Genomic DNA, 243,793 nt, shown 5'->3' on the forward strand with positions numbered 1-243,793 from the left:
TAAATATTATGCAGGGGATTGCAGGCTTATGTGGCTTCTAGGTTTAAATGTAGGAGCCATTTGGAGTTCATTTCAAGTTCGTTGTTGTGCGATTCTGTTGCCGCTGCATTGACCCTTTTTTACCGACCAGCTGTTAAAATTTTCATCTCATCTTTCATTGATTAATTAGGTCCCCTTGGATGTGAAGGCTTTACACACTGTAGTCATTAGCTCATCGTACAATGTGTTTGCAATGGTGTTTATGTGTGTCATCGTGTGTGTATGTGACGGTAAACAGGATATATGGCAGTGAAATAATTCTGTTGCTTTGCAAAATTCTACTTTGTGTGTTTCATACCCTCCTTAGAAATATCTATCTATTATTTTCCTTCTAATATTCCTTAGAGTGTGTTATATTTTCTGCGGTTCGTCCCGAGGTGGCATCTGCTCTGTTTCTGGAGGTGACAGCGAGGTAGCAGCAACCATGTGGGCCGTCCCAGTGCCCACATGCCTTCTCCGAGGACACACACACACATTCCTGGCAAGACATCCTCCCACACACTGAATGCCTCGTTACCTCACACGCATACGCATGCATGTACACACACACACACATTGCAATTGTACACTCATAAACAAACACTACACCTTGTGCGGTGCCTCATCATCGACGCCGGAGCGTGAAGGGAACGAAAGGGTAGCAGGGGTAACGGCGTGTGCGCTGCCAAATCACCACATAATGCACTGTTCCTGGACCGTCCACCCTGCCGACCATATGGGCTCCACACATCAGTGGAGCAATGGACCCGACACACAGATACAAGCACATATACGGCTTCAAACACGTGTAAAGATAGGAGCCCATTGTACTATGTCAGCATATCGAACTCGCACACTTTCTCAAGTGTTGCATTTCTCTGGGACGGCTGAAAAATGTCTTTCTGAGCGTTGCGCGTTGCGATGGAAACAGGTGTTCGTACTATTGTCCCTTTCATCGCTGACAGCCTTTGTTCTGTGGGAGCTATCATCTGTTCGGGGGGGGGGGAGTTGCATCTCCCAGTAATGTATTTCATCAGCTACAGCTGTATCGGACGCTCTCCATTGGTGTGGAAATGAGGGTTGTCAAGTTGCCAAGTAGCTCCTTCATCCATATTACAGAGACAGGGGAGAGGGGGGCTGCTCATTTATTCCAGCTCAGGTGTGATTGTGTTTGTGTGTCTGTGTCTGTGTGTGTTGGTGTTTGTGTGTGTGCGTATTGGTGTTTGTGTGTGTATCACAGAACGCAGAATATTAGGTTTTTGCCTTCCAAGTCTCACCATGAGGATGGATGGTCCCATTACCAAGGGATTAACCCCCGACTGAGAGACTCAACCATCCCGCTGCACAATCAGCATAGAGATATAAGAAGATGTGTCACTGGTGCAGATGTTGCCCGGTGGTGGAATGAGATTAGATTTCCATTACGCTGGTGAAAGAGACAAGAACAAAAATGTGGTGAATATTTGAGCTAAACTAGCTTTGGTCGAGACTTCAGTGTAAAAACAATCAAGGAGGCAGCCCAGCCAATGTGATCGAACCCGATCTGAACCCGAATATACTTTCAATGTTTAGTCTGTCTGTGTCCACACTCTGTTGTCCTTCTGCATCCAAGCGCCGACCTGCAGAGACCACCAACTGTTGTTGGAAAAAATTATTTCATGAGTTATATTTGTTTTTTAAACCCTTTTTAAAACTAAAACATATGCGGCAAAAATATGTCGTCCTCAATTCCCTAAATCCTTATCTAAGGTTCTGCTCATTTATAATTGTATGGACACACTTGTTTTATCTTTACTTATAGTTTTACACTGCAGGTAAAAATTCACAGAAACAATATATATGTATATTGTTTTTTAGGCTATTTATTAGTTTTTGAGGTATTTCACTTCTATGTACGATAAATGTGTCACATGTAAGTGACGATAAACTTGATACTGATTTATTGTGTATTCCCGCAAAACTATCAGTCATACATAGTAAAAATGTCCTTGGCAGCCATTTTCTACTTTTGAATTAAATCAGTTCGCCGTAGCACAGCTTTTCCATCTGAGCTTGTTCAGCCGTCTTCATAAAATCTGTAAGCTTTTAATACAGAATACAAGATTAAATATCAGAGATTTATTTGTTGTGTTTTGCCTTTTTGGTGGAGGATCTTCTAATCCTCAAACCTGATTGGTTTCATATAAGAGGTATTGGAATGGATGATGTTGTGAGCAGCTGGTTCCTTGTTTGTCTTCAAATCCTTCATCCTGTAGACAAACTGGCCCGAAACAGCCCAACAGTGTTTTTGTTTGAAGAACAAAACAACTCAACTTGTCTCTTTCAGCAAAAACACAATCCTGCAGGACTCAAGGCCGATGGCAGCCCGTTGTTTAACATCTATGTTCGCACACGCCTAACACATTATACTGCTTGTGCAGAATTTTATGCTGATGTCTCTGACATTCAACACATTTTTCATCCCGTTCTCATAATGCTTGGATTTCTCTGACTGCTTGGTAGTGCTGAAGTTCACAGGAGAGGGAATTTCAATACCCTCTATACATAATCATAAAGCAGATCCAACTGTGAACGCCCCTTACCGGTTTGTTCTTCTCACACTCTGACAATCCACCGGCAAGTAAGCAAAACACAAATCCCTCTAGCTTAGCGAAAATTTAATTCAGTGGGAGGAAGTAGAAAAGGCAGATAATGGAATATCATAAATACAGAGTGATTCTATATTTCCCTCTCAATAATGGATGCTGCTGAGGGTGGCAACTTTTGTTTTGGGTTGTCCTGTTGATTCTGGTTGTGGGGGTGAGGATGGGCCTGTCTATCTGCTGGCATGTCTGTGTCTGCACCATACATCCTTCACCGCCTATAGAAATAAATAAATCTTTCACAAGCATGTCGCCTTTGTTCAGTGCACATCCCACCACAAGCCGCACACATGAACCATAACATATTCAATTAATGCCATTTAGGATTAATGATGAGTGCATCCTTTAATTATTCTGTCCTCCTATAATTACTCTGTCTCAGTGGTTACAGTTATCAATCTCATATATCGCTAAGCATGTTTCCCCTAATGCAAGGCGGCAGTGGAACACAGGGAATACTCTCCAATTGGCACGTGTGATTCGAAAAAAGGGAGAAGAAGAAGCGCTTTGGCATCGTTCACTATTTTACTGGAACTGCAGTCAAACATGTCCTGTGGGGTTAAACTGTAAATCAGAACAGAAAGTGCAAAAAAAAGACATCAAATTTAAAAATGCATTCTTGCCTCAACTTTTACATCAGGATGAAACAGAATCCACACATGTGTAAGTTTGAACATTTACACTTCCACAACATAGACTATATATATATAGATGTGTCTCCACTTTCTCCAATTGAACTGAATTGAAGTCAAATTTGTGAAATTACACGTTTAATGACTGAGTTTTAATCAGACAAAACACTTGACCAAACATCTATGTAATAAAAACTACCTTAAATGACAGAAACCACCTTTACGCTACAACCAGCCCTGCAGGTCATTTTTACAAGACACGTGGACTAGTTTCACCATTTTTCTTTCTTGCCTGCAATCAAAGTGGGTGTTTAATCCAAGCATGATATGACCTGATCACGTCTGTCTAATGTTATCTTCACGAAACATGTATTATCATGCCTCTGACAGGAGGAGTCTCACTTCTTCTCTGGTGAATGTATCAAATAATCAGCTTCCCTGTGCTGTGAGAGAAGAAAAGCTTTTTTTTTTCCGGTGCATTCAACCAGCTGCTGCCCAGCGGGAGGAAGCACGCTGTTAGAAACAATGCAATCCCCAATGGGTGTCACATGCTTCTCTGCCATGCATGCATCCGATACCTGAATCGCCTCTGGAGTCTTGGTTCCTGCGGAGTTAGCACATGAAGAACCCCACCCGAGAGGGTGTGTCACCCCCTTTTTTTCCCATTACTATACCTTGAAAAGCGGCCTTTAGCCTAGGGCACAAGTGAACCATCGGCCCTCCAGCCACCATACAACTCTTTCTTTATAGTCGCATCTCCTTATACATGAGAACATGGTCACCTAAGCGTGAGGATAGTTACATATTAACAAGCGGAGTGACAAAGACGAAGAGACAGAGCAGGGCGGGGACAAAGGAGTGAAGGACGCAGAGAGAATACACAGAAACATGTTCTTTTTAAAAGTGTTTGTCCTGTGTTGTGGGAGGATGAGCAACACTCGATACACTGAAAAACCAATTACCTGTTATGTCGGAAGACGGGGGACCTTGTGTCCGCATGTGCTTGTGTGTGTGTTTCTTGTGTAACGGTCACATCAGTGCAGTGATTGCAAGTTTGTGCGATTGCCATCTGAGGTCGTTTGCTGCATTCATGACATAAGAACACACAGCCACCCACAAAGCACAGGTTTTTGAGCAGGAGTGAGTCAGTGGAAGAACAGCATGAGAGCTGTTTACATAAGTCTGTCCAATGGTGGCCTCCTTCAGAGTCTGACGTTACATAACACTGAACACGAGAGCGCCCGCCTCAAACTGTAAATAACAGCGAAGCATCAAGCAGAGAAAGACAATAGGAAGGAAACACACTTTAATCAACTGAACAGATTTACAGCAGCAATGTTTTCCTCCTCCGGTCTATAATAACACATACGTCAATAAAACGTGTTTTATTCAGCAGTACTTTGTATTAACAATGAATGAAAAGACTGTAACGTGAAGAGAGGTTTCTATTCAACAATTTTTATTTTGTTTGATTCCAATAGACACAGCTGTCATTTGGTTTAAAATAAAAATTTTAAAATCTCACAGCATCCATCTTTTTGACCCGCTTCAGCGGCCATTTTGTAGATGATGCTTCTGTTTGTCACTGTTGTGCCATTGTGGTAATTGCTTTAATTACTGCCTACCACACACACACACACACACACACACACACACACACACACACACACACACACACACACACACACACACACACACACACACACACACACACACACACACACTCACACACACACATACCCTCCTATACTGTAAACCCACTGCCTCTGATTAGTTCTGGTTCCTCCATCTTACTGAGCCCCACTGGATTTTTCCTGCCTTCACAATCTCCCTGCTTCTGCATGAACACACACACACACACACACACACACACACTCACACCTAGAGTGTGTACCTGACAGCGCTGTGATTGCAGCACATTGCATCACACTGCTGTTTATGTCCCACTCTACATTCATAGACATCCCATCTCTCTCTCTCTCTCTCTCTCTCTCTCTCTCTCTCTCTCTCTCTCTCTCTCTCTCTCTCTCTCTCTCTCTCTCTCTCTCTCTCTCTCTCTCTCTCTCTCTCTCTCTCTCTCTCTCTCTCTCTCTCTCTCTCTCTCTCTCTCTCTCTCTCTCTCTCTCTCTCTCTCTCTCTCTCCACCACCCTGTGACTGAATCGCTTTCGCATCTTCCCTGACGCTCTCAGCCTGTCAGATGATATCCACTGTTCAGAGGCCACTTCAGAATAATCAGAGAATAATGTACTGTATCGTGGAAAAGCACCCTAGGGAATTCGAAAGGATTCAAACGTATATACATATATTCATCTTAAGGAGACGGCGAGTTTAAGTGATGCAAAAATAAAACTGAGACATCCATCATTTGCATAGAAAATAGCGACAGAAGCAGACGTCTGATCAATATTCAGAAACATTCTATCTCCCCTTTATTTAATGTTGGGGAAAGAATAGTGACACACAACACATTGTATATTTCATTTCAAGCCTTTATTATACATTGATGTACTATTCTATTTATAAATTCCATTATTTTTTATAAATGTAACACTGTGAAAATGGTATAATATTCTAGCAAAGCTGCTTTCAGACATGAACTGAATTCCAAACATTGTCCTGCAATTTTCCAAAGGGGCTGTATGTCTGAACACAAATGTCTGAGTCAGCTGCTTTAGGGACATTTTCCAATTATGTTCCTGATGGCCTCCTGGGGTTAATGTCCGTTAAATGTCCGTTTGAGCCCATGAGACAATACGGCAGGAAGATTCATTGTGAGGGGCTGTGCTGGTTGATGACGTTTTCTAACTTGCTTCAAATGCAAATATGAGATGCTGATGAGCTTCAACATGAAAAGACGAGATTCAAGAGCTTTTGGCGATAAAGGCCGACACCGGTCAATGTGCTGTACACAAAAATAACTGAGTTTCACAGTGGAATGTATACGTCACGTCATGAAGTTCCCCATTGACTGAATGTTGCATGCATTTGTCGTGTTGTTGTTTATGCGTCTGACCCACACAATCTCAAATGTGATTGAAACATTTCCGGACCCAATTTTCTCAACACTTTCCACAGTTCTTGTGTGAAAACAGCAAAAAGAAATTAGCCATCAGCAAGAAAACGAAAAACTCTGAGCTGATGATGATTAGCCTAACCAAACAGCGCGTTATGTTCTGAATTAATGAGTTTAGCTGCGAGCCACCACAGTCAGAGGCTGAAACAGCTCTAATGGATAATATAATTGCGAGGCTTAATAGTTCATGAAAGTACCTTTAAAAAACAGAATCTCCCTTTAAGCGTGGGCGAGCTTTGTTTTGTCTGCGCCTTCATTTTGTCCCGTACCCTGAAGTGGTGAGCGGACAGACGGAGAAAACTGAGTGAGAGTGATCATTGCATTATTCATGCTGAATGCGATGGCCTCAAGCTCGGTGCGTATGGCGAGCTGGGGCCAGCGCTGGGGCCAGCGCTGGGGCCAGCGCTGTGATAGCTTAAGGTGGCCATCTTCAGGAGGCACACAACGGGCATTCATCTGAAACGGTAGTCTGAGAAAAGCCTCTTTTACCCGTCTGCTCCGCTCGCTCTGTTGTACGTGGCACATGTGGCCGAATAACACCTTCCCCTGCACAAACAAACAGACACAGGAAAGGATACGCACACTCCACGTTCACTGCCAGCCACGATTCAGCTGCGTGCTTACATCACCGCATCCCACTCATGTCCTTGTCCTCCCTCCCTCCCAGTGTTTTTCCCTCCTTCACTTCACTGGGCATTTGAAGCACTTTCCCTTTTCATCCCTCCCTTTCTCCTCCTCCTCCTCCTTCTCCTCCTCCAGCCCTGAAAGGTTGATCTGTGACTGAGCTTGTTGCGTCTTTTATCGGCGTCTCGCAGCGGCCCGTGGACAAAGGGCAGCCGAAATGCCACGATGTCTCTATATTCTGCGCAGATGCAGAGCCGGGAAAATAGAGTGGCGCTCAATCATCTGCACTCGGAAGGCTGAAATACAGTAGGGGATTGATGGAGGCAGACAAAGAGGAGGAGCAGGGAAGGATCGGAGGGCTGGGGGCTCATTTTGTAATTGATTATGCTAAATCCCAACCCAGGAACTAAATGAGAGGCTAGACAGCGGATAACCAGGGAAAGAGTCTTTACTTGTCGTCCATTGGTCCTTTTCCTCATCGCCTCTCTCTGTCCACATGCAGAAAAAAAAGCCTCATTAGAAATGTTAAGCTTCTCCCAGTAGGTAACTTTATTCGTACCTTTGAGAGCTTCCCGTCTCAGCTTAAAGAGCAAAGGTCAGATGGCCGCCACCTCTTAAATCCACTGTATGTGTGTGCTTGAGTAGGTGTGTGTGACATCGAGTGTTAATCCTGTATCAGTATCTATTTAATCTGTCTTTGACTGTCAGTCTGATCCCTGACTCCCCGCACATCTAATCTCTCCTTCTGCCCTCCCCACTCTCTGTATGTCTGCTGTTGTGTGTTTATGGATTTAAATCTCTAAATATTGTTCTGAGCAATCTGTGCTGCACTTCAGTCTGTGCGTGTCGGCCAGTCGCCGTCAAAAGGAGCTTCTGTTATTGCCTCTCCGAGCACCACTGTCCCCTTCACAGGGTTAAACTGGGATCATTTCAAAGCACAAATCAATGCACCAATGAGGACATGTCTCCTTACTGTACCTCGCCATAAACGCCAAGTCCTATCTCTTTGGGAAATGATTTACTCCACAATGTTTTATGCCAAGATGAAGGACACTGAAAATCGATAAACTAGTGCTGTCTCGACTCAATAAAATCCTGACTTTGCAAGTAATTTCTTTAAACCTCACAAAGGGAGAGATTCTTGCTGCACGAGTTAACAGCCTGATGCTAACGTGGTCATAATGGAGACGTGTAATGTGCTGCGATGGTGTAATGTTTACGTTCCCCATCTTGAGATGGTTCCTGTTATTTTAGCTACTTCTTCTCACACTGATGGGTCGTTGGGTGTGTTAGCATCCTAACTTAGCACAAATAGACACAAAACACTAAGTACAGAGGAGGCTGATCGGATTGTAGGTATTTCAAATGTAAATCAAAATTAAAAATGTTTACCTGGAGATGTCCTAAAGGAAAAGACAAATGACAGTGGAGTCATATGTTGCATCATCCATAAAATGTAAAAAATTATGATACTAGAAATATTTAACAGAGCCTTTGTTCCTTTTGGCTTCATTCTGAGAATTATTATTTCACAACAAATCACTGTACACCTGTGAATGTTTTACCTCCTCTTGCTCTTATTTTTCTCAACATTTCATCTCAATTAATTTTCAAGGCATATATTAGTTATAATGAAAGCCATCGCCATGCTCGCTGCTATGGAAACTGAAGGGCATCTGAAGGTTGCCTCACTCCAAGAAAGCACTAATAACATGCATGCAGTGGGCTGCAGTCGGCCCACCTGGAAATGAAAGGATATAGATGGGGGGGGGGATAGGAATGATGGGGCAGATGGATACAGTATTCACACTCGCACAATGTCCCAAGAGGCTCACAGCTTTCCAGACAGTGTTGTTATGGATTCAGTGAGTGTGTCCTGAAAGACAATCCCATCTTTAGCCTGACTGCGCCCACACCTCTGCTCATCCTCCGTCTGGAGGAAAAGAAGATTTAAATATTCTCAACTCGGCATGCTGGGATTTTGTTTCTTAATCCCGCTCCCCTTGAGAAGCCAAGGACTCTTGGTGAGCCTGTGGAGCAAAATGAAATGCAAGTCTGCGTCCAGAACAGGATCGTACGTGCAATCCCAGAAAACTATTAAAATAATATTGGAGAATAATGAAATAGCGATATCACCTGCTCTGAGAGGAAGAGGATGACCCTGATAAAGAATACAAGCCCAAATACATTTTTGTTTGGGGAGTGCATAGCCCCATCAAGGCTAACATCCCTATTCTTGCCTTGATAAAGAAAGGGGTGGCATCATAACCTCCCTGGTGGAGGTAAATAAAATCATTATAAATGACATGCAGGTAATCAGGTGGAAATCAGGTCCACAAATGAAATGTTTTGCCTCTAAAACACTTAATATTGTGTGTGTGTGTGTGTGTGTGTGTGTGTGTGTGTGTGTGTGTGTGTGTGTGTGTGTGTGTGTGTGTGTGTGTGTGTGTGTGTGTGTGTGTGTGTGTGTGTGTGTGTGTGTGTGTGTGTGTGTGTGTGTGTGTGTTGTTTAACCCTTTTACCCCTTTCTACCTCCATCACCATGAATATTGAATAGGGAGAGAGGCACTTTGCCCATTCAATTCACTACATGAATTTACAGTGGCATGTTCACTTTATGAAGATGTATTGGTCGCCCTCAGTGCTCGTGTGTGTGTCTGTGTGTGTGCATGTGTGTGTGTGTGTGTACGTTGTTATGAGGCTCACAGGTGCCGTACCTTTGCTGTTGTTTATGCATGTATCGGAGCCCTGAATCAATCCATCTGCTTTGTGTTGTGTGTAAATGGGATGTAAAATGAAAATGGATCTGACCCTGAGGTCTATTGTCCCAGTTCTGCCCTTACACGCTCTTGACTGAAACGGCTCAGTAAATCAGAGCACAGACACGATAATGCACTCAGACAGAGAACGAGGTAAACTTTAACTGTGTCTCCATACAACTGTCAAGCAGGTGTGAGGGTGAACTAGACCAAAAAATTTGTTTTTGAAATATTTCCATAACATGAGCAGGCTTCCTGAATGCATTTTTAAAAATGCAGTATTTTCAAATTTGATGTTATTGTTGGTTGATTGATATTATAAATGTATATATATTACTCTATAGTAAGATGAAAATAAGAATTATTGAAGCCCTTCACTTCAACTGTTAAATAATTTATCAAATTCAAGCAAAGCAGTTGTCAGAGTTTCAGAGTAAATGCTCTTGGTGCTATGCTAATGATAGTCACATTTGTTTTAACAAGTTTTCCCAACAAACATGTAATATATTGTTTTTAACTCGACTTAATACAAGTAGCCTGACCCTAAACTGTCTTGACCTGATGCATTATTGTGTTGAAATAATCAGTGAATTGTTGGTATTTAGATTTTCAGTTGTGTTTGGACTTTGTTTTTTCTATGTTTGGATTTTATGTCTCTGTTGTTTGCACTTCCTGTTTTACATTGAAGCTTCTTTCCTTGTGTCTGCTTCTTTACTTCCTGTCTTTGTCTGTTTACTTCCTTGTCTGCGCCTGCTCTAACGTGTCGCACCAGAGTTGTATTATCTCTGTCTCATTTTCTGTATTTAGTCTCTGTGCTCCTCACTCTCCTCTGTCCTTTGTTAACATCCCTGGATTTTCCATTGTGTTTCAGTTTTTCTGGTTTGTCCCCTCTGCTTCCTTTAGTTTCTTGAGTTTGGACTTTAACGTTGCTTGTTGACAGACTAATGTTACTCTGGATGTAATGGCATTTAGAAAATCATCAATCACATAACAAACTCAAGTAGAAACATTACAACAAGGAGACAGAACTGTTTGACGAGTCCTCCTGCATGTTCTCTCCCAACACCCACAAGACCAATACATGTCTGTCGTTGTCTTTAATTACTAATTAGTTTGTCTTTCCGTCCGTCTGTCCCGTGACACTTCTCCCGTCTCTTCTCAAACAGACAAGGACGGGCGAGGGCGATGCGATCCTGTGGTCCACACAGGGATTTCATTATGGCTTCCATCCAGGGGAACAAAACAGCGGTAAACAAGGTCTCGCACAAGGACAAACATCCCAAACTGGCCACGCTGGAGTTTTTCACGCTGCATTTTCTCCAGGTGAGTGTATCACACGCGCTGCCGGTCCTGGGTGGAGGGGCATGCTGTGCGCTGCCAAATAGCTTTTCTGGAGTACAGTGTTTGTGCCATTATGTTGTTCATGTGGAACTCCACGCAGACCCAGCTCCATCACTAATGTATGTGTGTCTGCAGCCTCCCCCCACCTCAGACACACACTTTCACACACTGGCACTGAAATGAGGTCAGATCCTGTCATGGATGTCTCGGCTGTGTGTCCTCCAGCTGTTCTTTCGGTACTGTGCGTGTGTGTGTGTGTGTGTGAATCCATGGACATTCATGTGATTAAATAATTGCATCCCATGGAAATAGTATTTTAGTTTGTTGTTGTTTTTCAGGTCAGTGTGCCACCAAAACACCAATTTCTTTCCCCCTAAAATTTGATTTAGACGTACATAACATCCAAAGGAAATGCCTCCACCAGAGGCCCAACAGCCACCTTCAATTCTGCATCAAATTCGTCATTTTCGTTTTGACATAGTTGTAAAACTGTAGAAGATGCGTAGAAGCTTTTCATTCCCGTCTGAGTCCACATTATCTCAACTAGATGTTGGTGGTTGTTTCAGCAGGGTTTCCCCCAGAAAACTTGCTAAGCCTGGTGGTAGGGCCGCTAGAGAAGCCGACCGACAGACGGCCGACCGTGTTTTTGTAAAAAAAAAAAGTTAAAAGTTGAAAGGAATTTTGAAATTATGACAATTATGTGTTATTGTAAGACATTTATTAACAATACTTATTAACATTACATAATACAGTTTACAAACACAAAAAAATAACAAATAAAATAAAAATAAATATTGCCAATTCGTTTTCAAGTAAAATCTAAGTGAATCTATAAAAACAAGCCATTTCTGGTCACATTTAAAAGTAAAATAAATTGTCAGATGATTTTATTTTGAAATGGTTCCGGTAGAGTCGCCCGGTGATGACGACAGCGGTGCGACGGAAGAAGCTATGTTATTCAGCGACCCTCCGAAGAGGCACAATTTCTTACAGTGTTTCTAAGTTGTTTAAAGTTTTATTAAGGTGTACGGTGACAAGGACGGTTCAATAAACGACCTGAACATCAGTTAAGTCTCATCAATCTTTCGGTGGATCTGCTACACCGTCTTTGGTATCATGTTTCTGGTGCATAACATTTTTTTTTTTAAATAAATAAATAAACAAGCGACGCTTAGCCTGGCGGGGGGGGGGAGAAAAGCCTGACGGCCCGGCAGGTCTATAAAGCACTGGTTGAAACCCTGTTCAGGTTTGTTTTTGTTAGCATATAGCAGCTGAATAAATATTATTATTAGTAGGCCTGTGCCCAATCCGTTCTAAATGTGTTCTGTGATTTCTGCTTGATCCTGATGACAAACACACCGACCAACCCACAGATGAAACAGAATGGCACTAAGAAAAGCGCCGAACACTGCCAAGCCCCAGCAGTCCCCTTAAATTCATCCAAGCCGCACCGCACTGCACACCCTCATGAATATCTGTCTCCTAAAGTGTACATCACATCAAGACCCACAAATTATTCTGTGGAAACGTTAGTAACACCCTCTGCCTCAGTTTTGAATAATCGTCCAGTCCTTGACATCTTCATGCTGAAACCACTCGTCTATGCAGAAATTCCTCCCTTTGCAAGACATTTGAGGTTTTCATTTGTACAGTTGGTATCATTGACAATACTTTCTCTTGACAGGTTGTCTTTGGTGTGTGCCAATAACATATCTGCTGTTCCTGTGGGCAAACTCTGTTTTGGATTTGTCTGCACATAATTCCAAAAGATCTGCTCTTTCCCCTATATATGTATATATTCATTGGCAAACTAAAGTCTCACTCTGACATTCCCTTTTAAACAGTGGAGGCTTTGTCCTGGCACACTCCCATACAGAAACCCTGCCTTCAGATAAAAGTGATAATCTTGAACAAATAAGACATAAAATCAACCTCCACCATATGAACTGCGGATGTCAGAGTCTGGCAAGGAATGAAAAAAAATATCTCAGTTTTATTTGAAATGAATCCTTTCTGTGTTCATGTGCCTGGGACAGAACTGCAATCCAACATTTCATCACAGGATCAGCAGGTAACTCTTGCAACTGTTTGGTGTCAAAGTGCGTGCGTCTGCAATCTTCTTCGAGATTGCACAAATTTGACCTGCATGGGAGCGTGCCAGGGAAAAAGCCCTCTCCTTCCAAAAGGAACATCCGAGCAAGAGTACAGTTTGCCAATGAATATGTAGGCAGACACCAGGCCTGTTGGAATAAAGTGCAGACAGAGCAAAAGTGGCAAAAACCCTCAAATATCTTGCGACTGGAGGAATTTTGCATGGGGCAAAATTTGCAGATGGTATGGTGTGTTTAATGAGTGTGTGTTTGTGTGTGTGTGTGTAGGCGTTGGTGAGGTTACTGTCGGGGAATGGGCGGTCACCGTAGCGTGTTGTCTGACACGGGGGGGGGGGGGCTGTTTACATTGTATCTCTGTGCCCAGCGAAGAGGAACAGACCCCCTGCAGACTGTAGCCAGTGCACCAGACAGTCATCTCACGCACACGCACACGCACACGCACACGCACACACACACACGCACAGCATTATTCCCCATGGTTTGGCAGGTCTTGTTACTATGCAGACACACTCCTACTATCCTACTTTGGCAGCCTCACATCCTGGAGAGAAGTGTGGTGTTTTTAACAGGTTGACAGATGTAGGGCATAAGTCTGGCGACTGGCTGAACAGGCTGGAATTTCATTTTAATACTTTAACTTAGGTTTGAGGTCACTCTGATAAATTTAATGGACGTCGGTGACCTGTATTTTTCCAGCGATAAGCTCTTGTTCAAGCTTCTCCACGCTACTTTTACTTTCTGTTGTCATTCATATCCACGAATAATAATAATAATTTAATTATGTGATTATTCACATGTGCATGTCATATTTAAACCCTTTATGTGCAAAGTGTCATCTAGGACAACTTTGAGAAAATCTAAATGTGGTAGCAGGCAAGTGAGAGCACAAGGGGCCATCTGACAACCACTCTTCAGCCTTTTGGGGAAACAAAAGGAAGACAGCGAACGATAGATGCATGAAAAAGAAGGATGCGTGAATAATCTTGTTTGGGGACGAAAGAAGCATCATCGTAATTATACAGTTCCTGGGCAGAAAAGTGCATGTGTGTGTGTGGTTGTGTGAACAATGGAGCATAGTGTGTATGTACCCATGTAAATAAGAGTGAGAGTGCCCTTGTGCATACAAGAGGAGGCTGCTGCGTGTGCACAAGTGTCACACTATGATGCTGATTGTATAATCATGCATGCATAACGTATATCTCTTGTTATGCATCACAGGATGTGCTGTTGGTGGAGCTTGAGAACAGCCTCGTGTTCTCAGTATGTGGTAATGAAGTGTGTGTCTGCATGTGTCATGTCTGAGGGGGAGTGTTGCCTCCCTCTGCGGCCAGGCTGATTACTGCTTTGTCTATATGATTTGTATCGGCGTGCAACATTTAAATTGCTTCTAATGTGTTTAAAAGAACACAAGTGAATAAATTACCAGGTGTGTTTCCAGGCAACGGTGCAAATTCCTAGTTCATCTCTTTTATGGGCCTGCACACGAAGAAAGTAACGGCCTCTTAGCGTCGCTTTGCGCAAAGTTTTAGATCCAGATCTCCAGTTAGTTGCGTTTAAAACTGGAGCAGTGACGCCCCCCCCATTGGTTTGTAATCTGCCGTTATGAAGCCTCGAGTTTGGCATTTTGTCCAGCGCCATCTTGGGTTTTTGAAACCAGGAGGAACCATATTTGGACGAGGGACGCGCCTGAGTAGATCCTGAGGACACTAACTACCTACACCTGTGACCTACACCCATTGGACGGTCCTAGCTGTCAATTAGACGGTATCTACGCCCTGATGCATACCATGCTTTTTATTAAATTCTGCTCTAAATGGGACCATAATTTACAAAATAAACATCTTGCTGCACGTCACCCTCCACCTCCACACGTCCTTCCCTGTCTCTCTCTTCTTCATCTATCCAAGAAAGAAGAAATGCAAAAGTACTATTTAAAAGCTCATTTCTTTACTCAAGCGTCATGAACGCTGCTCCGAGCCATACATGGAAAAACCATTCTCTGCCCACACATGCATGGAAACCTCTTGTTCCAACTTCATCCAGCTGGAGAGACAGAGGCAATAAAAAACTCACAAGGAGAAACTGTTAAAACAGACACAGACAGTCGGAAAGAAAGTTGAGGTGGAAGATAGATTCATAACATTGAAGACGTTCCAGAAACGTTGGCCAGGTCAGCTCGTCGGGCTTCCTGTTTCCTTTCACCTCCACATCCACTTTGCAGCCTGACAGCGGCACTGACAGCGTAAGCGCACGGAATCTTCCATTTCTATCTCCAAGTCCCGGAGAGCGGTCGCCGTGGTAACACCACCCAACGTCTGCTGTTGCTACCTAGACTCAGCCCAGTGTGACGCAGATGTCACAGTTTTCAACCCTGTAACATGACAGAAGAAAACTCACTGAAGCGACTGAGGGGCGGTTACAGGGATGAGAGGGAGCGGGACAACAGATTTAGGAAGTTTGGTTTTATGGAAGACTAATCTGTTACAAGTTTAAAGACACTTGAATTTGCCAAATGACATGTAAAGCACGGATTTTCAACTATTTTGGTGATGGTATTAATTATATGGGGAAAAGCTTTTTTTGTACCTGAATTGAATCAGTTTTTGAAAGCAAAACAAGATATATTAACAAGTTGGGAGAGCAGAAGTAAAATGATAGGTCATACAAGTTAAAATGTCTTTTAAAACAGGAAATAACATGAAACAGAAGCACTCAGTGACCCGTCTTACCATTTACTTACTGGTACTGGTTTCTCTCTCTTTCTGCAAGCCACCCACTTGCTTAGACTCACAGGCAGAGAAGCATAAACATACACACACTGAACACTCAAACAATTACGCTTTAAAGGCCTTCAGAGAAACAGATTGTTTTCCAGTTCAAACAGGATATCCTTATTTGATCTCGTTGAGTCAGGCATTGACGCAAGAGCCATTCCAGCCCAAACAATTTAATGTTTCTCTATTGACCCTCACCTTGGGCCAATGTTCCCCCCGATTTCAAATGTGACGCAACAGCCTCAATTGTCCAATTGCTTCACCTTGTTGATACGGCTTGCCATTTGGCAATTGGTCACTTGAACGTTATTTAAGCTTCTTTCCTGGAGCTGTGGGCAAAGGGCCATGAGATTTACTGAACACAGGTTTTTAGTTTTCTCAGTCGTTTACAGCGGCTCTGCAGACTAATATGGAACATGAACAAGTTATTAGTCGAGAGCTACAGAGAAGTCCATGAACCTTTTTTCCTACTTTATATGATAATGTGCAGTCAGTGGTGATAACATAATGTCCTTTGGAAGGTAAACAGGCACATTTTCACGTCATTCATTATTAAACGAGGCAGCCATGGCTTCTGTAGCAGGCTAACTAGCTTGTTTTAAAAGTTATCTTGTCTGGACTAACTGTGTAGCAGACTCAGTTTTTGTCAACTGTTGCTTATTGATTTTGTTACTAGTTTTAAATCTTTTCTAATTAGTTTAATTCTCACCAAGACTAACAGTCTACAGCTATCGCTGCAAGGTTGTCCTCAGGAACAGCAAAAATATTAAACATGAAACATTATAAAACCGAAAAAACTATTAATTTAATCTCAAGGATTAAATGTTCATCCTTTTGTTAAAAAATCTGTTCATATTTTTCTGGACAGGTTGACATTGCCATCCACCGAGCTGTTGCTAAAATATTAATATGGAAAATGTAATGTTGACTGATGTATGGGGGGAGGGGGAGTAGAGAATAACATAAATTGAGCCGATGAGGGCTTGGGTGGTCCTGAAGAAGAATGTTTTAAACCTATAAATACCTAAACCCTACACCACCACCACTACATTCCCAGCACTGCTAAAAATGATTTCATTCTCTGGCCGGGTTGACGGAGCCATAGCTGTTTCGATTCACTTCTGTTCATGGTGATGTACAAGCATTGGTGCCTACACAGTAACCACAAAATGTATTAAATGGTTTCCTGCCGGTGGACTAAGGTGGAGGTGGTAACTCGACATGGCTCCAACACCGTTACCATAGTAGCACTGTTCTCCCAAGGTCAACGCTCTGACCCACGACATGGTTCAGTGAAGCCTGCCACAAAGGTGCAAATGAACTTTAGGACCCCGCCAGGGTGAGTTTGTTCGTGGTACCACAGGAGAGAAGATGAGGTGGAGAAAAAGAGGAGGGTGAGAGGGAGAACACGAAAGGGGAAGTGGAGCAGGGGATTGAAGGCACCACAGGGAGAGAGGGAAGAAGAAAATGAGCGAGGAGGCAGAGGAGAAAGGAGAAGGCAGTGAGCGACAAGCAAAATGAGGATAAAAGGGGGCAAGCAATCTAACTGTTGGAAATTTAAGTGGACGGCAAATTGGTAGAAGTGAGCAGGAGCCAGTGAACAGATTAATGGAAGGAAGATCATGGGTGACCACTGTGTAAGAACATAAATATCAAATGTGATGAAAAGAAATCAGGATAGAGGAAAAGTTGGTGCAGCATGATGGACAAGAGAGATGGGGAAATGAGTTTAGAGCAGTGGGAAGGTTAGGGAGGAACGCATACCAAAGCCTAAGGATTAGTTCCACACATTCCCGGCTTCCATAGTCCCTGCAGCACCTGAGGCTGGTTCCTGGATGACATTTGCATTCACTGATTAGGTCTGACTCCTCCTGTCATGTTTCAGAACTTGCTATGTTTTTCTTCTCGCATGGCGTCCTTTCGTCTTGATTCCTAAAGTAAAAGGGGATTACCCAGCTATGGCCTGCAAGGAAGTACTTTTCGTGACAGGATGAGTTTCTCAAATGAAACGTCTGATGAAAATAAATGACTTGAGAATAGCTACAAGCTTTCTACAGTTCTCCTTGCTGCACTGAGAGTGAGGACAGCTGAACAGAGGCATATATTTGTCCAACAAGGCTGGAAGTAACCTCATTGTATAGGTAGGACTTTGCAAAGTTTTTGAGTAATGGGTAATGAGTAGTAAATCATTTTGGGGGGTAAATGGCTCAGCAGAAAAAATGGTGTTTGACACATTTTGTGAAATAATTACAGTGTATCTACATTGAAAAGAGAGAATGATTGACCAGAAACCACCTGAATCTCCAGAGTTACCATCACCTCGTTGCTGCATCTTTAAAAAATCTAGTCCAAGGTTCACATGCATGACATAACAAGTTTGGGGACTTGAGCCCTACCTGGCTTAGTTTGTTGTTCAGATTTTGCTGATAATACCCCGAGCTAAATCCTCCTGGTGCCACCAGCTCAATGGATAAGCGCTGTGCCAGGTTTGAGGGCCAATTGAGCAGGACAGCAGCTGATTACAGCAGCAGATTGTGTTTGGGTTGTGGAACAATCGACCAGTAGCACATGACAAAAAACCTTTTATTTCTCATCAGACCTTCAGGACACAATGTTTGCTTTGTGGGGAGTCCAAATATGATTGACACTTCTTCTTTAGAACCAAATAAACATTTATTGTTACCCGAAAAACGCCTCAATGAAATCAAAGTAAATATGGCACTGTTTTCTTTGAGAGGGCAGAGCAAAATACAAGAGAAATCACGTCAGAGGGGGAAAACCGAGGTAGAGCAGAGAGGTCAGCTAGGCTACGTCTACACTAATCCTCCGTTCAAACAATACAATACAAACTCAGAATAAGATATGATCTCCCTCCGTGTTAACACACCTGGAAACAAGGAGCTGATTGTCTACCCTGCAGGTGGTTGCTTGGTTTTAGAAAGTACTAGGAACAAGGGACAGTAATGGTGAAAAAGACGAGGGTTTATTTTTGTCTTGGTGATTAGCAAGGCTTGCAATTCATTATCAAATTGCATTCACTGCTGGTAGTTTAGTCATGATTGTAAAGACCCAATCAGGATGTAAATGTGGGTTCTATTTTTGCACATCCAAACCAAAGGGCTATTCTGGAGTTTCTAAGAAGGGGTTTCTGAAAAGTTTTTACATTTAAGCAGCTTCATTGCTTGAAAACTGCAGTAGAATGGACAATAATAATAATAATAATAACAAAAGTGCAGTATTCTAAAAATAAACATTGATGTTGATGTGGCCCCAGTTTAAGGGGCTTGCTAAAGGCTCTTATATACTACTACGAGTCCGTTTCTCGGAGAGGTCTCAGCGGGAGACAAAGAGTCTTTTTGATTTTTACTTCTCCGTCAGTCTACGTCCGGAAAAAATTCACCGCCAAACCCATAGGTGGCGCAACGGAAGACGAGCTCAGAGAAGCCTACCCCATTTGGGAAGAAGAAGTCCACGTGTCTCTGTTGACATGTTAGCTTGCGTCCCACACACTGAACCATGGCAACTAACAGAACTAAATAAGGTGACACCCAGCGGGTCAAAATGCTGATGTAATCGTTTCTTAGCGCAGCGGTTCCCCGGTCTTGTTTCCGAACTGTGTTGCTGATTCCACAGCTTGAATCTGCTTGAGGCTACATGTAGCTAGAAGCTACCCGGAGCTAGCTCCCCCCCAGCTTCCACACACAGTCAGCAGGGACTCCCGACACTAACTACTACTATCCAGTGTTTGCTTCTAACCTGACGGTATTATAGAAACAGTGTCATGATAGAAGTGGAATTAAAGTCGTGACGGCGGGTTCTTGCACTGTTACCATCGCAGTTAGCATGGTGGCTAGCCTAGCCCGCTAGCCTAGCCTGCTAGCGCCGTTTTGAAAGCTCGTTCTAACCGTATGTGACCGTGCACACATGTCGTCAGTGCTCGAACGAGCCACCGTCAGCCGGACAACTCCGCTGGCTTAACACACACGTCACATTAATCGTAGAATCATAGTTGTGTTTGGGTTTGATGCTACATGAAAGTAAACAGGAAGTAAACAGGAAGTTTGAGGTCCGGAAATATGGAAATGACGTCATACGGAAACGATGTCGTTCGCGGACCAATCACAGCCAAGAGCGGTCCGTCGGGTCTCCAACATGAAGACTGATAGTTAGAAAAATCAGACGTGTACGAAAAGCTGTCCGACGCCCTCGGAGAGGACGTTTCACGACGGATAGGGCGGTCTTATCTGTCCGTAATAGAAAAAACGGAGAGGCATAAATTGGCCTTAACTCCAGACGGGTGTGGATACCAAATGCAAAATTAAACAATGTGGACCTATAGCCAGTGTATTCTTGTTCAGAGCTTTCTTATATGTCGTTTGGATGGGGGTGGAATACTTTAATGCATTTTTTGATGATCCACCAATGCACATTGATATTAGACCCAGTTAGTAGGGTCAGGAACCTCAATTCCGTGACCATTCTCTGGCTAATATGTTTTGACGACTGATTTGACTTCTTTACACCTTTTATAAAAAATGTAGCCCCCATGTCCCTCGCAAAAATGTCGGCATTTTTCGCTAGAGGGCCGAATCAAAAATGGCTTGTAAAAGTAACTTTTTTACCAGAGCACCTAGAATAATGTATGAATACACTTTTTGGGGTAAATTGACCATAAGGATTGTGATTCTGACAAATTTTGCCATTTAGACATTATCTTGACCCCGAAATCCAAGATGGCCACCATCTGGTAGAGCGAAAACGTAATTTGATACACAAATTAACTTTTTAACCAGAGCACCTAGAAAAATGTATGAGGACACTTTTTGTGGTAAATTGACCATAAAGATTGTGATTCTGACATCATTTTGACATTAAGACATCCTGTTGACCCCAAAATCCAAGCTGGCCACCATCCGGGAGAGCAAAAATGTAAAGTTTTATACACAAATCAGCCCCCAGTTCTCCAGGAGATGGGTGATGTATGGCCTTTATACATTACTTGTTATGGAAGGATAAAACAAAGAATATCAGAAATAAGTTTTATTTAATAACTGTAACTTAAGAAAGGAACGAAAAACATTTGAAACATGGCAATAAGAAATCATTGTACCCCAATAATTTTACCTTTTGGTCATAAAATAGGTAATTACACGATGCTTTCATGTTGTTAAATGCTACACATTATTCTAACAATGTAACTGGTGAATAATAAGGACATTGATATATAAGATTAGTCCAAATCAGAGCATTCTGCCTCACTAGAATCTAAATCACCACTATCTGATGAATCCTATCCCTTCTCTGCACATCATCATTTTTCTTCTCATCACAATCATACTCGCTCTCATCTTCCTCGCTGTCTTCAACTGGCCTTGATTCAGGTAGATGAGTTGGAAGAGCAGGTCGTGTGTAGCGGACAGGGCGACAATGACCATCCAGCAACTCCCATCCATGTCCGATTGGCAAGGGGTGGTGCTTCAGGGAGGGATGGCGTACTAGATATGCCAAGTAGTTGGCACGGAGGCAAGTTTTGACTGCAGGGGCCTCAGCCCTGGTGCTACTCTTGTGGTCACCATAGATGACATGTCTTGTGAACTTGAATAGCTCCTGTAACACCTCCTCAGCAGAATCAATGACATCAGGTCCACTATAGCCTGACTCTCGCAGCTAGTGTCTGCCTCAGACTGGTCAAAGCAGTAGTTCTGCATCAGTTGCTGGGTTGACAAGTTAGTACAGTGGGAGCCAACAGAGTAAACAATCAACATCAACAGTTTGTGCAATGTTGGTCAGGTAGCTGCATATCAATTTTTGTAGACGGCCCTTGTTACTAACACTACAAAGCAGCGTGTTAAATGCTCTGGCAGAGGGAAATAGATCATCCAATTTCATGTAGGTATTGGGGATATGTGCCTTACCCTGTGCTCGCATTTCTCTGTAACTTTCGAAAAATCTAAGCGAGAAAACACAGAAAAATGTACATTTACATAAGAGCAGTGCTGTCGGGCTATAGTGGACCTGTTGTCATTACGCCAACACTTGCCTCCGTGCCAACTACTTGGCATATCTAGTACACCATCCCTCCCTGAAGCACCACCCCTTGCCAATCGGACATGGATGGGAGTTGCTGGATGGTCATTGTCGCCCTGTCCGCTACACACGACCTGCTCTTCCAACTCATCTACCTGCATCAAGGCCAGTTGAAGACAGCGAGGAAGATGAGAGCGAGTATGGTTGTGATGAAAAGAAAATTATGATGTTCAGAGTAGGCGATGGGATTCATCGGATAGTGGTGATTTAGATTCTAGTGAGGCAGAATGCTCTGATTTGGACTAATCTTATATATCTATGTCCTTATTATGTTAGAACAATGTGTAGCATCTAACAACATGAAAGCATCCTGTATATTAACAATTGGATGTCTTTTTTAATGACCAAAAGATACATTTATTGGGGTACAATGATTTCTTATTGCCATGTTTCAAGTGTTTTTCGTTCCTTTTTGTTAAGTGACAGTTATTAAATTAAACTTATTTCTGATATTCTTTGTTTTTGTCCTTCCATAATAAGTAATGTATAAAGGCCATATATCACCCATCTCCTGGAGACCTGGGGGCTGATTTGTGTATAAAACTTTACATTTTTGCTATTCGGATGGTTGCCATCTTGGATTTTGGGGTCAACAGGATGTCTTAATGTCAAAATGATGTCAGAATCAAAATCTTTATGGTCAATTTACCACAAAAAGTGTCCTCATACATTATTCTAGGTCCTCTGGTTAAAAAGTTAATTTGTGTGTCAAAAATTACGTTTTCGCTCTACCAGATGGTGGCCATCTTGGATTTCGGGGTCAAGATGATGTCTAAATGGCAAAATTATGTCAGAATCACAATCCTTATGGTCAATTTACCCCAAAAAGTGTATTCATACATTATTCTAGGTGCTCTGGTAAAAAAGTTACTTTTACAAGATGGTGCCGGCAGCCATTTTTGATTCGTCCCTCTAGCCAAAAATGCCGACATTTTTGCGAGGGACATGCGGGCTAAATTTTTTATAAAAGGTGTAAAGAAGTCAAATCAGTCGTCAAAACATATTAGCCAGAGAATGGTCACGGAATTGAGGTTCCTGACCCTTCTTAGTATTCCCCACAGTAAACTGACCAGCCTGCAGAGCAGAGTCTTGTGGCTGGAGACTGTGGCAGGTCAGTGCCTTCTAAAGGTGATGGCTCTCCACAGATTGCCATGGCGACCACCTGACAGGGGTTGCATAACAGCTGATTGGACTCATAACATCCCACTGAGCTTTACACAATGTTGTCAGTAACGGGTGTCGCACTGTTGTTTTTTCTTCTTCTGTGAAATTGCTCACAGGAAGTGGGCTGCATTAACTCAGCTTTCCTGCTTTTTCCTCTTTTGCCAAAGTTTTTTTAACCAAAATGCAGTTTTTCTCTTTGTTCCCAGCTCTGTGAAAAACAAATGCATTTAATATAGGTCCTGCTCTCAGTATGGACTTTATGGGGCTCCAGTGGGACAGTGTGTGTGTTTAAAAATCCATGAAGTGGTGTCTCCACTCATTATACACACTTCACCATGAGACATCTGCGTGCCTGGCTGCAAGAGATTAATAAAATATACTGTAGAACACTCATACACAGATTTCATTAAAACCTGCTCAAATGCTTGGGATGTTGTGTGTCGTATTTGAACCGACTGAAATGAGTTGGTACATGGAAGCACCTGAAGTCTGCACTTTTGCTTTTTTCCCCCTTCACATTTAAATTAATTTCTAACTCTTACATGTAGAGTTACATCAGCTCAGCCTCATTCCTTTCTTATTTTGTATTCTTACTTGAAGCTATAGCTCAGTTCCGTCAGTTTTATATTCTGTTTCAGGGCACAGAAATATGTTTATGCAACTCTTTCCTCATCACAACATTTCCATACCCCCACACATGAAATATTTACTGACAGAATCCCAGAGATTTGTCAGGAGACTTCTGAAAACTCCTTCAGCGACAGACCGGGAATGTGTTTTGACTCAAACTTGCACTGAAGGTTCTACTCGGTCTGTCAGCGGCTGCAGTGTGGATGTAATCAGATTGGCTACCTGAGAGCACGCTGTGCTGTAATGACGTCTAATCACTCAGTGTGTTTCATGAAGCCGCCACCGCGATTGTTATCCCCCCCCCCTTTTATCTAAGTAGATAAAATGTGTGCTCTGGCGTCTGCGTCTTTATAGTGTGGGTTTGTGTGTGTTTGTTTCTGTCAACAGCCACCCCCACCACCACCACCACCATTTTGCACCAAGCACACCATCATTTCTTTTTGTGGATTCCAGATGTCATGGCAACAGCATGACAGTAGCCTTGAGCCGCGGCAGCAGTCGTCACCGATGAGGTAAACAAGCTCTCCTGCACTGAGAGGTGACAACACACGCCGTGCTCTTTTAACATCACAGAAATATGTAATTCTCCAGGTGATAATGAATTGTTGACATGCAGAAGGGGGATTCGGTGACAGGAAACGGTGCGAAAGCTGCACTCTGTTCGTATGCTGTGGCACAAAGCTGTGCAGAGGCAGGTGAAACCAGTTGTCTTGACAGAAATGGAGAGAAAGCAGGCGACATAAACACATATTCACCCATGCATTATTTAAAGTGCTAAAACCTTCCACTTGTGAAACAACAGGAATCGGCGTACAGAGCTGCTCAGTTCATCACCTGAAGTGCGACGGGCTCATAATGACGTGAGCACCAGAACACAATATGCAAGCGCTCCTTCTATAATAATGTTAAGCAATCGGTAACAGAAGACGTTCACAGGCTCAGACAGGCAGATAAGAGACAGCTGGTGAGATTTGCGAGGCGTCCTGAAGCGTAGCTCTCTGCCTGGGAGGCCGCGTCTCCGGTTTAATTCACAGCCGACCGCCGGGTCCCTGGAGACACTCGCATCCACAGTCACATATTGATGAACCGGCGGTGGCAAAAGGTCATAAATTTGAAAATCAAATGTCACTTGTCAGCATGCATGAAAAAACTTTGCCTGGATGCATTCCAGTTTGAGCTGTTTGGATTGGCACACACACACAGAGACACACACGTTGACACATGCACACTGAGGCACAGGCAGCTGGTGCTAAGCTGTGCCTGTGGAACATGGTAACCTACTGCAGCGCTGGTTGTATAATCTGTGAATCTGGCAAAGGCCCAGGAGGGCAGATCGCTTGTTTGTGCCCGTGGGTGAATGCATATGTATGTCGGATAACTTCAACAGGTCGATGGTTAAGTTTGGTCTATTATAAATACTTAGAAAGAATAAGACTTTAGGCTATCATCAATTTTATATAAAAAAAATTGCATTGTTTTTAAGAGCACTGCAGATCTGGTTAAACTAATTTTATTCCTGCAAACATGTAAAACCTGTCATTTGCTGCATGAAGACACTAGTCACAGGGATTCAAGCACGAAGATAAATCAGAAAAGATATTTCAATCCAGCCATGAAAAGTGATTGGAATAGAAATACTGCGGTTTGCAATTTCACTTAATTATCTGCGTGTTTGTGCACGTAAAAATATTTCTAGCATTTCAAATACATTTCACAATCATTCACTTTCCGTATTTTAAAATAAACAAACAAGACAATACTAAAATAACGATCAGATTCCTAATTTTTCTGCAAAGTTTTATCTCGAGGTCAGTTCTGCTTGTGTCCAACCACTCACATTGCATCTGGGAATATATTGAATGCCTTGTAGGGAGCATCAGACCCGTAGCTCCATCAGTATTCAGCTGTGTGGGAAGTAGGCAGCTAGGTCCAAGATGAACGTGGTTACGAAAACACGACTGAGTGGGTTATGCAAACACATATGTGGACTTGCACACCCATGGGACAGTGTGAAGTGAGGAAAGCTGACGTAGCTCTGTCCCCAAAGTGATCGCACTGTCGGGCTCAGTGAGTCTGAACCGAACTGGAACACAAGATAAGCTTTCCATTACTGTCAGAGTTTTTCTCTCTCTCTCTCTTTCTTATTACTGGTGTTTCTCACAGTCACCTGAGTGCAGCACAGTTCATTCAGGTCAGTCCAATCAGTCACTGCCAACACAGATTATTAATGACCGTGAAGTATGAGGGATAAAGATGGATGCATGGGTTGTGGTTAATGTGTGACAAACACACACACACACACACACACACACACACACACACACACACACACACACACACACACACACACACACACACACACACACACACACACACACACACACACACACACACACACACATTCTTGAACGTTTCTCTTTATGATGACATTTACGTGGCATAATGCATTCCCTAGCCCCTGACCTTAACCATCACAACTAAATGGCTAACCCTAGTGTGTGTGTGTTTGTTTACATAAGTATTAGTACACACACACACACACGCAGTCTGTCAGTCAGTCAGTCCGATAATCAAGAACATATAAACAACTGATCCCTGCCTCCATTTGCGCTGACTAAGACACACATTAACAACAAACACATATGATAAATATAGATTCCACACACACACACAAACACACACTCTACACAGGGCTGTACAGTGCCACATATACGTCACACTTGCTCCCAAACCGTTCTAGCAATGATATTATTTATGATTAATTGATCGCTGTCGCACATGTGTCATACAGCGTTGTGTGTCTGCTTGTGTTTGAAATAAGCCGCTTGTGCGTGTGTGGACTGTAATATGGGGGTTTGTGTACTTGGTTGTTTGAGACGGGAATTGATGACGCATTGCTATTACTATTTAACTCGGTGCAACTTGGTGAATGAACTTCAATAAAGGAAAGTTAAGTAGGATTTTCACTAAACACCCGACAAAGAGCAAAGAGAGTTGAACGCCACTAAAGAGAATGTGTATCTGAAAACATGACTTGTTAAATAGTTTATTTTTGCCTTTGCCTTTAATGCATCATTTACTTGTTAAGTATCTGACTATATTCAACTACGCCTGTGACTGTAGTCAGAGATCCTAACTGATGTTTACTGATAAGCCTGTGTAGCACCAGTACTATGTGATAAAACGTACAGCCCAGCTTACAGCATTTACACACACACCTATAACACAGGCCTGTCTTTTTGTATCAGTGTAGCTGGACTCACTGTAAGCACGAGTTTTCACATGATCCTGGAAAATTCTTAGGATGGTCAATCACTCCCACTCCCGCTGTATTAACTTGCTGAAGAACAGGCCACCTCCGTGTAACGTGTTACGTTCACGCCACTTTTCATCTTCACATGCAAGGTCAGCTCCTCCTGTTGAGCACACGGACGTTACATGTGATATGAGACTTTAATAATAAAAGCCACAGCTCCGTATTATATGATCTATTATCCAGAGTGCAGTTCTGTTTGCTGTTTATGCAGCAGCCGACGCTAATGTTCCAGCGTTTAGTCAGTGAAGCCTGCAGTGTTCATTTATCACTTCACTCTTTGTTTTCCATTCATTGCAAGTTATGTGATTGCACTGATGCGAGCGCACACACACGCACGTGAACCGCTTGTCCTCCTCTCTGTCGATCAGGCTCAGTGTTGTTGTTGCACTTTATTTGTCTCTTTAGTTGTTGCTCTTACACAGACACACACACACACATGGCTATGAGGACAGGGTGTCCTGGCTCTCTCTGTATTTAATTCATGTTTTAATGAAGTGCTTCTGAGGCTGTGCATACTGTGAAAGCCACAATCAGAGTAAACTTTATTATTTATTCCCCGTTTTTTTTTTGTTGATTCAACCGCATACGAGTCTGTGAATTGGGGTCAGACTCACCTACTGCAGCCAGACGTAGTAAATTAATCATAAGAACAACAACAAACCCGAAGGTTTAACAACAGTGTCCAAAGTTTACAAAAGGTAGACAGAGAATCGATGGATAATAAAGATCAGATGATAAAGGAACCTCTAAATTGTGAGTTTTGTCTACTTGTTAATCAGGACTTTGCAATAGATTTGACAAAGGCGACCAAAAGGTGGAAGTAAAGTAGAAAGTAGTTCAGTGTCGTATCTTTTTACATCTCTCTGTTTTGCTTTGCTGCATGAAACCCTTACATAATACTAATGAGGCTGACTTACTGTAAGTAGCTTCTGTTGCTTGTGTTCAAATTGAAGCTGCCATGACAAACACGATGGATTCACGGAAATGCTGCGAGCATGAAATCCTGCATCACTATTTGCAATTTAAACTTGTTTATGTCAGACTCTGTTCTTGCATTATAGCAGTAACTGGACACACCTTTTGATCCAGCTGCGAGAGAAAACATCACTGCAAACACATTTCCCTCCTATATCACTGAGTGACGTCTTTTGTAAGAGAGCATGTATATGATATATATTTATAGTTATTCATATTAAGGTTTATGATTAAAATGTTGGGTCATTGCAGTTTTTTTTAGATATGAATTGGCCCATATGTTATCTAAAAACTTTCATAATAGTATCGCCAGTTTCGGTATCGGCCCCTAAAATCCATATCGTTCAAGCTTTTAAATGAAATCAGTATAACGTAACTTTTACAACCAGTCACAAGTTCCTCAGCCATGATTGAAATCTCAAGGAATCTAAGTCATTATTTCTTGTTTTAATAACAATCCTCTTTTGTTATTTTTCCGTTACAGTTGATTCCCCTCTTCTCGTTTCTCTCATTTATTCTTCAAATAGGACAAATTTTAATTAAAAAGACAAATTTTTAATTTGAGTTCCTCCTCATTCTCTGTGTATTCTACAAAACAAACACCAACTCACACCCGAGCGATTCACTGAGAAACTTCATGCTTTGGAAGTTGTGGCGAACACACCCTGTTAACTCCACACACACACACAGTTAGCTGAGTGTGGCAGGAGGCGCTGCTGATGCACTCAGCTCCTCGGTATTCTGTGATCCATGTCAGTCCTGTTCACAACCCCCCCCCCCCCACACACACACACACACACACACACACACACACACACACACACACACACACACACACACAATACCCAGAGATTGTTTATTCCTCTATCTCTGTACTTTGCATATGCAAATTGTCCCTAAAGGAAGTAGTCACCAATTTGCACAAATTACAAATCTCTCCCTCCATATGTTCGGATAACTCCACTTTAAGAGGATTTACACAGTTTGTCAACATATTTCTTCTTTTTAAATATTTGCCTCACATTTCCACATGGCGTGTTTCTGCATCAAATAATCCTTTGTTGAAAATTAATCCTCACTAAAGATTATTTTATTGTATTTATAAATAATTCACAGGCTGTACTAAGTTATAAATAATACATCAAAACAAACTCTGTAATAATAACTGATACCTTAAAGACATGGTATCGAAACGTATATAGATTTGCATACTTGCCGAGGCCCAATTAGCAGTATCCAAGGCATTTTCGATGTTGGTACCTATATCGGAACGGGTCTATTACAATTATAGAATGAGAATGAAGTCAGAATACTCGAAAGGACGTTATGGAAAATAATATAGAACATATTCAAATTAATCTTTACACAAATATTGGGTCAAATATGAAGTAAACATTGGACATTGTGCAACGTGATTCTCTTAGTTAACCTGTTTTGATGTTTTCTGTTGACTATCCTGAGCTGGGTCGGACTGCACACAGACACATCGAGGTAAAGGGAAAACACTCACAGGTTATTGCCTTATAATTCCAGGATTCCAAGTGGGAGTGAGTTTGCTGCTCTCTGGACGCACCTGTGTGGCGTATGTATACATCAATAACATACAGTGCACTGCTTTGTTTGCCAGTGTTGCAGGGATCACACCAGCATACCTTAATACCTTCTGTCAATATGTTGTCAGGATTATAATGGGCTCAACGGAAATACCACTGTCCCGCTGGATTGCTCAGGATTTGATGAGTCAAAACAAAGCATGTTTTCCCCGCATGATGGAGGATTATGTTCCAAAAAAATATCATTAATACTAAACTAGACCGAAAGCTGCCGAATCTTCTGTCTGGAGCATATTTTATATTTTATAGGACACAGCTGAATATCTTTTTGAGAAATCTGCCAGACGGTCATGTGATATGCGTTCCCCGGTGTGTTAGTGTGGACGGTATTAAAACTGATATGGAGCCAAAATGCTCCAAGATTGTTTTAGTTTATTAAAAACACTGTTTCCAGCGAAAATGTAGTCGCAAGGATGTAGCCTTCAAAGCAAAGTGGAGATGGATCCTCCACAGTCTTATTCAAGGAATGACTTTGAGAGTAAAGATGAATTAGTGCGAATGGCTCTGAGGGCAAATACATGATCCTGACTGCTTCAAAGATCCAATACAACACTTTAATCTCTTCGAAGAAACATCCATGTATGAACCTTGATCACAGCCAATTTCACAAATCACACAAGACCTTTTTTTTCTGCACCGCAGTCTTACCACCGACAGTAATTGGGTGAGATTTGATCCAAAGCTACTCGGTAAAACAAGACCCCCTTCTCTGAGGAGGAGGAGTCTGGCACTCGCCGCATGATCAGTTCAAACTGAACAAGCACATATGCAACTGCAAAACATTCATTTTGAATTTAGGTTCATTAGGATCAGCATTAGCTCCCATCAAAGTGACCACGCGTCCTGCTGCAGCTCAAATACACAAGAGGTTTGGGGGAATTCAAATTCACACACGTCCACGTTTCCAGACAAACTCCTCATTATTTTCAAAGGGGCCATAGCACAGTCTAATTATAGAAAGACGTTTCCCTTAAATGTGGCCTGCAGACCGAAGGGGAAAATACAGCCTCTGAGCTGGGAATGCATGTGTCTGGACCGCTGAGTCTTTCAGCAGGGATGTAAATCACTGTTTAAGTCTGGATCATTAACTCTAAACCACTCATCATCCACTTCCGCAGAGGGCTGTGCTTAAGATAAAGGCAAGAAAGAAAACAACCAGGAGGAAAAATGCGTGTAGGCGAAACACTAATAGGAAAACTGGGAAAAAATCCCTTTCTACTTATCTCTGAATCTTATGAGGATGAGTTTCAGGCTCACTCTCTCGATTTTGCTTCACTCGGCCGAAACCAGCAGTCAAAACATTTTGTTGGTCAGGTACCTTTCACACCTACTGGCAATCCAATAATGTCTATTTCACCCCCTACTTCTATTTGTCAAGGTTGTTAATGGTCAAAGGTCGTCGAACTCTCGGGCCGGTCGATCGTGTTTTTGTATTTTTTTGGAACAGCGTGGTCTGAAACTGCTTAGAAAGTAAACATTAATGTTCATGTCCAACTTGAATAAGCTGTTTTCTGACATGAAAGCAGCAGGTGAGCATTCATGAGTCTTTTCATGGCTGCAGGTGAATTCTCTCCCCTCAGTGCTGCTGTACTCATCTTTTTGTGTAATGGCGACCACGTGCAGGATCTTTTTTCATGTATGTCAATTAGCAACATTGAATAAGTGGCCTCATGTTCGCTCGCATGCTGCACGTGTCTTGTTAGGAATTTCAAACTTTTAACTATAGGTTGTGTCTGAAAGAACTCTTAATAATAAAGCTAGAGGTAGTTTTAGCTAGATATAATGCACATAGATAGATAGATAGATAGATAGATAGATAGATAGATAGAGTACTTTATTCATCCCCGAAGGGGAAATTAAGTTGTCATAGCAGCCGGTATAATTGAATACAATAAAATACAATACAATACAATACAATACAATAGAATAAAATTAAAAATAAAAGGTAGAAAGAATAAAAAAACAGAAGCACAAGATAAAAATACAATAAAATAGGTAGATAAGGTGCATTGGCAAGATGATGGTAAAAGTACTGATGATATGATGGTAATGGTATTGTTAGACAGTATATAAGAATAGTACAGTATATATAGTATATAATATAACATAATATATATTTATATATGATAGTAATTATACCAATATAAAAGCAGTATATGGTAATAATGGCAGCAACAGTATATATAATAATAATAGTAAGGGTGATATAATAATAGTAATTATAACATGTACACATAAATAAATATGTGTATATAGACTTATGTAAACAAGAATATACAGAGAGTATGATATGATATATAGTAGAAGTATGAATATGAATATAAGTATTTGACTATACAATAGGTAATATAATATACTATGAGTCTAAGAATATGTATACAGAGTGTGCAAAAGACAATATTACTGTATAAAATGATATATAATATCAATATGGTTTATATGCACACATATCACATATGATGTGAAGTAAGTGTATAAGGAGCGGTTGTACAGGTACACAGTGCAAGGAGACAGGTTTAGTGCAGTTCTGTGATGGTGGCTCTGACAGAGGTGGATGAGTTGAACAGTCTTATTGCAGTTGGGAGGAACGATTTCCTGTATCGTTCCTTAGAGCAGCGGGGTTGAATGAGTCTGTGGCTGAAGCTGCTCCTTAGCTTGTCCAGTGTTTTGTGGAGGGGGTGAGAGGGATTTTCCATGATTGCCAGCAGTTTTGCCAGCATCCTGTCCTCCACCACCTCCTCCAGGGTGACCAGCTTAGAGCCAACCACAGACTCTGCTTTCCTGATGAGTTTTTTCAGTCTGTTGGCGTCCTTTGCCTTGATGCCCGCACCCCAGGACACCACAGCAAAGAAGATGGTGCTCGCCACAACAGACTGATAGAACATCTGCAGCATCTTGTTGCAGACGTGGAAGGACCCGAGCCTCCTCAGGAAGTAAAGCCGGCTCAGGCCCTTCTTGTAGACGGCCTGTGTGTTGGTGGACCAGTCCAGTTTATTGTCCAGAGTGACACCCAGGTACTTGTATGCCGACACCACCTCCACATCCGTCCCACCGATGCAGACAGGAGAGGGCAGGGGCTTGTTCCTCCTGAAGTCCACCACCATCTCCCTCGTCTTCGCCACGTTGAGCTGCATGCAGTTCTCCCCACACCACTTCACAAAGCGGTCAACCAGGTCCCTGTACTCAGCCTCCCCCCCGCCCTCAACACACCCCACAATGGCCGTGTCATCAGAGAACTTCTGTAGATGACACGACTCAGTGCAGTGCTGAAAGTCAGCAGTGTATGTGGTGAAGAGGAAGGGGGACAGTACAGTTCCCTGGGGGGCCCCGATGTTACTGATCAGACGACCAGACACACAGTTCTGTAATCTCACAAACTGCGGTCTGCCCGTCAGATAGTCATCGACCCAAGTGATGAGGGGAGCACTCACCTGCGTGCCCTCCAGTTTGGCCTTCAGCAGTCTGGGCTGGATGGTGTTGAAGGCGCTGGAGAAGTCGAAGAACATGATCCGGACTGAGGTGTTGGGTCTGTCCAGGGAGGAATAAGCCTTCTGCAGCAGGTAGATGATTGCATCATCAACCCCAACATGGGGCTGATATGCAAACTGCAGGGGGTCTTGTGATGGGAACACCAGTGGCCTGAGGTGTGCCAGGACCAGTCTCTCCATGACCTTCATGATGTGAGAGGTCAGTGCCACCGGCCTGTAGTCCTCCAGTGCAGCAGGACGTCCTTTTTTGGGCACTGGGACCAGGCAGGATGTTTTCCATAGCACTGGCACTCTCTGAAGTTGTAGGCTCAGGTTGAAGAGGTGCTGGAGAACTCCACAGAGCTGGGTGGAACATCCCTTCAGCACACGAGGGCTGATGCGGTCAGGTCCTGCAGCTTTCCTCTGTTTGAGCCTCTCCAGCTCTCTCCTCACCTGGCTGGCTGTGAAGTGGAGTCCAGACTCAGGGGTGGGGGGCTGTGGGTGATGTGAGGATGTCCTGGGGGTGGGAGGTGTGGGAAGGTCTGTGGTGAAGGCCAGCGGGGGGATGGGGGGAGGTGGTGACGGGGGTGGTGGGGGGTAGGGGGTGATGGGGGGAGGTGGGGGGTTGTTGTTCGGAGAAGCAGAGGAGGCAGTGAAGGGTCCGCTGGGGGTGGGGGGGTTGGAGTTGAACCTGTTGAAGAATGTGTTCAGCTCGTTCGCACGTCCCTCATCCCCCGCTGCTCCCCCACCTCTCCTCTGGAAGCCGGTGATCTCCTTCATCCCACTCCAGACGTCCCTGGTGTTATTGTCTTCCAGTTTGTGCTCCAGTTTTCTCCTGAAGTTGTCCTTGCTCTCCCTGATGCTGCGTTTGAGCTCCCTTTGTACTCGCTTGAGCTCTGCACTGTCCCGTGATCTAAAGGCCCTCTTCTTCTGGTTCAGAAGGGCCTTCAGGTCGCTGGTTACCCACGGCTTGTTATTTGGGTAACAGCGAACCTCTTTAGTGGGAATGGTGTTGTCAATGCAGAACCCAATGTACTCAGAGACACAGTCAGTCATGCCATCAATGTCCTCACCATGTGGCTCATACAGAGCAGCCCAGTCTGTGGCCTCCAGGGCTCCACGCAGTGTTTCCATGGCCTCAGGAGACCATTTCCTCACAGTCCTCACTGTGACTGGGTGCTGCTGAACCACAGGCTTGTATGATGGTGAGAGCAGGACAAGGTTGTGGTCTGACCTGCCCAGTGGTGGCAGGGCAGTGCAGCTGTATGCATCCTTCACATTTGCATACAGCAGGTCCAAAGTCTTATTATCACGTGTGGCACATTTCACAAACTGGAAGAAGGTAGGGAGTGTGGATGAGAGGGAGGCATGATTGAAGTCACCTGTGATGAAGATGAAGGCCCTGGGGTGTTGTGTCTGTAATCCCGCAGTCACAGTGTGGATGACGTCACACGCTGCTTCCGCGTTCCCGGATGGAGGAATGTAAACAGTGATGGCGAAAACACTGGTAAACTCCCTCGGCAGATAATACGGACGAAGTCCGACGGCGACGAGCTCGATGTCCGGGCTGCAGACACGCTGTTTAACCGTGACGTGCCCGGGGTGACACCACCGGTTGTTTACGAGCACGGCGAGGCCCCCTCCTTTCTTCTTGCCGCTCGCGGTGGTGTCTCTGTCAGCTCGGACCGTCTGGAAGCCGGGGATGGTGACGTTGGAGTCCGGTATGTGCTCGTGCAGCCACGTTTCCGTGAGACACACAACACTGGACTCCCTGTACTCCCGCTGCGTCCTGATGAGCGCTTCCAGCTCGTCCACCTTATTCGCCAGGGATCTCACGTTACCAGTGATGACTGCAGGGATGAAGGGCTTAAACTTTCTTTTCTCCATCCTCAGTTTAAGTCCCGCTCTGCAGCCTCGCCATCTCCTCTTTAACTCCTCCGGGATGGTGGGTCTCTCTCCGGCCAAGAGGGCTGTGTGCCTCAGGGCCATCAGCTGGTCGCGGGTGTAAACAAAGCCGGCGTGTGTAGCAGGCATGCTCCCAGTGATCCGAAGAGACCGAATTGCAGTTAAAAGTTGTAAAAAGTGTAAAAATCAGTAGTAAAAGCACCTCGTCCTTGTGCGGTACGACGATGCACAGAGCAGTGCAAAAATAAATATAAAAAACAAACAGCAAACCTAATAAAAACACAATAAACCGACGGTAGAACCAGGAGCTGCTATAACAGGCTGCTGTTAGTACGGCGCCATCTTGTGTGTATCTAATTTAATCAAACTAATTTAATAACCGTTGCTTTTTTAGTGCCAATAATGTATCTTTTAGTTGTCCTCATAATTAACTTCTTGGATATTAAAGCATATTTTCATTAGCTGTATTCAACATCAGACAGAATTCAAGGAGCTGTCCTTTCTGGGGCAAAGTCAGTATGACATTGTTTAGTTTCGAGGATGCGAATGTTTACACATTCAGTCAAGATTGTTTTGATGGAGCAGACACACACAATAATAGGTTCTCAAACCATAATGGCACAGACTCTTTTCATAAAGGCGGAAGGGGAGGTAGGAGCAGTGGGTCAATAACATTACCTTATACAAATCATTATTTTCAACCTTTCGCTTATCATATTTAATATTTGGAATTTGCTAATAATGTTTGTACGTCACAAGGATGGCCAGTCTAACAGCTGTCCTGATAGGAGAGTCGTAGGTTTGTTATGGATAAGTTGGTGCAGCCAAGATGGCTAGAGCAAGACACTTTCTACTCAAGGCTGAATTACGAGACAACATCAGACTGTCAGGGTAGATAGAGTTGCCCTAGCAACCGGTAGAGTAGCGTAGGTGCATGACGGAGAGCTGCTCACTGTCACTTCCTGGATTCGGTAACAAGAGGCGTGGGACTGCGGCTGGACCAATAAGGGAGATCCAAAGTGATTTGCGGTGACTCCCCTCCAAATATTCATAACCAATCACATCAATTCTACTGTTATAACTATACACGGCCCCTGCTGTTCGGGGCCATTTTCATCTTCCTACTGCTAACTTAATTAGCATAGGCTGTGATAATTGTCCATAGCTATGAATAACTTTTCATTGTATCTTTAAATAAAACATTTGATTGAACCAAAATCTTGGATCGGCTTCTCTCATTATATAGGATAAAAAAACACGCCTTAACAGTCTCGACTTTCACGTTTTTAACAGCTACACCTGCATCTTCATTTCTTTTTTCATTTCAAAGTCTGCATGAGTTAATTCACAAGGTTTTCTATCAGCCATGCAAATGGGAAAGGAGTGGGTAGAAAGTGAAAGATGCTCGTGGAGAGACGTCACATCAGTGGTTTAACGTGTTCTTGCAAAGAAGAGGAAGAAAATAAGGTCACTGGAGAGATCACATGGCTAATGAGAGTTCTGCTGCAGAAACAGTCACTGAACCGTCTGCTAATGTGTCTCTCGTCTCCAGAAAATCAGCCCATTCAGAACCATTAACACTCAGCAGCAACTACACACATGTACAGGGTCTTGTTTTGTCTTCAGCTGTGGGTGTATCTCTCTAATAATCTTAGCGTTACATAGTTAATCTGGTATTATCGTGACTTTAATGCATGTTTAGGGTTCACCAATTTATACTGTAATGTACAGACATGCTCTGACATACAAAAAGATTCAGCGTATGATTGCAGCATATTAATGCTACAATTGCAGCATCTACCAGTGTGTTAGCGACGTGCTTGTGGACCTGTCTCCCCTTGAGGACACACTCCAGCAGTTGTCGTCTATCTTGATGATTCATCGTACTGTGGAATGACAGCCACTGAGGCCTGAGGCTGGAACAGGTTCTGTTAAGTCGCCACAGCTGCTGAAGAGCCAGACGAGCGCAGGCAAACTGCCAACAATTTGTGGTAAGACCGGTGTTTAATCGGCTGCACAGTAAGCATTACTGTTTTGGTTCCTTTGTCCAAAAGTTTTGTGACGTTCCTCCACAAGTGGCTCACTTAGATCAACAGTCACATCGACTCTAAACAAATTATAGAAATTGTATTTAGAAGATCTGTTTGTCTGTTTGATTGTATACAAATTCCCTAACCCAAAACTGTGTTTATAATTAATTGAAGTTAAAAAGAACATCAATAAATGGCAAGTGACTATGTCCATGTACTTTTTCAACCATACCCATAATACTTAAAATAAAAATGCTTAAAGAACATTTATTTTGAAAAAACTACAAAACAACCAATGAAAATCAGTTATTATTTTTAAGAACCAATGAATAGTTCTGCTGATATTGCTTGTGTTTCATCCATGTGTGTGGGGGGGGGTTCTCTAAAATTGCAGTGTATTGAGCTCTTAAGGCCATTCTCTTTATCTGGAACCAGTTATTGAGTAGTTGTCATGTTTTAAGAGATATCCCAGTTGCACCTTATGTTCACAAGGCGTAAATATCTCCTCATTAAATGTTTATTCGTTGTTTTCATCTGTTTTCTATCATCCACAGGGAATCAACCCCAAATCACCCCCATTGTGTAATGTTGCACAAACCTCAAGGGGGCGTTCACCCAAACTGACCAATTGCTGTTCCAATCAATACTGAGTCTTTCCTAAGTCTTCATGTGTGTGAGAACAGCTTCAATCTGCTCCCACCATGCTTCCCAGACAATCCCAGCCTAATCCATAGGGTCCAGTTCTGGATTACCACGTCTGCTCCACCCACCATCTCCGCATTATGGACAGGATTATATGAACGCTAACCAAAAAAAATACCACACACACATACAAGGACACACACTCCCAACTCAAAGCCTGCACAGAACTCGCCAGACATCTTTCTGTTTTTCGGAAAATAGTGATTACACCTGTCATTTCCTCAGATTAGTTGGAGTAGATTTGAGAAGATCAGCTCCTCTCGACACAAACAAAGCATTTAGGCCGATTTCCTCTCTTCTGGTTGGAGCGGGGGGGGGATACTTGAAGTAGATTTGTTTTGTTTGCTGTGCTTGCGAACATGTTGCCATAGTGACCGTGATGCCTTTTTCTTGTCGGTTTTAGTTCTGCTCAGGCAGATAGTTTCGATTCAGTTTCCTGGGAAGTGTGTATGAGGGAACCTGCCTGTTTGTTTGGCTGGTTGCAGCTGGTCACATGTCCAAAATACACACAAATATACACAAATTTGACACTGCACTAGGATAGTTTAGCCACATACAGATTTCTGAAAGTATTACAGAATACTCAGACATGATAAATTACCCAAACACTACCTCTGTTGTATAATTAAGCTGACATATCAAATGTTCTGAGCTTAATTTTGTGTGTGTGTTTGTGTTTGTGTGTGTAATGTAAAATCACACCATTAAAATCTAGGTCGCTTGCAAAATACTTGACAGAGCGTTATGAGCTCTGTGTACACACGAGCCGTGAGAATCATGTCAGCTATATCATCAGGCTGCGGCGCTGCTGGCGGTTCATCACTGACTCGGTCGCCCACCATTAGGCCATGTCAGCATATCACATTGTTTTTTCCTATGGGTGTGTGTTTAAGATTGTGACTTTTGCTGCACGCCAACCTTGTCAATACTTAAGTGCAATGTGTGCCTGCACGGTTCTGCTCAGTGGATGTGTTGCTACACGTGTGTGTCTTTAATCACGCAAGCTTACAGCCTTCGTCTTTACCACATCACACATGACACCTCGCTCCTTCCTCGTGTCTGAGCCTATTCACTTTGTCTCGTCGTTTGCAGGTGTGACCTCCGGGGGAGAAAAGGACCATGTGCCGCGTTCTTGTGTTCTCAGAAAGACCTGCTCGCTGCTTTGGTTTGTGATTACAGGATGTATCTAAGCCCGGCGCCCACCCAATTGTCCCCACACACACACACGCACACTTGTTTATCACTCGCAACAGTCCTAACCACTTTTCTCGTCTGCCGACCTCACATCTAGCAACCGCATGCGTCACAGCTACTGTAAAACAAACACCTATTATCCTCAAGAGATGTGACTCAAATCCCCCCAGTAAGCCCACTCGAAACCCTGGAAACGCAGGTTCTGCAGTGGCATGTCTCAGCCTGCCAAACACAAACACTTTTCTTGTCGTGGCGCAAAAAAGGGTCCAAGTCGACTTGAAGAATCCAGAGAAATCTGCACGTTTGGGTCTGATGCAGATCACATCCAGGGGTTAGGGCTGTTTTTGTCAAAACTTGTCATGTCCTGCCCTGCATTTCGTTTGTCCTATCTGCTTATTCTCAAGTGTGATTTTAGTCAATTTCCTTAAATAACACTGTGTTTCCGGAAATATTTTTGGTTGTAATACAAAGGGAAAGACAGGAAAAGTTCAGAAAGTTGCAGCACAGAGGTGTCCCATCTTTGTATTTATATAAAAAGTGAAGTGAAGATATAATGCTGGAATAAACAGGAGGCAGGATTTATGAACTTCTTCTAGTTTCCTGTGTATCTGTTTGAAAAGAGATTGAAACTTTAAACTTCATCCCTTCTAATTACGCTCAGCTCCTACGCTCACATGCTGCTCTCTCAATCTTTTCTTCTTTTTTTTTTTCTGGCCAACTTTCTCACAGTCAGTTTGTGTTCTCTCGCTCTCTGTTGTGTTTTTCTCCCCCATTCACTTCCTCATTGCCTGGCCCGCTCGATTGGTCGGAGAGAGGTGGATAGTGGGCCAATGGGAGGGCAGTTGCCAGGCAGCCCGTGCCGTCTTCGGAGCCGGCTGGAGACTCACACAGCTGTTCTATTGAAAAGCAGCAGGACATAATAACAGGGGCCCCTCGCAGTGCACACACACACACACACACACACACACACACAGACACACACAGACACAAAGAGACAGAGTGTAGGCAGATTTGGAATCATGGTTATAATGAAGTTATCTGAACTAGTTTGGTTTGATTAATGTCAGGAAACAGAATTACATGAGAAGACTTTGAGTATTACTTGAAAATTTGTAACGTTTTTTTTCCTGCTTATAAACTTTATTGGTAGAAAAGTCATGAAAAACATGTAGGATGCAAAAATAAATTCTAAACCTTTATTTCAATTCAAGAGAAATATGAAATACTTTTCCTGGGGTAAATTGGATATAAAGTAATACTATATGCAGATACAGGCTTTCAAAACATAGCAATGGTGTTTTCAAAAGAAAAGTGTTTTTTTGTTTTACAGAGTTTTTCATTCAAACTGGTCGATGCCTATTTCTTTATTTTGTGCGTTTAAGGGCTTCATTCCAACTTTAACAGATTGTTGTGGCCCTTTAGGAGCAATGCAACCAAGCTGTAAACACATCAGGGACAACTTTTTTCATTTAAGTTAATGCGGTGAGCTGGTTGGTGAACGGCTCTTTATTACAGATCAACGTAAGCATTAAGTTGCAGTTGTGCTCCTGCACAGCTGGTGAAGATAAAGCCAATATTCACTAGACTTTTATGTCTGTTCTTTGGACTTTACCCCAACTGCTTAGGGAGATGTCGGCTCTTCAGCTGCTAAATGCTTGTAAACTTCATGTGTTTGTCATCAGTTGCTGAACTGGTTGCATGCAGTGTTTTTTTGTGTTGTTTCACAGAAACAGTGGAACAACACTTTGGTTTTGAGCAAGAAAACCAAAACAGTAGATAAAATGACACTTGGACTGTCTGCAATGCTGTGTGATTGTTTGCATTTATCTGTTGCCATCTAGTGGCTGTTTGGAGTATAGGTCACAAACTCGGTCTCCATGTTAGTGGATGGGATATGAGCCAAATTACGAGTAAAATAAATTTTACTACAAGATGGTTTCTGTCATTTTAGTTAGTTCTTAACACGCTGATGTTTGTTGAAGTGTTCGGCGGGACCTGCTACATCAACTCCTTCCCCCGATCGCAACTACACAGACGCCAAATGCCCAAGATGGCTCTGTACCTATCTGGGATTCATTGGCTTCATTTTTTTATAGTTGATTTACAGTCCATGGGGTTGGCTTAGTCAGAATCTGATCTGTTTGTGTGTTTGGTTGTTTAGTGTGTATATGCAGAACATTTGTCTGTGTGGTAGTGTTGTGTATATTTCCACTGTCGTTTGTTTGTTATGCAAGAACTACACAATTTGATGGATAAAATGTGCGAATGCGGATGGGGCTAAGTTTTATGACAAATCATTTGAAGTGTCAGACCATTTCTTTCTGTGATATGTTTGCAATAAGAACTAAACGATCATGTGTATAATTGCTCGGCCTTGGCAGAGGCTCAACTGGGTGCCGTTATACTTCTCTATGGGTTTGATCCAGTGGGTCATCCACATAACCCTTGTGTTTATGGTCTACTGTTGATTAAGATATTGATTAAAGCAAAACGCTGGCTATAATATGTTTACAACATGAGTGCTCAGCGGTCGATTTCACATGCTGCACTGACGAGTGAGAGAAAAATAATATGAATCTGTGACCTTGTCAGTCCGTCCTCAGCCTTGTTTTGCACTGTGACAGATTGCCTAATGGCTATGGAGAATTGTTAACCGGCCCAATGACCCACATCACCCAGCAAAACAATGTTTGTCCATCTGTCCCTGTGTCCTGCTGAGACAATCCAACCCCTATATACATCCTGTGCATTCTTCCACCCTCTTACTTCACACTTGTTGCTTCTGCAGCGATTTCAAATCCTGTTTAAAGTGCATCCACGTCGCCGTGGGTCACAAAACAACAAAACACGCAAATGACAAGTTTAACAGCGTTGATCCCTCGACTGACTGCAATATGTCGTGCGTCATGTAGCATATGGTGGGTTTTTCTTGGCTGATCAATAATTGGTTAAGCATGCACACTGAGCGCTATCATTAATAGGCTCTAAATGGAGATTTCAGCAACATATGAGTCAGTCTAGAGGAACAATGGAGTCACTTACAGGACAATAGGAGCCGCTCTGCTACAGTGCTTCAGTATTGCTGCTTTGACGTAATAGGTGACGGCCAAATGTCAAAGCTGCGTCGCATTGATGCTCCTCCACTTCACATTGAGGGAAAAATAAATAAATGGATTCTGCTGTCTTCTCCACGGGGAAACATTGCTTTCTAGGCACATTTGCAGAGGATTGCACGCTCGAGTCCTAAGGCTCTGTTTTCAATATATAGGTGCATGATCTGATGAGCATTCAGGGTGCGTCAAAATTACATTTAGCTACTTTACAGGTGGAAGAAAAGGTTTGCTGTGCCAGACACATGCTTTGAAATGGGTTGCACTTAATCTATTAATAATGGGTGTTTTTTTAAGCATGCAATAAATCAATAAGATGACGTCTCCCTTTAAAAGTCCGGTGTTTGCATTTTGGCAGATTGATGTCAGAATAGGAAATGTGCCAGAGAGAGTTGTGCAAATGCCTATAGAGACACATTTCTGTAAAATAAATAGTTTTTTTCTTATTTGTTAAAATGTTGAAACGGTTTTTATCAATACAAATAATGTATTCCTCATGTCGTAAGACATATTAATGATATTTCTTTTTTCTTTTTCAGACTATGTGACTATCCAGCCAGTCTTTCCACACCTGACCTTGTTTTGATCAGCCTGTCCTGACCCTGGATGTGATGTTTGAGGAGCTGACTGACGTGCAGGTTAGATAAGCTCCATTAATACCAGAGAAAGGGTTTCTATCCAGTTTGAGTCTTTGATTCAAAGGAACAGTGCCCCGAGTCCCAACAAGAGCCTGAATGCTGTGTTATTTCTGCTTGAATCTCCCATTTCTCTTCCTTTTCCTCCCCCCTGACTCTCCCTTTATCACCCATCTTTTTTCGCCTTTCTTGTCATGTTGTACTTACTGACACAAGAACTCCTCTCTTAAACAAAAACACAGGTTTAATTCGGTGGAGCTATTCTAGGCAGGGTTAAGACAACAGTGTCCAGGCCGGAGCCTCTGCTTATGATGACTCCCTCCCTCTCTGGGGGGGAGGAAGCAAAGGCAGGAAAAATATTTGGACGTTCTCATAATGAAAAGTACGAAAGAAAGAATAACACAGACAACACAGAGTCTTGTCGATGATTTTTAAAAAAAAGAACATTATAGGTTTTTATTTTTCTCGGAAGATGCTATCATCCAATAATATTATCAATCCTTGACTGTGACTGGTCGCTATTCTTCTGCCAACGCACTTTTGAACTGCAATGGTCAATGTTTGTTAATGTTTATTGTTTATTTATCCCCACATGTCTGATACTGGATTTATATTCATTTATATTTTGAAAACCTTTATTTATTTGCAATGTTTCAGAGCTAGCCGTTCATCAGATCTAGCAGGACAGTGTGTTTATTTGAGGGGAGTCCTGGTGGAGAAACCAGCGGTATGACATTCCCAACAACAAAAAACAGACAACACGTAATTAGGCTGATATTATAATGAGGGTAAATTAGACTGAACATTAGAAGACGGTGCATCAAAGCATTTATTCCTGTCTTGACCCAGTTTTTCAGGATATCAGGGCACTGGTTTTGTTCCCGGTTTGAAAACTGTACAGAACCAAAAGTGTGGTAGATGCGTTCAGTTCAGAACACGTGAACATGAGGAATCTGCACTGACAGAAATGCACAAGGATTAAAGTTCATTTCCATTTTGAGCTGCTGGGCCGGTAAGTCACGCACACGGCACAAATGTGTGTCTGACGCTCTTAGCCAACAAATTGATCACAGTCTGTGACCTTTGCCCTTTGCCCTTGTTAACCCGCTCCCTACCACCGCCACTGCTGCCAGCAGACAGGCCCTGAGCAGATGGGATAGTTTGGAGGGGGAGGGTTTATTTTTACACAGCCGTGTTGTCACTCATGCTTTATTTTTTTCTTCCTTCTCCTGCCTGTATTTAGTTTTACTCATTTCTTTCTCTCTTTGTCACACTCCTCCATGGATATATGCCCTGTGGATACACAATATTGATGTTTGGTCTGTTTACTGTAAATTAGATTGTGTGTTCCTCCACAAAACCCCAGGGCAAGCGGCGTAAATGTTGTCATCAGTTATCTGTCCAATTACCATAACCTACATCAAGATACACCAGAAGCTCTGCAGTGCCCCTGCATGCACAAACAACTGCAATTACACACCTTTACTCGCATCACACACCAACAGACACACACGTACCTATTCAGACCCATGCAAATTCCTCACTGAGCTGCGAGGCCTCTTACACACGATGCACGCTTGTTTTTCTATTTCTGCTCCAGTAATGGGGTTGGTATTTTTCCTGTGAGGTCAGGGCACACCTACAAATGGGTTTCTTTCTTCTGACCAAGCCACAAAAACAAGAGAAATATCAGAAATTCCTTTAAAAGCAAAGATAATCTTCAAACTTTATCAGAAATATAACTTTGAGAGACAAATAACGTGGCATCAAAACGGGGTCAGAGAGGATGCAGGATCCTTCTCCAGCTGGGAAAATGTGCGAAATTGAATTGGGTATGGACATTCTGCCTTTGCCTTTCACAAATGAAGACACACAAAATGTCCACTTTAAATCCAAAATGACGACATCCAGCAGCCACTGAAAGACCCAGATTTATTTTTACTCTAGAAACAGGTGCAGGTGTTATAAGAGACCACCCCCACCTCACAGTGTCTTCCATTATTGCTGCCTTTCACACCTCCTCTCCTTCACATGACGTCACCTTCGACAGGAAATGAGATGCCTCAGCTCAAGTTGTTAGAAAACACTCCTCTAGCTCTTCTCACAGGCCTTTGCTTCATCAGCCTCCTTTTCCTGTCGTTCACTATTCATGTGCATTTGCTTTTCTTTGTCGTGGTCCAGAGTAAACGGAGAATCGATTTGGCCACAGACACAAACACAACATGGAAACCTCAGCTGTGTGTTTCCCATGCAATGTTGTGCAAAACAAAGACAATCAGGGCAACTTGTAGGCAATGGTATGTGGGTATATGCTGCCTCTCTGTGGCTTTTTGCAGGTACTACATCGCATGTTTTATCAGTCTCTGCTTCCTAGGTCAAAATCCAATTCTCATAAATGCTTGAGCAAATAACCCTCATTTGACAACACAATGAATGTCAATACCTCAGTGAAAGTTCACAAATTTTGCTAAAAAAAAGTGTGTTCTGTGACCCTTAGGCCTCGTTTTGGGGCTATATCTGCAGTATTTGTTTAATGAATATATATGTAAATACATTTTAAACACAGCAATGATGATTGAATCAGATCTTGTATTTGAGCTGATATAATGCACAATGTGATCTAAACATGTAAGAACTCGCTGGGCTGTAAAAAGAACATCAGATTTTCTGAACCTGACTCGAATAATAAATTGACATAAAGAAGTGACTTTTTTAAATATTTTGAAAGGTCATTAAGACTGGAAAGCACTTAATAGATACTCATATTACTTATATACTTTAGAAAAACAGTCTGTTAGATGTGAGATAAAGCTCATGCTAGAATCCAGCATGAACTGTTAGAAAAAACACATAATAAAACCTTCAGCGGTTGCACATTAGCATCAGGAGCCCCGAGACTTCCTGCAGTACAGCAGGTTATTAGCAAAGGGTCAAAGGCCATGCAGTTTCCAGAAGCTACTTGTCACCCCCATATAACCACTGGGATGCTAATGTCTCCTCTGAGCGGAGCAAATAGTAACCACCTCTGACCCCGCTTTCTAAAGTTGCCCCTCTTTCCCGCTATTGATCCTCCAGAGTCCTCTGACGTCGAGGGTAAGTGTGAGAAGTCTCTTCCAGATAAAGGCATTCGAGGAGTCTTAACTATGTCTCATCCAGAGTGTGTGTGTGAAAATTCACCGATACGGAGAGGAACGCTGAGATGGATCACTAAAGACGCCTGTAGCCGGCGGTGCTCGGTGCCTGCGGTTCAAAGGTTGGCCCGGTTACTTCGGGTCCGCTCAGTCCGCTCAGAGAGGCAGGTGTAGGGTCAAAAGGATAACTGACTGACAAATGCAAGAACTCTGCTCTGACACATAAGGAGGCCAAACTCATGGCAGGTAAGAATCACTCATCGGTCAAACTCAGTGAACGAGGTGTTGGATTATCTTTAGGCTGTGTTTTTTAACCCATACACTTTGTTGATTTCCTTATTTTTACAGTCATACATGTAGAAATGATAACTCTTGCAAAAATATTTCTGTCTAATTCCTATTTATTTTGATTTCTAACCTTATTTGAAGAAACATTTTGGAGCAGTAACCGCTAACTTTGGTGAACAGATATATCTTCCTTTTGTTTACAAGAGAGCACACAATAATCTTACTGTTTATAATTCAAAATCATTCTAAAATAAGTGAAACAACATCAAGGGGATTGTTTATTCAGCAGGACCCAGGATTTCCATTTGTTAAAACCATTAAGAAAGGTCGAGCTTAAAAAACATTTCCATCTAGAAAGTGCTGCTCTTCATGAGTTTATTCTCGAACTCTGTTCTGATGCTTTTCCACGTTTTTTGTCCTCAGATAAAATGGAAGCACTCTTACTCCTGCTCATGCTCTTCACAGTACCTGGATATTCATATGTTCTGCAGCCAAGTAAGTCGCACATCAGACCTTTTTTTCTGGTCATTTTTCAAATTTCATGACTTTAAAATGCCCCAATAATGGCAATTCTACAATTAATAGGCCATAAACGCCTCCATGCTAATTATTTCATGAGCCCATCAAAGAGAATGCTAATCCAGATGCTAAAATTACTCTAGCTGTTTTACTTGTTTTACATGTTTTTGTAATTTTGCTTAAAATGCTGTCTTTTAAGGTATGTTTTTGTTTTATTGGTTTGTAGAATCGACCATGACACAGATCTCTGGGCTGGACAGACACCACCAGTCTGAGTTGAGGGGCATTTTTATATCGCCAGAGGAGAGAGGAAACGGGGGAAAGGGGGAACAGAGGAGTGAAGAAGCGAGTCCAGAGACAAACCCCGTGAGGACGCCTGTCGAGAGGGAAACGCCTGTGGAGGAGAGAGGAGAAGATGGGCTGAAAATGGACAGATACCATGGATATGAGAAAGTAATCCAGGAGAGGCAGAATGCCCCAAAGTCAAACCCCAAAAACTGGTTACAAATGAAAAGTCATAACACAGGGACACAAGAAAAAGATTCATATGATAACACAGATGTGAAATTTAAGCAAATGGAGAAGCTGAGACAAGAAATGGTTGAAGAGGAGAGAAAAAGCAGGCTGGTTGCAGGGATTAGTGATTATTATGACAGAAGAGGAGACGCTCCTGAGGATGAAAAGATAATTACAGCAGAGAAAGGAGGAAACGAGGAAAGAGAAGAACAGGGGGAGGACATTAATAATGCAAAGGATGATGAATGGAAGGAAAGACAAAGGGAAGATCACATACTAGTTCCTCTGTTAAGAACAGCCCCTGCACAAGTGGAATCAGTGTCTGCAGCAATTAACACTCTGACTCAAATTCCTCCTCGTCGTAATCATCATAATCTCTCTCCACTATTTCCGGTTACACCCACACTGGTTCCTCCTCTCTCTTCTCTCCCTTCCACCCCTTGCGCAAAAGCTAGTCCCCAAATCTTTCCTGCTGACGTCTTTATTCACAATCCCTCGGCCTCTGTGGTCCCTGGCGAGGTGAGGTTTGTCTCGCCGGTTGAAGATCTCCTCTTTGAGGAGATAATAACTCCTGGATATCATCTCAAGCAGAATCAGGAAGTGAAGGCTGGTCCAAATGTAGAGGATAAAACGGAAAAACATGTGTGGCCAGAACCTGCACAGAAGGAAGCACAAGAAATACACACTGTCGTTCAACCAGAGAGTGAAATTACTCCCAGTGTGCAAGAAGCAACACCGAAACCCAAGGAAGCAGAGTTTATAACCAGAGATCTAAGCACAAAAGAACCGGATCCTACACCAAAGGCAAATGAAAACATATCCACAGCTGAACTGGTCAACTTTACACATAAACCAAACATGACACAGGCCACAGGCAAACCAGGATCAGATAAACTGACGGAAAATGACACCAAACTCGCAGTGAAGCAAAATAAATCGTCTCTTTCCAGACCACCAGTTGCCGAACCTTCAGCCAGACCACAGCTGGCAAATGCCAGGACACCTTCGACGAGGCCAAAGAAAATCAACAGAAGCAGCAAAAATAAGACGGTTAGAAAGTCCAAGGACAAAAAAAGAAAAAACAATAAGTCCAACAAAAACCCATCTGAGAGGAAGAAGAAGGTCACAGCGCCAACGCCCTTTCCTTACTTTTTAGATAACTACTGTCCACCTGAGTGTGCCTGCTATGGAAGGTAAGACGATAAGGATACTGATATCATTTACACTTAATAAAACTTGATCTATTAATCAAGCTTAGTAACTGACATGTTATGAATGAAGCAAAGGAATACAAGTTTGACATTTTAGGAAATATGATTGTTTACTTTCTTGCAACACTACCACTCATGTATATACAGTAAATATTAAGCCACAGACAATAGCAGGCTATGTTAGCTTAGCACATTGAGTCCATACAGATGTCATATTCCATATATCACATACAGCCTGATGAAATTAATTGTCTGTTTGATGTTAGAACAGTTTGGTAATCAATATGTGTAACCTGTGTCTCATATTGCTGTTGCAGAGTGGTTCAGTGCTCAGATAAAGGTGTGGACAAAGTTCCTTACGGCATTCCCTATAACGCCCGCTACGTCCTCCTCATGAATAACCACATCGACAGCATCCAGTTGGACCTTCTCAAAGAATACGTCTCGATGGAGTTCCTTGTGTTGAGCAACAATCGGCTCACGGACGGCGCCGTAGAAGGCGCGTTCGAGGGAATCCCAGCTCTGAAACGCCTCTATCTGGACAGGAACCTCCTAGAAAGCATTCCAACAGACCTTCCATTTTCTCTTGAGGAGCTCCGTCTGGACAATAACCATGTTGGGGTGATGTCTGAGGACGCCTGGGCCCGCTGCCCCGGCCTCTTGGTTGTGAGCCTCAGCAACAACAGCCTGGGGAACGGATCTGACTCTCTTGCTAAGGCAGTGCTCTCTCCTCTGTCCAACCTGCGCACTCTGAACCTGAATCACAACCAGCTGACATTGGTCCCCATGGGTTTACCGCTGTCCATCAAGGAGCTGTATCTCAAGGGGAATCTCATTGAGCAGTTCCGGGCAGGAGCCTTCAATGGAATATCAGAGCTGGTGGTGTTGGATCTGAGTGCAAACAGATTGACAAACAAAGGTCTTCTCAGGGAGTCCCTCCTAAACACAACTCACCTGGAAAGCCTCAACCTGGAAGGGAACCGACTCAAGCAGGTGCCACGTCACCTTCCCCGCTCACTCAAAACTCTGAATCTGGAGGGAAACCTCATATCTTCCATAAAGAAAGCCGCTTTCAGCACCGTGAGAAACCTGGAACACCTGGGATTGGCTCGGAACAAGATCTTCAAAGTTGCAATAGGTGCTTTCAGGATGTTGGCTGTCCTGCACCAGTTAGACCTGTGCCACAACACCTTGCGCCAAGTGCCCAGACAGCTGCCGCAGGGTTTGCACTCGGTCGCACTGACACACAACAAGATTCAGTCTGTGCCCCGTGACGCTTTCTGCTGGGGCAATAAAAGTCTGAGTCCCAGCAGGCTCGTACAAGTGCAGCTGGAACACAACTTATTTGACATGGGCAAGTTGGATGCACAGGCTTTTAGATGTTTACGTGGATTCCAGGTGGTGCACTTCTACTGAGCCACTGACAGATGCAAGATACACAAGAGGATTATAAAAACACTTCGATTTACACCTGTACTTTTCAAGCTTTATCCCTTTCATGTGCCAGATACCAATGAAACTTACCAGCGGGTTGAAAGAAATAAACATCTATATATTTATTGTGTGTGAAATTCAGTTTGTTGTGTGTATTCTTCACTCTTTGACTGCTTTTATGTCATTAATTCTCCTCCCAGATTATTGTTACCAACACGCCTCAAAGATTAGAGTGGTCCTGTTGATTCATTAAAAAAATATTTTAATTAAATAGTTGATAAACACACTTTTATCTCTTTAATCTACATGCGGTAATCTGTGGGCAAAAGATGCAGGAAGTGAAGATAATTTAACAGAAATATCCACTAGATGGCAGTAATGTATAGGGAAATGGTTGTGAAGCCTCTGTAAAATGAGAACTTGAGTTTGACTCATTTCCAGTCAGCAAATATAAAGTTGTAGCAAATAAAATACATATGCATCAGGAAGTTTATCTTGTGGGTAAAAAGGTATATTTCAGGCTCACACCAGCACCACACACACACACATGCACACACAAACTAACACATTGATGCACACTGGCAGAAGTCATGATAGAGTTTCACAGACATGCAGTGTTTATGGCGTTCTCTTCCATAAAACGTGACCGTATTTGATTTGACCACAAGCCTGGGAACAAATACGTGAGAGACAATTAGTGAAGATTCTTTTTGCACAAGAGTAAAGTTGAGTAAAAAAAGCAAAAGAGGGGAAAAAGCCTTCGCCCACGTGGAGGTGCTCAGCACTTTTCTCTTTTTCCCTTTTTCCTTCAGTCTAATAAGTTCACTCAGCGACGTGGCACTGCAACCATACGGCCTGGGAAGGAAGAGCAGGAGGAGGGGGATGAGAGGGAGTGCCAGGAGGAGGGAAAGAGGGGGGGGGGGGGAGAGAGAGAGGAGGGAGGGGGGTGTGAAAAGAAGAAGGGTGAGTGAATGGAGGGAGGGAGGGCTGGAAGGATGGATCCAGCCTCCACCGGCTCGGTGCGTGTCCAGAAGGGAAGAGCCTTGTCAGGGCCAGCGAGCTCACCAGCACCTCCCTACGGTCCAGCAGGACCCTGACCCCGTATCACAACACCACATGTCTACCTGGATCCCCCGGAATCACTCCTCCCTTCTTTTTTGTCTCCTTTTTTCTTCCTCTCCCTCTTTCTTTCTTGCACTCTTTATCCTTAAAGTTGTACCGTGCATACGTGCATACCTACAATATGCGAGTACCTGTGTGCACACTTGTTTCCACAGTAGTCTGGTGCCTGTGTGCGTGTAACTCACATTTATAATGATCATGTGAACTGCTCCCTTGACAGACCCTGAACTTGTGCGCTCATTTAAGTCGTCTGGCAGATGGTAGAATTAATTTGTACTCCTCTGTATCCTGTGCTGGATACAGTCTGATACTGAGGCTTATCAGGGAAAGATTAGTCGTAAGTTCTTGTTTACTTGTTTATCCTCTCAGGAAAGCTATTCTTTGGTTGTATCTCACTAGGCTGCTGTTTGAATAAGTTGATTTATAACTTTTAGGCCTTAGATTTTCTACCTAAAATAGTAAATATTTGTCTTTTACTACGTATTTTCACTCAGACATAACTTTGAATCCAGTATGAACAGATACTGTCTCGGAAAGAGGTGACACAGCTCTAGCACTTATCTCTCCAGTCATTAATCTTTGTCAGATTTCAATGTCTTCCCAGAAGAGCATTTCCATCTTCTCATACTTTCCAAACTAAGATTTAAAATATATATTTTTTGTGACCTTTAAACACTTCACTCATAAACTCGTAGAGGTGTAGCTGCACATATACAAATCTCAGCTCTTCTTGTGATTCACGTCTCTTACCGGAATCTGACCACACAAAAAGAGCAACTAGGAAGACGAAAAAACTAACAGAGGGAACAGGATATTAAACCACACCCTGCTTGTGAGCCAGCCAGACGAACAGACACACATCTGAGTTGTGGTGCTATTCAGCTGTTGTTCCAATCCTCATATTTATGAATCTTGCAGGCTCCCTTCAAGTGATGCATCTGGAGCTGGAAAAAAAATCTCTATAAAGTTGCTGACCTGTATTGGCAGCTTGTAAACGCAAATGCCGTAATTTTGAGCAAATTTTAAGTTGAATATTAAAAGTTTCATGAGCTGCAGCAAGAATTTTGATAGCATTTAGGCTGTGTTTCAGCGATGGTGGTAAATGACAGCGTGTAATTTGTTGTTGTTATTTTTCACATTAATAACTGAATGCAGCTGCAAGAAACACACACACAGAGTTGTGTAGAGTATTGCTCTCTTTCTCTCTAATACACACACAATCAATCTTTTATTGCATTCATTTCCTAAATCCATCCCAAACCCGCCCATCTCAGCTAACTTAACTTTAAACCTCAAACCAAAGCAAACCTGAATTTTAACTGTAACCTTAGGACCAAACTCATAAGCTAGGATTGACCACAATGACCTCACCCGCCTGTGAAACTCTATCTTAATCTCACAGGGATATAAAGGTACGTGTAAAGGGTTAAACGGCCCTGAGAGAGGAGCAGAGTGCTATTGCTTGAGCGGGAGGGAGGTGGCGCTTGAGTTGAGCCGAGAGACGGGGGTGACACTGCGGAGGGAGGGGAGAATGAGAGGGAGGAGGGGATAGAGAGAGAAACCATGGGAGCCAGAGGGACCTCTAGACACACACACATACACACACTCTCACTCACACACATGCATACAGCCCATCATCTGCTCCTGGTCTGGACACACACATACACAGGAGCATACAAATCAGTCTTTTGCAGCAGGGTCACGCACATGTGCAGAGAAAAAAGCTGTGCATTGTCAAATTGTCATGTTTTTCATATACAGAGCTTCTCACTCACTTTTAAAGACGACTTCTTCTGCAGCCTTTCCCCTGCTCACACACATTTTCATGTGCACACATATGCACTCTGTTATGAGGCTCCACAAGGGGGCCTGTGAGGGATCTTCTTATGCACAGATATGGCAAAACAGAGAGGCAGAGTCTCTTTATTTTTTAGTTACACCCTTGAAAAAACTTTAATCAGTTATATAAAGATAAAAAATCCACCTAACATAACAGTTGGTGCGGTTAAAAGAGATTTGCACACACGCTCATCTGGTGGCTCTTGGAAGAAAGCAAAGACTGAGTAGTTTGGAGCAAAGGAGACTCTACAGACGTCTCATTTTAACTAAAGCTGATTTAAGAGGCTATATGTGAGATCGCAAGTGCAAATCCAGGTTTTTTTTCTGCTAGCCCCCTAGTAAAATGGCCAGCAAATGCAACAAGTGAGCCCATGTGAGAAAACAGCAGGAAAATGTCCAAAGAATTCTCAGCGAGCGAGTGGGCTTGTTCATCACTTTTCTAACACACGACAGATGCAAAACTAAATAAAAAAGAAAGAGAATACAAATATCTGAGTTTGAAAAAGAGGTGGATATGTACTAGATGTCAACTTGGAAAGACAATGAGATTCAAGAGCATTTAGCGAGAAGGGGCGACTTCAGTGTTGATGCTGTAAACATGTCCTCCACCCCTCGCCTGAATGTTTTGGACATTTGCCCATTGTTGTTTCTGATCAAAACAACTGCTGCATTCTTCATTTGGCAATTTTCTGGACATTTTTCCAGAGTCCATGTTTGAAAGCGGCTTCAGAGTCCTCTACTACGAGAGAAAGTACCTTTCAGAGTAGATATAATTTCCAACAACAAATAACTTTGTGTATTCAATCAAAAATACCCAACTGTTGGATTAAATGCAAGGTTATTGGGAGTAATTAATAACATAATTGTGATATTTACTTTAAACTTGTTTGCATTGAGGGTCTTAAACACACAACATTTAAATTGGTCAAGTCAGGGATTCTAGTTGGACGTGTCCCAGGTTCCACCTCAGACCAGGCTAAACCCTGCGAGCCAGTTCCATTTACATAAAATCAAGCTGCCAACTCTCAGCTGCCAAGTATTAAATGCGATGGTTGTTTACCATTAAGTCAATATATGTATAGTTTTCAACATATTTTCCTGCCGCTGGCCATTTGTTTCAGACTGTTTGCACAAGGCCTCCTGCAAATAGGAATTACTGAAGGTGCCTGGAGCCGACCTCAGGTCTTTGTTATCCCTCGTCAGGGTGAGGCTCTTACATGAATATTACTCTGTTATAACTCCGCAACGTTACAGATTTACCTGTTTTGATTACCGGTTCAGACAAAGAGAAACACTGCGCCTCTGGGATAATGCTTTGCCTCCTTCAGATGGACTGTTTGTGGAGTTATTTATTAGACAGACGGTGTCCAAAGGTTAAACAAACCCTATCAAAGGGCTGCTGGTCAGGTGGTGTGTGCCACAGGGATGCATTTTAGTCCCTGTGCTGTTTAGCACTAATGGTCTTTCCCATGCAGGATTTATGGTTAATATTTAATTCTAAATTCATCTATCTGAACTTATGGGGACAAAATTCCCCTCTGAAATATTCAGTGGACAGTTTTCACTCAGCTTCCATTTTACCATCAGTTATTTATTCATGCACATAATTTACCCAGATATTTGCAGCTGCTTCATTAAAACCACGCCACAGCTGATTAAGGATGGGACTGTTTCTGATGGTCCATCTCTTTAAAAATGCACCTGAATACACTTCCATTATCTTCTTTTCCGTTTTGATAATTTCATCTCATCTGCGAGTCAAAGGTTAGTCTTTCCTGTTAACGTCCTGAAAATTCCTGTCTTTATACTGGGCAGGCCAGTGAAAGTAAAAAAAACTAAAAACCCTTAGGCCTTCAGGTGTCCTCCTTGAACATGAATGAAAACATACAAGTCAAAACCACAGACGGCATTTAATGCATTCCACTCATCGCTTGTAACACATTTTACAGAGTTCGTTAATGGACCATCTTTTTAGTAACTCCTTTTGAGAAGAGCTTTGTGTTTTTAATGTCAGAATCTCCGGTGGCACGTTTGTTTCTGAAAAGAATCAGGTGGTTTGTCCTCCACCATCTGTCTGCCCCAGGCACAGGACACTCACAGTATAAACCACCATAGGATGCACTTCCCCAGTTTTTTTCTGCTTCCTGTGTTGACTATTAACACAGTACCACACTTAATCAAAGTCTAGACAGGTTAGAATGAGGCAAACTGGGTCACTAATAACAAAACCCTGTTCAAAGGGCCTGAAATAGAGGAGAATAAAGAGACAGACAGTGAAAGTAACACGCTGAGCAATTAAAATAAATAATGAAGGTTTTTGGTTTTGCATTTCCCCGGAGGATGACAACTGGAACACAGGGTTTTCCGTGCTAAGCAGCAGACATTACCTAAGCAATCATTTCCCCCGCTGCCTTTTTTTACTGGTGTCTGTTCTGAATGTCAATGAGCAGACAAAACCAGCTGGGTCATTAAAGAGGATGTAAGAAAAGAGCTGGTGAGAACTAACATTAGCAGCAGCAACACATAACATGACCCAAATACATTAAAATACAGTAGCCAACTAGAATATCACAAAGGCCCAAAAGACCCCTTGAAGTCAATCAAGCTAAACAAAATTTCTGTTGTACAAATATAGACATTTTTCCATTATTATCAATGAATTATTCCCAGGTAAAGTGCTGAATATATGAAAGAAAGTGAAAAAACGAATCCTGGATCTCCATTTTTGTCCGGATCAGTGCATGTCCCATCTTACCACCAAGTTTTATGAACATCCCTTGGGAGATTTCAGCACAATCTTGCTAACAAACCAACTAACTAGCTTGTCAACCAACTAACTAGCTGATCAACCACCATACAAACAGACCAACAAACATACCAACTAAACAACCAGCCTACTAATTAATCAATCAACCCACTAACTAACCACAATGGTATCGATGGTGGTAACACCTCACCTGATTCCACAGATTAATTTCCGTCATCACCCAGCACTCTAACATTTGACACAGAGTTTGGCTCCACTTCCTGCTGCTCCTCTAATTTGACAGCCATAAAACAAATTAGTAGCACCGGCCCTAACATGGCAAAGGCAGGAAGTCGAAAGGGAAAGTTCAGAAGCTGTGGCACAGGTGACTGGGTGCTTTGCTGACAGGGAGGCAAGTCTAAACACAATGAGATACCGAGCTTTGGAAAGTTGCGCACTCTGGGAGTTTCTCCAAAAGATTGTACAGGCTAATTACTTTTCCTTCAACAATAGGAGACACATTTCTCACTTTAAGAAAAACCCAACTGAAGAACTAGATAATCTGGATATTAATATAACTGTAATATTAGTGGATTGGCTGATGATTATAATAGGTTTATCACCCATACAAGATTTTAAAGTCAAAACAGATAGTGGAGGAAAGGATCTTAGCTGTAAGAGAACATCAAGGTACCTTCGTTCATGTTATTAGATTGAGCCTTCAACCATGCTATGAGCTCTGTAATGCTTCACTTTGCCCCATTAGATCTATTTTGTTGTATTTTGGTTATAAAACAGCATATAATTAAAGGTTACTTCCTCCAGTTTAGCCGTGTTTATCTCATATCCCTGTTTTACGACTGACAATTACACTGATTGCTCACACTCACCCGGTGTCATGGGGATTTGAACACGTTTCAAGGATTCACTGGTCTTGCTGCATCAGCAGAGTGTGGAGCAACACTTGGCAACCACATGATACACTTAACTCTTCAACTCTTCAAGGGGAAACGCTTCCAGGAAGGAGGAGCGCGGAGACAGAAAACAGATGTGTCAAAGTTGTGATAGCAATCATAGACGCAAAGCCAGAGCATTGAGTGATCCCACACTGAAGTGGGTGTCCACGCTGAGAAGTCATCTTCATTTTGACTGCAATTTCTTTCATCAAAAAGAAAACATTCAGTTTGGTGTCTTACAAATCAAGGTTTTCCCCTTAATAGTAAATGTTTCAAGCCTTAATATGAGACTCTTCTAATAGTATAGTTACTTGTTGGTCTGCATTGTAAGACCGGCCTGATGTTTTTTCCCAGTATTATAAAACTGTGACCTGGTGCCAAACACAGCAATTGTGCAACAGTCTGTATTATTTAACTCATTTCATCCACTTTTAACTTCTTGTCTCTTGTAAAAGTTTCTAAAAACAAAAGAGGAATGTAGAAGGATGATGGGAAATCACCTCATTGAGCGACCTTTGGAGTTTTCCATCCCACTCAGTGGATCATTGTGTTTTATTGACTGTGACTCAGGCCCAAACACTAACTGGTTACTGAGAATGTTTTTCTCTATTCACATCTGTGTATTTTACATAATTTCTATATTCTAGAGCACAAGTTGAGGGATATAGAATCACACCACTGGGGTGAATGGGTCCTGAACATTTAGCATCTCACCATCGCAGCATCTGAATCTGATTTCGATCAAACCTCTTATCGCATCTTTTCTAATTTCCTTGAATTTTAATCAAAGCCTGTGGATCTCAGCTCCACTGCCATCCATTACCTTATTGATTTTAAAATGGTTGAATGAGAAAAACATCTCATCTGTTAACAAGTACTGGTGCAAAAGCAGATTTGTCTCATTGCAGACAAGTGTTTCACAGCCTCGTGGAGAAAGTCTAAACACCTGCATCTGGCACCTGATGTTCCTCCTCTCCAGGTCACGGATACAGACATCTTTTAAGGTGGAAACATTGTGACCACAGCTCTGTTCTCTTGTGGTCATCTTTCCCATCAGTTGCAAACATTAGACAGGACCGATCGTGCAAAGCCACGTAAACTTGGATGTGAAAATGTGAAGTATGTGGAAAGAATGGGGGCAGACTCAAGAGTAAACGCAGACCGATCCAAGAGCAACGGAATGATCCTCCTGCCTGCTGGTCTTTCAAGAACTAAAATATCATGCAGACGTCTCTGGATGAGAAACGTTGGAACCAATAAGTAAAACCTTAGAGTTAGTCATTGGCTCCTGACCCTCTGATTTCCTGCCATAGATGCTGGCTGCTACGCCACCAGTGAGTTGGACCGAAAAGGCCAGTACAAGAATATTTAATTTCATCTTACACTGGAATACACATGGACTGTTTAAAGCTTTGGAGCGGTCTAGGGCGTTTTGGAGAGCGCCCTGAGAACGCTGGAGAAAAGTCCGACCACATCTCATCCGTTCCATGCAAAGCTGGTCTGCCATTGACCACAGATAAATTAGCGAGAGTCGGGGAGAGAACAGTTGTGGCCAACACCTAATTGGCTCCACCAACAGTGCTGTCTGCTGATCCTTTTCCCCTCTTGTTCTGCCTTGTCCTGCTACTCCCTTCCTCCAAAAGCTGCCTAAATTTCTCCTTTGCAACAGAAAATCGGTGCAGCATCCATCACTGTTTTGAAGCTGGCCTCAACATGTGTCTTGCACATTACAAGCACTCAAAAGCACTTTCCATCGTCTGGTGAGTGCTCCCTAGTGTCGCTGTGCAAACTAGCCCTACCACCTGAAATGCAATTTTGGGAATATCCAGCGTTCCCAGCAATCCCATTTTTACCTCCTGTGAGTTGTGGAATTCATGGATGCATGTGTAGCAGTAAATTAGATATGGCCTCATACTTGCGCTATGATGTCACTGAGGAATTGGGAGTGAAGAGTTAGCGTGGCCTTTAGAATAAAAACAGGAGCATGAAGAAGTCTTGCTGCTCGACCAAAATCCTCACATCAATTCATTCTGTCGTTGACACAATAAACCATAGATATTTATTTTACTACATTCAAGTAGCAAAAACCAAAAGAGAATCCTTCCCAAAAGTCACATAATGTTCTGTAACAAACCTGCAGGTTCCTACCACACACTCTGGAGAAATAAACTTAAAAGCTAAAAAGAGAAGTTGGCCTGCTTCTCCCCTGGCACGCAAAATGATAAATGAGGATGGAACAGGAGAATATGTCCCGGGAAACAAACAGTGCCTCCTGTCTGTCTCCCTGTCAGTCTGGCTGGAAAACAGGCCCTCTACATATACAAAGGAAGTGTTTTGTCTGGTGAGGAGACTTATCTGGCACTCTCCGTTCAATTAGGATCAATGCTGGCTCTTGAGATTCATTTCTTCCAAACTCGGCGGTGAAGAGAGACGGTTGACCTATTAACCAAAAGTCCTGACACATGCAGCCCTGCCAGGACAGGGTGTAGACGTGACACTTTGGTAGCGTAAGGACGATGTAGGCCAGATTCCACATTGAAGTAGCTTTTTTCTTTTTTGGGCATGTCTGAATAAGAGCTGCCTATTGAGACCACCTTTATGAGCACCTATTCGCACAGAACAGTAGTATTCTCTGTATTTTTTATCCCTGTAAAATGTTCGAAAAAAGCAGGAGTCAAATCAAACATTACGCTTGATGAATAGGTTAAGACGTCGCTTCCATGTTGTTGTGTAATGGCTCAAGTTGTTTGGTGAGAATTTTCCAAGAGAACTGCGGAAATTTTTGCCAAAATCCGAGTCAGCAATAAAAATGAATGGGAGTGTAGTGGTCTGCCTGCAATAACCGTGCAGGAACACTCAGAAACCACTGAAAGCGAAAGGTTAAGGCCATATAAACTGAAGACATGCATAAAAGTTAAAACTGCTGATTCTGAATCTACCTGGAGCAAGAACGGGGTGGAAAAAAAACAAGGATCAAAAACCTGATTAAAGAGTAAATGTGAACAAGCTAAAACCAATCGCCGTTGATTTATTTCCACCATGGCTCTCTAGCATTTTCATAAAATCTATTCACTGTGAAGGAGGTTAACAGGAAAAGAACAGTTTGAGCAGAATTATATATAAGAACAGTTTGACATACCTTCTGTAAATCAAACATGAAGCTAGCCTGCAGCTAGTTATTTTAGCTTAGCCAGGTTTGGAAGTGACCTAACATGGAAGTTATGACGAGGGCAAATCAACATTGTTGACTTGAGGGAAACAATGATTTAAATTTTCCATTTATATCATAATCCTATAATGATATTTATATTCCACTTCTCTGTTTACAGGCATTAATTTTTTCCTACAAACAACACTTTTCCCTCCATCAGCCTCCTGCTGCGTTCGTAATGTAAAATGATGGCAGCTGCACATGTTGCTGTCGTTGTGTTGGCAGCTTGTTTAGAATCCGTCGGTTGCTCTCCAGCCGTGTGCCGCTGGGCAGTTAACTGTATTTTTATGCAATTCTGTGTTTGTGCTTTGCTGAAATATGTTTAAATTATTCTTTAAGAACCAACTGACAGGGCCTCTTTATCAGAACATCTGCCCCGACCAGACAGGACATTATCTCCTCTGGAATGATGTGTTAAATGTTCTCTAACACTGTGTGCTAGTGCGATGTCAACATCTGTTTATCCAGTTATTTGGCAGTTGTGCCAAAGTCAAAGAGCGTCCAAATGGACACTAGCTCATGATGTTGCAATTTCCTATTCAGTGTTATTAGCAGAGGGATGTTTAAAAAAAATCCTGAGTGACTTTATTCACTCTCTCTTCCTATTTAACAGTATTTTACATACTCTTATTCCCTCTTTCCTTAATATCAAAACCACATTAGTGTCCATAAACACTCTCTTTGACTCACTGGGACAGACGTGTTAATCAGACACAGTCCAGCCCTTGTTAGGGATGATTGTCTCCGACACGCCGAGCTGACGATGCCACGGCAGCGTTTGGCTCGTGATGTCTTTGGCGAGCCAAATGGCGCCCGAGAGCTTTGGATCACCTGGTGAAGAGATCACCCGTTTTACAGCCTCTCTGATCGCTTCCACTAAAGCGCTGTTAAATTCTCACCATATTCAAGGTTAAAAGCCTGGTGAAGTGAAGTGAATACAGAATACATTCAGAGAGAAAAACATACACAGTTGACCTTGTTTTAATTAGGTTTGAGGGCATACATTTGATTTTTGCTTTACAAAACACTCAATAATATATATAAAATATATATCATATAAAATATATATAATAAACGATAAATAAATCAAATTAATTTCATCTGCAAAGTTGCATGTCAGAGTTTCTTTCTTTTTTTGATAACCCTGACCCGAGCCAAGCTTTGCATAATAAATGCCATTAAAGAATTTACAGCGTCAACAGTCCTTTGACTCACATTATTTCTTTGCACAACTCTCACACGATTGACCTTGCACTGAAAACTGCCGGGTTTATAAAAATATTGTTGGTGGTGCAGAGAGTCTTGATGCTTCATTTCAATTTGATTAATTATTAGATTAAACCAAGACTTTTAGGGAAAGGTTTTATTTGTTGTGTTACAAAGAAAGTTTTCAGAAGTTCAGGGGTTTGACAGAATTCAAATGATTTCATTCTGTTTATTTTACCCTCTACCCACCTTGGGGTTTTTTAACCATAGGGGATTTTTTTACACCCCAATATTTCAGTAAGTCCAAAAGCATTGCCGTCTTTAATTATCAGTCGTGAGTGTTTGTGATTGTCCGTCCTCGCAGAATGCTGACGTGATGCTGTCTTTGTTTACTGGATATGATCCGTCCAGCTGCAATAATCTGACCTGCTGCTGAAATTCAATTGTTTTGTCTGAAACTTTGCTGGCTTGGTGGACAATGATCATTTAACAAGTTGAAAAAAACGACTACACAGAGCGCTTCATTGTCAGCGATAAAGGAATTTGTAATCGTAATATTTTGTGGAGAGAAACAGCCTTGATATTAGACCAGGGGTGGGCAAACTTTTTGACTCGTGGGCCACAATGGGTTCCAAAATTTGACAGAGGGGCCGGGCCAGGAACAGATGGATGGAGTGTTTTTGTGAACTAATATAAATGACATGGAAAAATCATTACATGAAAGGATTTTGCCTTTACCAAGTAGCAAAGCACTTATTTGCAAGGCCATTTAACAAAAACCCACCTTCAGAAAAAGGCTTGCTAGCCTTTCCTATTTCTAATGCCCCCCAAAAAACATGCCTTGGTAGATGACTCTTTAATCGCAGTTTGTCTGTGAAAAAAAATGTTGCTGAGTCTGTAAATAAGTCGCCAACCTCTGAGCTGCAGCAACCCGTTCTTGCGTTGACTGACTTCGTAGCAAAGTGATGGCTGATGTTGTACCCCCTGAAAACTGCGACAGTTTCTCGGCATATCAGGCATACAGCCTTTGATTGAAAAAGTATTTTGTTGTCGACTCCGTGTTAAACACTCGGCACTCATTGTCCACTTTTTATTTCCTTGATCCTCTCATTTTACAGAAGGGCTCACAGGGCAAAGGGAAAAAGTGAAGGGAGATCATGTGCCTTTTTAAGCCCTATACACCACACTCCCGGGCAAATTTAATTTAGCTGACGCTTTTATCCAAAGCAACTTACAATAACTGCGTTCAACCCCGAGGGTTCAAACCCAGAACAACAAGAATCAAGAAAGTACGATTTCTTCAAAAGTAAAGCAAAACTACAAAGTTCTATAAGTACGTGACATTTAAGTGCTACAAAATTGTTAGTTTCCAAAAAAAAAAAAATTTTAAATTTCATTTTTTTTATTTGGACAAGTTCGGCGGGCCGGATTAAAAAGCCCAACGGGCCGTATACGGCCCACGGGCCGTACTTTGCCCATGTCTCTATTAGACACTTTGATGGTTTGATGGACAGCTCAGCCGCCACAGAAAGCACAGCTACAAAACATGCGTGTCATGTTAGGTAATACAAGAGGAACACAAATCAAACTTTATCCCAGCCTGCTTGATATCAAACGAGGCTGTTTACTTTCAGCCTCGTCACAAACCATAGATATTACTTGACCCATGTTTGGAGTCGTGGGAGTTAATTTGGGTCCTTCAAGCCCAAGTCAGTGAGTTTCCACCACAAAGATCTTTATCACCAGAGTTGTTTTCCCTCATGAATATTCAACGTAATACTTTTCCAAGGCTTGGAAGCCTATAGATTTTCCACCCTGGGGTGATGTAAATAATGATGCATCAGTAAAGCTTTCTGTGGAGACAGAGTGTAATATTTGGCCGAGTAAAGAGTTTTGACCTCATCAGCATCTGTAATTACACCAGGGTGTTAACTCGGCATTTTGTTTCCATGACACTCACACTTATAAGATGGAAGGAAAATGTAGATATATAGATCTCAAAGCTCTTTTTATTGAAAGGCTTGGAAGCCAACGTATCGTACTTCTCTGTTTAAACGCAAACAGCTCTGGGAGGGTACGGCCTCGCTTTGTTGGCAGACGAGAGAACTGCTTGGCTGCTCACCTCGGCCCAGTAAAACAGAAACAGACCGGAGTGGAAAAAGGACAGAAGAGTGCCCACTAAAAAACATGTCCAAACCAAGGCAGGAGAATAATTAAGTCAATCAAAAAGGCCCAGTTTGTACGTGCAGCAACTTCTGGCCCCGGACGGTGAACTCTGCACTACGGATATGCGAAGATGGGTAATAAGGAAAAAATTCTGCACCCCTCCAGTGTGAAAGGATTATTCGATTAAAGGATTATTTGACAAAAACAGATTGTTCTCCAAATTTTGTACAGGTTCATCACATGAAAAGAGAATCTGGCAGTTCAGATGATGAGGGAAATAAAACAGCTTTTGGTCACAGGTTGGTTGAGATTACAGTTAGTTAGTTGACCTCATGAGTTTGGCTTCCACACCAGCACTTTCACAATATCTTAAACTGCTCTCAGACATGCTGACATGAGGTCCGGACATTTGCCTAAAATGTTTTCAGTGTGTTTTAAAGTGTCTGAGTAAATTGCTCAGACATCTTCCGGTACTTTTCTTGCCTAGTAATCTCCTGTAGTTTAAACTGTTAATGTGCTTCTTTAGTTTTTTTGTAGATGTTGTTCCTCAGCAAAAACCTCCCAAAGGATTTGTGTCTTTCTACTAATATTCTTATATTCTGTTGAAATTGATGGTGCTTGAGTAAAGCTGCGACCGTGCATTTAAACTGTTGCATTTCTTCACAGTAACTGACAGGACTGCAAAGCTGAGCTCCCTCCTAACTTGACTTTTGACATTTTCCAACATATCTTTCACATGTTAGATGCCATGTGTTCTCATGTTCATCACAGCTACTCGGGCAGAGCTGACTCCAATTTCCAGTAACTGTCAACAGACAAAGGTGCATATTGAAAACAGCTTTCAAAAATATAAAAATAACTGAAATAAACTTTTGCACTTGAAGGGAAAACGAGCCTTCACTACTGTGCACGTACTGAACTGTATAAAGTGCAGACTGGATTATTCCAGGGCCACGTTTTTACAGGAAGGTTGCCTGAAAATAAAAAAAAATCTCCTATTACAAAGGGTCTTTTGTTTCAAATAAAACCAGTGTTTCTGATATAATTACAGTAATTATGATGAAAAGATTTTAATTTCACCGAGAATTATGTTCCAACTACCAACACAAATCATCACATAAAAACTAACATTTCTGAGGTTTTATTCATGAATGGACATCATCCAGCTATTGATTCCCGATATCAAATTAATACGATGTGATTAGGATAATTACTTGATGCGAGAGAAGAATGCATTCCATTCAGGTTGTGAGGAGAAGACTGGGTGTGTGAATCAGTGTTTAAGCCCTGCAGCATATTCACTCAAATTGTAAAGGCAAAGTTTTAAGCTGGTTCAAAAGCAGATCCACCGAGTGCTGAGGAAGCTAAAATACATTTGTTTCTCTTATCAGCGATTCCACTATGTAGACTAAATATTACATTTCACATTGTAAACTGCTCCTCTTCTTCATAAGCCTAATCCTACTTCTGCACTTTAAAACCATGCAATCACATTAAATCAGCCCTCTAATGCCATAATATTCAGGTGCCAGGCAGCTGTGTTTGACTGGGTATTTATAATGAGACTCGGTGAATGATTCCATTATGTGAGGCTCTGCACGGAAGACACTGCCGCCTTAGGACTGGGCATTAACACACATTTTTCATTGTTGTCGGTAACTCGTTACGCCACAGACTGACTTTGTAAATGCTCGATCTGTAATCACGCAGATCCTTCCCTTCTTCTTATAAACCATCCAATCCCAATTAATCAATGTTTTAATGCTACAGCGCTCACCCACCAGGCAGCTGTGTTTGCAAACTCCACCATTTCCCTCTCGCTTATTACAGGGCGCCATGTAAACTTGGCCAGTTGTGAAGTGTTTCCTCTTTTTACTTCGCTTTCCGCCGAGCAGGAGTCTGTCGCCATGGAGACAGAGAGTCCTGCTGGCCTTGAATGGCCACGTTTATAGCAAAACAGCACTTGAGCGTTTCCGTCACCCCCTTTTATTTTTCTCCCGAGAGCCATGTGTGGCCGAGGCGGAATAGCGAATGAGTCGCCTCCCTTAAAAAGGCCTTCGTGACAATTCAGTGTTCTCATCATCCGCTTTCTCTCACATTCACTGGAGCTCATTTGGAGTAAAATTCTAAACGTGGCATCGGTTGGATCAGTGTTAAAGCTTCAGATTCACCAAATAATAATTTTTACTACAGCGTCTATTCTTCCAGTGTGAGTTCAGCCTCCCCAGTGTCGGTTTTACTGCAGAATCTGATCCTTATGGTGAAGTATTGGATGATACATGGTTGTAAATGGGAACAACAGGACCTTCAGTGCTTTGAGTCGCTAGTTAAAGTTTTCACTAGGCCACTAATGGCAGACTTACTGGTTTTTAACTCGCTGTAATGGTCAATCAGAGTGGCAGTACTGTGCTCATCTCACCCCAAACATGAAAAATACCATTAAAGCTGGCCAAGCTTTGTGTGTGTTTGTGTGTGTGTGTGTGTGTGTGTGTGTGTGTGTGTGTGTGTGTGTGTGCGTGTGCGTGTTTGTGTGGCCCCTTGTAACTTAAAGAAAGTGTGTAAACAGTGGACCAAACTGTCAGGATTCCTCCAGAGCAATTATCATATGAATACGTATCAACACACAGTCTCACATTGATTAGTCCAAACAAGGTCATTTCCCACAGTACCACTGGCCCAGAACCTGATTGTCGGCCTGTCACTGCCGTCTCTGGTGCCTTTGCTCTGCGTTTGTGTGCGTGTGTGTGTGTGTGTGTTTGTGTAGAGGGTCTGTTTTGTCCATCACGGCTGAGATACCCCAGTCACAGACGGGAACGACAGAGCTCCTTCGCCTCTCTGCTGCCAAATCGCTTTAGAGTCTGGGATTGAGATTTGTGTGGACGGTCCTGCTTCCGGGCTTTCGTTGGTTTGTCCCTGGGACTGACAAGCAAACGAGAGACAAACAAAAACATCTCTATAGAGGAATGTGGATGTTTACTACAAAAGATTTATATTGTGAAATATTCAAGGATGAGAACAATAAAAAAAAATACATGCTATATGCTTATTTTGTGGCATCTTTGAGAAAAATAGCAAACTCGGTGAGTGGGGTCTCCATCATGCACCATCTGGCTTTACAGTTTAACATCACATCCCCCTCCGCTGGTAACTCAGGCCACAACAAGGCTTCTCTTGCACTGACTGTAAATGAAACATCATTTTAAGCTCGTTATGGCGAAGGAGAGTTAGCTGTCTCGCTGACCACAAACGATTCTCAGCAGATGAGAACATGACAAGGATTTTTTCTCTGCGGCGTTGGTGAATCTGCGGGTTTGCATGTAACAGAGGAGCTAGTGTTTTTGTGTTTTTTGATGTGAACACTGATTCACAAGCAGCTGATATGATCTTAAGAACAACACATGTAAAAGTTACCTTCCTTTCACCCAGCAGCTGGCATCAAAGTGCTCCTGAGCCAGGCATTGAGGTTGCACACAGGCCAGCACTTGGGAAGTATTGCATTCTTTAGATTGAATGTTCAAGAGTAGAATCTGTTCATCTCCTCTCAAAAGCCACTGCGGTCGAATTGGACTCAATAAACTTTAACTAAACTCAAATCGGAACTGCTGTCAGATTTCTGCTATATTGGGAAGATGACTCATGCGTGCATTAATGAAATACTAGAGAAAAAGGGCAAGGTGTTCCATCAAGTTGTACATGTAGTCATCCCCAGAGGGTACGTCTCTTATCCAAGCCACACCTGCCACCTTGCTTCCATCTGTCAAACCTGCCCAGGCTCAAGGATGTTACCTGCAATATCCTTGCTTTGGAAACATTCAAATACATCATATCACTTTATGGCATCATTAACTGATTTAATGAGCTAAAAAATTGGAATTTGCATTACAGAGCAGAGATGGTGCGTGTGTGTGTGAGTGTAGTAGTAGGTGTTGTTTGGAATGGCCTGGAAAATGTCGGTTTAATACAGAGACATTTTCCAGGAAAATCTTCTAAACAGATTTTCCAGGGAAAAACGGTAGGCATGGTGCCAAGTAATAGGAGCGACCAAAGAGTCGAGACAGAATGTACAGAACGTTTAGTCTTCAGCTGTCTTCAGAAAACTGTGTGTGTGAGTTTGCATGGGGAGCGATGGGGCAATGAGGTGCAGGTGAGTCCCACTACTGAACGTGTCCACACAGGCTAACCCACCTACAGAAGTGCCAATATGTAAGAGTAAAGAAGCACTTGTTTTTGGAACTACCTGTAAAACTACATTTCATCTATCACCCTTCTTTATGTGAAATCCACACACAGAGGCATTAGCTTCCTCGAGGCAAGTTTTAGGATTAAGGACCTTTTACACAACCGTCCACAGCTCGATCACGGAATTGCTCTTTTTTCCCGCTTTGGGCAAATCCTTTTGGTGGTTTGGGGCAATAAGAGAAGTTGATGGGGTCACGACTTGATTTAAAACCTTTGACTCCTCTTTGAAACAAGAGTATAGGTAATCATTCCTGCAAACTTCTGCTCATTTTTATTATACTATCTCTCTCCTTGTATTGTCTCTGCAGTGGGACATTACCACCTGAGTTCAAGTATGATTCTAATTGATAAGATTCTAACGTGGCACTTGTTGATCCACCAGAAACATATTCTGCTTTGTTTTGCCTGAGGGGGGTGAGACATCACTTTCAGCTCAGGATTTATGTTTTCTCTTTACACTCTTCTGCTGAGGCCACATAGTAACCAGAGGTTCAGAGGTTAAATCCCCACAATACGTCCACATCTCCACAACAGCCATGTGTCTGCTCCCTCCCTCTTATATCAGGGGCCTACTTTCCATCATCTGTCACAGATTGAAGGACGCACACAGGATTCTCTCCACTCTTGAGCCCTTTATTGACAAATTTTTCCTAGTATGATCTCAGCCTTTACATTGGACACCTGGCTTTATCCAATACTACACGTCATGTCTTAATCCTCCCGGCCTTTGACCTTTTTCCACGCTGGTCTCATCCTCTTTTCCTTCCTTCTGGGGACTCAATTTGAGCTTATTTAGGTCTGCAGAGGATTGTAGCTTGGACCTCAGGCAACAAAATTCATGGCAGCTTAGGTCATTATTTTCTGCGAAATTACTTCTACCAAATAGCCATCTTCTTGAGACTAAGATGGACTATTTCAGTACATCTGGGTTCTGTTCAACTATGGTCTACAATTTGCCTCCTGCAGAGAAACACTGTCAAGCTGAGAGAGACACGGCCAGACAGGATGAGACCTGCTCTTCTGCTATCTGATCCTTTTCAGCCTTGAAGATAAAGAGCAAAAGACGAAGCGAACATAAAGGGAGAGAACACTGGGAGGTAGAAAGTACTTTTTGCTGAGCCAAAAGTAATAGATTTGATTGTAAATGATTTAAGAGGGAACAAGATCTTCAGTTGCTGCAGGTGAGACACGTGTTTTAGTTTAAACTCTCGTCGCCCGTGCACTTAAAAAGAATTCTGAACAACATCAAACCAAAAGTGTCCCACACAATGTTTTTTTAATCAGGTTTTCTGCAAAAAGATATTCCAAAGAGATGTTTCGGAATAGAGATCAACAAGTTAAAGTCTGTATTCATGGATCGTCATTTCCAGTCACGGGTCAATAGCTGGTTTTATGAACCAGGGTAAATTACATCAAGGGGGCAGGTAGAGGCGGAGAGCCTTGGTCGCTGGTGGAGATGTTAGCTAATGCACAAGTTAAACTTGAAACACTTGTGCACCAGCATGACACAGTAGCCCCCCTGACGCCATCCAGACACAATGATTAAATGAGGTCTGGTTCACTTGGGGTAAAAAACCAGTCCGCTGCACCCCCACTCCCCCACTGCTGACCTGATTAGATCCAGCTTTGGCAGGACCAGTTCAACGTGCACAAGGTCCAGATTTAAGTCCAATGGCAATACAGGAAATTGTGCCTTAATCGCTTTGGAGATCCCCTGACTTTCCCTGTAGCACCACCATAAGAACTGTCACAGATAGGGAAGACAAATTTATGGTACAGAGTATGAACTTTTAAACAAGACATGACATCTTATAATGCTTTTGAGATGTTGCAAGGGCCTAGTTCTCTCTTTTTTAGCATAAAAATGCATCTAAGTGTAAATTTGTTAAGTTTGACACAGCATTGACAATGGGGTTTCATGAGGACTAAGAAAGGGACAAAGTGTGTGTGGACCTAAATCTGTTCACCCACTCACATTGTGACATTGTGGGGACTTGTCTTCCTTATCGGGACCTTCCCTAACGATTCTCCCAGATGTAAAGCGTGAGAGCTTAGAGTGAAGACATGTTTCCGGGAAGGGTAGGTGTTGATCAGGATGAGATTACGGGTGTGGGTTCAATTTAGGCATTTACTGATGATGGATAAGTTTTGGATGAGGGGACAGGGATTATTGTCAAAGTGTTCCTGCGGGGATAGTGGAACTTGTGAGTTTGTGTGTGTGTTTGTGTTGTTTTGTGTAGCGTCTGAAAGAGGATGAATGGCACAGCGAGTGTGAAAGAAGGAGAAAGGGTTTTGTGCAGAGTTCTCAGTGAAGCTCCACAGAGGACCTATCATTACCAGATGTCATAGCGAGCATGGCTGCCAGCCGAATCACTGCTTTTTGCTTCAAACTCCAACTCTCTGCCTTTTTCTTCCCTCTCCCTGTTTCTTCTCTCTCGTTCTCTCTCTCTTTGCTCCCTCTTCCTGCACTCTCTCTCTCTCTTTTTTTTCTCCCACCCTTCTCCATTTCCAGCTGTTTTCGGAGCAGGCAGCGAGAACGGGGGAAGTCCTCCACCAATTGTTTCGGTCCTGAGAGGAGCTCGACGGCCGGACCCCTCCCTCCATCTGTCTCTCTCCTCTCTCTCCCCTCTGTCTCCCTTCCTCACTTGCCCTCTCTCTCTCTCCTCCCCTTGTTGTGACAGAGCACACCTGCTTGATCTTGGCTGCACGCGCTCCGAGTCCAATTACCCCATAGGCCCTCGCAGCCACTTCACAGTCTCATCCCCCACTCGACTGGATTTTTGGGAGTCAAGCTCATCTCGCTCTCTTTGCCTCACTTTTACTGAGAACAGGTAGGTGAATCTTTCAGCTCCTCCAGAGGAAAAGTCAGGGTTTTAATGAGCTTAAAAAGCAGGAGTTAGGTTTCACTTTGGACTAATTTTGAAAAGTGGGAGAGAAACATTGAGAATGTGTCAAATTTCTCTTTTCTTAACTGACTTTCTGCATAAATGCAAACATGACAGGATCTGTTATTCATGATTTGAAAGTCACGTTGTTTGCAGATGATGTCATTTCATTTATTTTATATAAGATGCATGTGAGGATGTTTGATTCTCTACTTCATGTTGCTTTTACCCTTCTGCTCAGCTTTTCATGTGTACTTTTGTACGTGTGTGTGTGTCTCTGTGTGTGTTTGTTGTCTTGTGAATATTCCAAATATGTTGCCAGGTCTTGTTCAAACAACGCTCTTGGCTTTGTGATGAGAGACCTTAATCATTTCCAGTCCAATCTGCATGCAGCTGAGTGAAAAGACCAGCAGCTAGTGAAGGGGGTGTGGTGGTGCTGTTGATGCTGGTACCTCAACCCCCCTGCCAAAAAAAACCTTATTCTTCTGGCCTCGAGGCAAAGTATCTCCAAAGTATCCACCGCTGAGGGCCATGTGATATTTTTAGTTACAGTTTCCATTTGCAGCTTTTTTAATGTGTTGCTCTTTGTGGCAATTGACCAAATTAAGTGTTTGGACAATTGTTTGTATATGGAGCTGCCATCCTCAAGTGTGTTAGTTTTGCACATGCACAAGTCAATCCGAATTGTTATGCTTTCATAATGACAAGTGGTTGAAAGACTGCCAGGCTGAAAAGTAAGATTTTCTTTCTGCAAATCTAGCTCACTTCTTCTTTTTCCTTTTCTCTTTTCTTTCTGTCCCTGTTGGGTTTGAACAGTCGACACAGAAATGAGGGGAAAGAAAAGCTGAAACAACAATGAGCATTTCATTGTGTTAATTCAACCCATTACTGCATGACAAGACTTACTGGAATAGCTGTGAGTTCTACTGCTCCTGACACGTTCCATCTCAGTGGTTTAGTTTAGATTGCATCCAGACCACTTCAACCCCAATCTCTTATCTGTCTGCTCTGGAGCTGTGTTCCTCTGGAAATTAACCCTCTCTGTAGCGCTTGCTGCTGTGTTTTCACATGAGCAGAACAGGGCCCAAATTGCTAGGGGCAACTTTAAAGTGTGGGGCTTTGAAGAGGAGATGAAAAAAGCTGTACCTGGCAACACACAGTGCCATTAATCCCATAATGGTACAGCTTCTTCTTTCAAAGAGAGGTCTTAAGGCTTCCCGGCAAAGCCACCACACAACTCTCAGCTAACTCATTACATCCTTTCTGCCAGCAGGGACAAAACCTAATAGGGTTCAGCTGCACTGAATTGAAACTGAACAAGGGAAAAACTGAGACAAACAAAATAGTATCAGAAGTGGAACTTAGAATAGAATATAAGTTAAAAGGAGCACAAACCCTGTACAAGCATATACTCAAAGCAATAAAAGTATCTCACTGGTTCATATTTTGGAGTCAAGCTGAGCAGATGTTTAGCATTTGGTCCAGGAATGAGTGAACCAAAGCTTTGGACGAGACATGGCCCATATTTGCACTCAGGGGCTGCATTCTTTCCATCTGGACTTCAACTCTTCGGGTCAAAAAGAGCAATAGAACAATGGAATGGAATAGACATCAGCCATAAAGGCTTTTTTTGTCGCTCACTGGAATACAGGAAAGTTCCACATGTCAGTCTTTCTAGCCAACGTTTTAAGGGTCAGACAGTGAAAGAGAAATACCATAAGCTATGGGAGGGAAGGAGAGAGCTTTAATTGGGAGGAGGAGATGGAAAGAGAAGAAAGGGAGCGAGGGTTGGGCAGTTTGTCCACGTCTATGCAGCGCAGACTGTTGATAATGGGACTGAGGTTGATGGCATGCCGACAGCTCTCCTCATGGAACGGCTAAACTGTGGCTTAACCACTTGCTTGCTTTCTCATGCTGGGGCTCCAAACAACAGACGTGTTATAATACTATTAACAGGTCTGACTACAGAAATGATATTGATTAAAGGGAGAGTCTTTAGCATTCTTGAACTCAAAAACCTCCCGTGCAGGCATTAACGATGGGCAGCTCCTTTCCAAACACGACTGTTCTGGCCTGACCCCTTATTACAAAGAATGTTATGGCTCCGAAATTGTTTGTTGGCCGCGTCTTTGCATATTTTCAGATGAACAATCTCACTTACAAAATCCCCCGATGTATCAGACGTTTGCTGAGAATAATGACCACTGACTCCTCAGACCACGGCCAAGGCCAAAGATAAAACTCATAAAACCAAGTTTCCCAAGAAAAAACTTCAGCATTGTTATCAATCAGCCGTATGTGTCTGAGCATGTGTTTATGCAACCATGTGGGAGGGGAGCTCACATTCATTTGCGGATGGGTTAAAAGGGCCACACGTGTTTTAAATGTCCTGTGGCCTTGTAAATACCTTCCAGTGATTCATGGCTGACAGACGAGCAGCAGAGGTGGATGGAGGCTTGTGTGTGTGTGTGTGTGTGTGGGGGGGGGGGTGATAGCTGGTGTCTGCTTTATATTGCTTCCTTCATCACAACATGCTGCTAAAAACCAAAACTTGCAAAAATCTTCAAATCTGTTTCTTCTCTGCTGCAGATATTTCACTGAAAGATTTGTGAAGTTCAGCTAATGATTTTGCTTGATTTCCTGAGCTCGGTGGTTTCAGTGAAAGGTCCCGTGACAAAGAGGAGAAAGTGACAAAGCAAAGGAGGGAAAATTACTCTACTCCCTCATGCGAGCTCTGCTTCCTGTCTGGGAATCATTAGTAATGCTGGGGCCAGACTTTGGGGGGAAGGAAAGTGGAGGAAGGGAAGAAGGGGAGAGAGAGGAGACAAAAGAAGGAGACAGGAGAATTGACAAGGATGCCGCCGTCGCCGCAGGAAATGTCAGCCTCCTCCCCTTTTTTTCTCTTGTCACACAGGATGATGAGTTGCAGGTTTCGGAGACTCGAGAGATGAAAAAGAAAACGGTTAGCGTTCCATTTACCACATATCCTTTTCTGGGATATGGTGGACTGAGAATCTTTTGGGAATTCAGACCAAACTTTATCTGAGCTTATTGTTTTTTGATACAATTTCCCATACCTCCCATCGTCCTATGTGCAGAACTTTCTGTACTTTCCCTTCACTTTCTTTGGGATTGCTTTCAAACCAGCATTTCCCTCAGTGCAGTTGAAGATACAAAGTGAATCACCAATGATTGAGGTTTAGAGGAACATGGCTTGCAGACTTACTTTCCAAGGAAATCCTGTTTCACAAAACATACATTTTTCAGAATCAAGTCCAAAATGAAATGGCCAAATTCATTGGATGCATCGTCCTCCAATAGTTACCGCTGCTCAAGCAGATTTTCAAATTATGCATGTTTGAGGGTTTTTTGTTCAGTGACATTTCAAAAGTCCATTACTAGGAAACTTGAATGTGAACCAGTTATGCACTGATTAGTGTCAGTCTACTTCTTGTGAATAAAGCCTGTTCCATTTTCATCTTGTTAACTGGCTCAGAGTTGGGTTACGATGTGATACTGGCCAGCAACAAAGAACTGATGCATAATGAAAAAAAATAAAAGTTTAATTCAAAGTAAAAATGTTAGTGCAATTACTCTTGAGATGCAAATAATACAGCTGTTTGATTTGTGCATATATTCGATAATTGGTTCATGTTGACAGTTGGTTTACCCAATATATAAAACCATCATATTAATTATCAAAATCAGGTGATTCTACAAAATATATACTTACATTTGAGTTGTGCATCAGTTTGAAAAAAAGAGCTGCAGGATTTAAAACCGAAATCTTTTTGTAACTTTGAGGTTTCATTGAAAATGATAAGAAGAATGACACTTATCTGAGAACAGAGAGTTGAATCTTCTTTGAAATGCTGATACTGGCAAGATGTGGAGGTCACATGTTTAAGTCATGTCCCAGCATGATCCTTCAGGTGTGTGTGTGTGTGTGTGTCTGTGTGTCTGCGGCCTTCCTTCAGGGCCTGCAGACACATTAGAGCACCTTGGTAATGAAGAAGTGATGCCTGGGGCGCAGCAGGTCGCCTCATGCATCTTCTTCACAGGTTCATCCCTGCTGGAAATTTAGAAATACAAAACCCCCAGATGCAATCATATATATGCCACTCATAGTTTAAACATAGTTAATTCATGTCCCAATTAATAATCCCTGAAAATCCTCCCATTCCCTTTTCCTGATTTTGTTTAAATTATTGTTTAATTTTATCATCAACAACTCCTGCATCTAATGAGAAAGTAATAACTCTTGTACTTGGATCAATCGTGCAGCCATTAAATGTTCCCAGAGCTCAGTCTGAGACCTCTTCCTCACGCCTGTCTGGCTGACATTAAAAGCTGCTGAAACGTTTACAGACAAAGACTGATGGATTGATGGCAGGACACAAGGACCCTCTGAGACCCTAGATACCGAGGCACATGTGCATGTATATCTGTTTATGTGCTCGTGGTCATGGGTCAGAGCAGGGAGATTCGGTTCAGTAATCAGCAGCGAAACCTCCTATTTTTTTGTTTGCTTCGCTGCTCCATGGAGCAGCGCTGATGCTCCATAGGCTTTGTAGATAATACTGAATGTTTTAGCCTGCAACATGTGCCAGATGTGAGGAGTTCATGACACCGGCACCACAATGAAAGCTTGATAAACTGACTCCCAAATACTTTTATTGGCACTGAACATATCGTACTACAAGACGAGCCCAACCCATCTGGCATCTTTTCAGGATAAAACGAACCATCAAAAGCATCTACAAGCGCTGATGGACCCAGGAGCGCTTCACGTCGCTGAATCCAAAAGAACGGCTGAACATTCCTGCCAAGTCTGCAGACAGGGTTTTGGTTGGATTGAGCTTTCGGCTGAGATATGAGAGTCCAACGCAGCCAAGATTACTCAGTGTGTTGAAGACTAGAACAGCGTGTCCTCTGGAGACCAGGGCTCTTTGTTTCAGCGCCTCCCACTATAGAACGTTCTCCATGTCTCCGAGTGGAAAAACTGCTTCTAGACATTAAACATTGTTGTGACACTTCCAGGCTCAGAGTGCCGACGCATGAAATCAGCCTACTGGGTGTTCTCCAAGTTTTTCCACTTCATAGCAACAGAACAAGAGCAACAAAATAGAAGTATTAAGAGGCAGTAGATATCTCATCCAACACAAGCCTCCTCTGAGTTGAAGGGATTTCAAGTTCGGTCATACTGTATGCGAGCACTGTAACCACTGGCCTGGAGCTGTACAGTGTGTCAGAGCCGTGGCTGTTTTGTGGACGAGGTCTATAATTACAGTTTGTGTTGAGAGAGTTGTTCTCAGCCGTGATCCTTGTGACCTGATGTAACCCGAACCTGTAGAATACTACATCAGCACTTCTCTCTCTCTCTGTCATTCTCAGAGAAACGGACCACGAAAAACTCTCTTTTCACACGTACAGTATGTAAACATATAAAGAACTATGTACAACCTGCTTTAGCCTTAATATATGAGCTTAATTCTTTCTTCGCGGTTCTCAAAAACACAAATAACAGACAGTAAATAGACATAAGCATCATACAGATGCATATAAAATGACACAGAATGGTTTTTGACTACCACGGTTTTGGGTCAGTTTCATCATCCTGGTCATACTGTTCAGGTCAAGGGCTGCTGAAAACCAACTGCTCCCAAATCATTTGTTAGCAGCCGCGTCTAAAATCCGCCCTTCAATTATTGTGGCACAGAGAGGGAAGCAGTGACTCTTGGCTTCACGCTTGACAAGCAGATTGCTAGGTCTTTGAGACGTGAGTGTGTGTTGGTTTGTGTGTGTGTGCATAAAAAAAGGTCAGGGAGTTTGAGTGGATGTACACGCTGGATTTGAATTTGTGATTGGGTCCAAAGGGTTGCGGTTGTGTTTAGAAATAGATGACTACATGAAGAATCAGGATTCTCCTGCTGACTCTGGACACTCGCCTCCTCTTTACTGTATCTCCTGACACACAATGACACCATGAAGTCCCCTTGCAAACACATGAATCACTGTGATTCATTGCTGCAGAGAAGAAGATGTGGTATTCTGCAGTAGATCACAGCGTCTCATGATGTTTCCCCCGTGTGTCGCTGCAAGAAGCTAATGTAGATGTGACTCATTCAGCAGCTGGTGTTGTTTCTACATAGATCAACACTTGGAGAAAAGACAAACAGCAAACATTACTGGTGAATTTTATTGTGGAAAAACGATAGAGTAGCTCACTAGTTGTGTTTCTGTTTGTTTTGTCTTATTGAAAATTCCATAACTTCTCACAAAGTTTGGTTTTGGCTTCGCACCAACCTCTGCTCCGTCACCTTTGACCTTCTGCTGAAAAACTGCACTGTTAAATAGCTTATTAGGCTGACCTTGCTAAGTTCTTACACCCAAGTGTTGAACGCTCCAGCCCCCGACCCTCCACCTTTCACCTTTGACTTTTGACCTTTGCCTCTCTGGACTTCATGTCAGTCTGTCTCTTATTCTGTCTTTCTCACGCGGCGTCCCTACATTCGCCTTTGAGTCGCTGCCACTCGGAAAATATATTTTTCACTCTTTTCTTCTCCTTTCGATTATGACAGTAAATCAGAAACAGATGGTTACTCAAAGCAGTTTACAAACTAATCATAAGCAAACTGTTTTCAAAGTCTCCTCTCAAACCTTTGAACTGTGTCCTCTCGTCCTCAGGCTCCCTGCTAGCAGCGCCATGAGGTCGGCCTGTCTCTCTCTGCTCCTCGTCACCGCCTGCTGGGCTCTGCCCTTCCGCCAATCTGGCTTCCTAGACTTCATGATGGAGGATGAGGCGGGATCAGGTGATATAAGTCCTGTTCTGAATCCTCCTCCCCAGCCCGAGGGACCCAAGTGCCCCTTCAGATGCCAGTGCCACCTTCGTGTGATCCAGTGCTCTGACCTCGGTAAGAAAAGACACCTGTACGACACCATTCATGTTCCCTTCACATTGCCATTCATTTAATGTGCCACGTTTTTGTATAAGTGGTTCATATAATACATTGAATCTGCTTCGAATGTGTACTTAATCATTTTCTATTATTTGTATTGTTTTCTAATGCGATTCACAGTCACCCAGAGCTGTGACGTCTTAATACAAAACGGATAAGACAAAAAACTGTTCATTTCGGCTCCACAAATTCGTCATGTATCTCAATCAGTGCTTTGATGTTAATTAATATAGTTAGGAAACAGTTTCATAATCCTCGTGTTCACATCCATTCTCGTCACCCAAGCCTCCATTCGATGCCGCGGCCTGGATTCCACACAACTGTCAGATGCTGAGTCCATACGAGAGAAAGAGTCTCTGACTTTACAAGCCTGCCTGTCTCCTCCACCCACCCGAACCCACGGGGTCATTCCAGGGGTGTATTATGTTCCGCATTAGACTCTGCGTCCTCCAGAGAACATGACACCGGTGTCGATAAGTTAAACACTCCCAGATGTGAGTCTTATTCAGCTTCCTGTAGCAATTACAGTATTTCCTCACTCTTGGCAGAAATGTTTTCTCAAACAACGATGAAGATTAAAGGTTAGCCCTGAGAGTCCTGAAACAAATCCTTAAATGTTCCAAAACTTGTCTCCGAATGTTACGTTTACTCACACACTTAGTCAGCGTTTTGCTCCAGCAACAGTCACAACAGTTTACTAAATCGTGATTGTCGGAGTTTGGAGTTGATCAGTTCTGTTTGTTTAACCTGATGTATGGCAAATGCAAGAGCTTGAGTCATCCGGTAAACTTCGCCACAGAAATGTCCCTGACCTAATTTATTCTTGTGTATTACGTAAACCAGCTTCTCGACACAGTAGGGGTTTTTTTGCTAAGCCTTTGTTTGCACAGGGAGGGGCACAAGCTGCGTGGAGACAGAGGAAGGAGAGGGGGCTGATACAGATGGACACACCGGGAGGACAAAATGAAAAGAGAAGAAAGACATAACCAGACACATTCACATAAAAGACGTCTCCGACAAAGACGTCAACTTCAAAAAACAATGATATTTGAGAAGTTTTGTCAGAATTGGCTGATGCCAGTGTCGTTAACAAAAACCGGCGATTTATACCTCATGTCCTGCCTCCTTTAATCTCTAATCAGACTCCAGCCCTCGCCGGAATTTTCTGGATATTTTCCTGTTGTTGTGAGAGCGTCTGACACAGACAATCTCCTGCTACTTTCTTCATATACCAAAGGCAAACTCCAGAAAATGTCCGGACACTGTTTTTCTGCACATTTTCATGGCTTTAGTGAGCGTACGAGCGATAAGGTTGCTAGAGTACGATGAACGATGCGACTGATCCAGGACACATATGATGCAGGGAACAAAGAAGTTGTAGACAGACAGGTGGTGGAGGAGTCAGAGCGACAGACAGGCGGAGGAGTCAGAGCGACAGACAGGCGGAGTGAGTGATGTGCAGGAAAAGACTGGTTCCATTACATCAGTGCTGCTGCCGGGGCCCAGCCGCCAGCAGCAGCAGCAGCAGCACTCTCTCCCCGGAGATGCAGCTCATTGGCCGGATTCTCAACTTCTGAATAGGCGAAGTCGGCCCCCACTCTTCCATCTGTTCCCCAGACCCGCTGGCATCCAAGCAAACACACACTCGAGACACACAGGAATAAACACGTGATTTTTTACACACACACACACAGACCAGTGCAAGGCAGCGTCTGCTCACCATCACACATGCATGTATTTTTCCCAGTGCATTTGCTTCTGGCAGGATGATGGAAGAGAAAAACTTAGCCCAAGGTTCAAATGAGTTGTGATTACTTTTCCAGTTGTGTGACTCAAACAACAGCTTTTTTGTTCTTCGTTGTAGAAGTGTAAAGTTTACTCTTTAATGACTAATGGCTAAATTCTCTCAGTGGAAAAACATGTATTTTATGTGCACTGATTGTGTAAGAAGTGCAGACGCATCCACCCACACTTCTGGATGACCCACCAAAAACTCCAAACTCACTCTGACCTATGTGGCAATCGGGCCTTTGATGTGACAACTCAACTCGGACAGAGCAGGAGAGGATGTTACTTAAACACTGACAGAAAGAGCTGAAATGTTCCAAAGCAATCATTCACCTTCTATCCCAATTCTCTGGATTAGAATAGCCCCATTCATCATGACTATAATAGTGAAGGCGAGACGAGTCCCAGTCAAATTTCTCTCTAAAGATTAACAGCTGAAAAGTGAGACGACAATTAATCAGGGGTGGAAAAAGTCCACACATTCTCTATTGATTCTCTCTAGTTGGTTTAAAGCCATTTTTTTGGAAATCTGGATAATATTTTGGGAAAATCCACTCAACAAAGCATTTTTATTACATTTTGAAATCTTTAATTTCTCTAATTCCACATACACACACATTCTAACAGATTAGCTTCACGATGGTGAGAATACATCTGCAGAAAATACGTCCAGCTAATTGGTTAAATTGAGACAAAATGGAGAACAGAGTATAAAAGAGTATTCAAAACTGCAAAGGCTGAGAAAGTCTGACCTCGAGAACAATGAGAAATGTAAGTGATAGTATAGCGGTGCATCGAGTGGTGCTGTAATGATGGTGGTGACCACAAACAGCTGTGATGGTTTGTGGGTCGTCCACTGCCGAGCTGGACGAGCTGACAGAAAAGCAAACCTTGGATGGAGCTTCAACAGAAGTTTGAGCTCTCAGGACGAAACGAGCGCAGACGTACCGAACGTATGTGGATTGGCGATGCTGAGGTTTTAAGCTTCTTTGTTAAACAGTTTATTCTACGCCTCTTCCTCTGATAGGTAAACTGCACATTATGAATCTCAGGGTATTTATTTGCGTTACCACGGGCGCCTAAAAGCAAACACAATAACATCCAGCTGCCTTCACTCCCATCAGCCAAACAGACTTTCACTACAGATGATGTTTCCTGTGTCACATCAGCCATGACGTACCATATTTCAAGTCCAAGCTTAACGAGTGAGTGTTAGCTCAGTGTCCAGGTATGCAGGCGCTTATACTCGATCCCGGAAGAAATTAGTTTTAAGGTCCATTTTCACCATTTTGTGCATCAGAGCACATCAAATAGTTATTAGGCCGCTGAAGGACGTCACCGTAAACCTCGCCATGCACAGGACCCTGGCAGTGAGACTTTATGTAGCGCGCTACACTGACAAAGCAGACCTTGTTATTTCAGAGTGTTTCTCCTGTAAATGCCATTTAACTATGTTTCCTGATTCTGTCCATTTGAATTTGGATCTATAAGAGTTTAAAAGAGCTGAGAGTCGCAGAAAACCTTAAAAATCTAGCGTATTTATTTGTTATGCTTTAATAAGCAACATATTTAGTTTAAAGTCAGAAAAAAAAACATTTTTAGCTACTATTAAAAGAAGCTGATGTACTGAACTATGTGACATTAGCCTTTTTGCAACTAAGGCCAAGCCACTTCAAGAGAGTAGCAGGAAGCTAACGCCGAACAGACAATTCTCAATTACTATTTTAACGTACGGAGAATTTATCTAAATCATTCTGAAATTACAAACAGCGATTGTCCATATCTTTGCCCGAACTTTGATCTCAATCTTTTAACATTAACGATGTGTCTCATCACCAGGTCTGACGTCCGTTCCCGGGGACATTCCTGACGACACCACCCTGCTGGACCTGCAGAACAACAAGATCACCGAGATCAAGGAGAACGACTTCAAGAACCTCAAAGGGCTGCACGTAAGAGACGTTTGACTTCCGTCCGCAGAGCTGCATGTGTGTTCACTGCGTGTTGTTGCCGAGGAGGATGTTTGACCGTTTTTGAGCAAGATTTTACAAAAACAGCTGATCGGATTTCAACGAAACAAAACAAAACGAAATTTGTTTAACTTTCCGTAACATTAATAGATAGGGCGTTTTTCGCTGTTTTCTTTTCTTAGTTAATGGATGAAAGAAAACCCGACACATTCATGCAACTGATATCCATGAGTGTTTGAAATTTGGTGCAGCTTGATTGCATTTAAGGCGACTGTCGGACCTTGGCACTCCGCTGAGGGCCATTCTGGTCCCTCATGTTATGTAATGTGGTCTTATGTAACCATTACACTCTTTGCAGCCCCTCTTCAATATGAAGACATGATGATCATCAGGAGAACAAAACAGATGCAACAAGAGAAACTGAGAAATATACGTGTGTGTGTGGATGGACAGATCATGAGCAGCTGTGATGAGTGTGTTGCCTAAAAACTGTCAAACAATTCGCAGCTCAGAGAGTAAAACCAATCAATAACCATCAGGCCCCATGAATCATCTACCACCTGAGTTCTCCTCCTCCTCCTCCTCCTCCTCCTCCTCCTCCTCCTCCTCCTCCTCCTCCTCCTCCTCCTCCTCCTCCTCCTCCTCCTCCTCCTCCTCCTCCTCCTCCTCCTCCTCCTCCTCCTCCTCCTGCCCGCCCAAAACACTTCTGTCTTCGCAGCTTTTAGCAGAAACAGTGAATCCCCATGTCACCAGGTGCATGGAAACTATTCACCCGTGAGCCGCAGCAGTCTCGCAGCCCCACACCTCCAAACTCCTGCAGCTTTCCTGCTCGCAGTAAATACCTCTGTCGGACAGCTGTGGCTGTTTCCACTGTAATGCAACCGGCCTCTCGAGGGGAAGGGACCACATACCTAACGTTTGGCCTTCTTTCACGAGAGCGTAAAGCAGAAGTGTGATTCCTCTGAAAATGCATTAACTTAAAGTAGCTTCAAACATGGCCGTTCCATTTGAACCAAGCAGAAACCGGTTTTGAGTATCGATGAGCCGCTGAGCTCCAGATGTTTTCTTTTTGTTTAATCTAATTCGGAAAGCACATATTTTCTACGGTCTTGTGGTGCTTTTGGCAGCAGTGGTTGTTCCTGAATTCCATAGTTAAATTATAAACGGTGATGTGGATTTTAACAAAAAACAGACTGGATTTGAGAAAAAAACTGTAAACTAATACCCAGAGTTCTGACTCCACATTAATCCATTAAATGTTTGATGCCGGACCGAATTCCTTGAATTAAGCTTTTGAGCCGAGATGTTCAGATACATTTCACTAACTTGCCCTATTGCTCCATTATAGGCTCTGATTCTGGTGAACAACAAAATCACGGTGATCCATGCCAAGGCCCTGAGTCCTCTGACCAAGCTGCAGCGCCTCTATCTGTCCAAGAACAATCTTAAGGATGTCCCCGCCAACATGCCCAAGAGCCTGCAGGAGCTCCGCATCCACGAGAACGCCATCACCAAGATCAAGAAGTCCTCCTTTCAGGGCATGTCCCACATGATCGTCATGGGTACGAGATTAAAAACACTTTCTGATGTGTTAAGGAATATTTTTTTGGATAGTGGAAAGAGGGTCGACAGAGAGGGGACGGCTCATATTTTCCAGCGGTAGGTCACATCCTCTGAGGTGCTGCATGTCCAGGATCTCTGGATGGCAGCTCAGCAGGAATGATCAAAATATTTACAGAGGGTGAAACCAGTGCTTAAATGTAATATTCCACTATGTTATATTTGGATTGTTCTCTGAGGTTGGTTTGGACAAGGACATCTGAATGAATCATATTACCTGTTTCCAGCACAATAGATTTACTGGGAAAGTTTATATTTTTTACCTCTACCTGCGTTTTGACCAGAGGAACCAGGGTCTAAATTTATTTTTAGGGCCTCAGGACAAACAGGTCTGAGGACTGCTAGATTCAACAAATCATCGTGGAAGTGCAAATGGAACTGGACTAATGGGAATTTAGTTCTTCCTCATATTTCCTGGACTATTCGGTCTAAGGAGTCCTCCGGCGAGTTAACAGATCAGACTACATAAAGAACCTGCTGCTCTCCAATGAGTAGAGCTTTTTTTTATGGATGTAAATGATGGTTTAAAAGGAAATCAACTGCTATTGGATGGTTATTCGTGAGATTTTCCCATAATTGATGTTAAAATACAGCTTTATCAATGAATGGCGATTGTCATTGGTTAATAAGATTAATTTTCCTTTTCAACCTGCCTGCTCCACAGATGTCATAAAACTGTGTGAAGTGGAGAAAGTGTGGATTGAGTCACTTAAAGAACAATAATGTGAGAATTATGTTCCAACCGTGACAACTGTGGGAATCTGCTGCGGAATCTGTGTTTCAAACACAAACTTTTCTCTTGCACAAGACTTTGTTTACTCGTGACTCAGCTTCCCGTAACACACCAGGAAGGGAATTAACTTCATAGATGTGATCCATTACTGCTGTTTTCTTCTTTCTTTCTGTTGTATCAACCTCTCCTTTTCTTTTTTTTCAGAGCTCGGCTCCAACCCTCTGAAGAGCGCTGGAATCGAGGCCAGTGCTTTCTCTGACCTGAAGAGAGTCTCTTACATTCGCATCGCAGACACGGGCATCACAGACATCCCCAAAGGTACGAGGCTGATATCTTCAGCCGGTTAAACTCGGCCAAAAACAACAATGTCCTTTCGAAAAGAATGCCTGCTTGGATTTAAGTGTGCAGGGAAACAAAGGGCTTAAAGTTGAAAGAAACACAAACTGCGCTGTGTAATGATTCCAAACAATCCCCTCTCACTCCAGAGGTATTTAGTACAATCATACATGTCACAAGAAGCTTTTTTTAAGTTGTTTGATTTGATCGACCTTGAAATTAAAACTTAAAAACAAATTGCTGCAGGAATCCTTTTCTATATGAACATGCTTCCATCCCTTTTTGTTCTTGAGTCGTCCCTTAGTTATGGATTGTAATCTCTGTCTCTCTCTCTGCCAGGTCTTCCCAGCTCTCTCTCCGAGCTCCACCTGGATGGAAACAAAATCAGCAAGGTGTCAGCCGACAGCTTCAAGGGCCTGAAGAACCTGGCTAAGTACTGAAAACCATCACCCTCTTCTTAAACCAGTGATCCACGTCAACCTTTACGATTTCCTTTCGACTCTTTGTACATTGACTGAGTGGTTGTAGGAAAGGTGCAACTGTCATTACCACTATGAAGCCCTGAGCTGTATCTCAGTTCAGTGAGTGGCAGTTAAACTCTCAGCTTTGTTTTCTGTCCATTAAAAAACATTTAAACTGCTCAGACTCGGAGCCGAACAGAATTAATTACTTGTGGCTGCAGAGGCTCAGCAAAAACTCGACAGTGTTGCTTTAAGTTGCATTTCATTCCTAATGACTTAAAAAAATTTAACTTTAACTGCATCTTTTGTTAAAATGAGAATATGTATTTCTCGTGCTGTTTATCACAGTTTTCCACGTGTGTGAGATGTTCCGGCTTCACTCCAGCTCTGCCATTAGCTTTCATCTGATTTACTCTACAACAAAACCTAAACAGTAGTTTTTGGATAATCAAATAACTGGTTTAGCTCATTTAACTGGTTTAACTGTGTTTATTTTATCAGGAACATGAAATACCAAGGGAGAACAGAAATGTGTCTTTGTTGCAGCTTGAATACATTGTTGAGTTTTTTCCTTCTTCCTCTTCTTTGCACACGTCTGATCTTCTGACTCTTCCTGCAGACTGGGTCTGAGCTACAACGAGATCAGCTCTGTGGAGAACAGCACCCTGGTTAACGTGCCCCACCTGCGCGAGCTGCACCTCGACAACAACGTCCTGACCAGCGTCCCCCCCGGCCTGCCCGACCACAAGTACATCCAGGTGCGGTGCCCGTCACTCTGAACACACCACATGATCAAATGAACTCATCACAGTCATGCTGCTCGTATCACTTCCTGACGTCGGAGCTCATCCTCTCTCGGCTGCGTGTGCTTTGTTCAGGTTCTCTCTGCCCGACCACAAGTCGACCTCTGTAACAAACTGAGGAGAGTGTTCGTAGCTTCTCAAACATGATGATACACGATGGTAACACAGATTTTGGCAGAAGAGAGAAGTGTAAACAAACCTGATTCGAGATCTTTTAACTTAAGCTTTGCTTGGAGTAAACATTTATTAACTGGTTAACTAGTGTGTACAAGAAAATACCTCCCAACAAACTGTGGGAGTATTTGAACACAACAATGGAAACAGAATAATAAAAATCTAAAGCAGAATTTAAAACAACAGTAGGAGGTTAAATCTCCGAACTAAGCTTCATGTTGTTTTCCCATTGTTCACATTTGTTCTGGTTAGTTTTTATTTAACGTTGTAGTTTTCTATTTTGTCTTCAGTATTGTACCATTGGAGCCAAATGTAATTAATTATGACCTTTCTTTGTGTATAATTTTGGATCTGGTTTGGATTTTGGAACTTTTATTGTCTGAGTCTTTGAGTTTTTGGCACTTTCTGTCTTTTGTCTTATTTCTAGGAGATTTCTCTTCCCCCTCACTTCTTAATATTCTCCCTGCTCAGCTGCGGGATGTTTTTCAGCAATTCTCACGTTCATATATGTTTTTTATACTCTCTTTGGTATCTCAGAGTGTCCTAGTACAGGACGGCCTTTCTTCTTTTCATCATTGTTTTTAGTTAAACCTCCTCAGTGAAGCTGAGCTGTCATTATTTATTTTCTGACATGTTATTATCTTCTCCATCTGCCATCCGAGTCCCCGTCAGTGACTGATGATTGTCATTATTTAAATCCCTTCTCTAGGTGGTCTACCTCCATGCCAACAAGATTGCCGCTGTGGGAACAGAGGACTTCTGCCCCCCCGGCTTCAACACCAAGAAGGCCATGTACTCCGGCATCAGCCTCTTCAGCAACCCCGTTCCTTACTGGGAAGTCCAGCCCATCACCTTCCGCTGTGTCTTCGACCGCTCCGCCATCCAGCTCGGCAACTACAGGAAGAAGTAGAGAGCCCCCCCCCCCCCCCCCCCCTCGCGCCTCCGCAAGGAAGTGTGTGTTTGTAAATGAGCGTGTGAAAGTTTTGTAAGCGTGCGTGTTTGACCGCAGCCCCACAACACTGACCCCTTACCGACACTGCCTCCCCCGCAAAACGATGATGTCAATAACCCACGCACTCGTTTCAAAACCTTTTAGTGGACATGGACCTCAAACACAACATATCATTCTTATTATTTGCAACAGAAGTACATACACGGCTTTCAGCAAACACCAGCATACGACGGTGCCGCTCTCACTCACAGCACGTTCATAGCAGAAACCAGTTTAGCAGACATCGCAAGTAAGCTCCCACATTCACGCCGTGACATATTTATGTGCATAATATGTTGACCATCAGAGATGAAGCCAAACCAAAAAGATTTTCAAATCTCTCTCTCAGTGGAATATAACCTATTCCTGTTGTATGTCCCAGTTTCTGCCTATTCTCCAGTACGACTTATGAGCGCGCTGACCTGTAGAGCAGGCAGCAGGGGGGGTCAACTTGTGTTTTTTACCTTTAACAGCTGGTATGCTAGAATGTACTAGATATGACCTGTGTAGTAGGAACCGCATCCGGAGTGTACCATCAGCACGCTGCACTCCGGGAGAGAAACAACCCAACGTTTCTATTTGTATTGTGCTCAATTCAAGTAGAGATAAAAGCAACCGTGACTTCTATCACATTGTGATTTCTTGTGTTTACTTCAGTGTTGATTTAGTTTCTGGGTGTTTTTTTTACACTTCATCACATTCCAACCCCCCATTCTTCTCCCTGTGTGTGTGTGTGTGTGTGTCTCGTTCCCTTTAAAAAATAAATAAAAAAAGGTGAAAATAGCTTCTAAAAATGTAGAATAAACCATGTATGTTTTAAACAGAAGCCATTCCCAAAGATTTATATGCATGCTCTTATTTTTTTTCCTTTCAACTTGAACCGGGTGCTTTCTGGATTCTCTTGTTATCGCGTGTATGTCAACTCTTAATGTTTATTCCTGCCTTTTATTTCTTTCTTTCTTTTTTTTTAAGAGTACAGTAAAAATCTGAGGGTGTACGTGGACTGCCATGCCCACAGCACTCATACTGGTATGAATGTTGTATGTATAGACGCTGTATATAAATGCTGTATAAAAAAAAAAAAAAAAAAAAAAAAAACTCTCATCACTTAAAGGCACAAGCACTTACCATAGCGCAGACTTAATATATCAGCAAATTAAAAAAAAGGTGTTTCTCTTTTTTTATTTTTATTTCTCCGGAGCAGGGGCTCCAGCTAAGGTGTCCTGAACAAAATAAAAGTACTAATGGAAAAAGTAGCAGTTTTTGATGGATGTAATGAGCAGCAGTTGCATATTGTGGATGATGTGAATGGATTATTTGTGCGGCGCCACGGGAGCTACGGCACAAAGTAGCAAGGGCGGCCTCCTGGGACACAAGGTCAAGAGGAGGCACAGGTAAAACGTCCAGGTGAGAAAGCTTCACACACGAGTACCACAAAGTAAAAGGGCTTCATTCAAACAGGGTGCATATCACTGAGGCTGTGTTGATTGGCCCATTTAAATCGCAATTTGCTGCGTATCCAAATCAAAATGGGGATCTGGTGAATGTGTATGCACCCAAACCACAGATACTTCATTCGAGGTATTTCACAAACACGCCGACCACCTGACAACTGCACTTCAAAATAACACCCGGCGAAAGAAATCTGTTTTTTTTATTCGTATTTCTGCTTCATTCTCCCTTTTCAAAGTCATCCATCATTTCCACTTCTATCAGACACGTTGAACAAAGCGCTGCCTTCTTGTCATCTGGTAACGATAACACAGCAGATGTTACAACGCACCAGCGAGACTGAACTCCTCCGTCCTGTCGGCGATACCGGTCCGATTCTTCTTCTTCAGTGCTCGGGGGATCACAGGTGTTAGTTTGACCTTTTTGAGTTTGATCAAAACAGCATTGTAAATTCCATCGGTGGCAGCGTCCTGTTATAGAATCCCCAGCTAGACCTTCTGGAGGTTGCTGCTATTCCCAGCATGCATCGGCCAAGAGTCGGGTTCCATCACAGGATGTACTGTATATACATTTACAGAGCTTATATGCGTCTGTGTAAACAAATACACAGCCAGTGCATTCAGTTTACAGCCTACAGCCGCTGGTGTCTACGGCTTGTAGGAGGGAACCGGAGGAAACAAAACCGACACACAGAGAAAATGCAAACTCAACACACTCCAGCAGGTTCAACAATACGGCTTGTCGCCGCACGCAACGGATTCGGTCACTGAGTCGTCCCTTCACCGCGTTCAGGCCCCGTGCTGCTCGGTGGAAGGGTTAAAAAAAATACATGAATTCACTTCTAGTTATTTCTGGGCTCCGGGACTGAAGGGAACAAAAATATTTGCACAAGGAGCGTTTCTGGCCCATGAGCCATCAGTGATTTTAATCCCCTTCAGTCATTTACGTTACTGTAATGGGAAACGTTATGGTTAAAGAAAAGAGAGGGACCCCCCCCCCCCTCCAGAGACGTGTGGTGGTTGAGACCTCTGAAATATGTTGTATAGTTTAATGATCAATGATCGTAACAATGTTGATTATCTTACTTTGTCCCTTTTGACATTATTCTCCTACTTAACTGTATTGTATGGAATCTCAAGACGTAAGAAAAATGTTTATATCATTGCTTTATTTTCAACTTCATCAATCCAGCCCATACATATCTTTTTAAACACAAATGTTAGACATGCACCTAGAACAGTCAAAAATATTCTCATGATATATATTTATCATTATAGTTTAATATAATTAAAATTATACTTATGTATTTATTTATTAATATAGTTTGTGTATATAATTACACAAATAAATAAATTGACACAAAAAGGAATAGGCTGAAGGTGAGCGAATAATAATAGTAAAAAATATACAATGAAATAATGTAAAATACTTTATATAGCACTTCTGAAAACAGAGTTACAAAGTGCTTCACAAACTCGGCAATTAAAAATACGTGAAAGAAAGTTATATAGGAATAAATACAAGGATAAAAACAATGTACTTCACGCACTTAATACAGTTATAAAAAACAGAATTAGGTCAAATCAGGGAATGCTGTACAAGCTGTGATTTAAAGGGAGGATACACATGACTGCACATTACTCACTTATGTACATCTCTCAGTGCATAAGAACCAGCATCACAATAACTAATTGATTATTTATCAAATTATCATTCATCAGGTGTCTTAAATGTATCTATACCTATTTTTAAATTGCATTAGATTCTCTAAATTCACACTGGACTTTTCACTTGAATGTAAGGAATTAAGTGACAAACAATAAAAGCATATTAAGGAACAGGAACATTTAAGAGTCTGTCTCTGGCTCCTCGGCCTCTGATATGATTCAGGTCTTGTGTGTGTTGTTTTTCAGACTGAAAAGCTTCAGTGTTTGAGCTCTGGAGCTGATCCCAGCACCTCAGAGCCATGAATGCACTTCAATCTGTTGCCCCCTGGTGGGGTTTATCAGTACTTCTTATTTCCAGCTCTCTCTCTCTCTCAATGCAGCTTGACCCCCTGGTCTGATCTGCTGCACCATGAGCATTTGGAGTTATAGCTTTAGGCTCCGTGCCACTGTCTGTGTGTGTTGTGATTTAACTGTTTAACGTGCACATGCCGGTGCGTCCCTACGTTGAGTTGCTGCCTTGTGGCACTTATGCAACCAAACGTAACCGGAGCTGCTCCACCAAGTCAAACCCTGAGTGCTGAGATCTCTGCGAAAAGCAAAATGTGCAGAGCAGCTTGTTTCAAGCTGCGAATCCTGACATGGACCAAACACACAAGGGATTATACCCACGTTATACACTCTAGCTGGTTCTGTAGACCCATAATTATGAACTATATCAAATCAAACTTTATATATAAAGCACCTTTCATGCAGGTGAGTGCATTCATTTCAAAGTGCTCCACATATGATTGACAGTATGATAAGACAAATGTATGAAACAAAACAAGCAAGAAAAGAAAAGAAACAACTAAAAAACTATTTGAGACTGATACATGCAGTAAAATATAAATAAAATAAATGGCCAATAAAACAGAAGTTGAGATAAAAGAAACACAGTAAAGAATAAGTAAAAGTCGTTATTGAGGATAACAGAGAGTGAACTGTAATTCAAGGATGAATAAATAAAAACAAAAAATATCTAAAAGGTTGTTGTTCGTCAGACTCCAATCCCCTGGAAGAGGGATACATGGGGGGCCTGTGTGACTCAGGCGGCACTGAAGCCTTGAGCGGATCTTCTCGGTGCCGGTTGACTCTCGTGGTACATGGGAGCCGATGCTCTCATCCCCGGCGCTTACCACACGACCGCATGGTGGGAACAGAAGGTGGTGTCTGGGCGACGTCTGAGATTTTATTAGGAGCTTCTGTGTGTCCGTGCCAAGACGTCCAAGAATATCCCTGTTTGCTAATATGCTTGCTTGGATCTCCATCTGTGTACCTATGTCAGAGCATGTGCACGAGTATCTCAGTTGTTAAGTGTTTTCTCTGTGTGGCGTTGACAGGGATGATGGTTTGTGCTGCACTTTCACATGTGCCAGATCGACTCATGCGCCAGTTCTTGCCTTTCGTTTTTTGATCTTTGATTTACGGCGTATATATGCAGTTCTGCTACTTGTGCTGTAAATCAGGCAGGAAGGATGACGTCACTTACTTGAAGGAAAGAAAGAGCCAAAGCTTGAAGTTAAAAAGAAGACAGAAGACTGTTTTTAAATTTTTCATCCTTAAAATCTGCTTGCCAATAAGACACATTGTACATTTTAAAAAGAGTTGATCCAAAAGTAATTTCTACCCAGCAACTGACGACTTTTACTGGAAAATATTACCACTTTTAGATCATTTGTTACTTAGCTAGTTAAGCTAGCATTAGCCCCATTATTTGGCTGAGCTAGTTGATTGTAAATAAAGATGGACGATGCATCTTCACCATCTCCCACTGTACAAAAAAGGAAGCCTAAATTCTCCATATTTGGGAGCAGCCATCTTGTGCTCATGATGTAATTTGTAGCCAGAGTTTACGCATCACAGATTTTCATATATGACATTTCACCTCCTTTTTATAGTGTCAAAAAATAAGTAAAATCATAATTAGTGCAATAACAGACACATGAACATAAATTAGTTTGATAAGAACGATAACAACAAATGACAGACACCATCTTTGGTTTGGCCCATGTCCCATCTGCTAACATGGAGAGAGCAACAATAATGACCTATAACGCAGCCAGCCACCAGGGTGCGATCCAGATGATAGCTTCACTTTGCTGTCATGTTGACCTTCGACTCTCCAAGTGTTGCCAGATGTACGATAATTATCGTATTTGTCCGATTTACAATATTTTGATCATTTTTGGGCACATACTCACATATGGATCACGTCTGTGTTCACGCATCTCGTCTCACCTGATGTCTTTTCAGACATTCATGCTTGTGATGATGAACATGACCCGTCTCATGTTCCAAAATAAGAGCCTTGTGCCTTTAACAAGGATTTTTTCTGGAACTAAATCGCTTCGGAATCTCGACACAACTTGAAAAATATTCAAATGCCATACTACTGGGAAAGAACTACTGATATTGAGGATACAGCATTACTTTACCATCAGAATCCACATTACACCAACAATAAATGCTCTAAGTGTCAAAAAAAATTGTTGATCAATCTCATTAAAAAGTCAAAAGCTATTTAAATACATTCTTCTAATCTAAAAAGTAAGAAAAAGTCACATTACTGTTTTTGTTTTCTTTACCAGATACTGATCAAATGATTTGCGACATTGCGTTATTAAAACCTCTCCGCCTTAGAGGAGAATAACACAACTTGGGTTAAGTGCAACCAAAGTATCTGGAAAAATAATCTGAAAAGAAAGTCGACGTCTGCCATCTGGTCGAATGGAAAGGACACAAGAACAGGGACATCAACACAAAGCACGGTGACTAAGCAAAATGACAGAATGTTTGTTTTCCACAGCCGTCTGGGAACAGCTGGAGTCTGGGTTCACAGGAGAACTTGCTTCTGACGGAGGTGACAACACACCGATCTCAACCAAATAAATGTTTTGGGCTGTTTGCTGACGAAGGGGAATTGTGTCCGGGACAAAGGAGCAGATGCTTCTGAGGGGTTTGTCCAACCTTTGCCTGTATGAAGAGGACAGTGTAAAAAAAATATGCTTTGAATTTACTCCATGAAGCAGTGCAGTCGCGGGTTGAATAGGACGTCTACATGAAGCTCGTGAAAAGAGGGGCATCTATTGGATAACGTGCAGAACAGCACCTATGCACCATGTGTTATGAAGCATCATGCAACGGCTGCATCACAGACGTAGCACATCTGGCTTCTCTTTCCCAACATCACTTGTGAAGATGTCATGACAAAGAACTGCAGTGCATAAAGATTTCGGCCTTTCAGACAAAAGAGAGACCAAATCTAAAGCAAAAGGAAATTTAACAAGCCACCTGTGCTGCACGTCCAGACATGACACCAGAGCTGCGTCCCAATTCAGGGGCCGCGTCCTAATAAGGCTGCGTTGGAAGACTGATGCGTAACAGCAGCGTGACTAGGCTTTATCCAAGGTTTGATTGATACATGCTTCCCTGGGCAATGAAGGTTTCCAATGGGTGGATCCTTCCCAGGCCGACGTATCCCAGGATTCATTAAGAGCAGAATCGTGCTGAAGCTAACGAACTAGCTATGCTGGCGGCCCAGCTGCAGAAAGTTAGTATCAAACCACTCCTCTCTTCGGCTGAAGAATTGTTAGCTTGGGACAAACTTGAAGTCGACCTGAAATCTACAAAGACTTGACTGTTTCCATCAATTGTGGGTGAGAGTTGAGTTCCACGAACTCAGTTAAGATGCAGATGATCCAGGCACAGAAAGGTCAACAGTCGTCCACATTCCTCTTTTATTTTTCTCTCTAGCTTTTCTGGATGTATGACTTGGCTGCAGTTGTTTCTCAGTGAAAGGAGGTGAGACGACCTTTCAGATGCAAGAATTGGACATGAGAAGTTCTGGAAAGGGCGTCGAATGACTCAAATTACTTTGGTGTGGGAGAAGAAGAAAAATGTGCAACAATCAAGACATTTTCCCTCCTACATGTGCTGGGAAATCAGATTTATTTGAGTTACAATGTGAGGAATGAAGGTTTTTCCACAAGATGGTCTCTTAGTGTGGTATGTGAGTAGAGTAACAGACCGCACTGCGACCAATTAAATCCAGCCGTCAATTCCCAGCATGCTCCGACGGCTTGATGGATGTCCACCAGCAAATGGGAGAAACATTTGACCATTTTCTCCCCCTACTCCATTCTTCCTCAACTCCAATTTACAGATAAGTAGAACCCTACCCTGGTCGATTGTACCCATTTGCTTGACTACTTGCTTACTGTAGGACTGGATGATTGCAGGTCTTTTAAGTGCATGGGCAAGACAATGTGAGGGTGCAGGACTGAAAAGAGGAATAATTTATAGCAAAGACATGTCGGGTCAATTGGATCTGCTTCAACCTCCCACCTTGTTGCCGTGCATTCGTCAAAAACAGTAGAAAAGAAGATGTTTGCTTCAAGTGTTATGTAAGACCTCTCTGGCCATCTCAGAACCTTTTTCCGTCAGATTTTCCGAAGCCTTATTCACAGCCCAGGAGGTACGGTTGAATTTAGTCTTCTCCATAACCGGCGTCTGGCTCAAATGGCTGCCAGAGATAATTTTCACAATTTTTTCCACACATTGCTTCTCCTGCTGTTTAGAATTTTCCATGCGCCGTCTACCCAGCGCCAAGGTGAACTTGCAAACACTTTGTTGGGAGGACAATTAAAGGAACAAGCTGATTTGTGAAAGTCAGGAAAGGCAAAGGAAACATCAGCCTCTGTACCTATTTAGAGGTGAAATATCCCCGAGTCCTGTTGCACCTGCTCCAGGTTAGTTAGCACAGTTTTTGGGATGATGCTCCCCAGACATTGATGTCACCTTCGATTCATATGACGACTTGACCAAGTCCAGGAAGCAGAAACCTCCTCTCCTCCCACCTCCTCTGTTTTTCCCTTTTCTGTCTCTCCATCTACCCCTCTCTCTCTCTCTCTCTCTCTCTCTCTCTCTCCTCCCCCTCTCTCCCTCTTTCCCTCTGTGTTTTTCTCCAGAGACCTCCAGTTTTTGAACACCACACTGTTCTTACCTACTGGCCCTCCACCCCACACACACAAACAGAGAGAAGCGCAGGTAAGCTTGCATCTGGTGGCAAGGCTTTGTGATTTCCTGTTGGATTATTCCTCTTTATTTCTGTTTTCCGGATGGGATTATGAGATGGGCATGGGCTAGTGCTACAGCAGAGGAGGCTCGAATACTAATGCATGGAACAAAAAACTAGCTTTATAGTTTGCATATTGAATTAAGAAAATCAACAATGATGTAATTGCCTTAATCTTTGTTTACGTGGATCTAAAGCGGCTTTTAATGACTCTTTCCTAGCTTTTGGTAACTTCAGTCATGGAAAATAATCTGCTGCACTTGGATCCAGTGTCTGCCTGCATTTTTCATGGATCTGGAATTCATTATTCTCGTTATGCATTGTCTGCAGGGTGGATTTGGAACAGCCACGATTCCTAAACTAGGTCTAGATTTATTTCCTTTTGCGTTTCAAATCTTATACACATCCTTAAGATTTCTATTATATTTATTACTATATGTGTTTTGTGCATCATTGCAACATCTGCATTGCTCCCATTAGTGGTTAATGTAGAAATCAATCAAGATGATTCTGGTCCAAGCTACAATGACATAAACAACTGAATCAAGAAATCAGTTTACATGAACTCTTGATTGATTATATACACTAACATTCAGGAGAGTGGGTGTGGCAGGGGTATGATTTGTGTCAGGTAGTGGGGGGCAGGACTGACATCCTTTTTGTCATGTCAGTTTGAAAATGAGTTTATAATTCTTATTTAAATCATGACTGATGTGATGTTAATCAAGTGCATTTGTCCTTTTTTGTTTTAAGATGATTAGGAGTCTAACTAATCTATCTGTTTCCCTGTTTGATGGATCCCCAGGAGCCATGTCTCCTCTTCGTTTACCCGTGTTGGCTGTACTGGTCAGTGTGGCCCTATGCCAGTATGATGACTACAGCGACTACCAGCCTCGTTCCATGCTGGGACCCTCAGGGCCCAACTGTCATCAAGAATGCGAGTGCCCCGTCCTCTTCCCCTCTGCCATGTATTGTGACAGCCGCAAGCTCAAATCTGTTCCCGTAGTCCCAACAGGTATCAAGTACCTGTACCTCCAGAACAACCAGATTGAAGAGATCAAGGCTGGAGTGTTTGATAACGTTACTGCTACTCTTCGCTGGCTCATACTTGACAACAACCAGATCACCAATGCTAAAGTAGAAAAGGGAACAATCGACAAACTCACTGGCCTGGAGAAGCTATATTTCAGCTACAACAACCTCACAGAGCCAATCATCCCTCCCTCAAAGGCCCTCGAAGAGCTGAAGATGACGCATAACAAGTTCTCCAAGTTCCCCTCTGGACTTCTGTCCGACAAAGAGAATTTGACTTCCATCAACGTTCAGTTCAATCAGCTAACCTCTGATGCCATCTCTGGGGCTTTCAAAGGGCTGAAGAATCTGCTGTCCCTGGATGTGAGCCACAACAAGCTGAAGAAGCTGCCAGCCGGTGTCCCCAGTTCACTGGAAATCCTCTACGCTGACTACAACGACATTGACAGTGTTGGAGCCGGATACCTGAACAAGCTGCCGTCGCTGCTGTACCTAAGGATCTCCCACAACAAGCTGGCAGACGCCGGGATCCCTGCTGGAGTTTTCAATGTGTCGTCACTGCGGGAGCTGGACCTGTCGTTCAACAGGCTGCAGTCAGTCCCTGAGATCCACCGTCAGCTGGAGAACTACTACCTGCAGGCCAACGAGATCAGCAGTGAGTGGCAGTAAACAGCATTTTCAGATATTTGCCTCAGAATGTATTTTCCCAGAGGTGCCTTATGGAGTTTTCGTCAAAGTCAGAGTGAAATGGAAGTTAGAGAATCTTTAGCTTCATCAATGACAGATATATGAAATCGGAACAGAATATGTGAGAACACTTTCTCTCAGCAAACAGTGTAAAATGCAGTAGTATAGTGTGGTTTAGTATGATGGTCGGGTTTAGCCTAAATCACATTCGATTGGATAAACTTAGATCTGCCAAGGTAAGTTATCAAAACAAGGACCAGCTTGTAAAAACATTGCTCTTCAGCGGTACTAGTGGTCTGAAACTCACCATGGCACCTTTAACCCTCAGCATTAGGTTCTCAAAAGGTATTTGACAAAGAATTTTGTTTTTCTACCAACGTCCATAACTTTCCCTCTATGTTTCCTTCTCTGCAGAGATCGACATGTCAAGTTTCTGCAAGTTCGTTGATTACCTCACGTTTTCCCATCTGATTCATCTGCGTCTTGACGGCAACAACGTCACACACAGCGACATGCCCTCTGACGCTGTCAACTGCCTGCGTAAAGCTTCAGATATCATGTTTCATTAAGGACCTCCCTCCAACCTATGCCCTCCATGATATGACTCAAATCCAGGGTATTACATGGTATCTTCATCGGTTAGATACACACAAATCTTCAACAAATCTAAAGTGGGGCAAATTGTAACATTTTGAGTCAAAAAACTACAAAAAACAATATATAAAAAGTAAATTTACGAAAAAGTTGTATAAATAGAAATCAATGTATATGCTTTGATTAAAAACACACACTTTAAACATTCCTAACTTGTATTCGAATTGAGATTTAACGGAGTAAGCAGCAGCTAAAGTTCTCCACACTCTCTTTTCAGTTGTTGCGTCATTTTGTTGTCCGTCTTGTGTGTTCCAGTGTTTAGCATGTAGAATATAATATGGGTACAATGATGAATCCATTGCTGTGCAAAGGACCAGCTATAATGAGGATTGCATACTCAGTGTTTAATGCTTTTGGGGAGAAATGATGATCAAATTGTAAAATAGTTGCATTTGAATTTTTTTGGGGGGGATTCCGGAGTTAACTCCTTGTCTGTCAATATTTACCAGCTTAAAACTTGATACCTTGATGCCAATGAATCCCAGTAATTGACTGGATTGATCGTCTTGGTCCAAATAGGTCCTCTTACTGAATGTCTCTTTTATTTTTCAGAAATCACGAGTCAGATTGTTTCTTCGTGTGACTAACTCCTCGCTGTCCCTTGTCCATGTGCATTGCTGCTTTGTATACAACATTTGCATTTCTTGCATGCATCCCATGGTACCATTCTTTGATAATAAACTACAGCTTTTGCAGTTAAGGTGTTTTGCAGTTGATAAATGCTTTTTTTTTTTCAAAGAAGAGGAACAATACAAAGTAAACTTGGCGGCGTGGTCATGCTGATTGAATTCATGTTCTGAGAAAATTACGTTTTGTTCAGGTTTGTCTTGTCATCGTGATTTCTCATGTGACTCGGTTACTGCTCTTGGATTTTTTTTCTGTGAGGAAACCAAACACAGTTGAATAAACTATGTTTCCAAAATAATTGTATGATATCGCTTTTTAAATTTCCTGTAGTTAATGAAGAGCATGTACAGACACATCATGTTAAATAACACATATCCTGAAAGAAAGTTTGTGCTTCTTCATATTATATTATAATATAAATTGAGACAGGTTTGGTAAACAAGTCAGATAGTGCACAATGGCTGGTCTAATAAAACTTTAAGTATACACAGTATTGTTAAAGATATAAATTAAGTGCCCTTATTTGGTTTGTATAAATACATATATATATATATATATATGATCAACATCAGAAACTTTGCTCTGCTAGTTTTAGCAACAAGCAAACAAACATTTCATCTAATACAACAATATTTTCCACAGAGATAATTCAGTATATCAAGCAGTTAGTTGTACTAGCAGATATCAGTATTAAAACCATGCCATGGTTCACAAAAGGCAAAATGAGCTTCTGAGATGGATGGAAAGTTCTTTCAGGTTTTATTCAGAGCCAGTACTTGTCTCTTTTTTCACTGTTTACATTCTTGGCCCAGTTGTTTTTAAAGCTCCCTACATTGTGGTCTGAATTTGCATTTCTCTATCCCCCTGTCTGGACTCCGAGTCTCTCAAGCCGTCCGTTTACATACAATCATCTTTGTTCAGTTTGTAGCTGGAGTCAAACAAAAGCTGCTGGTCCTGGAGGGATGCAGGGTTTGCAGGGTTTCACATGTTCCTGCAGCTTTCAGATATTTCCTGCGTAAATCTCCAGTCAACTGTCTCAAAAAGAAATTATCTACGGCTGTTTGAAAACTATTTTATTTGGTCTGTGAAGCTTTAACACAGGAAGGTTAATATTAGTATCCCTGAGAGAGGACTGTAAATTCCCTGTTTCCAATAAGACACATCATGGTTTGCATATGTGGCTTGTGTGAGGATCTGCCTGCTGTGGTTCGAAGTGATTCTACTAAAACCTTCATCTTCCTTTACAGCCAATCGTGAACCATTCAAGGACAAAGCAAATAGGTTTATCAAGGGTATGTCCTTCAGTGAGAACCATAAGTAATGAATTCTGTTTTCTCTCACAGGTCACTTGAAAACAATACGTTGGAATAAGAATTTATGTTGTTATTCAAATTCTTAGATTCTGTTCAGGTTTATTAAGGTGAAACGCTTTTTGTCTTGTGGTGATTGGAAAAGTGTGAGAAATGTGTGTCGAACGTTGTGCCAGAGGGAACAAAAATCACACAAACCAGCACATTCCTTTCAGTTTCTGCAGCATGTTTCAAAAGCTTCCAAGAATCAATCGTATTTCGTTCTATTATTTTGGCTGAAGTCCTTTTTTATTAAGGGAAGGTATAAGATTTCAAGATTCATAAGATTCACTGCTACCCCACATTTCTTTAAGTGCTCTGAATATTGTATTTGAGGACTTCTCATCATCAGGTTAAACTATAATTCAAAACCAGCATTCGTGCAAGTGTTATTGAATCATTTACTCATAATAATGGCGACTAAACTGGACCAAGAGGATGAGTCTGGATTCAGTCAGAGCCTGAAAAGTCTGTTTTTCATTATCATTCATGGTTTTTTTCAAAGACTCTTTGCTCCTTTTTAAATTATGAGATTTTTAAACAATTTAATTTGTTGTCTTCTTGGTCTCTCGTCCTTTCCACCAATGTAGATGGTAAAATGTGACAAAGACATTTAAGTGCTAGAAATGACAGAAATATAGGTTTACTTGAAACTACTTCAAACCACAGCCCCTTGTTACCTCCTCCGAAATGTCCCCTGTGATATATGAACGCACCGAAAGAGTGCGTAATAAATCAGGAGCAATGTCTAACACACTCTGTCTTTGGGTGTGTGCTTGACATTCACTTGTCACTTTGGTTTTTACAATATCAACGGTGCCTCTGCAGAGCTATGCACTAACAGTAACACTCATCCTACCTGATGTGCACCACATGTGCTGGATGCATTCTGCTTCTTTTTCTTCTCAGTGCATTAGTCAAGAGTTCCTCTTTCGAACAGACGCTATTCAAAGCCAGTAGGTTAGTAGACTAGATTCGTGGCAAATAGTTGTTGTGTAAATAGTTTCCAGATGTCACATTCGATTCCTGCCAGGTGACTGTAATGAATTCCAGCTGCTGTACGTACAATTGGACCCACTTATGTAAATGCAAGTCAGTAGCTGTGTGTGCGTTGGACTGTCATAAAGTGATGGGGGGTGATTTTATAAACCCACAGCTTCCCTATATGCCATCCAACACTGGAATCATTTAAAGGTAAACCTGATACAAGTCTGGGGGTTAAAATATATTAGCAATCTACTCACTGCCACCGCTATTACAACATGATACATGTTTATTCTGATCCCTTTTTCACATTTCACATGTTTTTATATGGTCTCTCGTACCTGTTCCCAATCTGGGACAATTTCCTCCTCTTCCTCTTGAGTGGCCCTTATTTAAATCCCGAGCAAAGCTTCTGCTGCCCCGGTCTAGACAATAAAGTCTTTTATAAGGCCTTAGGCTTCACATCCTTGTGCTGGGGACGTTGAGGGAAAGTATAATCAGCTGTTGCAGCCTCGCAGCTCAACTCCAAAGGTCCATCTTTCAGTCCAGACTGTTTCTAATGATTCTTGGACATTTCCTTTCTTCAGGTCATCGTGCACTGAATAACATAATTCACATCTAGTGTCTGTGGTGGGGTAACAGCATGAAATCATTTTAAACTGAGCTTTGCTGCAAAACAACCACTTTTGATATATTACCCTGCAGAACTTTATAGTTCAGTTGCCGTAATAAATTACTCGTGTTCTCCAATGTTCATAAAGTTCCCCAACAAAAGAAGGAATGTGTCAACCGACACAGCAGTTTTGGTGGACTGGCCTTTTGACAGATGGACCAATATTCTCCGCGTCTATAATGTTCCCCAACAACAGGGACCACCACAGATGTGAGGGATCACATCATTTTCTTTATCTAATTTAATGGGAAACAATCCAGCATTCTACTCAAAACCACATGGTGGCCCTAGAAGAAGAGACTGGGGATCATTAACATGATTGGGATGCGTCATTTGGGAAACCTGAATAAACCTATCGCAAAATGTCACAGCAATCCAATTGCTTTAAGGGTTTTTGATAAACCAACCTACTGCAACACAGATCTTTACAATCCTCAAATTCACATTAATCCTAGTTGAAAAAAATAGTTGCTTACTCTGCCATGTCTTTGGGAATATAGGGTCCATGGCAGCTCATGGGTGAGTCACTACAAAAACAATACAGTTTGACTTTTGCTTCTAAAAAAGTGGTTCACTTTAATTGTGGTCTGAGGCTCCTGTTCCACCCTGTGTTGTATTGTGAAGCCCATTCTGGCAATGACCTCAAGTTTAAATTCTCTTAAGTGATGTCAGCGAGTCATTTATCATCACTCACGGACATTAACTACAAAGAGAAGTCTTGGGTTGTTAAAAATAGGGGAAGGGGTTGGTTCTCCTGTAAATAGTTGGGTGTGAACGTCTGAGCTCAAACTCCTCTACGCTGCTCTCTGGCCTCACCTGACAGCCCAGTTAACCACCACGAGGCCTGTGACCCGAAATGAGCCATAAACGGATGAGTGATGGGTAGAGAGCTCAGTTGGAGACCAAATGGTTAAGTTGGGTGGGGTCACAGCCCTTTAACCCTCAGGAGCACACTGATGACTTCCATTTCTACACTAAAGAGGGGACAGGACCAAAGAGGCAGACGAAAAAAGGCTGCAGGGCTGGCAAGAGGGTAGACAACCCAAACTCTGAAAGGACATCCCAGCTGACACACCATCGCTCTCCCAGCCACAACAACACGCTCCATCCTCTTGGTTCCACCAGTGCATGTCTGACGTGCAGCCTGAGTGGGAATCAGAGCCACTGAAGCTGTGGACGATCACCAGACCTACTCGCTGGAAGAGCAAGAAGAGCAGTCCTCACCTGGCTGCAGGCAGACCACTCAAACCAGGAGAAGCAGGTAAAGATCTTGTCTTTCCTTAGTAATAAATCCATTTGAAAGAGGAGTGAGACATTCAAACAAATAGCTAATGGTTACGATCACTACATTTGTCATTAGCATTGATGTGCACCTTTCCAGCCTTTCAAAGCCTAGAGGTTAATACAAAAAAAATTATGTCAGCGTTGTCTTTTTTTTTGTTTCAGCCACTGTTGTTTTATAGCATCAATATTGGGATTCGTTCAATTCCATCAATTCACAATCTTACACCCAGAATTTTGTAAAAAAACCAACAGCTGTGGTTGCTGGACACACGTCTTGGAAAATCACTGTCACTGCTAGACATGTTTGTTTTTTTTTCCTACACTTACCCTTAAAAAAACAGTTACCTCTCATTACTGGATGCAGTATAATGAATGGTAACTCCTCCAAATGTTTAATGAGGTGGATTTCGGCAAAGCCATGGACTGGAGCCCATCCTGCAAAGCCCATGCAGTCCAAATACAACCCGTGATGAAATTAACATAGCTGGCTCAGACACAAAGCCCCTGGCAGGAAATTAGCATTATCATATTCCTCTGCATGTGTTTCTCCTTTCAGAGTGATTCCTGTTATGAATGTTTCGTTTTTTCAGAGATCTGTAAGGTCTGACTCATCACTTTTAGCAGCCGGAGTATTAAATCGTGAAAGCACATGTCCTCATTGGCTGTTGTTTTGTAATTAGGATGCAAGGGCGTCCCGTCTGTGTGGGCAAATATATAAAAAGTTTATTTCAGTTGAATCACACATCTTTAATTGTACTTTGACACTTTATCACATTTCTGACACCTTGAATAAGTGTTATTCTCACTCTGTAAAAAATGTGCCTGCACTTTGTGTAGTTATAGAGAATTATAAGTGTAATATCTTATCACATGGACATTTCGACTGATTCTTGGTTTAATCCACAAAGCTTTTATGAGGCTACTGGACCTGTAGTGGTCATAGTGGTGTAGTGGAGGTGTATTTTCAGTGCAGAGGTTACAAGCCAGCTGTCCTGTTACTTAACATGTTGCATGCTAAGTACGTGTCGGCAAAAGGCATCATCCTCAGAGAGCGTATCAATCATATACCTGTACTTCAACAACAAGAATTAGCCACCTGTAAACAATTATCATGATACCATAAAGTTTTGGAGGGTGGTACACTCACTTTAGGCCAACCAGCTACAATTGTTTGGACATCACAGGGAAAGATGCAAACATGTGTCTATTCATCTAAATGTCAATTTGTCTTTGACTTACAGTTCCTTCAACTGTTCCATGTCTGTCTGTGTTAGAGGAATGATCACTGTGCACAAACGCCCTTTGGCTAACACAGGAGGAACTCTAATGGGCTTGTATGGCTGATGGCAAGTGCTGCTCCAAGTCAGCGAGGATTATCCTGTTGCAATCAAGCCTTTGCCGTCATTGCTAGAAATTAGCACAATCTCATGCTGGCATGTGGAGAGGTCACCAATCCTGACGCTAGTTATCTTCTGCAAAAACAATTTGCTTGGCCAGCGTGCAGTAAAATCCCCACAGATTAAGTCTGACCTCCCTCTCATAAAACCTTTAACTCTCATGTCTGCTGACAATGATTTGTGTGTAAGAACAGTGCGTCATATTGGTGCTTTATGTTTTACCTGTAGAGACTAAACTAGGTGCCTTCCCGCATGTGAACGTAATCCATCACAATCCTTATAGCTAAGCATTAAACAAAGTGTCTTATATTCAATCACACTATTCATACTCACTTTATGTACAGATTTCCCTCGAGCACTACTTTGAGAACACTTCTCCTCTTTGCATTTCCCTTCATCCTCCGGTTCCGGCAGATCTTTCAGCAAAATATTAATGATGCTCCACCTCACCCCACTGCCCAGTACAATGAAGCCATTGCAGTGTCTTTCAGAGCGGCCTCCCACCTGCTTCAAGGTGACACTGCTGGAAAGGAGGTCAACCGTGGCCATGAAAAGACACACACGCCCGTATATATATAAATATCCAGTGTCAGCCAAAGTATTTTCTCTGTTATTTGGCATTATAATTATACTGAACTGTATTTTTGTTTTTCTTCTTTATCCCAAATCCTCTGTTGCCCACAATCAACCAGAGTCATTAATCCTGATCACACTGTGGACAGCAACAGCACAAAATTAGGGCAAAAGTGCAAAGGTCAGTAAGGACTCAGGGATTTGTGAGTGGAGATCAAGCCTGCACCCAAGGGAGGAAGGGTTGTACATGTGGAAGTCAGCAAACATAGAACACGAAGGCTTGCATCAGCCTGTTTCTAAGTGGGCCAAGTCTCATGCACTGAAAAGGCTTAAGTACGCTATACCATGGGATTATGACCTTTGATCCGTGCAGCATCTGATTGGCCTAAAAAGGAGCTTTAGTGTTATCATGAGTGACAGGCTGGCACACGGTGAATGAAAAAGCTAGTGGTACAAATAGAGGGAGGTCAGAGGGAAAGCCTCATCATTTACGACAACACTTGTTGACTGAAGGAGGACAGGAAAGAAGGAACGTGCTAAATTTAAGGTAAACTGGATATCTGGATGGCACTGATGGGTTGTGTGGGTTGGTTTGATATAAATCTGTCTGGCAGCTTCAATAACTCGGCTTTAGGAAAGAATCGCACTTTTAGCATTTATGAAACACCTCGTCGTCCAAACTTCAGCCATGAAGCTTCGACCCCTGCACGATGAGTAAACAGGGGCACGTCTCTCCGAGCAGATGTGACGGGTTGGTCTTTGAAGTGTGCCCATCCATGGCCGACCCAGAATGAGTTCCAGAGGAACATGGAGTGCACCAAAAATTTAAACAAGCAACAGATGGCAGCTGAGAGGGATCAAGATGGATGGAAGATGGCAGAGCTGGACTTGGATTTTGTTTACTTGCTCCTTTTTTTTTTTTTTTTTTTGTACTTTTTGACATTTTTCAGGCAATAATACATCTATCCTCAGTAGAATATCTGCAATGCTTAGTTGAAATGTGTGTGATTGCTTATCCCTTTGTTTGCTATTAAATCAGCTGTACAAACCACAGTAATACAGCTAAGAGTTGCATGGCATAGTTAGCCAAACACTCTGAAACCAAACCATGAACATGAAGTTCAGTGTCCATCTTATAACTGACATGCAAACTCTTCAAGTCCAGTATTCAAAGGTTTTCCATATGCAATTAAACTTGACCTGGGTCTGCATCCTATCTTCGGAGCTTTACCTGTCACTCGCAGACCAAGCGATGACCCTGAAAGAGCGGACTACCTTGACCTGCTGGCAGCTGCCACTGGAATTTAAAGATAATGACATTACCAGCAGAGTAAGCAACACGCGCTGGTTTGGGACTATTTTAGGCAACTGTTTGCATAAGTGAATACTTAGTCAGCTGTTTCAATTGTGAATGAACCCGGCCACATGATTGATAGATTGGTGGAGATTGATAGGCCTTCTTAACCAAGAATCACAAAATAGACATGTGTTCTCACGTGTAAACAGTTGCATGGGTCATCACAGTATTGTCCTAATTCCTCAAAGACCCCAATCCTTTCTAAACGATATCATCTTATCTGATCCCATTTACCGTCGATATGGAGCATTCACGTGTCTCTTTGCCTTAAGGCCCCTGTAACGCCGCTGAACAGCACCTTACGCAGCTGTTTGTCCGTAACATTACTTTTTCTCTGTTTCTATCATAGATTGGATTTCAAAATGGCACATCTCACGAGCCTTCTCGGCATCTTGTGCCTGGTCGGGTCCGTCATCGGCCAGGACATGCCTTACGAGGAATACATGGCCCAGATCCAAGCCTGCCCTAAAGAGTGTCACTGCCCACGCAACTTTCCGCGTGCTGTCTACTGTGACAACAAAGGCCTGAAGACCATCCCCCAAATCCCTACACACGCATGGTATCTCTACTTGCAGAACAATTTAATAGAAGTGCTGCCAGCTGATGCCCTGCGTAATGCCACACAACTGCGCTGGCTGACCCTAAACCACAACAAAATCACAAGTGAAGGAGTGGAAGACGGTGTCCTGAATGCAATGCCTCACCTGGCGCACCTGTACATGGATGACAACCTCCTGTCTTCAGTGCCATCGCCCCTGCCAGCCAGTCTGGAGCATCTACGTCTTTCTCGCAACCGCATCTCCAAGATCCCCGCCGGTGTCTTCATTGGTCTGGATAAGCTGAGCCTACTGGACCTCCAGGGGAACAAGTTGATGGATGATGCTGTGACGGAGGTGAGCCTGAAGGGTCTAAACAACCTGGTACAGATCAACCTAGCCAAGAACCAGCTGATGAGCATGCCTCTTGGCCTACCACCCACCACCACTCAGCTTTTTCTTGATGGCAACAACATTGAGAAGATCCCAGCTGGCTACTTTAAAGGATTGCCCAAAGTGGCATTCTTGAGGCTCAACCACAACAAACTTGGGAGCAGTGGAGTTCCCAATGATGTGTTTAATATCTCCAGCATTTTGGATTTGCAACTGTCCCACAACCAGCTGACTGAGGTGCCCGTCATTTCCTCAGGCCTTGAACACCTTCTCCTCGACCACAACAAGATCAAAAGTAAGTCTATGATTCATTTCAGTTCTAGATGCATTGAGGAGACTTATTTTTATGCATCCGTTGCAGGTAAAGTAACCTTGATTTCCTTTGTTGTTTTTACAGGTGTAAGCGGCTCCAACATCTGCCCTGTCTCCATTGACACTGTTGACGACTCTATCAATGAAAGTGTTCCTCGGTTGCGCTACCTCCGGCTGGATGGCAACGAGATTAAACCACCAATTTCGAGGGATGTCATCCTCTGCTTCCGTCTGCTGACGTCCATTGTCATCTAAGAAAATGAAACCCATCTACATGTCATTGGCTAATTCTTATTTCCCCCAATCAATGACGGCAATTTGGAAGCTGGTCTAAAGTAATTGGACTTGTGACACAGGTCAAACTTGCATGTTTGTGAAATATTTTTACTCTAGTTGGCATCAACTGACTTTATTGTTGTGTCTTGGGGAAAAGTTCATTTTCAGTTCCAGAAAACATGAAGATTTTAGTTCAGTTCGAATAAAATTCAAAAGTAACAACAAAGTCTTCGAGGAACGTTCGGGTTAGACACTGAACTGAGGCGGCTGTTGCCCAATAGTTGTGCCTTATGTTGTTGTAAACATCTGCATTCAGAATTATGAACCAAAATCTCTTACAACACAGCATGACAGTGATTTAGGGGCGAATTATGTACTTACGTTTGTGTGTTCTTATAACCTTAGAAATGTATTCTGTTTGACAATTATTCATATGTACTGTAGGTAATTTATTTTTATTTAATATTGTTTGAGAAAAATTGTCCAAAATATGCAAACATTTTAGAGTCCTGTCTATATTCATGGCCAATATTCCTTAATGTTTTGTATGCAAAAGAATGCCAACGCTACTTTTTAATTCTGGTCATTGTTGAATAAACAGAATTAGATGAGCAAGAGATTCAATTTTAATTATCTTAATTTGAATAAAATTTCCAAAAATGAAAATGTAATTTTGTTCTTATTTTTTTTTTTACATCTCCAGCACTTTCACCGAAATGTAAATTATTTGGTAGAAATACTGTTGACAACATATTTTTTTTGCCATGAGATTAAAATGTTTTTTTTCCATCCATAAAACATTTTCTATGAATTACCGGACTCCCATTACATGAGTATAGTAGCCTTGACCTAAATGTTGTGTTTGTCTGTCTTGACTCATTCACACCTCTTTGGCCTATAAAACAACATAAATATGAAATAACATGCCCAGACCAACTTCACACCTTCTACTCTCAGTCAAGTCTCAGGTCTTTCGACACAAAATCCATGTTTTCACTGACACAAACATGGTATCCAAGCTCACTGTCAATTATCACATGAATTCCCAGGCTCTGTACAATGCACCCTGTCTCACACTGTGGGCATCAGTGACTGGGATAAGACATTTGAGGCCAAATTTCATTTAATTCTTTGCCTTTTTGAGAAAGTTTGGCAGAAGAAAAGCTCTGAATATAAACCCCAGCTTATGTAGCAGGTGCAGACCCATTTCTGGCAGTCCCACTATGTCCTTTTCCCCTCACTCATCGAAAGGTCTCGAGTTACCATCGGAGTGAGAGGAAGAGGTGGGCAGGTTGAACGTTGTGGCCAAATAAAGCAGGCAGGGCGAAGCTCGCCGGCAGCTTCCTTTGTGTCCATTCTTTCCCTTCCATCAATGGACACTAATGACAGATTGAGTAGGTGCATCTCTTTGAACTCATCTGTACAGAGTTGAAAAATAACCACATGCCTTGCGCTGACCCCAGATCAGCCCATTGTCCGTGAATTCAAACTATGTGATCCCCTCAACTGACTGCAGATCTGCACATTAAGCAAGTGATGGCGCAAAGAGAAACCAGCTTCAACCGAAGAGGGAGGGCAGAGGCCTTTCCTCCAAGCGGGGACTTCCTCTCAGCTCCATGCTAACACGGGCTCCTGACAGAGATCCCATTGTGTACACGGGCCCCCCCCACACACACATGAAAGCAACACATGCCAAAGTTTCACCCCAGGAAAAGTGGCACAAATATTTCAGTCTGATTGAGTCTTATAAAAATAAAGGATACTCTTGTAAAGGACAAACAGGTATTTCGTCTCTGGGGGGGGGGGGGGGGGGGGCATTCGCTCTCTCTTTCTCCGTAGGCCTGGTTTGTGTGTCTGCTTGAGAGGGTCGTGTAGGCTGGTGTGCAGTGTGGGGTGGGTGCTCTCCCAGTGACCAAAAGCAATCTGCTCTGGTCCAATCAGTCTCAGTGCCTACCTTCACACATAAGCGGCAGGGTACTCAGGTCTGCCAGAGCACACAGACCTACACACACCAACACACTCGTCACATTCACACACACACACACACCTTTCACACACTTCACACACACACCCTCCCTCTTCAAGGCACCCTGCGCGACCTCTCACCATTGGCCAAGTCCCGGAGCCCTCAGCATCTCCATCACGGCTGAAGGGACCATTCGGGAAAGCAGGAGACAGAGGTAAGTGTTCTTGGTGCTATCTTCACGCTGGCTCCATGGCTCTGTGGTGCAGGCAGGCTCAACTAGACCCTCCGAAACATGCTGCTAGTCGGGGTTCGCACTGGAGTTTCTGGTCCATTGGTTGGAGATGCAGCTGTTGATTTTCACTCAAGGGTTTGCTGTTGAGGCTTGCAGGTGTCTGCAATGTGGATGTGTTTCTTATCCTAAAGCAATGATGGTGATTGTTAAATGTTGGCGGGTGGTTTTATCAGCTTCAGGAGATTCAGGTGTCCAACAGGTGGTTTTGGATCTGTGACAGCTATTGACTTCTTTTTCGTTTTGCACTTTCTTCTGCCAGCTTTGCTCAAATACCTCCTTCCAATTTATGGAAAAAGTGATTCAAAAGTATTGCTTGTTGTTAAAAAAAGCTTTATAGATCCCGTCTTAAATCAGTTTTTTTCCTCTAACCACGTTTAATTCTTTGTCACCTGCTTTTTGAAAATCCCTGTTAACTTTTCATGTGAGACAAATGTACCAGTTTCCTCTGCAACAGGCAGTAAAGGGACGTCCGTCATGTTTGCTTGTAGCTTTTGAGGGAAAAAGGTAGAATCGGTGGATATCTGGAATGCCCAACGTGGAGCCAAGCATAACACAGAGGTAGTCCGGAGCCTACACTCATACATACACACACAGTTTTCCACACACTGCACACTGTGATGGCCTGTATTAAAGCACACCTCTGTCTCAGCATAGTCCTCCTTTCAGTGTAGACATGCTGCATTTCTCAGGCTTGTGACAGAAAGTCAGTTCAATGACTCGTCCGTTTTTCAGTCTGATGCACAATATTCACATGAAAGTAAAAATAAAGAAACTAATTTGCATCGTTAGACTATCGCTCTTGTATCCACAAAGATTAAATTGACGACTTAAATAACTCAGGGATGGTGTGTGTGCTTTTTTAATTTTTTTAAATCTGTCCTCATCCTAAAATAGCAGCGGAGGTTTCTCAACTTTCTCCCTCTCTGAAAAGATAGGTGTGTTAAGACACAGTGTGTGTCTGTGAGAGGATGTGTCTTTCCAAGTGTGTGTGTGAATGTGTATATGTGTGTGTGTGTGTGTGTGTGTGTGTGTGTGTGTGTGTGTGTGTGTGTGTGTGTGTATTTGCTGAATGAAGCTTTTCCTTGCAGGCGTAACTCACTGCCATCCTGTCCACAAACCTCGGTGGAATTTGGAGTTTGAGTGCTGAGACATGCAGCGACCGGGCCTCATAAAGCCCCTCTGTAAAGGGCGAGGGGTCGAGTTAGCTAAGAAACCTGTCTCTCCCTCTCCCTCTCCTTCTCCCTCTCTCTCTCTCTCTTGCACTCTCTCCCTCAGTCTTTTTCCTCACTCTCTCCATCTAACCCTGAGGGCCAGCGTCTTGTCAACCTCTCTCTCCATCTCGCTCTTTTCTCCTCTTCCGCCCTTCCCTCGCTCTCCATTTCTCTGCCCAGGCCTGGAGGACTTTCTTGAAACTGTTTCAGGGCCTGCAGCGATGTGGCTACACCTGCCGTCTGTGTGCTGTGAAAATTCCCCACTCTCAGATCATTCATTACCCAGTCTAATATCTGGGATGCAGCTAATTAAGTGGTAATTAAATATACTAATCCTATCACCGCCTCACAGTTGTTATTCAAATTTTTGAACTTTATCAACCTAGCCTAACTGCTGGCATGAGCTACTATCCAGGTCATGCCAGCAGTTAGTAGATCTGCACTCATACAAGCCAATTTTAAATTCCTGTAGAAAAGGAACATCTTCTTGTGCCCTCACTTCAGATTTATCGGCCAAGAATCTTGCTGCAGGATCTGCCAAAGCCTTTTTTAATATGATTGGAAGAAACAATCAAGACCTCAGCCAAAGACACAGGAATTCAAACAGAGCTTTGTCAGGGTTTTACTGGAGAAGGAGCAACTAAAAAATCTCTGCTCCTCCGAAAAAAACTAAAAGGCCGACAGTAGATGTCTAATAGAGGTTAAGCTCTGCAGAATCAAGAATTGGTCCCCATGGTTCCTCATCAGATCCGCTGTGACTTCTGACCTTTGACATGCCACAGGAAAGCAGCGATTTAAGCCAAGATGGCTGCTCCCTGGAACAGAGAGCGTCCGGCTCAGTGAGGCGTGAGGCCCTCATACTCTGATCTCTTCAGCTGTCTACACCTCAGTAATGAATTCAGCAACCCTAGTGACCCAAAGTCAAGCCCTGATCTGTAGCACCATAGAGATGCTATACTGTCAATGGAGCCAATACCAGAGAGACCCGTCCTGTTGAAGGGCACTGATGTGGAACTTAAATCCTCAGCAGCAAGTTTAAAGCTGATTATCTGAATTTGTTGGTGAAAGTTTGCAACGTTTGTTCTTACTTTTCAATTTAGTGTTTTGTCAGTAACGTGGGAGAAATTACATAATATAGTGAATTGGAAATAAATGATGTTCCCTCCTCGATCTTGCCTCCCTCTGTCCGTGTCCAGGTGGACAATGAGGATGCTCATGCGGCTCGTGTTGGGACTCTTCGTCCTCAAAGCGGTGGTGGCCAGCCCCAGATTTTCCCGACAAGTGGACTTGGACTCATACGACGGCGCCAACTACGATGTGGATCTAGACAATTTAAATTTGGAGAACCCGGATATCTACGACTACGAAGATGGACTGACAATTGATGATCCTCTGGTAAGAAACTGTACAGGTCCAAGAACATTTCTGTGATTCACTCTGGATTTATTTATGTTTTCCTGGGGTCATTCTATGTTGCCATTTATTCTACTGAGAAGAAAGTCAGAAAATCTTTATGTTTTGCTCACCACCAAAATGCCGACCAGGATATCTAAGATTCAGCTGCTTAGGAGACAGATATAATCTTTGAGAGATGTTGAAGACCAAAAACAAAGCTAAAAAAGAGGACTTACATTCATTGAAACATGACTCCAAATGAATATTAATATGAATGATTTAATAGGCAACTGTTTGCTAACAACTTTGCTTTATCTTACAGGTGATATAATATGTTAGGGTTTATAGATTGTAGCCCAAAAATGTTTGATATGAGGAGCTGACGTGGGATTTATGCAATTTTTACCAGTAATCTATCTATCACTTTAGTTGTTTGACATTACACACAAATATGCTCGATATCTTTAGCTGTTTCTGGAAACCTCGGGGGTGACAGATACACGCTTCTCAAATTCCTTGGAAATACAGATTTTCTTCAGATTTCACAAATCACAGCTGTGTTGGTGTAATAACTGGCTGGTTTTGATCTGAGGTCACCAGGTTCAGGGAGCAGACCGGCACCATGCTGCTTCCAACAGGAGCCATTTGGAAAAGGGACAAACCGCTTTACAGCTTTACCCCAAATACTTCACATTCATACCTTGGACAGGCTCGCCTTTAACTTCCATGCCCTGGAGTCCACCTGGGTATGGAGAAGTTTTATTCCTGGAATCAAACATTATTCAAGGACTAGTTTTTTATCTTGTTTTTTTCTATCTTTTAATCACGGCGCATTCAGAAATATTTGCTATTCGTTCATTTATTTAGACATGGCCAATTCTTAAAATCCCCAAATTGCTGCCAGAGTGTGACAGGAAGGTTTACTAACGTGAAAAATGGATTCGGGAAGTTCACTCTCTTCAGATCTCACTGAGTGTCATGTGGCAAACCTGCAGGGCATGCTGGGACGGCAAGATGTATACAAGCCCATTTACACATTTATGCAACAAGGAAATTAGGTTGAAGTGATGTGAAATTGGCAAGAGGGAAATGGTCCCATCCACAGAGGATTTTCATGCTTCCTTCGAGTTAAACGTGATTTGGATTGCACTCACACAACTGGAGCTATCCCACAATGCATTGCAGATTTGGCAGAGTTTTCGAGATGTGGTGGAACTAAGAACATAAAGCACAAAGTCGTAACCCAGAATCTTTTGTCCCGAGTTTGAAATGTTTGACTTCTGGTCTGCAAATCTTGTGCAGACATGACAGAGCTCACTGTGGAAGAGTTGTCATGTGTCGTGGGGGAATGGTTTTGATAATGTGTCTCTGTTTAACACGCCTGGATGTGACACAGCACGTTGCATAAGAGTCCGTGGGAGTATAAACGTTTTCTTCTGACTGTGCAAACTGAATAAACACACATTTATACAGGCAGATTTGAGATGGAGCATAATGTAAAGATTTGTGTCTTTTTGTTTTGTCGACAACTTAGTTAAAGTTGAGACGACAGACTGTTGTTTGAGATTGAAATGGTTCCATTCACATGTCAGATGTCGGGGTAGAAATGAAGCGATGATAAGCTCCCTGCATCTGGAATGCTGAGTCTTTACTTTCCACATGCAGCTCTTTGTTAGTGTGTCTCCTCTTTCCCCTCGAGGAATGAGAAGTTAAGGCTCATCTACGATGTTATGTAAGCAAGTATCCTCAGATCTGCAGCATTCAAAAGTCCCTGCAATTGCTTTAATTGCAGACTTTAGTTTTATTTATCCATCCTTCGTTTGACACAGACTTTCTGGCTTTCAACATTTTTCCTTGAGTCAGATAACAACTTTAGAACTAGGTGGTTTTGTTCATTGCAGCTGGTACCGTGAATTTTTAACGTTTGTTGAACAAATGCTGGAGAAATTAACATTTACTCCTGTAAAATATAGATTCCTGCAATCGATAACTTCTGTACAGTAGTTATTATGTGAGCCTCCTGTGGTTCTTCATTTAAAAAACATAATAATGACAAAAACGATAGCTTTATTTGTAGAACACATTTACAAAACAGTCTTTACACAGTCCTTCACAAAGAGGACAAAATGAAAATAAGAAAAACAAAACATGACAGGCAGCGAGTATTTAGCAATAGCATTTAAAATCAAAGGCACGAATAAAATAATACAAAATACACTAGAAGCCTAAAGCCATTCGGTAAAAAGTAATTTTCTTAGAAAGGATTTTAAAACACAGTTTTAGCCTTATCTGAAAAGTTTATAATCTTTATCTCATATAATCTTGTCCATTGATTAACTTAAAAACTGTGAATTTTGTCCCTGTAGGCCTACTTGTCTTGTTGAGAGACAGATGAAAAGATTGATACCACTGTCATGACAGTGCACTACACATGAAGCTACAGCCTGCAGCCAGTTAGCTTAGCAAAAAGAATGGAAACAGGGGGAAACAGCTAGCCGTGCCCAGTATTTAAGGAAATCCTCCTGTCGTTCTGTCGCTTGTAAAAGATGCAGCTGGTGAAGCAACTTAATTTCAACTGACTGACATTCTACATGCACCATACAACATACAACATACAACATACAAAATACAACATGCAACACACAACAAACAACATACAACATACAACATACAACATACTACAAACAGCATACAACACACAACATACAACATACAGCATACAGCATTCACAGCAACAACGTATTGATGCTAAGATTCAGCGTCTCTGCCTAGGCTCTGTGTCCCGTGCTGTTTCCAGATTTTTCTGTATTTTTGGTGGCCAGCCTCTCGTCTCTTCTTCTCCCTCAAGTGTAAATATTTGCTTTTGGGAAAGGGGGGGAAATGAAGGGGAGCGCTGCAGTGAGCTAACTCTGTGCAGGACATTTCAAAGGCCCACCTTGTTGTATCTCAAACTGTGCCTCTGCCAAGCTTCAACACTGCTGAATATCTCTTCACCACCTGATTTAATGTGTCTATGTTGCCTTCTTTGAACCTTTACTATTTGTCTGACTTCGCTCATCTGGATGTTTATTTACTTTGACTTCTCTGGGCTTATTGGCATCTGATCACTTCGGTTGAACGTGGCTGAAAAGACTCAAATATGGATTCTTGCAGCTACCATGTGTGTCTTGGTTCCACAAGGACCATTCCCTTTTCTGAGGGTTGAGTCAGACTCATTGGACGTGAGCGAGTGTCAGGTATTACCTGTGCTGGTGTGTGGGGTTTTAGGGCCCTCGTCTGGACAATAGTGGAACTGCAGGTTTCGTCAATAACCCAAATGTTAGAGGAAAGAAATGCAACGACTTTAAATGCATGAATAATAGGAGATGCAAATAACTTTAGCAAAAGCACTGTCATTCACAAACATTGCTTGAGTTGTATTTTAATTGAATCCCTAAAGCATATTGTATAAACAAAAGTGCTATGCCTTTAATTTACAAAGAAATTTGATATTTACATCCAAGTCTTGGGTTTTGCCTTCTGCAGCTTAAAGTTTAGTAAAAGGCACAAAACAAGGTCTGCAAACGCCATCACCAAAATCAAAAAGAATGTAATAATGCTGACAATTTCTTCCCAAATACGAATTTCTTAAAAAAATATATTTCCCTCTGATGTAAGGTTGGTGAGACGTTTGTTCTTGTGTCAAATATTGAATACACAGGAGATATATGTGCAGAAATCATTTGCTGTCTGTACTGTAGGTGCTGCAACCTCAACTCTTTGCTGCCATCTAGTAGTGGAGGAGGAAGTTATACTGTTCACCCTGAGGGGGTGGACCAGGGCTGATCTCCCTTTCACAAATGATTCAGTCAGTGTTTTTTTTCTTCTGTTAAACAAAGTAAAGGAACAGTAGAGAGGGAAAGGCGAACAAAAGCAATATACAGAGATATAATGTAAATTAGTAACTAACTGTGAATGTAATGATGGTCACAGATGCTTAACTTTGAATCTCAGTTTATCTTTTGCTCATGATGGCTCCAAATACATCCTATGATCATGTGACGCTCAAGCCTTAATGACTCTGCTGTAGCTGCTTGGGAATAAATACATGAATACACAAAGTGTTAAATTCTCTGCTGAGTATTGTAACTGTAGATGTTGAAATAAAACACACTGAGAGATTTGGATTCTAAACATAAAATTGTCCTGTTTCCTGTTTACTTACTGACCGTCAACACGTGCACACATAAATGCCCGTGTCTGTCTTGTGAACCGACATCCCACTGGGACCTGAGGCAGAACTCGTGCTACACAACTTTCAACATTAACTGAGTTCTCAAAGATCTGTGGTTGGAAGCATGTGCACGTCTTAATAGTGATATACTGATGTGTTGTGCCTCATACAAATACATGATTCATGACGTTTATTTGTCCAGAGCTGAAATAGATTTTTTTTAGGCTTTGTAGGTTTTATCCATCTGCACAGTGTTAATGTCATTTATTTTAAATTGAGTCACTTTCTCAAAACGGTGTTAAGATGGAAAACTGCAGAGGATGTCTTCATGAATAATAGAAAATCTGTTTTCTGAATATATTATTATTATTATTATTATTATTATAGTAGATTGATAATAAATCAGAAACTTCACCAACCTGCCCACCTTTAAAACATTAGGGTGACCTTTCATTTAATTATATATATTGTGTGTGTGTGTGTGTTTGTGTGGAATTGGAGCTTAGCTGTTGATATGTGTATGTTTACTATTTTATTTTTAAAATGAAGGTAAATATCTTGTTTCACCAGTGAGCACGTTCCCTTACTTTCTTCCGGAGGAATCAATTAGACCACCTCTGTTCATTTCTAAAATCGTACATATTTGACTCTGCCGTCTTTCCCTCAGATAGAGATTGGAACGCTGGCCCCACCTGACTACAACTACCCCGTACCTGAGGCCTCGCTGGAGGAGCAGACAGAGGAGGAGGAGGAGGAGGAGGAAGAGTTGCCCCTAACACCCCAGCTCATCCCTCAGGGTTCAGGGGGGTCCGGGGTCCTCATGGGCCCAGACACACAGAAAGGTCTGAAAAAGCACGAGCGTTTAGATTCTGCACCCCCAAAAAAACATAAAATCACTCGGTTCAAGCGAGTTCAGGAGGTTTGAGAAGACCTGCTCTTCTTCGGGGGTTATATTTGTGACAGGAGCCCATAATTAACAAAAACCACAAAACCCTAATCTGTCCTCACATCTCATTTTTTGCATCTTCATCAATCATTATGTCCATGTGCATGTCTTCCATTTAACTGTCTGTTTAAATGTGTCCAATCATTTTGTCTCCTTCTACTGAACCTGATTCATGATCCATGTCTGTCTCATGTTTCTTAATGTTTATTAATACCTAATCTTGTCTCTAACAAGAGGTGGAGCTGCGTCTGACGCCCATTGACATCCTTCATGTCTCCGGGTCTGGGGCCTCTGGAGCTTCTGGGGCCTCTGGGTCTGGGGGTTCAGGAGATCCACTGGTCTCTGGCTCCTCTGGGGGCTCAGGTGACATTGTTCTGATCTCCGGAGCCTCCGAGGAGCTGCTGGGCTCCGGGGGGTCTGGAGAGTTCTTGTTATCTGGGGACATCTTGATATCTGGGGATTTCTCGGGATCTGGGGATTTCTCGGGATCTGGGGATCTCTCAGGGTCTGGGGTGGGATCCGCAACCTCTGGAGCCTCTGGAGACATTGGCTCTGGAGGTTCTGGGATTTCAATTGAACTCACACTGGGCTCTGGAGGGTCCGGGGACCAGTCCGGTTCTGGGTTCTCTGGTGATCTCTTCATCTCAGGGGCCTCCGGAAGCTCTGGGGTTTCTGGGGACTCTGGTGAGTCTGGGGACCTTGGAATAACTTTATTATCTGGAGGTCAGTACCTTTACAGAGCAGATGTTGATCTCTGTCGAAATGATCTGTCTCACTCTGTGATTTATGTTGATTTATCGTCTTAAATTCCATTTAACTGCTTTTTTTGTAAATGTAGTTAAATGTTGATCTTATTTGTTTATTCGTCTAAATGTCGTATTTGCTCATATCCAGTCTTTCTAACAGTGTGAGTGCGATGGATTGGTTAATTGGTTGATTGAATGTCTATCTCCCTAACTGCGTGTCCCCTAACCCCAACCTTTGGCTCTAACAAGAGGAGGAGCTGCCCCTCATTCCCGACACTATACCCCAAGAGGCATCGGGTGCTTCTGGGGATTTCTCAGGAGCTTCAGGAATCTCAGGGGCCTCAGGGGATACTGGAGTTTCTGGAGACTTAGGCATCTCTGGAGCCTTCGGGTCCTCTGGTGTCTCTGGCTCTGGAGACGTCGAGGTCCCCGAGGTTGTTCTGGTCCCTGACATTGACGAAGGTCAGTATCTACTCTTGCTCTGTGTGAGATACGTTAAAGGAAGCCCCTGAGCAAAGTGCTGAGCCAGCTAGTCTTTATATGACCTGCAGCTTTAAATGTATCTTTGACTAGTACAATAGAGCAAAGGTTGAATGAGTTGATCCTCATTTTCTAACAATTTTAGTTTTATAAGGATAGGAAAGGACTTGATAGACCTTGAGGATAAACCAGTTGACTTTAGTGGCAAACCACTGAATGGAAACAAAACCTTTGTCTGTTTAAAGGAGACGTATTACCCTTTTTCTTCCTCTAGTGTGTTACAATGATTTTTTTGTGTATGCTAAATATCTAGAAAGTTTAAAAATCCTAAAGGGACAGGAGGTTAAAACCAGGCGTTTGAGACAGAGGCTGAAAAGAGGAGCTGCCGCAATGGACAGTCTGAGGAAAGATGTGTTTTCTGAACATTAGAATATAAGTGTTTCCTTTAAATGAAACTCCACAGAGTACCAACATTTAAATCTTTAGAACAGGTCAAGATTTATTGTGAAACCTTTATTTGAGGATTAATCTGTTTTATTCACTTCAAGAACTACTTTCACATTAATGTTTATACCAATTCCACTGTGATTATCTACCCTGTTATCCCCTCCCAGAGCCAAATTATACTACCGACAGATTTGGAATAACTTCCCTTAAAAGTGTTCTGTGTTCTTTTCTAACAATCATGTTTTTTGTACCCACTCAGCCAATCGCATTTCATGTCATTAACACTGAAAGACAATTTCATTTAACCCCCATTCATTCCTCTAAATGCTAAAAACACAATATATTAGCAGTGATGAACTGATAATATACTGGATGTGATTTAACCATAGCGGCAAACAGCTGATTGCCAGACTTCCTGTCCATGCTCATCTAACCTGTTTCTTTAACACCTGATCTTGTCTCTAACAAGAGGAGGGGCTGCTTCTCACTACACCAGAAACCCCTCAGGAGGGTACTGGCGGTGTAGAAGGGTCAGTGAGCTCTGGATTGCCAGAACCCGACGAGCCAGATGAGCCTGTGGTTGACAGACGAGGTCAGTACTGAGCCAGACAGGGACAGAATTCAGGATCAAATGAAATCTCTTCTGCGAGATCCTGATAACTTAACTTTGTTTGACTTCGGGGATTAGAAGCTCCTGGGGCTTTGATGGAGGTTAAGTCCATAAACAATCGTCCACTCTACCTCCTATTTCTTCATAATTGTCTCTCTCCCTTCTTTTCTTCTACTCCTCCTTCTTCTCATCCATGCACTCCAGGTATGCCCACTTGCTTGCTGTGCACGTGCCTCGGCGGTTCGGTCTACTGTGATGACTTGAAGCTGGACAGCGTTCCACCTTTGCCCAAAGACACCACTCACTTCTATGCGCGCTACAACAGAATCACCAAGATCAACAAGTCCGACTTCGCCTCCATGAGTATGCTTCCCTTTCCTTGAATTTAAATAATGTGAATACTAGACCAGGCACCGGCCTTTAGTCAACGCCCAGTTTCCTTTTCTCGCCTCCTTCCAGATAAGCTGAAGAAAATCGACTTAACCGCCAACGAGATAACCAGTATCGACGACAAGGCGTTTATGGGTCTGCCCAACCTGGAGGAGCTGGTGATCCGAGAAAATCACATCTCACAGCTGCCTGCGCTCCCCGAGACCATGACCCTGATCGATGCCAGTCACAACAACATCGGCACCAAGGGTCTGCACAGAGAGGCGTTCAAGGTACGTGCACGTTACTGTCCCACACCAGTGCCTTAAATCGGAGGGTTAATCAATTATCCCATCGATGCATTAATCAGCTGAATATCAGATATAAATAAACACACACTGATTGATTATGGCGGTTATTGAATGTATTAGTGATCAATAATTAGGAGACAGAAGGGACACAAAGGGTACAAACAAAAGCACCTGCTGCCCACACAATGTCGTCGGGAGGAAGATGTTACAGCACATTCCTCTTTGAAATAATACTTTAAAGGGTTCTGTCATAAATGGTGACAAATCTACAGATCAGGGATACTAAAGATATGTGTCTTTGTTTTCTTTGTCTCCAGGATATGACCGGCCTGCTGTACCTGTACATCACAGACAACCACATCGACTACGTGCCTGTGCCCCTGCCAGACAGCCTGCGATCCCTACACCTACAGGTAGGTTGGCTTTGGCCTCACGTGTCATCGCTCTCCGAAAGGTCGACACTGAAGATGAAATGTTAAGAGCACTTAGGGTTAATCCTCTTCCTATTTCCAAATAGATATGAAATAAATAGGATACTCATCTCGAATCGGAGGTGATTATAGGTCTTGTATAAACACACTTATTCTGTCTGGATGTCTGCTCGTGATACAAATCAAACACAACACACATTGTTTCTGAAATCACCTGTGTGTGACAGCGTCCATACACTTTAATTATACTTAATATTTATTATATATATACACTTTGATTTACTTAAATCCTTTCAGGTATATTTGTACAGCCCGTATTTACAAATCACAATTTGCTTGGTAGGGCTTAACAAGCTGCGACATCCTGTGTTCTTAACTTCAATTCAAAACATGATCAGCCGTCGCCCCCTCTGTGCCTCAGTCTCATCTATGAGCATCAAACTATAACAGATTAATCGCAGCAAATCTAAAACACGTGGATATGTCTCATGCTGTCCTCCTCTTATCATGCAGCGCAACAATATTCAAATGATGCACGGGGACACGTTCTGCAACCTGAAAGATTTCAACTACATCAGGAACGCGCTGGAGGACATCCGTCTGGATGGCAACCCCATCAACCTCAGCAGGACCCCGCAGGCCTACGTCTGCCTGCCCCGCATACCCATCGGGGATCTCATTTAAACCACACAGACACATACTCTTGCACGAATGCAACCACATGCACACATCCTTTGTACATATTGACACACAAGACCAAACACAGATACACAAACAGAAAACATTCGTTGACTGTTCAAATATTAACATGTCAGTCAAACATTGTGTTGACATTTCATTTCATTAACGTCCCCAGACACGTAAATTATGAGTCAGACTCTGTTCCTTTTTCTTACTGTTGTTCTGACTGCTATTTTCAATATAACACACACACACACTGTTTCCAATCTTTCCAATTCACTTCCAACCAAAATGCATGTACACACACACACACACACACACACACACACACACACACACACACACACACACACACACACACACACACACACACACACACACACACACACACACACACACACACACACACACACACACACACACACACACACACACACACGAGAACTTTGTCAAAAGCCAAATTGTTCCGCAGCTTGATGAAGTGACAACATTCAGAGAAATCAGTTTATTGGAAAAAAAAAAAACCTTGAACAACATGTATGTTTCTGTTTATTCTCTGTACAAGACTGGCAAAAGAAAAATAACAGTAATATTGTTTAAAGATGGGTTTTTTTGTAAAAATACAAATTATATTAATATTAATAACAAATTTAACACTTTTGGAAATGTATACTAGCATAAACTTATTGAAGCTGGAGCTTAACGAAAGGTGAATTGAATCTAATGCAATAAAAGAAGCATTTAAATAAATAATTTGTTGTAAAGTCTGTACTGTAATATAAAAATATATATTCTGAAAAAGAAACAAGATTTTTTTTTTTACACGAACTGCAATATTTGGTTTATTACATTTCAAAAAATGATGTTTCAACCATGCACAATAGCTTCTATTGATTGACTATAATGTCGAGTCAAACAACTAAAGACTATTGTTTGATTTGGGAGGGGGGGGTGTTGATTTTGACTGTGGATGGGGTTGAGAATAATGCTAATAGCTTGCTATTGTGTGCTCTGTATGGAATAACCACAAGTGAATAAAGTTGTTTTGAAGACCTCTCTGAACCAGGAGTGGCTCAACGTTTTCATTGGAAGTTGCAGGTTTAAGAAAAGTGTGGATTTCAAAGAATTTTCAGACCCTCCTGACGATGTGCAGACAATCGGGTCCAAACTTTCCAGCAGGCAGGATGTAACGTATTGATTCTGCTCTGGAGATCACATGTTGTTTACAGCACATCTGGGTTTTACCATTTTTGCATCTGTGCGGCATTCACCCCCACTCGCTCGCAGGGAATCTATCGGCTCCTCTGAGAGTCCGGAGGCTCTCACTCTGACATTTGCGCTCACACAGAATGTTCAGTGCAAATCTGAGAGCAGCTAAAAGTGAAAACTGATTTCGTGAATTCAAAAACTTTCAATGAGTTTTTCAAACAAAGAAAGGAACCGCTCCTTCCTGTCCATGTCCACAGGATGAGAGTCTGTCACCTCACCGTGGTTTTCCGTAGCCTCCTCTGTTGCTTCTCTTGGGGAAACGAGTCTCCCCAGCCGGGCCCGCTCCAGAGCCCGCCGCTCCATGCACACAGCATCTTTGTCCTTCTCCACCATCGCCTTCTCCCTCTCCAGCACCACCCTCTCTCGCTCCATCATCGCCATCTCTCTGTCCAGCGTGGCCCGTTCTCGCTCCAGAGTGGCGGCCTCCCGATCCAGCACCGCCCTCTCCCTCTCCAGAACCAGCCGCTCCCTTTCCATCAGCCGTATCTCTTTGTCCATCACCTGTCTTTCCGCCTCCATCACGTTCCTCTCGGCATCCACCTCCTGCATGATGAGATTCACATCCAGGCTTTCTTCCTCCTCCTCCTCCTCCTCCTCCTCATCTCCGTTCAGTGAAACCTCGATCTCCGGCCTGTCCGCTACCGAAGATACAGGGGGCGATGTCCCCATGGATACCACCCTCCTCTTCTTGGGCTTGGAGATGGGTAAGAAATCACGATTGCCTTTATCAACAGGGAAAACCTTGAGGACGGGGGCGCTGCCTTCCAGTTGACCCTCTGCAGCTTCGTCCATCAGGTGAAAGTGAGCCCACGTCTCAGGGAACACTTTCATCCCGTCTGGGGGGCTCTTCAGGGCCTGAGGAGAAAGAGATGACAACATCAAGTCAAGTTGAAAACCAGTCTGAATGTTTTATTAATCCAATGGAAAAATAAACTAAGGAATACCTTGTACTTCTTCTTCATGTTCTCCCACATTTCAGATGCTTGCCTAAAGGTCATCTTGTTTTGTAATCCCATATGCTTGACGATGGCCCTGAGAATATCACGAGTAAGGTGTTAGTTACAAAGTGATAATAACTATTCTACAGCTTCAATTCTGCAGATTGAAATTGGAGAAATCTAAAAGCAATGGAAATAGAGAAAAACTATCAAGAAGTTGTTACATTAATATAGACCTTTGCTTTTATATACATTTGACTCAGTGACGTACTTCCATGCCAGCCTGGACGCGTACTTGTTTCCAGAGAAGAGGGAGGTATTACAAACCCTCAGCTTCACAAACTCTTCAACTTCGCTCGGACTCACTGAGAGAGAAAGAAGAAACTCAATTTAAATTTAAAACCAATTGACCGTCCACTCTTTTTCAGTTCAATAACATTTAAAAGATAAGACAGAGAAAAAGCCCCTGTGGGAAATTAAACTGCAATTGGAGCTTGTTATTACATTGTTATTAGATAGATAGATACATTTTATATATGTATATATATAGGTTAGAGTGGTTATTTATATAAAAGGGAGGATACATTAATTTACATGTGCACTCGGGGGAGGCCTCAGGTGCTGAGGTGGATGACTTGGTGGAGAACTCAGGTGCTGAGGTGGATGACTTGGTTGAGAACTCAGGTGCTGAGGTGGATGACGGCTCCGCCTGCTGTTCATAATAATAAAAGAAGAGGCAGTGGCTCTGTTAGCAATATAAAAAATTGCATTTGGCTACTATGATGAAAGTTACATTACTGCATTCAGAACATCAACCATGTAAGCACTTTAAGAACAGGCAGTTGCTCTTTGTTCGGTGCATTTTGGGTTTATGACCAATAACCAATATATTTTCTATTCTAATACCACTGCTAGTGAGCCAACTCGCCCTCAAACCAGTTTGGTCTTTTTAGCAATTGCAAAAACATGTCTATTTGCAGTGTGCCCCCCCACTCTGACTCCACTGCTAGCTCGAGCACACAGGGGGTGTTCAAACAGAAAAACGTACCTTTTTGTCGCGTTTTGACTTGGTCATACGATGCTTTATGTGTGGCATCAACCACGACATAGAGATAAAGAAGTCAGGGACATTCTGCCTCCCTGCGTCGCCACCGCTGCGTGTCGTGGCCTTCTTGACCCGTACAAACTTGTCCCGCATCCTCCTCCATGTCTTGATGCACTCCGAGACATCGAGACCGACCACAGCCGAGATCTCCCTCCATGAGTCCTCGGTGAGCTGCTCGTCTTTGTAGTCGCTCGCAGACGGGTTGTACAGGTGCTCGTACCTGCGGACCTCCTCCACTAGGCGCTCTTCAGTGTTGTTGTCCATAGAAGTTGTGTTCGGGTTTTTAAATGGCGGTGTTGTGATTTGGGGAATGAAACAGGAAGTGTGAGGGCCGGAAGTATGTTATTCCGGAAATGATGTCACCTGGAAATGATGTCGTTTGCGGACCAATCACAGCCTTCGTGGCTCGTTCCAACTTCCGAGGGACCCTACATTCTTCACCGCCACCCAGCGGTGTGGAGGGTTTATCACACTGCGAAATAAATTATGACTTTTTAACTTTTTTAAATTGTGTTACAATCGACAAATACACATTCAAATGAAATACAAAAAAACATTGAATTTGTGTTTATAAAAATGTACAAGCAAGGGTAATAATGAAGTAAATAATATGAGTTAATGATTAATATCAGTAAAGACAAATTGAACATATTTTAAAAGACAGTTAGAAAACAAGACACACACATTCTTTACACACAATTCTTTAAATGTCCACTCTATCAAACACTTTTGATAGGGAAATATTTATATTTATATTTATTCATCACAACATATTTTTTTCTTGGCCTTGGAGGAAAAGTAACATTTGCATTTACTCATGCCCTTATTTCCCATTGAATTTTTTCATAAGGCTGAAAACGATTCAAAGATTATTTATAAATGTATTTTTTCCTTCCTTTGAGTGTATTTTATTTTATATATATATATTTGTCACAGGATGATTTTTCATTTAAAAGACGTATGATAAGTTGATAAGGTCAAACAATATTTTTAGCTTGTCTTGGGACCTTTTGTAAAAAAAACAACTAAGTTTTAAAGAGATAAAAAGTTTGCCATCGATGAGTCACCAGCAACTTGACAAACAGCTGGATGTGTGTGTGATTGTCATTGAAAACTCAGAATGAAAATGAAAGCGTTATTGAACCAACCTAATCCTTTCGTTTTCATGTGGGGTATCATTACAGCGAGCAAACTGCAGGATGGCGACAGCTGGCAGTGAGTAGAGCCTCTCCACTATATTATGTTTGATTCTATCCTGTTTTTCCCTGCAGCCTTGACTGTGGGTCTGCTACTGATCTGATTGATATTTGATGTGCGTGTTTATTGGCTTTTTGCCACTTCTTTCGATCAGTGTAGGTTTTTCTTTGCCTCGTGAGAAGAACAGTGTGTGGAGAACGTTGTGTGTTGACACTGATCAAATGAAAGCAGAAACAACAGGACAACAACAATAATCCTCTTATTTTCCAATTTAATGTATAATATAATAAAGTCCTTAGTCGTTTACATTAAGTTTCACTTTCAGTTATGGTGAAGCTCCATAAATACTCATAAGTACAAGTATAGACCGAACTTATTATAAATAATATTATCATTTTATATTATGGTGGTTTTGTTAACAGCTCCTGAGGACGAACACCCCCATGATTACGGTTATTTGTCGCCCAGAGGCAGCGATTCAGATGAAGACGATGATTCTCAGGTTTGTCTCCTGACACACAGGATGTTGGAATCTGTACCAGTTTCATTATCACTTACTTAAACGTACAGTGATGAAAACCCCCTTATATGTTTAATTTTAGGTGACTGCGAAGGAGCCCTGCAGGTATTACAATAAGGGCCACTGTCGGGACGGTGACACGTGCAGACACCCGCACGTCTGTAAGTTTGCCCTGAGTGGAAACTGTAGATACGGGTCCGGGTGTAAGCTTAAACATCCCAGAGGAGGAGGTAGGTCGAGTGGGGGCGCCAAAGAGCGATTTACATCGAGAGGTGAGGAGCAGGACGAGAGAAAACCTCTCTCTCTCTCTCTCTCTCTCTCTCTCTCTCTCTCTCTCTCTCTCTCTCTCTCTCTCTCTCTCTCTCTCTCTCTCTCTCTCTCTCTCTACCGGTATAATACTACAATATAGATGGTTAAAAAAAAATAGTACAAATGTTACAAGAGTATTTATAAAAGTATAATAGAATATAATTTATTTATAATACATTTATTTAATTCTGTTAACATGTATTATAGCTCCATAAATACTCATAAGTACAAGTATAGACCAAACTTATTATTAATAATTTCATTATTTTATATTATGGTGGTTTTGTTAACAGCTTCTGAGGACGAAGACCCCCCCGAGGCTGGTTATTTGTCGCCCAGAGGCAGAAATTCAGATGGAGATGATGATTCTCAGGTTTGTCTCCTGACACACAGGATGTTGGAATCTTTATCAGTTTCATTATCACTTACTGACACATACAGAGATGAAAACCCCCTTATATATTTAATTTAAGGTGACTGCGAAGGAGCCCTGCAGGTATTACAATAAGGGCCACTGTCGGGACGGTGACACGTGCACGCACCCGCACGTTTGCAAGTTTGCCCTGAGTGGAAACTGTCGATACGGGTCCGGGTGTAAGCTGAAACACCCCAGAGGAGGAAGGAGGTCGAGTCAGGCCGGCGGGGAAGATGGTAATAAAAAAGGACAAATGTTACAAGAGTATTTATAAAAGTACAATAAAATATAATTTATTTTTTATACATTTATTTAATTCTGTTTACATTTATTTGGTTTTCACCAGATCCAAAGATTTCTGGTGGCCGACTCTACAAGTGGCAGTTGAATGATGGAACCGGCTGGATGGATTTTAGTAATGATCATGTGATTGAGGCCCAGTATTGCCTGCCCCACACCAAAAGTATTAAACTCTACAACACAACGCATGGGTAAGACTTAAAAAACACATTGTTAATAATGTTTTTGCTTCAATCAATCAAATCCAACAATGTATTCTACCACGTTATCCTCTGAGTATTTGGGAGCGGTGCCAGTGGAAGATTTATCTCTTTGTCTCTGTGCAGGGTCGTGAACATTAATTTTAATTTGATGACAGTGTCTGGGAAGAGCCTGAGAGTGAGACGTCTGGATGATGGAAACACAGAGTGGGTCTGGTTCTGCACTTTGTATAGTAAGTGGATCAAGTACGGAGACAAGGTAAAGGGCCACTGAGCTTTGTTGACATGTTTTCAGTTTTGAACCCAAATTGTGAACATGTTTAGATCTGTTTGTCTTCTCTTCCAGGATCCAGACGGAAAACCCACTCCCGCGAACAGCTCCGACATAGAACAGAAGTTCCAGAGTAACCCAAAAAGCTCTTTCACTTTCAACATCGGCGCTAAAACCTATGAAATAAAATTCGTAGGTGAGGTTTATTCACATTACCGTCACAGAATGTAGATTTTGATTAAAAAAATACTACAGACAAGTATCTAATTGTTACTTCTTGTCATTTAACAGAAATGCAACAGGTGAGTAAGGACAGAAAGAGGAGAGTCACTCGACGTCCACTTTACCGACAGCGCCGAGCAGGGGCAGGGTGAGTTTTGTGGTTTCTTTATTTGTTGGCCAAACGGATAACATTTCACAACTATCACAAAATCTGCCCACAAGAATATACTAAGGATCACAAGCTTACACATTATACGTTGTATGTATAATTTTTTAATAAAAATTCAAGTGTAAAGACACAATACACAGTTTTTACGGAGGAGTTCTTGCAGTTGTCAAGGCGACCTCCATCGTGTTTGTGCTCCCTGTACCTTAACCGTATTCCCTTATTTTGTGCATTGGCAAATAAGCGAATTTTATGAAATGTTGTTCTAACAGAGTTCCTCGAGGCCACTCAGTTTCCCAGAATACTGCTGTGGGCACCAAACCTCAGTGGCAGTTCGAGGGGGACAATCGAGTCTGGCACAATTTCAAAAACACGGTGGGTTTCCTTCCGAGTGGCATATACAAAATATTATATATATAATAGTTCTAAGCTACTCAGTGCTTAATTTTGCTGGTCTTGTATCTGCAGCGCGGCACGAATGAAACCAGCGATGACATTGAGCGGAAGTTCCAGGACGACCCCAACAAGATCATGGACTTCCAAGCCAACGGAAACACGTACAATCTAGACTTTGGAGGTTCGATTTTATTTCCTAATTATTTATGAACATTTATATAGAAGGCCCATCTAAACTCCCAGCAAGAAATCAAAAAAAATATTATATATAAAGTATTTTTAAAAAACAAATCGATAGTTTGAGGTTTTTGTTCTTATCGTCGCTTTGTTCTTACGAGGAGAATCTCTGCTGGATCGTTCTGTAATTTTCTTGAATGGGAATCCTGAAACACGACATGGAGAATTTAATCTATGTTTATTTTTTTTTACTGTTATTTCCTAAAGCGATGATCCAAACCAACCTCAAGACCATGTTCACACGCAGGATCAGACGTAGGCTGGTGTGAGCGTCGAGGACGAGTTTGACCTCCAGAGGACAGTCCGGAAGAAAGTTTCATTAATGTGGGGAATACTTTTGTCAATTTGTCAATGGCTTTCAATAGAATATGATCTGGAGTATATAGGTCGTATAATGGTTATAATGGTTGACTTAATATTGGGTTTATATCAGAAAGAAATTCAGGATCACATAGAATTTTTCTGAAGAATGTTGAGTATACCAAAAACTTTTCCAAAGAAAATTGTGCCAAATTATTTTTTCCACCTTTAAGGTGCCAAACAAACTTGCACTCCAATGATGTACTGCCAACTTGCCTTAACTTACAAATTAACTAACTTGTCACGATATATTTACTTGATTTCATTCACACTGCTACATTATTACCAGCACACTGCAATAACAAAGGAATGCAAGTATTGTATGTTGATAAAAAAGGACACGATGTTGTCATAACTCCACTGTGTATTGTCCTATCACCACCAAACTTCTGTCTCATGATCAGAGTCCAAGCCTGAACAGCTCTATGTGTCAATATTTTCTCAGTCATTATATATATTTTTCAGGCAAAACGCTTGCAACGCTTCAAAATGCATGTGCTTGGGCCAACCCAGTGCTGCTTTGCAGTCCTAGAAATTTCAGAAATTGTATTCAAGTATAGTAATCTATTATTTGCTTTACCGGTGCAATGGCCGTTGTAGATGGGTTGTTTGCTTGGACTGTGGTAATGCTGGTTATAATCGAAATCCATATGACAGATACGTTTGCTTTGATCTATCATTTATTTAGATTCTCATCATCTTTCAGACATTGAATATTAACTCTTTGTCTTATTTAATATATTTTTGAAAACCCAATAAATACACTGGGGGAAAAGGCTCTGACTTAATATTGCACTGAATTAATAAAATCCTTGGTGCTATTCAGGTGCTGCTTTGTATCTGCAGGTGCTGTGGTGATGATGTGATATTTACTGAATGGATTTGGAGATTTTTCAAAGTAAAGTCCAACATTTTCACTGTAGAATAGATCATTTCAGGATTGTAACTGTAGAAAAGGGATCATTTCAGGATACTTCAATTTGCACTTTGCTCAATAAGTTCAGAGAGAGACTGATATGCCTGTGTTCAGGAGCTATCTGACTACCAACATACTGAATATCAAACATTTTTACTGAAATAGATTTGGAGATTTTTCATTTTCTTATTGATCTTTTATTTCATGTGTTAGATTTTATTGGTTTTATTGTAAAGCACCTTTATTTATTTTTTTTACATAATATTTTTGTGAATATGATCATTCTGACAGTTTTACCTCGGTTTTTTATAGAATTAACGAGATACATTGTTATTTTGAAAGAGAAAAACTTTCTAAATCTGAATCAACGCAATTATTTTCAGAAAAAAAACATAATTCCTTCTCCAGTGTCTCTTAATGATATTAACTGTACTGCGGGTTGCTGCCTGTAGAGGGCAGCAGTGCGCGGAGCCTGTCGGTCGGTTTCACCACAGATATGGGTTTCACGGTCAGAGCAGGAAGCGGAAGAGGCAGCGGGCTGACGTCACACGTAGGGCTCATCATGGCGGTGGATTTGACTCCTCGCTTCAGAAGGTTGAACAGCCAAACAAGAAGCTTGCGTGAGAATATACAGCACGGTGAGTTCTGAACGTTGACGCTAAACACCGTTTGTGTGACGTGGTTTCATTTTACGTTAAAATTCAAAACAATTTGCTGTGTTTGAAATAAGAATTGGCTCCACACGTCAAACACCATGTTCCTGGTGTTGTTTATGGATGTTTTTAAGGGACATTGACATTTGAATGAGCCCAAATGTTGTTTTATATTGTAGTAAAGGGAGATATTGCAATAATCGTACGTATATACAGCGTAGACTGGTTAAGGTTGGAAGGCATAGTTTACAGAATATAAACGCTATCTGCTGCGTATAAATGTGTATGAATTCACTCTAGTAAACTAAATAGTATTTTGAATATGTAATACACAGTAATTAGTGTGTGTGTATATGTACAGGGTGAAGGTTTTAATTTATTGGGACTGTTGCTGTTGATGAAGGTTGTGATAATTATCAATGTTATTTTATTTGGCTGCCCAAAGTAAAATTCCTCCAGTAACGTACAAGTAGCGTTACCTCAAAATTCAGATAAGCATCGTTTGAATCAGTCCCATCATTAAACATTCTATTACTAAATAATTGTCACTAATTCATTAATGCATAAACACACCAGTGGAGCTGGTTGTAACTCATGTAGAATCATTTCCCAATTTCTAAAATAACTATAACTATGTGGGTGTTTTAACAGGTAAACACAAGACCTACATTTATACGTGTGCCTTTAATAAAATTTAATCTATTTATGTCTCTTTTTATCTATTCATATTAAACTGATTTGTTTGTTATATCTGTATCCTTTTAGGACTGACATGTTACAAACTGTGCAATTGCTTTAATGAAATCCACCTGAAAACATTTAAACCTACTAACCTATTGTGACCTGTTTTCCTCTAACCCTGTGTCTCCTAATAGTTTTCTCGGGGCCCTTTGGTGCCACTCAGCTATGGCACAGCATCATCCAGGCCCTGCAAACCCAGGTAGAGGTGCGTCGCTGCAGGAGGCACCTACGCGTCCATGCCGAATGTTTCACAGGCTCAGATGCTGTGGACGCCGTCCTCAGCTATCTGATGCAGAATGTGGTGTTTTGCTCGAGTGAAGTGTCTCGTCTCAAAGCTGCTCGGCTCTGCCAGGCTCTGATGGAGGCAAAGGTGTTTGAGCCAGTGGGCACAAAGCTGTTTCGCAGAGACAAGGAAGTGACGTTTGAGGACAGCAGCTGCAGCCTCTACCGTTTCCTGGAATATAAAGTGGTACCCAGCTCTTCCATGAAGGGATGCAGTAGTGTCACAGAAAACATGTCACCAGAGGAGCCGGAGACTAAGAGAAAGAAGAGCTCCAGGTTTCCTTCACATTTAATTTATTATACCGAAGCTTCACTAATTATACTCAGTTTGAAGGACTTGTTACAAACTATGAATTTGATTTTAGTGAATGTTTAGATAAATATTAAGGTGTATATATATATATATATATATATATATATTGTTATATGAGACTAGATAATGTCTCGCACTTTGCTTTGAAAATCGTCAATGTAGTCATTAAGTCAAGTTAAAGACACAGCTAAATAAACTATGACAATCTGCATGCGTGAATGTTATGGCCATATAGTGTCATAACCCTTCAAAAACTGATTTTAATATATATATAAGCACTAAGTCTTCAAGACTTCAAAAATATTTTTTTTCTCGGCAGAAACGAACTGAGAACAATCGCCAATCCTCTTGCTGTCGGACCATCAGACAAGAGGGTTGAGAGGCTGCTGGGGAACATCAACCTGCGGCCCACCATGTCACCGGGTTTACATACAGCTGCATCATCTTCTGTCTTTCTGTCCAAGGCTGGTAAGACTGCGCTGGTCTGTCAGTATTTGACAGCAAAACAAGTGTTCTGTACAAGATTGATCAGAAAACACATTGGAAAGATATTGTACCAACATTCTATTTCTTTCACAGCGGTAGAGGAGGTTTGGAAGCAGCAGACGCTGCTGCAGCTGCTGCAGATAGTGGAGTTGCCCATGCTGGACTGCATCCTGACCTCTCCTTCCAGTGTTGAGCCTCAGGCCTGCAGAGCTCTTCTGACCACCCAGGACCTGGTTATCTCCAACACGTGTCTGGAGAGAGAGATGCCAGACGCCCTTAACCTGCCAAAGTTAGTGCTCTGATTAATACTTTTTTTCACACTAGACAAAAATTGATCCTGCTTAAATACACTCGCAAAAATTAAATGAGATAATGCTCTGGTTGTCCACATATTTTCGCTCCTGTTCAGGTACAGTAAAATTGTTTCATCACCCTTTCATCTCAGGTTGGATGGGTGGCTGTCGGCAGCAGCAGACTGTTTGGAGCTCTTCCCCGACCAGTTGATTGTGTTTGCAGGGGAGCAGCTCCGCCAAGGCAGCGATGCATCTGCAGAGGATGGAAATGCAGAGCAGAGGTCCACCCAGAAGAGACTGCTCTTTGACACCATTGCCAAGTACTACAGTGGACAGGAAAAAGCTCCACTTCTCTCGGGACGCTACCTGGATATACATGTTGCAATTCTCAATTTCCTCGGTGAGAGTTGAAATGTTTAATGGTGATTTGTATGATTAATGTGTGAGAACCCGTTTCTGACTGTCTTGATTTCAAATGATAAGTGATTGTACATATGAAGCATTTTGTCCCAGTGCCTACATTTCTGTTTTAGACTGAACTTCCTCTCTTTGTGTGAGAATCCTGTCTGTTTGCTCCCTCTCCTGACCATGTCTTCTTTCTTTCTAGATGGAGGGAAGGTGCAGGATTCCATCAAAGCATCTCAGTTGTGTTTGCGACTTCTGGAGAGAAATGTGAGAGATGAACTGCGGAGATTACTGGCCTTCATGGCCACAGCAGCTCACCCAGATGCCTGTCGTCTACAGAAACAAGTAGGTCAATTGTCTCCTCCTAAATCATACCATCAGCTCCCGCTACTTGCACATTGAATTAATGATTAAGCACACCACTTCTTTTTAGATTTGTTTATAGCTCTTTTTATATGTTGTATTCTAACAATCACTGATATTCTGTTATGTTTCCTTTCAGACTGATAATAAAGCCTTGGTCTGCCGCACTTTTCAGAGAGCAATTGTCCAGAATCACAAACTGACTCGAACCCAGAGTGAAACCCTGGTTCTTTTTCTCATGGACAGTCACACTGAGCTCTTCAAGGTGCACTTCTCCTCTCTCTGTGTTGTTTTTAATCACAAACAAACAACATGAAAAGTTTGATATTCTATCAACATCTAACTGCATATGAATGCAAGTAAACAAAACAGATGTAGCAGAAGCATCTTTGTCAATATGTTCCGCCTCTTATGTTATTGTTTATTGTTTCTTGTTCAAACTAGAACCAGAAGGCTTCCATCGCCAAATTCTTGTCCTTTTTTCTCCTGTAATAAATACAGACCCCTACGTCCCTTATTGAAGCTGTGAGAGGAACACTGAGGACTATGCAGCTGGGAAAAGACCCTGATTCAATTGCTAGTAAGTCAAACACAACAGTGACTAAATATGCACAAGTTACACCACCACCCTGACGATCTTTGGAAATTATTTTTAGTAATAGTAAATAAGAAGTTTTAAACTTTAACTGGTGTTGAACTTTGTGAGCTTAATTGTTTTGTCCATATTGTGACACTGTTGCTCCAGATCCACACCAAAAACAAATCACTTCTTCTCTGCCCAATGTTCATCTGCACTCACATCGGTCACTTTCTCCTTTGTGCTTTGCAGCGTTCACCTTCTGCCAGCAGGCGACACCCCAGGAGTACGAGGACCAGCGTGAGGCTACCACCCTGGAGAGCCTCAAACAGCTTCTACGTGATATTTCCTCCAGTGAGAGCATGTCTGCCAAGGACAAGAGGAGGCTGCTCAAAGAGTTCGAAAAGCATCACCCTGTGGTTTTCCTCCAACATTTCTCCGGCATCTTCTGAAACGTACAGCTGGAGGGTATCGGTTTGATTTTCAAGGTGCACTTGACATAGCGAGTGTGTGATGGTACAGCGCTTACACTGAGGAATGATAATATTTTAACTAGATCAGATAAAACATAATGGCCTTATAATTCTGGATGCTTTAAAAACTGCCATACAAATCTAGTGTGTAGAGATGGATTGATGCCTTATATAAATGTTTCCGCAGCATGTTGTGTGGCTGCAGCCTTCCTAATTCCTTAAAAACACAATGGGCTTCAATAGTCAAGGTTTTATTTGTCGCTATGCTTTAAGTATTGGGCGGCTGTGGCTGAGGGGTAGAGTGGTCGTCCTCCAACCTGAAGGTCGGCGGTTCGATCCCCAGTCTGAACCATCTGCATGCCGAAGTGTCCTTGGGCAAGATGCTGAACCCTAAATAGCCCCCCATAGAATAACAAAGTGCTGCAAGTAGATGCACTGTATGAATGTGTGTGTGAATGGGTGAATGTGAAACTGTACTGTAAAGCGCTTTGAGTGGTCTTCATCGGACTAGAAAAGCGCTATATAAATACAAATCCATTTACCATTTACCATTTATTGCAATGGGGGTTTTGTAAACAATTAAGCTCTTTTAGTAATACATGTATTTTTCAAAGAAACGGTAGTGGTGACAAGGTGGTTAGCACTGTTTCCTAACACATCAAGAAGGTTCCCGGTTTGAATCCCAGCTTGGCCAGGCACCTGTGTGTGTGGGGTTTGCGTGTTGTCCCCATAACTATGTGGGTTTTTCTCTAGGTATTCCAGCTACCTGTCTGGGATTGGCTTTAGCTCCCCCTGTGACTGTCAAAGTATATGTGGTGAAGATAATGGATGAATGTGACTGGTTTGGCACTCATCCATGAAGGATAAATGATCAATTCATCTGATATAATCAATGTCTAAATGTGGCAGTCTCTGAGCTGTGAAATCTCCAGCTGTGGGTAGCAAGGAACACTGATTTTAGGATGCAGAAATTCAAGATTTTATGAAATATTATGAAGTTATAAAACAAAAGGAACTGGAAAATGGCAACAGGAAGCCGACTGTATTGAGGCTGGGAAACAGAAAATGTTCCAACTGTTGTTTACTGTATCTTGCAGTTTTGGAAAAGCGATTGTGCACTTTGATAAGGAATTCGTATTCATACATATCTAGTGAAGAAAAGCAATAATAAAGCAACCATTTTCTTTTGGTTTTGAAGTTTTGCTGTAGCTTGCTATGTTGCATTTGGAAAAAAAACACTAATTTAGCTGAAGCTTAACACAAGATGTAAATTGTTTTTGTTAGAGATGAAGCACAATTTTTTCCTCCTGAGAATGAATATGAGATGTGTGAGTGTTAAGCTTACAGGAGCTCAGGTTAATATGCAGTTTATTATTTTAATGGGGATTTTAGTCGCACTAACTTGGTCAAATATGTTGGAGTTTTAACTTTGTAGGGTTTTACCTGAACGATGATTATTAAAAGGCTAATAATCTAATCTTTGGTGAAGCACAGTACCTCAGCATCTTTTGTTCCGTGTGCCAACACTAAAATCATGTTAGAATGCACTTTATAATGCTGAAACATGCTTTGTTTTCTGTCCAAATAAAATGTGTAGTTGATCCACACAAAAAGACGTTTCCATTCAATTATTTAGTGAATGAATATCCTCCTCCTTTAGAATATTTCATCTATATGTCTTCTGGTTATTCCCTGATCTCGGTTGCTTACTAAATGCGACCGTGCCCTTGCTGTTAGAGCCCGATACTGGTCAGCGTCCTAGTCTTTGACCTCTCTTCTTAAAACATTTTCTATCGCAGAGCTTCTTCTAGCTCTATCATCTCCATTTTGTTTTGACAGCTGTCCTTTTAATCTTTACTTTTTTAAAGAAAAGTGCTATCTAATATGAACGTATTATTCTATTGTAATAATGGTGTATAGTCACGAATTTACCGAATGTTGTGCTGACCAATAACAAATATAAATATAATGACGGAACCAGCTATTAAAATATATGATAAACACAGGGTCACTATACAATTGTAGCTAATTTTGAAGTTTTATCCCGACCAGGCAAATTTCCAGGCAAGAAATTAAAGAAATCACAAAACAGTAGAATAATAGTTAAATCGGACAACGATAGTTAATGACTCAGCTATTTGTGATTATATGACATGAGGATATAAATTTATGCTGTATTAAAAAAAATGCACATCCTTATAGTACAAGTGAAAGTGTAACAACCGTGAATAATTGCAGATATTACACGTGAGGAGTTTTTGCACATTTATTTATTTTGATGACGTCGATGCACCTGACGCCATGGAAAGAACCCGGAAGTGGGGTTGTTAGCTCCTCAACGCGCTAACCAAGCTAGCTCCTGTCGTCTGCGGCTGGAAGACATGGGGGCTGTGTGTATCCGCCATCACTGACAAGAAGCCTCACGTTACAAACCACCTGACAGACATTTTCCCACTAAGGCAAGTGGAGAAGGAGGAGGGACGGGGGGGGGGGGTATTGTTGTTGATGACAGTAACGCCACTGTCGTACCTGCGCGTTCCGGGCTAGCTAGCTTGGCTACGTGGTCTAATGTGTGGGTAGAGGCTAACGTCGAGGTGTGTGTGTCTGCCGGACGTGACAGTCACGGACACACAATGCAGGGTTAACACGTTAAGATGTGGTTGAAGCGACCTGTTGAAACACGCTAAAGTTAGCAACCCGGGTTAGATAACCTGCCTCCTGGTGGCTAACGTGCTAGCCACTGTGCTAAGGTAGGCTCTGCGGTGAGATGACCAACTCTGTTAAGTGGTTAGTTAAGGGAATTGACACTAAGCCCTTGTAAGACAACTTGTTTAATGATTTATTGAAAAAGACTGCAGGAAGTCTATGATTTTACTTTGCATGCACTTGTCACTTTGACTTCACACTTGCATCCTCTGCTGTGTATAGTATGCATGTTTTTACATCGAGCTCTCCCACTTTGCTCGAATCTAATCAACTCAATATGTCTTCTCTTCTTTTATTACTTTACATAAATAATAATAATAAAAACTATTTATTTAGCACCTTTCAAAACACAGTTACAAGGTGCTTCATTAGAAATGAACAAAACTGGGGTAAGAAACGCTGACATAAATGCCTGACAGCATCAGATTGAGCCATGCATATTAATAGACTGCATATTTTTTAGATATAAAGCGTATTCAGCCTTGTTTCTATGTAGTTAAATACACATTAAAGCACGAAAAGCCTATTCAAGGCAGTTAAAAATAAGTTGTTGCCATTATTGTTACTGTCGGTCATGTTCTTTTGTCTGACTTCCTGTTCCCTCAAATTCTATCAAGTACTCTGAAATATTGTGAAAGAGATACTTCACTGTGGTGTGCATGAGTTTCCCCTGAAACATTTAATATTTCTGAGGACAGGTCGTCCGATTATGACGCATATTCTCCTTAGCTTAAGCTGGACGCTGACTGGAACTTTAAGGTGCACATTTTTAAGCAGGTTTCCTGGATTGCATGTTGAGTGGATTGTTTGGCTTTTGTTAGGCTGTTAAAAAGGGTTCCGCTGCAGCTGTCTTCATCAGTGACTGCAAAACCTGGTTTATAACTCTTTAGATAAACTGCATTTTTCTCTCCCTCACTCCTCAGCTGCCAGGTAAAGGCCCGAACATGGAATCCATGCTTAACAAGCTTAAAAGCACTGTCACTAAGGTGACAGCAGATGTCACCAGCGCTGTCATGGGCAACCCGGTGACACGAGAGTTTGAGGTTGGACGACATATCGCCAGCGGGGGTCCTGGAATGTGCTGGAGAATCTACAATGGCACCAAGAAGTCCACCAAACAGGTGAGTGTTAATATCCGCCGCTGGAGCAGATCAACTCCAACTTTATTCTGCTATGTGAACGCCTGGCGTCTAGAAATGCTGCTAGAAAAGTCTAGAAATGCTGCTGGCCCTGTTTTAGTTTGAAACCTCAGGGGCTGCATTTTAGTACAAACAGGCAGAAGATGTTTGGAAACAATGATGTAGAAACTCAGCTGCTTGTTGATTGGGTCTATTCGGTCATGACGCAACCTTCCCTGATCCGTCAGGTTCCTATCACGTGACCCCCTTGGGTAAGAACCCACTGGCATTTGCCTCAACTACCAGTGTAGAACGTAACAAGAATGATCAATTACAAGTGTGGCTGAGTCTGTTGTATTTGCTCAAAGTTGTAGTGCAGAGAAATTCTGCATTTTACAATGATACAAGTGCTCACATGTGTAGGAGACAAGCTATTTCTCAAGCAATTTGTGAAATGTCCAGAGGGACCTGTGTGCCTTCCTGTTTACATTAACATGCGCAGTGTACGTTTTTAGGCATGTTGGTATGGAATGCGATTGAAACTGATAAAGTTGCTGGTGCTTGTGCTATAGACTATAGGTTAGAAGACAACTTTCCATACCAGAAATTACTTTGGGACTCGTTTCATACTCCTTATTGTTTGTCTTTGACCATAAAGGAAGTGGCAGTGTTTGTGTTCGAGAAGAAGGTGGTCGACAAGTATCAGAAATTCGAAAAAGACCAAATCGTTGATTCGCTGAAAAGAGGAGTGCAACAGCTGACCAGACTGCGTCATCCCCGTCTCCTGACTGTGCAGCATCCTCTGGAGGAGTCACGGTGAGGAACACACTCACACAAACACATAAATCAAGGATAAACTGAATGAGTCACAAGTCAAAGAGGGCCTTGACATTTAAGATTTAAAAAGAAAATGGGAGCAAACACATTTGTGTGCTTCGGTGTGTGATTTAGTGTGTGAACAGATGCTTGTCATGACAAACGAGGCAAAAAAGTAGTTCCTGCATAATGTATTTGCAAAATAACGTAGAGATATTCTTGTGCTTCCTTTTTTCTTCCACTGTCCTTCTTTAACTTTCGTGCAGGTCAGCTCTTACTTCACAGTTCTTGCCTTTTGGCTGTTTGTTGAATTTCTCTACATGTTCAATACATCAACCTTTAAAGTGATGTTATTCCGTGTGTGTGGCCATCAGGGACTGTCTGGCGTTCTGTACAGAGCCGGTGTTTGCAAGTCTGTCCAATGTGCTGGGCCACTGGGACAACCTGCCGAGCCCTGTGCCCAACGACATCAAGGAGTACAAGCTCTATGACGTGGAGACCAAGTATGGCTTGCTACAGGTGAGAGTGCTCAGACTCAAATAAACAAGTAAAAATAGAATAGAAACATCTCGCGAAGAAAGGCGCCTGAACACTCCTGATTTCTGTGTTGTTGTGAACGCATCTGAGCGGAGAAGCTCCTTCTGCGTTTTTCCATGTGTGAAATGCAAACTCCGGAGAAAGTCTGGACCCAATTCTCTGTACGTCCTATACCGGTTCACATAGCCAAGGGGAGTCCTTCTCTCTAGCAGAAAACACTGCGTCTGAAAAGCCTTTTTTGCACTCCTGGCTTTTCTTTGTCTACATCATCAAATCACATCACCGCCTATCTACAGTTTTTACTGTGACGTAAAGCGATTGTACAATTATAATGTTACACCCTGGCTCCCTACTTTGTTGTGACAGGGGCGAGATTGTGTCTCAAGTGCTGGGCTCTGATCTTTACCCATGTTAGTGTAGAACAATGTGCTTGTACTGTGTCTATCATACCCTGACGTTTTAATATGTCTGTCTCTTCAGATCTCGGAGGGTATGGCCTTCCTCCACAGTGGCGTGAAAATGGTTCATGGCAACCTGTGTCTAGAGAACATAATCCTCAACAAGAGTGGAGCCTGGAAAATCATGGGCTTTGACTTCAGCATCTCCTCTTCAAACCCCTCAGATGCTGAGGTATGCAGAGTTTTGTTCCCTCAGACTGGCCTGTCAGACAGGGCCTACAAGCAACTCCACCAAATGTCTCATAGTGTTGTCACATCTTTACATTCTCATATCCTCCTTTCCTCTTCAGCCCAAGTACACATGTAAAGAGTGGGAGCCCGTCCTCCCTCCACTCTGCCTCCCCAACCCTGAGTACCTGGCCCCTGAGTACATCCTGTCTGTCAGCTGCGACTCTGCCTCCGACATGTACTCACTGGGTGTGGTCATGCATGCCATCTTCAATGAGGGAAAGCCCGTTTTCAAGGTCAACAAACATGACATTTTCAAGAGCTTCAGCCGGCAGCTGGACCAGGTAAAGTAGACGTGTGCGTAATGTGGAGCTGTGACAATGGATGAAGAGTTGTGCTCTGTAAGCACAAAAATGAACATAAAATGTCACAAGACACTGTGCACGTTTGTTTTACTGTTACCAATCAACCTCCCAGTTTATGTGCTGTTCCATCATTTCTTTATTTTCCATTGTAGCTGAGCAGCATGAATCCAGCATTGCTGAACAAGATCCCCGACGAGGTGCGGGAGCACGTCAAAATGCTGCTCAGTGTCGCGCCCAATGTCCGGCCTGATGCTGACCAGATGACCAAGGTTTGCAATAATATGTACAGTCACAAATCACAAAGTATATTGTTTGCACTTGTGTTGGAACACGTTTCTTATCTTCAACATTTTCTTGGTGTCAACTTGTTCAGATCCCATTTTTTGATGATGTGGGTGCTGTCACTCTTCAGTACTTTGACACCCTTTTCCAAAGGGACAACCTACAGAAGTCTCAGTTCTATAAAGGCCTCCCCAAAGTCCTCCCTAAACTGCCCAAGGTACATGCTTGTATATATTTTGCGAAAGGAAATGTAGTGTTTATTGGGTGGAAAGGCTTTCCAATGCCCTCCAATGAAAACGCAGTATTACAGTCTGAAGTCGTTGCTTCTTCAACCTTTTGCAGAGAGTGGTGGTGTATCGAATCCTGCCGTCATTGACCTCTGAGTTTGTCAACCCGGACATGGTTCCCTTCGTGCTGCCCAATGTTCTGCTGATTGCAGAGGAGTGCACAAAGGAGGAGTACATTCGTCTCATCCTGCCTGACCTCACACCTGTTTTCAAACAGCAGGAGCCTATTCAGGTACAAAGGCATAAAACACTCACAGGAGGCTCTAGACACTGAACTGTTAAAATAAAGCATTTTTGGATAATATGTTCTAAGCTAAAACATTGTATACGTTTTGAAAGAATCCCTGCGAACAGTCGTGTTTTCTCTGGCAATCTTGTGTTTAAGGTTTCGAAAGTGAGATTAATCTGAGTGAAGAAAATTCTCTGTTTGGGCTCATTCTGTTACTTCATCAAGGCTTGTCTCTCTGTATTTTTCTTTCCATGCCACCTTAGGCTAGTAACATGGTGAGTGGTCTCTGTTGTGAATATACTTCAGTTACATCAGCTAGTGTATTTGTTGTGTTGTCCATGTTGTAGCACTAAAAAAGGCATACTAAAGCCACTGAAATCACAGACTCCACCTACTTCCACTTAACCACCATACTTTTGAGTAGAAGGGAGGACAGTGTCCTCTTGCTTTTGACTGTTAAGTTTATCTAACTGTCCCTGTGCTGTGTAGATCCTGCTGATCTTCCTGCAGAAGATGGACCTGCTGCTGACCAAAACACCGCCAGAGGAAATCAAGAACAGCGTGTTGCCTATGGTCTACAGAGCTCTTGGAGCCCCTTCTGTACAGATCCAGGTACAGGGCTGAACTTCAGTGATTTTTTTTGTCACCTGCTGCTACCCTTCGTCTCTTTGAGTGTTAATCTTGAGAGAACAGTAAGAATAGATGCTGTCCTAGGCATCATAAAAATATCATATTTCATGTCATATATGCGCCCGAGCAGGAGCTGTGCCTGAACATCATCCCCACATTTGCCAACCTGATTGACTACCCGTCCATGAAGAACTCCCTCATCCCGCGGATCAAATCAGCCTGCCTGCAGACCTCCTCGCTAGCTGTGAGTCTTGATTAGATATTTTTTGCTCCCTGTGTGCGCCTGCCTTCTCAAAAATTAGATTTCCATTGTGTTGTTATCTCTTTTAACTGTCTTTACTCTTTCCTTCTCCTCTCAATATATATTTACTTTGACTTTGTCTTAATTTGTTCTTTCCCTTGTTACTGTACAGGTACGAGTGAACTCTCTGGTGTGTCTAGGGAAGATTTTGGAATATCTAGACAAGTGGTTTGTCATTGATGAGATCCTGCCCTTCTTACAACAGATCCCCTCTAGAGAACCAGCAGTGCTCATGGGCATCCTAGGTAAAGATGACCCCCCCCATTCCACTTCCAACCAATGTGATTCAAAGAATTAGGCAACCTCTTCTTCTTCGTCTTCTTCTTAATTGTTGGTTATTTTTGATACTTTCTCCTGTCTTTAGGAATCTATAAATGCACTTTCAGCCACAAGAAGCTGGGCATTCCCAAAGAGCACCTCGCTACAAAGAGCCTGCCCCACCTGGTCTCTCTTAGTATAGACAACAACCTCAATCTGAATCAGGTACTATACAGCCTACACATTTGAAATTCGAATGTAATTAACAAAGAATCCAGTTCTGTCTTAAGCTGCTTTCACACATGCACTGAGCTCCAGAGAACCTCTGGACCTTCTCTGGAAAGGCTGTATGTGAGAATGCAAACCTCTGTGTTAGATCCTCCACAGACTTTCTGGGGAGTTTCTCCGGCCAGCCAGCAGGGTAAAAATATGCCTAATGAGCCGGTGTGAGGACAAAGCAGGACATCCTCTGCAGGTTTCACTGCGAGCGAGCGCCACGTTGATTCCATTTTTAACATGTAACAGACGCAAAAATGAAAAAACAGCACCACACATAAAGGACACCAACAAAGATGTAAAGAGAGTCTTAGGCCGACGCCCTGCGTCAATGTGCTGTAAACAAAAACAAGTGATCTCTGCAGCAGAATGAATACATTTCATCCAGCCTCTGCCTGCTGCACCACCCCTCACCTGAGCGCTCCGGAGAAATATGTGAACACTTCTGAGCACAAACTCATAACAAAGTTTGTACCCAATCCTGCTGACGCTCTCTGGAGTTCATGTCTGAAAACAGCTCCACTAACCCTAACCCTAACCCAAGCCTATGGGGTCGTGGCATTTATCTGCAAATCTGACAAGAACACATGATGTTATCTCCTATGTTTTTTTTCTATCATCTTTACAATTCAGTTTTATGCAAGTCGCATCTAATTTCATCCTCTCTATGTTTAGTTTAACTCGTTCATGGCGGTTATACGCGAAATGCTGAGTCGCATGGAGAATGAACACAAGACCAAGTTGGAGCAGCTGCACCTCATGCAGGAGCAGCAGAGGTGTGTGTGTGTATTAATTTATATCACTTTACACTGTGATTTAAACTTAAATACTTTTAACTTGGATTACTGATAAAATAGTCATAAATATTCATGGTAAACTTTCAGAAAAATTGACTTAGCCCGAGGTAATTACATCTCCAATTGAAAGCAATGAAGGTTCGATGCTGGTCACATAAATAAGTTAATTGTTTGACTAATGAAGTTTTTATAAATGAGTCTATCTATGTTCCCTTTGTTTTCTGATTTCTGATGTCTTTTTTTAACAGGAGTATAAACATTTCAAACCCAGGGAACCAACCAGAGGAGACAAAGGGCCCACCAAGCTCCGGCAACCAGGTGAGAGGTCGATTCCATGTTCAAAGATCAGAGGACACGATTATAAGATCCTGAAAGGGCTGTAAATGTCATGTTTTTAAATTGCTGTAGTGTAATCAATCAAATTCTTTCTTTCAGATTGACGATATCTTTGGCAGCACAGGGGTTAATGGAAAAGAGAATGGGTCTGCACCAGCTGCAGTAGCCTCACAGCCTAATAGGGTATGGAAATGATTCTGCACCTCATTTACACAAAATGTCCCCTTTGCTTTCCAGTTATTTCATCGTCTCTTCCCCCATGAATCCCCTCTAGATGTCTCTTACTCTTGAGGAGAAACAGCGTTTGGCTAAGGAGCAAGAACAAGCAGTCAAACTGAGGAACCAGCAGCCGTTGGCACCACAGACCATGAAACAGAACGCCACCACCAACTCACAGGTACAAACTGCACACTTCAGTGTACACTAACTCACCATTAAGCTCAAACACTGCTGATTCGTGAAGATCAATCTAACCTTATTTAATGTTGCAGACTAAAGATCTGACCAGCAGCCTTCTCAGCATGACGACCCTAAGCAGCCTGTCTTTGGCCAACACAGCACGACCAGCCCCGGTGCAGGGCAGCACCATGTCTGCCTATCCCTCCTCTAGCCCTGTGGTTGGCTCCATGGGCACCCCAGTCTCTAATGGCTTCAATGCACCTATGGGCTTCCAGACAGGGGGCATGGGGATGGGCATGCGGCCCACCGGCCCTGGCCTCTATGGCGGCATGGCTACCACGACCAGCACCCCAAACTTTGGCGCGCTGACACAGAATCACACATCCATTGGGCAGCCAAACAAAGCTCCCGACTTGTCAGCCCTGGACAGTCTTTTTACACCCAGCAAACCCAAAGTCAGCCTCAACCAAATGGGTCCCATAGCCGCACCTGCAACCAACACACCCTGGCTTAATCAGTACGGTTCTGCCCAGAACGCTCAAACTCAGATGCAGGGTATGCCAGTAGGTTCTGGAGGAGTGCCCGCTGGGTTTGGGATGCAAGCAAACCCTTTTTTCAGCCCACAGAACTTTTCTCAACCTCCTGCTGTCCCAAGTATGAACCAAAGTGGAGTTAAACATAGTGCATCTGTCAACAATGACCTCAAAGACTTATTTGGGTAAATATATGTGAACGGATGGCAGTTGAAGTATCTTATTTTAATACCTTTAGACAGAAGAGCCTCGAATTCTTACAGAAAAAGACTGATTGAATGTGAAGTTTTGGAATCCCTTCAAGGATGTTGCTGTGTGTATTTTTAAATTCAACCTGGTTTCAAATTCTCAATTTTGCTCACAATCTGCTGGCAAATTAACCTGTACCTGAGTTCAATATCTACCTGACCAGAAGGACTAAACGGTTGTGGTGGGAACTTCTTCTATACTGTGTTCTTTAAATGCTGAGGTTTTCTTACTGTTTTGTACTCAAAATTCTTGGGAGTCCAAATGGCAATGGGTTGAGATGAATCCCAACTCAGTTTATTCAGGAAGGTGTTTGTGTGCATATCATGAATGAGTGTTTTTCTCCTCTCGAACAAGCTGCAAAATAGGAATCATCCCAAAGGTGGCGCACATCTGCTCACTTTCAGGCTACTCTACCTTTCTTGTCTCCAGGCTGTTTTAGGATTCGCTGCTTGTCAAAAGGGATCAGACTGTTTTATGGCTTAAAACACAAATATACTGCATACACCAAAATGAGCCCAGTGGGAGGTGGCTTCAAGTGATGCACTGACGAGCTTGCAATGACGGATCTGCGTCCAGGAGGCTCCTCTGTGGAGACAGGGAGGGGGTGTACAAAACAAGCAGCCCAGCATATGCGGGTTAGATGGGGCAAACAAGCAGCCCCCCCATCACTTAATCTGATATTCAAGCATGTTAAAAAGGGAAAGATTGGTTTTGTCAGGTCAATGTTTCAAACCACCACTTCACCTTCTTTTGTTCACCTTCAACATTATGCAACTTTTTAACCTTAAAACAGCAGCTTCAGAAGTCATTAAAAAACCTGCGTTTATCTCCAATATCCAGTGAGGAAACTTTTTAAATATGAAGAATTCTAAACACATTGTGGCGGCTCTTCTGGTTCAGGAAGCTGGGGATCATGGGTATTATCCACCGTTCAACATGGAATAGGAGCCTAGCAGAATGAATAATCACATCTGGCTGCAGGGGGCGCTGCTGGTCACAAAATAACATAGTGTTGCTTGAACAACAAATATTGAATCAGTGTCGGTAAATGCAGTATGAGCGGTGTGTGTCTGATTGTGGGTTATGATGTGTTGACATCTATCATACCAGTGTCTTTTTAGCGAGATGCTAATTTTACAAGCGATTGAATCTTTCTTTTTTCATAGATCACATGCGCTTCTTAGGCTGCTGTGCCTTACATGGGTACGTGTGGAACTAGACAGACGGCACTCATCTGTTATTGGAGTATTAATATTTTCCCTGTTAATCAGCTGTCTGCTTTTCAAACTGCTTACTTTATCGCATGTTACTGATCTCGACCATTAAATCATTCCTGATTATTTTAGCGACAAACAACTTTTTATTTCCGCAGCTGGATTCCTTCAATTGACCATTTCTGTTGATTTTGTACAGGTAAAGATATCATTCTATATTTTGATTCCAGCACTTTTCAGTTGTCAGAGGACATGTGCTGGTGACATATTAGGAAGTGTAAATATATAGTCATTTAAAAAAGCTGTCGCTCTGTGAGGGCCCCGGCTTATTTATGTTCTGTTGATAGTGGTGAAGAGGCCTTAGATGAGTCGTGTGCAATAATCCTTCTCGGTTGTTGAGGTTGGAAATTAATTTGCTTGAGCTGCTTTATCTCCACTGACCTACAGGAACGTCATAATCTTTCTGATTTCCTAAACGTGCGTAGTGTTGATCTGTGCTCATTCTAAATCTTACACTTTTGAAATGGCACCATTTTAAGTCTTTTCGATGCACCTGGGACACAGTTTCTGCCAACAGTTATCATTAATACGCTGAAGTGTAACGTCTTCTACCGGATGAACTTTTGTATTGCCACCTATACAGGGTGAGCCGTCTCTCCAGCTGCATGGCATCTGTGGGCTCATGAATTTGGACTCTTCAGGTTCTGATAATTCCCCCATTTTTGTCATACACTGCAAAAAAACGTGTCTGAGGTTGAAATCTGTTTTATCACTAGAATCAACATGCACTGTGGTAGTTTTGATTTGAACTTTGCAGCGTGTCTCACACCCTTCCTGGCAGAAACCCCCCTGAAAACTAAAATCGTATTCTTCTACGAGATTGTTTGTAAACTACTGCTGTCAAATACGTGTTGTGTGGCCTGTGTTCTTTGTGTTGAGGTGCTGGTCTCTGAGGTGGCACAATGAAAATCTATACATATAAAGGACAAGTACACAATCTATACTCTCAGAGCATGGTCATTATTTGCACAACATTTCAGATACTGGAGCATAAGTCACTTAAACAGTCACTTAGAAACAAGCAACAGTTCATTGTCAATCCACAATTCATTTGAAACAATCTAGAATAACTGCACTGCGTTTTTTCTGCCTCCGTCAATCTACTGTTTCCGTTAACATAATTGTGTTTTTCTTATCACCAGAACACCGTTAAATTATCTTTTAAGGATCTTCTGTAGAAGTGTTACAGAAAAACAGTTCTTTGACTCTAAAAAGCCATCCCATAATTTAGCTCCCTCTATATTTAGTTAACATTTTTAACATATCTTTATTCAATATATTTATCTGTACTCTACTCATTTTCAAAACAGGTAATTTTAAATGGTTGTGGTAAAATGGTTCAACACCCCCCCCAAACGCAGCAATTCCGACTGGTTTAACCGATCTTCACAAATTCGGTAAGCACGTGTGTCATGACCGGACATAATAAAAGTCCCCAAGAAAGGCCTCCTCGTCCTCCTCATCCTGCTCCTCATGCAGCATCTTTAAGACCATGTCAACCGTAAGTCTGAAATGATTGGGACCAGCCATATTGAAACACTGGATGAAGAAAATCAAAAGCATATTTTCAAATGCATATCAATCAGTCTATTAAGTTATGGATAGCCAGCCAGAAAATAAGCTATTCAGCTAACACAAAGTTAATATTGCACATATCTCTCTTTCTCACTAGGAATAGATTGTAAAATAAAAGTGAAATGAATGGTAGGTGATACTGTATGGGTCATTTTTGACCCATGTGTGTAAAAGTGAGGTAGAAATACATACAAATATTTTGCATATTTTGCAAAGGAAGCCTGTCTGCTATGTAAATTACATATTTACATTGGCTCAGGCAGGTGAAAAAGGGGAAGTAGAGGAGATTATTTTGACTGCAGCCTAGATCTGATAAACTGAAATTTGATTCCCACTAGGTGAAGTGCACAGAGCCTCAACATATGCTCTTTTTTCCCCTTAAAATGTAAGTGTTTTTCTAAATCAATTGTTATATATCGTGTCCTTTATTGTCAATCTCATCTAGAGGCCATATCCAGTTAGGGTTAGTGGAGGTGGACGCTCAGCCTGATACTCTTTTCTTGATTTGGACGTGGCCATTTGGCTACAAATTCGATCTCAGCTGCGATATGTTCAAATATAAAGGATGCCGCCTTGACCGATGACAAGTCTCTTTACCACGAAGCCCACGGGGTTTTCATCCACCACAGGGACATTCATGGAAATCTGGGAAACTTGCCGAGTGACCCACGTCCGTGGTTTCAGAAATGGGTTTGGATGAACATGGAGTCACCTTCAAACTGTGGAAAATTATCCGGACTTTATAACTTGTTCAACTTGACATCCTGTTATCGCTCAGATTCACATATCCCAGTGCCTTTTGGGCATTTGGTGCCACAAACATCTAAGGTGGAGAGTTTCCAGCTGCCAACCAAGGACAAGTTGGTCTGTTGGATCGTGAGCAACTGGCATGAGGGGCTCATAAGAATTCAGTACTACAATGAACTAGTCTTCCTTGGTTCTTCCTCGATAGTGCGCAGGCGTAGTCCACCCTTATGGCATTGGAATAACGAAGTGATGAGCAGCTCCGTTTTGCTCCTCTGATGGTTGCTAGGCTAAATGTTCACTTCCTGACCAGCCTTGACAAAGCTGACGCTTTGTGGGTCAGTGGTGTTGTTCATTGGAGTAAAGAATATTGGGTTCCTGCTCTATCGGCTGTATGTTCTGTTTGTGTAAACATTTGAAACTTCTAAACCAAATCAACGTCACTCTGTCTGTCCCTCAGAACCTGGGACAGCTGCTTGAACTCTGTGTGATGTCGAATGAAGCTAAGGTAGTTATGCTTTTATATAAAAAGTTAGAAATAAGAACAAGTAAAAGATTCATGATTAACACCAAGCAGCAACGGTTATCAAGAGTAATTTGTGTGAAGGCCATATATCTTGCCCGAACTGCTCCTGCCCCAACCCTCCTTTAATTTGTTTAGAGTTTCAGTTCTAATGCCATCTTCACAGACATAGACTCACAGACAAGCTAACATTTTAAATCCCAACAGGGGGTCTTTAACACAACAAGACGGGGGTCTTAGGTGCTGGTAAGCATCGACAAACGGATCTCTGAGACAAATGTTTCATGCCAGGAGTCACTCAAGGCGTCTGAGCAGATGGACCCACAGGTTATTGTATTGTAAACGACATAGATGGAGAATGGACGTCTGATCACTGTGATCGGACATCAAGGAAGCTGATTAGATAACCTTATGCTCCACGGGAGGAGGAGCTTGTCGTGTATTAATGTGTTGATTCTCCAGAGCTCTGTGCCCATTGTGTAATATCTTTCTCGAGGATTGCACCTTGGGCCCATCTGCGGATGTGAATTAAACTTACAGAGAGATAATTGTATAACTTTGTCCTTGAAAGTTCCATGACATTAACACATTTTTATTACATTTTCAAATAGTAGATCCTGCAACAAAGCTCCTGCTTCATATCTTTAATACAGTTGATTTTCTATTCTATACTGTTATTTTTACAAATGAATCCAACCAATCATTCCTCTGTTCTAATCCCTTTAGAGTGGGCAACACTTTCAAAAGATGCTGATGCAATTTACATTTAATGCATGGGCAGAACATTTAGGTGAAATAAGGTTTTGTGCACTTTATTGTGAAGTGTGTAAATGGGCTTTCAGTGAATGATTGCAGAAACACAAGGTGCACTTGCAATGAAAACCAAGACAGAACAAGTGCACTTTAAAAGTAGAATATCACAGGATGAGTACTTCTTTTACGGCCCAACAATCTCCCTATCACACCACATTTAAATTCCCTAGATCCTCTGATTTATTTTGAGACACGCAGGAATCTGTCGAGTAGGTTTTCTGTAAATAAACAAACCAACCACCAAAGAAAATGTATTTTATCTTGTTGCTTTGGAAAAACTGAGCAAATCTTATTCTCTTTGCCATTAAAGGTCACACAAACGAAAGATTATTCAGTGTCTTTTTGATTTAAGGTAATGTTTCAGGTATATGCTGCCACACATAAAAATCAAACGATTAAATCAGGTGGTTTCAATTTTGGGGCTCTGTTGGCTCAGGCAGGTGAGGATTATTTTTTGACTTTCTGACTGCAGCCTCAATCTGTTAAACTGAACTTGAATTGTTCTTGTGACACAGTTAACTTTACAGACATCAGAGAGGGTCACGTCATGGAGGTACTGTACAATCCTCAGAACCTGTTTAACCTGTCCACCTTTGACACTAAGGGAAGTGGACAGATCATCAACAAGTTTTTTTTCTTCTGAATAACCTGTTACAGGTCAAGTCCCTTATTGTTAATACATTACCTAGCGGCCACACCCAGCTGGTAAAACATTTACCTTTTGCCGGAGTCCAGTTACAATGTGGGCACTGCCATAAAAACATAAACAGAGTCTTTTGTGCACAATCAGGTGACCGTACTGAAATTACTGTTGTCAGAGTGACGTGCCAGATAGGCAAATAAAACCGAGCGACATTTTCTATCTACCTGTGCTTTTCTACACCAAGGTGAGACTGCTTCTTTGTGCTCTAGCTTTACCTTAATGGAGTAACCGTAAAATCACCGTAAAAACTCCTTCCCAGGAGTTATTTTTAGTTTGTAAATTGTGCCGAACAAAGCTATGATTGAGAACATACAGAGGATAAATTGAGTCTGTTCAGATTATATGTTCATCCGTTTTATGGAACTGAAAGACAGAAAAAAGCATTTTCCCATTTTGCTTTTGATTTAAAATGTAATTTGAGTTCAATGTTAGACTTAAAAAGCACTTGAAATGTTTTAAAACATGTCTGACACCAGTATAAATTGTTAGGTTTAATAATGCATTTTTCTAGTTATTAGTTACTCCTATTATTGTTTGGTCATTTGTGTTTGATGCACTTGAAAGCACACACGATCTTTGTTCTCTGCTAGACATACGTAAGGTGCTTCATCTTACTCATGAAGGGACACACCTTGTCCCTTTCCTCAAAGAAAAGAACAACTCTTTATTAGATTCTGTGCTTTTATTCTTAGTTTGTTGGAAATCTGGCTTTTGTGCAACAAATGTTGAGGCTTAAAGACTTCAGGAGTCAAAATGTGTAAAGAAGTTCGATACAGGCAGGCAGACGAACAGAAAAGTAAAAAAAATAGTTAAAAGAACTGAGCTGAAGCAGGAGGTGAGACTGGGGGAGAGTGACAGACACACAGAGGCTGGAGTGATTTGGACAAACGATAGGTTTAATATTACTAAACTTAAATAAACAGACAACCAGCGCTCTGTAGCAGCGGTGACCAGGACTCATCCCCATCAAGGATGTTGTTGTTTGCACTTTGCACTAGTTTACATCAACAGCAGAAATGATAACATAGAGAAATGTCAATAAAAAAACACGACACATCCAAATTCAAACATTCATGTAACTCAGTAGCTGTTAAAGACAGATTTAGAAATTGAGATAAAAAGTTTGGTAATATATTGACTGATTAATGGGCTCAAAATCAAGCTTTAGTAACAACCTGTGAATGCTGAAAATGTTCAAATTAAAAATAATACACCACCTTTTTTCTCTCCAGAGGTGAGCCATGTCCCTCTCAAGCTGCCAGACGACTCGTCAGCGGCAAATTATCTCCGGCTGCTTCCTGTTGGTGTGTTTCCTGGTCGTTTTTATTACATACTACAAGCCAGAAATTGAGTTCCCGGATTTTCGTGATTATCTGAAGAGAGGCAATCATTCTTGTGAGTGCCCTGTGGAAGCACCTAGCGATGGTCCCCAGCAGATCCAGGACGTGGAGATGGACGCTGAGCCTGATACTCTTCTCTTGATTTGGACGTGGCCATTTGGCTCCAAATTCGATCTCACCTGCGATATCTTCAAATATAAAGGATGCCGCTTGACCGATGACAAGTCTCTTTACCACGAAGCCCACGGGGTTTTCATCCACCACAGGGACATTCATGGAAATCTGGGAAACTTGCCGAGAGAGCCACGTCCCTGGTTTCAGAAATGGGTTTGGATGAACATGGAGTCACCTACACATTGTGCAAAATTACCAGGACTTGATAACTTGTTCAACTTGACATCCTGTTATCGCTCAGATTCACATATCCCAGTGCCTTATGGGCATTTGGTGCCACAAAAATCTGAGGTGGAAAGTTTCCAGCTGCCAACCAAGGACAAGTTGGTCTGTTGGATCGTGAGCAACTGGCATGAAGGGCTCATAAGAATTCAGTACTACAATGAACTGAAAAAACACATCCAGATAGACACTTATGGGAGGGCTTTTGGCAAAAATTTGGATGATAAAAACTATATCAACATATTATCTAGTTGTAAATTCTACCTCTCCTTTGAAAACTCTCAGCACACAGATTATATCTCAGACAAGTTATTCGATCCCATGAGACTGGGAACTGTACCCGTAGTTCTGGGCCCTATAAGAGAAAACTACGAGGACCATGTCCCAGGAGACTCTTTCATTCATGTCGATGACTTTTCCACTCCAAAGGAGCTGGCAGAGAGGCTCCTTCACCTAGGCCAGGATACGATGGAATACATGAGATTCTTTGACTGGAAAAAGAGGTATAGAATTCATCAGTCTAGGTTCGGCAGAGACCATGCCTGCAAAGCTTGTCGTTACTTACAAGAAAACAGAGGATACCAGGCTAGTCATTCTCTTTCCAAGTGGTTTTGGGATAAATAGCACTAAGTATAAGAGCATTGATCAAATTATCTTTTCATTTGGTTCACTGATGAGAATGAGCTTGAGGGAATTTCTTTGGTGAAGGAATCATAATATTAACTGGATTTTACCCAGGACCTAGTATTTCTTATAAAGGTTTTCACCCCTGTCAGTTTGGTTCGTAGAAGGGTGAGGTCTGGGCCACGGAAGAACTCATTCACTTCTGGGGAGATTTTAGGGGGCGGATCACGAAAAAAATATTCACCCTCTTTAACATGCATGACTGGGTGTGTTTACAAATCTTATGTGAATATCTTAAGAAATTGTGGATATTTAAGAAATGTGAACCGGGATGTGAAAGGATCTATATTTTTTAACATGCTTGTCTAAGTGGATGACCCTCTACTGTATTTGGCACAAGTAAAAACGACCTGCTAAGGAAATAAAATATAGGTCAAATTACCTCAAACAGTTTCTGCCAGTTTTTTTCCTTCTGTCCTTTGTGGAGTCTCAGACATATTAAGTTTCATTCAGGTATTAAATGGAGCGATGTCTGCGAGCTACTTCAGGCAGCCAACTCGAGCTGCGCTGCTCCAACCATGTGACACACCTCACTCCCGACAACCATCTAATACACACCCACCTTATCAGGTGGTCATTTTAAGCAGAGAGAAAGGTCCCATCATCCACTTTGCTCCCACTGCCTCTGCAGTATTGCTACCAGTTGTTTCAGCCCCTCTACCACCCAAGCATCCACCTGTAGGCTCTGACGGGGGGGCGGGGGGGGGGGGGGTTACAAGTATTTGCTGATCACTCCCATCATTGTTATCATAAGGGGGAGTGACTAAGTTGGAGCCTAGATGACAAACATTAAACCTGTTCTGATTCTGCAATAAATGTTTGACGGTGACTTGACCTACTGAATTCTTGTTATTTCCTTTCCACCATTCACATGTGATCGTTGTTCTTGGACGCTTCAGGAAAGTACCAGCTTGTCCAGAATCAAAGGACATTTTAGACTCTGCGTTTACAGCATTTCAGACAAACATTGAGCAATATTACATTTTTTAAGAAACTTTTTTTTCTACTTCAAGGTGAGATTGTTGCTCTCTTCCTCTTATTCAATGGATCCTGGTGGTGGTTACAGAAGTGTCTGTAAATTGTGCTGAACAAATGGTTTGTTAGTTAATAAATTTCCTTATAGATTACTAATACATTTTTAGTTTTACAAGAATTTCCCTTTTTACTTAAGAAGCTTGTTTGGAAGACATTTTTATTACGTTTTCAAATGTTAGATCCTGCAACAAAGCTCCTGCTTCATATATTTTATACAGCTGATTTTCTATTCTATACTGTTATTTTTTCAAATGAATCCAACCAATCATTCCTCTGTTCTAATCCCTTTAGATGTATGTATGGTGGGCAACACTTTCAAAAAATGCTGATGCAATTTACATTTAATGCATGCGCAGAACATTTAGGTTAAATTAGGTTTTGTGCACTTTATTGTGAAGTGTGTAAATGGGCTTTCAGTGAATGATTGCAGAAACACAGGGTAGCACTTGCAATGAAAACCAAGCCAGAACAAGTGCACTTTAAAAGTAGAATATCACAGGATGAGTACTTCTCCTACGGCCCAACAATCTCCCTATGAAAACACATTTAAATTCTGTAGATCCTCTTTTTATTTGGCAGCGAATAAGGCTTTCCAGACAATAGAGATGGTGAGTTCATGGAGAAACTGTACAATCCTCAGAACCTGTTCAACCTGTCCACCTTAGGCCAACAAAGGGAAGTGGAGAGATTATTAAAAAGTTTTCTGAATAACCTGTTACAGATCGCGTCCTTTATTGTCAAAACATAACCTAGCATCCACACTTTGCGGAAACATCTACTTTTGGCCTGAGTCCAGTTGCAATTTTTCGCACTGCAGTGAAAGCATAAGAAAGTATTTGTGTACAACCAGGTGGCAGGAGCCAAATGGCTGCGGTGACCAGGACTCATCCCCATCACTGATGTTGTCGTTTGCACTTTGCACTAGTTTACATCAACAGCAGAAATGATAACATAGAGAAATGTCAATTAAAAAACATCACACATCCAAATTCACACATTCCTGTAAATCAGTAGCTGTTAAAGGCAGATTTATAAATTGTATTAAGAAGTTATATAATATATTGTCTGATTAGTGGGCTCAAAATCAAGCTTTAGTATTAACCTGTGAATACAGAAATGTTCAAATTAAAAATAAAACACAACCTTTTTTCTCTCCAGAGGTGAGCCATGTCCCTCTCAAGCTGCCAGACGACTCTTCAGCGGCAAATTATCCCCGGCTGCTTCCTGTTGGTGTGTTTCCTGGTCGTTTTTTTTACATACTACAAGCCAGAAATCGAGTTCCCGGATTTTCGTGATTATCTGAAGAGAGGCAATCATTCTTGTGAGTGCCCTGTGGAGGCACAGACCCAGGGCTCAGACCCAAACCATTCCTCGGAGCAGCACGTGGAAGCAGAGACCCAGGGCTCAAACCCAAACCATTCCTCGGAGCAGCTAATGGAAGCACAGACTCAGGACTCAAACCAGAACCATTCCTCGGAGCAGCATGTGGAAGCACAGACTCAGGACTCAAACCAGAACCATTCCTCGGAGCAGCATGTGGAAGCACCTACCGATGGACCCCAGCAGATCCAGGACGCGGGGGTGGACGCTGAGCCTGATACTCTTCTGTTGATTTGGACGTGGCCATTTGGCTACAAATTCGATCTCAGCTGCGATAAGTTCAAATATAAAGGATGCCGCTTGACCGATGACAAGTCTCTTTACCAGGAAGCCCACGGGGTTTTCATCCACCACAGGGACATTCATGGAAATCTGGGAAACTTGCCGAGAGAGCCACGTCCCTGGTTTCAGAAATGGGTTTGGATGAACATGGAGTCACCTACACATTGTGCAAAATTACCAGGACTTGATAACTTGTTCAACTTGACATCCTGTTATCGCTCAGATTCACATATCCCAGTGCCTTATGGGCATTTGGTGCCACAAACATCTGAGGTTGAGAGTTTCCAGCTGCCCACCAAGGACAAGTTGGTCTGTTGGATCGTGAGCAACTGGCATGAGGGGCACAAAAGAGTTCAGTACTACAACGAGCTGAAAAAACACATCAAGATAGACACTTATGGGAAGGCTTTTGGCAAAAATTTAGATCAACAAAACTATATCAACATATTATCTAGTTGTAAATTCTACCTCTCCTTTGAAAACTCTCAGCACAAAGATTATATCACAGAGAAGTTATTTAATCCCATGGGACTGGGAACTGTACCCGTAGTTCTGGGCCCTATAAGAGAAAACTACGAGGACCATGTCCCAGGAGACTCTTTCATTCATGTCGATGACTTTTCCACTCCAAAGGAGCTGGCAAAGAGGCTCCTTCACCTAGGCCAGGATACGACGGAATACATGAGATTCTTTGACTGGAAAAAGAGGTATAAAGTGGTAGATACACAGTTCGGCAGAGACCATGCCTGCAAAGCTTGTCATTACTTACAAGAAAACAGAGGATACCAGGCTAGTCATTCTCTTACAAAGTGGTTCTGGGATCAATAGCACTAAATATAAGAGCATTGATCAAACTATCTTTTCATTTGGTTCACTGATGAGAATGGGCTTGAGGGAACTTCTTTGGTGAAGGAATCATAATATATAAGATTTTAATTAAGGGGGCCGATCAAGGGGGAAACAAATTCACCTTTGTGTTCACAAATCTTATGTGAATATCTTAAGAAATTGTTTATATTTATGAAAGGTGAACCGGGATCAACTTGATGCAGATATGGATGTATACTCTCTAAATTTGAACAAATGTCAAACAGATCCATGTTGTGGTGGTGGAATCTAAAGTAAGATGCGAAATACAAACTGATAAATATATTTTGTTGAATGTGTCTTTGTGTGCATCTTTCACAACGAGGTAACATCCTCACATCCTTCATGACACTTTTACATTATAATCTTGATTACGGTTGTTCTACATTTCTTTCATTCTGACTGTTTCCCTCATAAGTTTGTCAAGCAGTTTGGAATGCAGTGCAGCAGAATCATCATCAGGTTCTCTACATCATCGACAGTCTCCTTTAAACAGATTCTGATTGTTGTCTGTAAACCTCTTTCCTTCACTCTTGCAAGGCCTAAAAAGAAGAACAATAAGTCAATTGTTTTTTTTATCTAGATTTTTTGGTACTTACTTATTTACTCCTATTTACAAAGGAGAAGAAAATCTGGTAAATTGTACTCTAAACACGACTGTAATTGTCCATTAGAAATACGTGATAAGTGCTCTTTTTTAAAACAGCATTAAACTTCAATTTCCTCAGAAGTGCACTTTCAGAGTTGTGCAGTATGATATTTCAAATACATGTACAACCATTTGAATGAAGATAGATTTTGAGATATTGAGCCGAGTGAGTATTTCCCAGTACATTAGAGAGTAGAGATTTTAATATGCCCCAGTAGGAAAGATCCATCCACATAAAGTATAACAAAAATAATGAGGACTGAATGTCATCGAGCGACCTCATTTGGATGGTCCTGGTGTTGTGGGGGCTTACTGGGACAAAGACAGGGAAATAATAAGTAGTAGTGGTAGTAATATTAGTTTGCTAGTAGTAAAATAGATCCTCCAATTGTTTCATAAAGCACCTTTAGAAGTGCAACATATATTGCTTATATTAGAGACTCTGGTCCCATCTAGTGGCCTTTTTAACACATCACAGTATAGTAAAAGTATTAATATTGTAGACTTAAGTACTATAAATGAAAAATAAATATTATTTAAAAAACATAATGGCTGAATTTCATTTAGCTGCTTCAGTGTCCTGCTGTTCATGCAATGTAACTGGCACACAGTCATGGCTTACTAATAAAGAATTAGTAGTAGAAGTATAGCTAGTATAGCTATATACTAAATGCATTACATTCATACTTTTTTTTTCAATTATAAAAAACAAAGTAGGAATAATGTCTCTCTGCCAATCAGTGCATTCTCTGTCTTACTCTAAATGTAACCAGTTCATCTCTCAGTCCAAGTGACAACAGATCAAAAGTTGACAGAGGATGGATTCAGATGCACGTCTCAGTGTAATCATGTGTTGTGGTGAGGTGTGATTTAATACACGTGCATTGAGTCCTGAGCAACAGCTATACAATAGTCACAAACAAGTCATATCTCCAGCGGTAAATTATCTTTTAGCATCTTTTGTAACAGGATATTATTGAACAACAGTTCTTTGACATCTGTGAAAAGCCATCCCATAATTTAGCTCAACCCTAATCTAGTTGAAATATGACCTCTACTCATGAGAAATCTATAGTAGGATGAAGATGTAACAGATACCTCCCATTGCACTTAACAATCACATGTTTCAATATTAAAATTTATCACAAACTTCATGATCAGACTTATTTATAAACAGAAGGTTTCCAAGCAAACATTTTAGCCTCAGGGTAAAATTCAACCAGAAACTGGCTCAGATTGTATTTATTCCTACGTTTTATTTAATTAAATTTTTTGTGGAAAGGATATTTTTTAACAACATGTTTGTTTAAGTGGCTGACCCTCTACTGTATTTGGCATGAGTAAAAACGACTTGCTAAGGAAATAAAATACAGGTCAAATTACCTCAAACCGTTTCTGCAAGTTTTTTTTCCTTCTATCCTTTGTGGAGTCTCACACATGTTAACTTTCATTCGGGTGTTTAATGGAGCGATGCCTGCGAACTAGTTCAGGCAGCCAACTCGAGGTGCGCTGCTCCAACCATGTGACACACACATGTGTCACACCTCACTCCCGACAACCATCTAATACACACCCACCTTATCAGGTGGTCATTTTAAGCAGAGAGAAAGGTCCCATCATCCCCTTTGCTCCCACTGCCTCTGCAGTATTGCTACCAGTTGTTTCAGCCCCTCTACCACCCAAGCATCCACCCTGTAGGCTCTGGCGGGGGGGCGGGGGGGGGTTACAAGTATTTGCTGATCACTCCCATCATTCCCGTGTTATCATAAGGGGGAGTGACTAAGTTGGAGCCTAGATGACAAACATTAAACCTGTTCTGATTCTGCAATAAATGTTTGACGGTGACTTGACCTACTGAATTCTTGTTATTTCCTTTCCACCATTCACATGTGATCGTTGTTCTTGGACGCTTCAGGAAAGTACCAGCTTGTCCAGAATCAAAGGACATTTTAGACTCTGCATTTACAGCATTTCAGACAAACGTTGAGCAATATTACATTTTTTAAGAAAGTTTTTTTTCTACTTCAAGGTGAGATTGTTGCTCTCTTCCTCTTATTCAATGGATCCTGGTGGTGGTTAAAGAAGAGTCTGTAAATTGTGCTGAACAAATGGTTTGTTAGTTAATACATTTCCTTATAGATTGCTAATCAATTTTGAGTTTTACAATAATTTCCCTTTTTACTTAAGAAGCTTGTTTGGAAGACATTTTTATTACGTTTTCAAATGTTAGATCCTGCAACAAAGCTCCTGCTTCATATATTTTATACAACTGATTTTCTATTCTATACTGTTATTTTTTCAAATGAATCTAACCAATCATTCCTCTGTTCTAATCCCTTTAGATGTATGTATGGTGGGAAACACTTTCAAAAAATGCTGATCCAATTTACATTTAATGCATGTGCAGAACATTTAGGTTAAATTAGGTTTTGTGAACTTTATTGTGAAGTGTGTAAATGGGCTTTCAGTGAATGATTGCAGAAGCACAGGGTAGCATTTGCAATGAAAACCAAGCAAGAACAAATGCACTTAAAAAGTAGAATATCACAGGTTGAGTACTTCTCCTACGGCCCAACAATCTCCCTATGACAAATATTTCCTAGATCCTCTTTTTTATTTGGTAGCGAAAAAGACTTTACAGAATATAGAGAGGGTGAGTTCATTGGAAAACGGTACAATCCTCAGAACCTGTTCAACCTGTCCACCTTAGGCCAACAAAGGGAAGTGGAGAGATTATTAAAAAGTTTTCTTAATAACCTGTTACAGATCGCGTCCTTTATTGTCAAAACATAACCTAGCATCCACACTTTGCCGAAAACATCTACTTTTGGCCTAAGTCCAGTTGCAATTTTTCGCACTGCAGTGAAAGCATAAGAAAGTATTTGTGTACAATCAGGTGGCAATAGCCAAACAACTGTTGGCAGAGTGACGTGCCAGATAGACAAATAAAACCAGCGGCTGTAGCAGCGGTGACCAGGACTCATCCCCATCACTGATGTTGTCGTTTGCACTTTGCACTAGTATACATCAACAGCAGAAATGATAACATAGAGAAATGTTAATTAAGAAACAACACACGTCATAATTCACACATTCATGTAACTCAGTAGCTGTTAAAGGCAGATTTAGAAATTGAGATAAAAAGTTTGGTAATATATTGACTGATTAGTGGGCTCAAAATCAAGCTTTAGTAACAACCTGTGAATCCCAAAAATGTTAAAATTAAAAATAATACACAACCTTTTTTCTCTCCAGAGGTGAGCCATGTCCCTCTCAAGCTGCCAGACGACTCGTCAGCGGCAAATTATCTCCGGCTGCTTCCTGTTGGTGTGTTTCCTGGTCATTTTTTTTACATACTACAAGCCAGAAATCGAGTTCCTGGATTTTCGTGATTATCTGAAGAGAGGCAATCATTCTTGTGAGTGCCCTGTGGAGGCACAGACCCAGGACTCAAACCAGAACCATTCCTTGGAGCAGCACGTGGAAGCATCTACCGATGGACCCCAGCAGATCCAGGACGTGGAGGTGGACGCTCAGCCTGATACTCTTCTCTTGATTTGGACGTGGCCATTTGGCTCCAAATTCGATCTCACCTGCGATATGTTCAAATATAAAGGATGCCGCTTGACCGATGACAAGTCTCTTTACCAGGAAGCCCACGGGGTTTTCATCCACCACAGGGACATTCATGGAAATCTGGGAAACTTGCCGAGAGAGCCACGTCCCTGGTTTCAGAAATGGGTTTGGATGAACATGGAGTCACCTACACATTGTGCAAAATTACCAGGACTTGATAACTTGTTCAACTTGACATCCTGTTATCGCTCAGATTCACATATCCCAGTGCCTTATGGGCATTTGGTGCCACAAACATCTGAGGTTGAGAGTTTCCAGCTGCCAACCAAGGACAAGTTGGTCTGTTGGATCGTGAGGAACTGGCATGAGGGGCACAAAAGAGTTCAGTACTACAACGAGCTGAAAGAACACATCAAGATAGTAACTTATTGGGGGGCTTTTGGCAAAAATTTAGATCAACAAAACTATATCAACATATTATCTAGTTGTAAATTCTACCTCTCCTTTGAAAACTCTCAGCACAAAGATTATATCACAGAGAAGTTATTTAGTCCCATGAGACTGGGAACTGTACCCGTAGTTCTGGGCCCTATAAGAGAAAACTACGAGGACCATGTCCCAGGAGACTCTTTCATTCATGTCGATGATTTTTCCACTCCAAAGGAGCTGGCAGAGAGGCTTCTTCACCTAGGCCAGGATACGACGGAATACATGAGATTCTTTGACTGGAAAAAGAGGTACAAAGTGGTAGATACACAGTTCGGCAGAGACCATGCCTGCAAAGCTTGTCGTTACTTACAAGAAAACAGAGGATACCAGGCTAGTCATTCTCTTACAAAGTGGTTCTGGGATCAATAGCACTAAATATAAGAGCATTGATCAAACTATCTTTTCATTTGGTTCACTGATGAGAATGGGCTCGAGGGAACTTCTTTGGTGAAGGAATCATAATATATAAGATTTTAATTAAGGGGGCCGATCAAGGGGGAAAAAATTCACCTTTGTGTTTACAAATCTTATGTGAATATCTTTAGAAATTGTTTATATTTATGAAAGGTGAACCGGGATCAACTTGATGCAGATATGGATGTATACTCTCTAAATTTGAACAAATGTCAAACAGATCCATGTTGTGGTGGTGGAATCTAAAGTAAGATGTGAAATACAAACTGATAAATATATTTTGTTGAATGTGTCTTTGTGTGCATCTTTCACAACGAGGTAACATCCTCACATCCTTCATGACACTTTTACATTATAATCTTGATTACGGTTGTTCTACATTTCTTTCATTCTGACTGTTTCCCTCATAAGTTTGTCAAGCAGTTTGGAATGCAGTGCAGCAGCATCATCATCAGGTTCTCTACATCATCGACAGTCTCCTTTAAACAGATTCTGATTGTTGTCTGTAAACCTCTTTCCTTCACTCTTGCAAGGCCTAAAAAGAAGAACAATAAGTCAATTGTTTTTTTTATCTAGATTTTTTGGTACTTACTTATTTACTCCTATTTACAAAGGAGAAGAAAATTTGGTAAATTGTACTCTAAACACGACTGTAATTGTCTATTAGAAATACGTGATAAGTGCTCTTTTTTAAAACAGCATTAAACTTCAACTTCCTCAGAAGTGCACTTTCAGAGTTGTGCAGTATGATATTTCAAATACATGTACAACCATTTGAATGAAGATAGATTTTGAGATATTGAGCCGAGTGAGTATTTCCCAGTACATTAGAGAGTAGAGATTTTAATATGCCCCAGTAGGAAAGATCCATCCACATAAAGTATAACAAAAATAATGAGGACTGAATGTCATCGAGCGACCTCATTTGGATCGTCCTGGTGTTGTGGGGGCTTACTGGGACAAAGACAGGGAAATAATAAGTAGTAGTGGTAGTAATATTAGTTTGCTAGTAGTAAAATAGATCCTCCAATTGTTTCATAAAGCACCTTTAGAAGTGCAACATATATTGCTTATATTAGAGACTCTGGTCCCATCTAGTGGCCTTTTTAACACATCACAGTATAGTAAAAGTATTAATATTGTAGACTTAAGTACTATAAATGAAAAATAAATATTATTTAAAAAACATAATGGCTGAATTTCATTTAGCTGCTTCAGTGTCCTGCTGTTCATGCAATGTAACTGGCACACAATCATGGCTTACTAGTAAAGAATTAGTAGTAGAAGTATAGCTAGTATAGCTATATACTAAATGCATTACATTCATAATTTTTTTTTCAATTATAAAAAACAAAGTAGGAATAATGTCTCTCTGCCAATCAGTGCATTCTCTGTCTTACTCTAAATGTAACCAGTTCATCTCTCAGTCCAAGTGACAACAGATCAAAAGTTGACAGAGGATGGATTCAGATGCACGTCTCAGTGTAATCATGTGTTGTGGTGAGGTGTGATTTAATACACGTGCATTGAGTCCTGAGCAACAGCTATACAATAGTCACAAACAAGTCATATCTCCAGCGGTAAATTATCTTTTAGCATCTTTTGTAACAGGATATTATTGAACAACAGTTCTTTGACATCTGTGAAAAGCCATCCCATAATTTAGCTCAACCCTAATCTAGGTGAAATTTGACCTCTACTCATGAGGAATCTATAGTAGGATGAAGATGTAACAGATACCTCCCATTGCACTTAACAATAACATGTTTCAATATTAAAATGTATCACAAACTTCATGATCAGACTCATTTATAAACAGAAGGTTTCCAAGCAAACATTTTAGCCTCAGGGTAAAATTCAACCAGAAACTGGCTCAGATTGTATTTATTCCTACGTTTTATTTAATTATATTTATTGTGAAAAGGATATTTTTTAACAACATGTTTGTTTAAGTGGCTGACCCTCTACTGTATTTGGCACAAGTAAAAACGACTTGCTAAGGAAGTAAAATATAGGTCAAATTACCTCAAACAGTTTCTGCCAGTTTTTTTCCTTCTATCCTTTGTGGAGTCTCAGACATGTTAACTTTCATTCGGGTGTTTAATGGAGCCATGCCTGCAAACTAGTTCAGGCGGCCAACTCGAGGTGCGCTGCTCCAACCATGTGACACACACATGTGTCACACCTCACTCCCGACAACCATCTAATACACACCCACCTTATCAGGTGGTCATTTTAAGCAGAGAGAAAGGTCCCATCATCCCCTTTGCTCCCACTGCCTCTACAGTATTGCTACCAGTTGTTTCAGCCCCTCTACCACCCCAGCATCCACCTGTAGGCTCTGGCGGGGGGGCGGGGGGGGGGGGGGTTACAAGTATTTGCTGATCACTCCCATCATTCCCGTCCTGGATCACTTTCATTCATTCATAAGGTGGAGTGATAAGGTTGGAGCCTATAGATGACAAACATTAAACCTGTTCTGATTCTGCAATAAATGTTTGACAGGGAGTTGACTGACTGAATTCTTGTTATTTCCTTTCCACCATTCACATGTGATCGTTGTTCTTGGACGCTGAAGGAAAGTACCAGCTTGTCGAGAATCAAAGGACATTTTAGACTCTGCGTTTACAGCATTTCAGACAAATGTTGAGCAATATTTAATATTTTAAGAATCTTTTTTTTCTCCTTCAAGGTGAGATTGCTGCTCTCTTCCCCTATTTAATGGATCCTAGTGGTGCTTAGAGAAGAGTCTTTGAATTGTGCTGAACAAATGGTTCGTTAGTTAGTAAATTTCCTTATAGATTTCTAATCAATTTTGAGATGTTTACAAGAATTTCCCTTTTTACTTTAGAAGCTTGTTCGGTAACACATTTTTATTACATTTTCAAATATCAGATCCTGCAACAAAGCTCATGCTTCATATATTTTATACAATTGCTTTTTTATTCTATACTGTTATTTTTTCAAATGAATCGTACCAATCATTCCTCCGTTCTAATCCCTTAGATGTTTTTATTTGGTACAGAAAAAGACTTTACAGACAATAGAGAGGGTGACTTCATGGAGGAACTGTACAATCTTCAGAACCTGTTCAACCTTTCCACGTTCGGCACTAAGGGAAGTGGACAGATCATCAACAAGTATTCGTTTTTTCTGAATAACCTGTAACAGTTTGCGTCCTTTATTGTCAAAACATAACTAGAAGGTTGGTGGTTCAGTCCCTCAGCCTTCCCCTGTGAATGTCGAAGTCTCCTTGGGCAAGATGCTGAAACCCTAAATGGCCCCTCATATATGTTGAATGCACTAATTATAAATACATTTGGATAAAAGCGTCTGCCAAATGACATGTATTGTAATTAGGGCTGGGCAAGTTAACTAGTTAATTACTAGTTAACTCATCACTTATTTAACTCAACTAATTATTTTATCTCGCATTAACTCAGGTTTGATTATTTATTGTTTTATTGTGAAAGCCACTGCCAAGGTGAATTTTCTTATCACCGGAGTACTTCCAGTCTAAAACATCACCTGAATGCAAAACACACAGTTGATATCAGCAAATCACTCAACGAAACAGCGAGCGGAGCGAGGCTTCGGCAGACTACGTTAGACGCAGGGAGGAGTATACATTTTTCATAACGAAGAGGATAACATTAATGCCCTGGCAGTGGCATTGAGCTTTAACTTTGTATTTGCTTTGATAACATTGTTAAGTTGAGATTTACACTGAATATTTTATTTAACTGCTACTGTATTAAATGCTGATGTTAAAAGTGTTTGCACAACAAATGTTATGGCACTTTCGTTCATATGGCAGAACATTGAAAATAAAATTGCGCTATACACTACTTTTTAATTCGTTATTGGATTTTGCGTATACAAATGCGATTAATCGTGATTAATCAGGGAAATCATGCGATTAATCGCGATTAAAACTTTAAATCGTTGCCCAGCCCTAATTGTAATGTAATGTAACAACCTAGCATCCACACTTTTCCAAAAACCTCTAACATTTGGCCTGAGTCTAGTTGCAATTGTTTGCACTGCAGTGAAAGCATAAAAAAGTATTTTGTGTACAATCAGGTGACCGTACTTAAATGGCTGTTGTCAGAGTGACAACAAAAGCAACAAATGTTGAGGCTTAAAGATTTCAGGAGTCAAAATGTGTAATGAAGAGAAGTTCGATACAGGAAGACCAACAGAGAAATAAAAAAATAGTCAAAAGAACTGAGCTGAAGCAGGAGGTGAGACTGGGGGAGAGTGACGGACACAGAGAGGCTGGAGTGATTTGGAAAAGCGATAGGTTTAATATTACTAAACTTAAATAAACAAACAACCAGCGCTCTGAAGCTCTCAAGCTGCCAGATGACTCGTCAGCGGCAAAATACATCCGGCTGCTTCCTGTTGGTGTGTTTCCTGGTCGTTTTTTTTACATTGCCAGATATTGAGTGACCCAGTTTTTCGTGATGATCTGAAGAGAGGCAATCATTCTTGTGAGTGCCCTGTGGAAGCACAGACCCAGAGCTCAAAACCCAAACCATTCCTCGGGGCAGCACATGGAAGCACAGACCCAGGACTCAAACCCTAACCATTCCTCGGAGCAGCACGTGGAAGCACCTACGGATGGACCCCAGCAGATCCAGGACGTGGAGTGGAAGCTGAGCCCGATACTCTTCTCTTGATTTGGACGTGGCCATTTGGCTCCAAATTCGATCTCAGCTGCGATATGTTCAAATATAAAGGATGCCGCTTGACCGATGACAAGTCTCTTTGCCACAAAGCCCACGGGGTTTTCATCCACCACAGGGACATTCATGGAAATCTGGGAAACTTGCCGAGAGAGCCACGTCCCTGGTTTCAGAAATGGGTTTGGATGAACATGGAGTCACCTTCAAACTGTGGAAAATTACCCGGACTTGATAACTTGTTCAACTTGACATCCTGTTATCGCTCAGATTCACATATCCCAGTGCCTTATGGGCATTTGGTGCCACAAACATCTGAGGTGGAGAGTTTCCAGCTGCCAACCAAGGACAAGTTGGTCTGTTGGATCGTGAGCAACTGGCATGAGGGGCTCATAAGAATTCAGTACTACAATGAACTGAAAAAACACATCCAGATAGACACTTATGGGAGGGCTTTTGGCAAAAATTTGGATGATAAAAACTATATCAACATATTATCTAGTTGTAAATTCTACCTCTCCTTTGAAAACTCTCAGCACACAGATTATATCTCAGACAAGGTATTCGATCCCATGAGACTGGGAACTGTGCCCGTAGTTCTGGGCCCTGTAAGAGAAAACTACGAGGATTATGTCCCAGGAGACTCTTTCATTCATGTCGATGACTTTTCCACTCCAAAGGAGCTGGCAGAGAGGCTCCTTCACCTAGGCCAGGATACGACGGAATACATGAGATTCTTTGACTGGAAAAAGAGGTATAGAATTCATCAGTCAAAGTTTGGCTTGGAACAGGCCGGCAAAGCTTGTCGTTACTTACAAGAAAACAGAGGATACCAGGCTAGTCATTCTCTTACCAAGTGGTTCTGGGATCAATAGAACTACATATAAGAGCAATGATCAAATTATCTTTTCATTTGGTTCACTGATGAGAATGAGCTTGAGGGAACTTCTTTGGTGAAGGAATCATAATATTAACTGGATTTTACCCAGGACCTAGTATTTCTTATAAAGGTTTTCACCTGTGTCAGTTTGGTTCGTAGAAGGGTGAGGTCTGGGCCACGGAAGAACTCATTCACTTCTGGGGAGATTTTAAATAAGGGGCGGATCAACGGAAAAAAATATTCACCCTCTTTAACATGCAACACTGGGTGTGTTTATAAATCTTATGTGAATATCTTAAGAAATTGTGGATATTTAAGAAATGTGAACCGGGATGTGAAAGGATCTATATTTTTTAACATGCTTGTCTAAGTGGATGACCCTCTACTGTATTTGGCACAAGTAAAAACGACCTGCTAAGGAAATAAAATATAGGTAAAATTACCTCAAACAGTTTGTGCCAGTTTTTTTCCTTCTGTCCTTTGTGGCGTCTCAGACATGTTAAGTTTCATTCAGGTATTTAATGGAGCGATGCTGCCGAGCTACTTCAGGCAGCCAACTTGAGCTGCGCTGCTCCAACCATGTGACACACACATGTGTCACACCTCACTCCCGACAACCATCTAATACACACCCACCTTATCAGGTGGTCATTTTAAGCAGAGAGAAAGGTCCCATCATCCCCTTTGCTACCACTGCCTCTGTAGTATTGCTACCAGTTGTTTCAGCCCCTCTACCACCCAAGCATCCACCTGTAGGCTCTGGCGGGGGGCGGGGGGGGGGCTACAAGTATTTGCTGATCACTCCCATCATTCCCGTGTTATAATAAGGGGGAGTGACTAAGTTGGAGCCTAGATGACAAACATTAAACCTGTTCTGATTTTGCAATAAATGTTTGACGGTGACTTGACCTACTTAATTCTTGTTATTTCCTTTCCACCATTCACATGTGATCGTTGTTGTTGGACGCTTCAGGAAAGTACCAGCTTGTCCAGAATCAAAGGACATTTTAGACTCTGCGTTTACAGCATTTCAGACAAACGTTGAGCAATATTACATTTTTTAAGAAAGTTTTTTTTCTACTTCAAGGTGAGATTGTTGCTCTCTTCCTCTTATTCAATGGATCCTGGTGGTGGTTACAGAAGAGTCTGTAAATTGTGCTGAACAAATGGTTCGTTAGTTAATACATTTCCTTATAGATTGCTAATCAATTTTGAGTTTTACAATAATTTCCCTTTTTACTTAAGAAGCTTGTTTGGTAACACATTTTTATAACAATTTCAAATATAAGATACTGCAACAAAGCTCCTGCTTCATATATTTTATACAGCTGATTTTCTATTCTATACTGTTATTTTTTCAAATGAATCCAACCAATCATTCCTCTGTTCTAATCCCTTTAGATGTATGTATGGTGGGCAACACTTTAAAAAAATGCTGATGCAATTTACATTTAATGCATGCGCAGAACATTTAGGTTAAATTAGGTTTTGTGCACTTTATTGTGAAGTGTGTAAATGGGCTTTCAGTGAATGATTGCAGAAACACAGGGTAGCACTTGCAATGAAAACCAAGCCAGAACAAATGCACTTAAAAAGTAGAATATCACAGGATGAGTACTTCTCCTACGGCCCAACAATCTCCCTATGAAAACACATTTAAATTCAGTAGATCCTCTTTTTATTTGGTAGCGAAAAAGACTTTACAGAATATAGAGAGGGTGAGTTCATGGGAAAACTGTACAATCATCAGAACCTGTTCAACCTGTCAACCTTCGGCCAACAAAGGGAAGTGGAGAGATTATTAAAAAGTTTTCTTAATAACCTGTTACATATCGCGTCCTTTATTGTCAAAACATAACCTAGCATCCACACTTTGCCGAAAACATCTACTTTTGGCCTGAGTCCAGTTGCAATTTTTCGCACTGCAGTGAAAGCATAAAAAAGTATTTGTGTACAACCAGGTGGCAATAGCCAAATGACTGCGGTGACCAGGACTCATCCCCATCACTGATGTTGTCGTTTGCACTTTGCACTAGTTTACATCAACAGCAGAAATGATAACATAGAGAAATGTCAATTAAAAAACATCACACATCCAAATTCACACATTCATGTAACTCAGTAGCTGTTAAAGGCAGATTTATAAATGTATTAAGAAGTTATATAATATATTGTCTGATTAGTGGGCTCAAAATCAAGCTTTAGTATTAACCTGTGAATACAGAAATGTTCAAATTAAAAATAAAACACAACCTTTTTTCTCTCCAGAGGTGAGCCATGTCCCTCTCAAGCTGCCAGACGACTCGTCAGCGGCAAATTATTTCCGGCTGCTTCCTGTTGGTGTGTTTCCTGGTCGTTTTTTTTACATACTACAAGCCAGAAACTGAGTTCCCGGATTTTCGTGATTATCTGAAGAGAGGCAATCATTCTTGTGAGTGCCCTGTGGAAGCACAGACTCAGGACTCAAACCAGAACCATTCCTTGGAGCAGCACGTGGAAGCACCTACCGATGGACCCCAGCAGATCCAGGACGTGGAGGTGGACGCTGAGCCTGATACTCTTCTCTTGATTTGGACGTGGCCATTTGGCTCCAAATTCGATCTCAGCTGCGATATGTTCAAATATAAAGGATGCCGCTTGACCGATGACAAGTCTCTTTACCAGGAAGCCCACGGGGTTTTCATCCACCACAGGGACATTCATGGAAATCTGGGAAACTTGCCGAGAGAGCCACGTCCCTGGTTTCAGAAATGGGTTTGGATGAACATGGAGTCACCTTCAAACTGTGGAAAATTACCAGGACTTGATAACTTGTTCAACTTGACATCCTGTTATCGCTCAGATTCACATATCCCAGTGCCTTATGGGCATTTGGTGCCACAAACATCAGAGGTGGAGAGTTTCCAGTTGCCCACCAAGGACAAGTTGGTCTGTTGGATCGTGAGCAACTGGCATGAGGGGCACAAAAGAGTTCAGTACTACAACAAGCTGAAAAAACACATCCAGATCGACACTTATGGGGGGGCTTTTGGCAAAAAATTAGATTATAAAAACTATATCAACATATTATCTAGCTGTAAATTCTACCTCTCCTTTGAAAACTCTCAGCACAAAGATTATATCACAGAGAAGTTATTCGATCCCATGAGACTGGGAACTGTACCCGTAGTTCTGGGCCCTATAAGAGAAAACTACGAGGACCATGTCCCAGGAGACTCTTTCATTCATGTCGATGACTTTTCCACTCCAAAGGAGCTGGCAGAGAGGCTCCTTCACCTAGGCCAGGATACGACGGAATACATGAGATTCTTTGACTGGAAAAAGAGGTATAGAATTTATCAGTCTAGGTTCGGCAGAGACCATGCCTGCAAAGCTTGTCGTTACTTACAAAAAAACAGAGGATACCAGGCTAGTCATTCTCTTTCCAAGTGGTTCTGGGATCAATAGAACTACATATAAGAGCATTGATCAAATTATCTTTTCATTTGGTTCACTGATGAGAATGGGCTTGAGGGAATTTCTTTGGTGAAGGAATCATAATATATAAGATTTTAATTAAGGGGGCAGATCAAGGGGGGAAAAAATTCACCTTTGTGTTCACAAATCTTATGTGAATATCTTAAGAAATTGTTTATATTTATGAAAGGTGAACCGGGATCAACTTGATGCAGATATGGATGTATACTCTCTAAATTTGAACAAATGTCAAACAGATCCATGTTGTGGTGGTGGAATCTAAAGTAAGATGTGAAATACAAACTGATAAATATATTTTTTTGAATGTGTCTTTGTGTGCATCTTTCACAACGAGGTAACATCCTCACATCCTTCATGACACTTTGCCATTATAATCTTGATTACGGTGGTTCTACATTTCTTTCATTGTGACTGTTTCCCTCATTAGTTTGTCAAGCAGTTTGGAATGCAGTGCAGCAGCATCATCATCAGGTTCTCTACATCATCGACAGTCTCCATTAAACATATTCTGATTGTTGTCTAAACCTCTTTCCTTAACTATTGCAAGGCCTAAAAAGAAGAACAATAACTCAAATGTTGTTTTTTGTAATCTGGATTTTTTGGTATTAACTAATCTTAGGGACACAACAACTTCCACGCAAATATATCAGTCATGTCTCCGCATTATTCCTGGGAATTCTGTGAAAGTGGCAGAAGACATCCTCAAAATGTTAAAGAAAGTAATATAATAAATACTCCTGGTCTGCTGCTTTCTTCAGATCCATGCCAACATTTAATGGGTTCATTCTTGGACCATGTCCCATCTCTCTATTAAGTTTTCGCAGGAATCTGTCCAGTATGTTTTCTGTAAATAAACAAACCAACCCCCAAACAAAAAAATTTTTTTCTTGTTGCTTCGGAAAAACTGAGCAAATCTTTTTCTCTTTGCCATTAAAGGTCACACAAAAGAGAGATTATTCAGTGTATTTTTAATTTAAGGTAATGTTTCAGGTATATGTTGCCACACATAAAAAGCAAACGATTAATGCAGGTGGTTTCAATTTTGGGGCTCTGTTGGCTCAGGCAGGTGAGGATTATTTTTTGACTTTCTGACTGCAGCCTCAATCTGATAAACTGAAAATTGAATCCCAGTGTTCTTGTGACACAGTTACCTTTACAGACAATACATGTGGTGACATCATGGAGGTACTGTACAATCCTCAGAACCTGTTTAACCTGTCCACCTTCGACACTAAGGGAAGTGGACAGATCATCAACAAGTTTTTCTTCCTCTTAATACCCTGTTATAGGTCACCTCCTTTATTGTCAATACATTACCTAGCGGCCACACCAAGCTGGTAAAACATTAACCTTTTGCCGGAGTCCAGTTACAATTTGGACACTGCCATAAAAACATAAACAGAGTCTTTTGTTCACAATCAGGCGACCGTACGGAAATGACTGTTGTCAGAGTGACGTGCCAGATAGGCAAATGAAACCGAGCAACATTTTCTATCTACCTGTGCTTTTCTACACCAAGGTGAGACTGTTTCTTTGTGCTCTAGCTTTACCTTAATGGAGTTACCGTAAAATGATCTTAGTATCATTATGAATATTACTAGTACAGAGCAGATTGTATTATTCCCAGGAGTTATTTTGAGTTTGTAAATTGTGCCAAACAAAGCTATGATTGAGAACATACAGAGGATAAATCGAGTCTGTTCATACTGTATGTTCATCCGTTTTATTGAACTGAAAGACAGAAAAAAGCCTTTTCCCATTTGCTTTTGGTTTAAAATGTAATTTGAGTTCAATGTTAGACTTAAAAAGCACTTGAAACATTTTAAAACATGTCTGACACCAGTATAAATGGTTAGGCTCAATAATGCATTTTTCTAGTGATTAGTTACTCCTATTATTGTTTGGTCATTTGTGTTTGATGCACTTGAAAACACACACGATCTTTGTCCTCTGCTGTTCCTATAGACATACGTAAGGTGCTTCATCTTACTCATGAAGGGACACACCTTGTCCCTTTCCTCAAAGAAAAGAGCAACTCTTTATTAGATTCTGTGCTTTTATTCTTAGTTTGTTGGAAATCTGGCTTTTGTGCAACAAATGTTGAGGCTTAAAGACTTCAGTAGACAAAATGTGTAATGAAGTTTGATACAGGCAGGCAGACGAACAGAAAAGTAAAAAAAATAGTCAAAAGAACTGAGCTGAAGCAGGAGGTGAGACTGGGGGAGAGTGACGGACACACAGAGGCTGGAGTGATTTGGACAAGCGATAGGTTTAATATTACTAAACTTAAATAAACAGACAACCAGCGCTCTGTAGCAGCGGTGACCAGGACTCATCCCCATCAAGGATGTTGTCGTTTGCACTTTGCACTAGTTTACATCGACAGCAGAAATGATAACATAGAGAAATGTTAATTAAGAAACAACACACGTCATAATTCACACATTCATGTAACTCAGTAGCTGTTAAAGGCAGATTTAGAAATTGAGATAAAAAGTTTGGTAATATATTGACTGATTAGTGGGCTCAAAATCAAGCTTTAGTAACAACCTGTGAATGCTGAAAATGTTCAAATTAAAAATAATACACCACCTTTTTTCTCTCCAGAGGTGAGCCATGTCCCTCTCAAGCTGCCAGACGACTCGTCAGCGGCAAATTACATCCGGCTGCTTCCTGTTGGTGTGTTTCCTGGTCGTTTTTTTTACATACTACAAGCCAGATATCGAGTGACCCAGTTTTTCTATAAGAGAAAACTACGAGGACCATGTCCCAGGAGACTCTTTCATTCATGTCGATGACTTTTCCACTCCAAAGGAGCTGGCAAAGAGGCTCCTTCACCTAGGCCAGGATACGACGGAATACATGAGATTCTTTGACTGGAAAAAGAGGTACAAAGTCGTAGATACACAGTTCGGCAGAGACCATGCCTGCAAAGCTTGTCATTACTTACAAGAAAACAGAGGATACCAGGCTAGTCATTCTCTTACAAAGTGGTTCTGGGATCAATAGCACTAAATATAAGAGCATTGATCAAATTATCTTTTCATTTGGTTCACTGATGAGAATGGGCTCGAGGGAACTTCTTTGGTGAAGGAATCATAATATATAAGATTTTAATTAAGGGGGCCGATCAAGGGGGAAAAAATTCACCTTTGTGTTCACAAATCTTATGTGAATATCTTAAGAAATTATTTATATTTATGAAAGGTGAACCAGGATCAACTTGATGCAGATATGGATGTATACTCTCTGAATTTGAACAAATGTCAAACAGATCCATGTTGTGGTGGTGGAATCTAAATTAAGATGTGAAATACAAACTGATAAATATATTTTGTTGAATGTGTCTTTGTGTGCATCTTTCACAACGAGGTAACTTCCACACATCCTTCATGACACTTTGCCATTATAATCTTGATTACGGTTGTTCTACATTTCTTTCATTCTGACTGTTTCCCTCATAAATTTGTCAAGCAGTTTGGAATGCAGTGCAGCAGCATCATCATCAGGTTCTCTACATCATCGACAGTCTCCTTTAAACAGATTCTGATTGTTGTCTGTAAACCTCTTTCCTTCACTCTTGCAAGGCCTAAAAAGAAGAACAATAAGTCAATTGTTTTTTTTATCTAGATTTTTTGGTATTTACTTATTTACTCCTATTTACAAAGGAGAAGAAAATGTGTTAAATTGTACTCTAAACACGACTGTAATTGTCTATTAGAAATACGTGATAAGTGCTCTTTTTTAAAACAGCATTAAACTTCAACTTCCTCAGAAGTGCACTTTCAGAGTTGTGCAGTATGATATTTCAAATACATGTACAACCATTTGAATGAAGATAGATTTTGAGATATTGAGCCGAGTGAGTATTTCCCAGTACATTAGAGAGTAGAGATTTTAATATGCCCCAGTAGGAAAGATCCATCCACATAAAGTATAACAAAAGTAATGAGGACTGAATGTCATCGAGCGACCTCATTTTGAGGGTCCTGGTGTTGTGGGGGCTTACTGGGACAAAGACAGGGAAATAATAGGTAGTAGTGGTAGTAATATTAGTTTGCTAGTAGTAAAATAGCTCCTCCAATTGTTTCATAAAGCACCTTTAGAAGTGGAACATATATTGCTTATATTAGAGACTCTGGTCCCATCCAGTGGCCTTTTTAACACATCACAGTATAGTAAAAGTATTACTATTGTAGAAATAAGTACTATAAATGAAAAATAAATATTATTTAAAAAACATAATGGCTGAATTTCATTTAGCTGCTTCAGTGTCAGTGTCCTGCTGTTCATGCAATGTAACTGGCACACAGTCATGGCTTACTAATAAAGAATTAGTAGTAGAAGTATAGCTAGTATAGCTATATACTTAATGCATTACATTCATACTTTTTTTTTCAATTATAAAAAACAAAGTAGGAATAATGTCTCTCTGCCAATCAGTGCATTCTCTGTCTTACTCTAAATGTAACCAGTTCATCTCTCAGTCCAAGTGACAACAGATCAAAAGTTGACAGAGGATGGATTCAGATGCACGTCTCAGTGTAATCATGTGTTGTGGTGAGGTGTGATTTAATACACGTGCATTGAGTCCTGAGCAACAGCTATACAATAGTCACAAACAAGTCATATCTCCAGCGGTAAATTATCTTTTAGCATCTTTTGTAACAGGATATTATTGAACAACAGTTCTTTGACATCTGTGAAAAGCCATCCCATAATTTAGCTCAACCCTAATCTAGTTGAAATATGACCTCTACTCATGAGAAATCTATAGTAGGATGAAGATGTAACAGATACCTCCCATTGCACTTAACAATCACATGTTTCAATATTAAAATTTATCACAAACTTCATGATCAGACTCATTTATAAACAGAAGGTTTCCAAGCAAACATTTTAGCCTCAGGGTAAAATTCAACCAGAAACTGGCTCAGATTGTATTTATTCCTACGTTTTATTTAATTAAATTTTTTGTGGAAAGGATATTTTTTAACAACATGTTTGTTTAAGTGGCTGACCCTCTACTGTATTTGGCATGAGTAAAAACGACTTGCTAAGGAAATAAAATACAGGTCAAATTACCTCAAACAGTTTCTGCAAGTTTTTTTTCCTTCTATCCTTTGTGGAGTCTCAGACATGTTAACTTTCATTCGGGTGTTTAATGGAGCGATGCCTGCGAACTAGTTCAGGCAGCCAACTCGAGGTGCGCTGCTCCAACCATGTGACACACACATGTGTCACACCTCACTCCCGACAACCATCTAATACACACCCACCTTATCAGGTGGTCATTTTAAGCAGAGAGAAAGGTCCCATCATCCCCTTTGCTCCCACTGCCTCTGCAGTATTGCTACCAGTTGTTTCAGCCCCTCTACCACCCAAGCATCCACCCTGTAGGCTCTGGCGGGGGGGCGGGGGGGGGGTTACAAGTATTTGCTGATCACTCCCATCATTCCCGTGTTATCATAAGGGGGAGTGACTAAGTTGGAGCCTAGATGACAAACATTAAACCTGTTCTGATTCTGCAATAAATGTTTGACGGTGACTTGACCTACTGAATTCTTGTTATTTCCTTTCCACCATTCACATGTGATCGTTGTTCTTGGACGCTTCAGGAAAGTACCAGCTTGTCCAGAATCAAAGGACATTTTAGACTCTGCATTTACAGCATTTCAGACAAACGTTGAGCAATATTACATTTTTTAAGAAAGTTTTTTTTCTACTTCAAGGTGAGATTGTTGCTCTCTTCCTCTTATTCAATGGATCCTGGTGGTGGTTAAAGAAGAGTCTGTAAATTGTGCTGAACAAATGGTTTGTTAGTTAATACATTTCCTTATAGATTGCTAATCAATTTTGAGTTTTACAATAATTTCCCTTTTTACTTAAGAAGCTTGTTTGGAAGACATTTTTATTACGTTTTCAAATGTTAGATCCTGCAACAAAGCTCCTGCTTCATATATTTTATACAACTGATTTTCTATTCTATACTGTTATTTTTTCAAATGAATCCAACCAATCATTCCTCTGTTCTAATCCCTTTAGATGTATGTATGGTGGGAAACACTTTCAAAAAATGCTGATCCAATTTACATTTAATGCATGTGCAGAACATTTAGGTTAAATTAGGTTTTGTGAACTTTATTGTGAAGTGTGTAAATGGGCTTTCAGTGAATGATTGCAGAAACACAGGGTAGCACTTGCAATGAAAACCAAGCAAGAACAAATGCACTTAAAAAGTAGAATATCACAGGTTGAGTACTTCTCCTACGGCCCAACAATCTCCCTATGACAAATATTTCCTAGATCCTCTTTTTTATTTGGTAGCGAAAAAGACTTTACAGAATATAGAGAGGGTGAGTTCATTGGAAAACGGTACAATCCTCAGAACCTGTTCAACCTGTCCACCTTAGGCCAACAAAGGGAAGTGGAGAGATTATTAAAAAGTTTTCTTAATAACCTGTTACAGATCGCGTCCTTTATTGTCAAAACATAACCTAGCATCCACACTTTGCCGAAAACATCTACTTTTGGCCTAAGTCCAGTTGCAATTTTTCGCACTGCAGTGAAAGCATAAGAAAGTATTTGTGTACAATCAGGTGGCAATAGCCAAACAACTGTTGGCAGAGTGACGTGCCAGATAGACAAATAAAACCAGCGGCTGTAGCAGCGGTGACCAGGACTCATCCCCATCACTGATGTTGTCGTTTGCACTTTGCACTAGTATACATCAACAGCAGAAATGATAACATAGAGAAATGTTAATTAAGAAACAACACACGTCATAATTCACACATTCATGTAACTCAGTAGCTGTTAAAGGCAGATTTAGAAATTGAGATAAAAAGTTTGGTAATATATTGACTGATTAGTGGGCTCAAAATCAAGCTTTAGTAACAACCTGTGAATCCCAAAAATGTTAAAATTAAAAATAATACACAACCTTTTTTCTCTCCAGAGGTGAGCCATGTCCCTCTCAAGCTGCCAGACGACTCGTCAGCGGCAAATTATCTCCGGCTGCTTCCTGTTGGTGTGTTTCCTGGTCATTTTTTTTACATACTACAAGCCAGAAATCGAGTTCCTGGATTTTCGTGATTATCTGAAGAGAGGCAATCATTCTTGTGAGTGCCCTGTGGAGGCACAGACCCAGGACTCAAACCAGAACCATTCCTTGGAGCAGCACGTGGAAGCATCTACCGATGGACCCCAGCAGATCCAGGACGTGGAGGTGGACGCTCAGCCTGATACTCTTCTCTTGATTTGGACGTGGCCATTTGGCTCCAAATTCGATCTCACCTGCGATATGTTCAAATATAAAGGATGCCGCTTGACCGATGACAAGTCTCTTTACCAGGAAGCCCACGGGGTTTTCATCCACCACAGGGACATTCATGGAAATCTGGGAAACTTGCCGAGAGAGCCACGTCCCTGGTTTCAGAAATGGGTTTGGATGAACATGGAGTCACCTACACATTGTGCAACATTACCAGGACTTCATAACTTGTTCAACTTGACATCCTGTTATCGCTCAGATTCACATATCCCAGTGCCTTATGGACATTTGGTGCCACAAACATCTGAGGTGGAGAGTTTCCAGCTGCCAACCAAGGACAAGTTGGTCTGTTGGATCGTGAGGAACTGGCATGAGGGGCACAAAAGAGTTCAGTACTACAACGAGCTGAAAGAACACATCAAGATAGTAACTTATTGGGGGGCTTTTGGCAAAAATTTAGATCAACAAAACTATATCAACATATTATCTAGTTGTAAATTCTACCTCTCCTTTGAAAACTCTCAGCACAAAGATTATATCACAGAGAAGTTATTTAGTCCCATGAGACTGGGAACTGTACCCGTAGTTCTGGGCCCTATAAGAGAAAACTACGAGGACCATGTCCCAGGAGACTCTTTCATTCATGTCGATGATTTTTCCACTCCAAAGGAGCTGGCAGAGAGGCTTCTTCACCTAGGCCAGGATACGACGGAATACATGAGATTCTTTGACTGGAAAAAGAGGTACAAAGTGGTAGATACACAGTTCGGCAGAGACCATGCCTGCAAAGCTTGTCGTTACTTACAAGAAAACAGAGGATACCAGGCTAGTCATTCTCTTACAAAGTGGTTCTGGGATCAATAGCACTAAATATAAGAGCATTGATCAAATTATCTTTTCATTTGGTTCACTGATGAGAATGGGCTCGAGGGAACTTCTTTGGTGAAGGAATCATAATATATAAGATTTTAATTAAGGGGGCCGATCAAGGGGGAAAAAATTCACCTTTGTGTTTACAAATCTTATGTGAATATCTTTAGAAATTGTTTATATTTATGAAAGGTGAACCGGGATCAACTTGATGCAGATATGGATGTATACTGTCTGAATTTGAACAAATGTCAAACAGATCCATGTTGTGGTGGTGGAATCTAAATTAAGATGTGAAATACAAACTGATAAATATATTTTGTTGAATGTGTCTTTGTGTGCATCTTTCACAACGAGGTAACTTCCACACATCCTTCATGACACTTTGCCATTATAATCTTGATTACAGTTGTTCTACATTTCTTTCATTGTGACTGTTTCCCTCATTAGTTTGTCAAGCAGTTTGGAATGCAGTGCAGCAGCATCATCATCAGGTTCTCTACATCATCGACAGTCTCCATTAAACAGATTCTGATTGTTGTCTAAACCTCTTTCCTTAACTCTTGCAAGGCCTGAAAAGAAGAACAATAACTCAATTGTTGTTTTTTGTAATCTGGATTTTTTGGTATTAACTAATCTTAGGGACACAACAACTTCCACGCAAATATATCAGTCATGTCTCCGCATTATTCCTGGGAAATCTGTGAATGTGTCAGAAGACACCCTCAAAATGTTAAAGAAAGTAATATAATAACCACTCCTGGTCTGCTGCTTTCTTCAGATCCATGCCAACATGTAATGGGTTCATTCTTGGACCATGTCCCATCTGTCTATTAAGTTTTCGCAGGAATCTGTCCAGTAGGTTTTCTGTAAATAAACAAACCAACCCCCAAACAAAATGTATTTTATCTTGTTGCTTCGGAAAAACTGAGGAAATCTTTTTCTCTTTGCCATTAAAGGTCACACAAAAGAGAGATTATTCAGTGTATTTTTAATTTAAGGTAATGTTTCAGGTATATGCTGCCACACATAAAAAGCAAATGATTAATGCAGGTGGTTTTAATTTTGGGGCTCTGTTGGCTCAGGCAAGTGAGGATTATTTTTTGACTTTCTGACTGCAGCCTCAATCTGATAAACTGAACTTGAATTGTTCTTGTGACACAGTTAACTTTACAGACATCAGAGAGGGTCACGTCATGGAGGTACTGTACAATCCTCAGAACCTGTTTAACCTGTCCACCTTCGACACTAACGGAAGTGGACAGATCATCAACAAGTTTTTCTTCTTCTTAATAACGTGTTACAGGTCACGTCCTTTATTTTCAATACATTACCTAGCAGCCACACCAAGCTGGTAAAACATTAACCTTTTCCCGGAGTCCAGTTACAATGTGGGCACTGCCATAAAAACATAAACAGAGTCTTTTGTGCACAATCAGGTGACCGTACTGAAATGACTGTTGTCAGAGTGACGTGCCAGATAGGCAAATAAAACCGAGCAACATTTTCTATCTACCTGTGCTTTTCTACACCAAGGTGAGACTGCTTCTTTGTGCTCTAGCTTTACCTTTATGGAGTTACCGTAAAATAATCTTAGTATCATTATGAATATTACTAGTACAGAGCAGATTGTATTATGCCCACGAGTTACTTTGGGTTTGTAAATTGTGCCAAACAAAGCTATGATTGAGAACATACAGAGGATAAATCGAGTCTGTTCATATTGTATGTTCATCCGTTTTATTGAACTGAAAGACAGAAAAAAGCCTTTTCCCATTTTGCTTTAGGTTTAAAATGTAATTTGAGTTCAATGTTAGACTTAAAAAGCACTTTAAACCTTTTAAAACATGTCTGACACCAGTATAAATTGTTAGGCTCAATAATGCATTTTTCTAGTGATTAGTTACTCCTATTATTGTTTGGTCATTTGTGTTTGATGCACTTGAAAACACACACGATCTTTGTCCTCTGCTGTTCCTATAGTCATACGTAAGGTGCTTCATCTTACTCATGAAGGGACACACCTTGTCCCTTTCCTCAAAGAAAAGAGCAACTCTTTATTAGATTCTGTGCTTTTATTCTTAGTTTGTTGGAACTCTGGCTTTTGTGCAACAAATGTTGAGGCTTAAAGATTTTAGGAGTCAAAATGTGTAATGAAGTTTGATACAGGTAGGCAGACGAACAGAAAAGTAAAAAAAATAGTCAAAAGAACTGAGCTGAAGCAGGAGGTGAGACTGGGGGAGAGTGACGGACACACAGAGGCTGGAGTGATTTGGACAAGCGATAGGTTTAATATTACTAAATTTAAATAAACAGACAACCAGCGCTCTGTAGCAGCGGTGACCAGGACTCATCCCCATCAAGGATGTTGTTGTTTGCACTTTGCACTAGTTTACATCAACAGCAGAAATGATAACATAGAGAAATGTCAATTAAAAAACAACACACGTCATAATTCACACATTCATGTAACTCAGTAGCTGTTAAAGGCAGATTTAGAAATTGAGATAAAAAGTTAGTCAATATATTGACTGATTAGTGGGCTCAAAATCAAGCTTTAGTAACAACCTGTGAATGCTGAAAATGTTCAAATTAAAACTAATACACCACCTTTTTTCTCTCCAGAGGTGAGACATGTCCCTCTCAAGCTGCCAGACGACTCGTCAGCGGCAAATTACATCCGGCTGCTTCCTGTTGGTGTGTTTCCTGGTCGTTTTTTTTACATACTACAAGCCAGAAATCGAGTACCCGGATTTTCGTGATTATCTGAAGAGAGGCAATCATTCTTGTGAGTGCCCTGTGGAAGCACAGACCCAGGACTCAAACCCAAACCATTCCTCGGAGCAGCACATGGAAGCACAGACCCAGGACTCAAACCCTAACCATTCCTCGGAGCAGCTCCTGGAAGCACAGACCCAGGGCTCAAACCCAAACCATTCCTCGGAGCAGCATGTGGAAGCACAGACTCAGGACTCAAACCAGAACCATTCCTTGGAGCAGCACGTGGAAGCACCTACCGATGGACCCCAGCAGATCCAGGACGTGGAGGTGGACGCTGAGCCTGATACTCTTCTCTTGATTTGGACGTGGCCATTTGGCTCCAAATTTGATCTCAGCTGCGATAAGTTCAAATATAAAGGATGCCGCTTGACCGATGACAAGTCTCTTTACCACGAAGCCAACGGGGTTTTCATCCACCACAGGGACATTCATGGAAATCTGGGAAACTTGCCGAGAGAGCCACGTCCCTGGTTTCAGAAATGGGTTTGGATGAACATGGAGTCACCTTCAAACTGTGGAAAATTATCTGGACTTGATAACTTGTTCAACTTGACATCCTGTTATCGCTCAGATTCACATATCCCAGTGCCTTATGGGCATTTGGTGCCACAAACATCTGAGGTTGAGAGTTTCCAGCTGCCCACCAAGGACAAGTTGGTCTGTTGGATCGTGAGGAACTGGCGTTGGGGGCTCAAAAGAATTCAGTACTACAACATACTGAAAAAACACATCCAGATAGACACTTATGGGGGGGCTTTTGGCAAAAATTTAGATGCTCAAAACTATGAAAACATTCTATCCAGTTGTAAATTCTACCTCTCATTTGAAAACTCTCAACACAAAGATTATATCACAGAGAAGTTATTTTATCCCATGAGACTGGGAACTGTACCCGTAGTTCTGGGCCCTATGAGAGAAAACTACGAGGATTATGTCCCAGGAGACTCTTTCATTCATGTAGATGACTTTTCCACTCCAAAGGAGCTGGCAGAGAGGCTTCTTCACCTAGGCCAGGATACGACGGAATACATGAGATTCTTTGACTGGAAAAAGAGGTACAAAGTGGTAGATACACAGTTCGGCAGAGACCATGCCTGCAAAGCTTGTCGTTACTTACAAGAAAACAGAGGATACCAGGCTAGTCATTCTCTTACAAAGTGGTTCTGGAGTCAATAGCACTAAATGTAAGAGCATTGATCAAATTATCATTTAGTTTGGTTCAAGGAAACTTCTTTGGTTAAGGAATCATAATATTAACTGGAATCCAACCAGGACCCAGTATTTTTAGGAGGGTTTTGAATGTTTGTGTGTAAGTAGGATTTAAAAAATAACTGCTGGATGGATTTCCACACAAATAAAAGGAGATTAAGTTTTTCTATGCTTTTTGAATGGTTATGCAATAACTACTGAACAAAATGCTTTGTGTTGGATTTTTGAGAGATGAAATTATAACTTCATTAATGACAATTAGATTTGTGTTGGACTTTATGTTGGGTGGGTCTTTATGTGTTTTTTTTACAGCGAGGTAACACATTAAGTTCCTTCATGAGAAATAGTTCTGTGTTGGACTTGTTTACCTGTTCGATGACAGATAAAACTGTCACTTCCTTCATGACACTAAAATCTACTGGGGTTACAGGCTCCAAGCTTAGGGCGGCCTGGGCCTTGTAATACGAAGCCAGATTGCCAAATGCGCACAATCAAGTTTAGTGTGCCTCTGGTCAAGGTCCATATGCGGGGGGGGGGGGTTGAACTGCCGCACGAGAATTGCACATCATTAATGTTTCTTTTTGCAGATTTCAGTCTCTTTTTATATTTTTTATTGTATATTTTTATTTTGTATAGCCTACATTTTTGTCTGCCTGTGTGTGCATCTGTACAGAGTCCAATTTGACCGGCTATTGCAGAGAATGTGAAATAAATAATGTAAAGCAATTTCCTCATGTTTTACATATCCATATGTCGAACCTTGTTCATATTGCATTAAAATGCCGACACCAAATGGATTCTGTGGTGCATTTTCTACACATCCAGTATTTCATTTTTTTAAATATTTGCCTGGGTAACTTGTTTTTATTAACTAATGAATGTAACCTCTGGCGTGAAAGAAGGAATTTACATTTGTGTTTGTCAGTGTGTGTGTGTGTGTGTGTGTGTGTGTGTGTGTGTGTTCTGGTAATCATCACACCGCGGGGACCGGTGACTGTTTACACAGTCACGTCATGGGGACCGGTTGCGGTGTGGGGACCGAAATGCCGGTCCCCATGAGGATTACCCTTTTAAATGAATACTAGAGCTACTCTGAAGGTGCCTGTGAAGTTTGAAGCATTGGCCCATATTACATGTTTTTTGGTAAATGTTAGTGTGTGAGCATTGCTCAGTAGTGTCCCTACTTTTTCTAGCTAGTACTGCACCCACTGCTTCACACACACACATCTTCCAAATATGGTTGGGTGCCACCCACTTCCTGGTCCCCATTAGTAATGATTAAAGCAGCGATGACATTTTCAGCAATCAACAGTAAAAGAAGACTTTTTGCTGGAGAAACTAGCTAAGAAGATAAGAACTTGTGCAGAGGAGCAAAAGTAAGACATAAGGTAAGCACAGTTGTATCTTAAATAAGTATAAGCAGTGTTGAACCCTCAAATTACATTAATTACCATTACCTAGCTAGCATGATTAATAGCTCTGATTAGCTACAAAGGCTAAGTGTATGACCTCAAATGTTTTACTGCGTTTCTCTAACTACTTGCAAGCATGATGCATATGTGAAGGAGTTTATGTGCAGAGGAAATGTAACCTGGCTGCTCTGGATAACCTCTATTTGGAAGCTGGTTATGAACAGGCCCTTTAAACTTTTCTTATTTAACAATGGGCACGTTCATGTGGAAGAGGCAGAGCAGGTTATTAAAGCATCATGGTCAGAGGCATACATCTGGAATTAAATGATAGAAGGAGGATTCAGAGCCGGCGAGTAGGAAAGTTCATAGTGTTTTTAACAGCTCACAGACGTGAGACTGGGAGAATAAAAATATCTCAGCATGAAAAATCTCCCTTTTGACTCTTTGTTGATAATGTGGACATGTCCAAATGCTTGTAACATTGGTGTACATGCAAAACAAAATACAATGACTATTATTTTGCCATCATCTTCGATGTGCTGTAAACAAAAATACTATGCTCTCTGCTACTGAATGTGTACATCATGTCATGCCTCTGGCTTGCTCTACCCAGGCACGTCCTCCTGTCTGAATTCTCCTGCTGTTTTCTTTATATGTGAAAGCCATACTCCTTCACAATTATTCAGACATTATCATTTCTCATTTAAGCTGTTTTCAGGCATGACCTGCAGGTAAAATCCAAATAATTGGCTACAGTATTGACCCAGTTTACCTTTCACACATGCACAAGACAGATATACAGTACATATATGTTTGTATGTGTGTAAAGTTTATGCAACAACGCACAAGAGTATGCATCACCCTGTAGGCAGAAACTATACTCATGACAAAGAGTAAAGGAGAAGGTTTCTGTAGTTGAATTTTGCAAGAAAAACAACCCTCATGAGGATTGAGGCAACAACAGCAATTTTTAATACCACCAGTCTTACTAAGCAAGTAAACAATTTTTTTTTAATCTTTTCCTGCAGAAATGGCACCATGCATCAGCCCCTTTCAGGATGCAATTCAACATGTTATTTCACAGACTGACAAAATCTGCAAATTAGAGGTCCAGTATATTAATGCAGTAAAAGGTGAGGTGGTATCTGCTGTAAATTATCAATAAATAATTATCATTTAAAATCTAAAGAAAAGCTCCAGAATACATTTAATATGGACTAGAATGCTGGTCAGTTTTGGTTTGTTTTGTATTATATATCAGCATAAACTCATTGTTAACAAATATAATTAATGGATCTTTATTGAAAATGTTTTTATTGTTTACAGGACGTGGCGTATTTGCAAAGGGTACAATTTGTAAAGGAGACTTTGTTGTACAATATAGGGGGGATATGATAAGTGATGCAGAATCACAGAGAAGGAGAAAACTTTACCACCCCTCATGTGCTGCATTCATGTTTGCCTTCAAGTGGAGAGGGAAAACATGGTGGTAAGACTTAAGAATACCTAAACTAGACTCCATATACTATACTAAGCTCTACTACGTGGGTCTCTGATTTTATCGTGATATATTGTGACATTTGTATTTTTTCTTTTCCAATTTTTCCAATTTCTCAAGTGTTGATGCCTCCAGAGAAGATGGCTCAATTGGGCGACTAGTTAATGATGAACACAGACGTCCTAACTCGAAAATGAAAAAAATGTATGTTAATGGAGTACCCCACCTTTGTGTATTTGCCCTGGATGACATCAAAGAAGGAAAAGAAATCACCTATGATTATGGAGGTGAAGACTGCCCATGGCGAACACAAGTATGTTGCAAACACAGTAAATACAATGAGTCAAGTATGACAACATTTTAGTAGAATGAGAAATATGTGGAACTAATTTGGCTGTATTCATATTTGCAATAACCATGTACACTATACATATACAAAAAATACCAGGATTGACACAACTTGTTTGGATTTTAAGCTGCAATGCATGAGTGACCACTAATTATAGTGAAAATAACAGGAACATGTAATTACAAACAGGAATCTGATTTACAAAAGTTTTAAGGAGCTATTGAAGGTCAGTTTAGATTATTATAGATATTATGTTACTGCACTGAATGATCCTCTTTTAACACTTCATCCTAGCAGGGTTGTCTACAAACCTCTGCTAGCAGCCTGAAGCTGTGCTTTTGATTTATATGTGAAATAGTGCAGCGTGTCCAAGCTTTTCAATTTCCATTGGATGAATGGAAATGTCATTGATTCACCTGCATTAGCATAGATGAGATTATGATATTATAGGTTTGTCACTTTAGTGACTGCAAGCAATAGTTTTGGTTAATTTAGGATCTCAACAATGTTTTTACAATGACATCTCCAGGAAAACCTTTTGTCGCTTCTGTTTAAATCGAATACTACTGATGACGTGGCGGGTTTTTGCGATGACCACTGATTATGTAATGGCTCTTGAAGGGCTGTCCCAATTTGATGGGGAAGATTTCAACCACTACCCCTTATAACTGTTTCAAGGGGCAAGATAACCCTGTAAAACAAGGGATAGGGTTAGGGAGAAGGGGCGGAATGGGTTCGGGCATAAGCACAAAGCATTGAAATGCTATTACTTTATATGGTAAAGAATCAGGGTCATATTCTAAATGTATTCAGTCTCGCTTATGACATGGATGTAATCTGAAAACTTTGTCTGAATAGAAATATTACAATATAATAGAAGTTAATGTTTGGAACGTTTTACTTTTGTTTACAGACGACCAGCATCACTGTTGACACCATGGAGGAGGATGACTCTGATCCTGTTCACTCAGAGAGTCTGATAGATGGTGCCTTTGCGCCAAAGACCACACCTGAAGAGGTAAGTTCATGTCCATCACTATTTTTTCATTATTTTGTTACTCTATGTTCAGAGTTCGTGTAGAAACTGTGTGTGAACAATTAGGTTAAACTGGTCCCCACAATGAACTATAATGTTGGGTGTAAAATGTCCCCACAAAGCCTGTGTTAAGTTATGTGAATGAGAAAGAGCTTCAATGGTCAGAAGTAATGTAAATTGGTATACAATGACATTTCAAGTCATACATCTTGAAGGTTAGTGTTAGAGCTATATTCATGCTAGATTTCAAACCTCACAGTATTTTCTTTCTTGATAAATTATCACTCTACATTTTGGAGTCACGAGGTCCCCACAAGACACCTTCTGACAGTGTGTAACCACAAAACACCTTCTGAGAGTGTGCAAGTAAAAACAGTTTTTGAAAAGTTAGATGAAACTGGTCCCCACAATGAACTTTAATGTAGTGTGTAAAATGTCCCCACAAAGCCTGTGTTAAGTTGTGTAAACGAGAAAGAGCTTCACTGGTCAGAAGTATTGTAAATTGGTATACAATGACATTTCAAGTCATACATCTTGAAGGTTAGTGTTAGAGCTATATTCATGCTAGATTTCAAACCTCACAGTATTTTCTTTCTTGATAAATTATCACTCTACATTTTGGAGTCACGAGGTCCCCACAAGACACCTTCTGACAGTGTGTAACCACAAAACACCTTCTGAGAGTGTGCAAGTAAAAACTGTTTTTCAAAAGTTAGATAAAACTGGTCCCCACAATGAACTATAATGTTGTGTGTAAAATGTCCCCACAAAGCCTGTTTTATTTAAATTGTGTGAACGAGATAGAGCTTGGCTGGACAGGAAGAAATAGTTGAAAATTAATTCAAGCTTCTCTTCTCTGGAGTTTGTTTTATGTTAATAACAGGGTGTTTCTCATTTTAGAGGTAAAATCTCAATGGTCAGTCTTTTTGAATGTCAATGTATTATATACATTGAATGAACCATTAGTCTCTTATGTTTAAATTTCTTGAAATAGTCATACAATTTGTTGTTACAGACGACCAGCATGACTGTTGACACCATGGAGGAGGATGACTCTGATCCTGTCAACTCAGAGAGTCTGATAGATGGTGCCTTTGCGCCAAAGACCACACCTGAAGAGGTAAGTTCACGTCCATCACTATTTTTTCATTATTTTGTCACTCTATGTTCAGAGTTCGTGTAGAAACTGTGTGTGAACAATTAGGTAAAACTGGTCCCCACAATGAACTATAATGTTGTGTGTAAAATGTCCCCACAAAGCCTGTGTTAAATTGTGTGAACGAGAAAGAGCTTCACTGCTCAGAAGTCATGTAAATTGGTATACAATGACATTTCAAGTCATACATCTTGAAGGTTAGTGTTAGAGCTATATTCATGCTAGATTTCAAACCTCACAGTATTTTCTTTCTTGATAAATAATCACTCTACATTTTGGAGTCACGAGGTCCCCACAAGACACCTTCTGACAGTGTGTAACCACAAAACACCTTCTGAGAGTGTGCAAGTAAAAACTGTTTTTGAAAAGTTAGATAAAACTGGTCCCCACAATGAACTTTAATGTTGTGTGTAAAATGTCCCCACAAAGCCTGTGTTAAATTGTGTGAACGAGAAAGAGCTTCACTGGTCAGAAGTAATGTAAATTGGTATACAATGACATTTCAAGTCATACATCTTGAAGGTTCATGTTAGAGCTATATTCATGCTAGATTTCAAACCTCACAGTATTTTCTTTCTTGTTAAATTATCACTCTACATTTTGGAGTCACAAGGTCCCCACAACACACCTTCTGACAGTGTGCAACCACAAAACACCTTCTGAGAGTGTGCAAGTAAAAACTGTTTTTCAAAAGTTAGATAAAACTGGTCCCCACAATGAACTATAATGTTGTGTGTAAAATGTCCCCACAAAGCCTGTTTTATTTAAATTGTGTGAACGAGATAGAGCTTGGCTGGACAGGAAGAAATAGTTGAAAATTAATTCAAGCTTCTCTTCTCTGGAGTTTGTTTTATGTTAATAACAGGGTGTTTCTCATTTTAGAGGTAAAATCTCAATGGTCAGTCTTTTTGAATGTCAATGTATTATATACATTGAATGAACCATTAGTCTCTTATGTTTAAATTTCTTGAAATAGTCATACAATTTGTTGTTACAGACGACCAGCATGACTGTTGACACCATGGAGGAGGATGACTCTGATCCTGTCAACTCAGAGAGTCTGATAGATGGTGCCTTTGCGCCAAAGACCACACCTGAAGAGGTAAGTTCACGTCCATCACTATTTTTTCATTATTTTGTCACTCTATGTTCAGAGTTCGTGTAGAAACTGTGTGTGAACAATTAGGTAAAACTGGTCCCCACAATGAACTATAATGTTGTGTGTAAAATGTCCCCACAAAGCCTGTGTTAAGTTGTGTGAACGAGAAAGAGCTTCACTGGTCAGAAGTATTGTAAATTGGTATACAATGACATTTCAAGTCATACATCTTGAAGGTTAGTGTTAGAGCTATATTCATGCTAGATTTCAAACCTCACAGTATTTTCTTTCTTGTTAAATTATCACTCTACATTTTGGAGTCACGAGGTCCCCACAAGACACCTTCTGACAGTGTGCAAGTACAAACTGTGTGTGAACAATTAGGTAAAACTGGTCCCCACAATGAACTATAATGTTGTGTGTAAAATGTCCCCACAAAGCCTGTGTTAAGTTGTGTGAACGAGAAAGAGCTTCACTGGTCAGAAGTATTGTAAATTGGTATACAATGACATTTCAAGTCATACATCTTGAAGGTTAGTGTTAGAGCTATATTCATGCTAGATTTCAAACCTCACAGTATTTTCTTTCTTGTTAAATTATCACTCTACATTTTGGAGTCACGAGGTCCCCACAAGACACCTTCTGATAGTGTGTAACCACAAAACACCTTCTGAGAGTGTGCAAGTAAAAACTGTTTTTGAAAAGTTAGACAAAACTGGTCCCCACAATGAACTTTAATGTTGTGTGTAAAATGTCCCCACAAAGCCTGTGTTAAGTTGTGTGAACGAGAAAGAGCTTCACTGGTCAGAAGTAATGTAAATTGGTATACAATGACATTTCAAGTCATACATCTTGAAGGTTGGTGTTAGAGCTATATTCATGCTAGATTTCAAACCTCACAGTATTTTCTTTCTTGTTAAATTATCACTCTACATTTTGGAGTCACGAGGTCCCCACAAGACACCTTCTGATAGTGTGTAACCACAAAACACCTTCTGAGAGTGTGCAAGTAAAAACTGTTTTTGAAAAATTAGATAAAACTGGTCCCCACAATGAACTATAATGTTGTGTGTAAAATGTCCCCACAAAGCCTGTGTTAAGTTGTGTGAACGAGAAAGAGCTTCACTGCTCAGAAGTAATGTAATTTGGTATACAATGACATTTCAAGTCATACATCTTGAAGGTTCGTGTTAGAGCTATATTCATGCTAGATTTCAAACCTCACAGTATTTTCTTTCTTGATAAATTATCACTCTACATTTTGGAGTCACGAGGTCCCCACAAGACACCTTCTGACAGTGTGTAACCACAAAACACCTTCTGAGAGTGTGCAAGTAAAAACTGTTTTTCAAAAGTTAGATAAAACTGGTCCCCACAATGAACTATAATGTTGTGTGTAAAATGTCCCCACAAAGCCTGTTTTATTTAAATTGTGTGAACGAGATAGAGCTTGGCTGGGCAGGAAGAAATAGTTGAAAATTAATTCAAGCTTCTTTTCTCTGGAGTTTGTTTTATGTTAATAACAGGGTGTTTCTCATTTTAGAGGTAAAATCTCAATGGTCAGTCTTTTTGAATGTCAATGTATTATATACATTGAATGAACCATTAGTCTCTTATGTTTAAATTTCTTGAAATAGTCATACAATTTGTTGTTACAGACGACCAGCATCACTGTTGACACCATGGAGGAGGATGACTCTGATCCTGTCCACTCAGAGAGTCTGATAGATGGTGCCTTTGCGCCAAAGACCACACCTGAAGAGGTAAGTTCATGTCCATCACTATTTTTTCATTATTTTGTCACTCTATGTTCAGAGTTCGTGTAGAAACTGTGTGTGAACAATTAGGTAAAACTGGTCCCCACAATGAACTATAATGTTGTGTGTAAAATGTCCCCACAAAGCCTGTGTTAAGTTGTGTGAACGAGAAAGAGCTTCACTGGTCAGAAGTATTGTAAATTGGTATACAATGACATTTCAAGTCAAACATATTGAAGGTTAGTGTTAGAGCTATATTCATGCTAGATTTCAAACCTCACAGTATTTTCTTTCTTGTTAAATTATCACTCTACATTTTGGAGTCACGAGGTCCCCACAAGACACCTTCTGACAGTGTGTAACCACAAAACACCTTCTGAGAGTGTGCAAGTACAAACTGTTTTTGAAAAGTAAGATAAAACTGGTCCCCACAAGGATCTTTAGTGTTGTGTGTAAAATGTCCCCACAAAGCCTGTGTTAAGTTGTGTGAACGAGAAAGAGCTTCACTGGTCAGAAGTATTGTAAATTGGTATACAATGACATTTCAAGTCATACATCTTGAAGGTTAGTGTTAGAGCTATATTCATGCTAGATTTCAAACCTCACAGTATTTTCTTTCTTGATAAATTATCACTCTACATTTTGGAGTCACGAGGTCCCCACAAAACACCTTCTGACAGTTTGCAATTACAAACTGTTTTTGAAAAGTAAGATTAAACTGGTCCCCACAATGAACTATAATGTTGTGTGTAAAATGTCCCCACAAAGCCTGTGTTAAGTTGTGTGAACGAGAAAGAGCTTCACTGGTCAGAAGTAATGTAAATTGGTATACAATGACATTTCAAGTCATACATCTTGAAGGTTAGTGTTAGAGCTATATTCATGCTAGATTTCAAACCTCACAGTATTTTCTTTCTTGATAAATTATCACTCTACATTTTGGAGTCACGAGGTCCCCACAAGACACCTTCTGACAGTGTGTAACCACAAAACACCTTCTGAGAGTGTGCAAGTAAAAACTGTTTTTGAAAAGTTAGACAAAACTGGTCCCCACAATGAACTTTAATGTTGTGTGTAAAATGTCCCCACAAAGCCTGTGTTAAGTTGTGTGAACGAGAAAGAGCTTCACTGGTCAGAAGTAATGTAAATTGGTATACAATGACATTTCAAGTCATACATCTTGAAGGTTCGTGTTAGAGCTATATTCATGCTAGATTTCAAACCTCACAGTATTTTCTTTCTTGTTAAATTATCACTCTACATTTTGGAGTCACGAGGTCCCCACAACACACCTTCTGACAGTGTGCAACCACAAAACACCGTCTGAGAGTGTGCAAGTAAAAACTGTTTTTCAAAAGTTAGATAAAACTGGTCCCCACAATGAACTATAATGTTGTGTGTAAAATGTCCCCACAAAGCCTGTTTTATTTAAATTGTGTGAACGAGATAGAGCTTGGCTGGGCAGGAAGAAATAGTTGAAAATTAATTCAAGCTTCTTTTCTCTGGAGTTTGTTTTATGTTAATAACAGGGTGTTTCTCATTTTAGAGGTAAAATCTCAATGGTCAGTCTTTTTGAATGTCAATGTATTATATACATTGAATGAACCATTAGTCTCTTATGTTTAAATTTCTTGAAATAGTCATACAATTTGTTGTTACAGACGACCAGCATCACTGTTGACACCATGGAGGAGGATGACTCTGATCCTGTCCACTCAGAGAGTCTGATAGATGATGCCTTTGCGCCAAAGACCACACCTGAAGAGGTAAGTTCATGTCCATCACTATTTTTTCATTATTTTGTCACTCTATGTTCAGAGTTCGTGTAGAAACTGTGTGTGAACAATTAGGTAAAACTGGTCCCCACAATGAACTATAATGTTGTGTGTAAAATGTCCCCACAAAGCCTGTGTTAAGTTGTGTGAACGAGAAAGAGCTTCACTGGTCAGAAGTATTGTAAATTGGTATACAATGACATTTCAAGTCATACATATTGAAGGTTAGTGTTAGAGCTATATTCATGCTAGATTTCAAACCTCACAGTATTTTCTTTCTTGTTAAATTATCACTCTACATTTTGGAGTCACGAGGTCCCCACAAGACACCTTCTGACAGTGTGTAACCACAAAACACCTTCTGAGAGTGTGCAAGTACAAACTGTTTTTGAAAAGTAAGATAAAACTGGTCCCCACAAGGAACTTTAGTGTTGTGTGTAAAATGTCCCCACAAAGCCTGTGTTAAGTTGTGTGAACGAGAAAGAGCTTCACTGGTCAGAAGTATTGTAAATTGGTATACAATGACATTTCAAGTCATACATCTTGAAGGTTAGTGTTAGAGCTATATTCATGCTAGATTTCAAACCTCACAGTATTTTCTTTCTTGATAAATTATCACTCTACATTTTGGAGTCACGAGGTCCCCACAAGACACCTTCTGACAGTGTGCAAGTTGTAACTGTTGAAAAGTTAGATAAAACTGGTCCCCACAATGAACTATAATGTTGTGTGTAAAATGTCCCCACAAAGCCTGTGTTAAGTTGTGTGAACGAGAAAGAGCTTCACTGGTCAGAAGTAATGTAAATTGGTATACAATGACATTTCAAGTCATACATCTTGAAGGTTAGTGTTAGAGCTATATTCATGCTAGATTTCAAACCTCACAGTATTTTCTTTCTTGATAAATTATCACTCTACATTTTGGAGTCACGAGGTCCCCACAAAACACCTTCTGACAGTTTGCAATTACAAACTGTTTTTGAAAAGTAAGATTAAACTGGTCCCCACAATGAACTATAATGTTGTGTGTAAAATGTCCCCACAAAGCCTGTGTTAAGTTGTGTGAACGAGAAAGAGCTTCACTGGTCAGAAGTAATGTAAATTGGTATACAATGACATTTCAAGTCATACATCTTGAAGGTTAGTGTTAGAGCTATATTCATGCTAGATTTCAAACCTCACAGTATTTTCTTTCTTGATAAATTATCACTCTACATTTTGGAGTCACGAGGTCCCCACAAGACACCTTCTGACAGTGTGTAACCACAAAACACCTTCTGAGAGTGTGCAAGTAAAAACTGTTTTTGAAAAGTTAGACAAAACTGGTCCCCACAATGAACTTTAATGTTGTGTGTAAAATGTCCCCACAAAGCCTGTGTTAAGTTGTGTGAACGAGAAAGAGCTTCACTGGTCAGAAGTAATGTAAATTGGTATACAATGACATTTCAAGTCATACATCTTGAAGGTTCGTGTTAGAGCTATATTCATGCGAGATTTCAAACCTCACAGTGTTTTCTTTCTTGTTAAATTATCACTCTACATTTTGGAGTCACGAGGTCCCCACAACACACCTTCTGACAGTGTGCAACCACAAAACACCTTCTGAGAGTGTGCAAGTAAAAACTGTTTTTCAAAAGTTAGATAAAACTGGTCCCCACAATGAACTATAATGTTGTGTGTAAAATGTCCCCACAAAGCCTGTTTTATTTAAATTGTGTGAACGAGATAGAGCTTGGCTGGGCAGGAAGAAATAGTTGAAAATTAATTCAAGCTTCTTTTCTCTGGAGTTTGTTTTATGTTAATAACAGGGTGTTTCTCATTTTAGAGGTAAAATCTCAATGGTCAGTCTTTTTGAATGTCAATGTATTATATACATTGAATGAACCATTAGTCTCTTATGTTTAAATTTCTTGAAATAGTCATACAATTTGTTGTTACAGACGACCAGCATCACTGTTGACACCATGGAGGAGGATGACTCTGATCCTGTCCACTCAGAGTCTGATAGATGGTGCCTTTGCGCCAAAGACCACACCTGAAGAGGTAAGTTCATGTCCATCACTATTTTTTCATTATTTTGTCACTCTATGTTCAGAGTTCGTGTAGAAACTGTGTGTGAACAATTAGGTAAAACTGGTCCCCACAATGAACTATAATGTTGTGTGTAAAATGTCCCCACAAAGCCTGTGTTAAGTTGTGTGAACGAGAAAGAGCTTCACTGGTCAGAAGTATTGTAAATTGGTATACAATGACATTTCAAGTCATACATATTGAAGGTTAGTGTTAGAGCTATATTCATGCTAGATTTCAAACCTCACAGTATTTTCTTTCTTGTTAAATTATCACTCTACATTTTGGAGTCACGAGGTCCCCACAAGACACCTTCTGACAGTGTGTAACCACAAAACACCTTCTGAGAGTGTGCAAGTACAAACTGTTTTTGAAAAGTAAGATAAAACTGGTCCCCACAAGGAACTTTAGTGTTGTGTGTAAAATGTCCCCACAAAGCCTGTGTTAAGTTGTGTGAACGAGAAAGAGCTTCACTGGTCAGAAGTATTGTAAATTGGTATACAATGACATTTCAAGTCATACATCTTGAAGGTTAGTGTTAGAGCTATATTCATGCTAGATTTCAAACCTCACAGTATTTTCTTTCTTGTTAAATTATCACTCTACATTTTGGAGTCACGAGGTCCCCACAAGACACCTTCTGACAGTGTGCAAGTTGTAACTGTTGAAAAGTTAGATAAAACTGGTCCCCACAATGAACTATAATGTTGTGTGTAAAATGTCCCCACAAAGCCTGTGTTAAGTTGTGTGAACGAGAAAGAGCTTCACTGGTCAGAAGTAATGTAAATTGGTATACAATGACATTTGAAGTCATACATCTTGAAGGTTAGTGTTAGAGGTATATTCATGGTAGATTTCAAACTTCACAGTTGTTTCTTTCTTGATAAATTATCACTCTACAGTTTGGAGTCACGAGGTCCCCACAAAACACCTTCTGACAGTGTGCAAGTTGTAACTTTTGAAAAGTTAGATAAAACTGGTCCCCACAATGAACTATAATGTTGTGTGTAAAATGTATGAAATGTATTTTTTGTAGATTGTGAATTCAGACTTAGTTTAGCAGAGCAGACACAACTTTGGTCTCAAATTTTCTTATATGTACTTTACTATATTATTTATTGTGCATGTGCCTTTATTTACAGATTACAGAGTTCGAAAATGAAACTGAGACTTTTGTACCAAAACTAAGACGGACTAAAAGTATTCTGGTAAGTACTTACTGTGAGTTGACATCATTCACAAATAACTTCCAATAATTCAGTGGATTATAATTTAACAATATATATAATGTAGTCTGTAAAAAATAATCACTTTAAGTTGAACATCAATTTTTTCAAGTTGATGCAAGTTGATATAATCTTATTTTTTTCAGAACAGTCAAAATACCCTGTTTATTATTAATATAAACTGCTAAAATAAACAAATTATGAAACAAAACTTGCAAAACAGCCAAATGAGATGATGGTTTAATTGATACATCAACACTGTTAACAATTTTAATTTGGTTCTGTTAGGTTACTGACTAATTTCTAATCTAACCATTACAGCTCTACATATTTATAATGTTTTCATTAATTTTTTTAGATGAAAGACACAGATCTGGAAGATTCTGAGCTATTTGATTCGTCATCAGAGAGTGCAGATGACTACGTACCAGGTACCAAAAGTGACAGTGATCCGGATAGCTCAATAGGCCCCCCTGTCTGCGATTCTACAACACCAGACAACATGATTTTGGACAGTCACAACATTACACCTGAAGCCCCCAGAGCAGTAGAAGAACCCTGTTCAAGTCAGACCATAAACGACAGCGTCGTTGTCAGTTCATTTAAAAAAAAAAGGTGGGAAGGGTGTGTATGACAAAAAACATTATTGCTTGTATTGCAGTAAGCCTATTTCAAAAATTGCAAGGCATCTAGAGCGTGCACATGAAGATAAATCAGATGTGGCTAAAGCTCTAAGCTTTCCAAAAGGTTCCAAAGAGAAAAAAAGACACCTGGATTATATTGGCAACAGAGGAAACTTTGCTCACAATGCAGCAGTTATGGAGTACGGAAAGGGTAAACTCGTGCCACGACCGCCTAAAGGGTTGGATGAAATTGGAATAGATCCAAATGGTATGTTATTTTATTTCACTTTTTTGTTTGTTTTTGTTCATCATTTATTCATTTCGCATGGTTACACTGATGTTTGTGTGATATAATTGAAGACCACTAAGTGCTTTACAGTACAGCTTTGTCATTCACCCATTGACACACACATTTATCTCGAAATCAATCGAAAATAAAAATTAACAAACATTATTTATTCATCTTTTTAATAATATGTAGTTTAAAAAGTGTATTCAACACTTGAATGGTTGAATACACTTTTATTAATTAAACTGAATTTTCAATTTTGTATTATCATTATTCTGTAGTACATATATGTCTTTAAAGTGAAATTCTTTTTTTGTTTTTTCATAGAACCACATACAGAGGAGACATTTCCTCATACCGAAAGGGATGAAATGCTGCCACAACCACCCAAGAGACAAAATCCACACTCATCAAGTGATGAGGTACCTTCAGAATCCTGCAGAATGAGGCCTTCCTCAATAGGTGACCTCATGACACTTCTCTTTTATCTTTTGTATGTCAGTATTGATTATGTATGCTTCTTTCTTTATATTAATTGTTAGTGTTTTAATTATAGAAATGTCCAAATGTTTTAAAATGGGTCATAGCAGCCATATGGGAACAGAAAAAGAAACAGCACACCTTCAAATCCCCGACCATGTTAAAGCTGTTTATAATTTTGTCATTTAAAAATTGTCCCTGGAAAATGTTGTTAAAGTTTTACTTCTTTTTTTTTTCTTTTATAGCACCACCAGCAGAGGAGTCACTTCCTCCCACTGAGAGGAATGAAATGCAGCCACAACCACCCAATAAACCAAAACCAGTCAGTACGATGAGGCCTTCCTCAAAAGGTAAACGTTTGACATGTAGTACCTCTTGTCTTTTTAATGTCAGTATTTATTATGTTTGCTTCTTTCATGGATATTAGAAATATATAGAAATTGCCAAATTTGTTAGATAGCAGTCATAAAAAAAAGACCAGATCAGAGTCTGTTTTCGGTGTTGCCCATTTAAGATGTTGCCACCAATACTTTGCCGCATAACTGTTGCTGCACCCATTTAATTTAGTTTTATCTGTATATTCAGGCCTGCAATAGTCTGATAAAGGGTTTTTAGGCTGATTCTATAGTCTATTAGGTGCTTAAAGTAGGACTCATAACAGTAACAGTTTTAATAGTATAAACATACAAACAACAACTAGCCCCTATACCAACCACCTGTCCTGGGTACTCACAAATCCATATTTAGTTAGATTAATGAGTGAATGGGTACATTGTGTTTATTTATCCAACAGATCCAACATTTTATAAATACATTATTGTCTTCATGACAATTTTGAGAAATTGATGTCAGTAAATGTGAGTCCATGTCAGTGACCAGAATTAACAGTTTATTTTTTAATATAACACAGCATGTACAGCTTATAAGAAAATGGAATCAAAATCCTCTTTCCCACTGACCATTTCAGGCAGAATGCACAAATCAGTGCTTTCTTGGCAATGTAATTGTATAAATTAGTTTTCTTATACTTTAGAAGCTAGTTTATACTGTACAGAACTTGTAACTTTGGATTATAACTCTTACACACTTTGTCATTACAAATTTGTTTTTCTGACCACTTAAAGGTACAACTGCCCAAAAGAAGAAAACACCCTGGAAGCAGACAGAGGTGGAGGCAGTGGAAAGCCACATGAATCGATTCATCACATCTTGTATTGTTCCAGCAAAGTTTGACTGTGAGAAGTGTATAAGAGCTGAACCAGAAGCTCTTAATGACCGGAGCTGGCAGAATGTGAAATTCTACATATATAACCGCATTACAGCCAACAAGAGGAAATTTAGTTAATAATAGGAAGATTACCACCTATCTGATATGGCAGATACTAACTTGGTCTACTGAAAATGTTTATTTACTATGACTAAGGCATTTAAAAAAAATGTATTTTATTGTTCTGTTCTGAAGTGCCAATAATAGCCAACATTTTTGTTATTTTAAATTCTAAAATATATATATATATATTTTTTTTTTACTAAAAGAGTTATGTTAAAAGGAAGGATCGGTAAAACTTGAGATTTTATTTGTTTACAAAAAATCCTGTCTTTCCCTACAACTCAGATAACTTGAATTTTGTCTTTCATTCGACCAAATATTTTGAAAGTGATTGAATAGCAGTAAGCTGTTGCTCTGCAGTTGGCTGTAATTAAAAATATCTTACAAATTTGACTGAATAAGATTTATTCTTTGTACGGATGTAGATAGATGTCACTGTTTGATATGTTAATATTCACTTCAACCGCATAACACTAATAGTCCTATCAAATTCTGCTTCATTGTAAGGCAGAGTTCATTAACAGCAAGATGTTCTGTGCAAAGTGATGCTTTGCATCCCTATCACCATTTAAAGGCCTCATGTTATATCGCTACATTATCTATCAACAACTGAGCCAAGATTGATTTTTCTTCTTTGGTTTAGACTAAACAAACTGCTCTAACAAATGTAATAATGGAAGGACTTACAGTATCAGTAGTAATATATATATATGTAATAATGCGTTATTGAAGCAAGGTCCCCATCAGTCTTATGACAAGTTGTGTGAGTCATGCAAATGATATGTAAATAAGGTCCCCATCAGCCATACCTACCCGTTTTTTCTTCGGTCCCCATTTTGCACAGTCAAAATACTACTTCATAAATTTAGATATTTTAAGTTGTGTATGTACTAACAGAATTTTTTTTAGTGCCCCTGATTTTTTTCATACCTCAAATACCTCTAGAAAGGGTGGTCCCCACAGATGATGACAACAAGTTCGAGGCCCGCAGACCATGGAAACCAGTATGTGTGTGTGTGTGTGTGTGTGTGTGTGTGTGTGTGTGTGTCTGTCTGTCTGTCTGTCTGTCTGTCTGTCTGTGTGTGTGTGTGTATGTGTGTGTGTGTGTGTGGGGGGGGGGGGTGTTTGTGTGTGTGAACAGTGTTTCCTCAGAGTCTGTGCAAACAGTGTGTGTGTCAAACTAAAGCTCATTAAAAAGGCCACGTCGTGTGATTAAATGAATAAATCATTCAGGAGGCTCGTTCACTTCAGTTCCACACGTGTTGTTAGTAAACAACACACACACACACACAGATAAACACACACTCAAACAAACACGCAATGATGTCACATCCGTAAACAAACTCGTCCCACATGAAGCAGAGCCGCGTGTACCATGTAAATTGAGCGTGGTTCCGTTTGCTGTAAACAACCTAACTTCGCCTTGAATAAACGGAAACTGCACGTATAGATTCAGATGTGTAGTGATAGAATATACAGTCTAAATGAAACGGCATCCGTCTGTGTGTTTTTGCAGAGGAACACCCCTATAAGCGTGGAATGGTCTCGCCTGTTTGTCCACCGACCCAGCTGGGACTCGACGGATCTTTAAAGAGCAGAACGGAAAAGCTCGAATCCTCCCGTCAGACCTCAACCGATTCTAGCATCGGACTTCTTCTCCGGACATTTCGAATGAGGTAAAGATCCGTTTTCTTCATCTTCCTTGATTCCTCTTGGTCGGAAACTTTTTCCCACGATAGGTCCTCACTTGGTCGCGGAAAAACAGGAAGGGGCTCAGTCGTCGAATAACGTCGAAGAGCAGCACAAGGATAGACCCTTCGGTCAAAAGTTAGCACGAATTGAGCCCAACTCGTGGTTCGTGTTCCAGTGGGGACGTTCAGACGACTTATCTGTCCTGACAGCAGGGTTGAGTTTGACATTCAGCAACGACCAAAAGCTGTAAAACGCGTATTTACTGCGCTGCTAGCTCCGTTTTTATATTGTCACCATTGCAATAAAACGCTCTGTTTTAAAATGTATGCAGTGTTGTTGTTTTTGTTGTTGTGGTCCGCATCAGGGGATCACGTGTACCCACCTCACGCGTGTGTGGATGTTTTTCTTTATATACGTGTGTCTTGTAAACCAAAGATTTTCCATGTAGGGGTGAGTGACGGGGAGCTGCAGCCAATGAGGAGAGTGCCCTCCGTCGTTAGCCCCTCCCCCACTGCTTTGTTGACATTCTGCTGCAGCAGAATCTGGATCGCAGCAGGAGGCTGTCTTTGTCTCTGCGGGAGTTGATGTAACAGCCCGTCACCTGGAGCAGGGAAACAGAAACCTCCATTATAGTCATGTGCTCGTACTAGTGCGTGTGTCATTCACTTATATTTGGCCACGGACGATAAGGATAATGCTGCAGATTGTGATGATGTTGTCAAGACCATCCCAACACAATGATGTATCTTGCAGTCAACAGCTTATTGTGTATTTAAGATAAATGAGTCAATAGGACAAATGGAAAGGCATATGTCCGCAAAGGGGCAGTAATCCTCTTTTGAAACCAAATTTAAATTCACTAGATCTTTTTATATGGGATCTGGACCAAATTGCGCGCACACACACACACACACACACACACACTTGTATCTATCAGTGCCCTAAATATGCTTGGTTTTCCATGCATTACTCCCTGGGACATTGGAGAAAAGGGCAGAACATCCTTTTTTTGCCTCAGGTGATTGCAACACACACCTGTTGTAGAAGGAAGCACAATAGAGAAATGTTCCTGATCCATGAATTTTGAAATGTTAAAGAAATAAAGGGGGGGGGGGGGTATTTCTGGATCTTCCTCTTAGTCCATATCAAGATCTGTCAAGTGTTTGTTTTTTTTTGCGTAATCCTGCTAACTATCAAACAAACCTGACAAAAAATAAGGGAACACATATTTATATTTACGACCATTAAGTATTCTCCTATCCGTCAAACATTAAGGCTTTACCTCGATGTGTTTGTCTGCGTTGTACAACTTACTTTAAATGGATGACAGACAGAGTCCACATAATCTGTAATAACTTTTCTGGACTGCCTTGCTCCCTTCAATCTGGATAATCTCTGAAAATTGGCCTGCTGCGTTGCTGTGACCTAGCTGTCCAGTCTAGCAGATGATGTAATGAATGGGCTTTGGGCCACGGTAGGGGGGACACGGAAGTTGCACATGACCCGCACCCACCCCACTAACCCCCTTGAGCTATCTTTAAACCAAAAGAGCAGCAAGGGAGTGTGCTTCAATTTTGTCAGCAGATAACTGAGACCAGAGACAGGAGCAGGAACACCCAAGGACCATTAGAAAGGCAGACGCCTGCTTAATTGTAGACGTTACAGTAATCCACAAACAAGTGTGCTGATTAGCTTGTGTGTATTTAATGATGAAAACATGGACAAAACTTCCATGCTAATTTATAGTTGGTCTGAATTTATTTCAGTTTGTTTACAAATGGTGCACTAAGGTGATGTTTCTTTGTGTGGACGACAGACAGCACCAGTGTAACAGGAGCCGTTGAGAAGCCCACTGTTGTCTCATGTTACCCCGGAGACACATAAGACACAGGGCTTTGTTAACCTGAAAGAATACAAGCTTATGTGGAAATAAGGTGCTTTGCTACCCTGACTTTGCAGATTGTCATCCCCTTTTGCAGAAAACAAACGGTCAGATCACGTCGAGGTGTTGTTCCAAGAAATAACTTGCATGCTCCGTGAATGCGTTAAATAATGTGTTGAATCTCAGAAGGCTGCTATCTCTCTTTCCATAGGACCGGCTTGCCAGCGCTTTTATTGTGTGGTGTTTTTCAGTTTACAGCCTTGGCAACAGCATCTATTTAGAAAGTCAACAGTAACACTGTTAAATACTTGAAAAAGCACAGGTTGAACTGAGGTAGAGGTGAATCTCTCAATACGTCCTAATGTCCCTACTTTGTCTTTGCATTCTATCAGCCTTTAGCAACACAGAAAATACTTCTTTGTTGAATAAATTCATGGTCGTTTTTAATCCTTTAATTGGATTTTCATGGTTACAAAAAAATATATAAACTGTAACTCGTTGTGAAAGAAAGAAACACCTACCGACATGTGACATTTTGAACTGGCAAACGTAGCAAAATTAGCAAACGTGTTCGGAAATCCAGTGGCTCTTTGTTCACAAACTTGTCATGTTGCAGCTATTACCCAAGATGCCTCTAAATCATGAGCGACCCACCTCCACATCCAGCGTTGAGGACCAAGGCAGTGATGTGGAGTCATCGTCAGAACGCTGCGACAGCATGACGTCTACCAGCTACCTGGACTGCTCCCGTGAAAGTTTCACCAGCGACAGCTCCAGCAAGCATAGCACGCCATCCTGTGAGTTTGTGTCCGGCTCCTCTTTCTCTGGGCTCTTGTCCGTACTGCCCACACTGCCGCCATCATACAACACCACCGGTTGCAAACTAAATTCATTGTTTTCCGCAGCGAGTCCACCCAAAACCTTAACCATGGACGAAGTCATGGAGTCTGTCAGTGACCTCTCCAAACTCAGCCTCGCCCATGAGATCACTGTGAACCAGGACTTCCATCTAGAGCCAGTCAGCCTACCTCAGGACAGGTAAACCAACTGCCTAAGATCTAACGTCTCCATTTCTTCTATATTCGATGGTGTTGAGTGTATTTCTTATATTGAATATACATATCAGTTTGTCCTGTTGCTGATACTTGCCAAAACACCCTCTCACAATGTTAAAGAAAGTTGGGGGGACAATGTAATGTTCCATCCTTCCAGTTTTTTGGGTAATATCGAATTCGATCATTAGATATTTCCTTTCAATGCATTATTAGATATAATGTTTATTCTGATTGTTCTAAATGTATTTTTCTCACAGGTCTTTGGGTATTTCTGTAACTCAAAGTAATAATACTATTTGTTTGTACTATCTGCTTGTATATTTTTAAGTGAATAAAAACTTTAATTACAAAAGCAAAGACAACCTGGTAAAGGGGTCTGGCACGTAACATGTTTTAGGTAGCAGAAACACAGAGGCTCCATTATTATGGACCAAAGTGCAATAGAAACAGTCAAAACAATGCTGCAACAGCACAATAAAATAAGAAGTTTAGCACTACACACACTGTTTGTACATTATAAAGGTGTTTTATCTATTAATACAAATGATAAGTATGCAACCTAAGATCAAGCCAACTGAATTCAGTTAATTATTTTAAGAAAAGCAAGTCTTAACCCTGAAACAGCCTAAATTGGGTAAGAAGGTAAGGGCCTCTCTGTCCCAAATTGTCGTTACTCTGTAAGTTCTAGGCACGCAATTGACCTCACAATGTCTTAACCTGTACACACACACTTGTCCCTTTCTCCTGTATTCAGTGATTTGTGTGCAGGGATTTTTTTTCTTGAGGAATCAAAGAATACACGTCACAGTTCTTGGTGCGCCCTCCTTGTCAGTGAAAACATCAACGACTGACGGTCATGGCAGATTCTGACAGATGATATACGACGCTCAACCCTTCACTTCTTTTTGTGTTTTTCAGTTTATGGAAAATGGTTTCAGACAATGTCCACAAAGCTTTCTGGGACATCCTGGCGGCAGAGCTGAACGATGACCCGCCTGAGTATGGCCAAGCTATCAAACTGTTGGAGGAGATCCGAGAGGTCAGCATACACACCAGTTGTTCCAGACATTTTCCGGAGATTTTCCAGCGTTTGCCAGCTCAGTAGTAAATTGTCAGGAGAATGTCCAAGTGAGCCCATGTGAGGATACGGCAGGAAAAAAATCCAGAGACTTTAAAGTACAAACGACTGTGCGTGTTGATGGCCTTACAAACACGGGACGGAAGGCGCGGATGTCCCGGACAATCTCGTATGTGAAATGCAAAAACTCTGGAGAATTTCCAGACTCAATTTTCTGGAGTTTGTGTCTGGAAATGTATGCAGTCTGTTCTTTCCAGCTACAGTCAGTTGAAATGAATTTTGCTCTGATTAAAATGTTCCTAATGTTTTGCTATAACCATCCTGTTAAGTTTTTTTTGTTAAATTTCCTCCATAACCTCTTTTGTGACTAAAACACAAAGACACAAATCAAGCAAAGTCCCAGATGAGTGAACAGATAAATCATTTTCCTCTATTGACAGATCTTACTGTCATTCCTCAACCCGGGTGCCAATCGAATGAGGACTCAGATCATGGAGGTGATGGACATAGACCTGATTCGTAAGCAGGCTGACAACAATGCTGTGGACATCCAGGGACTTGCCTCTTACATTATGACCACCATGGGCAAGATGTGTGCACCGGTCAGGGATGAGGAGATTAAGAATCTGCGGGAAAGCACAGATAACGTTGTGACACTGTTCAGGTAGACACAACGTTTGTTTTAAAGCATTTAAAAACTTTCAAGTGCTAAAATCATACATTGACTGGACTGTTTCTTTTCATCAGGCAAATTTTCCGTGTACTGGACTTGATGAAGGCGGATATGGTCAACTTTAGAATTGATAATCTGCGACCTGTGCTGCAGAGACAGAGCGTTGAATATGAGAGGGCGATGTTCCAGAACATCCTCGAAAAAACACCCAGTAAGTGAACAAGAAAACATTTTTCACTTTCATACTTTGTTATAGTGTTTGTGAAATACTTTTATAGTATTTTAAGTCGCTTTTAGAGATGAACTGAGCTCTGGGGAACCACTTTGTGAAGGGGCTGTATGGGAGCATGCAAATGTCCAAGTGAGAGCCCTCAGACTTTCTCCAGCCAGGCCCCCTAGTAATATCAAGCAGAATGTCAGAAGAAGCCAATGTGAGAACACAGCAGGATAATCTCGCGAGTGAGGTTGTTGATAACAGCTGTACTGACTTAGTATGATAACTTTATTCAGATGCTCTGGACCACACCACCTCCTGGATTAAGTCCGTAGTGGAGGAGCTGCAGTCTGCCACAGAGCATAGTCGGGGGAAAGAGCGAGCTGTGCCGGGGCCTTTCCATATCCTCAATGCTGCCTTCCTCCATATCCTCATATGGGACTACAGTAAGAGTCCACTGCCTGAGGTAAGATTGTGTTGAATTTGTGTTTTTAAGAGAGAAAGTTTTAGGTTTATCTTTTGTTGGCTTTTATTCATGAAGCTAATTATTATTATTCGTGAAATACATAGGTTGAAATGCTTTCGTGGAATGAAACATAAAACTGTTATCTGAAGGTCTTTTCTAAATGTCTCCTACGATTCAAAATCTCATCACCGAAAGAACAACAGAAATGTCTGTTTTTACAGTGTTACATGTTGTTAATACGTCTCTGTGGAAGTAGACTTGTTGCTGTGAGGTTGGAAACAATCAAAAACATTGAGCTTTAAAGGAGCTTGAAGTTAGATTTCTGAACTTTGGACAGGCAGAAGCAGGATTCTGAATCTGGGGGCTCGTTAAAAGAGCTAATAATTAACTTTTACTGTCTGATACTGATACATACTATTTATTTCATTCTCTTTTCTTGTTTCCCCTTCAGACGTGGATTACAGATGAGGTACGTTTGCGAGAGATTCAATGGAAGCTCCAGCAGTGTCAGGCGGTGAACGAGGTGCTGCTCATCGTGTACAGCACAATCGGCGGACCTATCCAGAGTTTACCCTCCCTGTCTGACCGCCTGAAGAGGATGACCAGTGTGTTGCTGGATGGCATGCACAGGCCGTCAGTTCACGTTTTTTCATCTCTTAACTTATCTGCTGTCTACCTCACATCAAACTGGAACTCAAACCTTACCTCCTTTCTTCTTCATCTTTAGGGGCTTTAACCTAAAAGAAGCACTAGAGAACGTCAGTGCTCAGATCTGCTGTGAGCTCAACAAGTCTCTTTCAGAGAGGAACTACCCTGCGCTGAGCCCGGCGTTGCAGGCCACTCTCGCAGGCCAGATCTGCAGCATCACGCAGAAGGACAATCCCATCCGAACTCTAGTTGGTGAGGCAGAAAGAACATTGTTTTGTTTTTTAAACTCAAAATGAAGATGATAACCAGCCAGAAATCGTGGCTGGGATTTTCTAACCTTGTGTCATTCTTTTACTTTCTGTGCAGAGGATCGTGTGCAGCAGTACTTCATGATGCTCATCTGCAATCCTAAACCACAAGCCAAACTTGAACAGGTACCAGCTGGCTTGACTTCCATAAAGCCAGAACTCGCATTGATGGGAGCGAAGTTCATCACCCTGGTCAACTATAACAAGAGTGTCTATGGACCTTTCTACGCGGATATCATCAGGAAGGTGATGTTCAGGAGCAGCCCACCAGCAGCCAGCTCTCCTCAGAGCACGGCTCAGAACGCTGTCGCCTCCGATTAAAACAAACATTGGCTCAAGGAGTCTTGTAGCTACTTGTTATAGCTGAAGATAAGGAGGTACCACAGCTGCACAGTACTACTGCTTTGCTTAGCCGGTGTTCTCCAATAGTTGGAGTTACCTTCAGTGTTTTACAAATGTAGTATTTATCGCTACATTGAGCAGTGAAGGCACTGCAGTGTAGGCTCCATTAGGTCAACATTTAATGTGGACCTACATCCTTTGTGATCAATGTTCTAACATAGGCCTTCCTATGAGAATCCACAGCTTATACCAGACAATGATTCATATTTGAACCAGAGAGACCCTGCATTGTGAGTTTGTCAGTAGAACATAAACTTTATATAAAGATGGACGAAATGGCAGCCCCAGGCAGAGTAACTACAGTATAAGTCATGAACCCTGCCTCCTCCATGTTAGCAGATGTGACATTGACCAAATTAAAAAGTCTACATACACGACAAGTTTCTTAGGATCAATTTTTCTCTATTTGGTTATGGGAAAACAGCGTGAAATTGAAGGATTGTCAGCTATGACTGACTCACGATTTTTCGAGCATGTGCAGCAGCGGGACCTCAGGACTGCGGCTCCATCCCCTGATTTCTCCTACTCCGGCTCAAAATAATGTCATTGGTGCGAAATGGCAGCGTACGTATCTGCAGTATTTTGGTTTCATATCTGGTTGGTGGAAGAATGTGGAGACGTGTTGTCCATCTTTATTTACAGTCTATGCCATCGTCAATTTCTTGCTTTGGCAGAGGGAGAAAAGGGCAAAACCTTTGTATGTCTGAGACATACAATAAGCTTTATGCAGCAAAGATGAATTCAAGCATATATATGTGTGTATATATATATATATATCTATATGAAGGTGTATATCTTAAAAATTAGCAGAATAGTGTTTACCTATGGTTAACTATGACCGCCATTAAACACACCAATGCAAATCATGAGGTAGCCCTTTTTCCATTGAATTAGATTTGGATTTCCTCCCTTTTTCTTTTTTAACCAGCCACAGAACTAAATATTTCTGTTTGTAATCCACTGATATTATGCTACACAAATAATTTAGATCTAGAAATCGATATTTGATTTTTCAAATTAGCAGTTGTCTGCATGAGTAGCTTTTTGTTTAGATTTTGTCATTTTAGTTTCTGCTTGCGAGTGTTTGTCATATGCTTTATTGTTCTACTCTTTTACTTGCATTTGGATGGTGGAATACTTGTTATATTGATGTAGTTGCAATTATTGTTAAATTCTGAGGTACCGTCGTTTTTAAAGTATTGTTATGTTTGCTGCTGAGGCTGAATTGGTTTTAAAAGGTGCTGAACTCAAAGTGATTTTGTGTCCAAAATTTCCCTCAGACCCAAATATGCACAAAGAAAAAAGCAATTATGTGCTTGGGAAGTTGTTGTTCTTTTCCTCTGTACCACAGTTAATATAATAAAAAAAGAGACACATTTGAAGTCAGTTGTTTTGTATTTTACGTGTGCAAATGTCTTAGGTGTGTGTGTGTGTGTGTGTTAGGGTTAAGATTTGAATTGTGGTTGGGTATGAGACAGTTTAGGATAAGATATTAATTAGTGTGTCCACAATGAATTGAAGTACAAAACCAAAATGCAAAAAAACAAGCTACACTGGACTCACAGTACATATGAGTCCGCATAATATATTTACACTCATGTAATAACATTGTCATTAAAAAGACAATAACCTCAATGGTTTTCTAAGCAAACAAATAGACGTTAAAGTGGGGTATGTGAAGAAAGGTAACATTCAATAATAAATCATTATACTGACACTCTTTACAGTGAATGTATTAGATATTAAAAATGATAGAAATCATGATTTTTGCTTTGAAAAGTAGGAGGGAAATCCCAATTTGAAGCACATCCTTAAAGATTAAATATGGACCAGATTAAATTCTATTATTTCCTCTCAATGGAAAAACATTTTAATTGAATTAATATTAATAATCTCCCCGTCATTAAAAGTTATATTAATACGTAATGACTAGTGAAACAAGCTTTATAGAGTTCATCTGTTCACGGCCCCTGTTGAGTAAACATGCTGTCACCATGCAGCACAGGTCCCTTCACGGACCGTCACGAAATCTTACAAACCGGTGGAGATTTGATCAGAAATCAACGCTTTTTGCACGAATAAAGTTGTCAAATCCCAAATCATGTGTCAACCCGAGAGGAACTTTCTGCGAGCTCGTTCTCTGTTTCCTCGCGACGACTGACTCGTCTAAATCAGTCGAAACAAATTTCAACGGGCAAAATCCCCGACCCGTGAAGGTGGCATCAGGTTTTGCCCCAGTTACAGAATCTTGAAACGCATGAGCTCATTCGTCACGTGGTTTGAGTCCTGCCGCGCTATTGGCTGCCACGGAACCGACGGGCAGTTGTTGTTGTTGTGAATCCGGAAGCGAACCCTTCTCCCGGCACTGGGCGTGTGTTCTCACGTCAATAGCCGATGGTAAACGCACAGAGGTAACGAGCCTGTAACCGCGTTTGATACTTTGAACTGTCCCCCGTCACATCCCGGATGTCTTCACTGTCAACACACACCTTGGTCGTCCCAGAGAAGCAGTGCCGGTAAGTGTCCTCAAGTGGTGTCCCTCTTTGTTTGATTGCGGAATGAGTGAACTTGTCCAGACAAATATGGAGGAGGAGGAGGCAGGTGTGCGATGTTCAAACAAGTAACCAGACTTGTATTTATCTTCCGTTCCACTTCCCCGTTGTGGAGATGTGACCTGTCAAAGTTCGAGACCCTTGTTAAAGTTCAAACTTGTGTCAGCCCCCCCATCGCTTGATTCAGATCTGAGACACACACAATGTAGGTTTTTTTCTCAAACGATCCAAATCATCATGTCAACGTTTCATCGGGATCCGTTTGGGTGCGGCTCAGGCTGATCTGACACAGAAGGATCCATGTTGTGATCTTTTTAATGCACGATAACATTACAATAATAGCTCTTAGACTTCTCTTTCCTCTTGCAGTGTCCTTCTATCTGTAGGCCCATCCGGTGGTGAATTCAACACACACACATACATCTGTTTAATGTGGGACAAATTATTTTTAATTTGCATCTTCTTTGCATTGAGGAAAAAGGTCAATATCAAGTGTATTACAGCTAAATGAGTTGGAAGGACAAATACTCTTGGATAAAGTAAATGCTCTTCAGAGGAGCATTTACAAGACAGAGATAATCGGACTCGTGCAACAACCATCCTCATCTTCTTATCTTGAAATTCTTTTACAAATATGTCAGATTTAGCAAATGCACCTATGCTCATTCAGGTGTGTAAATGACAGAGCCGATGACACACACTGGCAATTGAATGCCCTATTCAATTCCCTCTGTGCTATAGTGAATCTTTAATTTATAGATTTATCCCCCAAAACGATTGTAAGGGATATTTTCTGTTGTAGCAATGCCTGGCAGACCTTTGTGGCTTTTAGGGAAAATGGAACAGCTGCGTGTGAACCAGGCCTTATCACCCAGTGTCCCCACTAATGTGTTTGTGACTCAATGAGGGCAAACAACAGTCAGGGTGTGTGAAAAGCATTTATAGTAAAGTGGAGCAGCAGCATGTTCTAATCTGTGGCTTTGCAACGACACGTTCAACACACAGGTATAATTAACTTTTAGCATATGCAGTTCAACGGCATCCTGAATGGTCGGTGAGCTACGCAGAGATGTTGCTGGAGGAAGGGGCGCGGAGCTGTCTGCTGCGCTTTCGCCACAGACTGGAAGAAGACATCAAGCCCTCCTACCTGATGGACCACATGATCAGTGATGGTGTGATCAGTGGAGATGAGGAGGAGAGGATCAGGACTCAGGTGAGCTCTGGACTCAAGTCTCAACAACTGACTGTTCAACAAGTGAACTGTCAACTTCACTGATATCTGCGTTTGAGATGCTTTACTTTTTAGATTGCTGTATCTTAGTCATGGCAAATCTTGATACCGAAATAAATATATATTATAGCGTCCACATCACATCTCTACCGTCTCTCTCCATCTAGCCCACCAGAAAGGATCAGGCTGCGGCTCTGCTGGAGCTGCTGCTGAGGAAGGACAACTGGGCCTACATCTCCTTCTACAACGCCCTGGTTAAGGAGGCATATGATGATTTGGCCAACATGCTTCACGATGACCTTCCGCAGGTCTCGCAAAAGGCCCACAAGAGCTCCTCTGACGGTTGCCCATCTAATGGTGAGGAAGGGGGGGCATGGTGGGTGGAGAGACTGTGGAAGTTTGTTTTGTGGGTGTGAGGTGTCTGTGAGTGTTTATTATTAAAACCCATAGGTGTTATTTACAGGTGTAAGTTACACCTTTTAATAATAGTGATCCCCTTCCTGTTTGTATAGCAGTCCAGGCGGTGCTGAGTGAAGGTGGTGTGCCACAGAGGCCTGTGGTGTTTGTCTGCAGACCGGAGCTTTTGAACCGGGTCAGAGAGAAACTCTACCGACTGAAGAATGAACCTGGCTGGGTCACCATCTTCGGGATGGCTGGCTCAGGCAAATCTGTATTGGCCGCAGAGGTTGTGAGACACCAAGGTGTCATTGAAGGTGATCTATCTTTAACTGATCCACTGAATCAACACTAAAAGCTAAACTAAGAAAATCTCAAGTAATCTTGGAGAGATTCTCATTGTCACTGATGCTACAGTTTCAACATGGTTGCTTAGTCATCAGCTTCCAGTAGCTTCTCACCTCTTTCCCTGTTTGACATCTGTCTTTTCACTCTCCGTCCCTCTGCCTCCCTCTGCAGAGTGCTTCCCTGGAGGCGTCCACTGGTTGTCTGTCGGCAAGCTGGACAAACCGGACCTGCTGGTGAAGATCCAGTCGCTGTGTTTCCGCCTGGAGCAGAACATGGACACCCAGGCTCTCCAGCGCACCCTCAACTCACTGGATGAAGCCAAGGAGCGCCTGCGCTTCCTCATGCTGCGCCGATACCCCAGGTGGTCATGCTCAGATCATTGTGATGTACCTTTTCAATTAAGCTAAATATCGCTGTTTAACTTTGGCTGCTCTGCAAATTGTCCATGAAAAATAATCCCACAGTAATGATTTTATTACACGACAGAAAGGAAAAACAACATATAAAGTAGGCATGTATATCTATTTGACAAATACCTATCATGTCTATTATGTATTCAGTTATTGGTCTGTTTTCTGCAGAATTAGTCGTAAGTAACAAGATATAATCAAAAAGGGCAGAGATAATCAGAATTAAAAAAAAAAAAAAAATGTAATACATTAAGATAAAAAATTAAGCAAAACACAAAATAAAAAGAAAATACGATAAATTAACAGCCAGAATAGATAAGAATACGATTTTTACATTTACTGAGTCAATGTAAATAGTGTACTTGATAGCTGCAAGAAGGTCAGATGATATATGTCATTATTTACTTTTAAGTACTTTCATTTCTGTTTCCAGTTTATTCCATCTGATCACTTGAAGGTGTCTATTATGGATTTCTTTTAGATCTCTGTTGATTCTCGATGATATCTGGGACAGCATGGTGCTGAAGGTGTTTGATATCCACTGTCGGATCCTTCTGACCACCAGAAACAGAAGCCTCACTAATTCAGTTAGCGGTACGCACACTGTTGTTTAGTCACTACACATTTACAAACTTGAAAAAATTAAACCGTAGAAATTGTGTTCACTGTAATTGTGCTTTTATTTCAAAGGTGCTAAATATGAGGTGGAAGTGGAGAGCGGATTGGATGAAAACAAAGGAATGGAGATACTCGCTCTCTACACTCAAACCAACGCCCTACGACTGCCCGAGGAGGCTCGCAGCATTGTCAGAGAATGTAAAGGTCTGTAAACTGAAACACACGGTGCATGCAATCTGTGAAAATTGCAGATATTGGTACGTATCTAATTTTGGATTGCCATAGGCTCCCCTCTGGTGGTGTCCTTGATCGGGGCCCTGCTCAAGGAGAAACCAGACCGCTGGCGTTACTACCTCTGCCAGCTGCAGCAGAAGCAGTTCAAGCGTATACGGAAGTCCTCATCTTATGACTACGACGCCCTGGACCAGGCCATGGCTGCGAGCATCGAGGTCCTGCCTGACGAACATCGAGAGCTCTACAAGGACCTCGCTGTGATCGAGAAGGATGTGAAAATCCCGGCGAAGGTGTGGCTTACACTTAAGAGTTTCTCTGTGGTTCTAGCATTAACAAAATTAAACTTGGTTCATTCTGCTACTTGTAATTGACTCATCTCACTATGTTCCAGTGCTTGGAAAATATCCCATAATTCTCCTCTATAGGAGAACTAAAACTCCCAGTAATTTCAAAGGTCACACAGGGTAAACCACGTTGTTCCTTCTCTAAGGTGTTGTCTGTTCTGTGGAACCTGGAGCCCGAGGAGGTGGAGGACATTCTCGAGGAGTTTGTCAACAAATCCCTGCTTTTTGTGGACGCTAACAATAGACCCTGCCTGTATTACCTCCACGATCTTCAGCTGGACTTCCTGGTGGAGCAGAACCGTACCCAGCTCGAGGTGACATCTCAAACTCTTTGATTCTTTCTGTTAAGTGTCAAGTGGTGGCAATTCAACAACTTAAACTTAAAAGCTGATTAACAGACGTGGTTTTACAGTAGAGGTGTCGGTAAGCGTAATGCCAAGTGGATATAATTAAAACATATAACAGTCAACGAGACATCAATTAATATTCTTAATATTTGATTTCAGAGTCTTCACGCTAAAGTGGTGCGTCAGTATCAGCAGCACTACAGAGACGGCCCTCCCATCTTCAGAGACGAGGAGTGTCTTTATTGGATAAGATTTCTGACCTACCACATAGCTAAAGCCAACCTTACCCAGGTAACACTCACACACACGCACACACACACACACACACACACACACACACACACACACACACACACACACACACACACACACACACACACACACGTTAACAGTTATATACAAAACAAAGGCACATGCATGTTTCTCGTTAACTGAAACAGTTTTTCTCTTTGTCTCACCATGACTGTCCCAATGTCTTTTTCATGGTGTCTCTCTGTCCAGGAGCTCTACTCCCTCATGTTTTCTCTGGACTGGGTCAGCATCAAGGCCCAGATAATGGGTCCAGCTCACCTCATCAATGACTATGTGGAGTATGGACCAATTCTGGACAAAGAGGTCAGCAGATTATCCAACTTCACTTTGCATGAAACAAGTGTGTGTGTGTGTTTGTGTGTGAGTGTGTGTGAGTGTGTGTGTGTGTGTGTGTCTGCAAGGTTTTTACCGTCACAAGACAAGATTTCAAGGGTCAGAAGGTAATGGTGTCGCTCACAGCCCTTCATTTAAATGTGAGCTGTAATATATATAAATAAATATACACGATGGACTTCTAAACTTGTGTTTTCCCCTCAGGGAAAACACAAGTTTAGAAGTCCATCTGTCCCTCTTGCCCTATCCATGAAACTTTGTGAATTAAATAAAAAGTGTGACCATCTGTTATTTCCCCCCCACCCCACCCCCCCAAAGTTGTTTGTGATTATCTCCTTTACAAAGATAAGTGTTTTTGCCCTTCTACATTTTGGCTGTCCCCTGGTCCCTTTCCAATTTCCATCACTAGAAGAGAGAGGGCAGATTTGATAAAGGTTTATTCGACACAAGTGAGGACGCGTGGGGCTAAGCAACTGATTAACCAGGACATGAATCGTAAAAGGATGTTGTTCTTCTTTGAGACAAGTCATTTAATCTCAAAGTGAGTGCATAATGTTTTCATGAGTCATTTTCAACCTCCTCCGCACCTCTAGAGATAAGTGAGTTTATGTATTTTCATAAAAGCACAATTCAAGAGTAACAAAGTGCTTCACTACGAACTACAAAGTGCTACATTTGGATTCTCTTGAGGTGTTAAACATTATTTAAAGACCACAAACAAATTAGAAACAGAAATGGTCTTGTTAATATAGAAGCAGTCCTGAAACAGCATCAGAACACCAATAACTTACATTCAGAATTTGAATTTATATCATGTTCAACAATGATAAAGTTTACAATTGGCTAAGCAAACAACTTAGATAAGAAACAACGTCAGTGTAAGGGTGATAAATATGGAAACAAAAGTAAACATGATGTGTGAGACCCAGTAATTACACAGCAGTCAAGCTTCCACCATTAGAGTCTTAAACGAAGAACAGCTGTCCAAAGACATTTGTTGCTTCCATTTAACAGACTCCAGTGGACTTTTTCTTTTCTGTGTCCCAGAACAGCGAGGTGCGCAGTCAGTTCCAGGAGTTCCTGTCTCTGAACGGTCACCACCTGGAGCAGCGTCCTTTCCCCGACGTGGTGCAGCTCGCTCTGTCTCAGCCTCACACCTCCGAGGTCTACAAACAGGCTCTGCTGCAGGCACAGGAGCGGACCTGCACGGGGAAACTCTACTTCGACTGGCTGTATGCAAACAGTTTTACACAGTGTTTGATGTGTGCTCAAATTATACATGCAGATCAGATGTATAATAATTTCCTTCTTAGAGGAAAACAGTTACACAGAAGAGTTCTGCAGATGTACATAGTAAGATAAAACGCTAATTGTCACATCACTCATTTAGAGTGACATGGTGAGATAAATGTAATCTAGTTAGTCTTATACTTCAATTAAATTTATTTAAAAACTGTATTGCAATTTACATTTTTTTAACCTGAACATGCAGAACATTTTATTCTAACTCGCAGCTCTCTCTACTTTCAAATTGTTATTGGTGATCATGGGTTGTGTATCCTAGTTTTGATCATTCTTTGTGTATTTATGTTTTTTTTTTTCTGTGTGTGTTTGTTCGTCCAGGAATAAGAGCAGTGTGGAGAGTCTCTCCCGTCTGGTGATCCACCCCCACCAGGGCTCCATCTACTCTGCCTGCTTCTCCCATGATGGATCCAAGATCGCCACCTGTGGAGCCAGCAAGACACTGAAGGTATCAAAGCAGACTTGTTTCTTTACGAATATATAAACATATATATATATAATTGTGTATGTTTGAGTGAGTGAGTGAGTGAGATTGCAGGAGAGCGATAAAGATAAAGAAATTGTGAAGGGCAAACAGTTTCCATGGAGATGAATTACTGGAAAATATGAAGACTGATCCACTCTTAAGGGCAGAAGTCTGTTTAATAATAATTATTGAATTTTTTTAGTAGAATGGGATTTGTAAAGATACAGAGTTTTGATCTTGTCCTTGGCAATAAATAAGATTAGGGTCTGATTGTTAAATCTTAAGATGGTATTGAACGGTCATTCACTTCGGTGAATCTGTAGTAGAGTTGTGCTAATGAGTTCAGTCATTACTTTAACTGCGAATATATGTGTTGTAATTTAACCGCTGTGATCGTACCTGCCCGCTCAGGTGTTTAAAAGCACCACAGGCGAGAAGCTCACAGAGATCCAGGCCCACGATGATGAGGTGCTCTGCTGCGCCTTCTCCCCGGACGACCGTCTCCTAGCAACCTGCTCTAGTGACAGGAAGGTTAAGGTAAGGAGGATTGTCCATCATAACCAGCAGCAATCAGGCGAGTAAAATAAAAAACTGTTTATCCTTTGAAACAAGGTTTGGAATGTGGAGCGAGCCATGCTGCTGAGGGTCTTTGAGGAGGAGCACCAGGAGCAGGTCAACCACTGTCAGTTCACTAACACCAAGCGACAGGTCCTACTGGCCACCTGCTCCGACGACAACTTCTTGAATGTCAAGGTGAGTGAGTGTGTGAGTTCATTTTAGACACACATGACCTTTCCTCCTTTGTGTTGGCCGTCCCCTTCTTTCAATATTAGTTTTCATATAAATTGCACTAAAATCGTAAAATGTCAATATATATCCGATTACAAGTTATTGTTATAACTTGTTATTGTGGATCGTGATGGTGGAAGCAGCTTATCATGGACTGTGATAACGAGAGTGCTGAACATCGTAATTTGTGAATAAAAGGTGTATATTCTGTCTTTGCTCTTATCTCTTTTTGTTCTTTATTAATATTTCTCCCCTTTTTCCTGTGTTTTCCCTGTTTCTGTAGGTGTGGAACCTCAACAGACCAACCTCTCAGAACACAATGTTTGGGCACTTGGAGTCCGTCAACCATTGTTGCTTCTCGCCTGATGACACCTATCTGTCCACGTCTTCTAACGACGGCACTGTGAAGGTGAGTGCTATGAAACTGGATATATGCAAAGCTCTCAGGCAAAACTGTACTTTTCTAAACTGCAGGATTTCTGAGTTGAAGTGTATGCAGTATTATTTAAAACATCTGCGCAAAATAATGTTCAGTACAGAAGTCATTGATTTGGGCCGTGAGAAAAGTCTACTGCTGTCTCCTGGTGGGATATGTATCAGTTACTAAAAACAGAGAGCATATGTACCTATGTGATAAGTATACAAGTTTGGTTCGGCTGGCACTTTGTAGAGCTCAATACCTCTGTCAAGGCCCAAGAGTCCCTTGAAGAGATCTGTCAATCAATCAAATTTTATGTGTGTAGTCCATATTCACAAATCACAATTCGTCCCAAAAACCATCTCGTAATGTTAAAGAAAGAGAAAGATAGTAACTGGATCTGCGCCTTTGTCCTGATCTTGGCCAATATCTTGTGGGGTCTTTCTTAGCCCATGTCTGGTCCGTCTGCCGAGTTTTTGCATAATCCTTCTGACAAATAAACAAACAAATGGACCTTCTTGGTAGAGGTAAAAAAATTGTGTAATCATTATCTTTATCCTACATGTGACCATTCAAATTAGAGCTTATAACTTGTTTAACTTGCACGACATTGTAAAAGCATCTATTTTTATAGTTTAAAAAAAAATATAGGATTACTTCCAAATCTGTACTTTCTCTAAACTCAGTTGGAAAATATACATGTACTATATGATGCATCATTTCGAAGTGTATAATGCATGTGCAGGTCTTATTCGGTGCTGACGCCTGTGTGTTCTTGTGTGAATGCAGCTGTTTCAGATGTCCTCCGCCAACGAGTGGAAGACGATCGACGTGAGCAGCATGTTTACAGAGAGCGACGAAGCCGTCCTCGTCAAGTGCAGCACCTGGACTGCAGATGGCAAGCGTATCATATGTGCTGCCAGGAACGGCGTTTTGGTGAGCGTTTTGGAATGGGAATATTATTCAGAAAAGTTAACTTATGCTTTCTTAGTGAAGAGATGCATGACATTGTTCGCTGTGCCGTGTTGTGGGTGTCGTGCTTGTCTCAGCCCTACAGATAAATATCCATCACCTCAAGGTTTGGTTCTTCGTGGTGTCATTTCGGTGAATGAGGCAGGAATGAGAGGCTGTTTGTCAGGTTGTCTTTTAGAGAGTCTGAAGAGCGCGTGTGTGTCCTGGTTGTGAATGCGAGCAGCCCCTCCTCTCCAGCGCTCTCTCCGAAATCAGTCAGTCTTGTCCTGTCATCGGTCTGTCTGCATCCCCAATGTCTTCATTCATTCGTATTCTGGGAAAACGACACAAACACTGCGGCGCTTGTGTCTCTGAGGAAGAGAAGACTCGTGATGAAGTTTGCCTCAGGTTTAAATGTTCAGGCTCCAGATGCTACTTTTGCTTTTTATAATAATTTCCGAAGTTGTAGTGATTATTTGTGGTAGTTTGTACTGACTTTTCTTATTGCAATTTAAGTCAGGGCAGCTTTTAAAAAATGTATTCACCAAGTGCAAGAAACTGATTTCTCTGTATGTCTGTCTGTTTCTCAGGTGTTCGATGTGGAGACGTCAGAAATGTTGTTGGAGATCAAAACCAATCGTATGAGCACCGTGCAGTACTGTCACGCCTGTCCGACCAGCAACCTGCTTGCCATTGCGTTCTCAAACTACGCTGTGGAGGTAAAACACGCATACTCTCTCATATACACAATTACACATTTACATTTAGTGTCTGTTTTTCGTTTTTATATGTTAAAAACTTGGAACGTTACACACTAGTTCATAATTGATTGCAGATTTTCGAATTTTATCATCTTATATTATTTTAAGAAATACATGCAGTTTTTCTAATGTGGCAAACTATATGTTTCTGCAAATGATCTGATATAAATCATAAACACAAAATTTGTGAAAATATGGTTACTTCCACTTCCAGAAAACCTCAAATGCCACGAACCCATCTGTGATTATTCTTAATCCTCCAATTGTTTGTGTAAATACATTTGTGTGTGTTTATGTGTGCGTGTTTGTGTGTGTGTGTGTGACTTTTAGCTGTGGGACCTGGAGTCCAATAAAAAGATGGCTGACTGCAGTGGGCACCTGAGTTGGGTCCAGCGTATCCAGTTCTCTCACGACGGATCCCAGCTGCTCTCGTGTTCCGATGACCAGACTGTCAGGGTGAGACTGAGACTCAGCTCCATTCGTGTGTGAACGTCCCCAATACTGTCACTCATGTTATAATAACCTCTTATGTTTTCCTAGAGAGAGTTTTCAGCCCCTAAGGAGGAAACTCTCAGAACACAGTATTCCAACCAGACCACAGTATACTGAATACTGAATAAAATTAACTTTATGTTATTATTTTTGCACTTTAGTACCTCTACAAAGTCTGATAGCGAATGAGTAGTGTAAATATATATTTTAAGCTCCATTAGGCCTAAATTTGCAAGATATAAGGAGTTTACAGCTGCTGTATGATTAAAAAAACTGGAGGTCTGTGTCGCCGGTACGTCTACTTGCTTCAGGCTCTTTCCATTATAACTGAGGTTATATATAAAACATCAACTGATTTGTCCTAAGTCATAAAATAAACCGCCTGAAACAGTTTAATTCACAAAAAACAAAGACATGAGTCTATGGATCTGAGCTTGTTGTTTAGTTGGAAGGTAACAACCCTGACCTGAATAATGTAAAACAAGAGCAGCAATAGAATTTTGCGGCACATCCACAACAACTGCTACTCAAGCTCCACGTGTGTTTCTTATGTTGTAGCTATGGGAGACGAAGAAGGTGCACACCACCTCTGCCGTCTGTCTGAAGAGAGACTCTGACGTTCTCTTCTGTGATGAAGAAATCACCGTATCGGCTGCCGACAACTGCAACAGGCTGCAGGTGAGGAAACAAAGGAGAGGGTTTGAATCATTTCTAAAACGAGCAGTTTACTTGTTGAGAATCTGCAGACATTCTCTGGAGTTCAGTGCAGGTCTGAAAGCAGCTCATGTCTGAAAACAACCACATAAATCAATGTGTGTCACAGGTACGTGACGGCAAAATGGGATCAGTGCTGTTCCAGTCAGAGGAGCAGTCGTCCAGGATCAGGTGCACCTGTATGTGCAAGCAGCCCCCTGCTGTGGCTCTGGGACAACAGGATGGAACCGTACAGGTAGAAAACACGTCTACTGCCAAACTTGATTTACTGCCAACATTATTCAAACATGTTAAACCAGTGCTGAAAGGATTATACAAGTAATCCATTAGACTTACTCCAATAGAAAAGACAATGCCAAGCATTTGCTCGTCAAACATCCTCAGCGCCGCCGCTCCCATAACGCGCACTACGCGCTGTGCGTAGGGCACCAAGTCCTGAGGGGGCCCCTAAAAATAGGAATCTGAAAAATCATCATGGTTATAATAATTATGTCGCCGAGCGTTTGGTTGTATCATAGGTCCGGCCTCAGCCGACAAAGGACACGAGAGCAGGTCATGCGCTCGGGACAGCACACACGTTTATTCTCCGCTCACTTTGCAACTTCACTCATCACAGAACCCACTTCCTTTAAAACCCCCTTTCAAAATAAGAGTCACTACCAACAACCCGCTTAGAACAGGAAATACAAGTCAACCCTCAACAATAACGCCATTAAATAAAATAGCTTACAATTATAATGCCGATATTATTTCAGTATAGCAATATTAAGCAGCTTTTGGGCATATATATCACAAAACAGGCAGAACAAGAGATATATTTAATTGCTCAAAAAAAAAGTTACATGACAAGTCCTGTCATTGAGAGTCCATCAGCTGGTGACAATGTAGAGACCTGTGTGCCCCTCCAACTGATCCTGCTCTTTGGCCGCCACAAGTTTTAGACGCGATCGTGTTGAAACAGTACGAAGAGGTCCATTTAAAATCCCATCAGATTTTAATTTTCCAAGGGGACTAGATGGCAGGGCGTTTCATAGTAGCCCACAATTCAAAACACTCTCAAATGGAGAGAAAATCATGAGAAGTTGGCTTGTTTACTCGCAACAAAGCAAAGCTGTGAAGATTTTCTCAATACTTGAATGTGTGTGTTTGTTCAACATAGTGTGTTTTACAAAGTGAAGTAAAATTGTGTGAATTCTGCTTCTAAATCTTTGCTTAATTGAAGAAGATTGCTAACTTGTATACTTCTGTAATTAGTTTGTATTTATGGATGACTATTTAATTTCTACGAAGATTTTGCACATCCCAATACTTGTGTGTATGTATGTTTTGGCTGTTGTGTGTACTGTGTTTACAAAGGAGATTTTCTTTTTGTTTTAATAAAATGTTTAACTGGGGGGGGGGGGGCACCATAAAGGAGTTATGCTTAGGGCACCGAAATGGCTAGCAGCGGCACTGAACATCCTCATCTAATTTCACTGTCAAACATCCTCTCATTGTTGAACAAGTGGGAGCATTGTTCAAGACCAGGCGTGTCTGTTTGCATGTGTGTGTCTGAGCCTGTTTGTGTGAATAGCTGAGTAAAGCACGCGTCCATTTTGCTTTTGGACGTGTTCTTTTTTTTTTCAGGGCACATTGAGTCATGAGATCTGACAGCACTGTCGCCCTTTTTTGTATCTATCCTGTCAGCTGCTCACCAGGTCAGCCTCTTTCTTTCACCTCTCTTTCTCTACACTGTTCTCCCACTATTCTTCCCACCTTCTCGCAACTCTCTGTCACACACTGCTTTTTTTTTTCATCCCCTTCTTTTGTTTCCTTTATCTTTCCTGCCCCCTGCTCTCCGTGCTCCTCCACTCCTTGTCTTTGTGGTAAATTGTTGTTTGCAGGCAGAGAAAGGAGTCCTAGTCTGCTTGGTGGTGAGGTTTATTGCATGCAACAGCTCATAGAAGCACAGGTGATTGGGGATTTGAGTTCCTACAACTAGAAGAAAAAAGAGAAGTTATAGTTTTTGTGCAATCAAGTGATGCTCACAAAATACGCAACAAAACCTTTATTTCGTTGGTTAGAAATCCATGTTCCTGTGCAGTAAAGTTCCTCCTTTTCTTTTCCTGTGAGTGTTTCAGTTTGTTTTTCACTCACTGTCGAGCCAAGATTTTTGCACCAGTGGTGTTAAAGAGTAAGAGAAGACGACACGTCGCTTTATTAAATGTGTCTGTCTTACAAAAGAAAGGTGCTGCACCCACATGCTGCAGCCTTGTTGTATATCAGGATCACTTAAGACATCCTATGAGTCAAATTACAAATTGAATATTACATTAATAATTTATACTTAATTACATGCCTCCAACAACAGTTAAAGATTAATTCATGGTGTTCTTAATCCTGAGGGAGTCTGTACTGCGTGTGCTGTTGTAGTGCCCTGAGCCAACACCAGAGGGGGCTGTGGTGCTACATGGAAGTGGTACTGACTGCTGCAGTGGGAGGTATCCAGTTCCTCTTCCCTCCTCTGGTCTTATTCACCATCAGTTTACTGGAGAGAAAAATGACTTGATAATAATTCATGAACTTTATTCCCAGCTGCTGGTGTCTGACATACCAGCTTTGTTCTCTTAATATAAACGTTGAAGTCTTCATGACACACATGCAGGAGGAGAAAGAAAGCCACTGTTTGTTTCTTCATGATCGTGAAAGTATGCAATCGTGAGTCTGAGTGTGTCTGTGTGTGTTTGTGTTTGTGTGTGTTCTGTACCAGGCAGCTGGGCTGACAGCTAGTCAGGTACTGTGGACGGTCGGCGGTTATGTGTTAAAATATCACTAAGTGTTGTTTGTGTGTTTGTTAATCTGTTATATTACTTTTCCAAAGGGTAACAGCAGAATAGGCAGATTGCTGTTGTTGTTGTTTTTGCTATTGTATGTGTCATCAATCAGCGAAGCCTCAACACTGACCACCAGACGTGTTTACTCCCTTGGCAGTGGGACTTAAAGCAAGTCTTTCCTTTGGTTTTATACAAATATGTATTTACATATTTTTTTCCAAACACCCTTTGGAATATTTGCTCACTTCACCATCCCAGAAATGTTTGAGCTGCATGTGTGAAACCTGCCCAAGCGTTATCTCTCGGGGTCTTTGAATCTCACGTCTCAGTGCTGAGGGCTTTAGGAAACACAGTTGTCATACCCCCGGGCTTGTTCTGCTCAGACAGTTTAACCTTGTCCACTGAGATGTGAATATTTCAAACATCACAGGTCTGTACTTTATTCTGTCAGAAATACAGTTTCTCTGCTGCAGTGAAGAAAATGTTGTGCTGTACTTATTAAGTTTGATTCCATTTGCAGGCGACTCCATTTGCAGGCGACTCCATTTCCAGTCTTCCTGGACCTTCCCTGGGTCGTAGTGTTTGCATCCCACCTTTCTCGGTTTATTGCAGAAGTTTTGTTCTCTAACGTCTGCAGGGCTGTCAGACCCTCAGCAGCTACTCCCTGCTGTCCCGACTGGACTGGACACACTTGAAGTTCCCACTTTTTCCCCCCTTGATGTGCTTATCACCATCAAGCCAGCAGCCGCACCTCACCTCTCCCCACATCCAGCCCTTCCCTCGAAATGCCAAGAGTTTTTAAAAGGAAACTCCGGGACAGTTTTCCTCCCCGAGTATAAATCAGCCATCACTCAAGGCTTGTGCGGAAGTTCTGGACAACGGGGTCGAACCTTACATTACCTAAGAGCAGCTGACACGCAGTTTTGCTGTTTACTTATATTGTGGTTCTTTCTTGCAGGTGTTGGCGGTGCCCTCCGGGAAGCTTCTGGCCACTCTGCTGGGACATACGAAGACGGTGCTGCACTGCCAGTTCACCCAGAACGGCCGAACCCTGATCACCTCCTCGGAGGACACCACCATCAGGGTGTGCGGCTCTTCCTCTCCTCCGTTTATGCTGTTTTTGTTTCTCTCTATCTCCGCCTGTTTTGTGATTCTTCCATTCATCACTCTCTCCCTCACCCCACCGTCCTTTTCTTGCCTAATTCACGCCGTGTTCTTTTACCTCCCTCCCCCAACCTGCCTCCCAGTTCTCTTCCCTGCTATTGATTATTCTTCTCTCTCATCCCCATTCCTCACCTTGAGTAAAACCGTCTGCTCTGCTGAATCGCTCATCCTCACAGTGCTTCACTTCTCTGTGTTTTTTTCGCCTTCCCCTACCTGTTACCCTCTGCCACCTTTTTTTTCCTGGGCCTCTTCACCTCTCCCGTCGTCATCCCCCTCTTTCATCTCCTTTGCCTTCGGCTGCGTCACTCTCGATAACTCTTTATCTTCCTCCCGCTCTTGTTTTGACCGGAACTGTCTATGTTTGTGTGTGGGTATGTGTGTGTATTTCGGGCCATTACCCTCTCTCAACCCCCACCCTTCATGCTCTGTTGCTCGTTTCCCCTTTCCTCTTCCCCCCTCTCATCTCCTCCTCTTCATCTTTTCTTTTCTGCCGACAGACCTGTCCACTGCAGCACTTCCTCCTCTCTCTCTCCGACAGCGCAGGGCCACGTTCCGTATTCATGCTGCGGCTTCCTGCTACATGCTTTTTCTCGGGCCGTCCGCTGCTTATTCATAAGCTTCTCAAATTTATCCTGTTTGACGTGCGCTCGCTCGGAAATGGAAGTGTGTATTTAGATGTTAATGTGGACGCAGAGTGAATGTAGAGAGATCTAATGACACTGATGTTAGCTGGTGATGGATTATAACCTTTGGATACATGACAGAATCTATTCAGAAGAAGAAAAGGGGCGACATAGCATACGGGCTTGATAAAGTGATCTAGTTGATGCAGTTTGCCCTGGCCTCATTGAGCTCAGCTGAACTCTGATCTCGACTCATTCACCTGCCTGCACGCTGGCATAAAACAAGCACCATGTAGACCAGTGTGAGTTTGCATTGGCATCAACTGTGCACCTGAGACACAAAAAGCTAAACTTTTATAGGACAGAATTAAATACTGTGATCTGCTGTACCACACGCAGGATTGTACAGTTTCTCCTGCACTCGAAGCACACTGATATATTACCTCCCTGTGTATGTGAGGCCGCACTGCAGCATCTATAGCTCCCTCCCTGTCGTATGATTGGTGGATGCTACATGGCTACGACGCTCTTTTTCTCTGCTTCTTTCTTTGCCACTACTTTAATGTCCTTTTCTATCCACATCATTATTGTGTGCTTTTGTCTGCCAAGGCTCAATAGTCTTTTTAAATTTAACCAAGTTGCACCAAATTACACACACTCAAAGATCAGCTCCCTAAACATGGCTGATCTTTTTTTGAATTATTAACTGGGAAAATGGTGAAAAACACCCGATTTATTCCTTGACTTTTTTAGGTTAGCCCATGATCCATCCACTAAGACGGAGGAAGCAGTGTTTACGACTCATACTGCAGCCTGCCACCAGGCAATGATCGAGATGCTTTGATCATTGCCTGGTGCTTTCATTTTTCGGGAGCTGTCTATGTGCTGAAGTGAAGTGGCTAAAATCTCTCTGCTGCCCCCTGTAGGTGTGGAGTTGGCAGTCTGGCGAGGGCAGAGTACTCCGGGGTCACAAAGAGCAGGTCAGGTGCTTCTCTCGGCTCAACAGCTCAGCGGCTGACACAAGACTCCTATCCTGGTCCTACGACGGTACTGTCAAGGTGACGCCCACACACACACGCACACAGTCTCACTCAAAACAAACAGCAAGAAATCAAATATTGAATCATCTCTGTCTTCCTCGAGGTGTGGGACATAGAAAGCGGAGAGAAGCTGCAGGACATTGACACTCAACAGGGAGCCATTCTGTCCTGCCATGTCTCACCAGACGGTTGCTTGTTCGCCACCACCTCTGCTGACAAGACGGCTAAGGTTCAACACACTCTCACACACACTCATAGTCATTTTTATAGGATGAGCTATATCTGTTTATGCTGCCAGTAACGAGACAACCTATTACACATCAACATCTTCCCTCTAGCCTCCTTCCAAACTTGTTACTTCGGCACATTGCACATAGACACGTTTCTGCGGGTGATGACTGAGGCAAAAGGCTTCACCAGCAGGGAGGCGAGGGACCTTAGAGACTAAAGCGTGCAGCGGCGAGAGCGCCAGGTCTGGTGGGTTAGCTGCTGGTCAGCCGGTCCTTCAATGCCCACGGTCTGTGATTATTAAGTCTGACTAAATGGCAGAGCCCTTGGACCTTCTGAACCACCAGCCTGGCAGATGGGCTGACGTGCAAACTGACCCACTTCGCTGTCTGGATGTAGTTTTTGCCAGGATTCTGTTCACTAACACTGCTGTGGTTGACTTTGGCCTGACTTTGACCGACTCTGTAGGCTGGATATTGCCTTTTTCCCCCCAAACTGATCTCTTAAATCATGGCTTTTCCGACTCAACACTGAACTGCACTGGGACTGTATGCTATTTGAAACTGGCTTCTTCACAGTGTCGCAGGTTCAGTGTTAGATTCGCAACTCTCCGTCTAATATTCAGACACGGATGACAACTTGTGTTTCTGAGTGTGCAGCATAAAATAAACAATAAAAAAGCTGCAAGCAGTTCATCTCGAGCCACCGCCACCGAGTTTCACACGGGAATTTGGGTTTGATCTTCCTGTAGACTGCAGCCACTAGGTTGCTGGCCAACCTGGCTTCTGTCGGTCAATGGTAGTGAGAGAGAATGTGTGTTTTATGGATTTGGCAAAGATGATAATTGAGCATCGTGTGTTTGTGTGTGTGGCTGGTTAGCAGCCAGCTACATAGTCCATGCTTTACAGACCGAGGGGCTTTGGTAGCTCAAAACAAACACGCCCCCGGTCTCCGTCTATCTCGAGGTCAAACCAGAGCGCTTAGCCTTGAGTGTCTTTGTTGAGCACCACAAAAAGAGAGACAGTATGCTCTTCTGATTATCCCTCTTCTTCCCTCCGTCCCTCCTTTTATCTGTCTTTCTTTTTCTGCTGACCTTCAGATGAATGGGACTTTGTGTGCAGACATAGTTAGCCGGCTGCCAAATGAAGGGTCTAATTATGAGCTGTGTTATTTTCTGTGCAGAACAGGATGCAACCGGGTCAGGATGAAAAACGGTGAAAGCAGACTAGGATGGAAAGAGAAAAGAAGGCAGGAGTAGAAGAAACAGAAAGGAAAAAGGGAAAGTCAAAAAGGAGCTGGAGAGTGCTCATTAACAGTTGCATCGTTCTTATGCAGTGCTCTAACAACATTGACTCTGCATTTGGCACAATTATATGTCCTTATTTATTTCCTGGTAAACACTTCTGTGTTGGTTTTTCTAATTATACTTCATCTACAGTGCAATATCCACTCTTTCCAAGAGAAATTCAGCCAGTTTAGTTGTGCTGTATTCAGAAATAGGTAACCTAGTCTTATTCTAAATGGGTTACGATAGGATCAGTCGCTCCCTTAAGTTCTAGTGTAGTATAAAAATGAAGTAAATCCATATTTCTGTTAATCTGTTTTTTGCTTCATTCTTTTCTGCTCTTAGTTGTGGCGCTGTGAGTCCTGGCAGTGCCTCCACACGCTGAGTGGTCACCAAGACTGTGTCCGAAGCTGCAGATTCTCCTGGGACAGCCGATGCCTCGCGACTGGGGACGACAACGGAGAGATTCGGGTGTGTGTTCAAATCAATTCCGCCATTCACTTCACCTTATTTTATTTATTGCAATTGAGCCCTTAAATGCACAAAAAAAAGGTGACGTGTAGAGGAAGGGAAGAGTAATGTTTAAGAGGAAACTGAGGGAGCAAAGAGAAAAGTGGAGGGACTGATGGAGGTAATATGAAAGAAATGATAGCGTGTGCAGGAAAGACCTCCCACCTCAAGAGGCGAAGGAAAGGACTCAGGCTGCCAACTTGGATCCCAAATGTTTTGACATTGGCGCCGTTCGTCTACTAACAGAAAGTTAATGAAAAGTTAAACTGTGTGAAAATGAAGACGAGGAGAAGTTGTTGAGCTCCGGTTGGTCTTCGTAGCCTGCGTCAGTCAACAAGGGGTTAATGCCCTTAAGTGGCCTCCGGGCTGAACCTGCTCCATTATCCAGAGATGGCCCAATCCCTCAGATCCAATTACATAAACCACACTGAAATCTCACCCCTGTTTCTATGGCAACAAATCTGAGTCATTCGGCACAAATGCATGCCAAGAGTTAAATATAGCCGTACATGTGATGTGTCATTGTCAAAGGCGCCTGGCATCTGAACACTTGCATAACAGCTGCAATATACATGATTTTCTGCACCAGGGATCACCGACCATCCTTTCATTATGTATACATGTGGTGCTTTATGGGTAATTTCTCAATTGGGTTAACACAAGGTTCATTCTCGACTCATTTGGTGTCTTCCTGGAGCTCTCAGCCACATCGTGTGAAGTTCATGAACATGCTCAGTTGCCATGGAGATGGTTTGGTAATAATCACTTGACCTAAGGATGACACTTTGGTGATATCTTATTCAAGAGACCAACCTTGAACAGAGACACAGGTTGCGGTCTACGTGGCCCCGGAAAGAGCCGGTTTTCATGGATGAGAATGCTTACCAGCACCATTACATGTCCCTCTTTGAAAAACTGTTGGTCACCAAAGCACAGTGAATCCTGGGATAGGTTGGGACAGGAGGGATCCACCAGTTGGAGCCCTCATTTCTCAGAGAGGAAAGGACGCGTGAGAAGCAGCCTCTCAAGGATGCTGCCCCTGAACGTGCCTACAGTGACCTCATATCATGACCACCTGAAGCGAGTGAGCAAAACAGTTGAGTCAAGTGAAAACAACTGAACCATCTCACTGGCAACTGAGCAAAATCCGTCCGCCTCAACATGTGGCTGAAAATCAAGTTAGTTCATAATAAGGAAAACATTTTTATAAAACCTTTATTTTTCTGACAAATCGTTAAAGACCATCACAGCTGTCATTTGTTAGGGGAATTTTCTCTATGGATGGTTTATAATGTTTGGATTTTCACAGCTCTGGAGCGTCGAAGACGGCTCCTTGCTGAAGATTTGTTCGCGGGACGGTAAAGACGGCATGGACTCTCTCCACGGCGGCTGGGTGACCTGCCTGCACTTCTCTCCAGACAACTCTCTCCTGGTCTCGACTGGTGGCTACATCAAGGTACGAAAACACATCAATCCTATTGTTAAGATCCACAATCTTTTCACTGTGAGGAGTTGAAGAGAACTAGAGTCTAGTCACAGTGGGTAAACAGGTCAATTATGATCTTGGGAAATGGGAGGAAGTTAAGCTATATTAACTTCAAATTGTTGATATTAAATAAAAAATTTAAAGATCAGGTTATTAAATGGGACACAGGGAAGGTATCTGAATTCAGGTAGTACATACATGAATGTGTGTGAGAGGGAGAATCAAGGTTGAATGACTGAGTTGATTTTGAGGTGTTCAATGTGTCACAGTATCAACAACACAAAAACTGTATGTCCCAACATGCACCCGTGATATATATTACCTAGAGGACTAAACTGCATCGGCTCAGGTTTATATAAAAACGCTCGATACCTCGGAGAATGATATCACTGCCTCTTTGTGACGAGACCAGAATAGTGTGTGTGTGTTTGCGTGTGTGCGTGCACGCCTCTTATTGCTTTTACTTTTACAGGAGATGGGGTCACAGAGCGGACAGTCTCAGCTTGGCTCTGATTGGCTATTTGCTGGGCAATGATGTAATCCTCAACAGAGAGCAGTTCTGATCGATAAGGCTTTATATCTCAGATTACTGTGTGTGGGGTTGTGTTGTGTGTCTCTGTGTGTGGGTGTGTGTGTGTTTGTGTGTGCATGCATGTGCATCTTTGCTTATACCTGTGTGTGTGGGTCGACAGAGATGTTACTGTTAAAGTCAGTGATGCTGTTCTTCAGGCTTTATGTGGACAGACACACATTAAATCAGGGTTAGGGTTACTACAACATTTTTATTGTTTCTTTTTTGAAAACTGTAAAGATTTGTATTGACTCAATAGAATCAATAGAAACATGAGACACTGGCCCGCTCTGATTGAAGCACTCGTCCGTCACTCATCGGCTTTGTCCTCCGTGACATTACCACGACAGCCATGACTATTCTGTTAATCAGCTTCTAGATCACTCTATTACTCCATTGCACAGACATCTTTTTCATCCTCCTCAGTAGAGCATGCGGACTTGAGGAATCAGCGCGTGGATGTGGGAAGCAGTGAGGAAATATTATGCCTGTCTTAAAGGATGAACCCCTGAGTCGGGAGCTTTGATTGATTAATTGTGCTGCGTGTCGGCTGGACAGCTACGAGGGGCCACGCTGTCCGTCACAGTAATTACCGTGACAGAGTGTGTACCTCGCGTATCGCCCGCTGAGTGAGGCAGCACGATGATAATCTAACTGTCTATCTGTTTTAATAATCGTTGCCGGGCGTGTCTCCGCGCTCGCCTATTTTACAATTAGCAAATGTCCTGGAAAGAAAACTTGGTAACTGCGCTGCACTGACTTGTTAGTTCTCCCATGTGTCTGAGCTGCAGATATATGGATAAAAAAGCTGAGCAAGAATACCAGCGTTGTCAAAAAGAGAATCATGGACGTCAGTCTTGGAAACACACTTGGCAAACGTCTGAACATCCCCATAAGGGTCTTTGGTTTGTGTTTATCCTCAGCTGGTGAAAGATTTCGTTACGGAGGATCAGTGGGATTGTGTTAAATATCCCTTTGAATCATAGTTGTGGACTGATTGATATTGAAGTTTGGCTGTGATACAATACAGTCCCAGAAAGCTCTGAAAAAATGCCTTTACTGAGAGTTGAAAACTTCTTTAGTTTTTCATACTCTGAAACTAGAGGCTAGAAATCATTTTTACCACATATCTTGATATTAAGGAAAATGGGAAATATCGCTGCTTTTACAACGTGTGATGTTTCATGTGTACTATAGTCCCAGAGTTACTGTACTCAATATTGTTTTGGAGATGAGAAATAAAGAGATTCAAGCTCAACTTTATCAGATGGTACAAATAAACAGTAATCCACAGCTCTAAGCTCCAGTAAATTATTATGCACACACACAAAAGAATTTGAAGGCAGTCACAAATCCGTTCTATGGCTTTCGCGTAAATACTGGCGAGATAATAGTATTATGGATTATGTGTTACCATAAACACAGCCCCTCTAAGCATTGTTTGTTTAATTGCTATGATGATCATTTTATTTATCATGATTAATTAAAAATGTGTTCTACAGCAGGTCAAATAAATACACAAATAAAATCAAGCAATGATGGTTTATATTAACCTCCCTCGCAGTTACAGCTTTCCTGGAAGAGAATAACAACAAAAACGAGCAGAGAAGACATGTTTTTGTTATCATGATATGATTCAGTGGAGGGTTTTCAGCTCTGAACATCAGAAGCGCTTGCGCACAATGACGCAGTGTGTTGCTGTTGCCGTTAAATGGGATGATGTTGTCATTGGTCGGATAAGAGCAGGAGAAGTGACAGCAGGAGCTGTCTCCCGCGGTCCTCGCTGAGTCAATCAGTTGAAATGATGTAACACACGGCTCGTAGCAAATCATTTTGCCTCTTTCTACTTTTGTCTTTGGCTTCACATATCATACGAAGCTTTTCTTGTTTGTTCCAGTATTTTTTTTTAACATCTCATTTCTATCAGTACTTTTTTCAGCCTCTCCTCTTCTCCCTGTGTTTCACTCCCTCTGCCTCATGGTCGGCTGAACGGTGTGAATGTAATTAAAAGCAGCAGGCTGTTGTGCGGGTTGTGTGCTTGCCCAGTCCCCTGTTGTGCGTAGTTACCTGTGCAGAGTGTTTAATTAAACATTTCTCATGCTCCTCATCACCAGCGTTTCACTTTACATAATAAAAACACAACGTCCGTGCCTGTGTCGGTGCATTAGGTAAGCGTACATGCTTGTGAACAGATAATTGTGTGTTTTTTTGTGCGTGTGCGTCAGGAGGTGATGAAGCGGTGCTTACTGAAAGAGGCCGTTATATCTGACACCGATTCCCATCAGTCCTCTGTCCTTCTGTTCCACATCCTGCTAGGAAATACCTGTCTCACACCTGGCCTCGATGGCCAAGGACACACACACCCACACACACACAAGGTCACACAAACTGTAAATGCTGATGAGTCGAACTGTCACAGAGGGATCCAAGAGGGAGGCAGCAGGTGTGAAAAGGCTCATCCTAACTGCGAGAACACACAGGCCCAGCAGCCCAGAATAATTCACACCAAACTGTAACAAAGACACAAAAGCACAGAAATAAATTATCACTTTCCACTAAAACTGACCATAGACTGTTTTCAGACATGCACTGATACTGGAGATCCTGTCAGCACCCCCCGTCTTCCTCCATAAAGTCCCCTAGTAAAAAGTCAGCAGAATATCTGAAGGAGCCGATGTGAGGACACAGCAGAAGGCGTGGAAATGTTGAGACAGATGCAAAGAGACACCCCGCACATCTGTATATACAGTCTATGATAATGACACCTATTGCTAATCGTACCTGCTTTTATGCTGTGAACAGTTTCTCAGATTCGAAAAAGCTTTGATTAATCTGAATCGATATCTCTTGGATCTACTTCATTAAGCCAGCTGTCTGAAGTGCTGTCTCGTCGGCCCGGGATGTTGGACCTGTTAATCCCCCTATTTCATTTGGTCTCTGACTGACTGATACGTCCATCATTCTGCTGTTCACCTTGTGGGGAAATCTGTATGAGGGAAAATAGTAAGAGTCTGCTTAATTCAGACTGCTGATTTGTTTGGTTCACTTTGAGCAAGGCACTGTTGCTTCGGTCGCCAACAGGCTCGTGAAGGGCAGCATCCATCTTGTAGTTTTATTAAACACGTGGATACTTCGGCCAGAAACAATTGCACTCCGTACGACGTGTAGTTTGTTTACTTAAGAGCTGTAGTGAAACCTTCCAAGGGTCATATGCTAGTAATAAAATATATATTCACTGTTGTGGAAATTTGTGCCAACTGATTTCCACATCAGTACTTTGTGATCACGTGACATCCGGAGGGAGCCTCGTACGTCCTCTCAAAGCACGAAACTACAAACACTGTGTCAGACGTGTCGGCGGCTCTACTTTATTTATGCCAGTCTTTCGGGACTGGTGCGACCCGACAGCGGATGAGCTTCTCAGCAGCAGAGTGCACAGAGAGTCCCGGTTCAAAAGGCATATATCACCTGGACGTACCTGCAGATCTCTGAGGATGTAAAGGAGGTTGTGCTGTGAAATGAAATGTAAAATAGAAGGTGAGCAGCATACACCATTAGTTTTCGTAACATTCCCTGCAATGCTATGTTTCTAGAACTGTTATTGCCAGTGACTGTTGATCACAACAGTATTTCACACACATTTAATTATTTGTGTTGCATGTGGGACGTAGAAAACATTTGCTTCAGTGCCCTCTGCAGTCATGACGGCTGTATGTTTTTGCACATGCACGTGCGCGTCCTCAAGACACGGAAAAACAACTTGCTCCTCAAAATATTGTTCCACAGAACGACTAAAGGCCAAAAAACCCAACAGGATACAAAAAACAGATAGATACAATTTCTCTTCTTTTGTCTCCGAGGCTCTCGTGCACATGCACACACACACACACACACACACACACACACACACACACACACACACACACACACACACTAACTTTAACACCCCCCCACGTTCGCACACTGACATTTGTAATACACACTCACACTTCCGAACAGTGTATCCCCAGATGGATGGGAGTGTTTTAGATGACAGTTCTCCCCTGCCACCACTGTTGTCAGACATCACTTATCAGCCGAGCCTGTGATGGAAGAGAAAGAAACAATTTCACCTTATCTCACCTTCCTACCCCCCCCCCACGCTTTCACTCCCTATTCCTCTGCCTCCGTGTTCCCACCAGACCTCCACCTTCTGCTGTCTCCTTCATTGTTATCGCTTTCGCACCGTACTTTTGTTTTTCTCTCTCTGTTGTCGTTTTCTTCATCTGTCCATTTTGGTGACCTCCCATTTGAAGTCTTTCTCCCTCGCTGGAAGTTTGGACATTTTCTGTTATCACACTCAAATCCCTTTTCCCTGTGAGGCTGTTTTTATGCTTCCTCGCCTTGAGGGGATTTCTTCAAATTAGGTATAAACATTCACGTGGACTTATAAGATGAGCTGATTAGATGTTGGAGGTCAAAGGTCAAGGTCACTGATATATTAGATACACCCATTTGGCACAAATACTCAGTGGAGGATGTCGATGTTCAACGACCTCACAAAACCATTTCTTACCTTGAGAAGGCCTCGAGAGAATCCTTTCAAATTTGGCACAAATGTTCGCTCACAGATGAACTGATCAGATTTTAGTGGTCAAAGGTCATCAGGATATCTCAAGTCTCCACTTTCCTCAAATCTTGAGCAGATGTCACCTTGGAATCAAAGATCCACTAATTCGATATCAGTGGTTAAAGGTCACGATAACCCAAAAAAAGGAGCTTGCACTGACTGGTGGAGGAATTCAAAAGCAGGGCAGTAATTCTATTTTCCAGCGTATCTGACTAAAGTTCCTTCAGATCAGTTGAGATTGCTTTCACCCAATAGGTGTTAAGTCAGCCTCCCTCCTGCCTTCTCAGCCTGAGCCATCATCGTTTAGCGCGTCCTAATGAGGCCTCGACGGGGCATGGAACTATTACCGTCAGTCATCACGCCAAGCCAGAGTCAAAACGAAGCGGGGGGGGAGAAGGAGGGCAGGGATGAACGTGATGAAACGAAGGACAGAAGGTTGATCTGACCTTCCCTCAGGAGATGTTTGATGGACGGCCGATCCGTCAAAGATGGAGAAGCGCTCGGATAGCGAGGAGCAGCTGAAGGGAAAGGATGGAGCGGAGAGAAAGAGCAGGCACCTCTCTGAGGGATTGATCGGGTTATCAAGCTGTCAAGATTTTTGTATAATGACATTGGCTGAGCCGTGAGTAAATGTGTCTCCATTTCCTTTAATGGCAGAGCAGATGTTAGGGTTTTTGATCAAGGCTGAACATCAGTCAGTCCAAGTAGCGACTCTTATTGCTCATGCTGAAGTGATGTTGCCTGTAGGTCCCGCTGCCTGAGGTCTGTTTTCATTTCCAAAGCCATAAATATACATTTTTGCAAATGCAGTCTCTAATGGTTGAAAATAACACAGCAGGTTATTTGTAACAATAAAAATGGCATTTTAGATACCAGGGGGTTTGTTTACCAGTGTCTGAGCAGAGAGCATAGAAGAATCCGGAAAATAAGTTTATATAATTGATGGGTTTCTTTTCAAGAGTCACAGCCATGTTTTAAGATGCTTGAAAATAAATAAATCACAAAATAGAGCTAATCTTTGAGAAATGCCATCTGATCAATTTAAAGGAGACTAATGATTCCAGTTTTTTTCTGTTTTTCTTTCTTCTAGTGTGTTTTATGTTATTTTTATATTATTTATATATATTTATAAGTCTCCCTTAAATGGTGATGTATCGCATGTGAAAGCCTCTGTGATGAGTTTTAATTTGACAATGGGGAAAACATCCCTCCACAAACCTCTTAAATAAATGAGAAAACTCTGGAAGAACAAATAAGGAAGGAAAAGGAATTCTGTTTCAGGACAAAATCTGTGAATATAATACAGCAAAAGTCAAATTTCGTCTGATCTCCTGCAGCCCTTCTCTCAATATTGACCCCTTTGCATTTCTCTCGGATATTATTGCAACTGCACAGACTAACCTCACCCCCTCGGCTTGTACTTTCATCCCTGCACTGCCCTCCCACTTCCTTCAAAGTTGTAAATACCATTCTGACAACTGCTGTCTTCTGGGAGGACACGTATGTCTACGACCCAGCGGAACGAAGCCACCATGTTGGTTCAAGCAGCACTCGCACTTCTGATTCCATTCAGCGCGTTTCTTGTCTTCCTGCCGTTTCAGAAGTAAGCACCCCGCAGTGCTGTGGCGGCGTAGCAGCAGACCTACCTCTAAAAATAACTACACACACTCACAAGATGCAAAACAGCCCCTGAAAGTGCATTCATCTTTTTTTCCCATAGTCCATTGTTCTATTTTTTCTATCACCATCTCTTATTCCAGAGGCATCAGAGGTTATTAAAACAAATGTAAATCTTATGATTCACACCTTAATTCCTCATGTGGTCAAACTGCATCCAGAGTAGATGTAGTTTACATACGTCCTTGACATCCTGCTTCGGCATCTGCGTTTCTCTCCCTCACGCACGAGACAAAGCGGGAGCGAAGAACTTTGAGTGAGTTGAGCTCAGAACGAACTTGGCCTGGATTCTGTGCTCTTGTTGTCAGGCTCCGGGTACAAACACAGGCTTGTGAAATATTTATCTGTCTCTGGGAGGCAGTTGTTTCCCCCGCGCTGCTCATTAAGCCGGGGTTAATTGTGTCTCTCACTGAAGAAGAGGGGCCTGTGTGTTTGTTAAAGTGTGTATGTGTATTTGTGTTGTTCACCATTTAGACAGAGATGAGGTGAGGCAGAGTGGAGATGTTAGAACAGTGATGGAGGAGGGGATGGAAGGAGATGTTGATGGTGTATTCTTTGTAAAATGTATGGCCACACACAAAGACATAAAAACTAATTTACAAATCTGGTCAATTTCATTGCCATTTTTAAATCATTATAGTATTACTGACAGCATATTACAAGAGCAGTATTTGGTACAGGTTTGAAATACACCTAATGAACATCCTTGTCATTCAACTTTATTAGCAGAGGTGAAGAATGCAAACAAATTAGAGCAGTTCAGTTTGAGAAAACTGATTTCCTTCAAATGTTTAATCTAATACTCTTGAAGTAGGCAGGAGAAACGATACAATTTTAAACTGAAGGAAGGAAAAGTAAGTTAGTAAAATATTAAATAAATAACCATTCCCACATTTCTATGAAGACGTTGTCATACCACCTATAAAGCTCTAACACATCTTTGCCTTTCTGTGGTTTTAAGGACTGAGCTCTGAGAGCGAATGAAAGGACTTGACTGAAAACACCAGAGATTTGTTCATCTTTAGATCTCCATCTATCCAATCCATCAATCCAGATTTCATATTAATCTCCTTCTCTGTACTTCAACCTCCTCTCTCTCTTCATTATTTTCCTCTGTTTCTCGCTCACATCATCGTTTTATTCCCTCTTTTATGTTTCTTACTCCCCAGTTCCTCTTTCTCCCCACACCAGCTAATATGTTCCCTCTGACTTTCTTCTTTGTTCTCTCTTTCTGTTTTGGATTCTCTTTGACAAATCTCGGATCTGCCACTTTCGTGCACGCTGTAAGGATTGACAGAAAAGAGAGAGGTGTGTGGGAGAGAAAGAAAAATGAACTGAAAGAGGAAAGAATGAAGGAAAGAAAGAAGGTGTGGGGGAGAATAGTGTGGTGGATTGTCTGAGCATCAATATTTCAGTGGACGGAACCTTGGATGAATAATTCAAACTCGATGTCACACTGTTTCCCTCCCAGCAGGACTTTTGGCGCGGTTTCAGACGCACAAACACACACACACACACACACAATCATTTTCTGAAACGAAAGGTGGCCTTACAGAATCGCCTGAATCTCCTCCAGCTGGTCCCCCCCCCCCCTCTCTTTAATCCCCCTCCCCTCCTGCCTGCTGGTCGTTGCTCGAGTCTTTATAATTTTTTTATAGAGCGTAGAAACTGTACCTATTCCCCCCGGACCCTGTCGGTGAGCTATTTATGTTAGAGGGAAGATTAATTACTTCCCTCCTCCCAGTCTGAAAGATGCCATCGTGCGCTCCCTCTTTCAAACACACACACACACACACGGACAGGTATTTCCGTTATGTAAGAGCTGCAGACTTTCCATCAGGTGGTCTCAATAAGCAGACCCATTTAGCCTCACCTGAGCTAACGCTGAGGGACAGTCGGAGGAGATTCGGTGCCCCTCTGCTGTGAGCTGGATTGAATCGGGGTCACACACACACACGCAGCCCTCGCAGCTTCCCCAGACGTGATTGTGACCCCTGTGTTTGTGAGCTTGATGCTGAGAGGGAGCTTATCTGAGCAGGCAGAGTGTTGTGGCTTTACAGATAAGGGGTCGGTGGCCCTTGTTGTTCTGTGCCATTAGGTTTGTGGTCTCTTTTTACCCTGTGACATCATTCTTACAACACAACGAACAAGGGTCCAAATATTCTTGCTTTGGCGTTAACTACGCTCAGCAAGACAGCTGCTTTGCTTATCCTAACAGAGACAATATGCAGAACCAGTGACGAGTCCATGACAGGATCAGGTGCATGTCAATGGGCCCTTTATATTTAAATACTTAATATTAACATCAGGAGCCGGTCCCCTCTACGGAGGCCGCCATGTTTTTTTTACAGTAGTCCAAACTGGCCAAAATGAATATTTTGAGTTTTTTAGGCAACTGCAGGCTACCAAAGGTTCTTTGTCATGTTTGGAGGGCGTGTGTGAGGTGAGGGGTATTCAGCTGCAACACGCAACTTCACCACTAGATGTCACTATATTCCACACGCTGAACCTTTAAATAGCAACTCTGCGTTCATCTGAAAGACACTTAACAGAAACATGATATGAACTCTTATCCTTTCGTTTCTAGCTAGGATTAATTAATGAAGGAAAACTATTAGCTGTTGTACGGAATCATTTTCATAATATTTTTAACCTTCGTTTGCCTGAATTCTAGATGTAATCTACGCACTAAATATAAGCGTGTGTCATTTAAATGCTAATTCATTCATGTCCCCTCTATGTATATATTTCCTCTTGGCCCCACTGTGTCTGTTCCTTACATTAGTATTCATGTAATGTGCAGCTAACGTTGTAGCAGCCTCATTTCCCTGCCATTCTTCAAGTTAATTTCAGCAGCATCAGCACAGACTGAAGCCAGGATGCTGCGCTGGATGTTTGGAAACACAAAAAAAACAGAGACGGTCACACATAGACACGGTAAACACACCCGGGGGTATTGTCCTCTCGCCAGCAGCGTGCACTGTACAGTCATTTAGCGTCTACGTGCTCCACTGGCTCTCCCATAAATCAATGGTCCCGTAGTGATGCTGTTGATATCATCACATCAGCCATCTGCTCCGAGGACATGTGCTCCGTGTCACATACATAACACTGCCGTGTGTTCCCATATGAGACACATGCCCTTATCGAACCTGTCTTGCTGTTGTAATGATGTATGAGTTTCCTTTTTTACCATTTACAGCATCTCTAATCTTCATTTGTGTCTTTGTTTGGTGCTCGTGTGCCCTATCTCTTTTCATTCTCTCTCCTCTTCCTAGTCTTAAATCAAAGAAATCTGACTTCTTCTTCATTTCCCCTGTCCTCCTCCTCTCGAGCAGGTCCATTAATATGCATTCCAACCAGTCTGGTCTCGTCACCGTCCTCTGGTGTAAATGATTCAACACACTGGTTTTCTGGACGTTTTTTTTCTACTTCTTCATCTTAAATCCAGTTTCACTCGTTAGCTAACGTAACTTTCTATCTCTGCGTTCCACCATCAGTTGACTCTTTCAAACATTTACTCTCCACCAGCTCTCGACTCCACACATCACATCTCCCTGTTAATCCTTTTGTCTGTCAGCAGCTTCAGTCTTGTTGTTCCTTGACTTTCTCTCATCTGTGCTTTTTTTAAATTATCTATTTTCTGTATTTATTCATTAATGTCTGTGCGTGTGTGTGTGTACGTGGAGGCATCTGAGTATTCTTTCTTTGTTTGAGCTGTCAGAGAGTTGGCAGCCAGCAGCCAGTTTCCCTTCCATTCAAATGCAATTACAATTTGGAGTCTCATTCCCTCGTCTAACATCCGCACATCCTGGTTTCATCCCTCCACCTGTCTATCGATCCCTCCGTCATCACGTCTGAGTTTCTTCATCAAGCCACGTGTCGTACTCTCTCCATCCCTAGATAGAACAAAATACAGATTTCATTTATGATATAAGATTCGTACAAAAATAATGTATGTTGCTCTTGATTCGTTTTTCTGTCAGCAGGATTATGCAAAAAACTACCAAACATATTTCCACGAAACTTGGTAGAGACATGGGTCAAGAGAGAACTCATTAAATATTAAGCAGATCCAGACAAAGGGGAGGATTTTTATCACTTGCTATTTATTCTAGGAACAAGCCACGGATTTTGACTGCTGTGCCTTTACTGAGAGCAATTCTAGTTCGGTCTTTAAACTGGGGCTGATATCTTGCTGTAGGTATCATAGTGTGACCTTTAAAAATCCTTTTCAGATATGAAATAAAAACTTACCATTATTCCTCTTTTAAAATCATCCATCTTAATTTGGCCACTCTTTAATTTACAGGCCCCGTTTGCTAAAAGTGAATTCACATTCAGCTGAATTACAAGGATCTTTTCAAAATAGGCAATTTGGTGCAAGTGAGAGATCTATGATGCCTCATCCCCTGGATACTGGAGACCAATACAGATTGATTCTGTGCTATGTTTGTTTTGCAATAATTATTCAGAGCAAGAGGAGGAAACAATGATATGGTAAATACATTCATATGCATGTATTCATGTATATATTTGTGTGTGCGGTGACAGAATACGAGCTGGGTGAACGGTTGCTGCAGCCCTTGTGAATATTAATCTTACAATGCAGAAGTTTTGCAGCTGCTTCTCATCGTGTGTGAATCAGAGTCCAGTAATCTTCAGGACCACAACAAACACTGATTTGTGTTTATCTTACATTCAGTCTCTTTATGTTCATATTCACAGACGACAAAAAACACAAAATTAATTTGTGTTGAAATGTCAGTTTCGCTGTCTGGTCACATTTGGCCTCGGGGGCAGCAGAGATTTAAATAGCATCGTAGATTCATCACTGTGCTGTGCCACCAACAGGACTAAACTAACAAACATTATGTAAAGCAGCTTTTTACATTAGTAGCAGTCAATTGAATGTTTCCTAGTAGTGGGTCCAGTATTTCTAGCAGCGCCTGGTGTAAAGTATTTTTCCTCTGTGATTCCTGGGTGATTCCAGGTGAGAAAGCCACATGATGAGAGAATTGATTTCTCTTTACACAGTGAATTATTAATAATGGGTTACCGGCCTCTGACTTTGACAGTTACTTATGAGCTATGTTTCTAAACTGAAGATTAAAAAAAGGTTTATTGTCGGATCTGAGCTGTGTCAAAGTTGAAAGTGACGACCCCTCCTCTCCCCCCTGCCAGGTTATAAATGATTGACTTGCTGTATCTCTGATGATTCATCCAAGTGAGTTGCAGCTTCAATGGAAAGAAAAAAGACTTTAAGCTGAGATTAAACAGAATCACTCTGAAAACTGCTCTGGCGGTGGTGAGTGTGTGTGTGGGGGGGTGTATACGTCTGTGTGAGCCTGTGGCTGGGTGAGAGTTTGAGTTTGATATTATTATAATGTTAAATCCATCATGGTCTTCTTAGCCACCAATTTGTCTCAGGATCTGACTCAGATCAAACACTACTTGATTTCTGCTGTTGTTTATGCTGCCCAGACACTGTGTCGTAGTGTAATGTCCGTGCCGAGCTTTAAAACACTCTCGTTCTTCTCTCCAGTGGTGGGATGTGGAGCGAGGCGAGGCCCTGCAGACTTTCTATCCAGCTGGGAGCGCTTTGAAGAGGATCCACGTGTCGTCCGACTTCTCCACCTTCGTCACCATCGACAGCATCGGCATCCTCTACATCCTCCAGAGGGTTGTGTGACGATGACAAAAGACCAACAAACCAAAAAAGAGACACACACTGATTCATTATTGTCCAATGGGAGGAAGTGGAGAGGCGTTGTGAGCCTTTACTTTATAAACAGTCTGTGTCGTGTAGACGCACAATGAGAGGTTCGACGATTCCTGCTCCAGCCTTTCTGTTTTTACACATTCAGACAATGCACAGTTTAAGCTTTGGTGCCTAGAAAAAAAGACAAATCTCTTCTCTAGCTAAGAGTAGGTGCTTAAAAAAAAAGGCAACATGTTTACATCCACTAAAACCAGCGAACCTGTAAATCACGTCTTAGATCTTTGAATCATTCATAGCGAATGAAGAGATAAATATCAACAGAGGAAAAATCAACTCAAATGTGAATAAATGTTAATCCATATCAGCAGTAGGGCTTAACGTTGTTGCATGTGATGAGTGGTTTCCTGCTCCACTGTTGTAATTGATACAAGCTATTGTCTGCCGAGTCTTGCCGACCCACGCCAAGTGGTGAAGTGTATTTGACTCGTCTCTGCTGTTATGTTCTATTGACTCTTAATTTTTAAGAGTGTGTGTGAGGGTATGTTTCTGCATCGTTAGTGAAAAATCATCTGAGCCTTTTGTTTCCACTACAGCCTTGGCCTGCAGGAGAATTCTGCAGCTACGACAGGATGTGTACGTTTTTTATTTACACGTCCACTAGCATGGATTGAACGTCTGCTGTTCTTTGATGAGCATTAAAGTTTGATTAGCGCGGTTAAGTTTTAATGAGCCCTCATTTAAAATGTAATCCCTAATCTTTTGAAAGGACTGTGAGTCTGTTTGTACATCCTGAATTTGTACTTTAATCAAAGGTAAATGTTTTCTATAGAAGAATCGCACAGGGTGCTTAATAATTTATCATCAAGTTTCTACTCGCTGAAATTAAAAGGCAGAATTTGTGCTTTGCTAGTATTGTTTGTACCAGTTCTTTTTTTTTGTCTTAAAACCACTTTTTACATATTTTTATCTGCACGTTTTCTGAGCATCTTCGTTTTCCGAGCACTTTGACGCAGGAGCAACAATCTTTCTCTGAGTATTTTAAATTATGGCTTTGTTCAGAAAATTGAAAATAAAATTCCTGTTCCCTTTGCTGCAATATGTGAATCTCAGAGGACAAGAACAAGGTACAAAGTAATGATGAGTTTCTACATGTTTAAACAATGCTGTCGTTTTTTTACATCAGGTTCTTCCTAGTTGATGCTTTTAAAGCCATTGTAAATTCAATCAGCAGATTTCCTCCCCGTGTGGAGGTCTCTGTCAAACCTAAATGTTGAGATATCGGCGTGTGCTCAGGATGTATCGATGCTGTGATACTTTGTGGTGCAATGTGAGTGTAATTTACATCAAATTAAATTACATACACCAAGGATGTTGTTGTTGTTGTGTGTCTGTGTTGATCTGGTTACCTCCAGACTGTGAGTGATTTCATTTTGCGATGCTGTCTGTGTGGAATGAGTCCTGCACTCGCTGACATCCTCTTCCTCCTCCTATCTCTCCTCATCTTCCTACTTTTTCTCCTCCTTGTCCTCTTTTCCCCCCCTCTTTCTCCTCCTCCTCTTCCAGTGTGATATTATCCAAATAGGTTTATAGCTCATGTAATTAAACAATAGACAAAATGTGTTATTGTGCTATTCTGTACTGTACCGCAGTTTAAAAAGAGGACATTGATTGTGTATAATATCAACACAGTTCAATGACTTCATAATAAAACTCGCTGTCTTTCATCTTCATAATTTGTTCAACTGTTTGAACCACTGAGCTATTTTCAGACAAGGAAGTTGTCCAGGAAAAAAGAAAAATCGCCGTCTTTGTTTTAGTTTAGTTCTGTCGTCTCGAACTACCCTTAAGAGACGAGCCGACGCTGTGAATTCTGGGAAGCGGACGAAA

The 243,793-nt window shown here is 41.6% G+C and overlaps 18 protein-coding genes and 1 pseudogene across 21 annotated transcripts; 18 read left to right on the plus strand and 1 right to left on the minus strand.

Annotated features, from left to right (window-relative positions):
- The first annotated feature begins 46,129 nt into the window (after window positions 1-46,129).
- Window positions 46,130-49,992, plus strand: wu:fc23c09. Its single transcript, XM_061078830.1, has 4 exons — window positions 46,130-46,180; window positions 46,646-46,717; window positions 46,968-48,450; window positions 48,786-49,992. Exons 1-4 carry the CDS (start codon window positions 46,174-46,176, stop codon window positions 49,882-49,884), a joined length of 2,661 nt encoding a protein of 886 aa, XP_060934813.1. The 5' UTR covers window positions 46,130-46,173; the 3' UTR covers window positions 49,885-49,992.
- A 19,942-nt stretch (window positions 49,993-69,934) lies between these two features.
- Window positions 69,935-86,028, plus strand: dcn (decorin). Its single transcript, XM_061067087.1, has 8 exons — window positions 69,935-70,218; window positions 76,960-77,186; window positions 80,859-80,971; window positions 82,338-82,551; window positions 83,547-83,660; window positions 84,018-84,111; window positions 84,759-84,897; window positions 85,826-86,028. Exons 2-8 carry the CDS (start codon window positions 76,979-76,981, stop codon window positions 86,024-86,026), a joined length of 1,083 nt encoding a protein of 360 aa, XP_060923070.1. The 5' UTR covers window positions 69,935-70,218; window positions 76,960-76,978; the 3' UTR covers window positions 86,027-86,028.
- Window positions 86,029-94,238: 8,210 nt separating this feature from the next.
- On the plus strand, window positions 94,239-96,627 carry lum (lumican). The gene is made up of 3 exons (XM_061083392.1): window positions 94,239-94,311; window positions 95,145-96,026; window positions 96,473-96,627. Exons 2-3 carry the CDS (start codon window positions 95,150-95,152, stop codon window positions 96,625-96,627), a joined length of 1,032 nt encoding a protein of 343 aa, XP_060939375.1. The 5' UTR covers window positions 94,239-94,311; window positions 95,145-95,149.
- An 8,691-nt stretch (window positions 96,628-105,318) lies between these two features.
- Window positions 105,319-106,452, plus strand: kera (keratocan). Its single transcript, XM_061080951.1, has 2 exons — window positions 105,319-106,180; window positions 106,283-106,452. Exons 1-2 carry the CDS (start codon window positions 105,319-105,321, stop codon window positions 106,450-106,452), a joined length of 1,032 nt encoding a protein of 343 aa, XP_060936934.1.
- A 4,699-nt stretch (window positions 106,453-111,151) lies between these two features.
- Window positions 111,152-120,574, plus strand: epyc (epiphycan). The gene is made up of 10 exons (XM_061080316.1): window positions 111,152-111,337; window positions 116,218-116,392; window positions 116,731-117,219; window positions 117,492-117,598; window positions 117,668-117,704; window positions 118,639-118,761; window positions 118,984-119,142; window positions 119,239-119,441; window positions 119,777-119,872; window positions 120,404-120,574. Exons 1-10 carry the CDS (start codon window positions 111,152-111,154, stop codon window positions 120,572-120,574), a joined length of 1,746 nt encoding a protein of 581 aa, XP_060936299.1.
- Window positions 120,575-121,124: 550 nt separating this feature from the next.
- Window positions 121,125-124,204, minus strand: si:dkeyp-38g8.5 (uncharacterized protein LOC568385 homolog). 2 transcript variants are annotated; one of them, XM_061075332.1, is made up of 5 exons: window positions 123,827-124,204; window positions 123,373-123,487; window positions 123,050-123,143; window positions 122,785-122,872; window positions 121,125-122,695 (listed from the first exon to the last, which is right to left on the minus strand). In XM_061075332.1, exons 1-5 carry the CDS (start codon window positions 124,145-124,147, stop codon window positions 121,973-121,975), a joined length of 1,341 nt encoding a protein of 446 aa, XP_060931315.1. In that variant the 5' UTR covers window positions 124,148-124,204; the 3' UTR covers window positions 121,125-121,972. The 2 variants fall into 2 exon arrangements, with proteins under 2 accessions (XP_060931315.1, XP_060931307.1); XM_061075324.1 differs by having other exon boundaries at window positions 123,373-123,490.
- An 841-nt stretch (window positions 124,205-125,045) lies between these two features.
- On the plus strand, window positions 125,046-129,251 carry LOC133003981 (protein mono-ADP-ribosyltransferase PARP12-like). 2 transcript variants are annotated; one of them, XM_061073828.1, is made up of 12 exons: window positions 125,046-125,098; window positions 125,503-125,582; window positions 125,683-125,872; window positions 126,203-126,282; window positions 126,383-126,560; window positions 126,671-126,815; window positions 126,951-127,083; window positions 127,171-127,291; window positions 127,387-127,465; window positions 127,756-127,858; window positions 127,952-128,060; window positions 128,324-129,251. In XM_061073828.1, exons 1-12 carry the CDS (start codon window positions 125,083-125,085, stop codon window positions 128,383-128,385), a joined length of 1,296 nt encoding a protein of 431 aa, XP_060929811.1. In that variant the 5' UTR covers window positions 125,046-125,082; the 3' UTR covers window positions 128,386-129,251. The 2 variants fall into 2 exon arrangements, with proteins under 2 accessions (XP_060929811.1, XP_060929820.1); XM_061073837.1 differs by having other exon boundaries at window positions 125,683-125,830.
- Window positions 129,252-129,939: 688 nt separating this feature from the next.
- depdc4 (DEP domain containing 4) lies at window positions 129,940-134,250 on the plus strand. The gene is made up of 9 exons (XM_061077696.1): window positions 129,940-130,030; window positions 130,921-131,344; window positions 131,701-131,849; window positions 131,961-132,156; window positions 132,313-132,560; window positions 132,768-132,910; window positions 133,068-133,193; window positions 133,430-133,508; window positions 133,758-134,250. Exons 1-9 carry the CDS (start codon window positions 129,955-129,957, stop codon window positions 133,955-133,957), a joined length of 1,641 nt encoding a protein of 546 aa, XP_060933679.1. The 5' UTR covers window positions 129,940-129,954; the 3' UTR covers window positions 133,958-134,250.
- A 2,055-nt stretch (window positions 134,251-136,305) lies between these two features.
- Window positions 136,306-146,936, plus strand: scyl2 (SCY1 like pseudokinase 2). Its single transcript, XM_061069920.1, has 18 exons — window positions 136,306-136,437; window positions 137,608-137,805; window positions 138,461-138,618; window positions 138,993-139,137; window positions 139,636-139,785; window positions 139,904-140,125; window positions 140,299-140,415; window positions 140,520-140,645; window positions 140,771-140,947; window positions 141,434-141,556; window positions 141,705-141,818; window positions 141,988-142,120; window positions 142,240-142,358; window positions 143,085-143,185; window positions 143,455-143,524; window positions 143,642-143,725; window positions 143,817-143,939; window positions 144,034-146,936. The coding sequence occupies exons 2-18, from the start codon at window positions 137,629-137,631 to the stop codon at window positions 144,661-144,663; spliced, it is 2,769 nt and encodes a 922-aa protein (XP_060925903.1). The 5' UTR covers window positions 136,306-136,437; window positions 137,608-137,628; the 3' UTR covers window positions 144,664-146,936.
- Window positions 146,937-151,596: 4,660 nt separating this feature from the next.
- Window positions 151,597-152,715, plus strand: LOC133009256 (4-galactosyl-N-acetylglucosaminide 3-alpha-L-fucosyltransferase 9-like). The gene has a single exon (XM_061076701.1). The coding sequence runs from the start codon at window positions 151,597-151,599 to the stop codon at window positions 152,713-152,715; it is 1,119 nt and encodes a 372-aa protein (XP_060932684.1).
- A 2,262-nt stretch (window positions 152,716-154,977) lies between these two features.
- On the plus strand, window positions 154,978-156,300 carry LOC133008594 (4-galactosyl-N-acetylglucosaminide 3-alpha-L-fucosyltransferase 9-like). The gene is made up of 2 exons (XM_061075827.1): window positions 154,978-155,116; window positions 155,324-156,300. The coding sequence occupies exons 1-2, from the start codon at window positions 154,978-154,980 to the stop codon at window positions 156,298-156,300; spliced, it is 1,116 nt and encodes a 371-aa protein (XP_060931810.1).
- Window positions 156,301-160,252: 3,952 nt separating this feature from the next.
- Window positions 160,253-161,422, plus strand: LOC133017080 (4-galactosyl-N-acetylglucosaminide 3-alpha-L-fucosyltransferase 9-like). The gene has a single exon (XM_061083674.1). It carries the CDS (start codon window positions 160,253-160,255, stop codon window positions 161,420-161,422), a length of 1,170 nt encoding a protein of 389 aa, XP_060939657.1.
- Window positions 161,423-166,023: 4,601 nt separating this feature from the next.
- On the plus strand, window positions 166,024-167,027 carry LOC133018150 (4-galactosyl-N-acetylglucosaminide 3-alpha-L-fucosyltransferase 9-like; annotated as a pseudogene).
- A 2,282-nt stretch (window positions 167,028-169,309) lies between these two features.
- On the plus strand, window positions 169,310-170,479 carry LOC133019132 (4-galactosyl-N-acetylglucosaminide 3-alpha-L-fucosyltransferase 9-like). The gene has a single exon (XM_061085899.1). The coding sequence runs from the start codon at window positions 169,310-169,312 to the stop codon at window positions 170,477-170,479; it is 1,170 nt and encodes a 389-aa protein (XP_060941882.1).
- Window positions 170,480-177,476: 6,997 nt separating this feature from the next.
- On the plus strand, window positions 177,477-178,646 carry LOC133020056 (4-galactosyl-N-acetylglucosaminide 3-alpha-L-fucosyltransferase 9-like). Its single transcript, XM_061086946.1, has one exon. It carries the CDS (start codon window positions 177,477-177,479, stop codon window positions 178,644-178,646), a length of 1,170 nt encoding a protein of 389 aa, XP_060942929.1.
- Window positions 178,647-181,286: 2,640 nt separating this feature from the next.
- LOC133009728 (4-galactosyl-N-acetylglucosaminide 3-alpha-L-fucosyltransferase 9-like) lies at window positions 181,287-182,716 on the plus strand. Its single transcript, XM_061077267.1, has 2 exons — window positions 181,287-181,451; window positions 181,650-182,716. Exons 1-2 carry the CDS (start codon window positions 181,287-181,289, stop codon window positions 182,607-182,609), a joined length of 1,125 nt encoding a protein of 374 aa, XP_060933250.1. The 3' UTR covers window positions 182,610-182,716.
- A 13,224-nt stretch (window positions 182,717-195,940) lies between these two features.
- Window positions 195,941-198,771, plus strand: LOC133009717 (uncharacterized). Its single transcript, XM_061077258.1, has 5 exons — window positions 195,941-196,002; window positions 196,379-196,451; window positions 197,260-197,394; window positions 197,658-197,762; window positions 198,537-198,771. The coding sequence occupies exons 2-5, from the start codon at window positions 196,379-196,381 to the stop codon at window positions 198,755-198,757; spliced, it is 534 nt and encodes a 177-aa protein (XP_060933241.1). The 5' UTR covers window positions 195,941-196,002; the 3' UTR covers window positions 198,758-198,771.
- Window positions 198,772-200,107: 1,336 nt separating this feature from the next.
- Window positions 200,108-208,542, plus strand: tcp11l2 (t-complex 11, testis-specific-like 2). The gene is made up of 10 exons (XM_061070212.1): window positions 200,108-200,418; window positions 202,933-203,113; window positions 203,222-203,354; window positions 204,290-204,410; window positions 204,890-205,113; window positions 205,197-205,333; window positions 205,633-205,802; window positions 206,254-206,435; window positions 206,530-206,702; window positions 206,817-208,542. Exons 2-10 carry the CDS (start codon window positions 202,945-202,947, stop codon window positions 207,077-207,079), a joined length of 1,572 nt encoding a protein of 523 aa, XP_060926195.1. The 5' UTR covers window positions 200,108-200,418; window positions 202,933-202,944; the 3' UTR covers window positions 207,080-208,542.
- A 977-nt stretch (window positions 208,543-209,519) lies between these two features.
- On the plus strand, window positions 209,520-243,273 carry apaf1 (apoptotic peptidase activating factor 1). Of its 2 annotated transcripts, none has more exons than XM_061072817.1 (27): window positions 209,520-209,676; window positions 210,744-210,925; window positions 211,111-211,300; window positions 211,456-211,656; window positions 211,859-212,048; window positions 212,579-212,691; window positions 212,788-212,919; window positions 213,001-213,239; window positions 213,440-213,607; window positions 213,800-213,931; window positions 214,142-214,255; window positions 215,333-215,517; window positions 215,909-216,035; window positions 216,465-216,590; window positions 216,666-216,806; window positions 217,126-217,251; window positions 218,050-218,196; window positions 218,802-218,930; window positions 219,303-219,428; window positions 220,023-220,142; window positions 220,288-220,413; window positions 223,950-224,075; window positions 225,705-225,836; window positions 225,922-226,047; window positions 227,677-227,802; window positions 229,151-229,297; window positions 241,730-243,273. In XM_061072817.1, the coding sequence occupies exons 2-27, from the start codon at window positions 210,782-210,784 to the stop codon at window positions 241,874-241,876; spliced, it is 3,780 nt and encodes a 1,259-aa protein (XP_060928800.1). In that variant the 5' UTR covers window positions 209,520-209,676; window positions 210,744-210,781; the 3' UTR covers window positions 241,877-243,273. The 2 variants fall into 2 exon arrangements, with proteins under 2 accessions (XP_060928800.1, XP_060928809.1); XM_061072826.1 differs by having other exon boundaries at window positions 211,459-211,656.
- The last annotated feature ends 520 nt before the right edge of the window (window positions 243,274-243,793 follow it).

Source organism: Limanda limanda, chromosome 1, assembly GCF_963576545.1.
Source record: "Limanda limanda chromosome 1, fLimLim1.1, whole genome shotgun sequence".
In the NCBI taxonomy this organism is placed as follows: domain Eukaryota; kingdom Metazoa; phylum Chordata; class Actinopteri; order Pleuronectiformes; family Pleuronectidae; genus Limanda; species Limanda limanda.

Excerpts from the sequence above, each read along its gene's own strand:
- wu:fc23c09 (XM_061078830.1), top strand. Across the intron at positions 46,718-46,967 it reads TTCATATGTTCTGCAGCCAA|AATCGACCATGACACAGATC; the intron begins GTAAGTCGCACA and ends ATTGGTTTGTAG. Across the intron at positions 48,451-48,785 it reads GAGTGTGCCTGCTATGGAAG|AGTGGTTCAGTGCTCAGATA; the intron begins GTAAGACGATAA and ends TTGCTGTTGCAG.
- dcn (XM_061067087.1), top strand. The coding sequence starts at position 76,979 with ATGAGGTCGGCCTGTCTCTCTCTGCTCCTCGTCACCGCCTGCTGGGCT. Across the intron at positions 80,972-82,337 it reads AGAACCTCAAAGGGCTGCAC|GCTCTGATTCTGGTGAACAA; the intron begins GTAAGAGACGTT and ends GCTCCATTATAG. Across the intron at positions 82,552-83,546 it reads GTCCCACATGATCGTCATGG|AGCTCGGCTCCAACCCTCTG; the intron begins GTACGAGATTAA and ends CTTTTTTTTCAG.
- lum (XM_061083392.1), top strand. The coding sequence starts at position 95,150 with ATGTCTCCTCTTCGTTTACCCGTGTTGGCTGTACTGGTCAGTGTGGCC. Across the intron at positions 96,027-96,472 it reads GCAGGCCAACGAGATCAGCA|AGATCGACATGTCAAGTTTC; the intron begins GTGAGTGGCAGT and ends CCTTCTCTGCAG.
- kera (XM_061080951.1), top strand. The coding sequence starts at position 105,319 with ATGGCACATCTCACGAGCCTTCTCGGCATCTTGTGCCTGGTCGGGTCC. Across the intron at positions 106,181-106,282 it reads CGACCACAACAAGATCAAAA|GTGTAAGCGGCTCCAACATC; the intron begins GTAAGTCTATGA and ends TTGTTTTTACAG.
- epyc (XM_061080316.1), top strand. The coding sequence starts at position 111,152 with ATGCTCATGCGGCTCGTGTTGGGACTCTTCGTCCTCAAAGCGGTGGTG. Across the intron at positions 118,762-118,983 it reads GCCTGTGGTTGACAGACGAG|GTATGCCCACTTGCTTGCTG; the intron begins GTCAGTACTGAG and ends CATGCACTCCAG. Across the intron at positions 119,143-119,238 it reads GTCCGACTTCGCCTCCATGA|ATAAGCTGAAGAAAATCGAC; the intron begins GTATGCTTCCCT and ends GCCTCCTTCCAG.
- si:dkeyp-38g8.5 (XM_061075324.1), bottom strand. The coding sequence starts at position 124,147 with ATGGACAACAACACTGAAGAGCGCCTAGTGGAGGAGGTCCGCAGGTAC. Across the intron at positions 123,144-123,372 it reads GGCCTCCCCCGAGTGCACAT|TGAGTCCGAGCGAAGTTGAA; the intron begins GTAAATTAATGT and ends TTTCTCTCTCAG. Across the intron at positions 122,873-123,049 it reads GCGTCCAGGCTGGCATGGAA|GGCCATCGTCAAGCATATGG; the intron begins GTACGTCACTGA and ends TGATATTCTCAG.
- LOC133003981 (XM_061073828.1), top strand. Across the intron at positions 126,561-126,670 it reads TCAGGCCGGCGGGGAAGATG|ATCCAAAGATTTCTGGTGGC; the intron begins GTAATAAAAAAG and ends GGTTTTCACCAG. Across the intron at positions 127,859-127,951 it reads GGCACAATTTCAAAAACACG|CGCGGCACGAATGAAACCAG; the intron begins GTGGGTTTCCTT and ends TTGTATCTGCAG.
- depdc4 (XM_061077696.1), top strand. The coding sequence starts at position 129,955 with ATGGCGGTGGATTTGACTCCTCGCTTCAGAAGGTTGAACAGCCAAACA. Across the intron at positions 131,850-131,960 it reads TGTCTTTCTGTCCAAGGCTG|CGGTAGAGGAGGTTTGGAAG; the intron begins GTAAGACTGCGC and ends TTTCTTTCACAG. Across the intron at positions 132,157-132,312 it reads GACGCCCTTAACCTGCCAAA|GTTGGATGGGTGGCTGTCGG; the intron begins GTTAGTGCTCTG and ends CTTTCATCTCAG.
- scyl2 (XM_061069920.1), top strand. The coding sequence starts at position 137,629 with ATGGAATCCATGCTTAACAAGCTTAAAAGCACTGTCACTAAGGTGACA. Across the intron at positions 139,138-139,635 it reads CCAAGTATGGCTTGCTACAG|ATCTCGGAGGGTATGGCCTT; the intron begins GTGAGAGTGCTC and ends CTGTCTCTTCAG. Across the intron at positions 143,726-143,816 it reads TAGCCTCACAGCCTAATAGG|ATGTCTCTTACTCTTGAGGA; the intron begins GTATGGAAATGA and ends AATCCCCTCTAG.
- LOC133009256 (XM_061076701.1), top strand. The coding sequence starts at position 151,597 with ATGTCCCTCTCAAGCTGCCAGACGACTCGTCAGCGGCAAATTATCTCC.
- LOC133008594 (XM_061075827.1), top strand. The coding sequence starts at position 154,978 with ATGTCCCTCTCAAGCTGCCAGACGACTCTTCAGCGGCAAATTATCCCC. Across the intron at positions 155,117-155,323 it reads TTTTCGTGATTATCTGAAGA|AGAACCATTCCTCGGAGCAG; the intron begins GAGGCAATCATT and ends AGGACTCAAACC.
- LOC133017080 (XM_061083674.1), top strand. The coding sequence starts at position 160,253 with ATGTCCCTCTCAAGCTGCCAGACGACTCGTCAGCGGCAAATTATCTCC.
- LOC133019132 (XM_061085899.1), top strand. The coding sequence starts at position 169,310 with ATGTCCCTCTCAAGCTGCCAGACGACTCGTCAGCGGCAAATTATTTCC.
- LOC133020056 (XM_061086946.1), top strand. The coding sequence starts at position 177,477 with ATGTCCCTCTCAAGCTGCCAGACGACTCGTCAGCGGCAAATTATCTCC.
- LOC133009728 (XM_061077267.1), top strand. The coding sequence starts at position 181,287 with ATGTCCCTCTCAAGCTGCCAGACGACTCGTCAGCGGCAAATTACATCC. Across the intron at positions 181,452-181,649 it reads ATCATTCTTGTGAGTGCCCT|CAGCACGTGGAAGCACCTAC; the intron begins GTGGAAGCACAG and ends CATTCCTTGGAG.
- LOC133009717 (XM_061077258.1), top strand. The coding sequence starts at position 196,379 with ATGAAAGACACAGATCTGGAAGATTCTGAGCTATTTGATTCGTCATCA. Across the intron at positions 196,452-197,259 it reads TGCAGATGACTACGTACCAG|AACCACATACAGAGGAGACA; the intron begins GTACCAAAAGTG and ends GTTTTTTCATAG. Across the intron at positions 197,395-197,657 it reads AATGAGGCCTTCCTCAATAG|CACCACCAGCAGAGGAGTCA; the intron begins GTGACCTCATGA and ends TTTCTTTTATAG.
- tcp11l2 (XM_061070212.1), top strand. The coding sequence starts at position 202,945 with ATGCCTCTAAATCATGAGCGACCCACCTCCACATCCAGCGTTGAGGAC. Across the intron at positions 203,355-204,289 it reads GTCAGCCTACCTCAGGACAG|TTTATGGAAAATGGTTTCAG; the intron begins GTAAACCAACTG and ends TGTGTTTTTCAG. Across the intron at positions 206,436-206,529 it reads CTGGATGGCATGCACAGGCC|GGGCTTTAACCTAAAAGAAG; the intron begins GTCAGTTCACGT and ends CTTCATCTTTAG.
- apaf1 (XM_061072817.1), top strand. The coding sequence starts at position 210,782 with ATGTTGCTGGAGGAAGGGGCGCGGAGCTGTCTGCTGCGCTTTCGCCAC. Across the intron at positions 218,931-219,302 it reads TCTCAAACTACGCTGTGGAG|CTGTGGGACCTGGAGTCCAA; the intron begins GTAAAACACGCA and ends TGTGACTTTTAG. Across the intron at positions 219,429-220,022 it reads CCGATGACCAGACTGTCAGG|CTATGGGAGACGAAGAAGGT; the intron begins GTGAGACTGAGA and ends CTTATGTTGTAG.